At 44.1% G+C, this 269,188-nt stretch overlaps 1 protein-coding gene and 1 long non-coding RNA gene across 11 annotated transcripts; one reads left to right on the top strand and one right to left on the bottom strand.

Annotated features, from left to right (window-relative positions):
* Nucleotides 1–28,589: 28,589 nt before the first annotated feature.
* On the top strand, nucleotides 28,590–203,223 carry mllt3 (MLLT3 super elongation complex subunit). 10 transcript variants are annotated; one of them, XM_085983961.1, is made up of 12 exons: nucleotides 28,590–28,791; nucleotides 29,047–29,230; nucleotides 109,344–109,426; nucleotides 112,018–112,161; nucleotides 119,903–120,493; nucleotides 122,853–122,999; nucleotides 163,753–163,834; nucleotides 168,324–168,447; nucleotides 170,039–170,141; nucleotides 177,213–177,284; nucleotides 194,439–194,510; nucleotides 200,697–203,223. In XM_085983961.1, the coding sequence occupies exons 1-12, from the start codon at nucleotides 28,780–28,782 to the stop codon at nucleotides 200,826–200,828; spliced, it is 1,746 nt and encodes a 581-aa protein (XP_085840087.1). In that variant the 5' UTR covers nucleotides 28,590–28,779; the 3' UTR covers nucleotides 200,829–203,223. The 10 variants fall into 10 exon arrangements, with proteins under 10 accessions (XP_085840087.1, XP_085840090.1, XP_085840094.1 ...); XM_085983974.1 differs by lacking the exon at nucleotides 28,590–28,791 and adding an exon at nucleotides 54,793–54,938 and having other exon boundaries at nucleotides 29,141–29,230; XM_085983964.1 differs by lacking the exon at nucleotides 177,213–177,284 and having other exon boundaries at nucleotides 28,591–28,791.
* A 34,396-nt stretch (nucleotides 203,224–237,619) lies between these two features.
* LOC147124217 (uncharacterized) lies at nucleotides 237,620–247,473 on the bottom strand. The gene is made up of 2 exons (XR_015079685.1): nucleotides 247,044–247,473; nucleotides 237,620–241,218 (listed from the first exon to the last, which is right to left on the bottom strand). It is a non-coding gene; the product is annotated as an uncharacterized LOC147124217 (long non-coding RNA).
* Between the last annotated feature and the right edge of the window lie 21,715 nt (nucleotides 247,474–269,188).

The raw sequence follows: 269,188 nt of genomic DNA, 5'->3' as shown, positions 1-269,188 counted from the left end.
TTTTCACAGATTGGTAGGAAATAAGTACTTTTTAAACTTAACTCATAGTACTTCTAGTAGTGTATATAATGTGCATAGTTTATGTATTAGTATTTTTTTGAAGAACAACAATTATGTTGCATCTTTAATGTACAAAATGTAAATACAAAAGAAATATACAGTGAACATTGATGGAAGGGTTAGGAGAGTTGACCAAAAGGACAGTTGAAAAAGTAGGTTTTCAGGAGGTTTAAAAAAAATTGGTGAGAGACATATCAAGTGGAGGCTTTGGGGAGCGAGTAGGATCAAGAGCTTAAGGCTTTGCCACTGATGGAAGGAGTGATGCACAGGAGGAAGAAAGAAAGTGTTTAGTCGTAATGCTCCAGCTACCATGAGTCTGGGGCAAGCTTGATGGAGCAGCTGGTTTTACCTCCCACTGGGAAAGGGTTGTTGAGAGTACTTGTGGTGATTTGTGCACTTTGGAGGTATTGAGACTCAAGATTAGGATGGGTGGCTCCATGGCTGCCTTAGATTGGACCTTGGACGAGGAGCAAGGTGCATCAGCAGCAGCAACAGATTGCTGTAGAGAGACCTGCAGGCAGTCAGCAGAGAGGGGAGCAGCAGAGGAGTCGAACTTACAGGAGGCGCTACCCGCATAACAGGGTGTGCCAGTAGAGACTCAGCTTTCTTGACCTCTCAAAGAGCAGTGCTTCCGAAGGTTGAGGTTGTCACATCAGGTGGTGGCAGATATCTGCAGCCTCCTAGGAGAAGACCAGCTCCCTGCTGGACCTGGTGGCCACACATTACCAGTGGGTGTGAAAATGACTACCATCCTCAACATTTTTGCCTCCGGATCCTTCCAGGGCGCTACCGGAGACATATCACGGATCTCAGCTGCACATAAAAGCATAAGGCAGGTCTCTGATGGATTGTTTGCCAGGGCCAGCAATTATGTCAACGTAGCCTGCAATAACACCAGTCAGAATGAATGGGTGCTCAGGTTTGCATCTCTGGCTGGCTTCCCACAGGGGCAGGGCATCATCAACTGCACCCCGATCAAGTAAGAGTATTCGTAAACCGCAAGGGCTTCCATTACATCCATTTGCAGTTGGTGTGCAACCACAAGAAAAGGTTTATGCAGGTGTGCACAAGGCTCCCAGGGAGCTGCTATGAAACTTTCATCCTGCAGCAGTCCAAGCTCCCCGACCTCTTTGGACTTGCAAGCAGATTTAAGGGGTGGCTGCTAATCGACAAAGGCTACCCCCTTCAAACTTGGCTGATGACACCTGTGAGAAACCCAACCAATGAAGCCCAAGAACGGTACAACGACAGCCATATGACCATCAGATGTGTCACTGAGCAAGCGATTGGCATGCTGAAGATGCGCTTCAGGTGCCTGGACAGATCTGGAGGCGCCCTTCAGTACTCGGCAGCCAGGGTCTCCAGAATGAGCGTGGTGTGCTACCCTCTGCACAGTGTTGTGCAGCAGCGAGGATTGGAGCTGCAGGAGGAACAAGGCACTGAGCACACATCGTCTGCGGACGAATCCAATGAAGAGGAGGAAGATGGAGACCCCCAACGCAGCACCAGCCTCTCACATTGCTGCCTGGGATGCCAGGGATTCCCTTATAGGTGTACGGTTCAGTTAGTCACTACCATTGGACTGATGTGATAATCACATCCAATGGGCACTCTTTCCCCCCCCCACCCCGCTCCCCCCCCGCATCCCCCCCTCCCCCCCTCACAATCCCACTGTTACAAAACTGTCCTGTAACCAACCATCCACCCATTGTACAGCTCCCCATTGGATCCCATCAATTCATGTCTTCCCATTCATCAACAAGCAACTGAAAAGGCGAGTTGCCACCCGCCAACCAAGAATGGGCAACACTGGAAAGTCATGCAACGTAATAAATTTTATGTGATTGCTCTAAACAACGGAAACATAACAACATAATATTTTCTCAAACACCCATTTGCATACCCTTGTACAACTGAAAAGCCTTACTCTTTCTTTTCCTACCGCTTCTATGTGGTGCAACCCCTGTGGCTTCAGCAGAGGTAGAGGCAGGCTGCTCAGATTCTTGTTCTGACTGTTGAGATGCTCTTGGCCAACGACCTCTGAGTTTTGGAGCCTGTGAGGGCCCCGCTAAAGACTGCTCCACCTGCACCTGCAGGGGCAGACTCAGCCATTGGGAGATGAGGCAGCATGTCGGATACTGGCTGAGCCGGGAGCAACGGGTGAGAAGTGGGAGCATTTTGAGTGGAGTTCCCACTTCCATGCCCCCTTTTGCCATCATCCCTTTCACGGTCTAGCTGCACTTCACTCCTACCACTCTGCTAGAGAGCAGCTTACTGCAGATCGGTGACATGCTGTAAGGCCAAGGCTAGGGTATCTATCATTCTATTTAAAGCGCCAGACATGTTGGCATCCAGAGTCTGCACGGCCATGGTCAAGGCCTGCATGGATTCATTTGATCACCATGATTGATGCTCCACAAAGTGGCCAATCTGTCCATGGAAGAAGACATCCTCGCGATGCTCTGCAACATCAATCCACTCATGCTTGAACTGGACTCCTGCATTCTTTATACAATCATGGACAGTGTGCATGGAAGGCCTGTCAGTACATCGCAGATTTTCTGCTGCCCCTCACTGATAATATTTTTCATCGATGGCCCCCCGGGGTACAGCATCTCTGCCCTCCGACGCAAAATCTCCAGACCTGTCCCTACCACCACTGTCTTGCTCACTTGTGAACTGTGAGTCACCAGGTGAAATCCTGACCAACTGGCTAGCTGGACCCACCGAAGTGCAAGTATCTTCGCTGGTGCATGGTAAGCATGAGTCCTGTGATGGTGCACCCTCAGAAGGAATCAGCTCCTCTGAGGATCCAGCGTCCGGGAGCTCCACCATCTGCTGCTGTGCACATGAAGGTGGAGAGAAAAGATTTGAATTCATACTGGCAAGGTAGGAATGTTGCAACTTAGCATTATGAAGATGATCATATTTCACTCACTGCTGAAATCAAGTCAACATGACTGAGTGTTGTTTACCGGGTACGGTAGCATAGTGGTTATGTTACTGGACTAGTAAACCGGAGGCCTGGATCCGGAGATGTGAGTTCAAATCCCACCATAGGCAGTTGAGGAATTTAAATTCAATTAATTAAATAAATGTGGAATTAAAAATTAATATCTGGTTCACTAATGTCCTTGAGGGAAGTAAATCTGCTGACCTTACCCAGTCTGGCCTATATGTGACTCCAGACCCACAGCAATGTGGTTGACTCTTAACTGCCCTCTGCAGTTCACCACCACCTTCTCAAGGGCAATTAGGGATGGGCAATAAATGGCGGCCTTGCCAGTGATGCCTGCATCCCACGAACGAATAAAAAAAAACATGTGGGTTGTTGATATTTAATTCTGTCGCCAGGTAGGAGAAAGGTCCCAATCTCTCCATCTCCAATGATCAGGGACGTCAGAACGCCAGTGCTCGCCAGTGCTTCCTCTTCTGCAGCTGTCAGCTGTGAAATCTGTGAAATCACCTCCGGTCCTCTCCCTCTCCCTCGTGTTCTGTGCTCTCTTATCCTGCAACGGGAGAAAGAACAGACCCGTGAGTGACCATAATGGCATGTGTTCACTCAATTGATGCAGTGCATTTGGTGAGGGTGGCTATCAGCGAGAGGCATCAAATTGCATAAGGATCAGGGTGAGTGGCAATGGTGGATGGAGAGATGGGGATGTGAGGAAGTACATAGAAAGAGAACGATGGGTACTCTTGCGAGATAAATGGGCGTGAGGAATTATGTAATGGAGTAGGCTTGACAAGGCAGAGTGAGGGGGTGGGGGTCAGGGTGATGTGCACAATAGGATTTAAGTGAATGTGCAACTTGCCTTTCCTGACCTGGTTAGCTCATTAAAGTGCTTCCTGCACTGAATCCAAGAGCGTGCCACAATGCTCCTGCTTCTGACCACCTCCAACCACGCCTTCTTTGTTGCAGCTGCAGGTTTCTTCTTGCTGTTGCTGGGGAAGAGTATCTCTCTCTGACTCCTCACTGCACCCAGCAGTGCATCAGGCGATGCATTGTTAAATCGAGGCACAGCCCTTGACCATCCTGAATTCATCATGAAACGTCTCCCTCTCTTTGTTCAAACTCCTAACTCATCCAAATTCCATCTTTGGATTGGCCCTTTAAATACTCCAGTTGACATTGCGTCATGCGGGTCCACGCCCAGCGCCATACCCAGATGTAATATAATTAGGTGACTGGGTTAAAATGCCACAGACAGATGCGCTGAAACTTCTTCTGGGTTTCCCACATAAAATCACACCCCCACCTCACGCCTTGGAGTTATTATTGGGGACATTATGACTAAAAGTTTCATCAATGAGGTGGGTTTTAAAGAGGGTCTTAATCAAAGAAAAGGAGGTGAAGGGCAAAAAGGTTTGGGGTGGGAATTCCAGAGCATAGGGGCTAGGTGGCTGCCGATGTTGGAACAAAGGAAGTGGGAGGATGCCCAAGAGGCCAGAATATTGGGGCTGAAATGTTACCTCAGTATTTAAATCATATTTGCACCACCATGCTTCACAAGGATAAGAACATAAGAAATAGGAGCAGGAGTAGGCCATTTGGCCCTTCGAGCCTGCTCCGCCATTCTACCTCATCTCCACTTTCCTGCACTATCCCCATATCCCTTGATTCCTGTAATATTCAAAAATCTATCGATCTCTGTCTTGAATATGCTCAACGACTGAGCCTCCACAGCCCTCTGGGGTAGAGAATTCCAAAGATTCACCACCCTCTGTGGGAAAAAATATCTCCTCATCTCAGTCCTAAATGGCCGACCCCTTGTTCTGAGACTGTGACCCCTGGCTCTAGACTCCCCAGCCAGGGGAAACATCCTCTCTGCATCTACCTTATCAAGCCCTGTAAGAATTTTGTATGCTTCAATGAGATCACCTCTCATTCTTCTAAACTCTAGAGAATATAGGCCTAGTCTACTCAATCTCTCCTCATAGGACAATCCCCCATCCCAGGAACCAGGCTGGTGAACCTTCATTGCACTCCCTCTATGGCAAGTATATCCTTCCTTAGGTAAGGAGACCAAAACTGTACACAATACTCCAGGTGTCATCTCACCAGGGCCCTATATAATTGCAGTAAGACGTCTTTACTCTTATACTCAAATCCTCTTGTAATAAAGGCCAACATACCATTTGCTTTCTTAATTGCTTGCTGTATCTGCATGTTAACTTTCAGTGATTCGTGTACAAGGGCACCCAGGTCCCTCTGAACACCAACATTTCCCAATCTCTCACCATTTAAAAAATACTCTGCTTTTCTTTTTTTTCCTACCAAAGTGGATAACTTCACATCTCTCCACATTATATTCCATTTGCCATGTCCTTGCCCACTCACTTAGCCTGTCTATATCCCCTTGACGCCTCCTTGCATCCTCCTCACAACTTACATTTCCACCCAGCTTTGTATCATCAGCAAACTTGGATATATTACATTTGGTCCCCTCATCCAAATCATTGATGTAGATTGTGAATAGCTGAGACCCAAGCAATGATCCTTGCGGTACCCCACTAGTTACAGCCCCACTAGATCCAATTAGAGCATACCATAGACATTCTGAAGCAAAGTTTCCACTGCTTGGACAGGTCTGAGGTGTCCTACTGTATAGCCCTGCAAAGGTATCCAAAATGATAGTTTGCTGCATGCTGCACAATTACGCTCTGAGGAGAAGAGGCATCCAGTGGAAGAGAAGGGTTTGGCAGGCTTTTAAGAGGATGACTATAATGAACCCTGGTGACTGGGTTTAATGTCAACCCAGACTAAAGGAGACAAAACCTTACTGCTGACTATAATGTTTTCCATTTTGCACTTACAATCCTTGTTGCCTCTCTCATTGAGATTCCCAATTTAATGCTAATTAGTACCAAATTATAGGCATTAATTATAGTAGTGTGGACCCACTAGAAACTGAGTTGAAGTCACTCAAACTAATTTTAGGTAGGACCCTTACAGTTATAAATAATTATGAAAGTGAGCTAACCACACAGAATAGTGGTAAGTCAGCTTCCTGTGCTATTGCTTAGCTCTGCATCAGCAACGAGGCATACACTTTGTCACAACAATAGGGCCGATTTTGTAGTTTGTACCGACTAAAGAGGAGTAAAGGGAAGCATCAGTCAGTCAGGTCTCCCAAATCATGATTGGTCCTATTCCAAAATGTTTCTGTGTAGCTTAAGGCATCTTCCTTTGTACTTTTATACTGTCAACCATTACATGTAGCCTTAGAAAATATGGAAATGTTATGACTGTGATGTAGTTTTCTAAATAATAAATTCTTCACAGTTAATCCATAGTGAAAAAAATCACCTTTACAAACTTGTGGGTTTGTAGAGCCAAATGACAATTTTCTGTTTCTAAAATTCCCTATGTCCCCACTCACAGCCCATTGCTTCTGATTCAGAGTGATCGCATTTGCTGAGAGGATTAATCCAGACTGCAGTGGGGAAGGGGAGAGGAAGTAGTCCCTATGTAGACAGCAAAGCAATATTTTAATCCTGTTGTCCTGTATTACAGGAATTTCTATGGCATTTAAAGCTCTGGCTTTACTCTGCATCTCTCTTATACCTGTCCTGGGAGGGCTTGATGCCCAAATTGAAAAAGATTATTGTTGTGTCAATACCTTTCTACCTAGACACAATTTAGGACTCAGAACTCAGAGATTCAAACATGAAGTGCTTTATTGGAAGGAAAGGAAGTTCTGGAAAGTTCCGAACAAAGAGAGCTGAACTTAACCGAGAGAACACCCAACCATTTATCTCCTGTGACAGTGCCACCACAGGTGGGAGGAGAACACACAATACATAACATTTCCTCCCCTCTTAAATGGAAGGTCCACATTATTCCTCAACAGGTAAGTTACTTTCAATGCACTCAACGAACCTAGGGTAGAGGTAGACTGCCTCAAACCCTGACTTTACCCTGGGGTTTATTCTGCCCCAGTCTTGTGGGTAAGTCACTAAGCCTACAGATCCAAGTGTCTTGGAGGCCGCCGCTCTCTGACAGAATACCGGCGGTCATCACTGGCTTCCACAGCAGTAGGCATTGACACAGGCCTGGATGGAGAAGGTGCCTGTGTCAGTTGAAAGTCAGGAGTTTGCACAGGTGGAACAGTCTCTTTGACTTCCTGTGTTGGAGAAGAGCACTGTGGCAAAGGATGCTGGTTTGCGGTATCATCCGGAAATAGTTCAGGCCAACCAGCCGTTGGAGCCTCTGTAGCTGTCTCTGCTCCTAGCAACAGTTGATCTGTGTGTCTTCTCCAGACGACGTCCTCAGCAGTCTCAACCATGTAAGACACAGGGCCCGTCTGCGCGGTCACCGTAGCAGGAACCCATTTCTGTCCAGTGTTGTAGTTTCGAGCTAGGACGTGCTCTCCCGGATGAAACCGTCTCTCCTTGGCTCTTTTCTCTCTCTTTTCAACTTGAGCTTGTTGTTGACGATGGACAACCTGCTCTGCCCTTGGAGGTTTGAGTAAGTCAAAACTTGTCCGCAACTGCTTCTTCATCATGAGCGAAGCGGGGGAAGTTTTGGTTGTGGCATGCGGCTCGTTCCTGTAGGACAACAGGAAGCTGTTCAGACGTTAGTGGATTGAGCCCTGACCTTGCAATGCCTTCAAGGCGTGCTTCAAAGTTTGCACGAACCTTTCTGCCTGGCCATTAGTAGAGGGATGATAGGGCGCAGACCTGATGTGTTGGACACCATTCACATGCAGGAAGGTTGCAAACTCCTGTGATACAAATTGTGGACCGTTGTCACTTACGAGTTGTTCCGGTGAGCCATAACGGCTGAACATCTCACCAAGTTTCTCAATTGTTTTCTCTGCCGTGGTAGACCTCATCACAGCGACCTCCGGCCACTTGCTACGAGCGTCTACAACCACCATAAACATCTTCTCTTCGAAAGGACCGGCGAAGTCCACATGTACTCACTGCCACACTTCTGCAGGCCAATCCCAGGGGTGTAGGGTTGCCAGCTGTGGAACATTCCGGACCCTTTGACATGGGGAACATGTTTTGGCTTTCTCCTCAATATTCCCATCGAGACCTGGCCACCAGAAGTAGCTTCTTGCCATTTCCTTCATCCGAACCATCCCACTGTGGCCTGTATGAAGTTGTTGCAGTATAGGTTCCCTCAGAGGTGGCGGAATGATGACACGGCGTCCCCAAAGAAGACAACCTGCCTGGACGGAGAGCTCATTTCTTTTTGAAACGTAAGGTTTCAAATTAGGAGAATCTCCTATAGCTCTCCCTCGAATGACATCGTCCATTACCTCAGACAGGACTGGATCGTTGCGGGTGTACCTTCGCACCTGAACTGCAGTGACAGGTGCTCCCTCCACTTGTCTAAAGTAGAAGATGTCTATCTGACGAGGCTCTGGGGGAGTAACAGGCAAGGGTAGCCTCGAGAGACCGTCTGCGTTGCCGTGCAAGTCTGATTTGCGATATTTGATGTCATATGTGTGGCCTGACAACAGTAAAGCCCACCTTTGCATCCTGCTTGCAGTGAGAGACGGAATTCCGGTGTGGGGCCCGAATATTGAAGTCAATGGACGGTGGTCCGTCAGGAGTGTGAACCTTCTCCCAAACAGGTACTGATGAAATTTTCGAATTCCAAAAACGATTCCCAAGGCCTCGCGCTCGATCTGCGCATAGTTACTCTTGGCCTTGTTCAAGGTGCGTGATGCGAAGACGATAGGTTTCTCTTCACCCGAAGGCATGATGTGGGATATGACTGCTCCCACACCATATGGTGATGCATCACATGCTAGCTGCATGGGTAGCTTTGGGTTGAAGTGTGTCAGGACCTCCGATTTCAGCAATGCTTTCTTTGCTTGGGCGAAAGCTTCGTTGCACAGTTCAGTCCATTTCCATGTTTTGCCTTGATATAGCAACTGATGTAACGGCTTCAGCAATGTTGCTAAGTCTGGAATAAACTTCCCATAGTAGTTAAGTAGCCCCAGAAATGAACGTAACTGGCTCACATTCTGGGGTGCTGGGGCCTCCACGATCGCCTTGACCTTTGACGGCGCCTTATGCAGGCCAGTAGCGTCAATCACATGCCCCAGGCACTCAACTGAAGACTGAAAGAATTCACATTTGTCTTTACGAACTCTGAGTCCGTACTCTTTCAGTCGTTGTAGTGTCGCATCCAAGTTCAGAAGATGATCCTCCTCATTTGTCCCAGTGACAAGGATGTCGTCCAGGTAGCACTGGACTCCTGGCAGTCCACTCAAAATCTGATCCATTGCCCTTTGGAATAGAGCAGGGGCCGACGTAATTCCAAACGGAAGGCGGCAGTACCTGTATAGCCCCTTGTGTGTCACAATTGTCAGCAGCTCCTTTGATTTGTCATCGACATGCATTTGTAGATAAGCCTGGCATAAGTCTATTTTGCTGAACTTTTGCCCTCCAGCCAGGCCCGTAAAAGGATCATCAATGAGGGGAAGAGGGTACTGTTCCGCAGACAGCACCGGGTTAATAGTCACTTTAAAATCCCCGCAGATTCGAACAGGTCCATCCTTTTTCAGGACAGGAACAATGGGTGTGGCCCATTTGCTCACGCTCACAGGCTCCAGGACTCCATTCTCGACTAAGGCCTCCAAGTTAGCCTCAACTTTTGGCCTAATTGCATAGGGTACAGGTCGGGCTTTGTGAAACTTCGGCTTGCTGTCAGGTTTAATGTCCAGTCTCACGCTGATCTTTTTCATGCTCCCAAGTTCCCCATTGAAGAGTTCTGCATGTTTGTTTAACACTGCAGTCAGACCTGACTCCCCTTTTGACATCATGCGGACTGCAGGCCAGTCCAGCGTGATTTTCTCTAGCCACGCACGTCCCAGTAGCGATGGGTAATTTCCCTTTACCACATATAGTGGCAGTTTTGCAATCTGTCCGTTCAATTTAACTGTCACCTCAATGGCGCCTCTCATGGCCACAGGTTCACCGGTATACATCTTTAGCACAATGTTTGTTGGCTGAAGGGTAAGATGCTTTAGCATTTTGTTGTAGACAGTGTCTGAAACAAGGGACACAGCCGCGCCTGTGTCCACCTCCATCCGCACTGATTGTCCCTCCACCAGTGGTGACACCCAGTAGCCATTTGAATCACCTGCAACCGTCAGTATGTGCACCTCTTCCTCCTCAGAGGTGTCGCTCCCCTCTGTTTTGCTTGTTCCATCATACTGCACTGAATGAACACTCTTTTTCCTCTCTTGTCCAAATACAGACATTTTGCTTCCATGCTTCCCAGCTCTGTCTGTTCTTTTTTTTACCTCTACAGGTGCATTCAATGTGACCTTTTTTGCCACAATTTCGGCATTCCAGCTCCGTACACCAGCAGTCATTAGCGTGATGGCCCGTTTTCCCACAACGGTAACATGTGCCGTTCCGCGCACCTTTAGGCTCAGACGACACCTTGTGAACTCTCCCTGTTGAACTCAACTTGTTAGCCTCCTTTTCTGCCATCTCCATGGAGACACTAACTTCAATGGCCTTTTCAAGAGTAAGGTTGTCCTCAGTAAGAAGGCGCTTCTGTGTGGCTGCATTTTGCAAACCACACACGAGTCTGTCTCTAATGGTGTCCTTCAGCACCTCCTTGAACTTGCAGTGTTCTGATAACCTTTTTAAAGCAGCAATAAACATCGTCACTGATTCCCCCTCCTCTTGATTCCATTTGTGAAATCTAAATCTCTCAGCAATAACCAGAGGTTTTGGTGAAAAATGTGCTCCAAGAATTTCCACTAGTTGCTTATATGTTTTAGTTCCTGGCTTATCTGGCTGCACGAGGCTGCGAAGTAAATTGAATGTCTTCGGCCCGATTACACTCAAAAAGGTAGGCACGACCTTTTCATTTGCCACCGCATTCGCCAATACAAAATAGTCAAAACATTCCGTATATGCGCTCCATTGCTCCACATTTTCATCAAAATCACCGATGTTTCCTAATATAGTAGCCATCTCACGTTTCAAATTAAAATTTCTGTTTACTCACTGCCGTAACGTTAATGTGATGCTGCAATCTCTGTTCCAAGTGTTTTGTAGTCGAAAACAAGAAAGTTCCCACAACACAGATTCATCCGATCCTCATCGCCACTTGTTGTGTCGGTACCTTTCTACCTAGACACAATTTAGGACTCAGAACTCAGAGGTTCAAACATGAACTGCTTTATTGGAAGGCAAGGAAGTTCTGGAAAGTTCCGAACAAAGAGAGCTAAACTTAACTGAGAGAACACCCAACCATTTATCTCCTGTGACAGCGCCACCACAGGTGGGAGGAGAACACACAATACGTAACAATTATATTCTCCAGCGTTGACAATCTTAACATCTTAATTCCATTTTTTGACAAAAGGCTTTTATTAAACCATGGAGTAAGATTTACTGAAAAGAAGCCAAATAGATGGCGGGTAGCCATAATTTTATTAACTGATCAAAAATGTGTTACAAACAAATTAAGAAAATGAAGCAAGGTGAAAAACACTTGCCATTTGCTCTAGTTATGATATAAAATTGATTACATTAATGATACACTAATCTTCACTTTTTCTTTTGCATCCAGGTACTTTTGTGTTACTTAAGCCTGGTGTGTAGGACATAGATTTGATATCCCCCACTCCACTGAGTTTCCCATCTCAACTTCTTGGGATTGTAATGTATGGAATCCACGTGTCTACCGGATTGTTGCAAGAAAATTGGATGGAGACGCTCCACTTGGTTGCTGTCTGATGACTAGCCAATAATGCCATTGACAGAGGCCTAAACGCAGCTGCCACCTAACCCTCTTGGATGCAGGAGATGCATAACCAGGGGAACTGAGATTGATAGATTTTTGTTAGGCAAGGGTATTAAGGATTACAGAACCAAAGCGGGTAGATGGAGTTAAGATACAGATCAACCATGATCTAATTGAATGACAGAACAGGCTTGAGGGGCTGAGTGGCCTACTCCTGTTCCTATATCCCGAACTACTGAAGGAAGGAAAAAAGGGGAAAAAACAGGATACATGTCCTCAAACAAAAAAGTTTCCAATGTTAGAAGTTTCAAAAATGTTGACAAGCTCTTCTTACAACATAATCAAAGCACAGCAAGGTGCCCCTTCATGGTCAAACCTAAAGTGTGGTAGTCAAACATCATTTTATTTTCTACCATTCTACACTTAGATGTTTTTGTAACAGTGAAGGAAAATAATGCATTGGTTGCAATATACCAAAATTCCCTGGACTCTGGAGAGGTCCCAGTGGATTGGAAAACCACAAATGTAACACCCCTATTTCAGAAAGGAGAGAGACAGAAAGCAGGAAACTATAGACCAGTTAGCCTAACATCTGTCGTTGGGAAAATGCTGGAGTCCTTCATTAAGGAAGCAGTAGCAGGGCATTTGGAAAACCATAATGCAGTCAAGCAGAGTCAGCATGGTTTTATGAAAGGGAAATCATGTTTAACAAATTTGCTGGAGTTCTTTGAGAATGTAACAAGCAGGGTGGACAAAGGTGAACCAGTGGATGTGGTGTATTTGGATTTCCAGAAGGCATTCGATAAGGTGCCACATAAAAGGTTACTGCATAAGATAAGAGCTCACAGAATTGGGGGTAATATATTAGCATGGATAGAGAATTGGCTAACTAACAGAAAGCAGAGAGTCGGGATAAATGGGTCATTTTCCAGTTGGCAAAAGGTATCTAGTGGGGTGCCACAGGGATCAGTGCTGGGGCCTCAACTATTTACAATCTACAATAATGACTTGGATGAAGGGACCGAGTGTAATGTAGCCAAGTTTGCAGATGATACAAAGATGGATGGGAAAGCAAGTTGTGCAGAGGGCTCAAAGAATCTGCAAAGGGATATAGACAGGCTAAGTGAGTGGGCAAACATTTGGCAGATGGAGTATAATGTGGGGAAGTGCGAGGTTATCCACTTTGGCAGGAAAAATAAAAAAGCAAACCATTATTTAAATGGAGAGAGATTACAAAATGCTACAGTTTAGAGGGACCTGGGGGTCCTTGTGCATGAAACACAAAAGGTTAGCATGCAGGTACAGCAAGTAATCAAAAAGGCAAATGGAATGTTGGCCTTTATTGCAAGGGGGTTGGAGTATAAAAGCAGGGAAGTCCTGCTGCAACTGTACAGGATATTGGTGAGACAACACCTTGAGTACTGCATACAGTTTTGGTCTCCTTATTTAAGGAAGGATATTGGAGGCAGTTCAGAGATGATTCACTAGGTTAATTCCAGAGATGAGGGGGTTGACTTATGAGGAACTCCTGCTCCTATCTTCTACTCCTGCTCCTATCTTCTATGTTTCTATAGGGTACTGAATTTGGATGATCAGCCATGATCTCATTAAATGGCGGAACAGGCTCGAGGGGCCAAATGGCCTACTCCTGCTCCTATCTTCTATGTATATGAAAGGTTGAACAGGCTGGACCTATACGCATTGGAATTTAGAAGAATGAGAGGTGATCTTATTGAAACATATAAGATACTGAGGGGGCTCGACAAGGTAGAGGCAGAGAGGATGTTTCCCCTCGTGGGGAAATCTAGAACTCGGGGGCATAGTTTCAGAATAAAGGGTCGCCCTTTTAGAACTGAGATGAGGAGGAATTTCTTCTCTCAGAGGGTTGTAAATCTGTGGAATTCTCTGCCCCAGAGAGCTATGGAGGCTGGGTCGTTAAATACATTTAAGGTGGAGATAGACACATTTTTGCAAGATAAGGGAGTCAAGGGTTATGGGGAGCAGGCTGGGAAGTCGCTTTGAGCCCAATATCAGCCATGATCTTATTGAATGGCGGAGCAGGCTCGAGGGGCCAAGTGGCCTAATCCTGTTCCTACTTCTTATGTTCTTATGTAATGATGTTGCCTCATTGATAAAAGATGCTTCATTTTCTTCTCAGTTCTCTATTATTCTTATTCCCTGATCTCTAAATGTTGCATGACTAACTGGCCAAGAGTGTGTATAGGCTTCCTGATGCCAGGCCTATGCCAATATCACAGTGATCCAGCTTGAAATGGGTGCATAATAAAGCTTGAATATGACATTTCTGTCATTTTTCTTCCCCTCAGGGAATCATTTGGCCTCAGCGCCTTCTTACAGTGACACAGCTGAGTTCAATAATTGAGCAATGCAGGGTATTGATCATGTAATCCATCAGAGCCTAAAATAAACAAGGCCGTTCAGTCCATCTTAGCTCATTCCATTCAGAAGGAAACTGCTGTCCATCCCCTGTCCCCTCCACCCCCACTTCACATTACAGCATCCATTTCTTAAATGATTACTGGGTTTCTAACTTCAATATCCTACCCAAAAGACTGGCATTTGTAACAACAAGGTTTGGTTTGGCTATGAGCAGACTACTCATGTAGTTAAGTACTGTAGTCTGCTGATACTCAGTGTCAAGGTTCTCATGAATAACGACTACTTACTCAAGATTGCAGCACAGTCGGCATAATATGTTGTTATTTAAGTATTTAGACAGAAATATTTTATTAAAATTTTTAAATACATTAATGATAATCCAGCTCAGTTAGTAGCAAAATGGTTAAAGACTTTCTTTCTTTCCTACACTGGCCTTTCATTAAAAAATATCTGAACTCAACTCATACGTTTTGTATAGACACCATTGTTATATGATCTAGTGAGGATATCAATCGTTATCTGTGCAACAAACTGATTGCCTTTTAAATTAGAAATCCTTTCAAAGTCTAAATCCATAATAATCAATGCGTAAGTTACAACTGTGTAAGGCTCACAAACCCCTTCCTCCATTTACTGAGAAAAATGTTATAAAAGTTAGCCACTCTTTTTTTAATTATACCTGTTTTTTGCTGAAACAAATACAAGTACTCAGTCTTTGTTTCACCTTATTCTGTTGTTTCCCTCTAGTTTTCAATGAATTATGCTCATATGTGGCTTTCATTATTGGAATCAGTGCTGGTATTCTTAGCTTAAATTCTCCCTTTTTTGGAAATGCTAGTGTTTTGTTTTACTTACAAAACGTTTACCACTGTTAATCTATTTTCTTGTTTTTCATTGATTTGTTAAACATAATACTTTGCAGTTTATCAGTTCTGTCTTATTTGTTTCCTCTTGTTATTTTTGGCATATGTACTTCCCCACATAGCTCCAAAATTATACTGCTGGAAGCATTTTCATTCCTCCATGCTGCTTACAGCTGTGTTTTCTGGGACTCTCAGTATTTCTTTCTTTTCCTAAACACCTGTAACTGGCTCTGCCCATTTGTCAGAACTCTGTTCTTCCAGGTTTGCATTTCTGTCTTGCCTTGCACTCCCTTGCTACCAAATGCAGAACTCAAAATATCAGCTTAAAGTCATCTTTAAGATGTCAAAATGTCAACGGGCAGAAGATGGGTAACCCAAAATGTTATAGAAAGATTGATCCAACCTTCACATTTTTATCTGATTATCTAAAGCGTTGATTCAGTCAATGAGATTGCTTGATTTTCTGCATAATATTACTTTATACTCTTAATTTTGCTGTATAAAAATAAATTTCTAAATAAACAGCAATTTTAATTAGATTAGTTCTAAATCTGGAATAATGCCATACCTAACTTTCTCCCTTAATCTTGGCACTTGCTTTAACTTTTTTCCCCACACTTATTGATGTACTTTCTATTGGTGCCTGTTCAGTCCATGTCATGTGTTTCTATGGTAGGCTTCTGGTTCCACATATCCAGTTGAACTCTGCAATAACCTTACGCCCATTTTCTACCATCTAGTGACCATTTAGCAAAACACATGTGGTCTTAAAAGAGAAGATAAGTGTTGAATGTAAAGTATTTCCTGCATGTAAGTAAGTTATTTAAAATATATCCTGTATAATAAAGGATATTAACCTAGAAATTGTTATTAGTGACATGAACAGACACTACTGTTCACATGGCGTTCCTCTGTCCACTAAAATAACGGATAGAAGAACATCACGTGAGCACATTAGGCATTCATCCACTGATATTGGCAACAATTATTTTGAGGTTATATTTAAGATGCAAAAGATTCCTTTAGTGTACCTTCCTGGCGAAGGTTCAAGCACATTATTGAAGTACTAGATGAATTCACTGCTATGAGTTTTTGAGTCAGAGGGCTAATAATTCGATGGCGTAGTGCCTGTTGTTTGGGCACAAAAATGGGATCCAGGCCGCGTGCGCACACTTCTGGTATGGGTCGCGCCGGACCCCATCCTGGTGAGTACGTTCGCGTCGGCGCTGGGAACGTGTGCCAGAAGTATATAGAGTAGGCAGATCGTGACATTAACGCCAGCACTGCTATTTTCATCCTCAGCGCTGGAACTAATACCCTGTGTTAACCTTGCACAGCTGAACATGGGTTCAGCAGCTGCAAGGACCCTCTACCAGCGATATTTAAAGGGATCACTCTCAGGTGAGTTGCTGATTAATTTCTACTGGCTCGGTGTAAGTTTGTGGAAGTGTTTGGAGCTTTCCAGAGTTTAATGTTGGTGAGGTGACAGGGAGTGGTGCTCAAGTGGAGAAGGCCTTGGTTCTGACTTCAAGGGTTCTGGTCAGACCACTTCCTCCCAGTCATGGGTGCTGTAGTTGTCATCTCCCTTGGCCTGCAGCATGACAGGGAGAAGTAGCAGAGGCAGTGACGAAGAGGACGAGCTGCTCGCAGAGGGAGGAGAAGGAGGGGGAAGAGGGGCTCCCAGCAGAAGGCCTTCCCCACCTAGGGTCATCCGAGAGCAATTCTCTTACCTCAACCTGAGCCAGGAGCAGCGTGTGAGGCATCTGTGCTTTACGAAGGAGGTGCTCACAGAACTCTTGCAACTAGACCTGCAGCTTCACACCAGGGCAAGGACAGTGCTGCCAGTGACTGTGAAGATGACCATGGCCCTGAATTTCTTTGCAGCGGGATCCTTCCAGGCTGGAGCAGACAACATCTGTAACATCTTCCAGTTCGCCATCCACCACGGTCTTTATGCCAGGAGAAGGGAGTTCATTGTCTTCTCTCTGTCCAGGGAGAAGCAGGCAGATCATGCACGTGGCTTTGCCAGGATAGCGGGCTTCTCCATGTTGTAGGGCACCATCGACTGCATGCACGTGGCTTTGCAGGCACCGCATATAAATGCTGAAATGCACCGCAACCGCAAAGGTTATCACTCGCTGAATGTGCAGTTGGTGTGCGACCATGCTTAGCACATTATGATAGTGAATGCCCAGTATCCTGGCAGCAGTCATGATGCTTTTATTCTGCGCCAGTCCGCTGTCCCCTCAGTATTTTAGCCACTAAGACAAACCAGAGGGTGGCTACTGGGCGAAAAGGGCTATCCGTTGACCACCTGGCTCATGACTCTGCTCCACAACCCAACCACACAGCATGCATACAATGAGAGCCATGCTGCCACACAAAATCTGATAGAGCAGACCATTGGCATCCTCAAACAACGCTTCCGCTGCCTGGACCGCTCTGAAGGAGCCCTGCAGTACTCACCAGAATGCATCTCAAGATTCGTTGTGGTCTGCTGCATGCTCCACAACCTCGCCATCATGAGGGCACAACCCTGGCCACCAGGCATACGGCAATCAGCTGAGGAGAAAGCGGAAGTGGAGGAGGAGGAAGTGGAAGAGGAGGAAGCAGAAGGTAGGCGGCAACCCAGACAGATTCTTTCTGCGACGGCTACCCAATTTCGACTCATCCAACTGCAGTACGAGTGAATGCAACCCCAATTCCCCATTCAACATTAGTCCCACACCTTCCCTTCCCTTTGTTACTGACCATCACAGCATCATCTTGGTCACAATGCTGAAATAAAAGCCACCACAAAAGAAACATTCCAATCCAACTTTATCCATCAGTCCATCCAATATTGCATAACTAAGTCAACTAATCACACTTGTGCATTCCCTTAGTGCCTGTCTTGCATGTGCCTTTGCTTGTCCTAGTGCTCCTATGAAGTGCTACCCCAGTGGCTGCAGCATGACTGGTGGAAGACTGCTGACTTTCAGTGGGGGAGAGTGCAGATGGCCTTGCCAGACAACCTCAAGCACCTCTGGGCCTAGAAGGCCCGGCTGCAAACTGCACCACCTCGGCATGGGCGGCAGCAGTCTAGATTGGCTGGCTGACAGGCAACAGCAAGGAAATTGGTGGAGTGGCAGTGGTGGGAGGACAAATGCTGTCATCCTGAGAGAGGACTGCAGGTTCTTGCTCCACGGAGCCACTGCCACTCTACCGGGGCGGTGCCTCAGCATTCCTAGCCATCTGTTGGAAGACAGATTGTGGGACTGCTGTGATACTTTGCAAGCCCCTTTCCACACTGGTAAATGCAGCCATAATGATTGCAGTCTGAGATTGCTTGAGAGTAGCCTGAGCTTGTATGACAGAGGTCTGAGCTTCCTCTGCAGCACTCAGACATTGGATGGCTTGTGCTTGTGCTGCAGTGGGAGCTGAGACATCAACCATCAGATGCCGCAACATGGTTGGGTCCACAAGTGCACTAAAGGATCTGCCCACCCCTTCCATGCTGGAAATCATGGGCTCCAAGCTTTGAGCAAAGCCCTGTGCAAGGTTGGTACCAGACTCCTCCATGCTTCTGGCAGGCTTTCTGGCAGGCATGTTTATACATCAAGCATTTCATTGTGTATACCCATCAGTGTTATTCTGTAGGCCGCCCCATCAAAGTCCTCATCTGAGTCCTCTGCAGTAGAACTCATATGCGACCTTGCCCTCAGAGGAGCTGCACCTGCACTACCCTTTCCCCCTGCCCTGGCTGCAGCCTACTAGTGCCCGGTGACCCACCACCTGCAGATACCACCTCTAAGCTACCCTCTAAACTCCAGGCAGTGCCAGTATCTGAGCTGGTGGCTGCAAGTGTCAGATGGTGTGATGGTGTTTCTTCTACTTCATCTGAGGAAGGATGTTCTTGCCATGGAGGGAGTTCAGCGAAGATTCACCAGGCTGATACCTGGGATGGCAGGAATGACGTATGAGGAGAGATTGGGTCGATTTGGCTTATACTTGCTGGAGTTTAGAAGAATGAGAGGGGATCTCATTGAAACTTATAAAATTCTGACAGGACTGGACAGACTAGATGCAGGAAGGATGTTCCCGATGGTCGGGGAGTCCAGGACCAGGGGTCACAGTCTAAGGATAAGGGGTAAGCCATTTAGGACAGAAATGAGGAGGAATTTCTTCACCCAGAGAGTGGTGAACCTGTGGAATTCTCTACCACAGAAGGCAGTAGAGGCCAATTCTTTAAATATATTCAAGAAGGAGTTGGATATATTTCTTAAGGCTAAAGGGATCAAGGGGTATGGGGAGAAAGCAGGGACAGGGTACTGAATTTGGATGATCAGCCATGATCTCATTGAATGGCGGAGCAGGCTCGAGGGGCCGACTGGCCTACTCCTCCTATCTTCTATGTTTCTATGTTTATGTTTCATCACTCTCCTCTCCTTCTTCTTGAACCACTGGCTGGGCTAGTTGGATTTCTTGGGTGTCTGAAATGAGAAAGGCACAAGGGTAGGGTCATGGTGAGGGGAGGGGGGGGGAAACAAGAGGTGCATGCTTACACCATGTGCAGCTTGTAAATCAGAAGAGATTGTGGGATGAGGAAAGTAGGATGTGAGAAGGGGGATAATGTATGAGAATACCAGCATTTTGTACTCTTTCAGCCATGCACTGGCCATGGGCTCAGCCATGCCCCTCCCAAGAATGGCCAGTACCATCTCCTCTATGGTTATGCAGGTGAGCCTGTCCCCCGCCGGTTAGGTTCTGCTGGCACCAGTTATGGGCCACCTTTTCCTGATAGAGAAAGTGAAGTGAGTGTGGTGAAATGTGTTTGGGTGATGTGCCTGTCATGGTTAAATAACTGATAGTGTGTGCAAGCTGTGAGATGTGAGTGTGATGCTTGCAGCAGTGGTGTGTAAGGGTGAGGTGAAGCTATGAATGTATGGTATGAGTCCTGCTTGGTAGAGATTATTGGTAGATGAGCAATGGGGATGCATTGCATTGAGCAGTGTGTGAGGCTAGTGGTGTAGATTCACTGACCTTGACCACTCGTGTGAGGTCATTAAACTTCTTCCTGCAGTGCATCCACATCCTCGGGGTTACACTGCTGCTATTCACCACAGTGGTTATCTGCTCCAACTGCAATTTGCTCTGTGATCTGCAGGGCCCCCTGGCCCCCTGTGGAAAGAGGACCTCTCTCCTCCTATTGACTTCCTGCACCAAGGCCTCTTGTGCTGCATTGGAGAACCTTGGTGCATGCTTTCTCCCCTGTTGTACCATCATTATTCTTTTCCACTGTCTTCTCTAGCCAGTCCAATGATCTGCTGCAGGCAGAATGCACCTCCCCTTTAAGAGGTGCAGACTGCCTTTAAGTAGTGCAGGCTAGCTTTAAGTGGTACCGTACTAGCTTGGCACGAACTTGGGCCCTCTGCTGACCATTCAGCCACTTATCAGTGCATTCAGTGCTGGGCTGAATGCCACAATCATGGAAATAAGCAGGCAGCATGAAGTTTGCATGCTGTCTGCAGTCCTCCCAACGGGCGCAAGTTGTTCGCACATCGTGATCCCCACACCCGATTTCAAGGGGAAACCAATTTCTAGGCCAGAGTATATTTGTATCTGTGGAGATATTTGTATGACAGAGAAAATTAGTCTGAGAAAGTAAAAGTCAGTGTGAGTACCAAATAAGATTGTGCCAAGTTTGTAATTCTGTTTCAGTGCAATTTTTTCCTTTTTGTTGTATCTCTCCACATTTCTCACTGGTTTACTCTGCTGTACTAGTATCTTATCACTTGGTCCCTATCTATCCACCCACACCCTTGCTCTTCCATTTTTGTCCAGGACTTTAACATGGATTCAACTGGTTGGTGACCCTCATAACAAAAATGTATCTCTGGCAGCTACTTTAAGAACATCCCTGTGATGTAAATATGGCCACACAAACTGAGCTATGAGGTGCTATCACCCAGCACTGAACTAAGCACAGAATGCGACTGGCACAGTGACATGTCAAGTTCATCACTTTTGTACAGCTTAATTTTGATATTTTCATCTGTTTTGTGAATTATATTTAACATTTATAGGTGTGGGGATGACTTGGTGCTGCAGTGTGTAAGACCAGTGCACTTTCACCTCTGGAACTTGTATCTGACCCCAGTCCACACTGATGAACTAAAAGGCTCATGGGGTAAATTTTCGTCTTCACTGAATGGGCGATAATCTGGCAGAGTGGATCACCCGCCGGTTACAGGATCCATCTGACAATGGAATGAAAATTGAGTGGTTTTTTTTATTGGGTGGGTGATCTGCTCCGTCAGATTACTGCCCATTCGGTGAAGACGTAAATTTAACCCCATATCTCTGTCTCTGCCAGGTATAAAATGCTATGTGTAATGAGTTTCAGCAGTTTGACTCTACTTTGGGCACAAGCCCATGACACAAAATTGCTTAGAATCCCAAGGTAATTAATGATAAATTAGCGACATCTCTCAGGGTGTGGGAAGTGGAAGCGTCACACTGTGCAGTAGAAGCTGCTCTTCTAAGGCTGAGCTAAAGCAGCATTGTTGCTGTAGTTTAGAGAAGATCTTACTCTGCATCTATCCATTCTATATCTGCCCTGAGAATGATTAAAAAGATAATTAAATCATATTTTAAAAATAACATGAAATATTACTCATTAGAATTTGAAAATGTGATTATTTCTATCTCTTAAAATGAAACACAATACCACATTTTTAAGTGACTTTGCAATCAACTCTGCCATTCTGAGCATACATTTCACTCCCAACATTTCCCCAGTGTTGATGTTTCTGAGGGCAGTAATTCAGAAATCTATCAAGTTTCTTAAAAAGCTCCAATTTAATTTGTAAAGTCCAATCCTATTTCTGTAAAAATAGTGCACCAGTAAGCACAAATGAAACATCTGAAATAACAATGTAGCAAAGTTTGTGCAATAAAGCTAATCTCTTGTTCCTACACAGTATGTAGAAGATGCAGTTATATGTTTTTTTAATTTGTTCTCAAGATATAGGCAACGCTGGAAAGGTTGCATTTGTTGTTTATCCCTAGTTGCCCTGAGAAGGTGGCATTCTCCTTGAACCGTTACAGTCCTTGCAGTGATGGTACTCCCACCACGGTATTAGGTAGAGAATTCCAGTATATTGACCCATCAATCATTAATAAATGGTGATATAGGTCCAAGTCAGGATGATGTGTGACTTGGAGGGGAACTTGCAGGTCATGGTGTTCCAGAGGTAGAGATGCCTAGCTGGGGGGTGCTGTCGAGTTAAGCTTGGTGAGTTATTGCAATGCAGCCTGTCGATGATACATGCTGTAGCCACAGTGTGGCAGTGGTGGAGGGGTAGATATTGTGTTCACTGGCCAGGGTGCCAATCAAGCAGACTGCTTTGTTCTGGAGGGTGTCAAGCTTTTTGAGTATTGTTACAGTTGCATCTATCCAGTGGAGTGGTCAGCATTCCAACACACTCCTGACATGAGCCTTGAAGATGGTAGTTGAGGGGTCAGGAGCTGAACTGCTTCACACAGAGTACCCAGTCTCGGGCCTGGTCTTGTAGCCACGGTGTTGATATGCCTGGTCCAGTTGAGCTTCTGGTCAATGGTGCTCTCAAAGATGCTGACGGTGGGGAACTTAGTGGTGGTGCCAATGAAGGTAAGGGGGAAGTGGTTGGTCCTTCTCTTGTTAAAGATGGTCACTGCCTAGTACTTATGTGACACAAATGTTACCTGCCATTGATCAGGCCAAGTTTGGATGTTGTCCAGGTCCTGCTGTAGGCTGGCACAGCCTGATTCATTATCAGAGGAGTTGTGAATGGAGCTGAACACTGTGGAATTGTCAGGGAACAGCCCTACTCCTGACCTTATCATAGGGGCAAGGTCATTGATGTAGCTGCAGAAAATGGTTGGTTGCAGCTCTTAAGAACTCTGGTAGTGATGTCCTGGGGCTGTGATCATTGGCCTCTGGCCAACACAACCATCTTCCTGTCTGACTTCAGCCACTGGAGGGTTTCCCCATTGACCTGAGTTTTGCTGGGGCCCCTTGGTAACACACTCAGTTTCAAAGGATATTCCAATATCACACATAAAAAAATTCAGAAGTTGCAACAATATAAATGTAGCTAGTTAGAATGGTTTGAAGATGGTACTGCTGAATGGTATCAAAATGTATACTACATGTCCAGGATAAATGATTATTTATAACTGCTTAGTTTGCTTTAACGAGAATGGTGGGGGTCTATCTGAAGGTCCCATAATGGTGGTGATATTTTTCATTAGTCAGTGGCTGGTGTGTGTTGCTGTTTAAAAAAAAACCTGACAAATGATGAAGAGAATGAGGAGAGGCAATATGAAGTGAATGGTACAATTTTAAAGGGGATGCAGGAACAGAGAGAGCTGGGGGTGTACGTACACAAACCTTTGAAGGTGGCAGGACAAGTTGAGAAGGTTGTTAAAACAGCATATGGAATACTTGGTTTTATGAATAGAGGCATAGAGTACAAAAGCAAAGAAGTTATACTAAATCTTTATAGTCACAGCTGAAGTATTGTGTTCAATTCTGGGCACCTCACTTTAAGAAGGATGTCAAAGCTTTGAAGAGGAAGAGATTTACTAGAATGGTACTAGGGATGAGGGACTTCAGTTATGTGGAGAGACTAGAGAAGATGGGATTGTTCTCCTTAGAGCAGAGAAGGTGAAGAGGAGAGTTGGCAGAGGTGATCAAAATCATGAATGGTTTTGATAGAGTAAATAAGGAGAAACTGTTTCCATTGGCAGAAGGGTCGGTAACCAGATGACACAGATTTAAGGTGATTGGCAAAGAACCAGAGGTGACATAAGGAAACGTTTTTTACATGGTGAGTTGTTGTGGTCTGGAATGCATTACCTGAAAAGATAGTGGAAGCAGATTCAATAGTAACAGTCAAAAGGGAATTGGATAAATACTGGAAGGGAAGAAAAATACAGGGCTCTGGGGAAGGAGCAGGGGAGTGGGATTAATTGGATAACTCTACCAAAGAGCCGGCACAGGCATGATGGGCCAAATGGCCTCCTTCTGTGCTGTATCATGCTATGATTCTATGATCATATAATTTGTAAACTGAGTGCTTTTTGTTATGTATAGTGTTAGCTTTGCCTCAGTGGTATCACTCTCACCTCTGAGTCAGACGATCCTGGGTTTGAGCTCCCCTCCAGGACTTGAGTGCATAATCTAAACTGATACTCCAGTACTGAGGAAGTGCTGCACTGCTGGAGGTGCAGCCTTTTGGATGAGACATTAAACCGAGGACCCGTCTGCCTACCCAGGTGGAGGTAAAAGATCCCATGGCACTATTCTAAGAGCAGAGGATTCCCCTAGAGAAACAGAAGCAAAATGCTGCCCTGGCTAGCATTTATCCCTCAACCAACATGACCAAAATAGATTAACTGATCATTAATTCGATTGCTGTTTGTGGGAACTTGCTGGGCTCAACTTGGCTTCCTCCTTTGTCCACAATGTAACAGGGACTACACGTCAGAAGTAGTTAATTGGCTGTAAAGAGCTTTGGGCGGTCCTGAGGATGTGACAGGTGCTAAATAAATGTTCTTTATCTTCTCAGCTTGTGACTGGTTTGGGGATATTGTCCATTGATGCACGTGGTAATAAAAGTTTAACATAATCAGAAGAGCTTTTACAAAGTTATTAAACACTGATTTAAGTACACTGTGGCTACACCGGGAATAACAATTGAGAATGCTGAATGCTATGTTGCAGAATTGTTACTTAAAATAGATTCTGTTCCATAGTTATCTATGTTGCAGAATTGTTACTTAAAATAGATTGTGTTCCATAGTTATCGATGTACTGACGCGCCCAAAGAATATTAAATAAATATAAGGACCGGAGGTGGTGTATTATGCGCAAAACAGCAGCCAGTTAGTTCTCGTAGCCAGTGCGTTCAAACTAAGCGACAAAGGGGCGAAAAGGTTTTAAAGGATGCACCTTGCTCAATATTTGGATTTTACAATTAATAGCAGGCGGTGTTTATAAATGTCATTTAAGGCGTGTAACAAGCAGGCGTCGGGATTTATTCAGTATTTACATGTGTCAAAAGGGCCCGGACGGTGGAGATTGTTACACAGTGGCACTTCTCTCTATTTCAGTAAATAAACACCCCTACATACAGCGTGGATAGAAATAAACGACCTTCTTGTACCAACAGATGGACGAAGTAACTGATGGAGCGGGAGAATAAACACATAAAAAGATGGTCCTGAGCGTTTCTTCGCTGTTCTGCTATTGTACAATCTCTGAAATGATTTGATCAGATCTGATTTAATCCTTTGATACAAAACTACACAATCAAATTATTGTGTCCAAATAATTCTATTTGCCAACCGAATAAACTCCTACCAACTTTGTAAGCGCCGCTTTAAATTTTCTGAAGCTCGTTTGTGGACATTTCGATAAGGTTTCTGTTCAGATTCAGACGACCAGTTGTATGAATAGTATCTGGATGTTCCATTGCTCCTAGATTGTGAAGAGCCTGCCGGGTGCTTTGACCTCCATGCCTGAATTCCCAATCTGTATTTCTGTTACAGGAAGCTCAGCAGTAGCAGCACACAATGGAAAACCTTTATATGTATGTAAAATGTTCAGGAATTATTTCAGAATTAACTAGTTTCGACGTTGTCATTCTTGTTGTCACTCATATGTCTTGGTTGTGAACACATAAACGTCAGATTTATCGCCGGTACTGCAGTCGTTCAATAAGAATGTACTGTAATAATTCACGTTAAAAAAATTAGATTTAACGCATTCATCTAGTGGCAGGTTCAAGACGTTCGCTCACTCCCACGCACTGCAAAAAGGCGTCGTTTTGCTTGATTCTCCGCTGCTGTGAACCCAGCTCCGGCGCGGTGTCCGCCTCCTCGGCCACATGACGCCCCCTGTTGGCCACGCAGTGCCAATGACGTGTACATTGCAGCGCACACTTCCGATGCTGTGTACTGTGAACGATAAGGCGAATAAATGGAAAGAAAATGAAAGCGAATAAAGAAAGGAATTCGTCTATTTCTGGGATTTTTGTCGTCGTAAATCCGATCTCGATTTTTTTTACCAACTGTGCACACTCCTAGTGTCACTGTTCCGCAAATATAACTGACCACATGGCGTGACTTTATCACAGAGATCATGCAGACGTTTCTCTGCATATAGGTCTACTGTGTATTTTTATCACTCGCTGTAAAAGAATCATACGTTCCCTTCATTGGGGATTATGTTTTCTTCTCACCCCTGCAAATATAGCTTAAAAGTCCTTTCTATTGTCGGTGAAAGTTTATTTTCCCTTCTCGTTTTCTCTATCTGTACACTTTCCAGCTCTATGTTTTACAACAATAAAAATAAGCATGTGTCTGTACTGTGCTGCTCACTGCCTGTACAAAAAGCGTGTTTGAATATATGTGTCTGGATTGTAAATGTGCATTGCCTGTATTGATGTGTGTATATGTGTTGTTTGTGTTTCTATCTCCCCTTGTATTGGTGTGTGTGTATGTGGGGTTGTGTTTCTATCTCCCCCTTGTATTGGTGTGTGTATATGTGGGGTTGTGTTTCTATCTCCCCCTTGTATTGGTGTGTGTATATGTGGGGTTGTGTTTCTGTCTCCCCCCCCTTGTATTGGTGTGTGTATATGTGGGGTTGTGTTTCTGTCTCCCCCCTTGTATTGGTGTGTGTATATGTGGGGTTGTGTTTCTGTCTCCCCCTTGTATTGGTGTGTGTGTATATGTGGGGTTGTGTTTCTATCTCCCCCCTTGTATTGGTGTGTGTATATGTGGGGTTGTGTTTCTGTCTCCCCCTTGTATTGGTGTGTGTGTATATGTGGGGTTGTGTTTCTGTCTCCCCCCTTGTATTGGTGTGTGTATATGTGGGGTTGTGTTTCTATCTCCCCCTTGTATTGGTGTGTGTATATGTGGGGTTGTGTTTCTATCTCCCCCTTGTATTGGTGTGAGTAAATGTGGGGTTGTGTTTCTATCTCCCCCTTGTATTGGTGTGTGTATATGTGGGGTTGTGTTTCTGTCTCCCCCTTGTATTGGTGTGTGTATATGTGGGGTTGTGTTTCTATCTCCCCCTTGTATTGGTGTGTGTATATGTGGGGTTGTGTTTCTATCTCCCCCTTGTATTGGTGTGTGTATATGTGGGGTTGTGTTTCTATCTCCCCCTTGTATTGGTGTGTGTATATGTGGGGTTGTGTTTCTATCTCCCGCTTGTATTGGTGTGTGTATATGTGGGGTTGTGTTTCTATCTCCCCCCTTGTATTGGTGTGTGTATATGTGGGGTTGTGTTTCTATCTCCCCCCTTGTATTGGTGTGTGTATATGTGGGGTTGTGTTTCTATCTCCCCCTTGTATTGGTGAGTATATGTGGGGTTGTGTTTCTATCTCCCCCTTGTATTGGTGAGTATATGTGGGGTTGTGTTTCTATCTCCCCCTTGTATTGGTGTGTGTATATGTGGGGTTGTGTTTCTATCTCCCCCTTGTATTGGTGTGTGTATATGTGGGGTTGTGTTTCTATCTCCCCCTTGTATTGGTGAGTATATGTGGGGTTGTGTTTCTATCTCCCCCTTGTATTGGTGAGTATATGTGGGGTTGTCTTTCTGTCTCCCCCTTGTATTGGTGTGTGTATATGTGGGGTTGTGTTTCTATCTCCCCCTTGTATTGGTGAGTATATGTGGGGTTGTGTTTCTATCTCCCCCTTGTATTGGTGTGTGTATATGTGGGGTTGTGTTTCTATCTCCCCCTTGTATTGGTGTGTGTATATGTGGGGTTGTGTTTCTATCTCCCCCTTGTATTGGTGTGTGTATATGTGGGGTTGTGTTTCTATCTCCCGCTTGTATTGGTGTGTGTATATGTGGGGTTGTGTTTCTATCTCCCCCCTTGTATTGGTGTGTGTATATGTGGGGTTGTGTTTCTATCTCCCCCCTTGTATTGGTGTGTGTATATGTGGGGTTGTGTTTCTATCTCCCCCTTGTATTGGTGAGTATATGTGGGGTTGTGTTTCTATCTCCCCCTTGTATTGGTGAGTATATGTGGGGTTGTGTTTCTATCTCCCCCTTGTATTGGTGTGTGTATATGTGGGGTTGTGTTTCTATCTCCCCCTTGTATTGGTGTGTGTATATGTGGGGTTGTGTTTCTATCTCCCCCTTGTATTGGTGAGTATATGTGGGGTTGTGTTTCTATCTCCCCCTTGTATTGGTGAGTATATGTGGGGTTGTCTTTCTGTCTCCCCCTTGTATTGGTGTGTGTATATGTGGGGTTGTGTTTCTATCTCCCCCTTGTATTGGTGAGTATATGTGGGGTTGTGTTTCTATCTCCCCCTTGTATTGGTGTGTGTATATGTGGGGTTGTGTTTCTGTCTCCCCCTTGTATTGGTGTGTGTATATGTGGGGTTGTGTTTCTGTCTCCCCCTGTATTTGTCCATGGGATCTCTCTCTCTCAGTGGGAGAGTTGACTGTATCCAGTATTGAAGGTGCCGATGCTGCAGGCTGCTGTCTGTGAGAGAGAGAGGGGGGGAAGCGCGCATGCTCGGGGCGGCCGGACTCCCTCTCAGTCAGTAATAAGAGACAGAGACACAGAGAGAGAGAGAGTGAGTGTACAATGTCCGCCATCGGCGGGGGCTCCGTCTGCACTCTCACACCAAACACCTACAGCAACTCTCCACTTTGCATGAGCTGGCTCTGAGGCCTGTCTCTCTCCGAGGATGGCCGCCTCGGTAAGTAACCCGCGGCCAGACAGCCCCGTGCTTCTCTGGCGTTGAGTGGCCGAAAGCTGACAGCATTTTTGCCCGGAGTTTTGTTGGCACATGCCTGAGGATTGCAATAACCAGCCATATTTCCATAAGTACAGTACAGGGGGAGGGGGCTGGGAGCCTGGCGCCTTTGGCCGCTCCTGTCGCCGCTGGCTCCCGGCGCCGAGGCTTGTTCCTTTTTATTTTAATGTGGGTTTTTTCTCTCTCCGTGTGTTTCAGGGTGCCGCTGTTCAGGTTAAACTGGAGCTAGGCCATCGGGCCCAGGTTCGGAAAAAACCCACGGTTGAAGGTTTCACCCACGACTGGATGGTCTTTGTCAGGGGTCCGGAGCAGAGCAATATTCAGCACTTTGTGGAGAAAGTCGTCTTCCACTTGCACGACAGCTTCCCCAGACCCAAGCGGGGTAAGGAAACCGTGCAGGAGCAAAAAATATATATAATATTTTTAAAGGTTGTATTTTCTGTTGAGTTCTACCTTGCTGCTGCGGGTCGTAACCTCTTTGCGTTCATTTTTTGTTCAGGTGTCTTGGAACAGTCCGTAGGGGGTGGGTGGGTTAAAAAAAAATTGCAGCAAGGCATTTGCATTTGCAATAAGTTTAAAATATTGGTGTTTTGTTGCCGGTACGTTATTCAATGCAGTGCTGTCGCGATGCAACCTTTTGCATTGGGCTTCATATCTCGGGTATCGACAGCAACCTCACATTAAACTGGCAGCAATGATCTTCGAGACCAACTTGTTTGCAAGTGCTGGTTTGTTTGGTTGCACTGGATTGAGTGCACTTGTTGTTGAGAATTTTATTCGAAGTTTGCCTGTGTTTTGAGATGGTGGCAGAAAGTGTCTTGTCACTTTACGCGTTTGCTATCGGTTTGTTCTGTGATTCTGCTTTTATCAGACAAGTTGAGACAATACTAGGCATTTTTTCGTAAATCTTAGCGATTTGTTTTCGTTACCTATTTTTAAATAAATGCAGATAACCGCCTATGCACGGTTTGCATTTGGTTCGTCGGCTTTATACTTACAAGTTTCCAACCGCAAGTGGGTGTTTCTTTAAGTTAACATTGTACTAAGTGCGGTAGTGGCAAACACAGACAAGCGCGAAAGAATGGAAGCATTGCATTTAAAAGAACACTTGTCTACAAACCCAGACTTCTCCAATCAAAGCTTATTGATGTGGATGTAAAATACCTGAAATTCTAAGTAAAACTGGAAACACTCAGCAGGTCTCTCAGCATCTGAAAAGACAGGTTAACGTGTTGGAGTGCAGCCCCTTAATCAGACTCTAACTTCGCTTTGTAAAGCTTCGTAAAGTGTCAATTTACGCAGCAAACATGATTGGGAGGTGTCGGGAATGTTCCCAGAGCCTGGTAGACTTTACCATTTTATTTATAATTTCATGTCTTATGCGCTTTCTTTGCACAGCTGGAATTGCCTTGACTTGGGCTGGTCCCTGTTATGCAAAGCACTCTGAGCTGAGGTTGCTAGGTGCGCAGTTAATACCCTGATATAACGGTGTGAATTATGGTTAATGACAGACTTTATAACTGGTCCAGAGTGGGTTTAATTCATGTAATTGCCTGTCTGTGTGTTCGAGATCGAGAATCTGCCGGAGTGTCCGAGGACTGTTTCCAAACTGGCGCATTTCCTCCTTTTCCCGGCGTTTGGTTGTGTCAAGAAGCGCCCAGACCGGTCCCGCCGGGTGCCGCTGTGTTACAGCGATATGGAAACTGGGCTTACTGGGAGCAGGATAGTGAGGGAAGCCGCCCCATCAGGAACAGCGACATCACCGCCACCCCCAAAAAACCACTTTTTAATGTCAGAACTACACTTGCCAAAAAGCAGCATTTTAACGCTCCATACGGCCAGCCATCAAAAGCTGGTGCACCTTTTGGCTGGAAAGGAGGCGAGAGTATCTTCCTATTCAAATCCTGCAGTGTCTCCTTCTGAATTCAGTTTGATCCTGTTGCTTTTATTTTGCAAGTGCTGTTTAAACCCCACTTTCCCTATTCTGCAGTCGTTTGCTGATTTTTGGGGACCACTCAACCAGATCGACCAAGACAGAAGTAGTACCGTTTCATGGTTTTGCATAGGTCAACCTAAAAAAATGAGTGTCATATCTTCCTTTTAAAGTCTGGTACTTTATTAAAATTACTTGGTAGTTAACTTAATTTCAGTGTATGGCGAGGAAAACATTCCTTTCAAGAATTTTAACTTTGATCTAAGGTGTCATGCTTATTAAGACTTTGCATTGAAGGGGATGGGTATGCAAACTGTTTCTGCTGGGTCCAATCATTATTATAAGTAAACAGTGGAATGCTCCCTTTCCTAGTGACAACTGCTTGACTCATTGTTTAGGTAAATCACATGCTTCTCAATTCATATGTATACATAATGGAAAGAAGAATTGTACTGCCTTATGGCATTCTAGAAAGATCAGAGGGCCTGTGATCATCTTCATTTGTTTGTTCACTCCTTCATTCACCCATCCATTTATGAAATGTGGTACTTAACATCCCATGTTAGTTAAATTAGATTGTAGCCATGCTTGATTAATTATCAATTGATTCTGAAGTCCTTGGAGGAATACAATAGCACAGTAAATCTGAGACGGATTGCTCTACACTCACTCTTGTTTGTTATGGTAACTTAACTCTTTACTTTTGAACTTGTGTCAAAGGCTCTCTGTTGGTGTTTGTCTGGTGTTGTATACCTTGATAAATAACACCTGATATAATTTTGTCATGTAATGTGAGCCTAGCTGCTGTCTCCAACCTATAAAATTGAAAGTGACAGGAAAAACAATTTGTATGTTAACCAATTACATATGCAGCTTGTGGTAGTAGTTTTTCAAAAATAAATATATATGTCGATGGCTGGCTTTACAACAGCTTGCATTTGTCGAATACCTTTTGTAGGCCCAAGGTACTTCACATATCCGAGACTGCATCAAGCAGTGATCGGTTGGTTGAAATCATGGTGAAGAAAAAGGGAGGTTTTTAAAAGGAGGGACACTGCTGAGGGAGAAGCTCCCGGGCACCAAGTGGAGGGGGGATGGGGGGGGGTGAAGGACCGAGTTGAAAAGATGTACCTTCTTGGGAAGAGGAAAGGAAGAGAGAAAATTAGATACCCTATGAATAGGGGGTGCATGAAGAGTGAATGTGGGAGAACCTGTTGAAGGGAGAAGGAATGACATTGCAGAATGAGGAAGGAAAATGAAGAATAGGGAGAGGATTGCTATTGGGAGGGTATTTCTAGCTCTAGTCTTGGGATGTCTGCATCATAAAACAGTACATTCTCTGTCTCTCTGACTGTAGGGTTACATTTGCCATTTTGCTAAAATAGAATAACTCGTACAGAGAACTGTCATTCATAAAAATAACAATACTTCAGTTTCTAGTATTTCAAATACCTCAAACACAGTAACTTGAAGTTTGTATATATGCTACTGTAGCACTTTACACGAATGGAATTGTTAACTGCATTAAAATCCTTCATGTAAACAGCACTGTAACTTGAATATAACAGTAGTATATTTTGATTTCCAAAAGGCATTTGATAAGGTGCCACATAAAAGGTTATTACACAAGATTAGGACTCATGGGGTTGGGGGTAATATAGTAGCGTGGATAGAGGATTGGTTAACTGACAGAAAACAGAGAGTAGGGATAAATGGATCTTTTTCAGGTTGGCAGGCTGTAAGTGGTGGGGTGCTGCAAGGATCCGGGTTGGGGCCTTTACAATCTATATTAATGACCTAGATGAAGGGACCAAGTGTACTGTATCCAAGTTTGCTGATGATACAAAGCTAGGTGGGACAGTAAGCTGTGAGGAGAACACAGAGTCTGCAAAGGGATATAGATAGACTAAGTGAGTGGGCAGTAAGGTGGCAGATGGAGTATAATGTAGGGAAATGTGAGGTTATTCACTTTGGTAGGAAGAATAGGAAAAACACTTTTTTTTAAATGGTGAGAAACTTTCAGATGTTGGTGTTCAGAGAGATTTGGGTGTCCTCGTGCAAGAAACTGAAAGCTAGCATGCAGGTATAGCAAGCAGTAAGGAAGGCAAATGGCATGTTGGCCTTTATTGCAAGGGGGTTGGAGTATAAGAGTAAGGAAGACTTGCTACAATTGTACAGGGCCTTGGTGAGACCACACCTGGAGCACTGTGCACAGTTTTGGTCTCCTTATCTAAGGAAGGATATACTTGCCTTGGAGACGGTGCAACGAAGGTTCACTAGATTGATTCCTGGGATGAGAGGGCTGTCCTATGATGAGAGACTGTGTAGAATGGGCCTATACTCTCTGGAGTTTAGAAGAATGAGAGGTGATCTCATTGAAACATACAAGATTCTGAAGGGGATTGACAGGGTAGATGCTGAGAGGTTGTTTCCCCTGGCTAGAGTGTCTAGAACTGGGGGGCATAGTCTCAGGATAAGGGGTTGGCCATTTAAGACTGAGATGTGGAGGAATTTCTTCACTCAGAGGGTTGTGAATCTTTGGAATTCACTGCCCCAGAGGGCTGTGAATGCTGAATCTTTGAGTATATTCAATGCTGAGAGAGATAGATTTTTGGACTCTATGGGAATCGAGGTATATGGAGATCGGGCGGAAAAGTGGCGTTGAGGTCGATGATCAGCCATGATCTTATTGAATGGCGGGGCAGGCTCGAGGGGCCGTATGGCCTACTCTTATTTCTTATGTAAAAGTCACCTGTAGGAAGAACAAGCAAACTTGCATTTATATAGCACTTTTGATGTCATCTGGATGTCCTGAAGTGCTTCAGTCAATGAATTCCTTTTGAAGAGTAGTCATTGGCTGCTGCATTTACTTGCATAACAATGCAATAATCTATTTTGGTGGTGTTGGTTGAGAGATAAATATTGGTCAGGCCACCAGGAGAACTCCCCTGCTGTCCTTTGAATAGGGCCACAGGAATTTATGTGCATCTGAACAGGTAGATGTGGTCTTGGTTTAACATCTCATCTGACAGACCTGTACTGACCCTGATATGACTGAACTTTCTGGAGTTTGCTTCTGCTAAATACAACCTCTATAGAGTCCTCTTGTAAGAGATGCGAGAAGTCCCTATTTATTTAGGGGAAATGCCAGCTGATATTTATGAAAAAACATAGTCGTTTCATGCTCTTATTTTATATTATTGAGAAATATGGTGGATATAAATTCTGGTGACAAAATGCAAGCAAAAGACTTTCAAAATGCACCAGTATTTTCACTCCTAAATAAGATTTTACCCGTGTGAAATGATTTTCTTAACTTTCAATAATACAGGGTTTTTTTCTCTGACTGAAATGGAGTAGAAGGGAGCTCTTTTATCGATAGCTGCCAAGCTTGAGATTTTTTAACTGCGAAATGTTAAGGGATTTTGATTTGGAAAGACCCCACATTGGGCTTATCCATCAAAAGTTCATCTTGTACTGCTTTGCAAATTAGAGGTGACTCATCATCATTGTACATCCAAAGCTGAGCAGTCAAAACATAACTTTATTGGGTATTGGCTCCTGACACTCATGACCTGGAAGTGGGTGTGATTTTTTTAAGATGAAACCTGAGGATACCGCCTTGTGACTATATTCATGGTTAGACATGTCTGACAAGTGCAACAGTGGCTTTTTTTCTTAAATTGATTGGATTTGAGAGTGTCTTGAGGATTTATTTTTTGTTCATTGAACTGCAAGCTCTGTATGTGAAATAAAAGCAAAATACTGGAAATACACGGCATCTATAAAGAGAAAAGACGGGTTATGACACTAAGTCTGTACCCGGCAGCAGGCAACCTTAGTCGCAATAAGTTTCTAAATGGAGGTAAGCACGTTCAAAGGTCGCAAAAGATTTAGGGTTGTGATCGGTGGGAAGGGGATGGAGATGTTGCAGTCCTAGTTATATCTTAACAGTAGAGGATATGAAGAGTAGGTATAAGGCAACTATATTGTCAAGTGCTGGTGCTGCTGACCAGATATTGTTGATTGGTAAGAGTAATCAGCCTTATAAATTCACAAATAATGTTTCTTGGGCAGGCATTGACTAACATTCCAACCATATTCCTGTAATGGGTTATTTATGTGGCATTTCAGATTTCGGTTCTTAAAAGTATTTGCAACCAAGTTAGTAAAAGCATTGTAGGTTTTCTGTAGTGCCTAACTGCTGTCTGGACCTCCGACGAGGTATTTTTTTGGGGTGCTCATTTCTGTGTTCTTGATCTTTTGAAGAATGAATCAGCAAAATGATCTTTTTAGATCTGAATCAGGAGGGTGCTTAAAATGCAATTTTATATTGATGATTTGTGTAGTGGTGCCAGTTTTGGTAGGCTAAGAATATTTAAAACACAGAGAAAATGCCAGAAACACTCAGCAGGTCAAGTCTGCATCTGTGGAGAGAGCAAATGAGTTACTGATTCAGGTGTAGATCCTTTGTCAATGTTCTGATGAAGGGTCTACAGTTAAAATGTTAACCAGAGATGCTGACTGATTTTCTGAGGGTTTCCAGCATTTTCTGTTTCTGTTCTAGATTTCCAATATCTGCAGTTTTGCTTTTTATTTTTCATGAGTATTTAGTTGGGTTTGAAGCAAGTCTGGAAGCGCATACTGTATTAATGCTGCCACAACAAACTTATTTTTTAAATTGTCATCCTTCTCTTGCCCCTTTTTTATGTGCACACTGGGGAGCCCTTCCACCAATGCCAAGAAAACACCTGGGTTTTCACCAGACATGAGCCATGTCATGTTTGTGCTAATCGTGGTGAGGAATGCCAGTGCTGTAGATGGAACATTTTCCCTTTTTGAGCACTCCATGTCGGCAGCCATCAAGTGTGCCCAGATCAAGCATAGTGCAGCCAGATGCAGAGTAAATCATTCTCTGTGCACAAAAATTTGAAAGTGCAGACTGCAGAACTGAGATTCTTTCACATCCCACTTTCTCATTGAGTTACAATGGAAATTTAGTAAAATAATCTTGAACTTTTACAGAGAAAAATATCCCCAAGTTCCTTTCACCAGTGACCCTGTCCGGAACTGTCCCTTTGTTGTGTTTCTAAAACTCAGATGGAGACTTGAGATGTCTTTTGTATATGCTGTTTGAGTGTAATTAAATGGCTATGGTTTGTGACTGAGGCATTTACAGTAGTCACCTGATAACTCCTTTTTATATTGTGGCTGTTTATTAGATGGCATAAAGCAGTGCAGTCAGAACTGATAGATATGGATGCACTGCAAATTGGGTTTGATTGTTGGCATGTTCACACTGAGACTTGAAGAAATATCTTAAATGGGGTAGCAACAGACTACCCTCACTAACATGAGCTCGAGCGTAGGCAAGTGATTTGACATTTTGATGAATTTGATAGCCAGTCTAGTGTCCTGTGTGGGGGTTGGGGAAGCTTTGTATGCCATTCCTCCAGTAAAGCTGTCAAAGTATTTTCCTAAATGCTTATTGTTTTGGAAATTAAAAAAGCAAAATGATGGCTAGTGTTAATAAAATGTAATCCTTACCACCCCCCCACCGCCCCCATATCCTAAAAATGAACAAATAAGAGAATTCTCTGTTCTCTATTCCTGTCAAACCTTCTGCTCTGATTTAATTCAGGATTTTACCTCATTTATTGAAAGCTTGCATCAAGAGTTGAGGTTCACTGCACTAGATGGCAGTCTATTCCACAGTTGAAGGCTTTGCATATGAATTTGTTAAATGTTCTGTCTGTATGTGATCTTTGTCTTTTATTTACATCATGGGTGATTTCAGAATCTGTCAAGATTTAATTTTAAAATGATTATTAAATTAACTTTAAGGATTCCAAAAATTGGAGCAATAAAGTTTTTAATGGATGCAATTTTATGGCAAATCTGCTAATCGCTTATGAGTGCGATTGTGGGTGAAAAAGGAAGACGATGTATGTTTATTTTCAAAAGAAGCTTGTGGTCAAAAGCAAGTGGAGATGAGGTGGAAGATCAGCCATGATCTTATTAAATGGCGGAGCAGGCTCGACGGGCCGAATGGCCTACTCCTATTTCTTATATTCTTCAATGTTACTTTTCTATCATCTCCCATTTTTTAAATTGAGAATTTCACTTCTGAAGAAATTTACATGGTTTTTCTTCATGTTTCCACTATTTGTTGGAAGGGAAGGTGATGCATACTTTTAGTTTTGCAGTTTGATGTTAAAAGATGAATATTTATTAACCTATTAAAGTCTGCTCTCAGAAAGGGAGTGTTATTTGTCCCAGTAAAAAGTAGTCTCCATGGATCTGTCACCTACAAGCTGCCATTCGTGTAAGCAATAATTGGCACCCAGGATCAGGAACTGAGCAGATCCCCCTGCTTTGATGGCCTGGCAGGGGACAGAGCCATCTGTAAGTCTTCTGCTGAGACACCCAAATTGGTGGGTCCCCTAAAAGAACTTTAGGAACGTGCATAAATTGTGACTTTTTTTACACTGACCTTTTTATTGTGAGGGAAGACTTTCTACCGAAATCCTTCTATGCTCCAGTTACATTTCTATTTTAAGGGAACTTGACTTTGCAGAGCTTTTGGATTTCACTGAACAGAGAAAGTTTTGGAAGCTCAGGAAATAATTGAACACCTTTGTGCAACATTTTTATTTTAAATGTGCTGCTTTTTTGAGCATCACTTAATGCAAAGGTTTTGTGAAGCTTGTTGCTAGTCACCAAGGAGTTTTGTCTAATCTATTTCTAGACCAGTTGAACACTAAGTTGTTTTGATTCATCCCTACTTGTAGTCTCTGCCAAATGTAGTAAAAGTATTGTCCGGAGACAGTTAACTAAGTTTCTAGCCATCAAGCCCCAACGTTCAACTTGGTTTCCTTCAATCCCTTTGCCTTGCTGCACCTCAACTCCTTTTTTGACCCCACCCTCACTCCGCTCCCCTAATTCTTCCCTCATTTTTGTTTTTATCTTTTTTTTCACTCCTTCCATCTCCCCTCTCTCTGTCTCCCACCCACCCTTGAAGCACATTCGGGCATTTTGTAAACGAACAACTTGTATCTTTCGTCTTTATTTTTCACAACCACATGGTGTCCCAAAGCACTTGGCCAATGAAGTACTGTTTTATTTTTGTTGTGTAGTCACTGTTGTAATGTAGGAAATGCAGCAACCAATTTACACACAGCAGGGCCCCACAAACATCAGTGAGATAAATGGCCAGATAATCTTGCAGTTTAGTGGTGTTGTGAGGGATGCCTGTTGGCCAGGACAGCAGGTGAACGGGTGTGGAGGTGCACCCCTGCTCTTTGAATAGTGCCATGGGAGCATTTACATTCACCTGACAAACAAACTTGGTTTAAATGTAAGAGACAACCCTTCCAACTGTGCAGGATTCCGTCCATCCTTAAGTGTTAGCCTGCATTATGGGCTCCGGTCTTTGGAGTGGGGCTTGAACCCACAACCTTCTGACTACGAGGCAAGACTGCTACCACTAAGTCAGGGCTGATACTGAGGCACTATGAATGTAAATTGATGATGAATTGTATGTCACAACTAGTTTGAGGGATGAGTGAAAGCCTGGTTTAGAGTTTTGAAGAGGCTCTTGGAGGGGAGAGAAGTGGAGCGGTGAAGAGGTTTAGGAAAGGAGTTTTAGAGAGTGGGTCCATTACAACTGTGGGGGGGGGTGTGGAGGGGTGGGAAAGAGGTACAGGTGGGGAGATGCAGCACACAAAATGTTCAGTCAGAACCAAACAGTAGGGGAGGGATACAAGACTAGAGTAAGTTTATAGTAATAGGCAGGACACGACTGGGGGGGTTTTCAAGATGAGGATTTATTGTGCTGTATGTCAGTGAGAATGGAGGAGATGGGTATGTAAGACGTAGTGCAGGATAGGTTATAGGTGTCTCCATTTTAGACAAATTGGAGGATGGGAGGCCAGAAAAGAAGGGATTCAAATCATCAAGTCTAGAAATGGCAAGGGTTTTGGGGCTGGAGGTGCATAGCATGCAGTCTTTCTGATGGGATGTGGGGTTTGAAGCTCGGCTCTGTCAAATAGGTTGACAAAGTTGGAGATGGTCTAGTTCAGCCTGCGATACGGCCCAGGGAGGGAAATGAAATCAGTTTTCAATAGGGCAGATATTCTCGGGGGGCGGGGGGGGCCCGCCTTTCTGATAAGTTGGAGTAAGTCTTGCCTAATTCATGTTTTGATGTCGGAGAAGTGGTCGTGGAGTTGGACGTCATGAATATGGAAACTGACCCTGTGCTGCTGGATGATGCTGTGGAGCAGCATATAGCTAATGAGGAAGTAAAGGGGCCAAGGATAGATCCTTTGGTGATGCTGAAGATGACCATGTAGAAGCGGGAGGAGAAGCCATGGTTGAAGATGCGCTGACTGAGTTTGGATAGAGTGGATCCCCACAACAGTAGTCCATTGGAGCTAGATAGTGGAGAGGGATGGAATGGTCCACCATAACTAACACTGCAGATAAGTTGAGAAGTACAAGGAGGAATAGTGCACTATAATGAAAAAGACTTGCATTTAAATAGTGCCTTTCATGACCACCGGATGTCTCGAAGCGCTTTACAGCCAATGAAGTACTTTTGGCGTGTAGTCACTGTTGTACAGGAAACTTTGGTTTATCCAGAGGTTAACTGTCCGGAATGCTCGAGCCACCGGCAAAATTCAGGAGTCGGTTCAGTAAGTTTTTTTTCACCAGCCAGGCTCTGCAAGGTCTAGCTAAAGCTGTTGCTTAGCTACAGAGATGCTTGAAAGCTACGGCCGACTGTTTAGAAGCTGTTGCTACAGGGTTTGTTGCTAGATATGGAGCTCAAAAGCTTCTGTATGTTTTAACATTAGCGCTGGTTTGTCCGGCAGTTTCGATGGGACAGCAACAGCTCGGTCTCGTCGGTGCCGGATATCACAAAGTTTCCTGTAATGTGGGAAATAATCTGAAGACTTTGTTTGTGACATTGGCTAGGGCCAACTTGGTGTTGTAAGCGTGGGGAAAAAAATTGGACTGGAGAGATTCAAACAAAGTTTTGCGAGATGGTCACGGAAATGGGAGATTGACATGTTTGAGAACCTTTGGAGATTGAAGAAATGTTGGAGTAGTAGTTGGAGAGGATCAATTTAGTTTTGGGTGGGTTTTGAGTTTTTATGAGGAACGTGTGTGATGACTAGGTTTTAAAAAGGAGAAGGATGGTGCCTGTAGAAAAAAATCACTAATCCTATAAGCTAGCAGGGGAGTTAGTTGAAGTTGAGTTGGGGAAGGATCAAAAGACAAGAAGCTGGGTCTCGACAAGGTGGTTCATGAGGAAAGGGTATGGAGGGTGGGTGGGAGGCGATGGGGACTAACTGAAAAGTGTGCTTTGGGGCTGGAGTAGTTGGGTGACTTGGATTGTGGTGGGGGTGGGGTGGGGGGTGAGGTATAGTAAAGGCAGCTTTTGTGGATAGTGTCAATCTTGGACCAAGACCTCTGCCTTTCACACTTTGCACTGGAGGTGTGGATAAAAGCCTGGTACTAGACGTTGTTGAGGCTGATCTGGCGATGATCAGATTCCACGTGTGCTAGTTAAAGTAATTTATTTCTGGGTGATGTGTTTACTTGTCAAGCGAGGTTTAAGTTTTTACCCCTCAAGTTCTGTAATTTGTTATGCCTAATAAATACCATGTAATGAAGCTGAGAGATTTTACATAAATCCAAACAGTAATTGATGTAAGAGATTAAAATTGTATATGATACAAAATACCTCCAAAGAATTTAAAGGAATATATTTCAAAGTCATGGCTTACAATGACCTTGTGCTTTATTTGTAGGAAAATATTTTATTTGACTTCTTTGTTGGAGTCAAGAAAGCTTCCATTTATGATGGTGCTTTATGGCACTAAATTGCCAGTCTTCATGGCCTTTCCAAAGATTATTAAGAAGGGTAACCCTGACTTAGTTGATGGCACTCTTGCTTGTGAATTAGAAAGTTGTGGGTTCAAATCCTACTTGTATCTAATCTAGACTGATCCTTCAGTGCAGTACTGAGGGAGTGCGGTATTGTCATCACTACCCCCTTTTAGATGTGATGTGATGCTGAGGTTTTGTCTGCCTGTTAAAATGGTTGCAAGAGCTTCTGTGGCACTGTTTGTAGTACGGGGAGTTCTTCTGGTGTCCAGGCCAACATTTCTTCCTCGCCAACACCATCAAAACCGATTAACTGGTTATTCATCTCGTGGTTGCTTGTGGAGTCTTGCTGCGTGTAAATTGGCTGCTGTGTTTGCCTACATAACAATAGTGACTACACATCAAAAGTAATTCATTGGCTGTGAAGCACAAAGATATTGGATGGCAATGAAAGGTGCTATACAAATGCAAGGTTTTTTTCTCTACTGCCCACTTTAATTCTTTTTTTCAACTCCGCACCATTGTATTTGCTATTGCTCTTCCCCTTTCTCTCCTTTAGAGCACTCTACTTGCTCTCTTGCCATCACTTCTCCTCCAGTGCCTTGCATCGCACTTGTGTGCCAATACAACATAATCCTCCACTCAGGATTGTTCAGTGCTGATGCCAGGAGGGAGGGAAGACATTCGAAGTGTCTGTGCAGCAAAGATGGCAGCATTGATAGGAAGACTAGGAGTGGCAAGTTTTAATTTTTAAAAAAAAAGTGTAACATGCTACCAAAGTTCACTGGAAGAGTTTATCCTGGAGCATTCCTTTCAATTACATAGAGCAGAAACTGGTTTCAAGCAGTTAGTTAGTCTTTTGTTAAAATACTGTCTTACTTCAATCTAGATCTCACTTTATTTGAGCTCCAAATGAAATGGTTTACGGTCTTGTGTGTAAACACAACAGTTGTTCCAAAGGAAAAATAGCATAAGAAAAGCAATTTTGAGTTGATTTGTTGGGGTGTAAGATCTGTTGGCCTGGGCTGGAAATGTGTATGGCAGCTCATTTCTCATCCTCCCCGCCCCCCCCCCCCCCCCCCCCCCCCAATCTCAATTTGTAAGTTGCTTGCCTGTGTGGGTACTTAAATGTACAGACTTTCCAGTTTTCTTTTTAGTGATGCAGCTACAAAAATAAAATAGGACTTGATAGTCACACACACACTCACTCACCTGGAGTATTGTGTTCAATTCTGGCCACCGCACTTTAGAAGGATGTGAAGGCCTTAGAGAGGGTGCAGAAAAGATTTACGAGAATGGTTCCAGGGATGAGGGACTTCAGTTACGTGGATAGACTGGAGAAGCTGGGGTGGTTCTCTTTGGCGCAGAGAAGGTTGAGAGGAGATCTGATAAAGGTGTTCAAAATCATGAGGGGTCTGGACAGAGTAGATAGAGCGAAACTGTTCTCATTGGCAAAAGGGTCGAGAACCAGAGGACACCGGTTCAAGGTGATTGGCAAAAGAACCAAAGGCGACAAAACTTTTTTACTCAGCGAGTGGTTATGATCTGGAATGCACTGCCTGAAAGGGTGGTGGAGGCAGACTCGATCATGGCTTTCAAAAGGGAGTTGGATAAGTACCTGAAGGGTGGGGGAAAAAAATTGCAGGGCTACGGGGAAAGGGTGGGGGAGTCGGACTAGCTGAAGTGCTCTTGCAGAGAGCCGGCACGGGCTCGACGGGCAGAATGGCCTCCTTCTGTGCTGTAACCATTCTATGATTTGTAACCTTGTGCGGCCTCATTTTAATTTGTTCCCCCCCCCCCCCCCACCCAAAAAAAAATGGATTGGACTACAAAAACATCCTGGTTTCCTTTAAATTACATGGGGACAAGCTGACCTAAATTGTTGAAATAATGCGAAGTACTAATAACATTTGGTTTCACCGAGCAATTTTATAACGCAAACCTTTAAACTTATCCACATCTAGCTTGTGGAGTATATTTGTTTGTCTTTTTAAATTGAGAATTCTGGCCATGGTATTTCATTATTTAGTGTGCAGTTAATGTGTGTGAGCTGTAATTTTGTTGTAGAATACAAATTTCCTTTTATATGATTTGCATTTTTCATTATTCAAGCAGAACTAGTTGGCAATTATCACAAAGTTGGTAATGCTGTGATTAGCTTCAAATAGTCACATTGTCACTTTTTTCAGCTGTGGGTGAAAGGGCGTTAAAGTGCTTTTGGAAAAGATTCTCCAGTATAAATTACTTTATCTCATTTGTTTTTTGTGCATTTTTAGTGGAGCTACTTTTGCTAAATTTTAAATTACTTTACATATTAGGAATGAGTTTATTTATATTTTGGCACTCATGCAATGTACGATTGCACACTAGACACAAGTGTTAATCCTTCACAACTTCCAGTAGCTTTTATGCCTATCCTTGAATCCTGAAGTATATTCATTTGAGGAAGCATTTATCTTTGAATCTCACAAAAACATGTCAAAAGAATTGGTATGCCCAGGGTAACATGTTGAGGAAAGAGCTCACCAATTGCTTTGAACCTCAAGGCAAGCCTAGAAATCAAAGAGAATCCAAGAATTTGGCAGTAATTGTTTTATGACTTGCCAGAAATCATACCTAGCTTCTATAGGTAGAGCACAAAGGATGGCTTTGAAGTGACAGGTTGGTGCTGCTAGCAAGAAACAAAAAAAAAGAAATGGGAGAGCCAAGGGAGCTGGAAAGAACGTGTAAACAGGAACTGCACCATAAATGCAAATTCTTATGGTTTTCTCAATGAAAGGACTTCTCAGGAAGTAGTTTATTGAAGCATAGTTAATAAGGCTGTCTGCTGCTGGGTCACTTCCTCCTTAAATTGTGAGCTGTTGCAGATTACTTATTCTTTTAACATTTCTATCCTGCTCATAGGACAGTGAGCATCTGGAGTGCAAAAAGCCACAATTCATTGACATCAGTCTTCAGTAACACAATAATCCAAAATGGTTTCTGATTGTATATGAATACAAAACACAGTAACTTGGAAGTTGCAGTAAGCTTGAAGTAACATTTTCCTTGATTTGCATTTTAAGTAGGTGAATGCTGTGGTGGGGACTAGGAACATTTGTGCCATGTTATGACCAGAAATATGGTTTTTGCAACCTCACTGTTGGATCTAATCCAGATAACTGGTTATTAGCTATTTGTACTAATGTCCTTAAAGACTTTTTAGCCTGCAAGCTAACCTTTTAAGATGTTTTTGCCTTGTTTAAGACCATAAAATGCTTAAAGAATGTAGTGTTGCAGTTGTAAGATCTATCCCAATTTCCCAAGTAACAGTCAGGTTGCAGTTGCTATGTATCTACAGTGGTAGTTTTAGGACCTGAATTGTCTTGTGGGCTGTCGGCAGTAAAACCCTGCACATGGCATGCATTGATTGAGCCTTTCTTTCTCCCTCTATCCCCGGTGGCTATTTTTCATCTTGGAAAAGCCTGAGTGCCAGTGCCTGCTTTCTCACAACATTAAAATTACATCGCTAAGTTTATAAAGTGCCTCGAGAGCCTGAGCACTTTTCTCTGCTCCAAAAAGACATGAAGTTTCTCTCCACCCTGTGAGCAGCCCAGTTGTGAGCTTGCCTCCTGGAAGGGGGTGGGTGGGGGACTGGCAATGCTTAGCTTTAGTGTTCTTGAGAATCAGATTGCAAGCTGAATTCTGAGTTATGCTGCCATTTGTGTTGATTTATTCAAAAATCTACTTTGCATCATTGCAAAATATGCATTTTAATTGCAGTCCTGGGCTATCTGTTTTTGGTCAACCATTGCCTCAACCACACCCTAAGCAATCCGTATAGCTCATTATCTATCACTGTGGAATGTACAATATCCCATGTACCCTACCCCAATGTGTTCTAGCCAAGAACAATCCCAATTTAATAGTTCCTCCAGTAAATGATGACAAAAAAGGACAATCTATAACTGGCTTGTAGATAGTGTTTCATATCCTGGAGCAACTATTCCAAGACAACATTTGTTCATTTTGAGTTCAAAAATAGTTTTAAGTACACCTCCTACCAGTTGGATTCAAATGGAAGGAAAGTTGTCCCTACTGTTGGGATTGCATGGTTTCCTTTGCTGTTGATTCCCACACTTTTTTGTGATTATTGCTTTGCTCAGCAAAATACAACAAATTGAAGTCTATTTTTGAATGGCATTTGTCAGACCAGGCAATGTATTTTTTTTTAGAAGTTGTTGAACATAAGTGCAAACAGTGCAACTTTTAACTTTTTTTAGCACTTAAGTTGTGTTGCTTAGACCCCAGTGGTCTGATTTTTAAGCTAGTCTTTAGACACGTCTGACTATTCAAAATACCAATCTTGCTGACATACTTTTTTTTAACCAAATGGACGTAACAAATTGTCAACTACAAAGGACCTGCAGTTTTTTTCTCTCGCTAAACTCTATGATCTTTACTACAACTGCAATTGGGGGTGGTGGTCCTGTTTGTTTTTACACATAAGCAGATGAATATACTGAAACCTTGTTAAAGCAGTAACAGACTCCATGTAGTCAGGTAGTCACTCTGAAAGCAAGGGCACCTATGTAGAACTGATCTTACAAGAATGGTGCTAGATCTTGCACTGCCTGATGACTTATTTTCTTTTCCTTTGATGGGAATATGATTTATTCATCCCTCAATTTTCTCTTCTCTCTCCCCTTGAAGATTTTTTTTGTGGGGGGGGGGGGCGGTTGTACGTTCTACGGATGCCAGCAGTCTCCAGTACTTCACCCAAGAGCTCATCACATGAGTCTAGACAGTGAATGTTGGCAGAATATTCAACTGTGGAGACCATCACAGCCAATCCTGATTCCCCTCCTTGCACAGCAATCTTGTAATAGTCATGTGCCTGTCTATACATTACTGGGCACAAATGTTTTATTCTCCACTACACATTTCAACTATTCAACATGCATGTCAAGGAAATAGCCTTGAGGCAATCCTATTTTGTTTTCATATAATCATAAGCTACTTTTGGATTATGTTTGGTGTTGAGACTGTCAATGCGATAAGTTGTTACTCTGTGCTTCTAAATACGCATTCTTTCCAGTGTGGTATGGATAGCAATCAAAAGCAGAAAGTCTTGTATTATTTTTCCACGTTCCTCATTACCCCAGGGACATTGAATCTAGTTCAAGAACCTCCACTGTTGTCCTGGATTAGAACAGCCAACTCGGCACAAAGCTGAGACTTGCTGATCTCCATAGCTTGTTGCTGTATCTAGCTTTTACCCACTCGGCCATGCTTCTGTCATGTGTATCATCAATGTAGATGTTTTCGATGAGAATTGGCTAGGGTAAAACAAATTTGCCTTTAAAATTGATATTCACTGAGGGGGGGGGGGATTAATTCTGAAAAGGTCCCTTCAACTTTGATAATCTGTGACTTAACATTATCTTTGATCCAAGATAATAAGATATTCCATTCATCAACACTTTTTATGGCACAATTTTAGGTTTGATGTTTCCCTTCCTCTCGCCCCCAAAAATGGAGGGAGGTGCTGAGAAATGGGGCACGTCTTTTCTGGTACTCTGTGCAAACATGGAGCACTCCATGTCCAGTGTAGCACAGCTTGCTACCAAGGTAAAGCTACCAAGGTAAAGCTTCCTCTTCTTTGCCCAACATGTGCTTTATACCCAACTTTGGAGTGCTTCATTGCACATTAAAAAAAAACTCATCTGTTTTGGTGGACTGTCTGAGTACCAGTTTCTACTGATGCTACAGTTTTATATTGTGGCTTGCTCCACTAGGAACCAGATTGAAACTATCCCTATTGTTCTTGTAGGACTCTTGCCGTGCATTCACACTGCACATTTAGCGTCTGAGAAGCTGCTTTGGTTTTGCACCACTGTTAAACTTCAGTGTCAAGGCCTGATTATATATTTATAAATTTGATCCTTGATCTGCACAGAATTAACTGGTTTCAGTGTGATAATAGTGGGGGCAGTATAGTTAGAATATTTTGTCCCACTCCTTAACCTGAGTTCCTGCTTCTCATTGCACTCCAGTGGGCATCGGATCAGTCTCGAATTTATTTGTGACAAATGGATACTTGATTGACGTACGGGAGAGTGGAACCGTGCCCTCATGTAACTTAGTGCATTGAGAAGGGGAGAAACTGAGGAGGGGAAAGTAGGCGTTTTAATTGAGGAAAAAAATCTGTTTGTAAATTAAATTATTTTTCAATAATAGTTTAACCTATGACCATAAATTAGTTAAAGGTGGGAGTTCTAATGCATTTATTTTGATAACTAAACAAATTTTTTCATAGCAAAACAGAAAAAGCTAGAAACCCGCAGTAGGTCAATCAGCATCTGTGAAGAGAACAGATGGTCTGTGTTTCAGGTGCATGCCTTTTTTTTCCAGAAAGCTTTTTCATTAAAACCACTTAGTTCGGCCTATCTGTGGCTGTTATGGGACCAGGAGTGATTGGTGCAATCAGGGCTTCACGGCTTTTGGTTATAAAATAGCATATTGCTGGACACGGCACGAAAAATGCCAATGATGCTGTATTTGTGTTGGTTTTATTTTTAAAGAAAGTAATGAGTGGAATCTTTGAGCTGTTGAGGTAAAAGGGTTAACTTTTATGTATTGCAAAAAGACAAAAAAAAAATAAAGCTTTGTGCAGAAAGTAAAATTCAAGCACAAGTCACATTTTTAGTGCTTATGGGGTTTAACTGTTAATTTAATTTTAACCACTAATAGATGCAATTGTTGAAAGGGGTGCATGTCCTTTTTTAAGATCAAATTTGGTCCTATGTTTGATCTTCGAATCTGATTTTAAAAAAAAAATCAGATATCTTCATGCTCGTCGGCTAGATCAAATCTTTTTGATATTTGGTGCACCACGAATCAATTCAGCTGCCAGACTGCATCATTTTCATCATTTGTGCTGAATAACTTATTTAAATAGGTTAGTGGCCATCTTTAGCAAATGATCATACACAATGGAAATCCGACGTTTTCCTGAGAACTTGCTAGCTGTGTGCTAGGATTAAAGGCTCAGGCTGAAGATTTTTATTCCTCATTGTAACCCTTGATACTTTTCTTTCTGTTCACAACCCCCTTCCTCTTTCCCTTCATTTTTCACCGTCCTCGAAAGTGCCAGCTTTGATTCCACAGATGCAGGCTGGCTTCGAGTACCGTATCCCAGTGACCATTCTACATGTGTGAGCCTAGACGATAACTGCCAGCAAGCTATTCAACTTGTGAAAGTGTTCTAACAGATCTAGTTCCTATACACATGTTCCGATTTTCCAACTGGAATCGCTGGCTAGTGATCAGGAGTAAGAACCCTGATTAATACACTTTTTTTTTTTTAACCACTTTTTTTTGCCCCTATTGCAGAAATGTTGAGGCCATTTGCAGCACCCTACTAGGTATCTCGACGCAGTATGGCGATTGGGTCCCTATTGGTCTGTGGCTGTTTCACGCTGGAAAATATACAACCCAAAGAGCAACTGAGAACTGTAGTTTTCCTGTTATTTTCCAAAAAAGTTAATGGAATACTAGCAATGATGCCCAAATTTAGATTTCTACTGAAAAAGCTTAACAAACCATATTTAGTGCAGGCTTTGTATAAAGTTTGTTCTGTTTTGTAATAGCCAACAATATTGCACCACAAACAGGCAACAAGTGTTATGACTTGAATGCTTAATGAACATGTTGGGAGTAATTTTCCGACTTTGCCTGCTGGGAAAGTCGTGCACATGCTCTGCATGATTTTTCCGACCACTGCGGTCAAAGTTATGCACACAACGTGCTGCATTTCCGATATGTGCTCCCAGTGAGCGAGGTTTCCCATTGGGAATGCAAAGTCAGAAACTAACCCCTCTTGTATTTTTTTTATGTAGAGATTTGAACCCTCCAAATGTAGCTGTAGGACTAAATTACTGTAAAAACCATTTGCAGTAGTCCCATATGTTCACGAGCTTGCGAAATCTGACTGCAATCGTAATATATGCTCTGATACTTCGTGTCAAAAGAAATCATGACTTTTTAAAATTTGAATTCAGTAAGCCTAATCATGATTTTTAAACCTTGCTGTGTGGGCACCCCCTGCAAGTTTATGATGCCCTCTTTGGGGGACTGCCCTAACTCCCTAAAGATATGACAGATACTCAAAAGCAACAATGTTACCGAAAATGTTGTTTCTGTTGCTTTATTTATTGCATTTAAAAAATATATTATAATGACAAAAAAGGAAGTTTGCTGTCAAGCAGACAGAAATATGACCTTGGGGACCCCTTGGCATCTGGTGACTTCAGTTTAAAAACCAATGATTTTAAATGAAGGAGAAACTGAATTGAAGTATAAATAGTTCAAACACCCTTGATTCAGATACAATGAGTCCATCTTAAAAAAATGCCCACATCCTGTAGGCAGATTGAAACCATTTAAGTTTGGATTTAGATGTCAGCCCTAATCAAAACCAGTTCACTTCAACTCACAAGTCTGAGTTCCTGCTCGTGCTATTAGAATAGTACATATTTAGTGCTGATATTTTATATGAATGGCATCTTTCAAACCTGCTTTGGATAATAGTATCCAGATTTCATGTTGTGGAACATTTTTTAAGTAATGTATTCATTTGTGCTAGTGAATGGATTAAATAATTCGGTGCTATTAACAGCTTTCCCTTTTTTTTAGTATAGTTTTAAAACTTGCTTATAAAGTTTTATACAGCCCTGTTCTTGTTCCCCTTGGCTGCGATTAAACAGTCAGCTAACCGTTTGAAACTTTGGTTAAAGGTGCATGGAAAAGTTTTGAAGCCCCACAACATAGGATTGTCATCCATCTTTATAATGCTAGACTCTCATTTTATTGAGTTGCATGGTTTAAAATTAAAACTGCTCTTCCCACACCTGCACAAACCAATCGTTTTCAGATTTTAAAAATCGAGTAACCTGTGATTGTAATCTAATGCAATTACACGACAATAAGTGAACCTCCGTGATTTCCATCCCACAATAGGCCAGATGATCCCAATTGAGAAAATTCACTAGGCTACAGACTAAACTGGTCTAAAAAAAAAAGTTAATTTTATAGTACAGGTCTTTTCTGGGTATCAAATTGTGTGCAAATGGTATATGTAAAATAAGTTGTACGGAAATTATTCTGCGATTTGGGATATGCTAATATAGGTTTTTTTAAAAATAATAGGGAAATCCTGGAACTTCAAACCCTGTCCATTGTGTTTAGTGACTGGATAGAAGAACAAGACTGTACTGTAAACTGGTCAAGGGAACTTTAATTTTGCCCGTCCTCGAGCAAATACAAATTATTTGCATTATTGTAAGTTAAATAATTTCTGAGGGACCAATGTCATCCTCCTTTTCTCTACTACATTTTTGGAACTGGAGTGGTTTGACTTGTGGACAAGAGCCAGTGGAAGTGTAATCCAACCACAATTGTGTGCTGCTTAACTGCTGAAGAGAAATGAGCACAGTGTGGTTTTGTTTAAAGAAATTCTTTATGGGTAGAGGAAAAGAGATTCTATTGCCACGTAACTGCAGCTTGGATTAGGTTCTGGATAGTGTATTCCATATTGTATCACGTGATGGTAGAATGCACTGAACAAAACATTTATGTGGTAACCTGTGTCTGCACAATATAGCTTTACATTTTTTTTAAATTGAGGTTAGTAGATTTGTTTAGAACTACATATTCTGCTTTCTGAGCATCAAAGCAAGTATAAAGTAAGACTAATTCTCCCTATTCATTATCCCTTCCCACCAAAGAGCTTTAACATAAATGGGTACTTTACAGTTACCATTGGATACATAGCTTCATGATATCCCGGCTTGGGCTGCCTGACCTGCTACTGTCTGGTTTCAGATGGTAATGAGGAAGGCAGGAAATGGGTTGGAGAGTTGTTCAAGTTCTCCGCCATCAGCCACCATTTGAGATTTCCCATCAATATTTGGTCTTGTGTCTTGCTATCCGCCTCCACTAATACGCTTGGGAAAAGGGTTTCACATTTAAAGGGCAAACCCGGATTTTTTTTTTTGTGCTAGGTCAAGCAGGATTTAAAAAAAAAAAAAAAAAAAATTGCTGTAGCTATTTCCCCCCACAAATGAGGTGACATAAATACTGCTGGGAGCCAGCCACCGGATGACAAATAAACAACCCCAGAAGATCCATCAGGGTCATCACTCTTAAACAGCCCACCGTGCAGCACCAGTGCCTGATCTCAAGGAGTGATCATGATTCTCCACGGCAATGAGTATGCAATCTCTGCTGTATCACTGTGGGGAGCACAAAGCATCCAGAATAAGCATTGGTAGAGACATTGAAGTAGGTCCTACCCTGTCAATATTGATTTGCTTGGGGGACACAGTTGAGAAATGGGAGAAAATAACTGACGGGGGGGGGGGGAGAGAAGTGTTCCCTCTAGGATATTCCTTTTTATCATTCTCCATCCAGCACACATCATGGGAGTATAGTCCAGCATCACAAGTTGTGGAGAAACAAAGTATTGAAAATCCGCACGCATGGTGCAGATACTTTGTACTACATTTTTGGTCGTCTACCCGTCACACAGTACCCTGAGACCTGTGACACTGGTTTGTTTTTCTAGCTAAAGGTTCATTGCTGCTTGTGTCAGACTAATTGTGACAAATTGTCCGGTCTTTTTAGGTTAGATTAAACTGACACGGTATCAAATATTGTGTTCATTAATCTTCTCTGTCCAGGCTTTTGTGGTTCTTTCAGGTTTCTCAAGAGACTGATGCCAATGAATCTCTAGAAAAATAAGAAAAAGTAAGAGGCTGTCCTTTTCAAGAAAAGCATACAGAAGTTGTGCTTTTTCTGGTTGTATGGAAATACCAGTGACTAATCCTGTGCTCCCAAAATGATGAGAGCAAATGAAGCAGGCAAAAACAAATGAGCAGTTGAATACAAGGCACAAAGCTAAATTTGATCAGTTTGCCCCAGCTGTCATGTGTTTTACTGTACGGCACTGACCCATGTAATACATCATAAACCAAGTAAGTGCCTCCATAACTGGATCAACAAGTCTGCAGCAACATCTGCCAAAGGCTTTAAATACTGTGGAAAATGCAATAATCCATTCACAATTGCTGCAGCTTCCAAGTGTTGAATAAAATGTTTCTCTACTAGACATGGTGCTGTAACTTGCCAAATTTGCCTTGGATTCAAAAAATACACCCATCATGAATGGCTAAACTGTTTTCCACAACAATATGCTGAGCATAGTAAGTGAAATCTAGCCATGCCCAATCGGGCATCATGGAACGCCAATTGGCACTAGTTCACCCCAAGTGAAAGATCTGGACATCATTCAGGACATTTTCAAGAGTTGGAGCATCTAAAGGCAGGCATGTTTTCCTCTTCTGACAACCACCTACATTTTCCTGGATAGAAAGGTGTGTGTTTCCATAGTTTTCCTGATCCCACTAGTAACTTCAAAGGTGTGAACAGGCATGGGGGTGGGTGGGTGGGGGGGGTGGTGTCTCTGCAGGGCGTCTACTAATAGAGTTTATACAAGAGACGGAAAGAAAAAATGTGCAATGGTGTTCTAAGCCATCTGACATGATGATTTGTATTTCAGGTCATCTTTCAAAATTCTTTGATGTTGATGTACAGCCTTGTTCTATTTGGGTTTGTGTTGTAGCTGGTTCAAGTTTTTATGATTGTTGGAGGGGCAGCCATTGAAGCATTTTATACAAACTAAAATTTCAGAATGCTGCTCTGTAATACTGCATATGCGTATCCACTTTGAGACAATGGAATTGTTGTGCCACAGATTTTGTGAATACAAACAAATTTTGGGTGCCATTTACTGTTCTGTGGGGAAATATCTTTTCAGCAGAGATGGAAGGAACTGGTACAATGGGGCAAGTAGTTTATCCCTCCCACACAAGTCAGAACTAGAACATCCTTTCCACTATGTGGATGCTTGAAGAATCTTCAGTTGTGTGCCTTCCCCAGAAAAGTTTTAATCCGTCTCTGCAGTTATTACTTTCTTGTGGTGCAAAGATCCACGTTAAGCCAGTAACAAAAGAATGTGTAGCCAAATGGATAGTTGTGCATTCTACACTCTACTATCTTGCAGGAAGAAGCCCGGGGACAATTGAAGCGGGAATCTGTGTGATGGGACCAGTGGTGTCCCGCAGGAATCTGTGTTGGGGCCTCAACTATTCACAGTATTTATTAACGACTTGGATGATGGCACAGAAAGTCATATCCAAATTTGCCCATGACGTAAATTCAGCGAAGATTCACCAGGCTGATACCTGGGATGGCAGGAATGACGTATGAGGAGAGGTTGGTTCGATTGGGCTTATACTCACTGGAGTTTAGAAGAATGAGGGGGGATCGCATTGAAACTTATAAAATTCTGACAGGACTGGACAGACTAGATGCAGGAAGGATGTTCCTGATGGTCGGGGAGTCCAGAACCAGGGGTCACAGTCTAAAGATAAGGGGTAAGCCATTTAGGACAGAAATGAGGAGGAATTTCTTCACCCAGAGAGTGGGGAACCTGTGGAATTCTCTACCACAAGGCAGTAGCAGCCAATTCATTAAATATATTCAAGAAGGAGTTGGATATATTTCTTAAGGCTAAAGGGATCAAGGGATATGGGGAGAAAGCAGGGACAGGTTACTGAATTTGGATGATCAGCCATGATCGCATTGAATGGTGGAGCAGGCTCGAGAGGCCGAATGGCCTACTCCTGCTCCTAGCTTCTGTGTTTCTATGTAAAGATAGGCGGCAGTGTAGATGAAAGTATAAAATTACAAAGGGATATCAATCAGTTAAGAGAATGGGCAAAACTGTGGCAAATGGATTTCAATGTAGGCAAGTGAGTTCATCTACTTTGGACCTAAAAAGAATAGAACAGGGTATTTTCTAAATGGTGGAAAGCTAAAAACAGTGGAGGTCCAAAGAGACTTTTGTGGGTGGAGAGAGGGGGAGAGATTGGGTCCAGGTACATAGATCATTAAAATGTCATGAACACGTACAGAAAATAATCAAAAAGGCTAATGGAATGCTGGTCTTTATATCTAGAGGACTAGAATACAAGGGGGTAGAAGTTATGCTGCAGCTATACAAAACCCTGGTTAGACCACACCTGGAGTCTTGTGAGCAGTTCTGGGCACCACACCGTAGGAAAGTTATATTGGCCTTGGCAGTGTAGGTTTACCAGAATGATACCCAGACTTCAAGGGTTAAATTACGAGGAGAGATTACACAAATTAGGGTTGTAGTACCTAGAATTTAGAAGGTTAAGGGGTTATCTGATCGAAGTTTTCAAGATATTAAGGGGAACAGATAGGGTAGATAGAGAAACTATTTCCGCTGGTTGGGGAGTCTCTGACTAGGGAGCACAGTCTAAAAATTCGAGCCAGACCTTTTCAGGAGCGAAATTTGGAAACGCTTCTACACACAAAGGGTAGTAGAAGTTTGGAACTCTACTCTGCAAACGGCAATTGATGCTAGATCAATTGTTAATTTTAAATCTGAGATTGATTTTTGTTAACTAAAGGTATTAAAGGATATGGGCCAAAGGCGGGTATATGGAGTTCGGTCGCAGATCAGCCGTGATCTCATTGAATGGCGGTACAAGCTCGAGGGGCTCAATGGCCTACTCCTGTTTCTATGACGGCCATTTTATGGCTGCTCCTTGGGAATCTCTCATTTGGATTCCAATTGATAATATACACTCGGCTGCCTCATGGAGCAATTTTCAGTCATTCACTAAAGATTACTGTCTAGATTTGACCTATCTTTGTCACATTGGTCCCAACAGCTGGTGTTTTTTCTCTCTCCCCTCCACTTCAGTAGGCTAAAATACAGTGTGTGAAGGATGCAAAATGATGAAGCAACTTAGATTTTACCTTTTACAGGGTTGGCTTCATTCTTCAAATAGTGTGCATTCTGCAGACACCAGGCCTCAACCTATCTATTTGGAGGCACAGCAGGGGCATAGTTTTGTGATGGAGTTTGTGTTTTAACTAGATTTTGTACAGCTTCAGGCAAAAATCCAGTGGCACAGACCCTATATAGTATCAATTTTGGCATCTTTAACAGTGTTGAAACTGAAGTGCACATTTGTATTTGTATGATGCAGGAGACCACGTGTGACACTACTTGTATGCAATATCATGGCATTTATATACATGCTCAGTACATGGTTTCCCAGAACTTGAGCAAGGCTATGCTGTTGTGATGTGGCAAGGATGCCTATCATTCAAAGAACAAAGAAGCTCCTACAAGGTAGGTGATCTTTTTCCTTTGTAAATTTTAAGGATTTCAACAAGAGAAGGGTATGCTAACTCCAAACAATGTGGGAGGGCGGGATTCAACTTCACCCAAAACGGGCGTAAGTATGGCGGAGTGGCCACACAACGTTCGAAGTCGGTGTAGGGACGCCCGAGCAGGTTTTGGGTGCAGGTGCTATTTGATAGCTACCAGCGAGCTGTGGGTGCTAAATGGGCACCCTACTGCAGCTCGTCTGTTGTAAGAAGGTGGGAAATTGGCCATCTCCTGCACTGAGCTTGCCAGCAGTTTGGACCGGAGGGGAGAGAGCCAATCTCTTGAGTGGTCAAGCACTGGCCAGCAATAGGCCACCGTATTTTTGTGGAGCCAGGAGGAGCATTTCTGCTCCTGCTGGTTCCACAAAAGTTCCGTCCCAAAAATCTGGGCTTTGAGCATGACCGCTGATTCAGATGTTCGCTGCCAGGTACAAGAGTGGAGCCTATGCAGCGTGTGCTCTGTCCATTTGTACCTGAAAGTAGCAGATGCCATCTTGCAACTAGTGTAGAACTGCGATTTGCATATTTAAGCAGCCTCCTGCCCAAAATGTGAGCTTGCCGCTTGCCCATTTGAGTCCGCCTGAAAACTGCGGGCCATGGGAGTCAGTGGGGTGGTTGAAGAGTACCCCTAGGCTGCACATTTTTTTTTCAGCGAAGAACAGGTGGCCGGCAGTTAAAAATCTTTTTTTTCCCCTCCAAGTTGTGTAGTTATATTGTGGACTTCAAAACAAACGTGCAGTTTTGTTTTTATATTTATAAGATGTGAATATAATCATATGCATAACATAGTATATCCAACTCCATGTATGGGACCATGTAATGGAGCAATAGTTGTCACAAAAAAATCAAATTTCAAACTTTCCTCATGACCACAGAGAATTTTTGTAATTTTGCATTTGATTTGCAATGCATAGGATGCTCCAATTTCTGACTTTCAAATCAAATTTTTGGTTTGTTACAACATTTATTTCTATTTTACAAAAGCTTTTTGTGTCCAACTCTAGCTATGCTCTTTCCATGCTACAGTATTTAGTTTCAGATTAGGTCTTAATTATTGTCAGTATTTAAATTAGTAGCCCCAATAATTTAACCCCACACAGAATACTGCATGTATGACTGGGAGGGAGGGGAGATTGGATTCTTTACACCTTTTACAGGCGTGTGATTTAGTCAGTGACTATTCTTTCAGTGTGTGTAACATGTAATGTTCTTTTGGGTCAGTTCTGCACAGAGCAGGATGTGTGTGTTTACCAAAAATTTCATTGTTAGTGTTTGAAACTTTTAGTTCCAATTATGAGGTGATGATGTTGAAAGCAATTTTGTCCTGTGATTTCAGTTAAAGGCCTAGTTAGAAAGTCAGAAATGTTAAGACTTTAGCCATGCTTCCAAGAGGCCCAGATGCTTACCCCACTTAAACATTGAATAACATAGCACTAATTTACTGCTGTCTGTGGAAATCGTATTGAATATGATGTTGCAGAGAGAGATTATGCCTACTTTAGTGGGCCACACACAGAAAAGTCTCATGGAATGGCAAAGCTTTTTTTCTGTGTAAGAAGAGAGCTTTCCATATGGTATGATTTGAAAGACCTCCAGTACTTTTTAAAAAGCTGAACCTTCGGTACACTTCAAACCTGCAACCAACGCCGTTAATTACATGCAGGCTGAAACCAAATCAAATGCCCGAGACTCTGGAGTGTTGCATAAAACTGGTGACAGGTTTACACGGACCCCGTGGATCGTGAACCAGTTAAAGTAAAGTCGTCTGTGAGGTTGTAGAAATGCTGGCCATCAGTCTGGGCTATGACCTAAAAAGGCATACTGATGTCTTGAAGTTTGTTTTTTCAAATAAATATGAAGATGGTGGAGACTCGTGCTCACAGGACCATTTCCTAAGATAAAGTACTTTGGCGCAAAAGCAGTTACCTCATGACTTACTGTAAAATCACTTAAGGCCCAGATTCCGTTGTTTCAATCTAGTTATACTACCTCTAAGAATAAATTATTTGGGAAGTTGTAGTTCATTCAGGGCCCTAAATTCTAATGTTGCTGAGTTTGAATTTAACACATTATGAACTGGGTAGTCAGAGATGGGTTTTTATATTTAAAAAAAAACCAAAGCCATGAATTAGTCTTCCGTCTGAAATGTTTATCTTAGAGTAAAAACTTGTCTGTAATAGAATGATGATGAAAGCCTTAAGGTTTACAAGTAAAGAAAATTTCAGAACCGGCTTTTAATAGAATTAACAATACTGTACAGGAAATTGAATCATTCAGTAAGGAAGTAGAATTGAGTTGATTGCAGTCATTAATGCTGTTTTAATGAGGGTTGTATCATGGAATGTTACCCAGCAACAGAGATTTCCCTAGTGTGCTAATTATGCAATGCGAATCTGAAGTTCTGAACAAACCGCTAACGATTGCAGTTAAAGATGCTTCGAAAGCTGGAATTATGTGGCAGAATTAATTTGTGTTTTCCTTGGGTAACTTGGAAAACAATTTTTTTATTGATGGTAAAAATATAGTCAGTACAAGATGGCTTTTGGCTTGGGGTGGGGGCGAAACATTCGTGTCTGTCTTAACTTTGGAAGCTAATCCCACCTGCATTTGCAGCTCTGTCTTGGCCAGACAACTTCAACATTGTAATATATGTATTAAAATGGTGGCCAGCTGCAAGTTGATGGTGTAAGCTTTGCTGGAATGAATATCTTGAGTATACTGATTCTATTGCTTAGAGAGGTAATGGTCCAGACCTGTTGCGGTTGCAGCAAGAGTAAACTTTGCAAGCATAAGCATATACTGGCTTAGCTTAAAATACATACTTTCTTATTTGATGCTGCATCCATTTGTGTAATTAAATGATCTTGTCATTGATTAATGGATTTTAGGGTGAGCTAACTTGAGTTGCACTGCAGCTGGATGCCCAGTTATGAATTGTGGAGTAAACCTGTGGTTAAATTGGTTCCAAAAGGATTTCCGAATCAGCCCTGGTATCCATATTGGTATCGTCATGGTTCAGGAGCACTCTGCTAGGCTTCTCCCAAAGGCTCAGTGACTTTATCCAGTAAAACTCGAGATTTGATTCCTGATCTCAATCAGGTGACAGTAGAAGTTGGCCTTGGCAGCCTCTGGGTGAGAAGAAAATTGACCAAGGAACTTATCCAGTGACCCCTGCTGGATATATGGACAAAATCAGGTTCGAGGGCAAAACTCCCATGGTTGGATAGCTTGAATATGCACAGTGCCAAGGTTCATACATGAATAGTCTAATTGGTCAAGGTACCAATGGGAGTCCAGTGCCTGCAGAACTCTACCCTGTCAAAAATTTGATTTCTTTTAGGAGAGGAGATAATTGGCGTGGCAATAATGAGAGAACACCCTGCTCATATAAATGAGCAACTTGGTTAATATCTGACTGTGTTCTGCAAACTCATTATAATTTAGCTACCCATTAAGTATAATGCAATAACAAAAGTAATATCTGTCATCATTTAGAGCTTCACTGCCCACTAGCGCACAGAGCTTGAAGCATATGGGGTAGATTTTATAAATGGGTGCTCCTGCTGTAGAACTTCGCATACCAAGGATGTACATTTTGGGAATTTAGGGATGAAGTTTAGCCTTCCCCAATGTGACTTTCCTCACTAAAATTAGAATCAATGGACAGAGAATGATGCAGCCCACTGACTTCCACAACTGAGTTTCTGGTAAAATCTACTCCAGAGTAATCTGTTTCTGGGATTTTCAATAATGTTGCTTTTATAAACCTTCCATCGAACAGTTTATGAAGCGCTTTGAGACGTGTCTGAGATGTTTAAAAGCGCTGTATACATGCATTTTTAGCTATGTAAATGCAAGACTTTCTTCTGTTTGTCTTCTCCTAACCCTAAAACATTAGTGTCTCTATTAATGTCTCTCAATGTCTCTCTTAATCGCTCCTGCTTTCTATCCTATCACTGACCTTCCCTTTTGTTCTTTCATCCCCTCCCCCTTTTCCCAGCCCCTAACTTGCTTCACAATTTATTCTTTTTCCTGCTTTTTTCCAGTTCTGACGAAAGGTTCTCGACCTGAAACGTTAACTCTGTTTCTCTCTCCACGGATGCTGCCCTGGCCTGCTGAGTTTTTTCCAGCGTTTTCTGTTATTTCTGTTAACTCTAAATCTGTGTTCCTGTTCCTACTTACTAGTGCATGTTAAAGCTACAATTGAAACAGCAGCCAAAAAAACTATATTGATGCTTATAGTTATATTAATTAGCTGCAACTTTACAGTTCTGCTTTTGAAGACCTTCGAGGAATATGTTGATGACAGCAATGTGAAGGTGAGGGTCATTGCATCTTCCATTCTGCAATACATTTCATTTTCAAATTTTAATGTATGAGATCCACATTTGGAAGATGACTCCCCTCCCTTGAGTGTGTATTTGTTGCAATTTCAGATTTCTTTTTGAATTAGCTCCTCTGTTTGCCTTTGGGGAAGGCGGGGGTGGGGGGGAGCCATATCTCCCGTCTCGCAGATCACCACAATCTGGAAGAGCGGCTAGCAAGGTGAGCAGGTAGCCACTTGTATGCGGCTCGCTGGAGCGCAAAAATTTGTCAGGACTCCGGCTCAGTCTCCCAGTCCCAGGAAATCGTGATCGCCCTCAGCCGATGGATTCACAAGCCTCCGCTTCGCACCCTCTCAACAGACTTCAGTCAAACGGGGTCAGTTTCACCTCGTGTTATCGTGCCTTGTAATTGACACAAAGGAACAGTCTCACCCTGTTCCTGTTGGGTTGGTTCAAGGGTATCGAATCTGGATTAAAGCACAACAGGTTCGCAGTGACATCATGTACGGTTTCTGTCTGGAGGAGTCGCCAGTTTTATCAGCAACAATAGAATACAGGTGTCAACCTTGGGTCGGTGGCAGCACTCGCCTCTAAGTCAGGAGGCTGTGGGTTCAAGTCCCATTCCAGTGACTTAAACACATAATCTAGGCTGACACTAGAGTGCAGTACTGAGGGAGTACAGTACTGTTGAAGGTGCCATTTTTCAGATGAGACATTAAACTGAGGCACTTTTTGCCCTCTTGGGTGGATGTAAAAGATCACATGGGGCAAAAAAATGGAAATCTAGGCTAACAGCAAGTAATTGATGTACACGTGTAGATGCAAAGCAGTAGGTACAGCAAACAAAGAAAGACTTGCATTTATGTAGCGCCTTTCATGACCTCCAGACATCCCAAAGTGCTTTACAGTCAATGAAGTACTTTTGAAATGTGGTCACTAGTTAGGTCAGAGTTTACACAAACCTATGTGCTCCACTCTAACTTAATGGCTGCTGATGGAGATTATCATGACAAGTAACATTCGTGCCACACAAGTGCCAGGCAGTGACCATCTTCAACAACAACAACAACTTGTATTTTATATAGCGCCTTTTAATTTGTAGTAAAACGTCCCAAGGCGCGTCACAGGAGTGTTGAGACAAAAAATTGACACCGAGCCACATAAGAAATTAGGGCAGGTGACCAAAAGCCTGATCAGAGGTAGATTTTAAGGAGCGTCTTAAAGGAGGAAAGAGGAATAGAGAGGCGGAGAGGTTTAGGGAGGGAATTCCAGAGCTTAGGGCCTACGGAACAGAAGGCACAGCCACCAATGGTTGAGCGATTTATAATCAGGAATGCTGAAGAGGGCAGAATTAGAGGAGTGCAGCTATCTCTGGGTTGGAGGGGTGGTGGTGGTTGTGGGGTGAAGGAGATTAGAGATAGGAGGAGCAAGGCCATGGAGGGATTTGAAAACGAGGATGAGAATTTTAAAATCGAGGCATTGCTTAACCGGCATTGCTTAACCGGGAGCCAATGTAGGTCAACGAGCACAGGTGATGGGTGAACAGGGCTTGGTGTGAGCTAGGACATGGGCAGCCGAGTTTTGGATTACCTCAAGTTTACGTAGGATGGAATGTGGGAGGCCAGCCAGGAGTGGGTTGGAATAGTCCAGTCTAGAGTTAACAAAGGCATGGATGAGGGTTTCGGCAGCGGATGAGCTGAGGCAAGGGTGGAGACGGGCAATGTTACGGAGGTGGAAATAGGCGGTCTTAGTTATGCTGTGGATATGTGGTCGGAAGCTCATTTCAGGGTCAAATATGACACTAAAGTTGCGAACAGAGGGACTAACCACCTCCCCTTGACATTCAATGGCACTACCTTATCGAATCCCTCGCCATCAACATGGGGGGTGGGGGTAAGAGTCACCATTGACCAGAAACTTAACTGGACCAGCCACATAAATACTATGTCTGCAAGAGCAGATCAGAGGCTAGGTATTCTGCGACGAGTGACTTACCTCCTGACTCCCCAAAGCCTTTCCACCATCTACAAGTCAGGAGTGTGATGGAATACTCTCCACTTGCCTGGATGAGTGCAGCTCCAACACTCAGAAGCTCGACACCATCCAGGACAAAGCAGCCCGCTTGATTGGCACCCCATCCACCACCTTAAACATTCACTCCCTCCAGCTGCAGTGTGTACAATCTACAAGAGGCACTGCAGCAACTCACGAAGGCTTCTTCGACAGCACCTCCCAAACCCGCGGCCTCTAAAACCTAGAAGAGCAAGGGCGGCAGGCACGTGGGAACACCACCACCTCCAAGTTCCCTTCCAAGTCGCACACTATCCTTACTTGGAAATATATCGCCGTTCTTTCACCGTCGCTGGGTCAAATCCTGGAACTGCCTCTAAAGGGAGTACCTTCAGCACAAGGACCACAGTGCCACCTTCTTGAGGGCAATTGGGGATGGGCAATAAATTCTGGCCTTGCCAGCGATGCCCACATTCCGTGAATGAATTTTTTTTTAAGTCTAGATTTTTTTTTTCAGGTTCTATCCTTCAAAATTAGCCTCAATTTCTGAGAACATTTTCTTTGAGTCATCCTCTTTCATGTGTCCAGCAGCAAAGTCTAGAATTTTCCACCAGTTTTTTTTCATTTTTGGATTACAGCCACTTTAGACCTCCTTTTTAAATCTGATACGGGCTTGAATAACAGAGCAGACTATCCATTTTAAAATGAACATAATCTGCCTTCTAGTGAGAGACACAGTTCTGGCTGATGCAATCTGAAGTAAACTCTACCCTTTAAAGTGAGTTGGCTAGCTGATTTTCTCCACCCTGCTTTCCCTTCCAGTGAGCATATTTAGAAGAATTTCAGTAGATAGCCAGCAACATTGGACTGACCTCGCCCATAGAGTGAATGTATTGAGGCCTGAATAGAAACAAAAACGGTTGTTTAACTTTGACCTGTAGACCGACAATAAAGTAACATCACAGAATCACAGAAACCCCACAGTGCAGATAGAGGCCATTTCGGCCCATCGAGCCTGCACCGACACATATCCCACCCAATCCCCGTAACCCCTACACCAACACATATCCCACCCTATCCCTGTAACCCCACGTATTAATCCCCCTAACACTAAGGGTCAATTTATCATAGCCAATCAACCTAACTCGCACATCACCTGAATGAAATGGGAAGCTCATTTGAACGATGTTTGTGTTTTTAGTTTTAGTTTTGCATTTTTTGTATTGTGTTTTTAGTTTATTGCAAAGAAGCATTCACATGTGAATGTTAAAATTCCCTTCTAAGAAGGGACTTTTTAAGCAAAGGAGTTTTGTGCCCTTGAGCAAACTTTGGAGAAGATATCCTTGATGACAGCAGGAATGTTTCTGTGGAGTTTTGGGGGGAAAGAGATGCTATCATTTTGGAATCTTGTTTAATGAGAATTACAACTTTTTGCTGAATTGCTTTTCAACAACTTCTACTAATTTGCTTTAAGAATGGAAATTTCAAGTATATGTTGGGATTTCAGTTTAGGTTTAAAGTGCTTTACCCCATCCTGAAAAGTTGGTGTTTATTTCAATAAAGAAAGAAAGACTTGCATTTATACAGCACCTTTCACGACCACCGGACGTCTCAAAGCGCTTTACAGCCAACAAAGTACTTTTTGAAGTGGAGTCACTATTGTAGTGTGGGAAACATCAAAAAGAGGGGTGGTGAGTGGACAAGGTTTTCAAAAAAGAACTCCACGTATTTACCCGCTATACCTGTGCTGTTAAATTTGTGATAAAGCTTTCAACTTGGCTCAACAGCATCAAAGAATTTATTCAGTTTGTCAAATAAAACTGGAACAGACCAGTTAAATAACAACACTGCACTTCATTTGCACCCAAATATACCTTTTTAACAGAAGAAACCAAAGCACTGGTGAAACCTGGATTTAGTGCAACCAAAAAATGGCTAAAATATACACAAAGATGCATTGGGTTGGGGGGGGGAGGGGAAATGGAAAACTTAAATGTACCATTTGTAAATGGAGCCATGGTAGCTATAAAACCATTGACTGGTCGTCTAATAAACTAGCTTAGGTCCGAGTCATAGTGGAGGTTGCAGCTTCTTTCTGGACACTACTTTGCTCCTGTTCTCTAATTTGCGATGCCTGGCTGGCTGCTTCTATTTAATGTGCTGCAACAAAAATGAATTCAAATGCTGAGGTTCCACTTGCTGCTAGATGCCACTGATGCTGCTATCTAATGCAAAACATTGGCTTTCTTGAGGTTCTGATATGGCAATTAACTCCAATTTCTCCCACTGGAGATTGGGCGTGTGCCTCATCAAAACATATACATTTTCCAATATAGATATGAGCAGTGGGACCCCTGACTAGTTTTCCTTGTTCTCTGCAAGTATGGGGACACTGGCCAATTATATCCATTCTGCTGCCAACCTAGTTGAGATCAGCTGACTTGGCACAGACTAGGGATTGAAGCTAGGACCTTCTTGGTCTCTGTGGCTCTGTATCACTGGGTGGTGCATTTGCTGTAAGTGATTTACCTTTTTTATATATTAGTGATTGTGTCTGGCTATTTAAAAAATTGATATTTTTTGTCCTAAAATAATGACTGGGAGCTGACCCACAAACTACATCGCAGCTAAGGGTACATTAGAACTCTGATCCAATTCTTAGTGGCCATTTTGTGGCTGTATAATCCTGTTCTCTAATTTGCCATGCCTAGCTGGCTGCTTTTGTATGCGCTTTGCAAGAAACCAAAGTACCCAGTGTGTACGAGATGCTTGCCGACAATTTAGTCAAATCTACTGCTGGTGGGGAAGAGTGGGTGTATGTGCTGTTCAGTAGACTAGATTAAATGCATTGGTTTCTGGGGTGCTATGCTTGGTACAGCAGTTACAATAAGAGTATCTGTGTAGATCGATTTTGCTAGAGTTTTTTTAGGTGTGATGATTTTAGGTTTGAAGTACTGTAGTATTTGATGGTTTAGTGCTAAGAGCCAAATGATGCACTGAATTTACTGCTGCATCCACATCAGTATCAGATGACCTGATAACCTCCATGTATGGGAAAGCAATGGGCTGGATTATCCAAGCCCCGAGGAGGTGGGCATGGAGGTGGGACAGCCGGTAAAATCTGAGAAAGTGGGGGCGGATGGCAACCCCGCCTCCGTGCCCTTTTTGCCAGGAGGCGGGAAGATGTGCAGCTTCAGGTCCCATCTCCTGGAGGCAGGAAAGGCATTTAATCCTTTTAACTGCCTGTTAACATAGTTAACAGGCAGAAAAAAGGATTAGTGCCATTTTACTTTCACAGGTGAAGGCTTCCCGACCTCGGAGAACCCCGCCGGGTTGGAGGAGACGTGGAGGAGGTCTGCGCTGGTCGGAGGCACCTGGAAGTAAGGTATAGAGGTGAGTGATGGGTGCAAGTGTGGAGTGGTGAGTATGTAAGGTGAGTGAGAAGTTTAAAAAAGTGTGAACTTACCTTGTTTTTCTTTCTACAGCTTTTAGCCGTGCTGGATGGGGAGAGCCGATATTCTCCTTGTCAATTTCACATAATGGCTGTTGGATCCTCCAATCTTACAGACATGTGAAATTTACAAAGTTGAAAGGTTTGATGAGTCCTCACCACAAAGCCTCATCAAACTGAAGCTGTCAAACACTGCCATTCTGTTTACAGAGCATGTCTGATGTTGACATGATCTGTCAGTGACTCCCTAATTGGCCTGCTGAGCCCGCAGGGCAGGCTTAACCAGCTCAATCGGGAAAATCCCTCTGATTGGTCAGGCGAGGATGGAGGCGGGACATTGACACGACGAGCAGCTGTCTCGCCTCCATTCACAAAATCCAGCCCAATGTATCTTTGCACAGCAGTTTTAAAGTTCATGCATAATGTTTTTTGGGAACATACTACAGTAAATGTATGGCATCCAAATGCTAAGAAAATGTTCATGAGCAAGAGTTTTTTTGGAGGGGGAGGGTAAAGAAAGCACTTTATATTGAGCTTTGACAGGCTTGTTTTGACAGTGTGGCCAGCTGTGTCTGTGCCGTTTTATTAATTTAATTTGAAGTAGATTTAAATGTCCAAGTCCAAGAGACCACTAGGCACTGAATTTACACACTATGCATGTCAAACGAAGTGGAGTGAGACCACCATAAACCTCTCTTTTTCCCTCCCCACTCCTGTCTGTCTGCTTTGCTCCAAAGATCTGGTCCTAATTCTGGGTTTATTCTAGAACTTTCACATCACTGCCTGCAATGCAGAACATAATGTGGTGCTACTAGTTACCTTTTTCTCTTTTCCAGTTCAGATTTTTTTCATTTGCGGTCTGGGCTGAATTATGTTATCGGCAGCAGTCCTGTTCCTATGTATGAATATGATTATGATAAAAGCTGTTTTTAATCCTGCAAGGTTATAATAGTAAGGATTTAGTGGCAGCAGTTTAGGAAGACTGCACAACATTAATGCAGAAGGATGATGGTGTACTGCTCTGGCTCAATTAAGTTTGCAATTTTTGTAAAACATTTACTAAGGGCATAATGGAAAAATTGGCTTGGTTTATTTTTGAATTGAATCTTCAAAGGTTTTCACTCGAGCTTCCTTTTTAGGGAGGTACAGGTAGACTACCCTTTATCCGGACTTCCGAAAACCGAAACCCTCTAAAAACCGAAGGTTTTTTCGTTCAGCGTAAGTCGTGCGTACGACTTACGCTGAACGAAAAAACCTTCGGTTTTTAGAGGGTTCCGGTTGCGGAAGTTCGGATAAAAGGTAAGTCGTGCGCACGACCCCCCCGACAACCGCCAGCGCCGACCCCGCCAGCCCCGACAACCGCGGACCCCGCCGGCCTCGACAACCGCCGACCCCCCCCCCCCCCCGCGGACCCCGACAACCGCCGACCCCGCCAGCCGCCGACCCCCCCGCGGACCCCGCCGGCCCCGACAACCGCCGACCCCGCCAGCCCCGACAACCGCCGACCCCCCCGCGGACCCCGCCAACCGCCGACCCCCCCCCCCCCCCCCGCGGGCCCCGACAACCGCCGACCCCCCCGCCGGCCCCGACAACCGCCGACCCCCCCCCCCCCCCCCCCCGCGGACCCCGCCAGCCGCCGACCCCCCCCCGCGGACCCCGCCGGCCCCGACAACCGCCGACCCCGCCAGCCCCGACAACCGCCGACCCCCCCCCCGCGGACCCCGCCGGCCCCGACAACCGCCGACCCCGCCAGCCCCGACAACCGCCGACCCCGCCAGCCGCCGACCCCCCCGCGGACCCCGCCGGCGCCGACCGCCCCGACCCCGACTGACTTACGCTGAGCGTCAGCGTAAGTCGTGCGCACGACCCCCCGCGGACCCCCGCCGACCCACCTTCCGAAATCCGAAATTCTCCTTTATCCGAAACTCAGCTGGTCCCGAGGTTTTCGGATAAAGGATAGTCTACCTGTATTGTAGCTTCAGTCACGATGAGGGAGAAGGGGATCACCACTAATTGTTGTTTTCCATGGTGCCACCAATATATCCATAAGCACAAGGTGTCCTGATTCTGCCTGCTTAGAAGGCGTAGTTCAGGTGTCGCAGTTAAACATGAAAAGGTGACTAAATAATGCACTGTAAAGGCTATAAAAAAAACGCACCTGTTTGTGCAGTATCTATTTAAACTTATCTATAATGACATTGTGTTATCATACCTAAAGGAATGCTTTGTTCCATCTCTTTCGCCATCTGAAGGTACTAACACTTGTAATAAGAAAAAGAATTCGCACTTGTAGAGCACCTTGTGTCCTCGGGTCATACTGAAGCACTTTACAATCAGTGGATTGCTTTTGAATTGTGGCAGCCATTTCCACAGGGTCCCACAAACTGCAAATGAATGACTGACTGACCAACTGGCGGTGTTGGTTGGAATGTTGTCCAAGACACTGAACTCCCTGTTCCTCTTTTGAATAGTGCCAGGTGGAGATTTTACATCTATCTGAGCAGGCAGAGGGGACCTCTGTTTAACACCTGCTCCAAAAGACAGCAGCTCTGACAATGCAGCATTACCTCAGTACTGCACTGCAAGTGTCTACTGTGATTATGGGCTCATGGCCATATTGAGACTTGAGCCCCGAACCACCTGACTCGAGGCAAAAGTGCCACGAACGGAACCAAGCTAATGCTTGTTCAGTTCCATATATCCTAGCAGGTCCGATTTGTACTGCAATTGCTAACCTGAAATCCGCTGACTTGCCAGTTAAACCTGCAACCTCAGTGTGTGTTGGTATGTAAATGTTCTTGAATTTTTTTTAGTAATTATGTTCAGTAACTTGTACACTTTTTTACAATAAATAACTACCTTTTAAAAGAAAAGCATCAGTGCGCTCTTGCATTATTCGCTGCATTGCCCCGTCAATCTACTTATTTAATTTAGCTATATGCAAGTTTAAAAAAAAATGCAATGGAAAAATGTATATAAGAACATAAGAAATAGGAGCAGGAGTAGGCCATTCGGCCCTTCGAGCCTACTCTGCCATTCAATGAGATCATGGCTGATCTTCTGCCTCAACTCCATTCACCGGCCCTATCGTCATATCCCTTCATGCCTTTACTAGTCAGAAATCTATCGACTTCTGTTTTGAATATACCCAATGACTGAGCCTCCACAGTCCTCTGGGGTAGAGAATTCCAAAGATTCACCACCCTCTGTGTGAAGAAATTTCTTCTTATCTCAGTCCTGAATGGCCTACCCTTGAACCAGGGGCCACAGACTCAGGATGTAGACTCCCCAGCCAAGGGAAACATTCTCCCAGCATCCACCCTATCGAGCCCTGTAATAGTTTTGTATGCTTCAATGAGATCCGCTCTCATTCTTCTGAATTCAAGAGAGTACAGGCCTAGTTTACTCAATCTCTTCTCGTAAGACAGTCCCGCCATCCCAGGAATCAATCTCGTGAACCTTCGTTACACTCCCTCTATGGCGAGTATATCCTTCCTTCGATAAGGAGACCAAAATCTTACACAATACTCCAGGTGTGGTCTCACCAAGGCCCTATATAATTGGAGTAAGACTTCTTTACTCCTGTACTCAAGTCCTCTTGTAATGAAGGCCAGCATACCATTTGCCTTCCTAATGGCTTGCTGCACGTACACATTCACTTTCAGTGACTCATATACAAGGACACCCTTGTCAACAGTTGAGCTACATACTTAAGGACACTAAAGTTAATGTAATAGTCTTTTAGATATGTCACTATTTAAAAATACTGCAATTATCTGGGTGTGGATGACTTGGACAACTGCTCCCTTAAAGTATAATATTTTGAAATTGTTCATTTTTCATTTGGCGGTGGTACTTTAATTAATGCTAAATCTGTTTTGGGGGTACGGTTGCGTAGGCGCTATGTTGTTGGACTAGTAACCCAGAGGCCTGGCAGTTTGAGAATTTGAATTCCGTTTATTTTTTAAACTGGGAATGAAAAGCTGGTATCCAAAGTGTCTGATTGTCATGAAAACCCGAATGGTTCATAAACGACCTGCCAGCCTCCTTCTTAGGCAGTCCCTTGGAACCGAGGATGACTTGCTTCCACATTAAAAATGAGTTCTCAGGTGACTGATGAGTCCAATGCAGGACCTACAGTCTCTGTCACAGGTGGGGTAGATGGTGGTTGAAGGGGCGGGTGGGTGGGGTGCTTGGGTTGATGTGTGCTCCTTGTGCTTGGCTTCTGCTTGCTCCCGGCGAAGAGAATCTCGGTGTTCAGTGCCTTCCCGGTAGCTTCTCCTCCACTTCGGGCGGTCTTGGGCCAGGGATTCTCGGGTAGCAGTGGGGATGTTGCACTTTTCAAGGAGGCTTTGGGGATGTCCTTGAAGCGTTTCCTCTGCCCACCTGGGGCTCTCTTGCCGTGTCGGAGCTCCGAGTGGAGTACTTGTTTTAGGCATCTTGTATCGGGCATGCGGACGATGTGACCCGTCCATCGGAGCTGATTGAGCGTGGTCAAAGCATCGATGCTGGGGATGTTGGCCTGAGCAAGAACACTGACATCGGTGCGCCTATCCTGCCATCCTTACCCGATATGTGACCCCAGTCCTACAACAACTTGGTTAACTCTAGACTACCCTCCGAAGTGGCCCATCAAGCCACTCTATTGCATTGAACCACTACAAAGAATAAGACCTTCACCCGGATAGCAGTGGTTGAAGATGGTGGCGGTCCACCGCCATCATCTTCTCGGGGCTACTCGGGATGGGTAATAAATGGTAGCGATGCACACATCCCAAGAATATTTTTTTTTAAAGTAGAAATAAGTGCGTAAAGATTTAGCAGGCGCCGTTGGGATACTGTTGCACTAAAGTATACATGGGCCCTGAATTTGCTGGTCGGAGGCTTCCCACAGGCGGATGCCTCCGACCAGCGAAAAATCTCCGAAGTTACCAGATGGTCCCGGAGGTTCGGACACTTGCGCTCCTGGGCCTCTATGCGTATGCCTGTGTAGAGGCCCACATATCTTCGAGGCGCAGGCGGTTAGCAAGCGCCTCTTGGATCACGTGGGCCAGTCCAACCAATGAACGAAAGATATCCCCATTCGTACTTATGAGGACTCCGTATGTACGGCACCTCCATAAGTATGAATGGGAATACCCCCCAAAATACACGTACACGTCAAATAAAAAAAATAAAAAATCAAATCACATTTAAAATTAATCAAAATTGCATTTAATTAAATATTTAAAACAAAAATGTAATATTTTGAAATTACATGTTTTAAAGGGGCTAAAAATAAACTTGTGTAGGAACGGAGGCTCCTATCTGAATAAGGTATTCGACTCGAATCAAATCAACAGTTTTTAATGAACAACGAAGTTAACAGGGAAACTACAGGAGAAACGGTACACAGGTCTATTCAGCTTGCTGGGCACTCGACGACTACTGGAAGATTCTGGAAGCTGATGTCATGACGTCATCGCGTTCTTCGTGCCACTGGTGGTCACGTGATCGGCATCATGACGTCATCACGTGGAGTGCAGGAAAACACAATACAGTACAGTTAACAGGCAGTTTAAAGGTGCAGTCCGCGGCTGCACTACACTGTAGTTAAAGGGATTATTACTAATTGTTCTGAGACCCTTGGTGGCTCCGCCACAGGCGCCCCCCCCCCCCCCCCCAGAATCCACTTTAACGGACATTGTCAACCGAGTAGGAGGCTTAATGATCCTGGCCGAACGGCGATGAAACTCAGGCAGCGGAAACGGGGCATTAGTAGAAGAACCAGTGCCGGATTGCGGCAGAAACGGCGTCTCGGGCGGGGCAGAAATGGTAGGCAAAGGTGCAGGCGCGTCTGAGGCCGAATCGGGCTGTTCGGTGGGCTGGTGCACGGCTGGTCTGGCGGCCAACGGCGGTTGGCCGCGGCGAGGCGGTTGGGCAGCCACGACAGGCTCACTCCGATCCAGGTGGGCTGGTTTGAGCCGGTCGATAGAGACGGTATCAGACTTTCCACCGACTTCGACTGTGAAAAACTTTCACCCCGATGAGATGACACGAAAAGGTCCGGTATACGACGGCTTGAGTGGGTCTCTGTGACCGTCCTGTCGAATAAAGACATAGTCCGAACTCATGAGCTCTGTCGGGACGTGAGGCCTCTGCAGGTCATGCTGCGAGGTTGGGATGGGCAGGAAATTCCTAGCCGCCTCCTGATGAAGTAGGAGCTGTTGAGCTGCGGACCATGGTTCGGTGTGGAGGGAGAAAATCACCTGGCACCCTGAGTGTCTGGCCATAAACCAGCTCAGCTGATGAAGACTGAAGATCCTCCTTTGGTGCTGTCTGGAGGCCTAGTATCACCCATGGGAGCCTGTCCACCCAGTTGGGTCCCCTCAAGCTGGCACGGAGGGACGCTTTGAGAGACCGATGGAACCTTTCGCACAGACCATTCGCCTGTGGATGGTACGCGGTGGTACGGTGCAGCTTGGTACCCAGGCCTTGTGCCACTGCGTTCCACAGCTCTGATGTGAATTGCAGTCCGAGGAGATGTCCGATGGCACCCCGAACCGAGCCACCCACGACGAAAGAAATGCCCTGGCGACGTCTGCTGCGGTGGTAGCGGCCAAGGGAATCGCCTCTGGCCACCTGGTGGTCCAGTCTACCACCATCAGGAGGTGTGTGAATCCAAGTGACCCGGGAAGGGGACCTACTAAATCCACGTGAACGTGGTCGAAACGGCGCTCAGGCACCGGGAAGTTGGCCACCGGAGCCTTGACGTGACGGTGGACTTTGGATTTTTGACAATCGACGCAATTGTTTGTCCAGTCCCGGCCGTCCAAATGCATGCCTTTCCAAACGAATTTGCGGGACCGTAGCCGTTGAGAAGCCCGCATCCCCGGGTGAGAGAACCCGTGGATTGCCTGGAATACTTTCATGTGCCATTCGACTGGCACAATGGGCCAGGGCACTCCCATGGATGTGTCGCACAAGAGCGTGGTTCCTGCCGCTTGAAACGGCACGTCTGCAACCTGCCAACTGGAAGGCGTGGTCCTAAACGCTGTACTTCTGGGTCTGCCAGTTGATCCTCTGCCAGTCCAACAAAATCTATGCCCAGGTGGACTGCCTGGACTGGAACCCGGGAAAGGCAATCTGCCACGAGATTATCCTTGCCTGACATGTGCCGCAAATCCGTCGTGAATTCAGATATAAACGTGAGGTGGCGCTGCTGCCGAGCTGACCAAGGTTCCGCTGTTTTGGCCATGGCGAAAGTGAGCGGCTTGTGGTCCACGAATGCAGTGAACGGACGGCCTTCTAGGAGGAAACGGAAATGCCGGATGGCCAAAAACAGGGCTAGCAACTCTGTCAAAAGTGCTATCCTTTCGCTCGTTCTTGCGCAGTTGGCGGCTGAAAAAGGCTAACGGCTGCCAACCCCCGTCGACCCACTGCTCCGATGGCGTAGTCGGAGGCATCCGTAGTGAGGGCAACAGTCGCGCCCGGGAGTGGGTGTGCTAGCATAGTTGCATCCGCCAACGCCGCCTTGGTATCGCGGAACGCCTGGTCCATTTGCAGTGTCCAAGTGAGAACATCCTTGCCCGACTCCTTTTTAGTGCTTCGTACAGAGGTTGCATTAACCGGGCCGCTTTGGGGACGAAACTATGATAAAAATTTACCATCCCCAAGAACTCTTGCAGGGGTTTGACCGTGCGAGGCCGCGAGAATGCGGTAACTGCCTCTACCTTGGTGGCTAGCGGGACGGCGCCTTCTGGGGTAATCCTGTGTCCCAGGAAATCAATGCTGGATACTCCGAACGTGCCTTTGGCCGGATTGACAATAAGGCCGTGTTGGCTGAGTCGGGCGAAAAGTGTACGTAAATGGGCCATGTGAGCTGTCGTATCCTTGCTGGCTATTAGGATGTCGTCCAAATATACAAAAATGAAGGGCAGGTCCCGTAATAGAGTCCATCAAATGCTGGAATGCTTGAGCTGCGTTTTTCAGACCGACTGGCATGCGGAGGAACTCAAAAGCCGAACGGAGTGATGACTGCCATTTTGGGGACGTCTGGAGGGTGCACCGGAACTTGGTGATATCCACGAACGAGATCCACTTTAGAAAATATAGCGTTGCCAGCCAGATGTGCCGAAAAATCTTGGATGTGGGGAATAGGGTACCTGTCCGGTGTCGTGGCGTCGTTTAAGCGTCTGTAATCCCTGCAAGGTCGCCATCCGCCGCCTGGTTTGGGTACTATATGCAGTGGGGAGGACCAAGGGCTGTCCGAACGCCGGATGATCCCGAGGCGCTCCATGGTCTGGAACTCGGCCTTTGCGGCTGCCAGCTTGCCGGCTTCTAATCGCCGCGCCCGAGCGTAAACGGGTGCTCCGGTCGTGGAGATATGGTGCTCCACCCTGTGCCGTGTGCTTGCAGCCGAAAAAGTGGGCCTGGTGAGCTCCGGAAATTCGCCGAGCAGGCGCGTAAACCCGTCTTGCGACGGAACCGCACAGGACACTGGCGGTGCTGTGGTGGCAGGGCACTGCGTGGAAAGTGGACGCATTAATGAGTCGGCAGTGATGGACGTCGACCAGCAGACCGTTGGCGCAGAAAAAATCAGCCCCCAGGATGGCCTGTGAGACCTTAGCTGTAATAAAGTCACAGACAAACGCTGACTGGCGAAGGTTAAGTTTACCGTCCGTTTCCCGAACGTACGCATGGCAGCGCCATTTATTGCCACCAGGGAAGGCCCCTGACCGCCGGATAGTAGGTCCAGCTTTGAAGCTGGGAGGATGCTGCACTGTGAACCAGTGTCGCACAGGAATCGTCGGCCCGTAACGGAATCCGTAACATAAATGAGTTTGCCTGCCGCCATAGCTAACTTGCTGTGCTTTTTAAACCTTGTCGTCCGTCCGGGAGGATGCGGGCTTGTTGGAGTTTTTTTTTCTTGAGGGAAACTGCAAGGAGGCCGGCAGCATCGAGCTTTGGCGCCAAAACGGGTGTGGTATGCGCACCATCCTGCTGGGGGAGGGCTGGGCTTCGCTCGCGTGGGGGACAGGCGCCTCGTGGCTGCACAACATTGCTGAGTAACAGTAAATATCTTGTCTGCCTCTGCAGCGAGTTCAGCACCGTCTGTGATGGCAGTGTTGGCCAAGGCCGCCTGAACCGGTTCGGGTAGCTGGCAGAGGAAAAACTCACTGAATTAAAAAACATTGGGGTTCTGCGCCCAACAGCGTGAGCATTTGACTCATCAGCTCTGACGGTTTTGAGTCCCCGAGGCCGGGCATGGAAATAAGCTTGCGTGCCTGCTCCGACTTATTAAGATCAAATACCTGTAGCAAACGGGCTTTAAGCGCTTCGTACTTGCCCTCCTCCGGTGGGCTTCCAAGGATGCTGACGACCCGCGAGGCCGTGGCACTGTCGAGAGCGGCAACCACATAATAATAACGGGTCGCATCCGCTGTGACCTCCTGGAGAGCGAACTGTGCTTCTGCCTGGAAAAACCATGCTGCTGGCTGCTGTTCCCAGAACTGCGGCAGTTTAAGGGCAACGACGTTCGTGTTCATCCTCGACGAAAGTTGTCCGACGAGATCGGGGTCACCAATGTAGGAATGGAGGTTCCTATCTGAATAAGGTATTCGACTCGATGAATCAAATCAACAGTTTTTAATGAACAACGAAGTTAACAGGGAAACTACAGGAGAAACGGTACACGGGTCTATTCAGCTTGCTGGGCACTCGACGACTACTGGAAGATTCTGGAAGCTGACGTCATGACGTCATCGCGTTCTTCGCGCCACTGGTGATCGGCGTCATGACATCACGTGGAGTGCAGGAAAACACAATACAGTACAGTTAATAGGCAGTTTAAAGGTGCAATCTGCGGCTGCACTACACTGTAGTTAAAGGGATTATTACTAATTGTTCTGAGACCCTTGGTGGCTCCGCCACACTTGCCTTATTTCACAGGTTTTTAAATGTATAAATGATTGGAAAAAAATGCATTTTTCTGTTCTTGAGTCTTACGTTGGTAAAAGCGGGCCTTGCGCCTGCTTTTACCAGGCATAAGAATTTCATGGGCATTCGCTGGGCAGAAGTTAGGCAAAAAGTGCAACTCTCCGCCTGCAAAGGCCCTTTTTTCCAGGGATGCAGATCATCTGTCCAGAAGATTCTTGATGGATCGCAAGTTCCGGGTTTTAGAGTATGCGCTTTGCATGCCTAAACCCGGAGCTTGCGTGGCCCCTACGGGCGCGTGCACACCTCGTATACACCTGTAAAGGTCAAAAATTACAGCCTGTAGAGCATACTTTAAATACTTTACAGATATAGGTGAAGAACTTGAATGGACTGTGTTGTAACTCCACTGAAAATTAGAACGAAGAAGCGCCATGCAGTTAAATATTTGTACCAAATTTTGGAGGTGTTTTTATTGATTTTGTTTTCATCTGGCTGTTAAGATAACCAGTGATGCGATGCTTAAAGTGCTGCAAATGACTGAAAGCTTGCACATATTATTACACACAGTAGGCTCATCATGCTATGTATAGCTATCCCTGTACGATACTTGTGAATTTTCCCACTAAAGGCATACAGCTTGAGGCTATAGAAGGAAAAGTGTGCTTGGGGAGACGGTCATTCCCAAGCCATGCAAAATAATTTTTAGTGAAATGCCCCCAAGGTTTTGCAAGTGATTGGCAAGAGCTTTACACTTTTTAGTTTGTTGTGTGAAATGCAGTTTATTTTTATTAGTATATTTGTTGAGAAACCTGACCAGTGTAGATTTAATCCTAGAGAGAATGTGCTAATACATTGACATAATTTAAAAAAAAAAAAAAAAAAAAAATATTGGAATGCACTGTTGAGTTCTGTAGCTGTTGATATAAAGATTATAATGCGTCAGTTACTATTGTGATAAAACAGCAACTTGCATTTATGTAGAAAACTTCAACAAAGCTTTCCCCAGGTGCTTCACCGAAGCATAATTGGTCATAAATTGACACCAGGCCAAAGGAGACATTAGGAAGGATGGCTAAAAGCATGGTAAAAGAGGTGGCTTTAAGGAGGGCCTTACAACAGTGACTGCACTTCAAAAGTACTTCATTGGCTGTAAAGTGCTTTGAGACATCCGGTGGTCATGAAAGGCGCTATATGAATGCATGTCTTTCCTTCCTCCTTTCCTTTCTTTCTTGAAGGAAAAGATAGAAGAAAGGTTTAGGGTGGGAATTCCAGAGCTTGAGGTCTAGACGGCTGAAGGCACGGCAAACAATAATGGGCCAAAGGGCGTGGAGTATGTAGAAGTGGCCAGAGTTGGTGGAATGTAGAGTTCTCTAGGGATTGCACAGTATAGGAGGTTAGAGATGGGGAGGGATTTCACCATGAGGATGGGAATTTTAAATTTGAAGCGTTGAGACCGGGAGCCATTATAGATCAGCAAGCCTAGGGATGATGGGTGAGTAGGCCTTGGTGTTGGTTATGTGGGCAGCAGAGTTTTAGATGAACTGAAGTTTATGGAGGATCGGGTATGGGAGCCCAGCCAGGAAAACATTGGAACAGTTGAATCGAGATGGTAAATGCATGGATAAGGGTTTCATAAGCAGATGGGCTGAGGCAGGAACAGAGATGGGCTATGTTATACAGATGGCAGTAGGTGGTCTTTTATGATGGAGTGGATAAGGGATTGGGAGTCCAAGGTGGCAAACGCTCTGGCTCAACATGAGATCTTAACAAGGGAATGGAAGTGATGGAGGATGTGTGGAGTTTGTGGCGGGGCCTAAGATGATGGCTTCCCAATGCTTAACTGGAGGAAATTACAGCTCATCTCGAAATGGATATAGACAAGCAATCAGGCAATGAAGGGGTCGAGAGAGGTGGTGGTGAGGTAGAACTGAGTGCCATCAGAGTATATGTGGAACCTGACTCCATGTCTTCGGATGATGCCACTGAGGGGCAGCATGTAGATGAGGATCAGGCTGGGGCCACGAATAGATGCTTGAGCAATTCCAGAGGTCATGTTGCAAAAGTGGGAAAAGAAGCCATTACTGGAAATGCTCGGGCTGTGATTGGATAAGTAAGAGTGGAATCGAGCAAATGCAACCCCCGTCAGCTGAGCAACTGAGGAGAGAAACGAGGGAATCTTGCGCTTTGAGGGACAGATACCTTTTTATGCTTTACTAGACTGTCGCTAATTCTAGCAAAAAGCTCAGTGGATCATTTTCTTTTATGTTGCAGAATGACGAATTGATTTTTTGAGGATTTGTATATCAAAGGGCTCCATTTCCAACTTCAACACACTTTTGTAATAGTGATGAGAGCAGAACTAGTAAACTGTGGTCTGAGCATTAATTAATATATTGAAGGATGCAATTAAACTGTTTGCCACTGATGCGCTACTGAAAATTCTGCAATGTTGTAATATCACTCCAATTTTCTCCTGATCTGATTCTTGATTGCAGTTTTGTGAGACCTCCTTGGGAGGGCTGTTTTAAATCATTCAAATGTGACCGGGTGTGGACTAAAACTCCAGTGTGGCGTTAAGTTGGGTTTAAAAAGTGCTGAGGCAGTCCAGTCCGTTGGACCTCTTGGGTTCTTCAAAGTAGTTCTTGAGAGAAGAGGGTGCTTTTGACAGCCTGCTCAGATCATTAAAATAGTCACTGCTCGGGACTGACTGTGTATCGATGTAAAGGCACACACATTGTGTACTCTATTGCAAACACATGTATTTTGTAGTCAGTGAACATAACTGTAGAGTCATGCTGGCTGCACATCACACTCCAAGTACCAGATTACGACGAGTAGCGCAGAATAATCACGGCATAAAATTACTAGTGGGGGAAGCATTACAAAATAATACAAGTTATAAAACTCTTTTTGCTTTTTTCGCCAGTCTTTCGCTTTATTGATAAAGGGTACAACTTGCCTCAGGACAGATTAGTCTGCTTTCAGTTTGTGTTCCCAATTGTCTTTACCCTTTTGATTTTATTTAAAAACTAGGTATGAATTTCTCTAATATATAAATAGACGTGCAGACTTCCCACATCCTGGTTTTGTGGCCGTTGTCATCGGTAGACCAGTCACACTGCAAACGCTCTGTCTCTCCCTCGGATTGATCTGACACCGATAGTTGTTGAGCACACGGACGTGGCAAAGTTAGATTGTAGTCTAAATGGGCAAAATGCAAGTTTTAGAAACCCTAATGATACACTAACATCTCTGCTTAATGAAGGAGAATTGCACAGGCAATTCCTGGTATTGGGACCTTTTTTGGATTAATTGAATGATAATAGACCGATGTGCGTTATTGCAGAGTAAGAACTTATGAAAAGAACGTTGCCTTGGGAATCAAATTGAATGAGATTGCAATGAGTGTCTCATAGAAACATAGAAGATAGGAGGAGGAGTAGGTCATTCGGCCCCTCGAGCCTGCTCTGCCATTTAATGAGATCATGGCTAATCATCCAAATTCAGTACCCTGTCCCTGCTTTCTCCCCATATCCCTTTAGCCTTAAGAAATATATCTAACTCCTTCTTGAATATATTTAATGAATTGGCCTCAACTGCCTTCTGTGGTAGAGAATTCCACAGGTTTACCACTCTCTGGGTGAAGAAGTTCCTCCTCATCTCAGTCGTAAATGGCTTACCCCTTATCTTTAGACTGTGACCCCTGGTTCTGGACTCCCCTGCCATCGGGAACATCCTTTCTGCATCTAGTCTGTCTAGTCCTGTTAGAATTTTATACGTTTCAATGAGATCCCCTCTCATTCTTCTAAACTCTAGCGAATATAAGCCCAATCGACCCATCTCTCCTCATATGTCATTCCTGCCATCCCAGGTATCAGTCTGGTGAATCTTCGCTGCACTCCCTCCATGGCAAGAACATCCTTCCTCAGATAAGGCAACCAAAACTGCACACGGTACTCAAGGTGTGGTCTCACCAAGGCCCTGTACAACTGCAGCAAGACATCCTTGCTCCTGCACTCGAATCCTCTCGCTATGAAGGCCAACATACCATTTGCCGCCTTAACCGTCTGCTGCACCTGCATGCTTACCTTCAGCGACTGGTGCACAAGGACACCCAGATCTCGTTGCACTTCCCCTTCTCCCAATCTATTGCCATTCAGATAATAATCTGCCTTCCTGTTTTTGCCACCAAAGTGGAAAACCTCGCATTTATCCACATTATACTGCGTCTGCCATGCATGTGCCCAATCACCCAACCTGTCCAAATCATACTGGAGTTTAGAGTCATAGAGTTATACAGCACGGATAGAGGCCCTTCGGCCCATCGTGTCCGCGCCGGCCATCAAGCCCTGTCTAATCTAATCCCATATTCCAGCATTTGGTTCGTAGCCTTGTATGCTATGGCATTTCAAGTGCTCATCCAAATGCTTCTTAAATGTTGTGAGGGTTCCTGCCTCCACAACCCTTTCAGGCAGTGAGTTCCAGACTCCAACCACCCTCTGGGTGAAAAAGTTCTTTCTCAAATCCCCTCTAAACCTCCCGCCCTTTACCTTGAATCTATGCCCTCTAGTTATTGACCCCTCTACTAAGGGAAAAAGCTCCTCAGCATCCATCCTATCTATGCCCTTCATAATTTTGTACACCTCAATCATGTCCCCCCTCAGCCTCCTCTGCTCCAAGGAAAACAAACCCAATCTGCCCAGTCTCTCTTCATAGCTGAAGCGCTCCAGCCCTGGTAACATCCTGGTGAACCTCCTCTGCACCCTCTCTAACGCGACACATCCTTCCTGTAGTGTGGCGACCAGAACTGCACACAGTATTCCAGCTGTGGCCTAACCAGTGTTTTATACAGCTCCATCATAACCTCCTTGCTCTTATATTCAATGCCTCGGCTAATGAAGGCAAGTATCCCATATGCCTTTTTTACCACCTTATCCACCTGTTCCGCTGCCTTCAGGGATCTGTGTACTTGCACACCCAGATCCCTCTGACCCTCCGTCTTGCCTAGGGTCTTTCCATTCATTGTGTATTCCCTTGCCTTGTTAGTCCCCCCCAAAGTGCATCACCTCGCACTTTTCCGGGTTAAATTCCATTTGCCACTGTTCCGCCCATCTGACCAACCCATCTATATCGTCCTGCAGACTGAGGCTACCCTCCTCGCTATTTACCACCCTACCAATTTTTGTATCATCCGCGAACTTACTGATCATACCTTGTACATTCATATCCAAGTCATTAATGTAGACCACAAATAGCAAGGGACCCAGCACAGATCCCTGTGGTACCCCACTGGCCACAGGCTTCCAGTCACAAAAACAACATCCTCCTCATAGCACACACGCCCACCCAGCTTTGTGTCGTCTGCAAGCTTGGAGATATTACATCTAGTTCCCTTGTCTTGATCATTAATATATATTGTGAATAGCTGGAGTCCTAGCACCGATCCCTGCGGTACCCCACTAGTCACTGCCTGCCACTCGGAGAAAGACCCATTTATTCCAACTCTTTGCTTTCTGTCTGCCAACCAGTTCTGTATCCAAGTCAGTACCTTACCCCCCAATACCATATGCTTTAACTTTGCACGGACCTTATCGAAACCTTATCGAAAGCCTTCTGAAAGTCCAAATACACCACATTCACTGGTTCTCTCATATCTATTCTACCAGTTACATCCTCAAAAAATTCCAGTAGATTAGTCCAGCATGATTTACGTTTTGTAAATCCATGTTGACTTTGTCTGATCCTGTCACTGTTTTCCAAGTGCTCTGCTATTACATCTTTTATAATGGACTCTAGCATTTTCCCCACTACCAATGTCAGGCTTACCAGTCTATAATTCCCCGTTTTCTCACTCCCACCTTTTTTTGAATAGTGGGGTTACATTAGCTACCCTCCAATCCATGGGAACTGTTCCAGAGTCTATAGAATTTTGGAAGATGACCAGCAATGCATCTACTATTTCTAGGGCCACTTCCTTAAGTATCCTAAGGATGTAGATTATCAGGCCCTGGGGATTTATCAGCCTTCAATCCCGTCAATTTCCCTAACACCATTTCCCTACAAATACTGATTTCATTCAGTTCCTCCCTCATTAGAACCTATGTTCCCCGACATCTCTGGGAGGTTATTTGTGGTGTCCTTGTGAAGACCGAACCAAAGTATGTATTTAAATGGTCAGCCAATTCTTTGTTCCCCATTATAAATTCCCCTGATTCTGACTGCAAGGGACCTACGCTTGACTTCACCAATCTTTTTCTCTCAACATATCTATACAAGCTTTTACAGTCAGTTTTTATGTTCCCTGAAAGCTTACTCTCATACTCTCTTTTTCCCCCTCTTAATTAATCCCTTTTTCCTCCTTTGCTGAATCCTAAACTGCTCCCAATCCTCAGGTTTGTTGCTTTTTCTGGCCAATTTATATGTCCTCTCCTTGGATCTTATGCTATGCCTAATTTCCCTTGTTAGTCACGGTTGAGTTCCTTTTTTGTTTTTATGCCAAACGGGGATGAACAAATTCTGTAGTTCATCCATGCGATCTTTAAATCTATCTACCGTCAACCCTCTAATTTGTGATTGTGATTGCACCATGGCTGAATTCCTTATGGGTCTTGGAGTAATGTAAATGTCTCTCAGATGAGAGCTATTGTGAAAGGAATGTTCATTTGAAACATGACTAAAATGGTAAATTGAATATAATCAAATTGAAATAAAGCATTGAAGGGAGAATTGTTGGGATTTTTTTCCCCCAGTATCATAAATTGAGGCTGGATTTAGACTGAAATTGCTATATGATTGTTATATGCTGATAGGGTTAGATGACATATGGTTGGGAGGAGGGTTAGATGACATAGGGTTGGGAGGAGGCTCGTGTGGAGCATAAACACTGTCTTAAACCAATTGGCTCGAATGGCCTATTTCTGTGCTGTAAATAAATTCTAATGTAATGATGCATTGTTCTTTGCCACCTACTTGGATTCCTCCTCTGCCTATACAAAGTTTAGAAAATTATAGCTTTCAGATAGTAGTGGACTAGGTTTGCTAATGTTAACCACTGTTAATCCATAGAGAGAGAGAGAGATGGTTCAATTAAAAAATTTCATTGTTACAATGTCAACATTTATTTAGAATTTTTTTATCCGTACCAGACATTACTGTTGAGAAACTGCTTATTTTAGTTTGAGTGCTATTTGTAAATCTTGGATCTTTCACTTACTTTAATAATCTCCCCTTCACCTTACAGAATTGTTGCTGGCAGCTCAAACTTCAGCTGTGAGGCTGTAAAGTAAATAAAATGCAACTGTTGCCTTCAGAGATGCCAAAACCTACCTAAAAATGTTTTGCAGTGATGCCTCCACAGATGGAGGCTGGCACTTTTTTACTGAATGCTCAGCCTACCTGTGCACTCTAGTACAGTAATTGGGGGCCAGATAGGAAGTTCTGAATTATTACTCAAACAATCTGTGTACCACTGCATATTCAGCAAATGGAGAGCTTCCCGGGGTCAGTGGCTCTGGATTGAATCCCTAGTCAGTCAAACTTGCTATCGGCTCCCCCCTTGAAATGGATGGAGTCATGCAGGTGCTTGCTCCCTGTTACTGGAATGGCTGTGGAGGGAAGGAACCCTAACTTGGAAAGTACTAACTTCTAAATAAACTGAACTTGATTCAGACATTTAATTGGTGTATGCAACTACAGGAGAAAGTGTCACCAGACCTTGTGTGTAAATTTGAATTAAGTCTGATTCCATTTTGCAGAATACACGTCTTGGGAAAGTCCTTATGGTAACGTGATCAAATCCTAGTACGGAACTTGACTGATCAGTTCCGTTTTCAGGCCAAAAGTGCAACTGGTCAATTACGTTACTACTTTGTGTCAAATGTGAACTGGTTTTTGGATATGGATCAACTCAAAACTAGTAGTATAACTTAGCGAGTTGGGTTGGAAGCTGTAATACGATGACACTAAAAGCGAGACTACCTCCAGAAGATTGTCTTGCATCATGCTTTGCGTGGCTGCAGTGTAACTTTTAAACACAGTGTTTAATATTGGCCAATGCTCCCATCACCACTCGTAATATCAAATTTTAACTGGCATTTGGAAGTGGTGAGTGGAATCGATGAAAATCTGTAGAATGCCATTTCTATTTGTGTGAGTAAGACCATATACATTGTAAGGGGAAATTGCAAGTGAGTTATAAAGATCTTCTTCACTGGCATAAAGTGATCTCCTATAATTTAATAATGATTGGGCTCTTTCAGTTTTACTCTTAATTATCCTGGGAAAATTTTTATTTTCCAAGTGAAATTTAAAAAGAGGGTAAAAAATTAAATTTTGAATGAAAAGTAGAACAGGGAATTCAGCAGAACAAACTCTATAAACATTTTTACATGTATCCTTAGTATTTTTAACTGGCTGATTTTGTTATTTAAAATTTATTATTAAAATATGTTTTTATTCCCAAAAACTGCCTGAATTGTTGGCTGTTTAAGTGGTTGAGGAGCTAATGACATTTCTCTTGATTACTAAATATTAATTTTAAACTCTGGCATTTCAAGTAAATATATGTTTACTAATAAATTTCTGAAAGTGGATCTGTAGGTTCTGCTTGGTGTTTGGCATGTTTTGAATTATCCCACAACTACCATCTATCAAAGTTTAAGATTAATTCCGTCCATCTTGCTTGCGCCTGTTTGTCAATCTGTCTCCCTTTCTAGAAACAGGCTGGTACAGTGTTACAGCTATCTTCACCTTTTTGCCTTTTGTGTTTGTATCCAGCCCATACTGAGCCCAAGAAAGTTTCTCATTGACAGTGAGGATCAGAAGTAAAATCAGTTTGCAGCAATCTGTCCAATTCCTAGTGCATACAAGTTGACGTTGTAATGCTGCTCTTAATGCAGTCTGTTGCACATCAGCCATTCTTATGGCATGGAACCTAAGCCAGTTTCATTCCTCAGTAGTGCAGTAATCTTTTCCAAAATTGTGATTAAGGCACACTGGGGTGAAATGGAGGAAGCTCCCTCCCGCTTGTGTCTGATCTGTTGAGTGCTTGACATTAGTCCTGCTGAATGCCAAAAAAGTGGAAGTGTTCCAATCCCCAACCGTGATGTTATCTTGAATAACAACAGGAAGAAAAAAACTGCATATCATTTTTTCATGTAAACTTTGAACACAAAGGCAGTAGTTGTTTCCAGTTGGAAGGCCAAACAAATTGTTTCATTTAAAAAGAAAATAGTCACGCAACTTTAAATACTTGGTGATAAGAGAAAGGGCAGAAGTTGTGTACACTGGGGAGTCGAACCATGGCTTGGAATTTGCGGTGGGTAATAACAGCGAACAAACAGCGTTCGCTGTTATTACCCCTTTGATACTTTTTCCCTGTGTCCATTCGTGTATGCATTTTGGCTGCCACTCTGGGCCCGACCCGTTGATTTCTTTTTCCGTTTTTTCCTCTCTCTCGCTCTTGTCGTCGTGCCTCCTTCCATCTTTCCTCTCTCGGATACTCTTGTTTTCAGCCCCCGCCACAAACTCTGTTCCCTAGCCACTGACTCCATCCCTCTCCTGAACCACACTATTCACAACCTTGCTGTCATATTTGACCCTGAAATGAGCTTCCGACCAGTATCCGCGGCATAACTAAGACCACCTATTTCCACCTCCATAACATCGCCCATCTCTGCCCTAGCCTCAGCTCAGCCACTGCCGAAACCCTCATCCATGCCTTTGCTACCTCTAGACTTGACTATTTCAACACATTCCTGGCTGGCCTCCCCCATTCTACCCTACGCAAACTTGAGGTGATTCGAAACTCGGCTGCCCATGTCCTAACTTGCATCAAGTCCCGTTCACCCATCACCCCTGTGCTCGCTGACTGACATTGGCTCCCGGTTAAGCAACGCCTCGATTTCAAAATTCTCATCCTTGTTTTCAAATCCCTCCACGGCCTCACCCCTCCCTATCTCTAATCTCCTCCAGCCCCGCAAACCCCCGAGATATCTGCGCTCCTCTAATTCTGCCGTCTTGAGCATCCCTGATTTATAATCGCTCAACCATTGGTGGCCGTGCCTTCTGTTGCCTGGGACCTAAGCTCTGGAATTCCCTCCCTAAACCTCTCCGCCTCGCTACCTCTCTTTCCTCCTTTAAGACGCTCCTTAAAACTTACCTCTTTGACCAAGCTTTTGGTCACCTGCCCTAATTTCTCCTTATGTGGCTCGGTGTCATTTTTCAGTCTTCTAATACTCCTGTGAAGCACCTTGGGATGTTTTACTACGTTAAAGGCGCTATATAAATATAAGTTGCTGCTGCTGCTACGTCAGGATTTAGCGCAGACGCATCCTTATGCAGATCCTGAAGTTGTGGTTAGTCATTCACTACTCCAACACTGGCTGTGCTGTTTTTAACAGCATATTGACTGCTGATAGATTTTTGGACTCATGGGGAATTGAGGGATATGGGGATTGGACAGGAAAATGGAGTTAAGGTCAAAAGATCAGCCATGATCATCTTGAATTGCAGAGCAGGCTTGAAGGGCCGTATGGCCTATTCCTAATTCTTATGTTCTTAATCAACTGTTATGACCCTGAAAAACTACATTTTTAATTTTGTGGGATGTCAAATTTCTCCATAATGAAAATTACAATTTTGAAGAAACTTATGAAAAAACATTTTAAAAATAATTTTAAAAAATTTATCTCAGGTTTACCTTTCCCCAATGTGAGAGCCCCAATCTTTGTTTTGCTCTCAACATTTTTAAAAAGTGGGGATAAAAGCAACTACTCATTTCCTGGTTACCTGTCTGAGAATTCTGCAATGTTGAATGGCTGCTTAGACAACTTGTTGACGTCACAGCAGATCGAACTTTGGGATTCCCCACTATACTGCACTGATCTCAACTGCACATCAAAAGGCAAACTTCTTGCCATAGAGATCGCGAGATCTTAGGCAGCTTTCTTTGGGGCAAATTACAGGCCCATATTCTAAGCAGCCCTACAGGAAACTTCTCTTGGATTCTGGAATACAAACAGGAGCAAACATCTGCTTGAGAGTTGGTCGAATTCTGTGACCAGTTCTGTTTGTGCATGATCAAATACTTTTGTAACTATTGGATGTAAAATTGTTGAATATAAATTGGAAAGCTTGCCTTTCTGTTCCCCAAATTGATTGAAGAGTCCTGTTTTATGGGGCAGTGCTGGTATAAATTTGTCTTTTATTTGTATCCTATGATTTGCTGCACTGAATTAAACTGGCCGCTTACACCTCGACAGTGGGCATTAGGATGTACAAGTTCAAACATCGGTACAGGGCAAAACTTGCTGGCCTCTTTACTGCAGGTGAACTCTGCTTTTTAAAAAGAGCTGCTGTGATGGTCAATATTTTCCACTTCTAAGAAAATAGGAGGTGCAGGAGGGAAGTGAAGTTATGTGTATTGTGCCATTTTCAGTTCTATTGTGAACATTAGGAAGAAAAACCAACAAAGGACAATGTTGTTGAGGTAGTTTCACTAAAGTTGAGTTTAGGCTGTGCACTTTGGGGCCAACACAAGGAAAAACTTAGCATTGGATGAGGCTCAACAGTGCAGTGGGGAAGAAAATCTATTGGGGCACTGATGCGCCATCAATTACTCAAAAGACTGAGGTTAAGCGAGTAACAACCAGGCTTTTATTAACTAAAAAATGAAGGTCTAGTCTTGAGTGGTCGACCCGTCCAGAATACTAAGGGACTGGGAGGTAGTCACTTATATACCTGGAATAGTGGGAGGAGTCAGCCGAGGCATGTCCAGACCTGTACCTAGTGGAATACACATACACATACAGACAGGTATAACAGTGGTTTACCACAGGCACCAATAGGCAATTCAGAGATTTTCTTCTCACCATATACACAGTCTATATGAAGCTTCACTGAGGGTGTTGTGTACTTCAGCAGGTCCTTTTTTTAAAGAGTTTGAGCCTAACTAGAGTCTAGAACTATGTGTATTGGTCTGTATATTAAAGTATAAAACAATTAGATTGGTGGGTCAAAATCTTGGAACTCCCTGCCTAATAGCACCATGGGAGTACCTTCACCGTACGGATTACAGTAGTTCACCTCCTCCTTCTCGGACAATTAGGAATGGACATAAATGCTGGCCTTGCCAGTGACTCCCACATCCCAGCAACACTTTTTTTGTGCTCAAGAACTGCACATCTCTGATTCTCACTTGTGTTGACCCATCACCCAGCTTCAGAGCCAAGCAATTGATGTGGACTTCAGTTGATGCTTTTTTGTAAATAATGCTAACTCCAGAAACTGGAGGTGCCTTAAGGCATCCAATATCTGATAGCAGATCTACCCTTAGACTTGTGTATTTTGCAGCAGAGATTGAGGAGTCTCTAGTTGAGTTTATGAAAACTGAACAGGTACTAAAGGCCATTCATGGTCCAGTTTGTAAGTAGTAAGTTCAGTGCTTCCAAGACTGTTGGAATGAACATGGTGAAACAAAATTGCTGCTCTATTGGTTTTAAGCTTCGATGGTTCTTCCAAAGGTGGGACCTGGTGCTACCACTTTCATAGCTACTTCCATTTGTTCCACCAGGCTGCTCTTAACTGGCTGACAACCAAGGATCAAAGTGTCCAATTTGGCAAAGGAATTACAAGTTTGAGGGTGTTGATCGATCATCACCTCTTTTTAGCCAGCTGGATTCTTGGCGCTGAGGCAGCAAGAGCCTCTTTTTTGGCACAGTCTGATCTCCATGCATCATGTAGTACACTAATGCAGTCGTTACCCTATTGGTCCAGCAACCCAAGATCAGGAGTTCAAATCCCATCACTGCATGGAAAAATTACAATGAAAGCTACCAAATTGTTATAAAAAATCAACTGATTTATTAATATGCTTCAAGGAAAGGAGCCTGCGACTTCCATTTGTTTGGCTTGCATGTGAGTCTGGACCACATTACGTGGTTTATTCTGAATACCCTCCTGAAGTAACCTGGCAAACCAGTCAATTGTGCAACCAATCGCAGTCTAACCTTGCCAGCATTGCCGACAATCATATCTGAAGAACAATTAAATAAATACCAATACAGTTAGTAATGTCCATGGGCTTCATTCAGCTTTTTGCATTAAATTGTCTGACATGGCAGAGCACCTTCAGACTGGACCACAATATTTGGCTATTGTACTCTCGGCAATAACTGAACTGTGCAGTATCTGCACCTAGCTTGAGGATATTAAGGATGTTGTTTCTTGTCTGAACCTTTTTTATATTTAAAAAAAAGTTTATGTATGTTCTCTTTATACTAAGGATTGATCTATTGTTACACCAAAGTATGGTGGATATCCGCAGTCTCCGAGATGTCAGCCTTCTCATGTTCAGTGATTTGGTTGGTACTTCTGTGTTATATAAATGGAATAGACATGCTTGCAGTTGACTGGGTTTAGTAGGAGCTGCCACCTGCAGCAAAACTTGAATAATTCATTCAGAGCCTCCTCGAGGGTGGTCTAAATTTATGTGAAACTTGCTGATTGTATTGCAAAGTAGATACCATCAACATATTACCAATTGTATATGGTTGTACAGATGCTCAACTGAAATTGTGCCAAAATTAACTCTTGAAGTAGATCGTCTTGTGCCTCTTTCATTTCTAGAACAGTGAGTGGAACACAAGCATAATTCAGAGCTGTATAATTCTTGTCTTTCATTAATTCCCAGAGTTTTAAAAATAACACACAGCCGTTCTCTTTGGAAAAGAACAATGAAGTGATCTAATTGAACCTTTCAAAATTTGGGGGAAAATGAGAAAATTGATCCAGGCAAAGTGCTGACTATGGTAAGGGGTCGAATACAATGCACCATAAATTCTTCAAAATTAGGAAATAACCAGGAAAGCAAAGCTGACAGAGTAATAAACTTGGGTAATCAAATTCACTAAAGTGTTTGATGAAAATTAAGTTCAACAGGAAACGAACTCAACTTCTGAAGAGGGACGGGAATGAGTGAGGTCTGAGAAGATAGTTGAATTTAAGATCCGATTGAAAAATTGGGTGTAACAGTCTTTTCCCATTCTAAAAATTCTTGTTCTTGAACCCAAGGTGTGTAACTTCAAACCCAAAAAGGAATTGTGCTTTCCATCTTGACAGATACCAACTATATGCATATTTATCTGTTATCACTATTTTGCTACCAAATAGAAAGTACACACTTTTAAATGGTGTCACAATAACAATTATTAAATTCTCACCAGGATGTTGAATTTAGCTCCACTCTAGTGTTTTATGTTGAACATTGAAACAGACCTCATTGCTTGCTTTCAAAGTTTCCATGTAGACTTTGTGTCAGTAAGTCCCTGCAGCTAGTCATTTTGTTTCCTGCCAGTAAGGTGACTTGACTCAATTATTTATTTGGAAAAAGTGATCCGTTATTTTGCCAGAAAATCTTCATCACTCATTTATTGCACATTGGCAGGCATAGTATTTGTAGAACCAAGTTCTTGTTACAGGTCACTAAATGCATTCTTATGTCTTCATTGTTATAATAAAGGGCCAGAACTTGCTGTCAAAGTAACGGTGAGGCAATTGGCGCTTGTGTTATTTATGCGCAAATGACATAACTGTAGTGTATGTACCCGTCTACCTTTAAGAGAACTACTTTAGGTGTGGCACTACTTGTTTGGCTTCTGTATACTGTAATACCGACGGTGACCACACCGGTATATAAGTGTTGTGGCATGATTCCTTGGGCAGATTCGCCCTGACCTTTGAATAGTAAAGACCTGTTTGTTTGTTATTCCTGAAGTCTGTGTCGTTATTAACAGTACAACCCACAGACTTTACAGTGGCGACGAGTCCGATCGTACCCTGCGGCAAGACTACCAAAGCAACTAAAGAGCGTCGAAGAGAGGCAACCGCCCTCGTCGTTCTGCTGGAAGAAAACACGAGGCTGCAGCAATAGAAAGGAGGAAGACTTTAGCAATAAAAGCTTCCATCAGCAACAGGCACTGACTACCCTTCTACCACGGTGCGGAGTGAGCCGATCAGCAGGAAAAAAGGCGGCCGCGGAGACTGTGAGTAGGGAAAAGTGTAACGAAATCCGGAGGATAAGGGCTGTGCACTCGACCACGGTCGAGGGGGAGCAGAGCTGGTCAGGAAGGCGGGTCCAACGGCGTCGTGAGATAGCCGGACCGCGATCGGCGGGAAAAGCCGGGCAGCGACCGAAGCCACGAAGCGCGGAGACCGGGAGCAGGCGCGGGAAGAGAGAAACTCAGCCGCAGCCGGGGAGGGAAGCACCGGACTGCGTGAGGGCTGGGAGGCGAACGGGAGCCGGGCGTGTGGGAGAGGCCGAGCCGACCAAAGGAGGCTGCGCGAGAGCCAGTCCAGCGGCTGAACTGTTCTCCACCAACGGGGTACCCAGCGCCGGTAGAGCCGAACGTGGGGGAGAGAGAGACAGAGCCGAGCAAGGGGAGAGAGACTGTGCGAGAGCCAGCCCAGCGGCTGAACTGTTCTCCGTGAACGGGGTACCCAGCGCTGGTAGAGCCGTGCGAGCGGGAGAGAAAGACAGAGCCGAGTAAGGGGAGCTGTGCGGAAGCCAGTCCAGCGGCTGAACCTGTCCGCTGTGGGGAAAGCGTACCCCTCCCACCAGGGAAGAAACGCGGGAAGCCGCCATTAGGCAGAGAAGACGACAGACGCGGGAGACCGCCATTGAAGGGGCGGGGAGAGAAGGAAAGAGCGGGAAACCGCCATTTTCGCGGGAAAAACCGACATCTTAGAAATAAATAAATAATAAATAAGAATTTAAAGAAATACTTGTGCTGCTCCCAAGGAAAGGAAGATGCCTAAGCGAGGGAATATTAACGATTTTAATTCTGAGATAGAAGGCTGGGCCACGTACGTGGAACGCATCGAGATCTATTGTGAAGCCAACAAAATAGAGGAAGACGACAAAGCGATAACATTGCTAAACTCGATGGGCGCAAAGACATACGGGCTCTTGAAGCACCTACTAGCACCAGCTAAACCGGCGGATCAGACTTTCGAAGGGATTGTGGCTGTTCTGAAGGACCACTTGAACCCCACACCGTTGATGTTGGCTGAACGATTCAAATTCTATGCAAGAACGCAACGGAAAGACGAAAGCAACGCGGAATATTTGGTCGAACTGCGTAGGCTAGCGAAATGCTGCCAGTTCGGAGGGAATCTGACGGGCACTGCGAGACAAGTTCGTATGCGGATTGTCCAAGGAAGGGACACAAAAGCGACTACTCGAAGAGAACGACCTCATACTTGACAGGGCTGTCCTTATAGCCGCATCGCACGAAGCCGCAGCGAAAGGAACGGCGGAAATGCAGCTAAAGGCGGCGGCACTCTGGGTGGACCAAATTACCTCAAGTACAACAAAATGCTATCGTTGTGGGAAGACAACACACGACCAGAATCAATGCTGGTTTAAGAACCAAGAATGTAGGAAATGTGGCAAACTGGGTCACATCGCTAAGGTATGCCAGTCAGGGAAGAAGACCAACAACCAAAGGAAGCCACCACAAGAAAAGTACAACAAGGTACACAAGGTGGCTGAGAAGAGTTCAGACGAACAGAATTCAGACTCCGACCCAAACAGCCAGGAGCTGGGTAGTCTGAGAATTCACAATGTGAGTAAGGAAGCTGACCTACAAACTATCTGGGTCATACTAAAAATAGCTGGAGTCCAAGTAAGAATGGAGTTGGACACTGGATCAGCTCTATCAGTCATAAATCGAAGGGGCTACCACCGGCTATTCTCTCACATACCCTTAAGAAATACCAAGTTCGTATTGCAGACATACACGGGGCATAAGGTATACCCCATGGGGAAGATAAGAGTCAAGGTGAGAGATAGGGGTAAAGAACACCCAAGAATGAACTTGTACGTATTATCTGAGGGAGGACCACCACTTCTAGGACGAGAGTGGATCAAGAAAATAGACATGGAATGGCACTACCTAAAAGCCATAATGAGCGAGGACTCGGTGCAAGCTATCAGCTCAGATTCTGAAACGGATGACGATAAGACCAACTCAAATATGGAAGACAAGGCTAAAATGAACTTGCCGACTATGGTGGAGAAAACGAAGACATGCATAAAGGCTTATGCTACCGAGAAGAATAAAGCTTCAGAGCAGAACTCCAGTTTGACAGAGAATTCTGAGCCTGTTCAAGTTAAGGACTTATCCACGACGGAAGAACACCGAACTCGGACTCAAACTTATTTCAAAGTACGACAACAATTAGAACAGTTGAGTTACCGTCTCGTACAAGAGATGAAAACAATGGAAAAGTTCTGGGACACCGAATGGGAGAACCTGGAAAGACAGCAGAGGCAGCTAGCTCAAGCAAAGAGCGACCATAGAGCCATCGTGACCAATTACCGATCACATCTCCCTTATGATGTTCAGGAGTTAGAATATTTGCATGATCTAGAGATACAGCATAAAGGCAAACCACGCTACACTGAGGATTTTGTTCTGCAATTGGAGACGGAGCTAGTGCAGGCAAGGTTAAGAGAAGCTGAATCGCAGTGTGCTCTTAAGGAGATGCAGAAAAAAATCTTGGACATGGAAAAGAGAAACGCTTCTTTACCTGATGTGAATAATGTGGCCATGTTGCAAGAGGAGCTTATAGGGGCGAAACTGAAAGAAGCTAAGCAAAGGATGTTGGAACTTGAAACACAGAACCAAATCAGCAGAGAAGGAGTGCTATGGTCTACATGAGAAGGTGCAATATCTCTCAGCCCAGAATAAGGGACTACTCACTCAGTTAAATGAAAGTAATCGGAAAATGGCCGAGATAGACTGCAAGAATAAAGAAGATTTGATGGCAGTGAGACTTCGAGAGGCAGATAGCATAGCAGCCTTGGCTGAACTCCCAACAGGAAATTGCGAAAGAAGCAGATGAAGAGGAATCTTCAGGAAGCCAGGATGTTGTTCCAGTTCTTCTCTGCGACTCCTTACAAGCAGAGTGTGAGAAGTTGAAAGAACAGTATGAACAGGCCCAGGCTACAATTCTGGAGGGGGTTAACTCGGCAACCTCCGAAAAGCTAGTTTCAGTAGAAGCATATGAACAACTAAAGGTTGAACATGAGCAAGAAGTCCAAAGGCTGCAGGAAATTCTTGATGAGTTCAAGGCCAAGACAGACTCATCGGTAGAAGTTCCATCCATAGATGAGAAATTAGAGGTGAAAGACATGGCAGAACATGAAAGACAAGATGTCCAAGAACTCATAAAAATATTGAAGGAAACCCAAGACAAATATGAGGCGGCAATGTCCGAGGTTCAACAACTTGAAGAACAGATTCAACTGGGAATCCTTTCAGTGGAAGAAAAGGAAACTGTAAGAAACACAGAGACTGTAAGAATGGTCCCTGAACATGAGCTAGAGAGCATCAGGGCGCAACTTTTCCGAGCGCTGAAAGCCAAAGTACAAGAGGAACAGAAGGTGGAAGCATTGGAGGAAAAGGTGGATGAAATGGAGAAGACTCTGATCCACAGTGTTCCCGTGGAAGAGTTAACGGTCAGCCAACTTCTTCATATGCTGAGGGAAAAGACTCTGCAATGGGAACAATCTGAACACGAGCTTCAATCTTCAACGGGAAGGAGTTCGGAGCTCTCAAAAGTTTGGGAAATAGCTGAGGTTGCAAAACAGACTTTACTGGGATGCCAAAAGTACGCTGAATCGCGTCTGTGAACAACAGAATGTTGAAACAGCTGCTCCAGTAGAAGGATTGAATAGCCCGATCAATCAATCCCCGAGGGAAGGGGAAGTGTTGAAATCACAAATGAGGTCATTAGTGAAGGATTTGCAGGAAACCCAGGAAGAGCGGGATGAAGATGAATGCATGAAGAAGTCTTTTCAAGAAAGATGTCTAGGGAAGGAACCACAGTCAGCTAACGTCCAGATGGGTAAGGAGGAAGTAGAAGGCCCTCTCGCTGGCCTAACTCAGGACGAACCCAAATATTACCATGACCTGTTGAGTGACACTGAATATTACGAGGATGTGGTCTGCCCAGTTTGTGATTGAAAACTCCCAAAGTGCCGAAATCAGGATGAAGCACTTAAAGTCGAAGGAACATAGAGAGTTGGTGGCGCTACAGCTGGCAGCTGATAAGGGAGCCCCGAGAGTCTCCAAAAAGCAGAAAAGAAAAAGAAGAAGCAGAAGATGATAACTATCGCAAATATTATCACTTCTACCAGATCATGCGTGGACCCTACGAAAGGAGTTAAATCAGTTGGGAAGTAGGAAAATATCAAGGCAACCCAGTTGTTGTAAAAGTCAGCACTGCTGGTTCAGCAGGACGAAAGTTCAAGCTGTTACGTCAAGAAAAGGATATGGAGGAGTCACACTAGCAATGTGAACCATCTACACCAAAGAGATGTTGTTCGGACCGAGTCAAGATCAGAGACTGAATCTGTGAACTGTTCCCGCAGAGACTGAACCTGTGAACTGTTTCCCACCGAGACTATGTCTGTAAATTGTTTTATATGAAGTTGAAGATATGTTATGTTTAATGGGGACTCTGTATGTAATAAGCTAAAAAGGGAGGATTGTAGTGTATGTACCCGTCTACCTTTAAGAGAACTATTGTATGTAACCGTTCACCTTTAAGAGAACTACTTTAGGTGTGGCACTACTTGTTTGGCTTCTGTATACTGTAATACCGACGGTGACCACACCGGTATATAAGTGTTGTGGCATGATTCCTTGGGCAGATTCGCCCTGACCTTTGAATAGTAAAGACCTGTTTGTTTGTTATTCCTGAAGTCTGTGTCGTTATTAACTGTACAACCCACAGACTTTACAATAACCTCTTCGGGCGATAGACAGATGTGAGGTTAAATGTGAATATCCGCAAGTTGCTGTCCGAGTTGCGCCATGCTGCCGTTAGCTTTGCGAGTGGCATCCTGCTGTTTGCCTCAACATTGACATGCATTGAATGGTGTGAAGTTGCTGTTTACGTGGTAGATCTGAAGTAAAGTTGCTACAGAAAGTTAAGTCAAGTCATTTCAAGAGCTGAGAAGGCTAAGAGAAGATTTGATAGAGGTGTTTAAAGAGAAACTGTGTTTTCAGTGGCTAAAGGATTGATAACCAGAGGGCACAGATTTAAGGTGATTGGCAAAAGAACCAGAGGCAACATGAGGAAAATGTTTTTAGGCAACGAGTGGTTAGGATTTGGAATGCACTGCCTGATAGGGTGATGGATACAGATACAATAGTAGCTTTCAAAAGGGAATTGGATTAATACTTGAAGGAGAAAAAATTGCAGGGATATGGGGAACGCAGTGGGACTAAATGGATTGTTCTTCGAAACAGCTGGCACAGCCTCGATGGGCCGAATGTCCTCCTTTTGTGCTGTACTGTTCTATGATCCTATAATAGTGCTTACAAATACTGTATCTAAACTACCAACAAGCACTTCACCGAAGCACTTCAGCATTTATCACCTTGGGATTTTTAGAAAACTTGTACTTGGGAAATTTAAATATATCTGCAGTGCTTCGGTGTCTGTAAATTTGGGCATCATTTTTGGAACATACTTGTGCTGATTGTGGCATTCTCTAGGGAAATTATGTAATATTTGGTTTGACTATCTTGTAAAGCCAGACAAGACTTGCAGCAATAGTACACACTGTCCTTTCCAAATTTTGAAACCAAATTTATAGTTGTCTGACAGTTCAACCAAGTCATTGCTGCAAACCATTTAAAACATTGTAAATCAGAGCTAGGGGAATGTTCTCAGTCTGTCTACTTACTTACTGTTTATCAACAACAATAAATACTGGTAAATCTATTGTAATTGAACTTCTAAATGACTGGAGAGACGCTCTGGATTTTTGTTTTTAAGAATCGGTATGCTCGTAACAAAATGACTTTGTTTAATGACTGCAACACTCATTCAATTTAACCCCACTGCCTGAAAAATCAGACATTTTACAACTAGATGCACACTCATGAATACTGGGATATACTGGTTTTTAAATTTGTCAAACCATTTCTGTCACTTAACCCATTACGTATTGTCATTTGAAGTTCTTTTCTTAAAATTATTTTTCTACATATTGCAGAACTGTGTGGGAAAGTCTCAACAACCACAGTGGTAGTTGCCAGTGCAAGAAGCAGATATGAAACCTCCTGAATTCAAATTAATTATGGTTTATCTCTTCAGGCCCTACTAATCCAACGTATATGCTCTTTAACAATTGAAAGTGTTTAAATGAGCAGCTGTAATCCTTTCATAACTGTGCTTAATTCTACTTGAGTGTTGCAGCCTTATAATATTAGTCGTCATGTTGGCTGTATCAGATATTGGTTCTTTGTAAAAATGTTGTTAATTGGTGGTGATTTTCCTTCACGTCTTCAAATGTTGATGGGTGGAATGTAGGAAAAACCAATTCAGGCAACCATCTTTTTAAAACTCAGTGTTATTCCCACTAGGGGGAAAAGTAGGGCAACTAAAGTCAAGGCTCCCTGGATGACGAAAGAGATGGCGAGTAAGATGAAGCAAAAAAAGAGCGTGTATGACTGATGTCGGGTCGAGAATACATCTGAGAATCGGGCTAAATATAGAAAGTTCAGAGGAGAAGTGAAAAGAAAATAAGAGGGGCAAAGAGAGGATATGAGAATAGAATGGCAGCTAACTTAAAAGGTAATCCAAAAGTTGTCTATAGGCATATAAATATTAAACGGGTAGTAAGAGGCGAGGTGAAGCTGATTAGGGATCAGAAAGGAGACCTACGCATGGAGGCAGAGGGCATAGCTGATGTACTAAATGAGTACTTTGCATCTGTCTTCACCAAGGAAGAGGATGCTGCCACAGATATCGTAAAGGAGGAGGAAGAGGAGATACTGGTCGGTATAAGAATTGATAAAGACTAGGTACGAGAAAGGCTGGCTGTACTTAAAGGAGATTAGTCACCAGGACTGGATGGGATGCATCCTAGGATGCTGAGGGAAGTGAAGGAAGAAATCGCGGCGGTACTGGCCATAATCTTCCAATCCTCCTTAGAAACCGGGGTGGTGCCAGAGGACTGGAGAATTGCAAGTGTTATACCCTTGTTCAAAAAAGGGTGTAAAGATAAACCCAGCAACTATAGGCCGGTCAGTTTAACCTCGGTAATGGGGAAGCTTTTAGAAATGATAATCCGGGACAAAATTAACAGTCACTTGGACAAGTGTGGATTAATTAAGGAAAGCCAGCATGGATTTGTTGAACGCAAATCGTGTTTAACCAACTTGATTGAGTTTTTTGATGAGGTAACAGAGAGGGTTGATGAGGGCAATGCGGTTGATGTGGTGTGCATGAATTTCCAAAAGGCGTTCGACAAAGTGCCACATAATAGGCTTGCCAGCAAAGTTGAAGCCCATGGAATAAAAGGGACAGTGGCAGCATGGATACAAAATTGGCCAAGTGACAGGAAACAGAGTAGTGGTGAACGGTTGTTTTACGGACTGGAGGAAGGTATACAGTGGTGTTCCCCAGGGGTCTTGATGTATATTAATGACTTGGATGTGGGTGTACAGGGCACAATTTCAAAATTTGCAGATGACACAAAACTTGGAAGTATAGTGAACAGTGAGGAGGATAGTGATAGACTTCAAGAGGACATAGACAAGCTGGTGGAATGGGCGGACACGTGGCAGATGAAATTTAATGCAGAAAAGTGAGAAGTGATACATTTTGGTAGAAAGAATGAGGAGAGGAAATATAAACTGAAGGGGTGCATGAACACACAGACCTGGGGGTATATGTGCACAGATCGTTGAAGGTGGCAGGGCAGGTTGAGAAAGTAGTTTAAAAAAAAACTTACTGGATCCTGGGCTTCATGAATTGAGGTACAGAGTACAAAAGCAAGGAAGTTATGATGAATCTTTATAAAACATTGGTTCGACCTCAACTGGAGTATTGTGTCCAATTCTGGGCACCGCACTTTAGGAAGGATGTGAATGCCTTGGAGAGGGTGCAGAAAAGATTTACAAGAATGATTCCAGGGATGAGGGACTTCAACAGAGTAGATTGAGAGGAGATTTGATAGAGGTGTTCAAAATCATAAGGGGTCTGGACAGAGTAGATAGAGAGAAACTGTTCCCATTGGCGGAAGGGTCGAAAACCAGAGGACACAGATTTAAGGTGATTGGCAAAAGAACCAAAGGCAACATCAGAAAAAACCTTTTTTTATTCAACGAGTGGTTAAGGTCTAGAATGCACTGCCTGAAAGGGTGATGGAGGCAGACTCGATCACTGCTTTCAAAAGGGAATTGGATAAGTACCTGAGAGAAAAACATTTGCAGGGCTACAGAGAAAGGGCGGTGGAGTGGGACTAGCTAAGCTGCTCTTGCAGTGAGCCGGTACGGGCTCGACGGGCCGAATGGCCGCGTTCCGTGCTGTAACCATTCTATGATCTCTATGTTTTGGCTGAAATAAGCGACTGCTCATTTTAAACGTAGATGTTTTAAGTGGTGGGAACTGTGTTTCTCTCCTTGCTGGTATGAGGCTATGTGGGTTGGAGGTGTTAAGTCTGTGAGTTGTATTGTAAATAACGCACAGACTCCAACATTAACAAAGAAAAACAGGTCTTTACTATTCAGAGGTCTGGGCGAGTTCTGCCCTAATTAACATAACACAACCCTTATATACTGGTGTGGTCACTATCGGTATTACAGTATACATGAGCCAACAAATAGTGCCACCCTAAAGTAGTGCCCTTAAAGGCGAACGGTTACATTCAATAGTTCCCTTAAAGGTAAACGGGTACATACACTACAGGAGGCAGGAGGGTGGGGAAGGAGATTGATTTGCTTTAACATTCCAGTTGTGGAAAATTAAAAACACTGCTATGTAGCGCTGATTTATTTTTGGTTTTAATGATGGTTTTGATCAAAGTGTGAGAGCCTACACCTGGCTACATAATTAAACTGTAATTTCATAATTGTACAGTACAGGTATTGTGTAAGAGTTCTGGTTGAGTTGAAGTGAGTTTAATTTGATCAAGAGGGAAGCCATTTGGCTATATCCCATCTCTGAGCATTTGCCGATGGTTTCTCCCTGATCTCCAAGAGTATTAGCAGCTTTTTTAAAGTTTGGTAATCATTTAATTTACAAGATGTAGCTGGGATTTTATATTCTCTTTTTGTATGGAACCCATAATGGAGATCTGACTTTCATCTGTCTCCCACCCAAAAAGTTATTTTAAAACTGGTAATTGGTTGGGGGTGGCGGGGGGGGGGGGGTTCGAGAGAGTGGTGCGGGAGTGAAAGAGAAGAGGAATAGGAGCATTTTAAATAGGAATTTGCAGATAATGCCATAATAGGAAGGGCAATTTGAACTACAAGATAAGCTGAACAAACTAGTTATGTGGGTGGAAATGGCAGATTTAAATGATCTGACGGTTCTAAAGTGCTGCATTAAGGAATCAAAAAGAAAATGACAATATAACTTGCAATTGCTGAAGATAATGTTTGGAGATCTAGAGTGGACTCGGTATTCAACATGTCCAACCACTGCAGAGCAGCAATCAACAAAGCAAATAGATTGCTGAACTGTACAGCCCAAGTCATAAAGTTATGCTTCTGGTCACAATCATTCAAGCCCTAGAGGCAGTTCAGAGTGAATAATTCTCTTCAATGCTTTGCAGCATCCAGAGAACTGAGTTATGAGGAAAGCCTTGAGCTTTTCAAGTCTGAGGCAACTGAGAAGTGACCTTAAGAGGCATACAAAATGGGAAATAATATAGAAACGGTAGATCTGGAGCAAGGTGATGCCAGTTCAAAACCGTAAATGGCAAATTTGGGATTGATGATCGAAGTTCTTTGTCCAGTCTCTCTGTAGATTACTCATTTAGAAGTAGTGGAAGTTAAAAACACTGATCATTTTAATAAATGCATGATGTGAAGGCTGTGGGTGAGCTAAGATGGGTCAAATGTGCATCCTCATCCATACTTGTGAATAGTTTGTCTGGTCTCCTGAAACAGACTTCAGTGGGGGTGGTGCAAGGCAAGGTAAGAGGGGGAACCTGCTCCATAAAGACATTGAGTTTTTAATAAATTTTTGGAGGCCGTGGAGCAACTGTGACACTGAGTTAGTAGTACTTGTAGTTGTGTGTTTGTTTTGCAAGTGTTTTAATCAGTGATGTTACGTGATCCTTTCTGGACTGTGTGCAGCGAACTTAACTTGGTCTTAAAAATCAGTTTTGAATATTTTTTCTAAAAATCCAAAGGTTCTTGTGCTAATCGACATCTTTGTCGGACTGGAACAGGAGGTACATTGGCTGTAGAAATGTAATTACTCCACTAGTAGGACAGACCCACCTGAGGTGGCGGCACAGTGGTATACAGTTGGGAGGGAGTGGCCCTGGGAATCCTCAACATTGACTCCGGACCCCATGAAGTCTCATGGCTTCAGGTCAAGCATGGGCAAGGAAACCGCCTGCTGATTACCACCTACCGCCCTCCCTCAGCTGAAGAATCCGTACTCGTCCATGTTAAACACCACTTGGAAGAAGCACTGAAGGTAGAAAGGGCACAGAACATACTCTGGGTGGGGGACTTCAATGTCCATCACCAAGAGTGGCTTGGTAACACCACTACTGACCGAGCGGCTGAGTACAGTTGTGTGGCACTACCACCGTGCTAAATTGGATAGATCCAGAACAGATCTAGTAGCTCAAAACTGGGCATCCATGAGGTGCTGTGGGCCATCAGCAGCAGCAGAAGTGTATACCACCACAATCTGTAACCTCATGGCCTGGCATATCCCTCACTCTACCATTACCAGCAAGCCAGGGGACCAACCCTGGTTTAATGAGGACTGCAGAAGAATATGCCAGGAGCAGCACCAGGTGTACCTAAAAATGAGGTGGGAAGCTGCAACACAGGCCTACATGCATATTAAACAGCATAGAGCTAAACGATCCCACAACCAACGGGTCAGATGGAAGTTCTGCTGTCCTGCTACATCCAGTCATGAATGGTGGTGGACCATTAAACCACTAACTGGAGGAGGAGGCTCCATGAACATCCCCATCCTCAATAATGACGAAGCTCACCATGTGAGTGCAAAAGACTAGACAGAAGTGTTTGCAATCATCTTCAGCCTGAAGTGCTGAGTGGATGATCCATCTCTGGCACCTCCTGAGGTCCCCACCATCACAGAAGCCAGTCTTCAGCCAATTCTATTCACTCCACGTGATAGGAAGAAACAGCTGACCACACTGGATACGGTTTTGGGCCCTGACAACCTCCCGGCTGTCGTGATGAAGACTTGTGCTCCAGAACTGGCCGCACATCTAGCCAAGCTGTTTCAGTACAGCAACAACACTGGCATCTACCCAACAATGTGTTATGTCCTGTCCGCACAAGGCGGGCCAAATCCAATCTGGCAAATTATCGCTTCAAATCCAATCTGGCAAATTATCGCTTCATCAGTCTACTCTCAATCGTCAGCAAAGTGATGGAAGGTGTCGTTGACCGTGCTATCAAGCGGCACTTACTCACTAATAACCTGCTCGCCAATGCTCAGTTTGGGTACCGCCAGGACCACTTGGCTACAAACCTCATTACAGCCTTGGTACAAACATGGACAAAAGAGCTAAACTCCAGAGGTGTGGTGAAATTGACTTCCCTTGACATCAAGGCAGCATTTGACCGAGTGTGGCATCAAGGAGCCCTAGTAAAGCTGAAGGAAATGCGGTGGGGGGAGGGGGGGCAACTCCATTGGCTGGTGTCATACCTAGCACAAAGGAAAATGGCTGTGGTTATTGAAGGCCAATCATCTCCGCCCCAGGTCATTGCTGAAGGAGTTCCTCAGGGCAGTGTCCTAGGCCCAACCATCTTCAGCTGCTTCATCACTGGATCAGAAGTGGGGATGTTCACTGCTGATTGTACAGTGTTCAGTTCCATTCGCAACTCCTCAGATAATGAAGCAGTCCGTGCCCGCATGCAGCAAGACCTGGATGACATTCAGGCTTGGGCTGATGAGTGGCAGGTAACATTCGCACCACACAAGTGCCAGGCAATGACCATCTCCAACAAGAGAGTCTAACCACCACCCCTTGACATTCAATTACTTTACCATTGTCAAATCCCCTACCATCAATTCTATTTGCATTGGATTTTTGAGTCCAATTCATTGGTGTAAACCAGAAACATTACTGGTCCCAACATCGATCCCTGGTATTTTATTCCACTAGGCTTTGGAGTCAATTTGGTTTTAAATCCCAATTTACACTCCAAAGCTATATTTGCTTTCTGTCAGTTTGCAGCATTAACATTTAATACAGTGTGGCGACACGCCACTACTGGACATAATCCACTCACGGCGGCACGGACAGTTTAAGCAGATGCCCCCAGCCGGGGGCCCTTTCCTCCAGCAACTTGTTTCCTGCAGGGACAGGCTGCCGGGAGCACTTCCTGTCTAGGGAGTATTTAAGTGGTTGCGCGGGCTTTTCCAGTTCCTCTTTGCCATGAGGTTGATTAAAGCAGTTGTGTTTCACTAACTCTGGTCTCGACTCCCACGTTTGCCGCGGTATCTCAACACTGGTGACCCCGACGCTCAGGACGAATCCTAAGCTAGCATGGCGGATACAAATGCAGTCACGGTTAAACTACCGGACTTTTGGGAGAACCTGGCCGAAGCCTGGTTTGTTAAAGTAGAGTCCAGATTCCGGCTGAAAAAAATTACAGTCGACGCCACGAAGTACGACTACCTCGTCGCCTCTCTCACCTACGCCACAGTCCCCAAGGTTTGGGCAGCGCTGCAGGAGCCACCACTGGAAGGCAAGTACAAACATCTGAAGGCTGCGCTCCTTAAAAAATTTCAAACGTCCTCTTACCAGCGCAACTGCCAACTCCTCGACCTCCCCGGCCTTGGTGACACTTCACCGTCGGATCTGCTTTCCCACATGCTATCCCTCTCGGACGACAAAAACACCGGCGCCCTCTTTCGCACGCTTTTCATTCGGCAGCTCCCCGCCAGCATCCGCCCGCTCATTGTGGAATCTGGCTCCACGGACCTGAATGAGATAGCCGAAAAGGCCGACCGGCTGCTCTCTGCGCAGTCCGCCCGCGACGTCGCGCCCGACCTCATGGCAACGACCACGCGGTCTTCCCGGCCCACTAGGCCCAACCGCCCTACCACTCCGGGTCACTGCTACTACCACACCTGTTTTGGCAGTAGGGCCCAACGCTGCACGCCACCGTGCACTTTCAAACCCCCTCCCCCCCGGCACCGGCCCCCACGATGGCCGCGGGGCAAAAGGGGCCTCTACTGTACGTCACCGACGACCGCACCAACCGCCGATTTTCTGTGCGACACGGGCCCAGCACAGCATCACCCCCGCCTCCGCCCTCGAAATCCAACGCGGCGCACGGGGTATCACGCTGGCCGCAGCCAATGGCTCTGACATTTGCACATATGGCACCCGCATGGTCACGCCCGACCTTGCAGGCCGCCGCTACCGCTGGGAGTTCCTCACAGCCAGGGTCCTCTGCCCACTCATCGGCGCTGACTTCCTACGCGCCCACGGCCTCCTTGTCGACATTCCGAGGCACCGCCTCGTCGACATCAACACTATGGCCCCACATCCCTGGCGCATTCACCCCGACCCGTTCGGCCGGCCTGACGACCTACTGCCTCGCCAGAGCCACGGACGACTACTCGGCACTTCTAGCCGAGTTTCCCGCCCTCACTAACCCGACCTTTTCGGCCAAAGCCGCCAAACACGGTGTGGAGCACTATATCCCCACCACCGGCCCCCCCCCGGTTTCTGCCCACGTCCGCAGACTCAACCCGGCCAAGCTGGAAATCGCACGGGCCGAGTTCACCACCATGGAACAACTCGGCATCATACGCCGCTCCAGCAGCCCTTGGGCCTCGCCCCTCCACATCGCCCCCAAGCCCGGCGGAGGCTGGCGCCCTTGCGGGGACTACCGCCGCCTCAACGACGCCACCACCCCCGACCGATACCCGGTGCCGCACATCCAGGACTTCTCGGCCCGACTGGCCGGACGAACCGTCTTTTCCAAGGTCGACCTGGTGCGCGGTTACCACCAAGTCCCCATACACCCCGCGGACATCCCCAAAACGGCCGTCATCACCCCATTCGGCCTGTTCGAGTTCCTGAGGATGCCCTTCGGCCTCAAGAATGCAGCCCAGGCTTTCCAGCGCCTTATGGACTCAGTCCTCCGGGACCTGAACTTCCTATTCGTCTATCTAGACGACATTCTCGTGGCCAGCTCCTCCTCCCAACAGGAACACCTCGAACACATTCGCATCCTGTTTGGGCACCTAGCCCAACACGGGCTCATCCTCAGCTCGGCGAAGTGCCAATTCGGCCTAACCGAGATCGATTTTCTCGGTCACCACATCAACCCTGCTGGGGCCGTCCCCCTGCCCAACAAGGTGCAGGCCGTCCAGCAATTCCCCCGCCCCAAAACCATCAAGGGCCTCCAGGAGTTCCTCGGGATGGTGAACTTCTACAACAGGTTCATCCCCAGAGCTGCAGCCCTCATGAAGCCCCTATACGACTCTCTCCGAGGTAAATCCGGCAAGATGGCCGTAGCCTGGACCACTGACACGTCAGCCGCCTTTGACGCCACCAAAAACGCGCTCGCCGACGCCACCCTGCTCGCGCACCCGAAGGCCGATGCCCGGGTCCCGCTCACCACCGACGCCTCCGACCACGCGGTCGGAGCCGTGTTCGAGCAGTGGGCCAATGGCGCGTGGCAGCCACTTGCCTTCTACAGCCGCCAACTGCGCCTCCCGGAGGTGAAATACTCTACTTTCGACCGCGAGCTTCTCGCGCTACACCTGTCGGTCTGCCATTTCAGGTTCCTCCTGGAGGGCCGCCCCTTCACCGCGTACGTGGACCACAAGCCGCTCACATACGCGATGGCCAAGCACACCAAACCCTGGTCCGCTAGGCAGCAACGCCAGCTCGCGGCCGTGTCCGAGTTTACTACGGACATCCAGCACGTCTCTGGTAGAGACAACGTTGTCGCCGACTGCCTTTCCCGTCCAGCCATCTGCGCGAATCACCTCGCGGTCGACTACGCGCAACTAGCAGCGGCCCAGCTCACGGACCCAGACCTCCTCTCGGCAGCTACCAGCCTGCCAGGGCTACGCCTAGCCATGGTCGCGCACGGGCCCGAAGCCACGGCAGTCACTTGCGACGTCTCACTCGGCCAACCCAGGCCGGTCGTCCCTGCAACCTGGCGCCGCCGCATCTTCGCGCTACACGCGCTCTCCCATCCGGGTGCCCGCGCATCCGTCAAACTCCTCTCCCAGCGTTTCGTCTGGCGCGGCCTCAGCAAAGATGTTCGGACTTGGGCCACCTCCTGCCTCGCCTGCCAATGGGCTAAGGTACAGCTACGCACAAAAGCACCCCTGGGAGACTTCGAGGTACCCAGCCGCCGCTTCGACCACGTACACGTCGACATCGTCGGTCCTCTGCCGCCATCGCAAGGCCAAACTTATCTCCTCACGATGGTCGACCGCTGCACACACTGGCCTGAGGCAATGCCGCTGCCCTCCACCACCACAGCCGACATCGCCAGGGCGTTCATTAACACCTGGGTCGCAAGGCTCGGCGTACCAGCCAACATAACCTCCGACAGAGTCGCCCAGTTCACCTCCGAACTCTGGACGGCCACAGCACGCAACCTCGGGGTGACGCTCCACCGAACCACGGCGTACCACCCGCAGGCCAATGGGCTGTGTGAACGCTTCCACAGGTCGCTCAAGGCCTCACTCCGCGCCGGCCTGCAGGACAGTACCTGGACTGACCACCTACCATGGGTGCTACTAGGCCTACGCACCGCGGTCAAGGAAGACCCCCAGTCCTCGGCAGCGGAGTTAGTCTACGGACAACCGCTGCGCGTCCCAGGCGAATTCCTTCCGGAGGCTACCACGCCTTGGTCGGCCGAACAGCAGCGGCTCAACTCTTTCTCTTCCGCTCAATAGTTCGCCCCACTTCCGGTCAACCGACACGGCGAACTCTCACCTCGCGTCCCACCAAACTTGCAGCAGGCACGCTTCGTCTTCGTGCGACACGACGCGCACCGCGGACCCCTGCGACCCCCCCGCACGACGGACCGTACGAGGTACTACAAACCGGGGACAAGGTCTTCAAGCTGCGACTCGGCGACAGGGTCGACACAGTCTCCATCGACCGGCTCAAACCAGCACATACACAACCAGGGGAACAGGTCCCCGTGGCCCGACCTCCAACTAGAGGCCGTCCCGCCAGCACAGCCGGCGGCGAACCACCCGGCCCCACCAACTAGACCGGCGACCACTCGGAGCCGCTCTGGCAGAACCATTAGACCACCGTCACGACTCGTCCACTCCTCCTAAGCGGATTCTGAGGGGAGCTCTGTGGCGACACGCCACTACTGGACATAATCTGCTCACGGTGGCACGGACAGTTTAAGCAGACGCCCCCAGCCGGGGGCCCTTTCCTCCAGCAACTTGTTTCCCGCAGGGACAGGCTGCCGGGAGCACTTCCTGTCTGGGGAGTATTTAAGTGGTTGCGCGGGCTTTTCCAGTTCCTCTTTGCCATGAGGTTGATTAAAGCAGTTGTGTTTCACTAACTCTGGTCTCGACTCCCACGTTTGCCGCGGTATCTCAACAACATATTTAACCTAGTCTATAAATCTATTGGAGTCCTGTAATAGAAGGCTAATATCAAGACTCAACTATTCACCCCTCAATTGTAACTATTATCCTGCCTATCAGCTTCATTGTCATTACTTTTTTTTTTGAATTTTTAAAACCGTTTTCTCAGTCTCTATTCTGAAATTTTCTTTGGCATTTTCAGACATTTAACTCTGCGGCACTGACAAGAAACTGAAAGTATTGATCGGGCAGGATCATTTCAGTCCATTGTGGAAAGGGGCAAGAGGGAGAGGCGGTTAATTGGGAAGAGTAAAAAGTTGGGAGAGTAAATAGACAATCAAAGTAGCGGAGACAGGTGCCAAATGAATGTGTACTTCAAAGAAGGGGTGATGCGAGGCATTACTCAAGTCTGGCAACTTGAAGCTCTGTGCAATTTGATTTCCGGACACCAGCAATAAGTTTTTGTTTCCATTTTAATAAATAGCATAGACACCTTCGCTATGCCGAACTGCTTCCTGGAAAGACAAAAACTGCTGAAGTGCATGTGATAATGTGACTGAATAGTGATTAGTGGAGGAGGGGTGGGGGGTGGGTGGCTACAGCTTTCTATTCCACTACTGATAAAGAAAGAACTTTCATTTGTTGAACACCTTTCACGCAACTCGGGATTTCCCAAAGCGCTTTACAGCCAATAATGTACTGTTGTATTGTAGGTTAAAAAGAAAAGCATTGGGGCCAATTTTACAAATGCATGCCCACGGTGTCCCAATATGTACACCAGGTGGGTGAGGCCCCCTGCCAGTTGTGCACATTCCTAAGGTTGACTCTATATTTTCTTTAAAATTGCAAATGCTTGAAATCTGGAAAAAAAACACAAACTTTCGCCTGTGTCCATAAGATGATACAAAATAGAAGGAGGCCATTCAGCCCATTGTGCCTGTGTTGGCTCTTTGGTAGAGCTATCCAACTAGTCCCATTCCCTTGCTCTTTCTCCATAGCCCTATAAATTTTTTCCCTTCAGGTATTTATCCAATTCCCTTTTGAAAGTTATCATAGAATCTGATTCCACCACCCTTTCAGGCAGTGCATTCCAGATCACGACGACTCCCTCCGCTTATATGTTTAAATAAAAGTTTCCTCATGTCACCTCTGGTACTTTTGTCAATCTGTGTCCTCTGGTTACCGACCCTTCTGCCACTGGAAACCGTTTCTCCTTATTTACTCTTATCAAAACCATTCATGATTTAGAACACCTGTTCATGATTTTGAACACCTATCAAATGTTAACTCTTTACAACTGTTACTGACATGCTGTGTATTTCCAGCATTTTATGATTTTGTTTTATTTGTAATGGCAGTTTCTGCAATTTAGCACTGAAAAATGATCCACACAGTACAAGACAAAGGCACTACAGTTTAATTCTGAAACTAGTTTGCTAAGGAATTTTATGCTTGGGTTAGGTTTTGTTTCCAATCTGTAAATCTGTGTACCCAAGTCCAACCAATTATTCATTCAGCTTTTCAATGTAAACCGAAACAAATGTAACACAAGTCAATAAATCAAATCTATTATACTGCTGCCTTTAGGTACAATTTGGCAATAGGTGAACAATACATTTATTTTAAAAATAAATTATTTTCCTTCAAGAGATAACAATCATACTTATTGAGAATTTTACACTTGGTGAATGAAGGGGGACGTGTTTGGTACATTAAGATTCTAGACTTGCAGGGGGAAAAATTAGTTATCGCCCATTTTGGGGAGCTAATATCAGCCGGGCGCAAAGTTTAGCGCCCAGTGCTAGTTATTGCCTCCTACTGCAAAATTTGCCTCTATCGCCCCTGGAGGTGATTTGATCGCTAAATCAGGCGCTACACACCTCAAGGCGCTAACGTCAGGGAGCGAGGTGCAACCTCCGAACGCTACTGAAGCTCGAGCGATGTCGGTTACCATGGAAGCCAGACAGAATGGTGCCGTCCAGTTCTTAAAGGGGCGGGGCCATCTTGCTCACCAGCCACACCCTGCTCATTGCAGCCTTGAATCTCGGCCTGGAGCGACCTCTAAAGCAATTGTGTTGGAAGCACTAATGGATAGGCCCAGGGAAAGAGCTCAGCGCTTAGGAACCTCAAAACTGGTGCTGAGGGCCAAAACTCCTTAGGACAGCGTGAAATCTTTTCAGACATCTGTCTCCCTCAACCTGCGTGTACTAAAAATTTTGCCAACAAGAAAAGGCAGGAAGCGCCCGTCTTTAAATAGCGCTCCCCCAGCCCCTTCCCGACTTGAAAACATTCTCCTCTACCTGTTGTTCCTAGCAGCAGGAGCTAAGGCAGGGGGCGCAACTCGATATCCGGTCTGGGGTGTTGCATGCTCGACTGATGTCACGATCTGCGGGCGCAGGGGATCGTGGCCGTAGTGCTTAGCGCCGCCACAAAAGTCTGGTTAATTTCACATGCGGCGCTAAAATCGCCGCGCTTGGGCGCTAAGTTCCTAGTGCCCCGTTAGCGACCCCCAGAGGCACTAACGGGAGGCGCTATCCAACCGAATTTTTCCCTGTATATTTATTTATGAATTTTACTTCTCATTTCTTTTGATATACTCTAGTTAAGAGAAAATGTTTTATAAAGGACTATTTTGTTGTAAATTCCAGTTTCTGAGGCTTGGTGCAGCATTTGCAGAAGATCCCACATGAAAGTTCAGAGTTCATCCTCTCCATCCCAAGTGCTGTATAGGCATTATATATAGCTCTTCACTTTTGGGCAAATATGGCATTTGGACTTTTTCCATTTGGATAAAGCTTGATGATGCCCAGAATGTGGGAAAGCAATTCGGGTCAAATTGTTGATTCCAAGAGTCTCTTTGTTCTGGGGTTGACTTGGGTTATAGGACGAGATATTTGCAATGTTTTGGTATCACATCAATAGAATATTTCACTTAAAATTCCATTCTTTTATATAAAGAGAATACACACATTATAGTTTATTACCTATACCTCCGGGTGAGTATTTTCTATTCTGAACTATTTCGTAATCTCTTTCTTTTTGAGTGCAGTGTGCAAGGATCCACCGTACAAAGTGGAGGAGTCAGGATACGCTGGTTTTATAATGCCGATTGAAGTGTATTTCAAAAACAAGGTAAAGTAGTTAGCACAAGACATTTCAGTATACACTCCATTATCCTAATTCTAGAATTAATGCAGGATAAAGTTCACTGTTTTTTAAGTTGCACTACAGCAGTGGTTGTGAAGTTGGTTGCATGTTGAAATGGGCCAACAGTTCAAGTTTGCAATGCAACGTTACCCCAAATAAGATTAACATAACATTTAAGCTTTTAACTGTTAACAGGATTTAAATCTTTCATCCACCCCCACTGGAATAGGTTGAAGACATTCAGTCTGATGCTTAGCAAAATAGTTTTAAAAGGGGAATGACCCCACTGTGGTCGGGGGAGGGGAGAAGACTTCTAAATAGTTACTTAACACAATGAAACATCTGGCAAAATTACTATTGCACCATGTTTACAAACTGATAAGGCATCCATTAACAGTGCTCCTTTTAGTAATGTAACACTTGTGACACAAATTCAGCATTTAACACTTATATTTCTATAATCTTGCTGTGACTATTTCTATCTAAGTTGCAGCAAAATTCAAGGCAATGTTTTGTGTGTGGGGTGGAGGGAAATAGAAAATCAGAATGATCAAATAACTTGCAACTGATTTTTTTGAAATCTGAATGTTTGGTGAATAATTAATCACTGAATTTCATTTCACTGTTGATGTAGTTACAATTAATTCGCAAGCATAACCATTCAGTTTCTAATAGTCGGGAGCCTTGTTGCTGTGGTAGTTTAGCTCAGGATTTGATTAGCAGACCAGAACGTCTGCAAGCACTAACAAAAGGATTCGAGACAACAGCAGTGGATTTTTCAATTGTGACACCTGGAGCTAGTCTAAATTTTTAATACAAATATTAGAAATATAAATGACTGGTCTAAATATGAAAATTGCTACTTTTAAAGGGGGGGGGGGAAGCCTGTGAAAGGGGGTGGAGCGGGCCATTTAAAAGAAAAAAAATTGCAAACCATTTTCTTTCTTTACCATCCCCTCCCACCTTTCCCAAAAGGTGGCAATGTACTCCTAACTTTTTGGGAGATACTCTTCAAAAAAAAAATATAGCTCTGCCTGGCAAGGCAAAACTTGACATGGTAGACATCCTGTGGCTAAAGTCAGAAGGCATTCCCCTGTTTTCTCTTATTTTTCAATTCCATTCCTATATAGAATCTTACAAAAAAGAGAGACTTGCATTTATATAGTACCTTGCATGACCACTGGATGTCCCAAAGCGCTTTACAGCCAATGAGGTACTTTTTGAAGTGTCACTGTTGTAGGAAACGCGGCAGCCAATTTGCGCATGGCAAGCTCCCACAAATAGCAATGTGATAATGACCAGATAATCTGTTTTTAGTGATGTTGATTGAGGGATAAATATTGGCCAGGTCACCGGGGATAACTCCCCTGCTGCTTTTCAAAATAGTGCCGTGGGATCTTTTGTGTCCACCTGAGAGAGCAGGTTTAACGTCTCATCTGAAAAACACAGCTGGCTCTTTTAAAGAACTGTCCAATTTAGTCCCAAAACCCAGTTTTTTTCCCCCCCCCCCCCCATAACTCTGTAAAATAGTCCCCTTCAAGTACATGTCCAATTGCCTTTTGAAAGTTCCTATGGAATCTGATTTCCCCTACCATTACAAGGCGGGGGGGGGGGGAGACCAGTGATTTGTAAAGGTTTAGCATGACTTGCTTGTTTTTGTATTCAATGCCCCTATTTACAAAGCCAAGTATCCCATATGCTTTCTTAACCAGCTTATTAATTTGCCCTGCCGCCTTCAAAGGTTTGTGAATACGCACCCCCTCAAAATAGTACCATTTAGATTATACTGCCTCTTCATGTTGTTTCTCCCAAAGTGCATCACTTCACACTTATCCGCATGAAATTGCATCTGCCATTGTCTGCCCATTTCACCAGTCGGTCTGTCCTCCTGAAGCCTGCTACTATCTTGCTCCTTATTTACAACGTTGGCAAGTTTTGTATCGTTCGCAAACTTCAAAGTTGTACTCCCGATACCCAAGTCCAGGTCATTTTATATATAACAAGAGCAGCAACGGTCCAAATACCAACCCCTGGGGGACCCCACTGCAAACTTCTCTCCAGTCAGAAAACATCTGTCCTCCACTACTCTCTGCCTCCTATCCCTTAGCCAGTTATATGGTAGGGTAATTATAAAATGTATATATTTTTAAATGCTGCCTTAAAAAGATTGGGATTTGGCATGTAAAAGATCATGGGCATAAGCTCATGTCCTACTGTTCAATGATTTAAAGCTGTGCCCAGTATATTAGTGTGTTATGTGTTACTGTGTTGACTCGTCAACTAATTTTTCAATATCTTTTTCTCTTTGCAATGCCCTGGATACTGCAGAAGCAGTGCTGTACTTCGTACTAGTGATGAGCAGCATAAATCTCCTGACTTCAAAGTTTTGATTTTTAAACAAATTGTTTTATAGTTTTGATCCAGTTTAGTGACCATTTTGGCCAATTAAGGTTTTTTTTAACCAGTCTGGGAAAATCAAGATTTTCTTGAAGCCAAAAATTGTTGTCTGCTGAGACTGGATCTTCAAATCTAATCTTGAGCCTTTGGGTATTGAGTTTTGCATCTTTTTCCTTTAGGAAGAGCCCAAGAAGGTACGCTTTGATTATGACTTATTCCTGCACCTTGAGGGACATCCACCTGTAAATCATCTCCGTTGTGAGAAACTCACTTTCAACAATCCAACTGAGGAATTCCGTCGAAAGTTGCTGAAAGCAGGAGGGGTATGTTCTTCTTTTCGTTTACAATATTGGGGGCTAGTAAGCTAGTGGTAGTGATAAATGGAAATGTACATTTGTCTTTCGCTGAAAGTTAATGAATGGATAAGTTACAACCCAATAAAGTGGGCTTGTGTTTGAAAGGAATCATTGTTTGAAGATGTGCAGGTGGTTAAGTTGACTATTCTGGTAGCTTGGTAATTGCACACAGCTGTATTATTTGTGGAAAATAGTTAAATCACTTGAAAAGATGAAGCAACAAGGACCTGATGCATTTGAAAAATTGGTGATATACTTCCAACGCTTTGCTTTAAATTCTTTGTGGTGATTTCACCCTGTCATTGACTTTGTTAACTGAAATAGTAACAGTGCACGTGCACATTTGTTTTTTTCCCATTAGCCTCAAGAATTTTCAAAACAAGTGTGGTTACAGAATGCTGGAATAATTGGATGCTTATTACACCACATTGAATTCACCCTTCTTAGTCCTTTTCTGTTTTTTTTCTAAATTTTCATTGGTTAAGGAGCTACCCTGTTGGTTGCCCTGTTCACTCAGGTCCCAGATGCCCTGTTTCCCTTGCTGTACTGTTATCAACTCGTACTTTCAGCAAATTAGTGGACAAAACATTTTTGAGCTGAAGGGTGCAGGGCCAAGTCTAATTAACAGCAGGTGCTATTAGATGCCCTGCTAAAGCAAATTCTAGCCTGCTATAATGCAACTCAGTGGAGTTCCATGTTTTTTTATTCATTCACTGAATGTGGGCGTTACTGGCAAGACCAGCATTTATTACCCATCCCTAGTTGCCCTCGAGAAGGTGGTGATGAGTTGCCTTCCTGAACTGCTGCAGTCTGTATGGTGACGGTACTCCCACATCAGCCTATCTACTGCTGGAACCTCCTCCATGCCTTAGTCACATCCAGCCTCCATGTATTCCACTCCTCTTCTAGCTGGCCTCCTGTACTCCACACACACTAACCTTCAGCTGATTCTATCCTGTACCAAATCCTGCTCGCCAGTCACCCCTGTCCTCGCTCACCTACGTTGACTCCTGGTCCACAGTGTCATTTAAAACTCTCCTTGTGCTTAAATCAGTCCATAGCCTCGCACCTCCCTATGTCTGTAACTTCTTTCAGCACCCCAAACTCTCTGTTCCTGACAATAGCCTCTTGTGTTAACCCTGTACCCCGGTCCCCCTCCACCCCCATCATTATTGGCTGCCTAGGCTCCATATTCTGGAATACACTCCTTAAAAGGAGAGGTGAAGGGATTTAATACTATTCTTAAAACTCGCGTCTTTGAAGCTTTTGATCATCCCTCCTAAAACCTTCTCCTTTTAGCTTGGTGTCCATTCTGGGTCCCACCCCTTTGCTCCTCTGTGAAGTGCCCTGGGATGCTTTTTGTCTGTTCTGTGGATGTAAAATGGGTACAATGAGGGCCAATTTCAGGGGCTAAAGTCCCACACCTGAAGGACATCCCTGATTTTCTTCGCTCCACCATTGGCAGCTGTCTAGGCCCTTGGCTCTGAAATGCCCTCCCTAAACCTCTCCGCCTCTTTACAACGTTCCTTAAAACCTACCTCGACCCCTGCCTAATATCTGCTAACTGTCTTGATGTCATATTTTGTTTCATAATCGCTCCTGTGAAACTTGGAATGTTTTACTATGTTAAAGGTGCTATATAAATGCAGGTGGTTGTTGTAGAGAAACATTTTCAGCAGTCTTGAAACCAATTCTGAAACAATTTAGCTATTTGTCAATACATGTTTAAAATGTTCAAGATTGAGGTGATATTGGTTCATTGTATTTTTTTAAAATGTCGATTTCTAAAAAAGATTACATGATTATTGCTTCCATCCCTCTTTGCGACCCCTAACCCTTTCCTGGAAATGGAGTCTTCCGGTTATGGGCTTTGTTCTGGTTTAAAAAATCATATTCATTATTTATCCTGGTTTCAGATTTCCCCCCTACAGTTTGGGAGGAGCCTCTCTAGGTTTCCAGAAAACCGAGTTTAACAATTGTATTTACCCAACAATCTAAGTCGTTGCATGGAGAAACCTCTGTTTATTACAGCTGCAGTTATGACGAATGTTGCTTCCTGGCTAAACACTGACCGAGGTAGTTTAAATTCATTTATGGGGAATTTGCGGTTGGTACATTAAATTCACAATTTTAAGATAACTTTATTTCAAGACTCATTCATGGGAAGGATAAGGAGGCCACATACTCCTTGGAAAATAAGTGTCTAAATGAAGTAGAGGAACAGAGTGATCTGGGGGTACAGATACACAAATTACTAAAAGTAGCAATGCAGGTTAATAAGGTCATTTCAATTTTTGAAAAGCAAACAAACCGCTGGGATTAATATCTATAGGGATGGAATTGAAAAGCAAAGAAGTTATGCTAAACTTGTATAGAACCTTAGTTAGACCACACTTGGAGTACTATGAACAGTTCTGGTCTCCATATTATAAAAAGGATATAGAGGCACTGAAGAAGGTGTAAAAAAGATTTACTAGAATGATACCAGAATTGAGAGGTTATACCTGTCAGGAAAGATTGAACAGGCTCGGGCTCTTTTCTCAAGAAAAGAGAAGACTGAGGGATTACCTGATGGAGGTCTTTAGGATTATGAAAGGGTTTGATAGGGTAGCCATCGGGATGGTCCCACTTGTGGGGGAGACCAGAGCTAGGGGCCATAAATATAAGATATCACTAATTAATAAATCCAATAGGGAATTCAGAAACTTCTTTATCCAGAGAGTGATTAGAAAGTGGAATTTGCTACCACAAGGAGTAGTTGAGGCGAATAGCTTGCATGCATTTAAGGGGAAGCTAGATAAACAGAAGAGGGAGAATGGAATAGAAGTATATGTTGATGGGATTAGATGAAGTGTTTGGAGGAGGCTTGAGTGGAGCATAAACACCGGCATGGACCTGTTAGGCTGAATGGCCTGTTTCTATGCTGTAAATACTATGCAAGATCCAACAAAATTATTTTTAGATCTCTTATGAACATTGAAATCCTGAAAATAGAATGCTTGTATTTGCTAACTATATCAGTTACAACCCAGCCCTGAAATGGTGCACTGTGCTGTGGCAAGGCATTCCATTGGGGACACTCTTCATGGCCGTTTGACTTTGTGCATAGAATCACTTGCTGGATTGAATACTGTTTCTGTCCTTGGAGAGGGTGCAGAAAAGATTTATGAGAATGGTTCCAGGGATGAGGGACTTTAGTTACGTGGATAGACTGGAGAAGCTGGGGTTGTTCTCCTTGGAGCAGAGAAGGTTGAGAGGAGATTTGATAGATGTTCAAAATCATGAGGGGTCTAGACAGAGTAGATAGAGAGAAACTGTTCCCATTGGCGGAAGGGTCGAGAACCAGAGGACACAGATTTAAGGTGGTAAGGTGGTTGGCAAAAGAACCAAAGGTGACATGAGGAAAAACTTTTTTCCGCAGCGAGTGGTTATGATCTGGAATGCACTGCCTGAAAGGGTGGTGGAGGCAGACTCAATCGTGGATTTCAAAAGGGAATTGGATAAGTACCTGGAAGGAAAAAAAATTGCAGGATTACGGGGAAAGGGCGGGGGAGTGGAACTAGCTGAAGTGCTCTTGCAGCAAGCCGACACGGGCTCAACAGGCCGAATGGCCTCCTTCTGTGCTGTAACCATTCTATGATTCTATCCCTAGTTTATTTTTTCGGATCCCAGATCATCTCTGTTTTTCCCTGGTGTGTTTTTTTTTTCTGTAGGGCTTTATAAAATTGTAGGAATGATTACGTTCTGTATCTTATGACTGCTCTTTTCTCTTTTTTTTAAGAGCTGAATCACAGTTCACTTGAATGTCCATGGCTTTCCAATGGCTAAAGCTTTACATTGCTGATTTAAATATAGACTGTACAAACCAGGAATTTTCTATTTTTTTTAAAGCTTTTGTATTCTTCACCGAGAAAAAAAGACTCCGCAGAGATTTTTCTCACATATTTGGAAATGTGATGATCTGGTTTGTTTTTCTGTTCTTCCTTCTGCTGCCCCAATATTAAAATAAAATTGTTTCCTTCAGGCTAAAGAATGGCCACTTTCATAAATCTTGAAATGGCAACAGAAAATGTGCTCCGGTCCCTCCTTAAAACAGAATTCACAAATTCAGTGGCATTCGGCTGTTCTCCTTTTATTCTTAAACAGTGGCTAATGTCAACTACCCTGAATTCGCTAGTTTGTGTAATTTTTGTGACAGATTATGGTGAAGCCAGATGGAACACCAGCCCCTTCTGGATTGAATCTTCATCCCCCTGCCCTTCTTAGTAACCCCTTGACTCTTTCTGATGTGAAGAAAAGCAAGTCTTCACATTGGTCAAAGGTCAGTTTGCAACTGAAGTCTAACTGTGTAAAAAGGCTGGTTCAAAACATCAGGATTAATTAATTAGCTACAACTATAAACGGTTGGATAACAGACTTGAGCTAAAGGTTTATTGCTTTTAATGCACTTACGCACATGTGTGATGTCAAAAGTGTCTGAAATCAAAGCACCTCAGTTAGTATTAAACAGGAAACCTAGTTCTCTGGAGCAGTAGCTTCAGTAGCAGAGTGTTGGACCCTTCCAACCAGAGGGTTGTCTGTTTGAATTCCAGCCTCAACTCTACTTTGAACTCCTATTCTCTCATTTAAAGTGGATTTTGACTGTTCTGGTGTAGGCTACTAGATGTAGCATTGCATAGAACACACGCATGTTTTGGGTGGAGGGAGAATAGGTGGGAAGAGGAAATGAAGAAGAAAAAATCATTACATGTCCAGCTTTGAAAAAACAAACCTTGTATTGGCCATTTGAAGTACTGTTGATGGTAGCCATGAATAAGTCAATATAACATGGCTAGTCACCTGGCTAAAGCAGGAGGCAACAGTGATGGACTTCGAAACGGTAAACAAACTGTTGCCATTTGTTGTCTTTCAACTTTTCCTTTCAGTAATCAGGATATAAACCTCATGAGATTTGCAGTGTTTAACATGTTTCTTTTTTAGGAGCTATGTTGAATGCACTGAGACTTGATATTTTCTGTGCCAATGTTCTCTGGTTGGACAACCTTTTAAATTCCAGTAACACTATTTTTCTCCATTGTGGTGAATGCATTGAGGTGAAAGGCTTGTTAGCAACTTGGAAATGACTTGACTTCTGTTCCCGTATCTTCCATCAGTCCTTTAATGAGACCTGTTATTCTTGTCATAGAAATGTGTATGGAAGTATTGCCGATAATTTTTACATAAAGTTGACCAAGTTATATAGTAGCAAGCTTTCAGGGCCATACAGATTTCCTCCTATGGATTTCAAGCATTTGTGATCGGTGCTAAATAGGCATGGAAACCACTTCTTCAAATCAAATATAGTCAAGAATTGGTAGAACTTTTTTCAAGCAAAATGTCTGCGTATATGATTGTCCTTTATTAACTTTTAATGTCATTTTGATTCTGGTGAATTGTTCAGCTTGATGAACTGCCTAGAAATGGCCATGCAGAACCTCGACGCTAATTATCTGCCAACTGTAGTCCTATCCACCTGATGAATTCTTAAAATCCAGATATCATTGTGGACACTGAGATTATTTGATTTTATATTTTTCTGCTGTAGAAAGGGAATGGGAGTGGTTGGAAGAGAAACATAACGGCATGGATTTTCCGGGGCCTATGACCGCGTATCCTGTAAGTGCCCCACAAGTTCCGGGTTTCCATGTGAGATGCACATGCGCGAAAACCCGGAACTTGCGATCTGTCAAGTTTCAGCTTGACAGATCGTACGAATCCGAAGGAAATGGACATTCGCTGGCGGACTACTGCCCAGCGAATGCCCACAAAACCCTTACGCCTGGTAAAAGCAGGCGTAGGGTCACCTTTCACCAGTGTAAGGGTTTGAATAAATACTAAAATAAAATTTTAAAAATAATTTAAACATTCAAAAACCTTTAAAATTAGTTTAGGATATTTTTGGCCCCTTTTAAAAAAATGTTTAAATTTTTTTTTTAATTATATATTTTTGTTTAAATGTTTGTTTAAATTGTATTTTAATTCATTTTTAATGTGGTGATTTATTTTTATTTAAGTGAGGTGAAAGTGTTTTTCAGGAGAATCCTCTTAAGCTTATGGAGATTCCGTATGTAAATGGAATCCTCATAAGTATAATGGGAATCTCCCTTTGTGATTGTTTGGGCTGGCCCACGTGATCCCAGGGACATTTGCGAACTGCATGCACCCCTGGGATACGTGGGCCTTTATGCAGGCGTATGCATAGAGGCCCAGGACCACAAGAGTCCGAAGATACGGAGGTACCAGGTAGGTGCGTACTTTTCTTGCGGATTGGAGGCATTTGCCCGCGGGAAGCCTTCGACTGCAATTTCCAGCTCAACTTCTGTGTACAGAATTCAAGGGAATTGATTCAGACTTGGTCTGTGAAGACTGCTAGATCGTTTCTGTATCTTCAAAATTGTTAGAATACATTTTTCCGTTTAAACGTAGCCATCTTGTAATTAAAGTGGTGCTTAATGTGTTTGTAATTTGCTCATGTTCTGTGCCCAGCATTTATGCTTTAATGTCATTGCACAAAACCAGTGTAATGGAAAAGCTGTTTTCCCTTTTAAAAAAATCATCAAGCCTTTTCAGACCCCAAAGGTTTAAAGTGACTGCATATCTATTTTTAAAATTTGGCTTTTGTGTAATTTTTTTTGCAAAGCTCAACATTTTAAAAATATTTTAGTTCTCTATTTTCAATAACTTTTTTTAAAACCTATTATTGTGACATTATTATAGTCTTTGATTTTTATTAGAAATTCCAGTACTGCACATCAGCGGCATTCCATGTGTGTGGTCTGGAGTCTGGTGGTTTATTACCAGAATGATTCCATTCAGTGGTGTCACCAAGATTTAGAAGTTTTTGGATTTAGCGGGGGTGGTCCTGGGAAGCCAGAATTTTTCTGCTAATTTTTGAACAGATGCGAATTTTCTTTGCACTGCTTTATGGGAAGAGTGATGGAAGAGCTAACATCTAATCAGTTGCAGCAGCAAAATAATTTTTATTTTATTTTTTAAATGTATTTTAACACATACTGCAAGTAGGTGTTGACCTATTTTTAATGTTAGCTTTTCTTTGCATACAGAAGCAGCATACCTTAAATTGAGACACCAATCATTTTCTATTCTCTTCCTGCTTCCCCATGTCCGCTCTTGGTGGGTACGATCGCAAGTCAGCTAGTGCACTTCAGCAGTGCTATCCATCACAATCCCATTAATGTCGATTTAAGTGTGAAGAAGAATGCATCTGAATGGGAATTGTCAACGAGTGCTGGAAAAATTGACTAATCAATGGGGACTTTTCTCTTGTCAAATTTCTCTCTACCCCTCCCTGAAGAGAGACGTGAATGGGGCACAGTTCCATGGGTGCTAAGCACCCTGCAGTACCTTTCGCATGTGGCTCATTATTTATGTGCCACTCTTGACAGTAAGTGTGAGCAAACAATTTGCCCTCTTGGGAGTACTGGTGTATGATCTTGTCCTGTCCTAATAGCCATATATGCATACATTCCAGGAGGAGCAGGAATATGGTGAAATTTTCCTCACTAGCGCCAGGACACTAAGATTCATTTGTAACTCTCCTGCTGCAGCCTCGTAACTCAGCAGAGACTGTTGCACTGAAGCACGTTTTCATATTTACTAATCTTTTGGGTTTATAAAACTGTTTTTCCTTTTTTTTTCTGTATCCTAGGATCCAAATAAGAGCAGCAGCACGAACAGCAGTAATAGCTTCTCCAAGCCCCACAAATCCATGAAAGAGCACAAGGACAAACCATCATCTAAAGACTCAAAAGAGCACAAAAGTGCCTTCAAAGAACCTTCCAGGGAACACAGTAAAACTTCCAAAGAGTCCTCAAAGAAACCCAAAGAAAACAAACCACTAAGAGATGAGAAAACTGTTCCTAAGACAGCATTTAAGGAACCAAAACCAATGTCAAAAGAGCCAAAATCATTGGAAAACAACATTGTAAGTGGGACCGGAGGCATTCGACAGGACGTTAAGGCTCCAACCAAGAGGCCTCCTAATACAGACTCAGATGAACTTGTAGCTAAGAAAAAAAAGAAAAGCAGCTCTGAATTTTTGTTTAAAAGCTTGTCCAGTGCTTCTCCACAACCACTTTCTTCTGAAAAGAAACAAATGAAGGACAAATCGCAGGTTAAGGCAACAAAAGTCAAAATGGAAAGCGAAGTGATAGGGAAAAAGAAGCCTAGTTTACCACCATTTGAAGACATTGTAGATCCAAATGACTGTGCATTAGATGATATATCTTCTAAATCTGAGGTAAGTAGAAGTACTGAAATGTAATTGAGTGGTGATGGTGGTGGCGGCAGATCTTTTCCTAAATGTTCATTTATAATGTAGAGTTCATGTCCCCTAAAATGGTAAACCAGGAAATTTTATTCTGTGAAACATAAGCTGGTTTTAAAGCTGTTTTGAGGCTCCGTGATGGTAAGCTTCAAAAGGCACTGCAATTATTAAGTTAAAGATAAGATCTGCAAATTGATGCATCAATAAACTCTGACCATCCCTAAATCTTTGTTAATGCAGTTCCTTCAAAGTTTAATGGGAGGGGAGGAAAACTGAAGTTCATGTGGATGGTCCTATCCCATACAAGGTGTTTAGTTGCAGTCTCTTTTTCTCTTCCTTGCTGCTACACAGTGGAAAAGTTTACAGCTTTTGCCTTTTCTTCTTTGAAGGATTTAACAAAATCCAGTTTAATGAAATGTATGTAGTCATTAAATTTAGCTAATTTGTCAGCAAAATGCTGAACGGTTAATTGGCAAATCTTGAATTCCCAAAAGTGTGAAAAATTGGATATTGCAAGTGTGTTTATAGTGGCTACATGTAGCAAGCAGTGTCATCTCTTCCACCCCGCTGTGTGGACATGTGCCATGAAATGTGTCAATGTCAGAAAAAATAAAATTTGGTGGCTAACTGTTAGAATTTTGTTAGTGCTGTATAAACTGAAACAGGCATTTTGTTTTTTTGTTGACTACATCATACCACTAAATTGGTGACTGTGCTTGACTGGCTCCTCTGTCTTCATAACTAAGTGGTAAATAAACCACCTTTTTACCATGAAATAAAAACAGAAAATACGGAAAATGCACAGTCAATCAGCATTTGTGAGAAATGTTCAGCTTTTATTTGTTTTCAGATACTAACTTGACCTTTTCTCCACCCTATGTTGTGTTTCAGCTGAGGATGGCTGATTGCATTTAGAAATCTGGCAATCAATTTGTTGGTTGACAACTTTTAATATAAATACTCTTAATGAAGAGTACTCTCCAATTACAGAATCTCCCAATGCTTTCCTCAGAAGATACCTTTCCATATTCCTTACTTACAATTGCACGTGAACAGTAGAGAAGATGTTGAAATAACAACAGAAAATGCTGGAAAAACTCAGCAAGTCAGGCAACATCCGTGGAGAGAAATTTGAGTTGACGTTTCGGGTTTGACCCTTCTGGTTTGAGCTGTACTCTTCCTCTGATCCCACTACACCTTTTTAGGTTGTGGCTGTAATGAGCCAACAGTCTGTAGCTGCAGAGTGCACTTTGCAGAGCTGTGTTCTCCAGTGGCTCTTGAGACTTTTTATATTTAAAAAAAGCTCCTGCTTCTGTTTAGCAAGTACAGTGGACTACCTGAGCACTGGAGTTATACTCTCAACTAGTATCAATTTTGAGCAGAATAAGGCTCCGTGTCCTGAGAAATTTCACAGCACTGTGTCCTGGAGTCACATTGGGACTGTCCAGAATTACACTGGTTACATTTCATTTCTGGTTATAAACGTGACATTGTAACTGCATCCTTAATCACTTGTTTAATTTTATTGGCGATACTTGTAGTATCGCTATACATGTTTAGAAAAATATTTGCTCATGCTGTAAATTTTGAGAACATCCATTGTGTATTTTTCTTTTCTCTCCCTTTCTGGTCACTGAAGAATGTATTCCTTCTCTGTTACTTCTCCCCCTCCCTTGCCCCCCAAAAACTATTTGGGATACCTTTCAGGTAATTCTGTATCTATAAATATAGAAGAGACATACAAAAATTATTACTGGTCACTTTTGAATATTTCCAGTGCATTGTAAGAAAATCACCAGCATCATCCTTCAGTTTTTTAAAAATCTGTTGGGTTTGGCTATTAAAGTAGCCTGAGGAATACATAGAAACATAGAGATAGGAACAGGAGTAGGCCATTCGGCCCTTCGAGCCTGCTCCGCCATTCAATGAGATCATGGCTGATCTTCGTCTGAGATCATAGCTGATCTTACCAGTTCAGTACCCCGTCCCCGCCTTTTCTCCGTAACCCATAATCCCCTTAGCCTTCAGAAATATATCCAATTCTCTCTTGAAAATATTTATTGAATTAGCCTTCACAGCCCTCTGTGGCAGGGAATTCCACAGGCTCACCACTCTTTGAGTGAAGAAATTCTTCCTCATCTCTGTTTTAAATGATTTGCCCGCTATTTTTAGACTGTGGCCCCTGGTTCTGTGCTCCCCTGCCATTGGAAACATTCTCTCTGAATTCAGCCTGTCCAGGCCTGCCATAATTTTATATGTTTCGATGAGATCCCCTCTCAATCTTCTAAACTCCAGTGAGTACAAGCCCAAACTATTTAATCTCTCTTCGTAGGTCATTCCCGCCATTCCAGGTATCAGCCTGGTGAATCGCCGTTGCACTCTTTCCATGGCAAGAACATCCTTCCGTAGATGGGGCGACCAAAACTGTACACAATACTCCAGATGCGGTCTCACCAGCACCTTGTACAGCTGTAGTAAGGTATCCCTATTCCTATACTCGAACCCCCTTGATATGAAGGCCAACATACCATTTGCCTTCTTAATCGCCTGTTGCACCTGCATGCTCTCCTTCAGTGACTGGTGCACAAGAACACCCAGGTCCCTCTGCACTTCCCCATCTCCCAATCTATTGCCATTTAGATAATAATCTACCCTCCTGTTTTTACCCCCAAAGTGGATAACCTCGCATTTATCCACATTATAGTGCATCTGCCACGTATCCGCCCATTCCCCCAACCTGTCCAAATCGCACTGTAGCCTCCTGACATCCTCATCAGAGCCCACCCCTCCTCCTAGTTTAGTGTCGTCAGCGAATTTGGAAATATTGCATCCAATTCCCTGATCCAGATCATTTATATATATTGTGAACAGCTGGGGTCCCAGGACAGATCCTTGCGGCACCCCGCTGGTCACTGCCTGCCACTCCGAAAACAAGCCGTTTATTCCAACTCTCTGTTTTCTATCCGCCAGCCAGTTCTCTATCCACGTTAATACTTTGCCCCCAATCCCATGAGCCTTAATTTTGCATGATAATCTTTTGTGTGGAACCTTATCGAAGGCTTTCTGGAAGTCAAGGTACACCACATCCACTGGCTCTCCCCCATCTATTTTACCAGTTACTTCCTCAAAAAATTCCAGCAGATTAGTCAAACACGATTTACCCTTTGTAAATCCATGTTGACTCTGTCCGATCCTTTCCCCATTTGTCAAGTGCTCCGCTATTTTATCCTTAATAATGGACTCTAGCATTTTGCCCACAACCGATGTAAGGCTTACTGGTCTATAATTCCCTGCTTTCTCTCTACCCCCCTTTTTAAATATTGGGGTAACATTAGCTACCCTCCAATCCACGGGTACTGTTCCCGAGTCAACGGAGTTCCGGAAGATGATCCTTAGAGCATCTGCTATCTCCAGGGCCACCTCCTTAAGTACCCTAGGATGTAGTTTATCAGGCCCCGGGGATTTGTCGGCCTTCAGTCCCCTCAACTTACCCAACACCATATCCCTAGAGATACTAATTTCTGTCAGCTCCTCCCTCTCATTAGTCCCTATGTTTGCCGATATTCCTGGGAGGTTATTTGTGTCCTCCTTTGTGAATACAGAACCAAAGTATGAGTTTAATTGGTCTGCCATTTCCTTATTCTCCATTATATATTCTCCCGAATCGGACTGCAAGGGACCGACTTGGGATTTTACCAGTCTTTTCCTCCTGATATACCGATAAAAGCTTTTGCAGTCTGTCTTTATGTTTGCTGCAAGTTTACTTTCGTATTCTATTTTCCCCTTCCTGATTAATCCCTTTGTCCTCTTTTGCTGTATCCTGTACTGCCCCCAATCTTCCGGTCTGGTGCTTTTTTTTGCCAGTTGATATGCCCTTTTTTTTTGATTTTATGCTGTCCCTAATTTCCCTCGTTATCCACGGTTGAGTCACCTTTTTAGGTTTATTTTTATGCCAAACCGGTATAAACATGTTCTGGAATTCTTCCATTCTATCTTTGAATGCTTGCCATTGTCTATCCACTGTCAATCCCCCCAGAAACACCACCCAATCAATCTTACCCAATTCCCGTCTCATACCCTCGTAATTCCCTTTATTTAAGTTCTGGACCTTAGTCTCTGATTCAATTTCCTCACTCTCCATCTCGACTGAGAGCTCGATCATATTATGATCGCTCTGACCCAAGGGGCCTCGTACAAGAAGATTGTTGATAAGTCCCTTCTCATTGCACAATACCCAGTCTAAAATGGCCTGATCTCGAGTCGGCTCCTCGACATATTGGTCCAGATAACCGTCCCGAAAACATTCCAGGAATTCCTCCTCCTCAGAATTTTTACTAATTTGGGTAGTCCAATCAATATGTAAATTAAAGTCACCCATGATGACAGCTGTGCTCTTATCGCACGCTTCTCTAATTTCCCTTTTTATGCCTTCCCTCACCTCCATATTACTATTTGGAGGCCTATATATCACACCCACTAACGTTTTCCTCCCCTTGCTATTTCTCATTTCTACCCATACAGAGTACCTCCTGTAATACATTATTCTACATTAAACTATTACATTATTCTACATTAAACTGCTAGTTTTGAAGTACATTGTGGATCTGGTTGCCCAGGGACTTACCGCCACATCAAATTATTCAGCCATATGTCTGAAGTGTCTGGAAGCCTAGAAACTTAGGGAGGGAAAGAGCAAGTGACTGTCTGAGTGTTGATATGAGAAGACATAATTCAGATGGAGATAGTTACAAACCATGATATGAGTTTACACTTTGATGTTTGAGAGGATCTAAAAACGTTCTGTCTTCTGTTCTGTAACTCTCAGCCTACATACTGTATCATGTTCTCATTCCCATAAAGGGAGTTGTACTAGCTTGGTGCACTGCCAATAGAGTTGCGTTTTCTGCAAGTGGCCAGGGCTAAAGCCAAAAAGTATTAAAAGCTTTAAAGTAGTATGGTGCGCATGATTTGACTGTTTCTGAATGTAAAATTTGATACAGATATCTTGCTGATTGACAAATTCCAGTAGCGTTTCTCCAGTCTGACAGACCCTACAACTCAAGTTCTTGCAACTCTTGTCTATTATAATAGTCATTCACCAAAGTGAAATAATGCCTGGATAAAGTCAGTGGGTGAACTGTTTTATTCAGTGACTGCACATTCCCATTAAATGAATTCTGGAACATTGTGTTCTTTTGCTGACCGAAGTATTAACCCACATGTATTATAATAAATTGCCATATGGGAAATTTTAATGCTGTGGGCAGTGAAATTACTCGTCGTGCCCATAGAACAAAATAGTCCAACACCTTTTGGGGTGGGTGGGAGTTTAATCGCTTCCCCCACGACGGGTGGGGGAGGTGGCAGTGAGGTTAAATTGTCGAATCTGTGAAACGCCAACCCAAACCACAGTGAATGGGCCTACTTCCAGTTTAACCACAGTGGGTTTGGGTGTGTCTGAATAACCTGCTCTGGAAAGGCAGGTCCGTAATAATATTTAAATGAGGCTCCTTCAGATTTTGGGCAGCCATTTCGATTTAATGCTAGCAGGTGGGGGTTTCCCAGGGCTCGGGACACCCGGCAGCCAAAGGGAGGTGGGAGTAGCTGGATGCAGCAGTTCAGTGCTTTTTGGAGCAACACCCCAACCCCTCAAGCAAATTTCTGCCATGTTCATTTGGAAGTTGTATTGGAGTGTTAACCTGAAACTGAAGCACAGTGTTTACCTTTCGGTTCAGGGCTTTGTTGAAATGGGTAAACTATATACCACAAATTGACATTTTCTTGTATGCTGTGAAAATAAAAAGGAAGGGAAAAAACTAAACTATTTGGAGAGGCAGCAGTGGTATAAGAGTAAAAATATTTTTGACTGTTCGTACTTTGCAAACAATCTTTGAAGTTTTCTGTAAAAAAAAATACAACAGTGGAGTACAATTTTTCTTTTGAAAGAGTATTACCCAACATTGCTAACTCTGAAGTGTTCGTTTCTTAAGACTTGCACGGCACATAAATACCAGCTATAAATTTGCTTGAGCGAAGAAGCTGAAACCCAGTACAAGTGAAAGTGCCTTTTTGTTGAGAAACTCTAATTTATGGGTTTGCATAAATATTCATTCTGCAACTTTGCACTGAAATGCTGGCTACATCATATTCAGAATTTTATTCTTGATGCAACCATGAAGCTCTGCCCTTTATAATGCATTGAAGTGGAGATGATGCAAGAGCTATCAATAATGTATGCGCAAACCTTTCCGGTCATCCAAAATAGGTGTGCCAAGGAAAGCGCCGTGTAGATGTTGCATAGCTCCATGGATTTGTATGGTCTCCTTGCTGTCACTGCCGCTCCTCACCTGCTTTTGGCTGAACCACTGAATTGTTGTCTAAATGGAAAGAAAATCTAACTGGGCTACTTTTTCCACATCTCTCTCACTGATGAAGTCTGGGGAGTGAGTCCCTTGCCTGCCTGTGGTTGGAAGTGTGGCGTGGGGAACATAAAAAGGGCAAAGGAAAAAAATAGGAGATGTAAAGCAAAAAGATTTCTCAACCTTTCTTGAAGACCTTTTAACCAAAAAAACCTTCCAGATTCAGTTTTTCAAGAGCCCTTTTTGTGGTCAATTGCTTAATGATATTTGGTAGTGCAATATATTATGTTAGAAATCATTTTAGCAGATGTAATACAAACGCAGATGTGCAGCTTTTGAAAACCAGGAAGGGAATATGTTTTTTTAAAAGCAGTGGTGGAAGGTGAGAACATGTGTCAAATTAGTCTTGAGGTTGAACAACTGGTAATATCATGGAATAGTTAAGTTGTGAATGAGTGATATATGACTCAGTGCCATGGGAAAAGACTTTAATGTTCTTGTATTTCTCTTGACAGCATTTGTCTCTTCAAACCACATTGATAGATGGTCTAAAAATTCAGCCTGAGTATAAATTGCATTAACCTCGAAAGTTATCTGCAAACAAGAACCAAGCATTTGGGAATCTGATTTAGGGGCAGCAGGTTCCATATATGATATAAAGATTTTTCAATAACACAACTGTTGTCTTTCTGTTTTAATGTAAAATCTTAAATTAACTTTTTTCAATTTCTTCTGCTGCCTTCCTCCATCTGATATCCTTTTACCCTTACTGGGTTCTCTTGGACCACGCACACAACCTATGACTGAGGTGGGTGGCCAGCTCCCAGGGAATTGTTGATGTGAATCTTGACTAGTCACCAGTTCTGCCTTCTGGTGACTCAAGTGGCCCTGTTGTTCATGGAGAGTAAAATATGATTCGGTTGTCCAACTGTGGAAATCATCACAGCTGAGCTTGTTTCTGATCTCTCTCTGCATCTAGAGAAAATAACTAGTTGTGTCGAGAGAGTAACTAAGGTTTCTGGATAGCCATCAGAAGCAGAAAACCTGGTCAATAATTTCACCTCCCCACCCAAGGCTTTGGAAAGGCCTTGGACACTGATGTTGTTTATTGGGACCCGCTTGGCACCTTGCATTTGAATTAACACGTTTCAGGAACTTCGGGCTGATTTTTGTTGTTTTTACATTTAGGGGTCGATTTTCCTGGAGCCGTCAGGCGGGGTTTCGGGTGGGTGGGGGGGGGGGGGGAAAATCGCAAAAATAGGGGGTCGCAACCCCGCCCCGTCCGACTTTCACCCCGGCGTTTCAATCCGACCCGAATCAGTCCCGCCTGCAGCTGGCAGGACTGGTCGTCGGGAGCCTAATCTATCTATATATATAAACGGATACTTCTGTCTGTCTGTCCTCACGTGTGCGTCTGTCCGGCTATGCGCTCGAAAGTCAGAGCGTACCTACGCGCACGTTACCTCCGAAGAAAGCTTACGCTTCCGGGACGCTGGTAAGCGTATTTACTTTTCGGTCGGACGAAAATTGTTCGCGCCTTATGCAAAAAACCTTCAAAATTAAACTCATTATCTGCTAGCATTGATTGACTGACGTCAAGGTTCGACCAATCCTGTGCCGTAACGATTGACCAATCCTACAGTACAGTCCCCTGATGGTTGGCCAATCAGTGTGTGTGTGGGCGGGACTAATCGTTTTCATCTCTGGAATCTGGCAGCCATTGTTTCAGTGCCATGACTTCAGCTTCCAGCTCAAACTGCTTTGAAAGTTAATATCTCTTATAAAACTTTTTTGGTAAATCTTATAAGTACTTTCACTTTCATCTTTCAAGGTATTAAGTGTGTGTGTGGGCGGGACTAATCGTTTTCATCTCAGGGATCTGCCAGCCATTCTTTCACTGCTTGCAGCTCAAACTACTCTCCTTATCCAGCTTTGAAAAAGTTAGTTTCTCTTTTTAAAAATAACATAAGATTTACCAAAAACGTTTTATAAGTACTTTCACTTTCATCTTTCAAGGTATTAAAAGGTAGAAATGTTGCCCGGCAGCACATTCACAAAGGGACACAGACAGGGCCCTAAAGCCTGGGACTCGATTTAAACCGCCCGCCCCAAAACAGCCCTGGCAAAGCCGGGCTCCCCCAGCTAGTCAATATATATAAAAGGATACTTCTGTCTGTCATTCCGTCTGTCTTTCTGTCTTGAATTAACTCGAAAGTTATAGAGCGTACCTACACGTGCGTTACGTCGAAAGAAAGCTGACGATTCCAGAACCATCCTAAGCGTATTTACGTTTCGGCCGGACAAAAATTGTGCCCGCAGTATCCAAAAAAAGTTCAACATTCTGCTCATTAGCATCTCATTATCCGCTCATTAGCGACAGAGTGACCTCGAGGTCAACCAATCGTACGCCGGGTTCCTGGCGCGTGCGGGTGGGCCCTCCTACAGTCGAGTGACGGGACGATTGACCAATCCTACGCTTTGGTGACCTGACGGTTGACCAATCGGTGCGTGTGTGGGCGGGCCTTATCGTTCTGAACCGAGGTGAGTCGCCGCCATCTTGATTCTAAACTTTCCATTTCTTTTTCCCGCTTTCTGCGTGTTTCTTTCCAAATCTACATTTCCAGCAAAAAAAAAGTTGCTTTTAAAACACACATTGTTTTTAAAAAAAGTTAATTAATTGGTAAATCTTTACTCTAACCTCTCTAATTCTCCTACCTTTCACCGTTTTTCCAGGCCCGGGGCCGAGGCTTCTCCAACTGCCAGCAGTGCAACTCTAGACCCAGGCTCCAGGCCTAGGCAGAGACAAACACTGGCAGAGGAGAGAGGGTGTGCTGCCTCAGCTCCATTCCCGGGGTCAGTAGGTGGGGAGGCTTCATAAGCAACTGGGGTAGGTCGCAAGCCCCGAATAATAATCTGAAGATCCTGTGTTTGCAGCTGAGGAAATTTCTTCTGCTGACAGCCCCAGATTAACGGCAGCCATCTTTGTCAAGGAGGGCGAAAAGTTTCAGTGCGACGCCATTTTGATTCAGTGTGTAACAGAGTGCCTGCGCAGCCATCTTAGTACAGGAACATAGAGTGGGTGGGGCTTCTGTGCTCCAAATCGGGTCCTGGTGACCGAGACAGACAATCGACTGTGTGGGCGGGGCCTAATCTTTCCAACTGAAAAGCAAGCGGCGGCCATTGTTTGTGGTACAACACTGAGAGGTGAGGACCCCTTTTTTAATAAAAAGATTGGTGAGGTTGTAAAGTGTATGTTATAGAAATATTTACCAAAAATGTTTTATAAGTACAGGAAACTTTGTGCTATCCGGCAATCTGGAGCCACCACAAAAATCAGCAGCCGTTTTTTATTCTTTGTTTGTTTATTTTCCTTTGTTTGAACAGTCAAGCTGTGCAAGGTCTGTAGCTATAGCAACAGCTTCAGCTGCAGAGCTTTAGGGCCACACCCGAAGCTGTTGCTAAGCAACATTGTTTGTAATCTCTGTATCTCCCAACATTAACTCTGGAGAGTAGGGCAGCTTTAAGGCAAGGCAGCAGCTTGGTCCCGTGGGTGCCAGATAGCACAAAGTTTCCTGTACTTAAAGTATATCGCCCCCCCCAGCCCCCTTCCCCCTCCACCCCCCCACACTCCCTTCCCCCCCCCACCCCTTCCCATCCGCTCTCTCTCGCTCTCTCTCTTTTTCCCCCCCCGTCGCTCTCTCTCTTTCCCCCCCCCCAGTCGCGCGCTCTCTTTCCTCCCCGCCCCCCCCAGTCGCGCTCTCTTTCCCCCCCCCCAGTCGCTCTCTCTCTTCCCCCGCCCCCAGTCGCTCTCTCTCTTTCCTCCCCGCCCCCCCCCCCAGTCGCGCTCTCTCTTTTCCCCCCCCCCCCCCCCCAGTCGCTCTCTCTCTTCCCCCGCCCCCAGTCGCTCTCTCTTCCCCCGCCCCCAGTCGCTCTCTCTCTTTTCCCCCCCCCCGGCCAGTCGCTCTCTCTTTTCCCCCCCCCCCCAGTCGCGCTCTCTCTTTTCCCCCCCCCCCCAGTCGCGCTCTCTCTTCCCCCCCCCCAGTCGCGCTCTCTCTTCCCCCCCCCAGTCGCGCTCTCTCTCCCCCCCCCCCCCCCAGTCGCGCTCTCTCTTCCCCCCCCCCCCCAGTCGCGCTCTCTCTTCCCCCCCCCCCCCCCCAGTCGCTCTCTCTCTTCCCCCCCCCCCCCAGTCGCTCTCTCTCTTCCCCCCCCCCCCAGTCGCGCTCTCTCTTCCCCCCCCCCCCCCCCAGTCGCTCTCTCTCTTCCCCCCCCCCCCCAGTCGCTCTCTCTCTTCCCCCCCCAGTCGCTCTCTCTCTTCCCCCCCCCCCCCCAGTCGCTCTCTCTCTTCCCCCCCCCCCAGTCGCTCTCTCTTCCCCCCCCCCCCCCAGTCGCTCTCTCTCTTTCCCCCCCCAGTCGCTCTCTCTCTTTCCCCCCCCCCCAGTCGCTCTCTCTCTTCCCCCCCCCCCCCCAGTCGCTCTCTCTCTTCCCCCCCCCCCAGTCGCTCTCTCTCTTCCCCCCCCCCCCCCCAGTCGCTCTCTCTCTTCCCCCCCCCCCGCCAGTCGCGCTCTCTCTTCCCCCCCCCCCCCAGTCGCGCTCTCTCTTCCCCCCCCCAGTCGCGCTCTCTCTTCCCCCCCCCCCAGTCGCTCTCTCTCTTCCCCCCCCCCCCAGTCGCTCTCTCTCTTCCCCCCCCCCCCAGTCGCTCTCTCTCTTCCCCCCCCCCCCAGTCGCTCTCTCTCTTCCCCCCCCCCCCAGTCGCTCTCTCTCTTTCCCCCCCCAGTCGCTCTCTCTCTTCCCCCCCCCCCCAGTCGCTCTCTCTCTTCCCCCCCCCCAGTCGCTCTCTCTCTTCCCCCCCCCCCCAGTCGCTCTCTCTCTTCCCCCCCCCCCCCAGTCGCTCTCTCTCTTTCCCCCCCCAGTCGCTCTCTCTCTTTCCCCCCCCAGTCGCTCTCTCTCTTCCCCCCCCAGTCGCTCTCTCTCTTCCCCCCCAGTCGCTCTCTCTCTTCCCCCCCAGTCGCTCTCTCTCTTCCCCCCCAGTCGCTCTCTCTCTTCCCCCCCAGTCGCTCTCTCTCTTCCCCCCCAGTCGCTCTCTCTCTTCCCCCCCAGTCGCTCTCTCTCTTCCCCCCCAGTCGCTCTCTCTCTTCCCCCCCAGTCGCTCTCTCTCTTCCCCCCCAGTCGCTCTCTCTCTTCCCCCCCAGTCGCTCTCTCTCTTCCCCCCCAGTCGCTCTCTCTCTTCCCCCCCAGTCGCTCTCTCTCTTCCCCCCCAGTCGCTCTCTCTCTTCCCCCCCAGTCGCTCTCTCTCTTCCCCCCCAGTCGCTCTCTCTCTTCCCCCCCAGTCGCTCTCTCTCTTCCCCCCCAGTCGCTCTCTCTCTTCCCCCCCCAGTCGCGCTCTCTCTTTCCCCCCCCCCCCCCCCCCAGTCGCTCTCTCTCTTCCCCCGCCCCCAGTCGCTCTCTCTTCCCCCGCCCCCAGTCGCTCTCTCTCTTTTCCCCCCCCCCGGCCAGTCGCTCTCTCTTTCCCCCCCCCCCCCCAGTCGCGCTCTCTCTTTCCCCCCCCCCCCCCAGTCGCTCTCTCTCTTCCCCCCCCCCCCAGTCGCTCTCTCTCTTCCCCCCCCCCCAGTCGCTCTCTCTCTTCCCCCCCCCCCCCCAGTCGCTCTCTCTCTTCCCCCCCCCCCAGTCGCTCTCTCTCTTTCCCCCCCCAGTCGCTCTCTCTCTTTCCCCCCCCAGTCGCTCTCTCTCTTTCCCCCCCCAGTCGCTCTCTCTCTTCCCCCCCAGTCGCTCTCTCTCTTCCCCCCAGTCGCTCTCTCTCTTCCCCCCAGTCGCTCTCTCTCTTCCCCCCAGTCGCTCTCTCTCTTCCCCCCCAGTCGCTCTCTCTCTTCCCCCCCAGTCGCTCTCTCTCTTCCCCCCCAGTCGCTCTCTCTCTTCCCCCCCAGTCGCTCTCTCTCTTCCCCCCCAGTCGCTCTCTCTCTTCCCCCCCAGTCGCTCTCTCTCTTCCCCCCCAGTCGCTCTCTCTCTTCCCCCCCCAGTCGCGCTCTCTCTTTCCCCCCCCCCCCCCCCCCAGTCGCTCTCTCTCTTCCCCCGCCCCCAGTCGCTCTCTCTTCCCCCGCCCCCAGTCGCGCTCTCTCTTTTCCCCCCCCCCCCCCCAGTCGCTCTCTCTCTTCCCCCGCCCCCAGTCGCTCTCTCTTCCCCCGCCCCCAGTCGCTCTCTCTCTTTTCCCCCCCCCCGGCCAGTCGCTCTCTCTTTCCCCCCCCCCCCCAGTCGCGCTCTCTCTTTCCCCCCCCCCCCAGTCGCGCTCTCTCTTCCCCCCCCAGTCGCGCTCTCTCTTCCCCCCCCAGTCGCGCTCTCTCTCCCCCCCCCCCCCCCCAGTCGCGCTCTCTCTTCCCCCCCCCCCCCAGTCGCGCTCTCTCTTCCCCCCCCCCCCAGTCGCGCTCTTTCTTCCCCCCCCCCCCCAGTCGCTCTCTCTCTTCCCCCCCCCCAGTCGCTCTCTCTCTTCCCCCCCCCAGTCGCTCTCTCTCTTCCCCCCCCCCCCCAGTCGCTCTCTCTCTTCCCCCCCCCCCAGTCGCTCTCTCTCTTCCCCCCCCCCCAGTCGCTCTCTCTCTTCCCCCCCCCCCCCCAGTCGCTCTCTCTTCCCCCCCCCCCCCCCCAGTCGCTCTCTCTCTTTCCCCCCCCAGTCGCTCTCTCTCTTTCCCCCCCCAGTCGCTCTCTCTCTTTCCCCCCCCAGTCGCTCTCTCTCTTCCCCCCCAGTCGCTCTCTCTCTTCCCCCCCAGTCGCTCTCTCTCTTCCCCCCCAGTCGCTCTCTCTCTTCCCCCCCAGTCGCTCTCTCTCTTCCCCCCCAGTCGCTCTCTCTCTTCCCCCCCAGTCGCTCTCTCTCTTCCCCCCCAGTCGCTCTCTCTCTTCCCCCCCAGTCGCTCTCTCTCTTCCCCCCCAGTCGCTCTCTCTCTTCCCCCCCAGTCGCTCTCTCTCTTCCCCCCCAGTCGCTCTCTCTCTTCCCCCCCAGTCGCTCTCTCTCTTCCCCCCCAGTCGCTCTCTCTCTTCCCCCCCAGTCGCTCTCTCTCTTCCCCCCCAGTCGCTCTCTCTCTTCCCCCCCAGTCGCTCTCTCTCTTCCCCCCCAGTCGCTCTCTCTCTTCCCCCCCAGTCGCTCTCTCTCTTCCCCCCCAGTCGCTCTCTCTCTTCCCCCCCAGTCGCTCTCTCTCTTCCCCCCCAGTCGCTCTCTCTCTTCCCCCCCAGTCGCTCTCTCTCTTCCCCCCCAGTCGCTCTCTCTCTTCCCCCCCAGTCGCTCTCTCTCTTCCCCCCCAGTCGCTCTCTCTCTTCCCCCCCAGTCGCTCTCTCTCTTCCCCCCCAGTCGCTCTCTCTCTTCCCCCCCAGTCGCTCTCTCTCTTCCCCCCCAGTCGCTCTCTCTCTTCCCCCCCAGTCGCTCTCTCTCTTCCCCCCCAGTCGCTCTCTCTCTTCCCCCCCAGTCGCTCTCTCTCTTCCCCCCCAGTCGCTCTCTCTCTTCCCCCCCAGTCGCTCTCTCTCTTCCCCCCCAGTCGCTCTCTCTCTTCCCCCCCAGTCGCTCTCTCTCTTCCCCCCCAGTCGCTCTCTCTCTTCCCCCCCAGTCGCTCTCTCTCTTCCCCCCCAGTCGCTCTCTCTCTTCCCCCCCAGTCGCTCTCTCTCTTCCCCCCCAGTCGCTCTCTCTCTTCCCCCCCAGTCGCTCTCTCTCTTCCCCCCCAGTCGCTCTCTCTCTTCCCCCCCAGTCGCTCTCTCTCTTCCCCCCCAGTCGCTCTCTCTCTTCCCCCCCCAGTCGCTCTCTCTCTTCCCCCCCCAGTCGCTCTCTCTCTTCCCCCCCAGTCGCTCTCTCTCTTCCCCCCCAGTCGCTCTCTCTCTTCCCCCCAGTCGCTCTCTCTCTTCCCCCCCAGTCGCTCTCTCTCTTCCCCCCCAGTCGCTCTCTCTCTTCCCCCCCAGTCGCTCTCTCTCTTCCCCCCCAGTCGCTCTCTCTCTTCCCCCCCAGTCGCTCTCTCTCTTCCCCCCCAGTCGCTCTCTCTCTTCCCCCCCAGTCGCTCTCTCTCTTCCCCCCCAGTCGCTCTCTCTCTTCCCCCCCAGTCGCTCTCTCTCTTCCCCCCCAGTCGCTCTCTCTCTTCCCCCCCAGTCGCTCTCTCTCTTCCCCCCAGTCGCTCTCTCTCTTCCCCCCCAGTCGCTCTCTCTCTTCCCCCCCAGTCGCTCTCTCTCTTCCCCCCCAGTCGCTCTCTCTCTTCCCCCCAGTCGCTCTCTCTCTTCCCCCCAGTCGCTCTCTCTCTTCCCCCCAGTCGCTCTCTCTCTTCCCCCCCAGTCGCTCTCTCTCTTCCCCCCCAGTCGCTCTCTCTCTTCCCCCCCAGTCGCTCTCTCTCTTCCCCCCCCAGTCGCTCTCTCTCTTCCCCCCCAGTCGCTCTCTCTCTTCCCCCCCAGTCGCTCTCTCTCTTCCCCCCCAGTCGCTCTCTCTCTTTCCCCCCCCCAGTCGCTCTCTCTCTTCCCCCCAGTCGCTCTCTCTCTTTCTCCCCCCCCCCCCCCCAGAAGCATGGGAGGCCTTTTTTTCCTTCCCCTCTTGGCATTAGAGGACCTCCAGCCCCATTCGCGAAATGACACACTCCACAACTGTAGAAGCTGCCGTCAGAAATTTTATTTACAGTAACCAACTGATGGCATTTTTAAAATAAAGGCAACATTTCACCCAAGTGACTACCCTTGTGATTAGTGGTGCTTTATTTTCCTCTTACGTGTGTTCCCCTGTGGCTTCAGCAGATGTGGAGGCCCCTTGCTCACTTTCCTGCTGCTCCTGTCTCGACACCTTTGGCGGGCATCCTCTGGGGTGGCGAGCCTGTGAGGGCTCGCCAGCAGTCTGCTGCTCCTGCGGCTGTGCAGGGGTTGAGACCTCTGTCTCCATTGGGTGTGGACTCCGACGGGGCTCTGACCGAGGGCTCTGCAGTGGCATGGAAGTGTGAGCGCTTGGAGAGGAGCCCCCACTTCCTTAAGGTCTGCCACCAACCTCCCTCTCATGGGTCAGGTCCCCCTCAGTGCCTGCAAGTGGCTTGAGAGCACCTTGCTGCACATCAGGGGGGCCATGGGGACCCGTTTCTACAATGGCAGTCCTACTCAGAGGGCCTGCCATGAAGGTCTGGTTTCTCTGCTCAATAGCTGACCATTGCTCCTCCAGAGATGTCAGTCTATTCTGAACACTCGCCATGTTTTCAACACTCTGGCGACTTAGCTCCTCCATGGCCGTAGCCATCCTCTCCTCTACTGCAGCCATCATTTCCGCGGAGGTTGCCATCCTTTCCATGGTGATGCGTTCATGCGCCAATGACTCCACAAAGGCTCTGCTCATGTTCGCTATGAACTCCTCCATTCGCTCCACACTCACAGCGACCCTGGAGACAACACCTGCCAGAGACTCCTGCATTTATGCATGGAGATCCATCACCTCGTCTCTTGCAGATGGAGCCAGAGGCAGAGGGTCGACATGCAGCAGAGCTGAGCTGGCAGAGTCCTGCGCCCTCCAACGAGGACTCTCCACTGCTGTCCCTGTCTCCACCATCTGCTGATGCTCACTTGTGAGCTGTGATACACCAGGTGACAACACTACTCTATGTCCCGAAGGTCCCACCGAGGTGCGAGTGTCTGCGCTGGTGCTGGGTGTGCTGAATTCTGCTGACGCTGCGCCCTCAGAAGTTGGAGCTTCCTCTGAGGCGTCTGGCTGCTCCACTTCTTCCTCCTCCGCAGTGGGGAATGGGGGCTTCGGATGGTCCTGTGGGGGAGTAAAGGAAAGAGTTAGAGATGTGATGCCAAGGTTACATGCACATTGGATTTTGCAGATGCTCATAAGTCCAAATGATGTAGCTTCAGAATCATAACAGCGACTCATGCTATGTCAGTGAGAGAGATGGAAAACTATTCTGTCACCAGCTTGCGGGCTTGCCCCTGTCTCTCCTTCCCCAGCTTCCGCAGCCACATCAGCCCCGACAATTTCCAGCATTCCTTCCTCCCAGGGGGTCAGGTGCACTATTGAGGGTGGGCCTCCTCCAGTCCTGGCTCGCGCTCTGTTGTTGTGAGCTCTCTTTTCCTGCAATGGGGGAGACGAGTGGAGCTTGAGTGAGAATGAAGGAGTGAGTGTAGAGATTGCATAGCATAGATACTTAGAGGGGGACAAAGATGGTGTGAGGCTGCAAGACCAAGGGCCCTCCCTGTGTGTTGTCAGTTGTGCTCAAAGCATCAGTGAGAGGGAGTGTGAGGGCTGCATGATGGAATAGTTATGTGAACGTGAGCATAGAGAGAGGGGGAATGGGTAAGGGTGCATGAATGTGACTGTGAAGTGGGATGTGGGGGAAGAGAGTGCTAAAGCTGAATGCTGGTGGGGAAAGGCAATGGGGATCAGTTTGAGAGTGATGGAAACTTCATACTTACTTTTCCTGTACGGTGAAGGTCATGGAATCGCTTCCGACACACTATCCAGGTTCTTCTGGTGACTCCCAGCGAGTTGACATCTGCTGCCACCTGCATCCATGCAGCCTTGGTCTCAGTGGGAGGCCTCTTCCTCCCTGACCTAGGGAAGAGGACCTCCCTGTGGGCCCTCACCCATCCAATAATGCCTGCAGTGAAGCCTCGTCAAATTTGCAGGCAGCTCAGGGTCTGGCACAGGCCACAGCTGCTGCAGGCTCCTCTGCCATCCTGTGTGGTTCGTATGGAAGCCTGCAGAGGTAGCAATGCTTGCTGTGGACCTTAAAAGCACCACGAATGATGACATCATACTGTGCGACTTTCTGACTGGAAATAGTCAATTAGCAAAGGTTCCCACACGCTGGAAATGAATTGGCCAATTGAGGGAAAATTGCATCAATCTGGCAGACCCATTTACATTCGTGTGGGAACCCCGACATTCGGGGAACCCGACAATTCCCCACACCTGCGGGAAAATCGGGCCCTTAGTCTTTAGGGATGGGCAATAAATGCTGGCCTTGCCAGCAACTCCCAGATCCCACGAACAAATAAAAAAAATAGTTTACATCAGTCAATAATGGTTTGTAACATCTTACCAGGGCACAGTCAGCTGACTTTCCTCAATTAGAATAACATTTGATGTAACAGAAAGACGAAGTATTCGAGTCACTTGCAGGAAGGTACTGGAATTGCTGTATATTTCCTGCAACCAGAGTTATAAACTTCAAATATGCTATAGATTTGTTGAAGTGCTATAGATTTGTTGAAGTACTATGTGTCCCCTGTTAATGGGATTGTGTAGCAGCAAGAAAAAATGCTGTGAGTACATGTTGTTTCTGAGCGACAGTTACAGCTGTAATCCTGGCTGTTCAAGTTAATTCAAGCTGACCAGAGGAGTTGAAATTGCTTTTTTTTTTATTAGCCAGTTTTACTTTTTTGCTACAAGGCCCTTTTTTAATCTGACAACAGCATTGTAGTTCCATTTAAAAAAAAAATTGAATCTTGTCCTTAATTTTATGAAACTCACTGTATACTTCACTAACGTTTGAACAGAATTGAGAGATTTGTGTTTTATGTAGTGCCTTAGTGCATCTCTGTTTCTGACCATCACATTATATTGAATTATACAGTGACATTTGTATATGTGAATAGTGAATCAGATTACTTAATTATCTGTTTCAGACCAAGTGGTTTATTAAAAAATAATCTTGTGCTGTGTATCAGTTCCAATTTGAGTTCTGATTTCATAAATCAGGATGTTACCTGGGCTGGAGCGCTTCAGCTATGAAGAAAGACTGGACAGGCTGGGGTTGTTTTCCTTGGAGCAGAGAAGGCTGAGGGGGGACCTGATTGAGGTATACAAAATTATGAGGGGCATAGATAGGGTGGATAGAAAGGAACTTTTCCCCTTAGTAGAGGGGTCAATAACAAGGGGGCATAGATTCAAGGTAAGGGGCAGGAGGTTTAGAGGGGATTTGAGGAAGAACTTTTTCACCGAGAGGGTGGTTGGAATCTGGAACTCACTGCCTGAAAGGGTGGTAGAGGCAGGAACCCTCACAACATTCAAGAAGCATTTGGATGTGCACTTGAAATGCCATAGCATACAAGGCTACGGACCAAGTGCTGGAAAATGGGATTAGATTAGACAGGGCTTGATGGCCGGCGTGGACGCGATGGGCCGAAGGGCCTTTTTCTGTGCTGTATGACTCTAAATAGTGACTATGTTTTGTAAAATATCTAAAACTTCATTTACTGTTGCTATCTCTACCGACCCTTTTATTTGTCATGGCTGGTTGTATTTTATTACTGAAGTTTATTTCAGTTGCGTGTGCGTGTATGTGTAGTTTCTTTTGGGGGGGGGGGTCGTGGGTGCGGGTTTGGGAGAGGGGTTTAGAAGTATTAAGTGAATGACACAGGTGTAGCTGCATAGGATCATGATTGATATGTAATACCAGTCTTTTTTTTCCTCTCTGGGAGCACAATTGAACGCACTGTATTGCAAACTGGCTAACATAAATGTGATGCGCAGCAGTGGACTATAAACTTAGATTTTTTTTTTTTAATTGCAGAAGCCTTGCAGTATAAGTTAATGACTTTTGTTTCTGTGACTTGTTCTCAAAATCAAAAGTACATTTTATCCATGAATTCCCCCAATAGGTTAATGCTGTAGTTTGTATTTCAAAGATGTGATAAATGCAGGTAAACCTAGCAGCATGCTTCTGCTGGAACATAACGTAAGAAATAGGAGCAGGAGTAGGCCATTTGGCCCTTCGAGCCTGCTCCACCATTCAATAAGATCATGGCTGATCTTCTACCTCATCTCCATTTTCCTGCACTATCCCCATATCCCTTGATTCCCTTAATATTCAAAAATGTATCAATCTCTATCTTGAATATACTCGACGACTGAGCCTCCACAGCCCTCTGGGGTAGAGAATTCCAAAGATTCACCACCCTCTGTGTGAAGAAATGTCTCCTCATCTCAGTCCTAAATGGCCGACCCCTTATTCTGAGACTGTGACCTCTGGTTCTAAACTCCCCAGCCAGGGGAAACATCCTCCCTGCATCTACCCTGTCAAGTCCTGTATGTTTCAATGAGATCACCTCTCCTTCTAAACTCTAGAGAATATAGGCCTAGTTTACTCAATCTCAACAAGCTCCCCTTGACATTCAACGGTATTACCATCGCCGAATCCCCCACCATCAACATCCTGGGGGTCACCATTGACCAGAAATTTAACTGGACCAGCCACGTAAATACTGTGGGAACAAGAGCAGGTCAGAGGCTGGGTATTCTGTAGCGAGTGTCTCCCCCCCTGACTCCCCAAAGCCTTTCCACCATCTACAAGGCACAAGTAAGGAGTGTGATGGAATACTCTCCACTTGTTTGGATGAGTGCAGCTCCAACAACACTCGGGAAGCTCGACTCCATCCAGGACAAAGCGGCGCGCTTGATTGGCACCCCATCCACCACCTTAAACATTCACTCCTTCCACCACCGGCATACCGTGGCTGCAGTGTGTACCATCTACAAGATGCACTGCAGCAACTCGCTAAGGCTTCTTCGGCAGCACCTCCCAAACCCGCGACCTCTACCACCTAGAAGGACAAGGGCAGCAAACGCATGGGAACACCACCACCTCCGAGTTCCCCTCCAAGTCACACACCATCCTGACTTAGAAGTATATATTGCTGATCCTTCATCGTCGCTGGGTCAAAATCCTGGAACTCCCTCCCAAACAGCACTGTGGGAGTACCTTCACCACATGGACTGCAGCGGTTCAAGAAGGCAGCTCACCACCACCTTCTCAAGGGCAATTATGGATGGGCAATAAATGTTGGCCTTGCCAGCGACACCCAAATCCCAGGAACGAATAAAAAAAAAAAAACAACACTCCTCGTAGGACAATCCTCCCATCCCAGGGACCAGTCTGGTGAACCTTCGTTGCACTCCCTCTATGGCAAGTATATTTTTCCTTTGGTAAGGAGACCAAAACTGTACATAATACTCCAGGTGTGGTCTCACCAAGCCCTATATAATTGCACTAAGACATCTTTTACTCTTGCACTCAATTCCTCTTGCAATAAAGACCAACATACCATTTACTTTTTAATTGCTTGCTGTACCTGCATGTTAACTTTCAGTGATTCTTGTACAAGGACATCCAGGTCCCTCTGAACACCAATGTTTCCCAATCTCTCGCCATTTAAAAAAAATTCTCATTTTTCTATTTTTTTCCTACCAAAGTGGATAACTTCACATTTCTCCATTATATTCCATTTGCCATGTTCTTGCCCACTCACTTAGCCTCTCTATATCCCCTTGAAGCCTCCTCGCATTCTCCTCACAACTTATATTCCCACCCAGCTTTGTATCATCAGCAAATTTGGATATATTACATTTAGTCCCCTCATCTAAATCATTGATGTAGATTGTGAATAGCTGAGGCCCAAGCACTGATCTTTGCGGTACCCCACTAGTTACAGCCTGCCAACCTGAAAATGACCGTTTATTCTTCTCTATTTTCTGTCCGTTAACCAATCCTCAATCCATGCTAGTATATTACCCCAATCCCATGAGCCCTAAATATGTTTAATAACCTCTTGTGTGGCATCTTATCGAATGCCTTCTGAAAATCCAAATACACCACATCCACTGGTTCCCCCTTATCTATTCTGCTAGTTACAACCTCAAAACTCGAACAGGTTTGTCAAACATAATTTCCCTTTCATAAATCCGTTTGACTCTACCCAATCCTATTATTATTTTCTAAGTGCCCTGTTACCATGTCCTTAATAATAGATTCTAGCATTTTCCCTACTACTGATGTCAGGCTAACTGATCTGCAGTTCCCCATTTTTTCTCTCCCTCCTTTCTTAAATAGTGGGTTACATTTGCCACCTTCCAATCTGTGGGGACCGTTCCGGAATCTATGGAATTTTGGAAAATGTCAACCAATGCATCCACTATTTCTATAGCCACCTCTTTCAAAACCCTAGGATGCAGGCCATCAGGCCCAGGAGATTTATTGGCTTTCAGTCCCATTAATTTCTCCAGTACAAGTTGAGCACCCAAAATCCGGAGTTCCGGAGATCCAGACTCCGGGATGATTGGTGGCAAGGTCGTCCGGAATCCATAAAATGTTCTGGAATCCGGACACCCTGTTTCCGCCGCCAGCCGGGCCCAGGCATCTCCGGACTCTGAATGTGTTTCTGATGTCCGAAGTCCGGAAATGCCCGAGCCCAGGTTGCGATATTTCCGAACTTCGGACATCAGAAACACGTTCCAAAGTCCGGGAAAACCGGCTCGGCCTCGGTCCCGAGGATGCCGGATTCAGGACGTTCAACCTGTACTATTTTTTTACTAATACTAATTTCTTTAGGAACTTGGTCTTTTTTTTTAGTTTGGCTGTACATCCTTTTCTTTGCATTTCTTCCCCATCCCCCAGTTTAGGGTACTTAAGGAAGTGGCCCTAGAAATAGTAGATGCATTGCTGATCATCTTCCAACATTCGATGGAATCTGGAACAGTACCCATGGATTGGAGGGTAGCTAATGTTACCCCACTATTCAAAAAAGGTGGTAGAGAGAAAACAGGGAATTACAGACCGGTAAGCCTGACATCGGTAGTGGGGAAAATGCTAGAGTCCATTATAAAGGATGTAATAGAGCACTTGGAAAACAGTGACGGGATCGGACAAAGTCAACATGGATTTACAAAAGGTAAATCGTGCTTGACTAATCTACTGGAATTTTTTGAGGATGTAACTGGTAAAATAGATAAGGGAGAACCAGTGGATGTGGTGTATTTGGACTTTCAGAAGGCTTTCGATAAGGTCCCGCATAAGAGATTAGCGTGTAAAGTTAAGGCACATGGGATTGGGGGCAAGGTATTGACTTGGATAGAGAACTGGTTGGCAGATAGAAAGCGCCGAGTTGGAATAAACGGCTCTTTTTCCGAGTGGCAGGCAGTGTCTAGTGGGGTACCGCAGGGATCGTTTTTTTGGACCCCAGCTATTCACAATATATATTAATGATCTAGACAAGGGAACTAGATGTAATATCTCCAAATTTGCAGACGACACAAAGCTGGGTGGGCGTGTGTGCTGTGAGGAGGATGCTGAGAAACTCCAGGATGATTTGGACAGGTTGGGTGATTGGGCAGAAGCATGGCAGATGCAATGTAACGTGGATAAATGTGAGGTTATCCACTTTGGTGTCAAAAACAGGAAGGCAGATTATTATCTGAATGGCGATAGATTGGGAGAAGGGGAAGTGCAACGAGACCTGGGTGTCCTTGTGCACCAGTCGCTGAAGGTAAGCATGCAGGTGCAACAGGCGGTTAAGAAGGCAAATGGTATGTTGGCCTTCGTAGCGAGAGGGTTTGAGTACAGGAACAAGGATGTCTTGCTGCAGTTGTACAGGGCCTTGGTGAGACCATATCTTGAGTATTGTGTGCAGTTTTGGTCGCCTTATCTGAGGAAGGATATTCTTGCTATCGAAGGAGTTCAGCGAAGATTCACCAGGCTGATACCTGGGATGGCAGGAACGACTTATGAGGAGAGATTGGGTCGATTGGGCTTGTACTCACTGGAGTTTAGAAGAATGAGAGGGGATCTCATTGAAACTTATAACATTCTGGCAGGACTGGACAGACTAAATGCAGGGAGGATGTTCCTGATGGTCGGGGAATCCAGAACCAGGGGTCACAGTCTAAGGATAAGGGGTAGGCCATTTAGGACAGAAATGAGATAGGATTTCTTCACCCAGAGAGTGGTGAACCTGTGGAATTCTCTACCACAGAAGGCAGTAGAGGCCAATTCATTAAATATATTCAAGAAGGAGTTGGATATATTTCTTAAGGCTAAAGTGATCAAGGGGTATGGGGAGAAAGCAGGGACCGGGTACTGAATTTGGATGATCAGCCATGATCGCATTGAATGGCGGAGCAGGCTCGAGGGGCCGAATGGCCTACTCCTGCTCCTATCTTCTATGTTTCGAGGTTCCACCCAAAATAGAGAAATAAAATACACTTTTTTCCAGATGTTAAGTGTCCTCTCACTAAACATTGTGTTCCTTTCAAAAATTAGTACACAGCGAGCTATCCACCTATGCCATTTGGACCTCTAAGCAGTGATGTATTACTTCGCTTTTGTGTTAGCACCAAACTTGATGATTAATTTAATCTCTTCAGAAAACAGGACTGTTAGAACTGTGTTTTGGACCACATGTTTATGAACAGTCTACTTGGCACATTAATTTGCCACCTCAATAATAGTGTGGATAAAGAACACCAGACTTGAGGCAATTTCTCTCCTCCGAATCCGTTCCTTTAGATATGGATAGTGCCTTTTGATATTGGACGAACTGAAAATCTGTTTGCTTAATGAGCATCAATTTTTGTCACCTCAGTAAATTGGACTTTTAACCAAACTTTTTTTTAGGAGACTTGTTTTTGGTACATGGGATTTCGTTTTTTTTTTTACTTTCTATTTATGTGAAACCCTAAACCTCTGCATTAGGCTAAATATGCCTGGAGTTGTGGCTTGTACAAAATGCAGAGAAAATATGAAACCTGAAATGGCGGATCAACATACAAATGTTCTGCAGCAAGTAACTCAATATAAATTTTATCATTAAAAAAAAAAAATTGAAAAACCAAGGTGAGGGGGCAAGACCCTTAGTGCAGGATACCACCAAGGTTGAAAAGACATAAAAGATCAAGGGAAATCTTGATTTAATTGCAAGGTTGGGTTTTGAAGGCATGAAGATTACTGGAGGAAGGAAAGGCTGATGGGGTGAAGGAGTTACATAGTTTGAGGTCCTGAGAGAGAATAAGTTGGAGCAAGAACCTGCAATGACTCTTTATTTCAACATATTGATGACATAGGGAAGAAGAACAGTGTATGGACAGTGTGTCTTTTGAGCTTAAAGCAGCAAGAGTGGAAAGTTCTAGTGAGCACTGTACATAGTCACAGAACATTGAAAAACAGAAAAGGTTGCAATGGAGAGTGAGTGTGTGAGATTAGAAGTGAGGAAGTGTCTGTCAGTTGGACGACTAGCCTTTTCTGTATTCTTTCCAAGAATGCATGAGGTTTTAGAGCAGCTTACACCTATTTGAGATCACTATCAAGTCTCAATGGAGGTTGGACTTTTTACAGGGTTTATTTCCCACTTTTAGGAACCAGGGGTTGGGACAGTGCTGTTTTTACTTTTCAACAAATAGTTAATGCTAATTATTTCAGTTATCCGCTTGTTGATTTTAATTCAGTAAGATTTTGTTAGTCTTCCTGGTGGAAATCTGGCCAATAAGAACTTGCCTATAATAATGCGAAATTCATGTGTCTTGTGCATTAACAGTCACTTTAACTAGTCAAGCAATGGCCAACAACATTATTCTAACTTTGGAGAGTGGAAAACTGTAGGAAATTAAGCATAGCAGTGAGTTTGTACAATGCAATTCACATGGCCATTTCTGGATTTTGAAAGATTTGTTTATAGAGCTGTGGCATTGGAACCAAAGTATTTGTTGTGAGTTTTGAAATCTGAAACCAAGACGCAACCACAAATTGTGCAAATCTGCATTTGAAAAACGACTTATTTAAATATATTTCTTTTTGTACTTGTAACAATCTACTTAAAGATCCTAACTCTACTTTCAATTTCCCATGAGGGGGAAGGAAATAGATGACTAAGTAGTTTACTGCTCCTTTGTTGAAAAAGCCTGTGGGTACAGTGCTAAGTGCCAGTGAGAAGCACAATAATCTTGTTTAAAAAGCCCTGATGGTCATAGCTTTTGGGAGAGTTAGGGGTGCTTGGCCTTTCGTGGCACCTGTGCTTTCAGAAGATCCTCACCCACCAATTCTGGTAGCCAATTAATGTATGAATTGCAGCTAAATCCATGATAAACAGATACTGTATCGAGAGTTTAGCTACTCTATCGTAGCTTTAGCTTGAACTTGGCAAGTGAACTGATCGTTTTTCCTCCAGAAAAATAGCTGCTGCACTTTGTTTTAAAGCACCTAATTAGAACTCTTGCATGCCCACCAGTACATTTTTCGGTTAAGTTTCACTCCCTTTTTTTTAATGGAGGGGCAAGTTGGAAAATAGGGAGTAGGGCAGAAAATGGGGTGTAGTGCAGGAACGAGAGTGACTTCAACAAATCCCCCAGTATTCTACCAGTTTTATTGACCATCTCCAATGTGGTAGCTGTTAAACAGCAGCAAGGAACAGCTCCTGTCCCCTCAGAGCTCTTGAGGGGAAAGAGTTCTACGGCCTTTTTTTTAATTTTGTGTTTCTTACAATAAAGTTACCTTCAAAGAAAATGCAGCAGCCTACTCTCTCTAGTAAGACATTGAGAAGTGTTGAGCATCTTTACATCACCGGCTGCATGGAAACAGAAGAATTTTGGTTGCATGTTGAAGTCTGCAAAATGTTTAATTACAGCAGCTGTACAGATAGGAATGCAGCATTTTAAGGTTGTGGTCGGGCTTCTAAATTACTGCACTTTTTTGATTCTTTAAATAATCCTCTTTAAATAAAGCAGAGAAATTTAGAGGTGTTTTCGAATATTAAGAAAATTGGTGTCCAAGCTTTGCAGCAAACAGTTGCTGATTGACTTCACAGATTTACCCTAGTACTGTACTATATTTACTATTGCAAAGAGTTTAATTTTGTATATTATACACAAACAGATGACATTTGTTATGACTTTTTTTCTTAAGCTACACTTAATTATATGTGGTTTTTGTTTAAATCTGGTTTAATTTTATAGCTTGTAACTTTGAGATTAAAACCCCTACTAATTCTGATCATAGTGACTGTTTTGTTTTCAGATCCTTCTTAATTTAGTAATAGAGCTATGGACCATAGAGACTCTAAGTGGGTTTCATAGCAACATTGAAGAGTTTTAAAATCTGTTTTTAATGAGTAAAATATTTTTAAATGACCGCCTTGTAGATCAAGTAGACAATCTTATAATATAAAATTAAAAGTTGAAGTTGCAAGTTAAGTTGAATATAATTAATTTTTAACTTTAGGAGGGAGCATATACTTAAATGCAGTTAACATCTCAGCAGTGAGCAGTGGTCTTATTTTATCCTTTAAAATATTGATATTTGTATGTTCTGGTAGAATCAATTGATGAGGTAAAATGTTAACTATAGAATTTTGAATGTTTCACCTACAGCAATATTCAGATATAAACTGATTGCATTTCAAAAACCATGCTTGCAGTGCAAATCACGTCATTTCTGGTAATATTTGATTGAACTTGAACATTCATTTGGACGAGGGTAAAGACCACTGAAGGCTAGTCTGGTTTGTTTCTGAAATATCTTGTGCAATATTTTCCAATTTTCCAATTTTGTACTGCAAAACTTGCAGAATATTATAAATTCTATTTTTCAAATTAGAATGTGTTGGAAAGAAGACTCAAATTTTCATTGAATGTGATGCCAAAAAAATCAAGTTTTAGCTAATTCATAAACCAGTTAAATTCTCTGCCTCGATTTCTTGTGCATACACATTTACATTGACATCATTCTGATTTAAAAATTAACGCAGTCCTGTTTCGAGACGCTGAATGGTATGGCAATCAGAGTATTATTAAATCAACTTCCCTTTGGCAAGATGACTCTGCTCACAATTCCACTTCACCAGTGAGAAAATTATTACATCGGAGTAACTGGGAAATTGCAAAGTGTTTGTTTGGTCAAAAATGAGCATCTTCTGATTTCATGAATCATGTGAACCTGAAGTAGTTTATATGCAACCTCATGTGAAACCACTAATATCCATTTAATATACTTTAATTTCAATTTCTACTTGGATTATTTTCCAGTACATTTTGGCTTCTTGAGTGCTTCATTCACTTCCAAGCTCCATAATCTTTTGTACCAAGATATCAGAATGGCATTGTGAATCTTTTGAAACTTGTTTTTCATTTTAAAGTTTTAGTACAGCAGTTAGTTTCTTAATTGCTGTAAAGCCTGTACAGTCATCAACTCAAAATTATGTAGCCTATTTGCTAACAAATTATAGGACTCTAGCTGTGTACATCCAAAAATAAAGTCCCAAGCAGAAATTTTTCCACTGTTCATGGGGTATATTGTATAAATAATTTGTAAAACTCAGTGTAAGGTTTGTGTGGCTGATTTTTTTTTTCTTTTGTGTGTCTGCTAAGAAGATTGTAACAATTTGAGGAATGTTCATCCCAAAATTCTCATGCCTTGTCTGTTGATGGTCTTTAATATCTGTGCTATTTTTGTAGAGTTCTGTAGGCATTCCTAAACAAACATGATTCATGTCAATATTTGTTTATAGTTGAATTACTTTTGTTTCTACTTCTGTAAATCAATCTTCACAAAAACAGCATACTGTTAATTGATCTGCCTTGTAACTTGCAGTTTAAAATCAAGGTTAATTCGGCAAAGGGCTAAATGTCCCATTGGCTCCTTGCTGATATTAAATATGCAACTGATATTTGGACACTGATGAACCAACCTGTATACTTGTGCACAATCGGGCACATATGGTGGCAACTGTTGTTGTGTAGCCAGAGAGTGATGCAGAGTTGACAATTTAGCTTTGGGTCTGCAAGCTCTGCGCCTCTGAAGAGATATCATGTTTCTGTACCCATAACTGGGCCATAAAAACTGGAGTGGTTGGCTATGTGCTTTATTTTAGTGTCCCTCATTCGTTCAATTTGTGGCATGTAATGGGGCTGATCCCTTTTTTGTATTAGAACCATACGTGGAGAATAATTCCCTGTACATGACTCTTCAAAGTTAGGTATGAATTTAAGTGTTTAAAGCAGTGTTGGTTTGAGTTGTGTTAAGTTCTTTAAAAACAAGTTTGTAAAATGTATTAATAGGACAACCATATTGCTTCTTCCAAGGTTTTTTTTTCTAAAAAACTAACTTTTTGCAATGAAGCTTGCATTCTTACTGACATCAAACAGTGTCCTGCAGGTGCAAGCTTTTATGATCCGGTTAGCGATTAATGTGCCTTTTGTCGGCAGGAAACTTGCACGGCCACCAAGGAGTGTCATGTTTATTGCGCCCCTTTTGTTTTCCTTTTGTTTGTTTCAGGAAATTGATAATTGCAGGGTTCTGATTATTTCCTGTTTATGTTCCTGCTGACATGAGCAATCTATGTAGCAAGGTGGGGGTGGTAATTTTAAAGCCTACTTGGTCCAAAATGCCTGTTCCAAGCTTACCGTCAGTCAAACTCCATTAACACTTAACTGTTGGTGAAGTCTGACTAGATTCAAGAATGATTTCAATTACAAAATCTGGATTTCTTAAGCCGTGCGCGCACATTGCAAAGTTAAGCAAGGAGAACCTACACACAGGACAGTGACAGTTTTATTAGTAGAAGTTGTTGTAGATTTATAGTTTTATGGTGCAATTAGAATAATAGAGTAGTCTGTGTGAAAACCAGAGTCTCTGCTTTTTCCTCCTCCTTTCTTTTCTCCATTCCCTCCCTCAAAAATCCAACCCCTTAGGCTGCAGAAACGGACTTTTTTTTGATAGCTTTATTGTGCCCACACTTTTTTATGTAATTCATCTCATTCAAATAATATATGAACAAAGTCCTCTTCCTTATTTCTATCCAACATTTTAATGTTGCACTACAAAATTCAGCAGAAATTTCTTGTGCACATGCCCTGTGAAGGAAGTTCAGCCTTTTGAGCTTAATGCAGCTGGGTGAGAGAAAACGTATTGTAGTGATGGTTGTGCATAGTGATGCAATCTGTTGGATGGAATATGTTTTCAAAATGTCTACATTTTTATATTTTAAGTATTTTGGATGTGTTGGTTCACTATTGTATTCGATTAAATGTACGTTCGTTTTCTGTCCCATTAGTCTTGGAACACACTCAATTCCACATGGCAGGAGGCAGTCCATGTCTACTTTCTCTGTGTATGTTGACAACTTCCTATCAAATAGGGAGAACTATCCCTGGACTACTGTTGCACACCTGGTGATTTGGTTTGGAGAAGCATTGGCAAAGACCTCAGAATAGGCTTCCCACCTTTTCCTCTGTCTCTGTGGCAGGAGAGGTTCAAACCCTGGTCGATCTAAATATCATCTGTTAAGTTGCATGATTCAGCAACTTTAATTTAAGGGTTAATGTTTATATCAGGAAAGATACATTATATTTAGAACCTTTAATTTTAGTGCTTTTTACATACTGACAGGTAATTGTTACACTGGTTGTGTCACAATGGCAATTTGTAAAAGTGTATGTTCAGGATTGCAAGTGTGGTCACTTTTTCCTTCGTTTAGTGAGCTGATACTTTAACTTTCAGGATTAATTTAATTTTCATTATAGAATCATGGGGTGGAACTTTCGACTTTGGGGTGCAACATGAGCAGTAGCGGATCAAAATCAATGAAAAGGAAAATAGGGCGGGGTGTATAATGGGCCACTGATGTGCTACTGCCTATTTCACGTCCCCGCTGAAGTTGAAAGTTACGTCCATAGAAATGATAGCACAGAGTTGGCTATCGTGTCTGCCAGTGCTAGCTCTTCAACTGGAACTATGTACTTGGATCCATTTCTCTCGTCCATTCCCCATACCATTTTATATCTTTTCAAATACTTGTCCAATTCCTTTTAACTTGTGCCGTCTTTGCATTAATAGCTCAATTGTTTTAAAGCAGTTCGTGATCAAATAACCCTCTGTGGAAAAACATCCTTCTAATTTCACCCTTCACTCTTCTAATCCTGAATCTTTACCCCGTTGCTACCTATTCATCAACTAGTAGAAATGATTTTTCACTGAACCGGTTTACAACCTTAACCTTCACTGTTCCAGTGAAAAATCACAATTTTTTGATCCTTCGGAACTGCCTATCATTTCTGGTATTGTTCTAGTGATTCTTAGCTGTACCCTTTCCATGGCTCCAATATCTGGTGTGCCCAGCACTGCATACGAAACTCAAACTGTGACCTAACCAATGACTTGAACAAGTTTAAATATCGCTTCATTGTTTTTATATTCGATGCCCCCTTTATGATAGCCCAAATCATATTTGCCTTTCAATTGCCATTTTTATCTGCACTATCCTCTTTTAAAGATGGCAGTTGGCAGTCAGAGAGTTTACTGGTCCTTCACTGTTGAGAATCTTACTATTTTCTGATGCACTGTTTTACTGTTCTAATTCTACAACTTAACTTTTCTAATAGTTCTTTAAAGTATTGTCTTTCTATAATGCTTTATTGTGGCTCCAATGTCAAGTAGTTATCACAGAATAAATTACTTTTTGAAATGTAATTTATTATTTGGGAAATGTGGCAGCCAGTTTGAGCAAAGTTTTGGATGTGTTAGTTGAGGTGGGAAATGTTGGCTAGGACACCAGGAGAACTCCATGCACTTTTCCATTAGTACCATTAAAAATCTTATCCCACTTCCCCTAAAAAGCATGTGACAAAGCTAGTCACTTTTATGTGGATTTTGTTGCATGTTTTAAGCTATTTTCTTATTTCTTCCCCACCCCTCCACCAGAACTAATTTGTAAAGTTGCATTGAGTTGTTAAAATATTTTCAGTGTACAATAATCTATGAGCTCCTCAAAAAAATTCAGTAATTTCTATTTTCAGTGGAAATTTGCTGGACAGATTTGCTTTTTTTTGTAAGGAAAACATTTATTAGGAGCTTATTTAAGTAATTTGTTTTTATAACACAAGATTCCTTTCAACTCTTTTAGTAAGTGCCTGTTTCCCCAGATAAAATTTGGCTATTACTTGACCCTATAAAAATCTGTTGGGTTACAAGATGTAAAATAAGTCCATTAGAAAATATACTCAACGATGTATCTGTTTGAGATTAAATCAACAGATTTAGGCAGCCGTGATCAGTATGGGGGAAGAGTTATTTGCAGATTCGCTCACCCATGGTGAATGAAACTGATTTCAGAGAGTAGGGAAACAATTTGCATTTTAAAAAACACTTACTTAATATAGAGTAGAAATAAAACGTTTAACAAAAAACTGTGTGTGTGTCAACAATGATTTATTAGTCCTATGCTGTAGATAGAGAACGAAGGATTTAATGTATTACTGCAATTACATGTTCAGCTGTATGTGTAACCATCCACATAATGTTGGGATGTTTTTCTGGAATATTTTCCTTGAATGAATTACTGAAAAAAGCTAGCTTCCAAAATGATCACTTAGTACAATTTACCCTTCCGTCTATACTGGATCCGTAGCTAGTTCCTTCTAGTTCTTTTGTTGTAGATGCATTTCGAGAGAGAAGTTTAAAAAGCAAGGCTTGAAACTGAAGTTGCCAAAAAGCCAAATTTATCCCAATCTGGGCAAAAAATATGTACCCATTTTTATTCTGCTGGAAGCACTCGTGCAGTTGTATTGATGTTGGTTGAGGACTAGATCAGCTCCTGTTGTCAAATAACCTACTCAGTCATGTTGAGACTCCTACATTGAAAAATATGTTTTTGCTTATGTCTGTTAAATTGAAGTGATAAAGTTCTATTGCATTTTCCTTAAGGCACTGATTTGTGATATTTTAGGTGCTAAGTTTTGAGTATTGCCTTGTGTTTTCACTCTTGCAATGTAGAAGTAAAACATTTTTCAGGGCTTACATTGTGGATAAAGATGCTTTCATATTCAAAGTGAAATCTAATTAAATCTTATCGGATGTTTGAGCGTTAAAACACCCAAGATTATTTATGTACAATTTAAAGGTGTTAAAATCTAGTTGAGACGTGAAAGAATAAAAGACATGGAATATGTACAAGCAATTTAGCTCACCAAGCCTGTCCTTCCCCAGAGTACATACAGTCTACTTAGTAATCGTGAGCTCTGTCTCACTAATTAATCTCTTGAAGTAATGTTCTACATAAATAACTTCCAACTGTTGCAATTATTATTGAATAAAACACATTCATTTATCTTCATGTTTCTACTATTCTACCCTGGCCTGCCACCAACATTTCTTACTACTGTCTTCCACCCCCCACCCCCACACTTCTCCTAGTACCAGCAGCATAGAGACTCATTGCGACCCTATTGCCTCCTGTTCCTGACAATATATTTATCCAGCTTTTTTTTCCTAAAAGGAGTTAATTGATTTTGTCTGAGCAGCTTTCACTGGCTGTCTGTTCCAGGCTTTATGATGGGGGAAGACCAGGGTAGATTCTCCCTATCCGCATCTCTCTCTTGAGGTTTGTTAATTTTGACTTTGTATCCTGTAAAATAAATAGATGTAAGGAAGCTATTTGACCAGAGCAGTGAGGACAGAATTGCTGTCCAGAATTATGACCCTGTTCTGGTAGTTGTATTTTAACACTGAGCCCAGAGTCCCAGAATTGTCCTTGTCGTCCCCCTCTGAGCTCTTTTTCCAATGCACCAAGGACTTAAAGTGGGTAGGAATTGTTACACACTATTCCACATATAGCTCCGTGTGTTATCTAGTTAAGATTACAGTAAAGGTTTTCAACTTGAACATAGCAAGTTTGCTCAAGATATAACCTAGTACATAACTACCTTGGATTCATATTGATTCTTTCTGAACTATCCGCTCTTTCTAGTATAATGTTTACAAGTACTTGTATTTCTTGTAAATGTGTATAAGTCTACTTTTGATAACTATACTTAATACAACTCTTATTGTTGCCAAGATCTATTGGTATTTAAATGAAAGATATTGGGGGGGAAAAAGACAAAACTATCCTTGAGTGTTATTTTTAAGAAATGAGAGCCTGGAAGAGAGATAAGTGTTGGGTTCTGTTTTTATGAGTTCCTTAGTGGTGTCTGGCTAGCCAGAGCATGTGTTAGGGGATTGTGATTTATTGAAGACTCTTGACCATGTGTTTACTGTCAGCTAGACACCCAGACAGACAAACAGGCTGTAAATTGCATTAAAAAAACATCAAAGTACATCTCATTCTCCCCAGAAACCTATCGACTTTACTATGGTTTGCCACCCTAGTTGGTCCTCTCTGCTTTTAGTAGTATCCTCATCCTTTCACAATGGTCAGATCCTGGTAATGGTCTACTTTATCACCATTGTGCTTTGTGGTAGCTTTTGATCACCTCAAATGCATAATCCACCCTTCATGTCAAAAGCTATAATTATAAAATGGATCTTTCAACCGGTTTAGAGAGAGCATATTGGTTTTTACAGGTGTGGCATAAATTAGTTTGACTGTCTTTCCCCTTCCACCCTTCCTCCTGATTACTAGAAACTTATTCAAAAGGAAAACAAATTTTCTAGGCTGCTGTTCACAATCTAATGCATAGAAGTCCACTGGTCAGCATTGAAGCAACAATTGGGGTCTTCAGCGAATGCAATCTCCACTGATTTAAGTATTTTTACATTTTTATATATATCTGGCCTAGATTCTCTTGTGTGCATATTATTGAGCATGATGTCTTTAAAATGTTGCTAAAATTACTTCCATATTTTCTTAATATCTTTGGAACTGTGGAAACAGAGATGGCAGCAGTAATCTGTTGAGGTCCTCGCACATAAAAGACTTTATAAAGTGAATATGATGAAGATGATACCATGGTTTCCTTTGGATCAGCAGGAGGGCACTCGGGAAAAAAGAGCATCTTGGAATGCTGTAAATCTTCTGATGGGCCAGTGCATAAATGAGCATCTCGATCCAAGTCTCATTAGCTTGTCTGTGGGACCAGAAAATGAGTAAAACAGGAAGAAGACATGGGATGGTCCCTTGACAGCGGAAACCAACATTTATTTATTTTTTGCGGGGGAGAGGGAAACGAGTCTTCCTTTGTTGCAGGACGCCTTCACGCTAATTCTGGTCCATGAACTATCCATTCAGCGATTAGTAGCCACAGGATAAGTGGTCAAATGCCCCAAGTGAATGATGCCATAAATACCACAGTCTTTGGGATAACCGCTTGTAAAACTGTCAAGAAACAGATTTAGTGCCAAAGATTGCCTCTGCTTTTTAGAGGTGTCAAAGCCAGCAGGATGGTAATCCTTTTTCATACATAGAACCAGCAGGACAGCTTTGTACTACTGAAAAGAATGCTTGCTGAATTCATAGCGGGCAAAACCTTACTAAGATTGCTACTAGCATTGATCATTCCTGCTATAAGGTTGGCTCTTTAAGTTGTTTTCACCTATCTTTAAAAAAAAATCATCCTATGCATGGAGAATAAAGTGATTATTTATCGATTACTGTTAAAAATGTAATGGGGATTTAATTTCATTTGAGAGGGAAATTAATAAATATAAATGAGAGCTGTGATCCTTTCCATCTGTGTATTTAATTCCCATTTTATCAAAATGAATTGTCCAAAATGACTCTATCTTGGAAGTTTGGACTATGATTTGCTAACTACCACCATTATCCCAATTTAAACATATAACTATCAAATAAGTGGTTTTTGCTGTTAATATGCACTCAATTTTATAACTACTCAAAGTGGGGTTGACCATATCATTCCAAAAGGTAGGCATTGAAGTCTTAGATTTTTTTATTTTGAGGATGACTTGAGTTGTTACTGGATGACTAAGATGAAGTGCACTTTTTAAAATTGACTACCTTAACTTGATGCCTTTGCTTCACACACAACCTGTATTCCACTATACCTATCCTCAGTTTTAATGTAATTTGCCACGTATGCTGTAGAACGCAGATAGTTAGACCATGAACAATTTGCAATTTCCAAGCACCAACTTAGTTGCATTAAGAGTAATGAATTTCTTTAATATATAGTCCAAAAGAACAATTAGTCCATGAGGTCCACATCCTAGGGTCCAGATTTTCTTGGTTGTTTATTATCTGAACCCTAAACTGGATTACTGCTTTGTAATCATTCTCTCTTTAATCCAAAACATCAGATTTTTTGTTTATGCTCGTTACTAATATTTTTGAACTTATCTCTGATGAGTTCACATCATTGAGTTTCCAGGTTGAGGTTCAGCAAAACCTTCACTTGTCTACCTTCCTGGTCACTCCCAGTAATGCAAACCGATCATCACTCCAGGTCCAAGAGGAACAGACTTGAGTGTATTTGGAGCACAACTGGCTTAACATCCATCATACCTGGCTTGATTACATCAAGCTGTACTGAGCCTTCCCTGTCCTCTGCGTAAACTGCCCAATACTCTTAGATAATCCTGGAGAGCAAAGATAGCTTCCGGCTTCTTTTCTTTACTTTATAGCTAACTGTCTCCTTAAGGCCTTCTCCCTGCCCCTTCTATTCTTGTGGAGCTTACGATTTCTTTGTTGTCAAGATATAGACCATTCATTCAGCTGCCTCTACATCTTTCAACTCCTTCCACACACCCCTCTGGTCATCAAGTCAGGCCTCCTCCTGCCCTAGCCTTGAATTCCTATTCTAATTTCACCCCGTCCCCTCTCTGAGCCCATTTTTGTTCATGAGACTCAGTACCTGCTCTCTTGACCCCATTCCCACTAAACTGCTTACCACCCAACTTCCCTTTCTGGCCCCAATGCGAGCCGATATTATAAACTGTAACCTCCTGCCAGGCACTGGCCCTCTCTTTCTAAGCTGCCATCATCATCCTCTTCAAAAAAAAATGTCTACACTTACATGTCCTTGCGAACCTCTACCCATTTTGAACCTTCATTTCCTCTCAAGTCCTTCAACGTGTTGAAGACTCCCAAATCCATGCCCATCTTTCCCACTAATTCCTATTTTAATCTCTCATCTCCACCCCTCCCACTGCACAATGGCCCTAACCCAAAGACATAGACAATTCTTTGACTGTGACCATGGTGCATTTAAACCCTGCAGCCTTTGACACGGACAGTCACACCGCCCTCCTCCAACATCTCTTCTCTGTTGTTCAGCTCAGTGGGGCTGCCCTTGTTTGATTCCATTCTTACCTGTCCAATTGTTGCCAGAGCATGTCCAGCAATGGCTTCTCTTCTCCCCCGCCCCACCCTGCCTATATATGCACGCACGCACGCGCGCGCACACACACCTGTGAAACAACCTGTTGGATGAGCTGCAATTTCCTTCAGTTAAGCTTTGGGAAGACTGGAGATAGTGTTCTTAACCTCTGCCACAAACTCGTCACCCTTCTCCATCCTCCTCCCCAGCCACTGTCTCAGGCTGAGCCAGGCTGTTTCAGACTTATCCGACTCAATCCAAAGCTAAGCTTTTGAACCTATATCCTCTCCATCACAAAGACTACATACTACATTCCACCTCTAACATTGGTTCCCTCTGCCCCTACCTCAGCCCATCTCTGCTGAATCCCTCATCCATGCAAGTTGTCACCTCCAGACTCAAATGTTCCAATGTCGTCCTGGTCAGCCTCTCATCCGAAACTCTTATCATGTCCTGCACAAAATGTGCAACCGCCTCACCTCAACCCATTGAAGTTCTGTTGCTGGCCATGCCTACAGCCGTCTTGGCCCCATGCTCTAGAATTTCTCCCTAACCCCCTTTGCCTCTCCAGCTTCCTCTCATTTAAGACCTTCCATGAAGCTGACCTTCGACCAAGCTTTTGGTCACTCCTCCTTCTTTGCGCTAAAGACACTATAAAAAAAGCAAGTTGTTGAGAGGAACTGTGGGGACAAAAAGAAGCTGAGTGATTATGGGAACAGAATGAAATTAGATGGGCAAGAGATGTGGCAAAAACAGCAAGAGATGTTCAAGAGACAGACTCTGAGATTGTAGTGAAAGATAAACAGGGCGTCCAACAGAGAAGAATCCGGGCACAGGCAAAGGCTGCAGAGTCAGAGACACAGTCTAGGAGGACAGTGTCATCAGGAGACCGATGGAGAAAACAGAAGAAACGGGCAAACATCTGGAAAATATGGGGATGCACGCATCACGGTAACAGAGAAATGAGGCTACAGATACACTGAAATCTGTGGATAGTGTGATAAAGATTATCATAGACTAAAACACAGGCACACTGACTTAACAAATGCGTAGCGATCAGGTAGACTCCTAAAGGAAAGCACATTCCTTGGAGGAAGAAAGCGGCATGGATACGAGAGCTCGCAGCAATACAATTAAGGCACAAACATCAGGTGAGCAGAGCACTTGCAGAGATCAATGCCATGAGAGTTTTTACATTTCTAATTCATTTACGGGATGTGGGCATCGCTGGCAAGGCCAACATTTCTTGCCTTCGAAGCTAGTGGTGAGCCGCCGCCTTGAACCGCTGCAGTCTGTGTGGTGAAGGTACTCCCACAGTGCTGTTAGGTAGGGTGTTCCAGGATTTTGACCCAGTGACGATATATTTCCAAGTCAGGATGGTGTGTGACTTGGAGGTGGTGGAGTTCCCATGTGCCTGCTGCCTTTGTCATTCTTGGTGGTAGAGGTCGCAGCTTTGGGAGGTGCTGTCGAAGAAGCCTTGGCGAGTTGCTGCATTGCATCTTGATAATTTTATCCTTATTTTTTCAAACACTTGGTACATTTTGTTGGGGACTTTTTTTTCAACTTTACACTTTCTTTAGGCTGTTGTGCCTGTGGTCACTGTTTGAATAATGTGCAGACCAAGTAAAAAAAAAAGGATTTGACAGTTTAAGATTTCAATGGCTGACAGCAAGTAATTTTTTTCATTTGTGCCATCTTCACCTTTGCTATGGCCAGTTGAAATTAATAATAAATGGCCCTTGGGTCCAAATTTTGCTATCTTTTTTAAAAAGAAAATCTGGTCTCTGTGGTGAAGTGGCCAGTTCTGGTTATATAACTTTTCTTCTGAAACAAACATTTCCAAAAATTCACTGATCAGCAAATTGTGGCCTCATTCAGTCTGAGTGCCATTTTGAAAGTGACTTGAGTTACTAGGAATTGTGTGCAATTGAAAGGTTGCCATGCCATCACTCTTTTTTATGGTTCCATTGCTTAGTGTTTTTGGTTGTGAGCACTTAATGGTGAATTAAAGGGAGGTAATGTTTTTTTTCCCGAAATGCTTCTCTTTTTGCCTGCGCCCCCCCCCCCCCCCCACAATCCTTATTACCCTAGTAGACGAAGCTGGATTGTTCGTGGGGTGGGGGGGAAGCAATTACAGGTTGTAAATCACTCTGCTCATTAGGATGGTACAATTGCTTGATTTATGAGCAGAAGCAACTGTTAAGATCATCAAAGATGTCTGCGTGTAAGTGGTTTTAGTTCATGGCTTGGTTTAAATGCCACAAAAGTCACACTTTTAATGTGGTTCAGGTATCCATGCAGAATGATTTGCCACATCATGGAACAGAGATTCTTTAATAGTCCAGTTTTCGTGGTGGTATTTTGCAGTAATGACAACCCCACTGCCTCATAAATCATGAGACAAAGGCCTAGAAATTCAGTCGCGTTTGCGCCCACTTATTGGCTATAGAGTGGTTTGCGCCGGAAGTTTTTTAGCGCCCGAAATTCAGTTGGTCCCTAACATCGGCGTTAGCCGGTAGCGCTGCGCCGGCACCGATGACGTCATCGGTGTGCGCAGCGCCCCGGTTCCAATGCTATTCCGTGCCGATGGCCAAATTCAGTTGCGGCCGCCTCGCCCGTAGCGGCCGCAAACAGCGTTTGAAAAACGGTGCCTTGCAGCTCCGAGAGGCCGGCGGATAAAGGTGGAGGGGCGGCCGGCGGCCGCCTGGCCGCACCTCCCTCCCCGGACTCCTGCACCACCACCCCCCGCGGCATTGGTGTCTGACTCCCGCGAGCCCGGCACTTCTCCGTGGTGCCGGGCTCATTTGCCGGGGGAATCCAGCGGCGATCTCACGGCTGCAGGCAGCTCCTCCTTAAGAGAAGGAGGAGGCCTGCAGTACCCCAGCCTGCCGCACCGCATCGGGTGCCACAGCGGCAGCTGGACGCCTGAAACTGACTTTCATCGCCCCAAACGAGGCGGCCAAACCCTGCAATAGCGCCCGCCTCCGTCTTGGGGCGGCGCAACTGAATTTCAGGCGGGCGCTACGGGAATCCGGGCGAGCGCAAAATTTCAGGCACTAAAGACCTGGCGCGGCGATACCGAATTTTTAGCCCAAAGTCTTACACATGAGATTTGGTAAGAAATCAGGAGTTGCTATTTTTCTTCCAAACATAATCCAATATAGATTGACTGTTTGTTTATAAACCTCATTAGTGGCTTTATTTAATCCCTAACAGGCCACCGCTCTTTCCAAAAACTATATTACTGCATCTGAAAATTGGTGGCAGAACCTTTAGCTGCCTCATCTCTTTCTTTTGTGCAGGATTTATATTTCCTACACCTTCCTTCATAAAGTGTTTCCCCTTTTTGCTATAACTGCCCTCACAGCTTAGTTTCTGGTTTTCACACATGGATTAAAGGAAGCCTTCTGTTGCACACCTCGTAGTTTTGAACCATAAAGAACCGTTTCGACACTCATCTTGTATGCCTCATACTTGAGCTGCTTTGAAAATTTACTATCCTAAGAAAGATCAAAATTTCATACTAATCGATGCAGATTAATTATTGTATATTAATCTATGCAGATTGTTGATCCAGTCCCGGTCCCTGCTATTACTGGGGATGGGCTGCAGACGCTGGACGTGCAGTAGAAGTCGCTGAATCATAGAAAAATAGGAGCAGGAGTAGGCCCTTCGAGCCTGCTCTGCTATTCAGTATGATCATGGCTGATCCTCTATCTCAATACCATATTCCCGCTCTCTCCCCATACCCCTTGATGCCTTTTGTGTCTAGAAATCTATCCATCTCCTTAAATATATTTAGTGACTTGGCCTCCACAGCCTTCTATGGTAAAGAATTCCACAGGTTCACCACCTTCTGAGTGAAGACATTTCTCCTCATCTCAGAGATCAATGTCCTACCCCGTATCCTGTGACCCCTCGTTCTCTGGCCCACTGCCGCCAGCTGATCCAGGTTGGGGGTCCGGGAGCTCGGGTGCCCCTAGCCGAGGTCGTCGGCCAGGAGCAACACCACCCCGGGGCCGGCATTGAAAATCTTCTATCATATGTAAGATCAAAAATCCTCAACCAGCGAAGAAGTAGTCAGCCCCGCCCTCGCCCCCTCCCCCGGATCATCCTGCAGGGTCAGCCAGTCAGTGTCTTACTGGCATGGTCAAGCCTCCTTTTATGCTTTGCGAAGATTCCATCGAACCGTGCCGGTCAATCAATCAGTGTTCAGGTAACTGGAGCCTGTCCCCTTTCGAAATTGGAACATTACATATAAACTAGAGGCACGTGGGGCACACAGGCAGAGTTTGCTTTCCCCCCCCCCCCCCCCCCCCCCAGAAGTTCTGGTTTGGAATTAATCAACCGTTGAACTCTCGAGTTTTCTGAGTTAGATGGCGAATTGGAGGAATTTTTATTAAAATTTCACAAGAGTTTGCATTACTGATTTAGTTACTGACACAGAAACACGCAACTCGTGGGAATTACTTGGGGCTGTGTACAATAACGAAATGTCTGTGGGACAGAATTGACTGGTAGAGACAGGGTCAGGAAGTTGCTTTCACTGAATGTCAGGGGAACCAAGGTGTTGTCCTAGGATGTGATGCACCAAGTTGGAGAATTCTTGAATTTCTTTTTCAGAAGGTGGTTTTTTTAAAGGTTGTCTTTATGTATTCAGTTTATTTTCTTGTACTGCTTTATTATAACCAGTTATTTCGAAATAGGTTACTTTTATATTTTTAAAGGCTGATGTCAATTTCAGCTAAATCGTACAATTTCAATGTAAATCTCAACACTAGAGGACTCCAGAAGGAGCATCCTGGATTTTATCTTTATTAAATGAACTTCATTGTGGATGTTATTGGGAATCAATTGCATGCAGTGCTTGGTCATTGATTTTGATCATGATACCTGCTATCGGTCAAGCAAAAGATGTAGAACCGGATGAAGGAGGCTCGTGTGAAGCATAAACGTCGGCAAAGATTTGTTGGGCTGAATGACCTGCTTCTGTGTTGTAATTACTATGCAATTAGAATCATAGAATGGTTACAGTACAGGAGGCCATTTGGCCCATCGAGCCCATGCCGGCTCTCTGCAAGAGCACTTCAGCTAGACCCACCCTTTCGCTGTAGCCCTGCACATTTCTTTCCTCCAGGTACTTATCCAATTCCCTTTTGAAAGCCATGATTGAGTCTGCCTCCACCACCCTTTCAGGCAGTGCATTCCAGATCCTAACCACTCGCTGCGTAAAAAAGTTTTTCCTCATGTCGCCTTTTTGGTTCTTTTGCTAATCACCTTGAATCTGTGTCCTCTGGTTCTCGACTCTTCTGCCAACGGGAACAGTTTCTCACTATCTACTCTGTCTAGACCCGTCATGATTTTTGAACACCTCTATCAAATCTCCTCTCAACCTTCTCTGCTCTAAGGAGAACAACCTCAGCTTTGCTAGTCTATCCATGTAACTGAAGTCCCTCATCCCTGGAACCATTTTCAGAAATCTTTTCTGCACCCTCTCCAAGGCCTTCACATCCTTTCGAAAGTGCGGTGCCCAGAATTGGAGACAATACTCCAGTTGAGGCCGAATCAGTGTTTTATAAAAGTTCATCACCACTTCCTTGCTTTTGTACTCTATGCCTCTATTTATAAAGCCCAGGATCCCATAGGCATTTTTAACCACTTTCTCAACCTGAACTGCCACCTTCAACAATCTGTGCACATATAACCCCTTTGTGCATGTATACGCCCAGGCCTCTCTGTTCATGCATCCCCTTTAAGATTGTACCCTTTAGTTTATATTGCTTCCCCTCGTTCTTCCTACCAAAATGTATCACTTCGCACTTTTCTGCATTAAATTTCCTCTGCCACGTGTCTGCCCATTCCACCAGCCTGTCTATGTCCTCTTGAAGTCTTCTTGAAGTCTATCACTCTCCTCATTGTTCACCATACTTCCAAGTTTTGTGTCATCTGCAAATTTTGAAATTGTGCCCTGTACACCCAAGTCCAAGTCATTAATATATATCGAGAAAAGCAGTGGTCCTAGTACCGACCCCTGGGGAATACCTTCCTCCAGTCTGAAAAACAACGGTTCACCACTGCTCTCTGCTCCCTGTCACTGAGCCAATTTCCTATCCATGCTGCCACTGTCCCTTTTATTCCATGAGCTTCAACTTTGCTGGCCAGCCTATTATGTGGCACTTTGTCGAATGCCTTTTGGAAATCCATGTACACCACGTCAACTGCATTCCCTCTCTCTTACCTCATCAAAAAACCCGATCACCAAAAAACTCAATCAAATTAGTTAAACACGATTTGCCTTTAACAAATCCGTGCTGGCTTTCCTTAATTAATCCACACTTGTCCAAGTGATTGTTAACTTTTTCCCTGATTATCTTTTCTAAAAGCTTTCCCACTACTGAGGTTAAACTAACTGGCCTGTAGTTGCTGGGTTTATTAAAAGTATTTATGTAATGCTATATTATGTAACTGCCCCCATCAACACAAAAATCTAGAATTTGAGTGACCGAAGTGGTTAAGGGGTGTAATCTTATTTTATGGATTCCAGTAACAATTATTAACTGCTGGAGCAAACTCTTGCTGAAATAAAAAGGGGAAAAATCATAAATTATGAAAATCTGAAACCGGAACTACTGGGAGTATATGAAAAATGAACAGACTGGTTAATATTTCAAGTAGAGGCAACTGACTAAGGTTTCCACCATGAATATTTACTCTTGGTGAGACTGTTGTCCTGTAATAACTCCTGGATATAAAAAAATAATCTCAAGTCATAATTTTGGGTTTTTTAAACTCTGTATACCAATTATTATTATTTCTCAGCCCTGAAATATAACCCTTTGCTGTCCCATGTTTTAATTTGAGGGAGAGAAATCGGAACAGATTTAGCTTTTCATTCTGTTTTACATACATTTTCAAATAAGGAACCTGAAGAAAATATTGTACAAGCCAATATTACTAGCAAGCAAAGATGCTTTAGAATAGCTTTTATAGGTAATTACTTTGGTTAAATATTTGGCTAGCTTACTGCAACAATATTAACTCTGTTTTTGTCTTGTGTTTTTATTTTGTTGAAGTCTCAACAGCCAAGCCCTGCTGGCTCCAGTTCCAGTTCAAACTCCAGTTCAAGTTTTACTCCATCTCAAAACAACAGACAAGGTAAAGATTTGAAGTATTATCCATTTATATCTTTTCTATACCATTGACTATTTTCTACACTTCTTGAAGCCACCTCTGTTACCTCTTTACAAGGATAAAAGTCCCACTTTCTCCATGTTTTCCATTCACAATCATGTCCTCTTATACTAGAAGTCAGTCTTGTGGTTCTTTTAACTGCCTCCAGGACTTCAGTGTACCAGTAGAATGAACACTGTACTCATGGTATGATCTGATCAGAGCATTACAGACTTTGAGCATGACTTTCTCTGCATTGGATCTTATCTTTTGGTTATATAGTTCTGCGTTCTATTTACATTGCTGATTCTTCTGCAATAAATGGATTTGTTGAGCCTACTAAAACACTTGGCTCTCTATTTTATCTGTAGTTATTTCAGCACCGTTCGTGGATGTTTTATCACTTTTTTCTTCCTGTGTACAGTAATTAACACTTGTCAGCATTTTATCTGTCATTGTTCCACCACTTTCATATTTTGTTTAACTCATTTTGTATTTTCCCTGATTCCACTGCCAATTTTTGCTATCCAAGCTTTCAAAGAAATTTAGAAACACTAGGGTTCCTAACACATCCCCGGGGCATGCCACTCAGCAATCTTCTTCTTCACACCTCTCTTTCCCCCCCATGCCCCCAACCTCTTTCACTCTTCTCTTTCCTGAGCACTATATTCCTATATGTTATATTCATTCATTACCATCCTCTGGGGTCAGCCATATTTTAGTACCAATTTGTTGTTCCTATTACCACAACAGTCTCTATTTCAGGCATCTTATTTCTAATGCCTCTAATGTCTTTCATGTCCTCGGTATGTTCACACCTTATTCTGGATTTGCCTAGTTTTAGTCTACTCGCTTCTGGTATCGTGTTCCTTCTGTGCCTCACTGCGTTATTCATATCTGCCTGTTGTATATCTTCCACTCTTTGATCTGTCTTCTGGGATCCAGCTTCCCTTCTCTCTTCCTCCTTTCTCCATCAACCTAGCAAGTTTAAATCATTCTCAACCACAGCCTCGGTGGTCCTCACGAGTTCATGCTTTGTTTAGATGCAGCCAATAATTCCTGTACTGGCCTTTTTTGTCCTGATATTCCTAGTTAAGAGGAAAGAATTTTTATTTAGATAATGTATTTTACATCCTCAGTGAGTTGGTAACCAGAAGTCATAGATTTAAAATAATTGGCGAAAGAACTAGAGGGGAAATGAAGAAACATTTTCATGGAGGGTTGGCAAGATTTGGAATGCACAACCTGAAAGGGTGGTGGAATCCGATTCCACAGGAAATTTCAAAAGGTAACTGGACATGTATTTGAAGAGGACTGATTTGCAATTACGGGGAAAAGATTGGGGTGTGGGACTAAATTGGACAGCTCTTTCAGAGAGCTGGCACGGGCAATGGGGTGAATGGCCTCCTTCTGTGCTGTAAGAGTCTATGGGCAGGATTTTCATTGGGCCGTGGAGGCGGGATTGAAGGCGTGTGGGGGGGTTAAAATCTCAATCGGGGGGCACAAACCCATCCCACCTCCATGCCAGTTTCAAAGGAGGCGGATACCCGACCTGTGCTGGGAGCTGCCTCCCCGAGGCGGGAAGGGGATTAGTGCCAATTAACTGCCTGTTAACAGGCAGCTTTTAGCCTAATCCCTATTTTTATTCGTGAAGTGTGGGATTCCCGATGGCTCCAAACCACGCCAAGTTAGCGAGGCGGACCGTCGGGCTGAAGGGCTTGGAGGGTTCCAGATGTCTGTTGTTCAGGTGACTGATGGGTGCGTGAGTGCAGAAGTAAGTGTGTTTGGTGTGTGTAAAGTGTTTAAAGAAGTTTTACTTACCTTTTCTTTACAGCCTTCCTTCAGGTCTCCGGAGTCCTTCATCTCACCGGCACAGAAAGCAGAATGGCCGCGAGCTGTCGAAAGTTGCAGCATTCAGCTTTCTGTTCTGGAGAGATCTCTAAATCAGCCTGAGAGGAAGGAATTAATTTGGAGTACAGATTGTCAGTGTTTGACAGCTTCAAAGAACTGTCAAATACTGATTTCATCTGTCAAAGGCTCTTGACAGATAAAATGTCAATCTGTGACGTCACCTGTTGCTGGGTGGCCCTTAATTGGCCTGCTGAACCTGCTGGGTGGGCTCAACAAGGGCAATCAAGTGAAAATCGTGTGGGTTGGCCACAACTCGATGGAGGTAGGATTACAACCCCGAAGTTGTAGTCCCGCCTCCTGTATTAAAATCCAGCCCTATGATTCTAGTCAATTGTGGCAGCCAATTTGCACACATCAGGGTCCAACAAACAGCAAATGAGATAACTGACCAATTGACCTGTTTCAGTGATTATTGGTTGAGTTGAAAGTTGGCCAAGTCAATTTTTTTTTTGCATGCAGGCACATCTCATCTGAAAACTGGCAATTTAAATTGTGTCCTACTCCTTCAGTACTAACTAGAATGTAAGTCTACATTATATGCTGAAGTCTTGGAGTGGGCCTTAAATCCACAATCCTCTGACTGAGGGGAGTGCAATAACATTGTGCCGAATTTACACTTTACTTCTGAACATGGCCCCATTTTTCACATGAGTTTGCCGGCCATTTGACATCCTCAGGTTTTTTTTGAGCTTTCCTTTACCATATACCAGAAGTATTCCAGAGAATGTTACCTTGCATCCCTTAATTTTGAGTTTCAAGATAATTTGAAGCCTTGTTTCATGTAAGTAGACTGTTTAAGTGTGTGGTCCATAGTAATCAGATACTTTTTAAGAGGGAGTAAGGGTAAAGTGGTAGGGCAACTCAACTTGGGTTGCTCTTGCACGGATGCTTGCAGCTAACTAGATGGATGACAGCAGTGCATGGCAGAAAGGAAATGTAGCAAAAATTAAGTGAGCAAACTAGGCTCGGTCATAACTTGAACTACATGAACGCCATGGTTATGCTGAAACTAGGTGCCATAAGCCAGGCTCAGTATAAAATTAGCAAATGGCATGCTCTTTGCAGGGCTGCATTGCATTGTTTATTAGGCAAACTGTTCTCTCACTATTTTTAAAATTTAAATTGTGCCAATACTTAACAAAAGGTGCACAGCAGAAGTAATGGCATATAGTAGAAAGAGTAAATGAGGCACAGAATATGGAGGGAAGCGGAATTCTGGAAAGCAGTAGGATTGACTTGGAGTCTAGTCTGCTCCCAGGTTATATTGTAGTGGACAAGCAAAAGCAAAATACTGCGGATGCTGGAAATCTGAAATAAAAACAAAAAATGCTGGAAATACTCAGCAGCTCAGGCAGCATCTGTGGAGAGAGAAACAGAGTTAAAGTTTCAGGTCGATGACCCTTTGTCAGAACTTGAAAAAGTTAGAGATGTAACAACAGGTTTTAAGCAAGTATAGAGGCTAGGAAAGGGGGAGGGGAGGAGAGGAAAGAACAAAAGGGAAGGTCTGTGATAGGGTGGAAGGCAGGAGAGCTTAAAAGACAAAAGGGATGATGGTGCAAGGCAAAAGGGGATGGTAATGGGACACGTTAGGAAACAAAAGATGACTCTCTAGGGGAGGTGTAAATGGCAATAGCAGAATCATTACCAAGAGATGATGTCCAAAAAAATTGGAGCATTGGTTAACCTATTGCCATTTACACCAAATTCAGTTTATCTTGTGTGCTGTGAGATGGGCCTGTGCATAACAAATGTTTCCTTTCATTTGACCTTCCCAATCCTCAACCATTGCTATGAGAAAAGATGTAAAACAATTTACCTTTTTGGCACTGAAATTAATAATGGATTCTTGTTACTTGAAGTATAGTGAATGTACATGAAATGACCTACAATTATTTCATGAATCCCAAGCTTTCACGTATTTGCCTCTAGGTTAATCACAATCGGGCTTAATTTTAAATTCAATCTAAAAGAAACAACTGGCATAAAGCAGGAATTCATGGTGTGTATCCAAGTGATTAATTGTATAATGTGTAGTGCCGAAAACTTGAATTATATTCATAGTTCGTGTTTTTTTTTCAACTTTCCAAAGACTGGTAAAGTGTCACCAAGTGCCGCACAAAGTCATAAAGACCATGTTCAACTCCCACTCTGTGCTGAATTAGCTGGTCTCCGTTGCGATTGCTGCAGTTTGTCTCGGTGCCTCTTGGCTAGGTGAACTAGGGTGGAGGGAAAACAAATTGGCCAAGGGTCCCTGCTCTTCATTTCTAAATGTTGACCTCTGTGGAAGATGCATATGTGAAGATGTGTGAGGACTGTATCTGATTGGACTGTGATATCTTCCACAGTAAAATAGCCTTTTTGCTACTCGTGTTTAGGTTTGCACACAAATTTGGCCTCTTTGCAAGGTACTGGAAGGTGCCCATTGCTCATGAACCCTGCTCCAGTAAGCATTTATGCCTTCTGGATAAAAAGGGAGGGGGGAAATCTAAATTACAATCCATTCGTCAGCATCCCAATCAAACTTGGAATGGTTGTGAAGTTCCTTTCTTGTATTTTTAAACAGGTCCACTGAGATCTATAATGGAGGATCTCCATTCAGAAGGCAATGAGTCAGATGAAGATGAGAATGGAAACCTCTCTGATGTAGAGAGATCATTAAATACTCATTGTGGAAACCGAGGACATAGGTTAGTATTGCAATGAGCTAATTAAAGGAAGGGTTTAAATAAATATTTTTTGGCACCTTCCATCAGCTATGTTATCATATTAATTTCTTCTGAAAGCCTTTATTGTGTTTTGTGCACTATACATCAGTTAATTAAATTAAATTACAGGCCTGTCACTATAAAATGTGGGGGGTTTTGATCCAAAACTAATTCCAGGAAACGTTAATGTTGCTTAAAAGTTGGATACTTCTGGTAATTACAGTGATTGTATTTTACTGCCTTGATCAATTGCAGCTGTCTAAGGGAATATCCATTGTCGTGTTTTAGTTTAATCAAAACATGACCGAGGATGTGTAATTGAGGATTGTGCACAAAGCTGCATATTTGCTGAGTGGAGTTGCACATTATTATACTTCTCATCAGCAGTGCTGCTCCTGGGGTTATATTTGTAACTTTTTTTTCATTAAGCAGGTAAGTATGCCATGAGTGTGCTCGAACACAGTCTATTCTACATTTGATAAAATGGTAAGCCAGTGCTACCGGTGGGTTCTACTGCATGCATATACTTTGAAACAAAGGCAGATTCATTGTATAGAATTTCCTAGACAAGTAAAGTAATCAGAAGCTCGAGTTTTGGATATGTTGGTGCTAGTTGTACACAGAATCACAGAAAACCCACAGTGCAGATAGAGGCCACTTCGGCCCATCGAGCCTGCACCGACACATATCCCACCCGATCCCCGTAACCCCTACACCAACACACATCCCACCCTATCCCCGTAACCCCACGTATTTAATCCCCCTAACACTAAGGGTCAATTTATCATAGCCAATCAACCTAACCCGCACATCTTTGGACTGTGGGAGGAAACCGGAGCACCCGGAGGAAACCCACGCAAACACGGGGAGAATGTGCAGGTGTCAGTGGAGTATCAGCATTTTCTGCTGAAGTAAGGGACACCATCTGAGTCTCAACAGTGCTGCTTGTAATTTTTTTTCCATATTGTAGTTGAGAGATGACTTGAATTCCAGTCTTAAAATAAGAAACAAAAACTTTTCAACACTTGGAGTGATGCAATAATACATGAAGTATTTTGTCCATTTGTATACAATGATGAAACAGATGATGTGGATGTAAGTTATGAGAGCTACAGAAGAAGAGAACAAAAGTAATTTGTTTCCTTAATGGAAGGAAGGTTGAAGAGCGAATCTGTTCACATGATGCTCATACACCTCTAAGTACTGTAGTTTCATTCAAGATTAGCAAATGCTTGAATATTTTGACTCCACCCATTTGATCAGTAGGTTTCCCTAAGAGTTATCACAAAAGGTCATGGGAATCATGTTGATCTGAAGAGATGGTTATTAACCGAAGCATGCTAAATCACCCTCTTGATCAGGAAGCGATGGGTAAGGTGGGGAGAAGAGAGAAATAATACTGTATCAGTGAAGATTAACAACATTTAACAGTAATACATTTAAGCTGAAAAGTCTGTCTAACCCATCCATGTCTACACGGGAATGCATTGTTCAGAATAGAATTCGCCCCTCTCCACCCTCATTTTGTCCCTGGCTGTTTGTACCTAAACTTTGTGCTTTATTTTTATTACAGAATGAGTTTGAGTGATGGGAGTGACAGTGAGAACAGTGGCAGCTCTACCCCACCCAGAAATGAAGCACCTCCAATACTAAAAGCCAACAATAGCAATAACCAGGTATGGGAAGAAGCCATGCAATAAACTGGAAACATTCGTGCACAAATGCTTTCAAGAAAATTGAACCTAAAACCTTGTTTTGTCCAAAATCAGGGTTTGTTAAGTAACACATTTTTCAATTATATTCCCTTTCACATGGTATCAATCTAGGTATTGCACTAAGATCATAATTTATTAGTTCATATTGCACCAATTCTTTCATGAATATGGAAGGTATATTATGCAGTACTGTTGGTCGTCCTGTGAGTAAAATAATATTTGTAATGCACTTTCAGTTGTATAATCTATTAAACCCAATTGTGATTTACATTCTCTGAAGGACTCATTGAGGCACCCATCACTGTCCCCTTACAAGCAGTAACCTCAATTGCCCCATGCTCCTCTCCCTCTCTCATATCATGCATGCTGGGGTTAATCACACCACTCCACCCCACCCCACAGCCTCTTGCATTGGATCAACATTCACTGCCCCTCTGCATTTCCCTCCAGAATGCCTTGTGAACAAGATCTTCGCTATCTATGACCATTTTGTTGACTATTGCATTGGCATTGTGGCTTTGATTGAAACTTGTCTTGCAGGTGTTGACTCCTGGCCCCTTACTGAAGCCTAGTTATGCTTTCCACTGCCTACCTCATCTAAACCGTCTTGGTGGTGGTGTGACCCTTATCAAATCACAACTTGGCCTTTTTCCCCCGCCTCTTTCTCCCTCCCCCCCCCCCCCCCCCCCCCGCCCAACTCCTCTGGCATCTTCTCCTTCAAGTGCCTCACCTGCTTCCACCCCTTGCACCTCCTTTAAAAATGCTTATTCTCTGTTATCCCTCCATGTTCCGTCCCAAGTTTCTCCGAGATTTCCTCCTTCATCCTCTGCACTTAGCGACGACTCATCCTATGATTTCAGTCTCTGTCTCAACTTATCGATCCCCCCTCTCTTCTGAGTTCACTGCTCTCCTGTTCTCCCTAAACTTCTTCCTCCATATAAACTCTTACACTTATTCACAGCCATCTCGCATGGCCTCTCTACTCACATGGTTTTGATCACAGACAAGGCCATCTCCAACCACTTCCTTACAATTGCACTTCCAACTACCAACTGCCTAGCCTTTGGCCCTCCATTTGCCATGATAATTATGCTGCTGTCGATCTGCTCAACCACTTCCTCTCCTTCACCTTGGATGCCCTTGTCCCCAGTAAAACCTTTACTCTCGCTCTCTCTCTCGCTCACTCACCCTGGTCATAACCCTGGTATAGTCCTCGACTTCACTCCCTCAATTCCAAGGGTTGCAGACTTAAGTGTGTCTGGCGCACAGCTGGTTTAGCCAGCCATCACCAGATCTAGCTGGACTATATCAAGCGCTATTGGGCCTCACTCACTTTTGAAAACTGTAATGAAAATATAACTCCCAGCTTCTTTTCTCCACTACCAACCATCTCCTTCAACCCCTTTTCATCTGCCCCCTTCATCCTCACCTCCAACATGTGAGGAGCTCATGGACTAAGACTGAGACTATCCATTCAGCTTGCTTCCCCTCACTCCCTTTGCCCACCAAGCCAAATCTAACCACAGGCGCCCCCTTGCCCTATCCTTGAATTTGTATGTCTTTCTCTTGTTTCTTTCCTTTCTCACCTCATGCCTTCTTCAAGCCAGTCTTGTTCATGGGACCCACTTCCTGGCCCCCATGCTAGTAAATGATTCCCAGTGTCAGCTGTGGCTCACTGTCTCCTCTTAGTCAGAAGGTTATGGGTTCAAGTCCCACTCCAGAGATTTGAGCACCAAAACCTAGGCTCCAGTGCAGTACTGCGGGAGTGCTGCACTGTCTGAGGTGCCGTCATTCGGATGAGATGTTAAACCGAGGCCCCATCTGCTCTCTCAGATGGAAGTAAAAGATCCCATGGCACTATTTCAAAGAAGAGATGGGGAATTGACCCTGGTGTGCTGGACAAATTTATCCCTCAACCATCATCACTGAAAACAAAAAGTTAACTGGCCGTTATTACATTGCTGTTTGTGGGAGCTTGCTGTGAGCTGTCGCGCTTCCTACATTACAACAGTGACTACAGTTCAAAAGTACTTCATTGGCTGTAAAGCGCTTTGGAACATCCTGAGATCGTGAAAGATCCTATAGAAATGCAAGTCTTTTTTTATCTTTAGATTTAGTCCCTTCCCTTTCAAAACTGCTGTGATCACCCACTCCTCAAAAGTACAACCCTTGACCCCTCTTGCAAGCAACCATCCCATCTCCACCCTCCCTTTCCTCAAGTCCTTGAATGTGTTGCCACCTCCCAAATCCATGCTCATCTTTCGGCAACCCCATGTTTGAATTTCTTCAATCAGGTTTCTGCCCCTGCCACGGTACTGAAACAGCCCTAATTAAAGTCGCAAAAGACATAATCTTTGTGGTGCATTTTCCCTCCTCGTCCTCCTCTGCAGCCTTTGACATGGTTGACCACAGCATTATCCTCCAAAACATCTCCTTTGTTGTCCAGCTCCGTGGGACTGCCCTCACTTGTCAATCAAATTTCAGCCAGAGCATCTCTAGCAGTTTCTTCTCTTCCTGCCTCCTGGACTTCTCCAGGAATCTATCCTTGGTCCCCTACCCTTGGCAATGTCATCCAAAGACATGGGGTTGCTTCCACATGTACACTATACCCTTCCACTGTCTGTGCTGCCAGGCTGCTTGTCCAACATCTAGTTTTGGAGGCGCTGCAATTTCCACCAGTTAAACATTGGAAAGACCAAAGCTGTCTTTGGCCTCCAGCTGATGCTCATTACTCTCACTTCCAATTCCACTCCTCCTCCCCAACCACTGTCTCGGGTTAAACCAGACTGTTCTATTGGACCCTGAGCTGCGCTTCTGACGCCATCTTCTCTCCATGACAAAGGCCACCTACTTCCATCTCCAACCACCTGTGCCTGCCTCACCTCAACCCATCTGCTACTGAAACTCTTATCTGTTCCTTTTTCATCTCCATGCTTGATCATTCCAATGATATGCTGGATAGCTTCTGATCCTCCCATGCTCTGTAAACTTCAGCTCATCGAATATTCTGCTTCCCATATCCTATCCCGCATCCAGGCCTGCTCACCCATCACCCCTGTGTTCACTGACCTACATTGGCTCCTGGTCCTCTTTCCCCCGCCCCCACCCCCCCCCAACCCCTCCCCAATGCGCCAATTTAAAATTCTCATGCTCAAGCTTATATTTCTTTAGCACACAGGTTATTACACAAAATTTGGGCTCATGGTGGTAATATACTAGCATGGATTGAGGATTGGTTAACAGACAGAAAATAGAGTGCAGGACTAAATGGGTCATTTTTTGGGCTGGCAAGCTATAACTAGTTGGGGTATCGCAAGGATCAGTGCTTGGGCCTCGGCTATTTACAATCTATATCAATGACTTGGATGAGGGGACTGAGTGTAATGAATCCAAGTTTGCTGACAATACAAAGGTAGATGAGAAAGTAAGCTGCGAGGAGGATGCAAAGGGTTATAGACCGATTAGGTGAGTAGGCAAGAACATGGCAGATGGAGTATAATGTAGAGAAATGTGAAGTTATCCCCTTTGGTAGGAAAATAGAAAAGCAGAATATTAAATAAAAAGAAAAACTGGCATTTATATAGCGCCTTTCACGACCAACAGACATCTCAAATGGTGAGAGATTGGGAAATGTTGGTATTCAGAGGGACCTGAGAATTCTTCTACACGAATCACAGCAAGGTACAGCAAGCAATTAGGAAAGCAAATAGTATGTTGGCCTTTATTACAAAAGGATTAGAGTATAAGAGTAAAGAAGTCTTGTTGCAATTATATAGAGCTTGGGTGAGACCACACCTGGGGTACTGTGTACAGTTTTGGTCTCCTTACCTAAGGAAGGATATACTTGCCTTAGAGGGAGTGCAATGGAGGTTCGCTGGACTGATTCCTGGGATGGGGGTTTATCCTCTGAGGAGAGATTGAGTAGACTAGGCCTATATTACCTAGAATTTAGAAGAATGAAAGGTGATCTCATTGAAACATATAAAATTCTTAAGGGGCTTGACAGGGTAGATGCTGGGGGGGATGTTTCCCCTGGCTAGAGAGTCTAGAACTAGGGGTTACAGTCTCAGAATAAGGGGTCAGCCATTTAAAACTGATGAGAAATTTCTTCACTGAGGGTTGCGAATCTTTGGAATTCCCTACCCCAGAGGGTTGTGGATGCTCAGTCGTTGAGTATATTCAAAACAGAGAGCGATAGATTTTTGGATATTAAGGGAATCAAAGGATATGAGGTAGATCAACCATGATCTTATTTGAATGACTGAGCAGGCTCAAATGGCCTACTCCTGCACCTATTTCTTATGTGCTTGTGTTCTAATATCTCCTCCTTTAGCTCAAGTCATTTTTATCTGACTGCGTCTCTGTGAAGAGCCTTGGGTGTTTTTCTACTTTAAAGGTGCTATATAAATTCAAGTTGTAGATTTGACATGAAAACAAACCTGTTCCCAAATTGCTGCCAATGATGCCTCTACAATAAGCTTCTAGGAGGTGGTGATGGCTCATCCTGCAGTTAATTTTCTTCCCCCTCCTTGCAAGGAAGTATCTGTTCTCCTCTTGTCCCTTGGCCACAACAAGATGGCTGAGATCAGAACTCTTCTTGTGAACAGGAGTGAGCAAATACCTCTGCTCTAGCCAATTGGATCATCAGGGTGCCTCCTCTAAATATGTTCTTTGTACTTCAGTCCAAGCCTGTTCATTTAACCTGTGCCTCTTGTTTTTAAATTGCAGTGTGGTGACTTGCCATTTGTATCCATGTAATTAATACACCTTATTGTTTTTGGTTCAAAAAATAATTCAGTTAGGAAACTGCTTTTTTAAAAAACTTTTTTCCATAGTAATGTGTTGCTGTGAATGTTTGACTGGTGTGGAGTCTCGATCTGAGATTTATTTTGCTTTTGATCACTCAAAAGTTGTCTTCTGATGGTTATAATATAAACTGTGCTTCATTTTGAGATGAGGTAAAGTGTTCAATTTCATGAATTTAATACACACAAGGAAATATGAAAATCAAAACTGTACCATTTGTGAAATCCAAAGGAAATATTTAACTTTGGTGCACTGAAGTGTAATTATTTTGTTGCATCTTTAACATTAAATGTAAGACTTCAAGAGCTGGACCATGCATTTACAAAAGAGTTGTCTGACTGCAAAACTAATTGCTGAAAAGGACAAGCTGTCCTTGCATTAGAAATGATTTTCAAGCCTGCAGCATAACCAGACTTGCTGAGCTTTTCAAGTTCAAGTTAACTTTGTGATTTGAAAAGCTGATCAAGTGCACTTTCAAAAAAATAAATTGAGTTTCTCATATTAATTTGTCCAAATAAGCAAAGTTAGGAATCCCATGAAGATATCTACATTGAAGGTTACAGATTATCCCCAGCTTTGATGGCTGTGTTTAGTCCCCTTTTTCCCTCAGTAGCATGTTTAGATTCAGTGCAGTGCCTTGTGAAGGTGTTTATTTGCAAAAAAGGTAGCATTAAAGAGAAGTGCTTTCACCTATAGGCACTACTGTGTACTCTTAACACAGTGAAGAGAATATGTAATTCATCTTTTGTGACCTTGGATAATTGTTCTGAATTGTATTAAATGCTTTTAGGACTAGGTCGCATTTTTAAGAGCAATATTCAAACTTTTTTTGGTATTTTCTGTAATTTATACAGATGTTTAGGCTTCAATTTCCTGTCCTCCATTTCATTCCCACTGCTTCAGTTGACGTGCGTCTACACAAAAAGCCATTTTAAAACCGAAAAAAATGAAAGATTTCTGATGGACAATGTAACCATATTTAAATGAATTGGTAATTAGTGGAGGATATACATCTGGCAAGTGATGCCCATATTTCTATTGCACGCAGGAGGTATGTCCAAGAGTCGTAGCCCAGTATTGCTTCTTTCCAAAGTAAGCTTTTCAAAAACTTAAGATGAATATCAGGGGGAAAAAAGCTAGGCTCATGGAGTTCTCTAACTGATCTTTGACTTCTGAAAGTTGGTAGTAGTGCTCAGATAAGATTAGCTATTGTTTGGTCTTATATGTCAGCAGTGCTTTACAGCCATGGGTCAACAGAAAATTGTTTTGGCACCTTATAGTCAACCAGTGTGCCCCTCATCTATAGGCGCAATGGTCATTTCTGTCTAAGAGAGAGAAAAATAACTAGAGTAGTCACAAGTATTTTTTTTCCCCTTTGGGCATAAATGCCATTTATTCAGGCAAATATTTGCACCATGGATAAGCATAAAGTAAATACTAAAAGACATTGTGATAAAAATTACAGTTTTCTATATTAGCTGATGCTCCAATTACAAAATGAAAACCAGAAAGGTTTTAAGTACTAATTTCTGATCTTTTTTCATAGTAATAGATGACATTTTTGACTGGACTCGGTCTTCACAGTGCATTTGGTAATTGTTCATTGGAAAAGACTGAGTACTGATGTAGAACGTACATACAACATTGCAACAGACATCTTTCACAAAATGCAAGCTCGTCAAGAAATCCCACCCCCCCCAAGAAAATTGCTCCTAGATAAATTAAGGTTTCTGCCTGAAATCTTGACTCAAATATATGCATTTCTAGATATTAAAAAATAAACTGGCAACTTGCTCCAGTACCACAACAATGAAATGATTTGACCTCCTAACCACAGACCAAGGCAGTGATCCCAATCAGATCACTGTCTTAAATTGCCATCCAAACCCGCCAGGCTTCCTTGTGCAAATGTGTTGGGTTGTAGCCAAGCAACTTGAAGGAACACTGCACAATGATAAAGTGCCCCATTTCTGGAAGAGGAAGAAAAAGGGTCTTGTTGACCGTACAGATGGCAGATATGGAAAAGTCCACAGCCTAGATGATTCCCCCCATCAACTGAAGACGAAAGTGTAGGCTTGGGATAGGGAAATTGTGGGGGGGGGGAAACTTACTAAGGCCAGTGCTTTTCAATAAAATGTAGCAATTTTTGCTGAACCTGAGTACAGCCAAAAGTGAGGAGCACTGAGGATACTTGTAGCTGAAGTCTTTACGCCTCTGTTATAACAGGTGTTAGAAGTCAAAAGTCCATTAAAGCAAAGCAAACCTGAGAAAACAATAAAGAATGGTGAATATGACAAGGTAAGCTGTGTTTCTTGCATTCTTGAAGTTCTTTCATACAGCAACATAATACAGTACTGGTCGGCATAGCGTATGTGTACACGTACTTTTTTGTGTGTCACTCAGTAAAGCCACAGAATATTGGCATGTTTCTCCTTTTTAAGTTCTGCTTGCTGGAACAGTTGCTCTTATTTGTTCATCATCCATGTACCTTACAATCGGTCCAGTGGGCAAAAGTCATTGAGGCAGAATCCTTCCAGGAGTTTAAAACTTTCTGAAGTTTCTTGTATCACTTTTTCCCCCCAAGCACACAAGTCCCACCTTAGACCAGCCCTCTCTCTCTTTCCATCATTAACAGCAATGCCTCACTGTTACTCTGCCAGTATAAAATACTTGAATATACTGCTCTGCTTCAGAGACAATTACAACTTGTGAAGTCAAACTTGTTTTGACTTTTCTGAAGTTTCACTGTCAACTCAGTTTCTTGCATTTTTTTGTGTTTACGTAGTTGCATACATAGTATTTACAACACAGAAACAGGCCTTTTGGCCCAACAGGTCCACGCCAGTAAGTCATCTTGTAACAAAATTTGATTGAAATTGATGGCTTCATGCAAAACAATTTCACTCACTAAGAGTCATTCTTCAGCACTAAGTTTGCAGTTCAAAAGTTACAAGTGATTCATCCAACACAGAAGGACATGGGAAGTTGATCATGGATGAATCTGTTTCAGTAGCACTGGTCAAGGCAATCTTGCCCCAAGACATCTGTGCTCATGCTGGCATTAAGAAGGCTCTTATGTAGTGTTGGAAGAGTACATATTTTTCAAAACCTACCCCAGGGTAAGGGAACAGACTTCTTCTAAAGTAGGTTTGACTGCCACCATGGTCAGAAAAGTATCTGATGGCATGGAATTATGCTTTCTGGATTTGAGTGCCATGACTGACACTCATGAGAACATAAGAAATAGGAGCAGGAGTAGGCCATTTGGCCCTTCAAGCCTGCTCTGCCATTCAACAAGATCATGGCTGGTCTTCTACCTTAACTCCACTTTCCTGTATCCCTTAGTTCCCAAAGATTTATCGACCTCTGTCTTGAATATAGGTACCACCTGTACATGGGCCAAAAGCATCATTCGAGGTGTCAATATGGAATCAGGGGAGCCTCTTGACTGGGAGCTTTAGACTGTATTGTGTTTTGACTACATAAAGTAGGTATTTGCTCTGGAAAGTCAACAAACTGTGACTTTCATTGAATCCGTCAACAAGGAAGGATTTGCCTCTGGCACCAGCTATTCAGAATTTCATATCCACATAGCTGTGCTGATTTAACTTCTGCTCTGATTTTGGTTCCAGAAGTGCTTTGGTTTGGCTGATATTCCTAAATACTGTCTGTCTCTCCTTTTCTCTCGAGGTCAGTAGCTAAATAATACCTGTCCTTGATATTTCAGATTATCGCTCATGGCCATCATATTACAAATTGTGGCAGACTCGTGGAGTTAATAGAGTTGCTTTTTAAATTTTCTTTTACACCTTCTCTGTGATCCATCATAAGTTTGATTTCAAAAGGTCGGAGTCATTTTCTTTCTCCATTCTAGCTAGGGTGACAAACCTGAGAGCTTGTGTGGCCACCATTGGTACAACCGCTGATGGTGATGCTTGGGATACAAGCTTGTCTAATTCTGCTTGTATACTGTGAAGACAATGTATGAAACTGGAATTTTTTTTGGTGGTTCAAAGTGAGCGCATTCACTTTTACCATCTGCCCAGTATATAAGATACTGCGCAATTACTTTACATAGGATATATGGCACAGAAACAGGCCATTCGGCCCAACCAGTCCATGCCGGCATTTATGCTCCACTTGAGCCTCCTCACGTCTTTCCTCATAGAAACATAGAAGATAGGAGCAGGAGTAGGCCATTCGGCCCCTCGAGCCTGCTCCGCCATTCAATGAGATCATGGCTGATCATCCAAATTCAGTACCCGGTCCCTGCCTTCTCCCCATATCCCTTGATCCCTTTAGCCTTAAGTAATATATCTAACTCCTTCTTGAATATATTTAATGAATTGGCCTCTACTGCCTTCTGTGGTAGAGAATTCCACAGGTTCACCACTCTCTGGGTGAAGAAATTCCTCCTCATCTCTGTCCTAAATGGCTTACCCCTTATCCTTAGACTGTGACCCCTGGTTCTGGACTCCCCCGCCATTGCGAACATCCTTCCTGCATCTAGTCTGTCTAGTCCTGTTAGAATTGTATAAGTTTCAATGAGATCGCCCCGCATTCTTCCAAACGCTAGCGAATATAAGCCTAATCGACCCAATCTCTCCTCATACGTCACTCCTGCCATCTCAGGTATCAGTCTGGTGAATCTTCGCTGCACTCCCTCCATGGCATTAATATCCTTCCTCAGATAAGGCGATCAAAACTGCTCACAATACTCAAGGTGTGGTCTCACCAAGGCCCTGTGCAACTGCAGCAAGACATCCTTGCTCCTGTACTCGAATCCTCTCGCTATGAAGGCCAACATACCATTTGCCTTCTTAACCACCTGCTGCACCTGCATGCTTACCCTCAGCGACTGGTGCACAAGGACACCCAGGCCTCGTTGCACTTCCCCTTTTCCCAATCTATTGCCATTCAGATAATCTGTTTTCCTGTTTTTGCCACCAAAGTGGATAACCTCGCATTTATCCACATTATACTGCATCTGCCCAATCACCCAACCTGTCCAAATCATCCTGGAGTTTCTCTGTATCCTCCTCACAGCACACACGCCCACCCAGCTTTGTGTCGTCTGCAAACTTGGAGATATATCTAGTTCCCTCATCTAGATCATTAATATATATTGTGAAATAGCTGGGGTGCTAGCACCGATCCCTGCGGTACCCCACTAGTCACTGCCTGCCACTCGGAAAAAGACCCATTTATTCCAACTCTTTGCTTCCTGTCTGCCAACCGGTTCTCTATCCAAGTCAGTACCTTACCCCCAATTCCACGTGCTTTAACTTTGCACGCCAATCTCTTATGCGGGACCTTATCGAAAGCCTTCTGAAAGTCCAAATACACCACATCCACTGGTTCTCCCTTACCTATTCTACCAGTTACATCCTCAAAAAATTCCAGTAGATTAGTTGAGCATGATTTACTTTTTGTAAATCCATGTTGACTTTGTCCGATCCTGTCACTGTTTTTCAAGTGCTCTGCTATTCATCATCTAAATCTATCAGCATAACCCTCTATTCCCTTCTCCCTCATATCCTTGTCCAGCCTCCACATAAATACATCTATACTATTAGCTTCAACCACTCCCTGTGGTAGCGAGTCCCACATTCTCACCACTCTTTGGGTAAAGAAGTTTCTTCTGAATTCCCTATTGGATTTCTTGGTGACTATTTTATATTGATGGCCTCCAGTTATGCTCTTCCCCACAAGTGGAAACATTCTCTCCGTATCCACTCTATCAAAACTTTTCAGAATTTTAAAAACCTCTATTAGGTCACCTTTTCCAAGAGAAAGAGACCCAGCCTGTTCATCCTTTCCTGATGGATATACCCTCGCATTTCTGGAATCATCCTTGTAAACCTTCTCTGCACCCTCTCCAGTGCCTCTATATCCTTTTTATAATATGGTGACCAGAACTGTACGCAAGTATGGTCTAACCAAGGTTCGATGCAGGTTTAGCATAACTTCCCTACTTTTCAATTCTATCCCTCTAGAAATAAACCCTAGTGCTTGGTTTGCTTGTTTTAATGGCCTTGCTAAATTGTGTTGCAACTTTGTGATTTGTCTATTTGTACTCAGATCCCTTTGTTCCTCTACCCCACCTAGACTCGCACCCTCCAAGTGATAAGTGACCTCCCTATTTTTCTTACCAAAATGTAATACAGGTTGAACGTCCCAAATCTGGGATGTTCCGGATTCCGGGCTCCTGGACGATTGGTGGCAGGGCTCTGGAATCCGGACACCCTGAGGGAGGCTTACCAAAAACCATAATTAGCGCAACCTGGGCCCAGGCATTTCCGGACTCGGCACGTGTTTCTGATGTCCGAAGTCCGGAAATATCGCAACCTGGGCTAGGGCGTTTCCGGACTTCGGACATCAGAAACACGTTCCGAAGTCCGGAAAAAAACAAAAACTGGCTCAGCCTCGGTCCTGAGGTTGCTGGATTTGGGATGCTCAATCTGTACCTCACATTTATCTGTGTTGAACTTCATTATTTGGGGAAAGGGGCTAGGGTTAGCATCGTACAGCACACACAAATGCAGAGCAAAGCAGTTTTGCATCCTAATTTAGCTCACACCAACAATCCAGTGTCTATTGACTTTCCCCTTAATTTCTTAGATTTTGGAAGCTACATAAAATCAGTTTAATTATTCAATAATATAACCTGCGTTATAGTTATATCATACTAAAGTTTTGGTATTTTTAGTCTCGGCAAACACATCTTAAAGACTAATACAAAAGCAAAATACAGCGGATGCTGTAAATCTGAAATAAAAACAGAACGTGCTGGAAATACTCGGGCAGCATCTGTGAAGAGAAACAGTTTGCGTTTCAGGTTGATGATCTCTCACCTTAAAGACTGCTGAACTGCCAAGGCATCTACAGGAAACTTTCTTATATCCGGCACGGACGGGACCAACGTGGTGCCGGTTCATCAAAAATTCCGGATAACCGAACACTATAGTGAAAGATACGGAGCCGAGAGCTCCGTATAAAGCAACAAACCCTGTTGCTTAGCAACAGCTTCAGAACAATGGGCACAAGTTGCAAGCGTCTCTGTAGATTAGCAACAGCTGCAACCACACCCTTGCACAGCAACAAATGGAGTAAAAAAAGTAATAAAAGTTACCTGAACCTACTCCTGAATTTTGCCGGTTAACCAAGATTTCCGGTTATTTAGGTGCCGGTAAATTGAAAGTTTCCTGTACTTCAAAAGCTCCAATAAAATAGCAATCAACAACCTTTAATAGGGAAAAACTAATTTTAGACACTGCACTTTTAAGTGGGTGTGTTTTTCACGTGGGCGCAAAGTTGTTAATGAAACGAATGTGTGGATTTTTAAGGACCAGGAGGATTCATTTGATTCCATAGAATGGGGCTTTAGAGTATATTTGCAGGCTAGCAACCATGGAAAGATGGTTGACCATTGGCAGGGAGTCTCAGCCACATGTTTTGACACCTTTCACTGATCTGGCAAAGGAGACCTTGTACACGTTCATACCCATTTCACCCACTGTTGTGTGCTGAGATTCAATCTGCATGAGCAGAAAGTTGCGCCACTTGATCTTCAAAAGTAGGTCAATTCCTGATCATTCTTTCAGTTATTCTTCCCCAATTGTTGAATGTTGAAAATGTTGGTTAAGAAAAACAAATCCATTCTGAATGGGTTTTGCCACTGGTTGCAACTGAGGAAACCCATTTTATGCCATTGTTGCAGATGTCTGGACTCTATTTGAACCTAGATTCCGTGCTTGAGCCACTGTACCTCCCAGCCATTTGAGTGACATTTTCATTGAGATACAGTACTTAAATTCTTCTCACTGTTACAATTCTTGAGGTCAAATATCTATATTGCTTGTTCCAGTTGGTAATTAAACTTGAGGTAACCATATCATCAAATAAATGTATTGCTGGACTGAGTGGAGAATATATATATTTGTTGTGAACTAGGTTAATGACCATCGGATAAAGTGTATTGGATCAATATCAGTAGTTGCAGAATACTACATATTTGAGCAGTTCTCATCCCCTTGCTAAAAAAACTTTTTGTACTGAATTCAAAATCCTCATCTTCAAATCCTTCTTCCTCACCTCGAGCCTCCTCCAGTCCTATGTCCCTGTTCACACTCTCCACTCTTCCAGCTGTGGTCTACTGTATATCTCCTCTCTGCTCCCTCTCTCCTTCAGCTGTACCATCAGCAGCAGAGGCTTAAACTATCTCACCCACACACTCTGGACCTGCCTCCCCAAATCCCCTCACCTTAATACATAACTCCTCACCTTTAAAAGCCTCCTTAACCCACTTCTTTGCAATATTTCGCCAACTGCTCTAATCCTCTCTTCTATACCTGGTCAATTTTGAGCTCCAACTGTGATGCATCATGAGAATTTTTCTGTTAAAGGTACTATATAAATGCAAGTTGGTGGTGGTTCTTGAGGTGGGCCTTAATATCCAGTCACGGTTGACCTATCCTGTGTGTTGCCATTACTGTGCTACCCCATCTAAGGTGTTTGATTGGTGAATAAGTATGGATGCAAGTAAGATCCAACTTCAATGTAGTGTTCCTCATTTTAAGTGTTTATTTTAAAGTCAGTTATTTAATTGCTGTTTTTTTTTAAAATCCATGGTTTTTCAGATTCTATTTTTAGCATCAAAAAACAAAGGAAATAACGATGGATAAATTCAGAGAAGATTAAAAGGGATGAGGAAGGCCATCTTAATGGATCCTTTTGGAGAGATCCTAACACTCCCCCTTTGTAGCATCCAGTTTGTTTCTGAAATGATTTCCAGGATTTTTGTCTCCACTATACTATTCAGAAGTCTATTTTGCATGTTCATCATTCTTTGTGTGAAGAACGATTGAGATCAGTCTGAAAATTCCATTGTTTTACTAGTTTGAACTTGCCCTCTTGTTCTACCCCTGCAATTAATTTAAAGTGATATTCTAGTTTAACATTTTCCATATCCTTAACGATCTTTTATTCCTCCAAGATCACCTCTCTGATGCCTCCTTTCTAGGCTGAAAAGTTTGTGCCTCCAGCCTTTCCTCCTAACTCAGACTCTTAACATGAGATCAGCCCTGTGGCTCTTCTCCGCACTGCCTCCAGCATTTGAACATCATTCTCTCTTCTTGATGACCAGACCTGTATGTTGTTTTCAAGGTGCAGTCTAACCAGAGCACTACACAGTGTGATCACGACCTCCTTATGACTTAGTCTACTGTTTTGGCTATGTAGTTTAAAATCCTATGGACATTGTTGACTGAATGCGGCTCTGCATTGGGGCATAATTTCTGTTGTCTATTAAGACTACTAGAACATTTTCTGCTTCATTTTCAGCTTTTTCAACGGAGTGCTCGTCTTTTTCTTCCTATATTGCACTTCACACATTAAGTTTTGTCTGCTGTGTTCTGTCCACTTGTCCAAACCATTCTGTAATTTGAGTTGCCTCTTTTGATTCCACTTCCCTTCTCGTTTGGTATCATTTGACTACTTTAACTATTTTATATTGGCCCGGAATTTGCGGCCAGCGGCAAAGCCGCTGATCTTGAAGAAAGCTGCCCACAAAGATCTAGTGATCTCTGTGGTGTCGATTTCAGCTCTGCCGACCTTTGTTTGAATCTGGCGCCCAATCAAGTGAATCTCCAGCAACAGTGATATCATCAAGCTGTCTAAGCAGCCAATCACATTGAAGAATTCTCAGACAGTAAACCAGGAAGTAAAATGCACCGATTCTAATTTACCTTTTATAAATTTTATAGAGCAAAATAAATATTGGGGCATACACATAGGATTACAGTAGAAGTGGAATATCAAACTTAAAAAAAAATTTTTTTTAAACATGCAATTCTTAATATTAATGGAAAAATTTGACATTCCACAAATATAAAATTAGTTTTTTGAGGCCAGAACGGTTGTTCAACAGTCAATGTTTAAAAACCCAGTTACAGCTCTTTCAACACGGCTTAACTTTTTCTGGGGGGGTTTAACAGCAATATTCCAGCGTAATAGGGGAAGTTTTCGCCCTTGTATGTGAATTCAATTGATTGCTGGCTCTGGGGAGTTCCATAGCGCAACCTGTGGCGGAGCAGTGAATGACAGCAACTTCAGGATTTCTGCGTTTATCTGCGCATGCGCTAAATCCTGAAGTTGCTGTCCATTTCAGAAGGGTAATGACGATGAACACTGCCAGTTTCGTCGTCATTACCACCGCAAAATCCGGCCATTGAATTTCTGAATCCAAGTTATTGATGTAAATTAGAAACTGTAGCAGTCCCAGCACTGAGCCATGAGGCAACCCACACTCTTCACTTTCTATCCTTAAGCCAGTATCTTATCCATACTCAGGATTTTTTGTGAATACCAACAGCTTTGAGTTAATTAATGGCCTTTCTGTGGAACTTGGAAGTCAAGGTACATCATGTCAGAGATTTTTCCACAATACATTTGGATTATCAATTTCTCAAGGAATTCGATTGTTAAAAGTCAGAACTTGTATGGAATATCACTATAAATCAAAAGAAGCCAAAAACTTAATTGCTTTATTAATGAACATAATTAGAGATTCTGCACAGTGAAGCTGAATCAAATAACTGCATTTTTTCCAGCGCTTTCTGAAAAACAAGACGGACGCTACACAGCTTGAGCCAGAAGTTAAAATAATCAGAAGATCAGCAAATAAAATGTGAATTCTCTGGGATTTTTTTCCACTGAAAACTGGGTCTAACAATTGATATGAATTGCATCAGTGGCTAGAGCTCGCAATGTGCTGGACCTGATCTTGGTGCAAAGAAACGGAGGATTTGGTTTATAGAAAAGAATTTGGGAGAGGATTCAATGATTGTCCAATAATGAAAAATTCCATGAATTTGTGGGGGAAAGTGAATAAAAAACCTTCTTTAAACCTTATTTATCTTTGCATGTTCATTAACATAGAAACATAGAAGATAGGAGCAGGAGTAGGCCATTCGGCCCCTCGAGCCTGCTCCGCCATTCAATGAGATCATGGCTGATCATCCAAATTCAGTACCCTGTCCCTGCCTTCTCCCCATATCCCTTGATCCCTTTAGCCTTAAGAAATATATCCAACTCCTTCTTGAATATATTTAATGAATGGGCCTCTACTGCCCTCTGTGGCAGAGAATTCCACAGGTTCACCACTCTCTGGGTGAAGAAATTCCTCCTCATCTCAGTCCTAAATGGCTTACCCCTTATCCTTAGACTATGACACCTGGTTCTGGACTCCCCGGCCATCGGAAACATCCTTCCTGCATCTAGTCTGTCCAGGCCCGACAGAATGTTATAGGTTTCGATGAGATCCCCCCTCAATCTTCTAAACTCCAGTGAGTATAAGCCCAATCGACACAATCTCTCCTCATACGTCATTCCTGCCATCCCAGGTATCTGCCTGGTGAATCTTCGCTGCACTCCTTCCATGGCAAGAACTTCCTTCCTCAGATAAGGCGACCAAAACTTCACACAATACTCAAGGTGTGGTCTCACCAAGGCCCTGTACAACTGCAGCAAGACAGCCTTGTTCCTGTACTCGAACCTTCTTGCTACGAAGGCCAACATACCATTTGCCGCCTTAACCGCCTGCTGCACCTGCATGCTTACCTTCAGCGACTGGTGCACAAGAACACCCAGGTCTCTTTGCACTTCCCCTTCTCCCAATCTATTGCCATTCAAATAATAGTCTGCCTTCCTGTTTTTGCCACCAAAGTGGATAACCTCACATTTATCCACATTATAGTGCATTTGCCATGTTTCTGCCCAATCACCCAACCTGTCCAAATCGTACTGGAGTTTCACAACATCCTCCTCACAGCATACCCTCCCACCCAGCTTTGTGTCATCTGCAAATTTGGAGATATTACATCCAATTCCCTCGTCCAGATCATTAATATATATTGTGAACAGCTGGGGTCCTAGGACCGATCCTTGCAGTACACCACTAGTCACTGCCTGCCACTCGGAAAATGACCCATTTATTCCAACTCTGCTTTCTGTCCGCCAACCAGTTCTCTATCCAAGTCAATACCTTGCCCCCAATCCCATGTGCCTTAATTTTGCACGCTAATCTCTTATGCGGGACTATTGCAACCTCTGCTATGGAGTGAGTTGGGAGATTATTTGACAAGCTTCCCCACTGTAACCACAATTTACACTAAGGGGGGGAAAATTGAGGACTAACTTTTAAAAAATTTGTTCCGAGATGTGGGCGTCGCTGGCAAGGCCAGCATTTATTGCCCATCCCTAATTACCCTTGAGATGGTGGTGGTGAGCCGCCGCCTTGAACCGCTGCAGTCCGTGTGGTGAAAGTACTCCCACAGTGCTGTTAAGGAGGGAGTTCCAGGATTTTGCCCCAGCGACGATGAAGGAACGACGATATATTTCCAAGTCAGGATGGTGTGTAACTTGGAGGGGAACTTGCAGGTAATGGTGTTCCCATGTGCCTGCTACCCTTGTCCTTCTAGGTGGTAGAGGTCGAGGGTTTGGGAGGTGCTGCCGAAGAAGCCTTAGCGAGTTGCTGCAGTGCATCTTGTGGATGGTACACACTGCAGCCATGGTGCGCCGGTGGTGGAGGGAGTAAATGTTTAAGGTGGTGGATGGGGTGCCAATCAAGCAGGCTGCTTTGTCCTGGATGGTGTCAAGCTTCTTGAGTGTCCTTGGAGCTGCACAGGGAACCTGAGCGGGGAAACCGAGGAAAGGGAAACAAGGATAAAAGCAAAAGACAGGAAGGAGAAAAACAAAAGTGACAGGCAGAGAAATCAAGGGTTTAAATCAAATATGGCCACAGTAAATAATAATTCTAAAAGATCTAAGCGTTAAAAAAACAAGCCTGAAGGCTGTGTGTCTTAATGCGAGGAGCATTCGTAATAAGGTGGATGAATTAGCTGCGCAAATAGAGGTAAACGAATATATGATATGATTGGGATTACGGAAACATGGCTCCAGGGTGGCCAAGGCTGGGAACTCAACATCCAGGGGTATTCAATATTCAGGAAAGATGGGCAGAAAGGAAAAGGAGGTGGGGTAGCATTGCTGGTTAAAGAGGGGATTAACACAATTGAAAGGAAGGATATTAGCTCTGATGATGTGGAATCTGTATGGGTAGAACTGAGAAATACCAAGGGGCAGAAAACATTAGTGGGAGTGGTATATAGACCTCCGAACAATAATGCGGAGGTTGGGGATGGCATTAAACGGGAAATTAGAGAAGCGTGCAATAAGGGTATTTGGATACTGTTGAGGGGGATGACTTACCAGAGGAAGGCAGCAGCAGCCAACTTCCTGGCACCAGGGGTGCTTCTGCTGCTCAGGAAGGGAGGAAAAAGAGTGGGAGAGCAATAGTGGTAGGGGATTCTATCGTAAGGGGAACAGATAGGCGTTTCTGTGGCCGTAGACGTGACTCCAGGATGGTTTGTTGCCTCCCTGGTGCCAGGGTCAAGGATGTCACTGAACGGCTGCAGGGCATTCTGAAGGGGGAGGGTGAACAGTCAGAGGTCGTGGTTCACATTGGGACCAATGACATGGGTAGGAAGAGGGATGAGGTCCTGCAGCAAGAATTTAGGGAGCTAGGTAGCAGATTAAAGAGCAGGATCTCATAGGTTGTAATCTCTGGATTACTCCCGGTGCCACGTGCTAGTGAGTATAGGAATAGGAGGATAGAGTAGATGAATGCGTGGCTAAAGAGTTGGTGTAGGAGGGAGGGCTTTAGTTTCCTGGATCACTGGGCCTGCTTCTGGGGAAGGTGGGACTTGTAAAAGTCGGATGGGTTGCACCTGAACCAGAACGGGACAAATATCCTTGCGGGGACGTTTGCTAGCACTGTTCGGGGGGGTTTAAACTAAAATGGCAGGGGGTTGGGAACCTGAGCAGGGAGACCGAGGAAAGGGAAATAGGGATAAAAGCAAAAGATAGGAAGGAGAAAAACAAAAGTGGCAGTCAGAGAAATCAACGGTTTAAATCAAACGTGGCCACAGTAAATAATAATTCTAATAGGTCTACGAGCGTTAAAAAAACAAGCCTGTAGGCCTTGTGTCTTAATGCGAGGAGCATTTGTAATAAGGTGGACGAATTGGCTGCGCAAATAGAGGTAAACGAATATGATTTGGTTGGGATTACGGAAACGTGGCTCAAGGAGGGCCAAGACTGGGAACTCAACATCCAGGGGTATTCGATATTCAGGAAAGATAGGCAAAAAGGAAAGGGAGGTGGGGTAGCATTACTGGTTAAAGAAGGGATTAATACAATTGTAATGAAGGATATTAGCTCTGATGATGTGGAATCTGTATGGGTAGAATTGAGAAATACTAAGGGGAAAAAAACATTAGTGGGAGTGGTATATAGACCTCCAAACAGTAAGGTGGAGGTTGGGGATGGCATTAAAAGGGAAATTAAAGAAGCGTGCAATAAGGGCACAGCAGTCATCATGGGTGACTTTAATCTACATATAGATTAGGCCAACCAAATTAGTAACAATACTGTGGAGGAGGAATTCCTAGAGTGTTTACGGGATGGTTTCCTGGACCAATATGTCGAGGAACCAACCAGAGATCAGGCCATCTTAGACTGGGTATTATGTAACGAGAAAGGATTAATTAGCAATCTTGTTGTACGAGGCCCCTTGGGTCGGAGCGATCATAATATGATAGAATTCTTCATTAAGATGGAGAATGAAGTAGTTGACTCAGAGACTAGGGTCCTGAATTTAAATAAAGGAAACTATGATGGCCTGAGGAGCGAGTTGGGTAGGATTGATTGGGGAATGGCACTCAAAGGGTTGACGGTGGATAGGCAATGGCAAACATTCAAAGACCGAATGAATGAACTACAGAATTTGTTCATCCCAGTTTGGCATAAAAATAAAACAAAAAACGTGACCCAACCGTGGCTAACAAGGGAAATTATGGATAGCATAAGGTCCAAGGAGAGGGCTTAGAAATTGGCCAGAAAAAGCAATAATCCTGAGGATTGGGAGCAGTTTAGGATTCAACAAAGGAGGACAAAGGGATTAATTAAGAAAAGGAAAATAGAATATGAGAGTAAGCTTCCAGGGAACATAAAAACTGACTGTAAAAGCTTTTATAGATATGTGAAGAGAAAAAGATTGGTGATGTCAAGCGTAGGTCCCTTGCAGTCAGAATCAGGGGAATTTATAATGGGAAACAAAGAAATGGCAGACCAACTAAATACATACTTGGTTCTGTCTTCACAAAGGAGGACACAAATAACCTCCCAGAGATGCCGGGGAACATAGGGTCTGATGAAAGGGTGGAACTGAAATAAATCAGTATTTGTAGGGAAATGGTGTTCGGAAAATTTTTGGGACTGAATGCCGATTAAATCCCCAGGGCCTGATAATCTACATCCCAGGGTACTTAAGGAAGTGGCCCTAGAAATAGTAGATGCATTGCTGGTCATCTTCCAGAACTCGATAGACTCTAGAACAGTACCCATGGATTGGAGGGTAGCTAATGTTACCCCACTATTCAAAAAAGGTGGTAGAGAAAAAGCGGGGAATTATAGACCGGTAAGCCTGACATCGGTAGTGGGGAAAATGCTAGAATCTATTATAAAAGATGTAATAGCAGAGCACTTGGTAAGCAGTGACAGGATCGGACAAAGTCAACATGGGTTTACAAAAGGTAAATCATGCTTGACTAATCTACTGGAATTTTTTGAGGATGTAACTGGTAAAATAGATAAGGGAGAACCAGTGGATGTGGTGTATTTGGACTTTCGGATGGCTTTCGATAAGATCCCACATAAGAGATTAGCGTGCAAAATTAAGGCACATGGGATTGGGGGCAAGGTATTGACTTGGATAGAGAACTGGTTGGCGGACAGAAGGCAGAGAGTTGGAATAAACGGGTCATTTTCCGAGTGGCAGGCAGTGACTAGTGGGGTACCGCAAGGATCGGTCCTAGGACCCCAGCTGTTCACAATATATATTAATGATCTGGACGAGGGATTTGAATGTAATATCTCCAAATTTGCAGACGACACAAAGCTGGGTGGGAGGGTAAGCTGTGAGGAGGATGTCGAGAAACTCCAGTACGATTTGGACAGATTGGGTGATTGGGCAGAAACATGGCAAATGCACTATAATGTGGAGAAATGTGAGGTTATCCACTTTGGTGGCAAAAACAGGAAGGCAGATTATTATTTGAATGGCAATAGATTGGGAGAAGGGGAAGTGCAAAGAGACCTGGGTGTTCTTGTGCACCAGTCGCTGAAGGTAAGCATGCAGGTGCAGCAGGCGGTTAAGAAGGCAAATGGTATGTTGGCCTTCGTAGCAAGAGGGTTCAAGTACAGGAACAAGGATGTCTTGCTACAGTTGTACAGGGCCTTGGTGAGACCGCACCTTGAGTATTGTGTGCAGTTTTGGTCGCCTTACCTGAGGAAGGATGTTCTTGCCATGGAAGGAGTGCAGCGAAGATTCACCAGGCTGATACCTGGGATGGCAGGAATGACGTATGAGAAGAGATTGTGTCGATTGGGCTTATACTCACTGGAGTTTAGAAGATTGAGAGGGGATCTCATCGAAACCTATAAAATTCTGTCAGGCCTGGACAGACTAGATGCGGGAAGGATGTTTCTGATGGCCGGGGAGTCCAGAACCAGGGGTCATAATCTAAGGATAAGGGGTAAGCCATTTAGGACTGAAATGAGGAGGAATTTCTTCACCCAGAGTGGTGAACCTGTGGAATTCTCTGCCACAGAGGGCGGTGGAGGCCAGTTCATTAAATATATTCAAGAAGGAGTTGGATATATTTCTTAAGGCTAAAGGGATCAAGGGATATGGGGAGAAGGCAGGGACACGGTACTGAATTTGGATGATCAGCCATGATCTCATTGAATGGCGGAGCAGGCTCGAAGGGCCGAATGGCCTACTCCTGCTCTTCTATGTTTCTATGGTAATTGACCGGATTGGATTTGTCCTGCTTTTTGTGGACAGGACATACCTGGGCAGTTTTCCACATTGTCAGATGCCAGTGTTGTAGCTGTACTGGAACAGCTTGACTAGGGGCGTGGCTAGTTCTGGAGCACAATCTTCAGCGCGACAGCTGGGATGTGGTCGAGGGGTCCATAGACTTTGCTGTATCCAGTGCGCTCAGCCGTTTCTCTATCACGTAGAGTGAATCGAATTGGCTGAAGACGGGCTTCTCTGATGGCGGGGACCTCAGGAGGAGGCCGATATGGATCATCCACTCGGTAGTTTTGGCTGAAAATGGTTGCAAACACTTCAGCCTTGTCTTTTGCAGTCGCGTGCTGGGTTCTACCATCATTGTGGATGGGGATATTTATGGAGCCTCCTCCTCTCGTTAATTGTTTAATGGTCCACCACCATTCACGACTGGATGTGGCAAGACTGCAGAGCTTTGATCTGAGCCATTGATTGTGGGATCGCTTAGCTCTGTCTGTAGTATGCTGCTTCCATTGTTTAGCATGCATGTAGTCCTGTGTTGCAGCTTCCCCAGGTTGGTACCTCATTTTTAGGTACACCTGGTGCTGCTCCTGACATGCTCTTCTACACACCTTATTGAGCCAGGGTTGGTCCCCTGGCTTGATGGTAATGGTAGAATGAGAGCCATGAGGTTACAGATTGTGGTGGAATACAATTCTGCGGCTGCTGATGGCCCACAGCGCCTCATGGATGCCCAGTTTTGAGCTGCTAGATCTGTTCTGAATCTGTCCCATTTAGCACGGTGGTAATGCCACACAACACTATGGACAGTGTCTTCAGTGTGAAGATCGGACTTCATCTCCACAAGGACTGTGTGATGGTCACTGCAACCAATGCTGTCGTTGCCAGATGCATCTGCGACAGGTAAATTGGTAAGGACGAGGTGAAGCAGGTTTTTTCCTCGTTGGTTCTCTCACCACCTGCTGCAGGTCCAGTCTGGCAGCTATGTCCTTCAGGGCTTGGTCAGCAGTGTTGCTACCGAACCACTCTTGGTAATGGACATTGAGGTCCCCCACCCAGAGTACATTCTGTGCCCTTGCTAAGCTCCGTGCATCTTCCAAGTGGTGTTCAACATTGAGGAGTACTGATTCATCAGCTGAGGGAGGGTGGTAGGTGGTAATCAGCAGGAGATTACCCATGCTTGACATGAGGCTTCATGGGGTCCAGAGTCAATGTTGAGGACTACCAGGGCCACTCCCTCCCGACTGTACACCACTGTGCCGCAACTTCTGGTGGGTCTGTCTTGCCGGTAGGACATTAAAGGACAAAAATGAAGATGGGTTTTTACGACAATCCGGTAGTTTCATGATCACCGTTACTGACGCTCGCTTTTTTTTATTCCAGATTTATTTAATTACATTAACTGAATTTAAATTCACCAGAAGCCGTGGTGGGATTTGAACTCGCGTCTCCGGATCATTAGTCCAGGCCTCTGGATTACTAGTCCAGTAACTTAACCACTCTGCTCCCGTTCCCAGCGCTTCTTTAATATCATGTGACTCCCATTTGAAATTGATCCTTCCCTTGGTGGATCATGGGTCGCTCTTGAAGCTTATGCAGCTAAACTATGTTGACAGAAATTGATTGATTTATGGGAACAACTGTCTTTAAAACTACAGTTTTTACAAGTTCCTGGTTATTTTACAACAACTTTTTGAATTTGTTATTACACCAATCTTGCATTTTTTTCCAAGAAAATTTACTGCAAAACTTTTGTTGTAAATCTTGCACGGTTTTTTTATTAGTTACTCTGTAAATTTGTAATGTCTAGGTGTGTATTTTAAGGAATACATGGCTCAAAAGGCCAACTTTCACACAAGTGCTGACATTTCCAACTCTGATTTAACCTATTGACTTCTAATTTGTTTTTCTGCGAAAATTTCAGTCCATTAGGGTTAAAATGTGCCTTAACCAAAATGACCAGTGCAAAGGGTCCCAATTTCACTTAATCCATTATTGCACTATAACTTGTTGAGCGCCAGCTTCATTGCTAGTTTGGGAATGTTGGGATATATTGGAGATCTTTTCAGGATTCTGAATCATGTGAAAATGTGCAAATAAAGCAAACATTTGAAAAAATATTTTTGGTTTCTTTAGCATAAAGACGTATGTGGAATAGCTCTAATTGAATCCTGACAGTGCATACCTTCTAGAAGAAAAAAGTATCTTTTGAATCAAGTTTTATATACGCAGTTCACAAATTTATGACCATCAATAATGCTGCAGCTGAATCTAAAACACTTTTGTATACCAAAAATTATCTTTCACAAAATATTAATCTCCAAGAGTATAACTGGTGTGTGAGGAAAAAATATATTCAATCTGATGAAAACTGAGCAAATTTTTATATTTAGGTTAGCGTTATACATTTGATATGCCTGGTTCTATGCAATTATGTGCACTTTCAGTGCAGTGTTTTTTTTTAAAGTTAAAAGGGGTCAAAATAATAATTCTGCATTTGGCCCATCTGTCTTTAGGCATACCTAGATGAGTTGGTTGAACTTCATAGAAGGCTAATGACACTTCGTGAACGGCACATACTACAACAGGTAAGAAAATCATGAAGTCAAGTTTTTTACTAACGTACACATCTTGTTTTATGGCATGTTTAAATAGTGTTGACTCTAAAAGTTCTTCACCTTTTATGCTCCTGTAGTTGCATCTGGGAGTTTAGTGAGGAACATCACAAGCGACACCTGTGTCTCAAATCTTGGCTACCTGGCTTTCCTTTTCCAGTCTCGTGGTTGTTTTCTGTTCTATTAAGATCCGTTTTCTTTTTGTATTATTTCTCTAAATGGGGGTAGGAGGGGGGGAAGCATTTTCTTTAATATAATCCTGCATCTCATTTTCAAGCTGAGATTTACTAATCGTTTTATTCTCGCAACAATGAGTTTTGGCTTGAAATGTTATGACTAGCATGCCAGATTCTGGCACCAAACTTTGTACCAAATGAATTGAGGCTTTTTCTGATTGATGCTTTCCACTGGATCATGACAATGGACATGCAAACATTGCCAAAAAGGTTGAACAACAGGGATCTCAAACAGTGTAAAATTAATTGTGTCTAAGCTGTTTGAAGCAGTGACTCCCTTTATAGCCAAGTCCAAGAATCATGGCTTATTGGCCCATAAGTCATCATCCTCATTCCCACAAGGGAAAAGCAGCAAAGCAGCATCAGGAATTACATTGGGCTGTTTCTGTGCCGTCTATCCTTTCAGCCCAATCAGTCCATGCCGGCATTTATGTTCCACTCGAGCCTCCTCCTGTTTTTCCTCCTCTAACTCTGAGCATAAACCTATATTCCCTTCTCCTTGATATGCTTATGCAGCCTCCCCTTAAATGCATCTATACTATTTGCCTCAACTACTCCCTGTGGTAGTGAGTTCTACATTCTCACCACTCTCTCTGGGTAAAGAAGTTCCTTCTGAATTCCCTGTTTGATTTCTTCATGACTATCTTATATTGATGGCCTCTAGTGGAAACACTCTCTCTGTATCTACTCTATCAAAACCTTTCATAATTTTAAAGACCTCTATTAGGTCGGCCTTTTTTCCAAGTGAAAAGAGATCCAGCGTGTTCATCCTTTCCTGATGTGCATACCCTCCCATATCTGGTATCATCCTTGTAAACCTTCTCTGCACTCTCTCCAGTGCCTCCTATATCCTTTTTATAACATGGTGACCAGAATTGCACACAGTACTCCAAGTGTGGTCTAACCAAGGTTCGATACAAGTTTATCATAACTTCACTACTTTTCAATTCTATCCCTCTAGAAATAAACCCTATAGTGCTTAGTTTGCTTTTTTATGGCCTTGTTAACCTGTGTCGCTACTTTGTGATTTGTGTATTTGTACTCCGAGATCCCTTTGTTCCTCTACCTCACCTAGACTCGCACCCTCCAAGTAATAAGTGACCTCCCTATTCTTCCTACCAAAAAGGAATACCTCACATTTATGTGTTGCATTTCATTTGCCAATTATCTGCCCATTCTGCAAGATTATTAATGTCTTCCTGTAATTTGTTGCAGTCCTCCTCGGTATTGACTATCTCCCATCATCTGCAAATTTAGAAATTGTTTTTGATTCCAAAGTCTAAATCGTTAATGTAAATTGTGAACAGCAGTGGTCCCAGAACTGATCCTTGGGGAACACCACTGCCCACTTTCTGCCACTGTGAATAGCTACCCTTTACTTCTACTCTCTGCTTTCTGTCTTGAAGCCAGATAGCAATTCATTCTGCTACTTGTCCCCTGACTCGGCATTCTCTGATCTTATTAATTAGTCTATTATGGGGTACCTTAGCGAAGGCCTTTTGAAAATCTAGATAAATTACATCTACTACATTACCATTGTCTACTCTCTCTGTTACCGCTTCAAAAAATTCAATAAGGTTGGTCAAGCAAGATTTTCCCTTTTTGAAATCCATGCTGACTATTCATCATTATACCTTTTGTTTCCTAGATGTTCTTCTGTTCTTTCCTTTAGTAGGGATTCCATTATTTTTCCTACCAGCAATGTTAAGCTGACTGGCCTATAATTCCTTGGACATGTTCTACCCCCTTTCTTAAATATAGGTATTACGTTAGCTGTCTGCCAGTCCTCTGGCACTACACCTTTTTCTAACTAATTATTAAATATGTGTAGTAATGCCTCTGCTATCTCTTCGCTAGATTCTTTAAATATGTGTGGATGCAATCCATCCGGACCAGGGGTTTTATCCTCTTTGAGTTTGATCAGTTTATTTAACATATATCCCCTTTTTATTTTAAATGCACTTAACTCATCCCATAATCCAATGTCGTGTCCACCTGTTCTATCTCCCTGCTAAATACCGAAGCGAAATAATGATTTAATGTTTCTGCCATCTCCCTATCGTTACCTGTGGTATTCTCCTGTCTATCCCTTAATGGACCTATTCCCATCCCAACCTTTTTCATTATTGATGTGCCTGTAAAATATTTTACTATTTGTTTTGTGTTCCTTGATAATTTAATTTCATAGTTCCTCTTTGCCTTCCTAATTTTTTTTTACTTCTCTCCTAATCCCTTTGTATTCTCTCATCATGCACTCCTCTGCTGTCTATGTACTTAATGTATGCCTCTTTCCTTATCCTCAATTGTTCCCTTATGTCTTTATTCATCCATGGAGTCTCATTAGTGTTTAGTTTGTTCTTTCCTTTTAGTGGAATATATTTTTCCTGCACTCGTCCTAAATGTTACCCATTGTCATTCTACATTATTGTTTGCTAATCTTGTTGCCTGTTTTATCTTCCGAAGTTCTATTCTCAGCCCCTCAAAATCAGCTTTTCTTCAGTCTGTTAACCTGGTTTTTGTCATACTTATGTCCTTCTCTATTATCGTCTTAAAGCGTATTATATTATGGTCACTATTGCCTATATGTTTCTCTACTTTTACTTCTCTTATCTGCTCTGGCTCATTCCCCATAACTAGATCCAATAGCGAATCCTCCCTTGTTGGGCTTTTTACATATTGGGTTAGAAAGGAGTCCTGTAGACATTGTAGGAACTCCATTCCCTTATCCCCTTGACCTATCTCTTCTGTCCAATTAATATCAGGGTAGTTGAAATCCCCCATGATTATTATTCTATTTTTTTACTCATTTGTCTGTATATTTCTTCATCCACCTCCCTTCCACTATTAGGTGGACTGTAGACTATGCCTATTAGTGTGATTGATCCTTTATTATCTTTTATTTCTATCCATATAGATTCTATTTTTTTCTGGTTATGCTAGAACTGTATAAAACACTAGTTAGGCCACAGCTAGAGTGCTGCGTACAGTTCTGATCACCGCATTACAGGAAAGATGTGATTGCACTGGAGAGGGTACAGAGACGATTTACGAGGATGTTACCAGGATTGGAGAATTTTAGCAATGAGGAAAGATTGGATAGGCTGGGATTGTTTTCTTTGGAACAGAGGAGGCTGAGGGGAGACTTAATTGTGGTATATAAAATTATGAGGGGCCTTTTTCCCTTAGCAGAGAGGTCAATAATCAGGGGGCATAGATTTAAAGTAATTGGTAGAAGGATTAGAGGGGAGTTGAGGAGAAATCTTTTCATCCAGAGGGTGGTGGGGGTCTGGAACTCGCTGCCTGAAAGGGTGGTAGAAGCAGAAACCTTCATCACATTTAAAAAGTACTTGGATATGCACTTGAAGTGCTGTAACCTGCAAGGCTATGGACCAAGAGCTGGAAAGTGGGATCAGGCTGGATAGCTCTTTTTTGACCGGCACAGACACAATGGGCCAAATGGCCTCCTTCTTCTGTGCTGTAAATTTCTATGATTCTATGCTGTTTACTAAAGTATATTTTACAGGGCTGATTTTACAAATGATGAAGAATGGAAAATTGTGTGCACTCGTGCCTGTGATTTCCTGATATGGTACCATACTAGACTCACCACTGGTAGTGTGCATTTACAAAGTTAGCTCTTGTATCATCAGATGAATCAACTTCAAAATTGTAGTGAAGGTCCTAAAGACTGATCAAAGTCTCGCCTTCTGGAGTGGTGAGAATGGGGAACTCGCTACCACCTTGAATGGTTGTGGTAAATAGCATAGATGCATTTAAGGGGAAGCTAGATTAAGTATGAGGGAGAAAGGAACAGAAGGATCTGTTAACGTGGTAAGATGAAGGTTTTTTTTAAATTTGTTTATGGGATGTGGGCGTCACTGACAAGGCCAACATTTATTGCCCATCCCCAATTGCCTTTGAGAAGGTGGTGGTGAGCTGCCGCCTTGAACCGCTGCAGTCCGTGTGGTGAAGGTACTCCCACAGTGCTGTTAGGTAGGGAGTTCCAGGATTTTGACCCAGCGACTATGATGTACTTCTAAGTCTGGATGGTGTGTGACTTGGAGAGGAACTTAGAGGTGGTGATGTTCCCATGAGTCTGCTGCCCTTGTCCTTCTAGATGGAAGAGGTAGTGGGTTTGGCAGGTGCTGCTGAAGAAGCCTTGGCGAGTTGCTACAGTGCATCTTGTAGATGGTACACACTGCAGCCAGTGGTGGAGGGAGTGAATGTTTAAGGTGGTGGATTGGGTGCCAGTCAAGCGGGTTGCTTTGTCCTGGATGGTGTCGAGCTTCCCGAGTGTTGTTGGAGCTGCACTCATCCAGAAAAGTGGAGAGTATTCCATCACACTCCTGACTTGTGCCTTGTAGATGGTAGAAAGGCTTTGGGGAGTCAGGAGGTGAGACACTCGCTGCAAAATACCTAGCCTCTGACCAGCTCTTGTTGCCACAGAATTTATGTGGCTGGTCCAGTTAAGTTTCTGGTCAATGGTGACCCCCCAGGATGTTGATTGTGGGGGTTTCGGCGATGGTAATGCCATTGAATGTCATGGGGCGGTGGTTAGACTCGCTTGTTGGAGATAGTCATTGCCTGGCACTTCTGTGGCGTAAATGTTACCTGCCACTTATCAGCCCAAGCCTGAACATCGTCCAGTTCTTGTAAGTAAATAGTGAGAGGAGGCTCGTGTAAAGCTGACTGTCCTGTTTCTGTGCTGTAAATTCTATGCAGTCAGTGTACACCTAGCTGCTTTCAACTTGAGTCATTAGATCCTGTCTCGGAGTGGGCTGAAAGTGGATGGGAGTATTGTATTTAAAACCATTTTGCCTAGATTTTACACTACTGAAGTACAGATTGGATTTAAAGGGATTCTATTCAGTAACATTTGATTTGTTAAGAATCTATGAAACATTTTTTTCACCTTCCACTTTCTAATATATTCAGTACTGAGCAGCATAATATACTGTTGCAGATTTTTAAATCCCTGGATCTATTCCAATCTCTTGAATAATTATACAAATGTGTTAATGCTATGCTCTGAAACAGAAGAACCTGGTATTTGTGCAAGAAATTAGTCCATCTGATTGAAACATAGAAACATAGGAGATAGGAACAGGAGTAGGCCCTTCGAGCCTGCTCCGCCAGTATTACAGAGAGAATTTGGTGGATAATGCAATTTTGTACTTGTGCCAATTTAGCCAGTGGACAAAGTGGAATCATTGATCAAATTACTTTAAAATCTCTTGCTCCACCCGGTCTAGGAAATCTTCTTCAGCCTTATTCTGTCCTAGCCTGCACCTTTCATTCCTGTAACTCTGGGTAACTGCTCGTTCTTAGCTCCGTCTAATCCACCACCATTGAATTGGAAATCAAATAGAAACAAAGTCAAGGATTGAATCTTTTTGCAATTGAGGGTTTTTTTCCCCCAAGTACACCAAAAGCACGACTAAAGAAAAGGTTGCTTAAAGATTGGAAGAGCGGTAATGAGGTCCAATACTTTTGGAAGTGACTTGCAGTATATATTCGGTAAAAGATTGGCTTCTGGTGGTGAATTAGACGGAGCTAAGAACGAGCAGTTACCCAGAGTTACAGGAATGAAAGGTGCAGGCTAGGACAGAATAAGGCTGAAGAAGATTTCCTAGACCGGGTGGAGCAAGAGATTTTAAAGTAATTTGATCAATGATTCCACTTTGCCCACTGGCTAAATTGGCACAAGTACGAAATTGCATTACCCACCAAATTCTCTCTATAATACTGTACCTTAATTATTTGTCTTTGAGCTATAGTTAAAATTTAACATTATTTCTATCTACGTGCTGATGTATCATTGGGGCTAAAGATTCCATGGTTGAAACCCACATTTGCAGCTCTATCATAACTAAGTAATGCATAGCATTGAAAGTCAGCTAATTTGTTGCTTATCTCTCTTCAGATTGTTAACCTAATAGAAGAAACTGGACATTTTCACATCACAAACACAACATTTGACTTTGACCTTTGCTCACTGGATAAAACCACAGTCCGAAAACTACAGAGTTACCTGGAGACTTCTGGAACGTCATGAGGACACCAATCCCCGGCTACAAGCTGGAGACTTGAACTTTAATGATGCAACCCATACGACTAGCCCTATAGAGCTACTTACTGCAGCTTTTTTTCCAGCCAGTCATGCTTCTCGCCCCCGAACGTGTTGCTGGGGGAAAATGCCGAGAGATTCAACAGATCCTTATCAGCCTGAGGAATGTTCTAGACGTGTTGGACTGTGAGGTCCATCTCCTCCTTTACCTCCCATCCCCTGGATACTTACTCTTCATGGATCTCTGCGGTAGTGTGTATCTGCGTGGTGTCCAAGTCCACATGGCGAATGATGCATGTGCAACACTGCCTTAGTATGTAACTGATCTATCTATTTATTGAAAAAGTACATTCATGAAAAATATCTTGGATCTTTGGAACAACACTACCAGACATTGAGCACTCGGGTCACATTTATGACCAAGGCTTACGAATACAATAGGAATCGGTCACCAGAAGTCTGGTGAATTTATCTCCAACAATTTTTTTGTTTTCTTTGTAAACTAGCTGCAATCATAGGGACACTATGTGACTACACAAAATGTTCTAGCCTTAGTAATTGAACTGTAGTGCTTTAAAATCTATTGCTGTGCACTGTGTTCTCCGAAACGTTACCAGCTTTGATATGTTTTAATTAGTGATCGACCAATACAAATTTCAGATCTGTACTGATACTGGGAGGAATATTGTCTGCACAATCACCCTATTAAGCAGATTTTTTTTATTTCTTCCAGATTTGATTCAAACTTTTTACAGGGAACAAGAAGGGATTTTATAGTGGAGTTTTCCTTGCCCTTTTAAAGTACTTCTGCAGCTTTTTCCTTTATTAAAAAATAAATAAATTGGCAATGTTAGTCACCCATAAGTATAGTTGCATCATGGAAATGTTTTGCTCACAGTGGCCCTCCTTCAGATTCTTAAGTTCTTGTTTGGTTTCCTGGTACAAACAGGTGTGCACACCCTCCTCTATTGCTTAGCTCTACAGACTAGGTGAAGCGTAAATACTTCTGAAGGCTCACAGAACTAACTGATGAAATATAGAGGAAAACTGGTATAAACCAGGCTGGTTGATCACTAGTTTAAAGCTTTTGGCATATCAGATGTATTTAAATTGTTTTTTTTAAGAAGGCTCTATGTGGGATTGTCTAAAATATTCTTCCCAATTTTCTGTAAGTTTGTTGTAGAAAATTCTTAATTTGGGATTAATTATTTATTTGAAATGCTCCCTTCACTGCCAAATCGGTTTTGCCGTCTTTACCATTCTGGTAAAATGTGCGTGCTTATCTGTCCATCCTTTGGATACTAAAATTATATTTCTTAAAAATAGATTTTTCTTTAGCAAGTACGTTGCAGTAAAACCATGTTTCAATTGAGTCTTTTTGAGGAGACCTTAACTGTTACTTTCAGTCCAAAGACGGGATGAATTTTTTAGTACTTTTTTTATTTACTAAAAATTCTGAAACCGCTTCCAGCAGAACAAGTGTACTTTCCAATGATAACGAGGTTCAGATAAGTCATTGTGTCCGTTACTTGAAATGTTACCTTGTTAGTATACTTTTAATGTGCAATTCATATCAAAAGAATCAAACTGCTTTTTAAAAAAAAAGAGGGGTAAAGAAAACTTATTTCACTTTCATGTATGTGATGTCCAGTGTGTGTTTTCAATTGCCATTACTCTCTGATTTTGTCGTGTCAGTGGTAAAACCCAAGAATGTTTGTTCGTTCTAGGAAAAAAAACTCTAGCAGTCTTCAGAAGTTTAACTTGGTATTTTGTGCGTCCCTTTAATTTAATGTAGTTGCTTGGCCCATCTTAATTGTTGTGGCTAAATTTTGTGGTACAACTCATATTTAAAATTTTCAGATATTTTACTAAATTTGACTGAGAATCTCTCCTGCGATTCCATCCAGCCTATTCTTTATTGTATATATTCCATAAGTCAAGATGTTCAAAAAGGTAATGCAGTGAAAGCTGTTGCTATTTTAGCAGGACTCCACACTGAGTGGCTTAGAAAAGAGGGATTGGTTTCAGATTGTTTACTTCAAAGGAAAAATACATGATAATAGAACATTTATGGTTTAAATCAGCAAACATGTTATTTTGTATTTAAATCAAGATAGAAATGAACCAGTATATTAACCATCTGCTGTACTGTGCAAATGTGGGACGCCAGTCTAAATTAAAATTCTTGCAAAAACCATGTTTAAAAAGTATGAAATTATCAACATTCCAGACTTGAATCCCAAGAAGAATTTGTTGCAATGTTGAGTTTGCCACAATATTTAATTAGAACAAGTGTGTTACACTCCTAAAACAATTTTTTTTGCATTAGCTTTTCCATCAATTTTTGTATCCAGAGTACAAAATAAATCCTTTTTTCAAATAACTGACACTTGTGTACATATTTCCTAATACTCTTATAGTAATGTGTTTCTTCTGAAGCATCTAGTTTGTTTAGGCTACATGCCAGTCATGTCTGTAGCTATTAGATTGTGACTTTTTTCCCTTAAAATAGCCACATGCATTTTACTCTGTATCAGAGAATATTAAATTAAAACTGAAATTTCTTAATGTGCAGTATCTAACACTTATTCATTCTATGCATTCATAAAACAGCACCTGCAATATGGTGAATTAAGAAATGCATTTATAATTGCTTGCAGTTTAGGTTCTGTGATTGTGGGTGAAAGATGGTGCTGTTGCTGGCTTTAATTGGTGATACTGATACTGTGGTTTAAGAAGCCACTTGCGAGCTACCTATTTCAGTTGTGGCCCTCAGCAGACCCAGTATTCTATTGGCTTCTGGATCTCCGTTTAGAATATTCCTGCCAGCTTTAGAATATTCATCTGGATGCAATAGATGTTTGTATACAGAGGAAAAGATGTCAAACAATTTTACAGACATAAAAAAGAAAGAAACTACAAGTAGTTTATTTGTGGTAGCTCTGCAAGAACGGCACTGTTCTGGACTATGGCCCTCATTGAAAGGTTAGAGCACTCCTGGGTCATATGGACACTGGTGCTCCTGTTGTATTTAGTTGCAGAAAGAAATACCGGAACTACCCATCGATTCCAGCCAATTAGTCCCAACAGATGGAAAAGTATTTCATTTGCATCTTCTGAAATAGGTGCGCCTTCAAAGCTACGTTCGTACAACATGAAGGCCATCCTATCAGACACTGAAACCCTTCCTGTGAAATAGTTTAATTTTGTGGCTCCGGAGACCGACAGCAGAAGTAAATGGTAGCCTATACGAGCACTTGCATTTGATTCACCATTTAAATTCTGCCTGCAGGTGGGTTGCTCATCCACAGGAATCAACAATGCACTTTTGATCTTGAGGGTCTGTATGGGTCTCTTTCTAAATGGCAACCATACCTCACAACTTCCAAACCATCGAGTTGGGGATTATCTACAAGAATTTGGGACCACTATTTTCACGAGTGATCATGCATAATAGCCGAGATTTATTATATAGAAACCTAGTTTTCCCACTTATCTGACAATATTGCTGAAACCCTGGCTTTTTCCTGGAACTCCCTCCTTGCTAACCATTTGCACTGATGCAAAGACATTTACCGTAAGTTATTGTGTGTGAGAGACCAATGCCTGTGCAAATTGGGCACAGGCCCTTCCACTGTAAATTGGTATGCATTGTGGCACACTTAAGCCTGAAAATGGGTGCAACGCATACCAGTTTCTACTGCCAGAAGTTGGAAAATTTAGAGGGAAAGCAGTGTGAAGTCTGGGGAGAAAAATGCTAGTACATGTAAAACCAAGTGCTTGCCTTGTCCTTATTCTTGATCTTGAACGTACAATCTTGTAAGTATGAAACCATCCTAAATGGTAGGGATGCTCCAAGCTAAGTCCAGGGAGTCTCGAAGTAAACTCAATGGCTCAACCATCCAGATTCTGACTCTAGTATTCCTTCTCTCATGCTGGGACAGCTTTAGAGGTGTGTTTTAGTTCTAGGAGAGCACAAAGTAAAGATCTAGTGCATTACCTACTAGCATAGGTTATTCTTCTTGGAGTCAAAGGTGCACACCAAGGAATTTATTCTAACCATGGCCCTAAAAGGCAACTATGTCAGTAGCCACAAAGTCTGAAGTCCTGCTTTTCTTGGAAACCTTAAGTTCTGTTTTCCGGTATTTTCTTGTGTCTGTGCCACCTGGTACTGATTCTTGGACACAGTTGGGTGCTGATACTCTAGTGATTCCAAATTCATGTATAATGGGGAAATGACACTATTCTGGTGACTGCTGCAGATGTCATTGTGTTGAGGTTTTGACACAAGCAAGCACAGAGACTTGATAAACATCGGGCTTCCCATCTGTTCTTGCTAGCTCAGTAAAAGGACAGTGCTCTTGGTGTTAATAACCAGAAAAATTGCCTTTTGAAACAGCTCCATGCTAACTTCCTTTACCTCAACCCTCATATTTGCCTAACTTGCAGTCCATCTTGAAATCATAAGCCTTTTCCTTGAAGCTTCTTGCTTTGACTTGGGTACTGAGCCACCCTTCTGTAGTTGCCAATGAACCTCTTGCTTAATTTAATTGCAAGAATCTGACAATCAAATCCTCTACCCAACAAGAGTTGGACATTGTGGCTATTAGTGCTTATATTCTAGAACTAGTAAATTTAATATCTCTACTTAAACAAGAAAGTCCATTGGTACCCTCCGTGGTTACTGACCTACACTCCATATCAGAAACCTGTTTGGTAAGAGTCAGACAATAATGTTCAAGAGTCAGTTTCTCGATCCACTCAGTTCTCTGATTTTGATTGTCCCTTGTACTTCTTCTGTGGAAGGTTAAAATAATGAGCTTGAGGAACTATCCCAGTCAGTGATCTTCATTAAGTTACATAGAAACATAGAAGATAGGAGCAGGAGTAGGCCATTCAGCCCTTCGAGCCTGCTCCGCCATTCACTGAGATCATGGCTGATCATCCAAATTCAGTACCCTGTCCCTGCTTTCTCCCCATATCCCTTGATCCCTTTAGCCTTAAGAAATATATCCAACTCCTTCTTGAATATATTTAATGAATTGGCCTCTACTGCCTTGTGTGGCAGAGAATTCCACAGTTTCACCACTCTCTGGGTGAAGAAATTCCTCCTCATCTCTGTCCTAAATGCCTTACCCCTTATCCTTAGACTGTGACCCCTGGTTCTGGAATCCCCGACCATCGGGAACATCCTGCATCTAGTCTGTCCAGTCCTGTCAGAAATGTATAAGTGTCAATGAGATCCCCTCTCATTCTTCTAAACTCCAGTGAGTATAAGCCCAATCGACCCAATCTCTCCTCATACGTCATTCCTGCCATCCCAGGTATCAGTCTGGTGAATCTTCGCTGCATTCCCTCCATGGCAAGAACATCCTTCCTCAAATAAGGCGACCAAAACTGCACACAATACTCAAGGTGTGGTCTCACCAAGGCCCTGTACAACTGCAGCAAGACATCCTTGTTCCTGTACTCAAACCCTCTCGCTACGAAGGCTAACATACCATTTGCCTTCTTAACCGCCTACTGCACCTGCATGCTTACCTTCAGCAACTGGTGCACAAGGACGCCCAGGTTTCGTTGCACTTCCCCTTCTCCCAATCTATTGCCATTCAGATAATAATCTGCCTTCCTGTTTTTGACACCAAAGTGGATAACCTCGCATTTATCCACGTTATATTGCATCTGCCATGCTTTTGCCCAATCACCCAACCTGTCCAAATCATTCTGGAGTTTCTCGGCATCCTCCTCACAGCACACATGCCCACCCAGCTTTGTGTCATCTGCAAACTTGGAGATATTACATCTAGTTCCCTCGTCTAGATCATTAATATATATTGTGAATAGCTGTGGTCCAAGGACCGATCCCTGCGGTACCCCACTAGTCACTCCCTTCCACTCAGAAAAAGACACATTTATTCCAACTCTTTGCTTTCTGTCCGCCAACCAGTGTTCTATCCAAGTCAATACCCTGCCCCCAATCCCATGTGCCTTAACTTTACACACTAATCTCTTATGCAGGACCTTATCGAAAGCCTTTTGAAAGTCCAAATACACCACATCCACTGGTTCTCCCTTATCTATTTTACCAGTTACATCCTCAAAAAATTCCAGTAGATTAGTCGAGCATGATTTACCTTTTGTAAATCCATGTTGACTTTGTCCGATCCTGCCACTGTTTTCCAGGTGCTCTGCTATTACATCTTTTATAATGGACTCCAGCACTTTCCCCACTACCGATGTAATTCCCCGTTTTCTCTCGACTACCTTTTTTGAATAGTGGGGTTACATTAGCTACCGTCCAATCCATGGGTACTGTTCCAGATTCTATCGAATGTTGGAAGATGATCAATGCATCTACTATTTCTAGGGCCACTTCCTTAAGTACCCTAGCATATAGATTATCAGGCCCTGGGGATTTATCGGCCTTCAATCCCGTCAATTTTCCTAACAACATTTCCCTACAAATAGTGATTTCTTTCAGTTCCTCACTTTCAACAGACCTTATGTTCCCCGACATCTCTGGGAGGTTATTTGTGTCCTCCTTTGTGAAGACAGAACCAAAATATGTATTTAATTGGTCAGCCATTTTTTTGTCCCCATTATAAATTCCCCTGATTCTGACTGCAAGGGACCTACGCTTGACTTCACCAATCTTCTTCTCTTCACATATCTATAAAAGCTTTTACAGTCAGTTTTCATGTTCCCTGAAAGCTTACTCTCATACTCTATTTTCCCCTTAATTAATCCCTTTGTCCTCCTTTGTTGAATCCTAAACTGCTCCCAATCCTCAGGTTTACTGCTTTTTCTGCCCAATTTATATGTCCTCTCCTTGGATCTTATGCTATCCCTAATTTCCCTCGTTAGCCACGGTTGAGTCCCCTTTTTTGTTTTTATGCCAAACTGGGATGAACAAATTCTGTAGTTCATCCATGCGGTCTTTGAATGTTTGCCATTGCCTATCCACCGTCAACCCTTTGAGTGACATTCCCCAATCAATCCTACCCAACTCGCGCCTCATACCATCGTAGTTTCCTTTATTTAAATTCAGGACCCTAGTCTCTGAGTCAACTACTTCACTCTCCATCTTGATGAAGAATTCGATCATATTATGATCGCTCCGACCCAACGGGCCTCGCACAACAAGATTGCTAATTAATCCTTTCTCATTACATGATACCCAGTTTACGATGGCCTGACCTCTAGTTGGTTCCTCGACATATTGGTCCAGGAAACCATCCCGTATACACTCCTGGAATTCCTCCTCCACAGTATTGTTACTATTTTGGTTAGCCCAATCTATATGTACATTAAAGTCACCCATGATAACTGCTGTGCCCTTATTGCACGCTTCTCTAATTTCCCATTTAATGCCATCCCCAACCTCCGCATTACTGTTTGGAGGTCTATATACCACTCCCACTAATGTTTTCTGCCCCTTGGTATTTCTCAGTTCTACCCATACAGATTCCACATTATCAGAGCTAATATCCTTCCTTACAATTGTGATAATCCCCTCTTTAACCAGCAATGCTACCCCACCTCCTTTTCCTTTTTGCCTATCTTTCCTGAATATTGAATACCCCTGGATTTTGAGTTCCCAGCCTTGGCCACCCTGGAGCCATGTTTCCGTAATCCCAATCATATCATATATTTGTTTACCTCTATTTGCACAGCTAATTCATCCACCTTATTACGAATGCTCCTCGCATTAAGACACACAGCCTTCAGGCTTGTTTTTTTAATGCTCTTAGACCTTTTTAGAATTATTATTTACTGTGGTCATGTTTGATTTAAACCATTGATTTCTCTGACTGCCACTTTTGTTTTTCTCCTTCCTATCTTTTGCTTTTATCCTTGTTTCCCTTTCCTCTGTCTCCCTGCTCGGGTTCCCAACCCCGTGCCATTTTAGTTTAAACCCTCCCCCAGAGCACTAACAAACACTCTCCCTAGGACATCGGTCCCGGTCCTGCCCAGGTGCAAACCTTCCGGTTTGTACTGGTCCCATCTCCCCCAGAACCGGTTCCAATGTCCCAGGAATTTGAATCTCTCCCCCTTGCACCATTCCTCTAGCCAGGTATTCATCTGAAATATCCTTCTATTTCTACTCTGACTAGCACGTGGCACTAGTAACAATCCTGAGATTACTACCTTTGAGGTCCTATTTTTCAATTTACCTCCTAACTCCCTATATTCAGCTTTTAAGACCTCATCCCATTTTTTTTACCTATATCGTTGGTACCTATATGCACCACAACAACTGGCTGTTCACCCTCCCCTTCCAAAATGTTCTGCAGCCGCTCTGAGACATCCTTGACCCTTGCACCAGGGAGGCAACACACCATCCTGGAGTCTCATTTGCGGCTGCAGAAACGCCTATCTATTCCCCTTACAATAGAATCCCCTATTACTATAGCTCTACCCCCCTTTCCTCCCGTCCTGTGCAGCAGAACCACCCCTGGTGCCAGGAAGTTGGCTGCTGCTGCTTGCCTCTGATAAGCAATCCCCCTCAACAGTATTCAAACTGGTATATCTGTTTGAGAGGGGGATGTCCACAGGGGACTCCTGCACTACCTGCCTGCACCTACTACTCTGCCTGTTGGTCACCCATTCCCTTTCTGCCTGTGCAACCTTTACCTGCGGTGTGACCAACTGCTTAAACATGATATCCACGACGTCCTCAGTATCGCAGATGGTCCAGTATGTATCCAATCGCAGCTCCAGTGCCGCAACGCGGTCTGCCAGTAGCTGCAGCTATAGACACTTCCTGCACATATGATCGTAAGGGACACAGGAAGTGTCCCTGAGTTCCCACATAGCGCAGGAGGAGCATACCACTGGGCCGAGCTCTCCTGCCATGATTTACCCTTTAATTAATTCAAATTAAATTAAATCAAATCGATCCCACCAATTACGTTACAGTTAAATGATATGCTTAAAGGCCCTGGTTTACCAACAGTCCCCGCTACACCACAGAGAGCTGAGAAACTATAAACCACAGAGTTTAAGTTTAAAAAAGAGAGAAATACTCACCAACCAATCACTTACCTGCTTTCTGGTGACATCACACTTCGATTACTTTTTACTTCTCCCTCCCTCTGAGCTTGGAGATTGGTAGGCCTACCTGAGCCTCGCTGCTTCTTATAGTCACCGCCGCCGCCTCGTTCCTCGCAGGTCCGCTGCCATTACTGTGATAGTTCAGGCTATTTCTCAAGTCACAGCTACAATGTAATTTCTGTAAGTAGATTTAATCTCTTCTGTCTTTATTCTCTCAGGTATATGGATTAGCATAGTCCAGATCCAATAATTAATAGCGAGTTGGCTAGGATGGATTGGGGAATGTTACTTAAAGGGTTGACGGTGAATAAGCAATGGCAAACATTTAAAGATCACATGGATGAACTACAGAATTTGTTCAACCCTGTTTGGCATAAAAATAAAACAAAAAAGGTGACTCAACCATGGCTAAAGGGAAATTAGGAATAGCATAAGATCCAAGGAGAGGACATATAAATTGGCCAGAAAAAACAGCAAACCTGAGGATTGGGAGCAGTTTAGGATTCAGCAAAGGAGGACAAAGGGATTAATTAAGAGGGGGGAAATAGAATGAGAGTAAGCTTGCTGGGAACATAAAAACTGACTGTAAAAGCTTCTATAGATGCGTGAAGAGAAAAAGATTGGTCAAGTCAAGCGTAGATCCCTTGCAGTCAGAATCAGGGGAATTTATAATGGGGAATAAAGACAGGGAAGACCAATTAAATACATACTTTGGTTCTGTCTTCACAAAGGAGGACATAAATAAACTCCCAGAGATGTCGGGGAACATAGGGTCTAATGAGAGGGAGGAACTGAATGAAATCATTATTTGTAGGGAAATGGTGTTAGAGAAATTGATGGGATTGAAAGCTGATAAATCCCCAGGGCCTGATAATCTACATCCTAGAGTACTTAAGGAAGTGGCCCTAGAAATAGTAGATGCATTGCTGGTCATCTTCCAAAATTCTATAGACTCTGGAACAGTTCCCATGGATTGGAGGGTAGCTGATGTAACCCCATTATTTAAAAAAGGTGGTAGAGAAAAAACAGGGAGTTATAGACCGGTAAGCCTGACATCGGTAGTGGGGAAAATGCTAGAGTCCATTATAAAAGATGTAATAGCAGAGCACTTGGAAAACAGTGACAGGATCGGACAAAGCCAACATGGATTTACAAAAGGTAAGTTATGCTTAACTAATCTACTGGAATTTTTTGAGGATGTAACTGGTAAAATAGGTAAGGGAGAACCAGTGGGTGTGGTGTATTTGGACTTTCAGAAGGCTTTTGATAAGGTCCCGCATAAGAGACTAGCGTGCAAAGTTAAAGCACATGGGATTGGGGGTAAGGTACTGACTTGGATAGAAAACTGGTTGGCAGACAGGAAGCAAAGAGTTGGAATAAATGTGCCTTTTTCTGAGTGGAAGGCGGTGACTAGTGGGGTACCGCAGGGATCGGTCCTAGGACCCCAGCTATTCACAATGCAGTATATATTAATCTAGACGAGGGAACTAGATGTAATACCTCCAAGTTTGCAGACGACACAAAGCTGGGTGGGCGTGTGTGCTGTGAGGAGGTTGCAGAGAAACTCCAATATGATTTGGGCAGATGCATGGCAGATGCAGTGTAATGTGGATAAATGCGAGGTTATCCACTTTGGTGGCAAAAACAGGAAGGCAGATTATTATCTGAAAGGCAATAGATTGGGAAAAGGAGAAGTGTAACGAGACCTCGGTGTCCTTGTGCACCAGTCGCTGAAGGTAAGCATGCAGGTGCAGCAGGCGGTTAAGAAGTCAAATGGTATGCTGGCCTTCATAGCGAGAGGATTCGAGTACAGGAGCAAGGATGTCTTGCTGCAGTTGTACAGGGCCTTGGAGACACCACACCTTGAGTATTGTGTGCAGCTTTGGTCACCTTATCTGAGGAAGGATGTTCTTGCCATGGAGGAAGTGCAGTGAAGATTCACCAGACTGATACCTGGGATGGCAGGAATGACGTATGAAGAGGGATTGGGTCGATTGGGCTTATATTCACTAGAGTTTAGAAGAATGAGAGGGTATCTCATTGAAACTTATAAAATTCTAACAGGACTAGACAGACTAGATGCAGGAAAGCTGTTCCCGATGGCGGGGGAGTCCAGAACCAGGGGTCACAGTCTAAGGATAAGGGGTAAGCCATTTAGGACTGAGATGAGGAGGAATTTCTTCACCCAGAGAGTGGTGAACCTGTGGAATTCTCTACCACACAAGGCAGTTGAGGCCAATTCATTAAATATATTCAAGAAGGATTTAGATATATTTCTTAAAGCTAAGAGGATCAAGGGATATGGGGAGAAAGCAGGTACAGGGCACTGAATTTGGATGATCAGCCATGGTCGCATTGAACGGCGGAGCTGGCTCAAGGGGCCGAATGGCCTACTCCTGCTCCTACCTTCTATGTTTCTATTAACTAGTAAATTGTTTACTGGAGAATCTGTGGATGCCTACTAAATTCTGCCATCACCTCAAAAGGCAGATAAATACCAGATTACTGCCTAGTGGGTAAAACTATTTAACTGGATTTATTTACAGATAAAAATAATACATGAGCAGAAAGATGAGCAATATGCTAACAGTACAGTAATCAAACGTGAGTTTTAAACCAAATGCATTAACTTTAAAATAAAGCTTCTGTAGAAAGCACCTCTTGGCATGTTCTTGAAGAAACTGGTAAATACTTAGCATTATTTTCTTTAGTTCCTTTCTTCTTTTACAAATAGAGGTATGACTAAAAAAAAACTGAAGATGGTATTTGGATTATGAGGGTATCTTTTCTATTGAACTAGAGGTCTCTTTGAAGAATGATACCATAAGCAATGAAGTAATGGCCAAAAATTGCCTCCCCTCACCCCCACTGGCAACCCAAGGTAAGGCTTTCCTACCTTCCCAACTTAATTGGTTCTTGGCACCTAATAACAGGAAATCACATGAAGACGGTTAACATAATGAAGATGTCATACAAAGTGGCCTTGCAGGGGATATCATGGGGACAAACCAGTGGATCTATTTTTGGTAGTCCAGCGGCAATAAGGCAACAACAACTGGCATGTATCAGTACTGTAGTTTCTCCAGCCCCAGATGCTACCTGGGACAGTTCTTTGGTGAGCACAGACTGTGGTGTATGTGCCTTTAAGAGCAATTATGGTGTATGTGCCTTTAAGAGCCCCAGGTGTGCGTAATGCCGGTAATTGCCACTTGGGCTATATAAGTCTGTGTATTGTGTATATCCTTTAGAAACCCCCCCCAGACTTGCTTAGTAAATACCTATGAACCAACTCCTGTCTTCAGTGTCTTTATCTACACACGGACACTACAGTGGCGACGAAGTGGAAACGGACTTACCTGCAATTCGGCAGCACCTCAAGGACATCGATTCCTCCATCGTCCAGAAGACTCAAGGAAGTAAGAGAAACTGTGGTTTCACCAGCTGGCCAAGCTGGTGACAGGTACCGCGCTAATCCTTCCTGGGCGTCAGGCTGGAGCTCCAGCGGCGGGCTCTACAGCTGAGACAGGCAGCGAAATCGGAGGCAAGCAATAACGGACTGGGAGGGTGCACTCGAGAGACGGCCGGCGCGGCAAGCAGGTCAGCGTTTAGACCTCCGTCGAGAACGAGTCTCCAACAGTGAATAAACGGAAACCACGGCGTCGTTATCGGTAGCAGCGGCGGGAAAACGCGGGAAGCGCCATATCGCTGCTACAGAGAGAAAAAAAAAAGCGGGAAGCGCCATATCTTTTCTGAAATGCCTAAATCTGGTAATATTGAGGCTTTTGATGGTGAAATAGAAGATTGGACCACATACGTGGAAAGAGTAGAGGTTTATTGCACTGCAAATGGAATAACAGATGAAAAAAAAGCTTCAGTACTTCTGAACTTAATGGGCGCGAAGACATACGGGCTGTTACGAAATTTAATCACTCCAGCCAAACCAAAGGACAAGACTTTTAAAGAAATTGTTGATACCCTGCAGGAGCATTTAAACCCAACACCGCTGCTGATAGCGGAACGATTCAAGTTCTTCAAGAGAAATCAACACAAGAATGAAAGTAACGCTGATTACCTAACCGAATTAAGAAAGCTATCAAAGTACTGCCAATTCGGAGCAGGACTATCGGATTATCTTCGAGACAAATTTGTTTGCGGTCTCTTAAGTGAAGGAACACAAAAAAGACTGCTTTCTGAAAAAGATTTAACATTGGACAAAGCTTTCAGTATGGCTGTATCATATGAAGCAGCAGCAAAAGGAGCTGCAGAGATACAACAAGAGACACAGGACTTCGGCACCCATAAAATGACACAGGAGTTCGAAAGATGTTATCGCTGCGGCAGATCCACCCATAACCAGAGGGACTGCTGGTTCAAGGGCAAAGCATGCAGGCAATTTGGTAAGATTGGACACATTGCACGGGTATGCCAATCTGGACAAAATAAATCCACTGACAGGAAAAAAAAAAATCAATAAAGAAAAGTACAGGAAGGTACAAATGATGACGGACAATAGCTCCGAAGACCGGAATAGCGATAGCGACTCCGGAAACAAGAGACTAAGCTGTCTCAAATTACATAATGTACTTGCCAAAGAGGATTACCAAACCATTTGGGTTACCCTCACAATAGCAGGGTCCCCAGTTAAAATGGAGCTAGATACAGGATCAGCTCTAACCGTAATAAATCGACGCGATTACGAGAGGCTATTTTCGCATATACCTCTAAAAGACACATCCATTATCTTAAAAACATATACGGGGCAGAAAGTCTACCCCAAAGGAAAAATAAGGGTGCCTGTGGTATACAACGGCAAAGAAATACAAAAGTTGTATTTATACATTCTACAAGATGGTGGTCCACCGTTGTTGGGACATGAATGGATAAGGAAGATACGTTTAGACTGGCACTCCATTCAGGCACTGACGGTGACCAGTAAGGAAAAAAACAATGATGACATCGTACCTGAACGATTAAAAGACATCTTGGCCAACGCCAAAGAAGTGTTTCAAGAGAAACTAGGAACCTTGGAAGGCATCACCGCCTCAATAAAAGTGGAAGATACAGCAATTCCAAAATTTTTTAAGGCAAGACCGGTGCCATACGCGATACGTCCGGCAGTCGAGGCAGAGCTGGAGAATTTGGAAAAGGCAGGCGTATTATCCAAAATAGATTGGAGCGAATGGGCAACACCCATCATTCCAGTCATAAAAAAAACATTGAAAAATAACTCTGAGGAACAGAAAAAAATTCGCATCTGTGGGGACTTTAAGGTGACTGTAAACCCGGTCCTTCACACGGTACAGTGTCCTCTTCCGAGGATAGAAGATATTTTTGCCTCACTATCCGGAGGGAAACGTTTCACAAAAATTGACTTGGCACAGGCATATCTACAGATGGAGGTTGAGGAGACCTCTAAAAAGTATCTCACAATAAACACACACAAAGGCCTGTACCAGTACAATCGACTGGTTTTTGGAATAGCATCAGCTCCAGCTATCTGGCAAAGAGCTATGGAGCAAGTCCTGCAAGGGATTCCGGGGACTCAATGCTACCTAGACGACATCCTTATAACAGGAGAAAACGACAACGAGCACCTTGCCAATTTGGAGCAGGTGCTCACTAGGCTGAAAGAACAGGGCCTACGAGCAAATCGCCCCAAGTGCGAATTTTTCCAAAATCAGATATCATATTGTGGCCACATAATTAATAAGGAAGGGTTGCATAAGTCACCTGAAAAAATTGAAGCAGTTATAAAAGCCCCAGCACCTGAAAATGTTTCACAATTAAGGTCATTCCTGGGATTAATAAATTACTATCATAAATTTTTACCGAACTTATCAACTATTCTACACCCTCTTAATGATCTTCTACAGACAGGAGTGATTTGGAAATGGAACGAAGACTGTAAACGTGCCTTCCATAAATGTAAAGACTTAATCACATCCGAGAAAGTTTTGGCTCATTACAACCCATCACTACCAATCAGACTGGCGTGCGATGCATCCCCTTACGGCATAGGAGCGGTATTGCCCCATGGATTCCCTGATGGCTCGGAACGGCCGATAGCTTTTGCGTCACGCTCATTGAACTCAGCTGAGCGTAACTATGCCCAAATCGACAGGGAAGCACTCAGCCTGGTATGGGGAGTGAAGAAATTCAACCATTACCTACACGGACAAAAATTTACCTTGCTGACTGACCATCAACCCCTCATCTCCATATTCAACCCTAAAAAAGGTGTCCCCATTATGACGGCACAAAGACTACAGAGGTGGTCCCTTTTTCTAGGGACACACCAATACAACATTGAATACAAAGTGTCAAAACAGCATGGGAATGCTGACGGTTTATCGCGCCTACCGTTGCCAACGATAGAAGAGGCACCTACAGTAGACCCAGTAGAGATATTCCACTCTACCATAGTGGAATGTCTACCGGTGACAAATTCTGCCATTGAAAGGGAGACAAGAAATGACCCTACTCTCTCTCGGGTCTACGATTTAACAGTGAAGGGATGGCCAGCACATGGCGAACCACTGTTGCCAGCATTCTCGCAAAGAAGAGAACAGCTGTCAGTGTGCCGAGGAACCTTGATGTGTGGATCCAGAGTGGTGATTCCACCCAAACTCCAGGATAAAGTGCTAAAGGAGCTTCACGAGGGGCATCTGGGTGGAGTGAAAATGAAGAACCTAGCTAGGGCGTTTGTATGGTGGCCAGGTATCGATGGAGACATCGAAGACATGACCAAGAGCTGCCTAGGATGCCAGAAGGTCCAAAATGCTCCGCCACAGGCCCCTCTACATCCATGGGAGTGGCCCTCATCTCCCTGGCAAAGGGTGCACATCGACTTTGCTGGTCCATTTATGGACTCAATGTTCTTAATCGCAGTTGATGCACACTCCAAGTGGCCAGAAGTAATAAAGATGTCCTCCACCAACACGGAAAAAACCATCACAGTATTAAGGACCATATTTGCCAGGAATGGGCTGCCGGAAAAAATATGTTCTGATAATGGACCGCAATTTGTGTCTGAAGAATTCAGAAAGTTCTTAAAGAACAATGGGGTAAAGCACTACACGTCCGCCCCATACCATCCCGCCACCAATGGATTGGCTGAAAGGTTTGTCCAGACCTTCAAGAAGGCCATCAAGGCCATGGGTAATGAAGACATAAAACTTCAGCACAAGGTGGATAACTTCTTATTTGCATATAGGAATGCAACGCATATGGTTACTAACCAAACTCCCGCCATGATGTTCTACAATAGAAACCTAAGATGCCGGCTGGCTTTGGTCAAGCCCAACATCCGAAGGGACGTGGAGAACCGGCAGTTCCAGGGCATGAATGAAAGGCCAACTAGGGCCTTCCAGATAAGCCAACCGGTTTTGGCCCGGGACTACCGTACCGAGAAATGGCAGCCTGGAACTATCTGCACACGATTAGGACCACTGATGTATACCGTGGACATCGGAGACAGCATAATAAGGCGCCATGCTGACCAAATCATCAAGTCATCCGAAAAGGGACAACCTACACCACCACTCTATACATCTAACGATGAAGTAGAGATACCCATATCTACCTCCGATCTGGTGATACTGGAGCCCGATGAACCCGACACTGGCCTTCAAGCCGAATCAGCCTTGCCAGAAGAACCTACTACACCACCAGAAACTACTACACCCCCGAGGCGTTATCCGGACCGAGTCAGGAAGCCTCCTGAGAGACTAACTTATAATTAATTAATACAGCAATGTATATTATTTTGCATATAACATGTAATTAATAATTACTTAAAATATGATGTACTAGTTAACTAGAAGGGGAGGAATTGTGGTGTATGTGCCTTTAAGAGCAATTATGGTGTATGTGCCTTTAAGAGCCCCAGGTGTGCGTAATGCCGGTAATTGCCACTTGGGCTATATAAGCCTGTGTATTGTGTATATCCTTTAGAAACCCCCCCCCAGACTTGCTTAGTAAATACCTATGAACCAACTCCTGTCTTCAGTGTCTTTATCTACACACGGACACTACACTGACAATGTAAAATTGCTAAAGAAGTTGCCTCAGTGGCTGGGCTACTGTGTTGTTACCAGTACTGGCAGGTTTGCCAATGCGAGACTCCTCCAGGCATTTTTTAGATTTGACAAACCACATCTTGTCATATGGCTGGGTGAGGCTGACTTGGGAGAAATTAATCCGTTCAGTTGCACGAGTCGACCTTTTTAGATAGACCATTCTCTTATGTTTACTGCTCTGGGACAAAATTCTCTTGAAGATACCATTTTCTGATCATTGACTATGAATGGACAAAAGGGGATACACAATGAAGGGAAAGACCCTAGGCAAGACGGAGGGTCAGAGGGATCTGGGTGTGCAGGTACACAGATCCCTGAAGGCGGCGGAACAGGTGGATAAGGTGGTAAAAAAGGCATATGGGATACTTGCCTTCATTAGCCGAGGCATAGAATATAAGAGCAAGGAGGTTATGATGGAGCTGTATAAAACACTGGTTAGGCCACAGCTGGAATACTGTGTGCAGTTCTGGTCGCCACACTACAGGAAAGATGTGATCGCGTTAGAGAGGGTGCAGAGGAGGTTCACCAGGATGTTACCAGGGCTGGAGCGCTTCAGCTATGAAGAGAGACTGGGCAGATTGGGTTTGTTTTCCTTGGAGCAGAGGAGGCTGAGGGGGGACATGATTGAGGTGTACAAAATTGTGAGGGGCATAGATAGGATGGATGCTGAGGAGCTTTTCCCCTTAGTAGAGGGGTCAATAACTAGGGGGCATAGATTCAAGGTAAAGGGCGGGAGGTTTAGAGGGGATTTGAGAAAGAACTTTTTCACCCAGAGGGTGGTTGGAGTCTGGAACTCACTGCCTGAAAGGGTTGTGGAGGCAGAAACCCTCACAACTTTTAAGAAGCATTTGGATGAGCATTTGAAATGCCATAGCATACAAGGCTACGGGCCAAATGCTGGAATATGGGATTAGATTAGACAGGGCTTGATGGCCGGCATGGACACGATGGGCCGAAGGGCCTCTATCCGTGCTGTATTACTCTATGACTCTATGACTATGACTCTAAAACATTTAGCTTGGCATTAAGAGGATTTTAAAACCTCCATGCTTGTTATTAACTATGTTTCTCTCTCCCAATAAAGTGTGACTATCTGAATTTACAATATGCACTTCTGGTGGGGAAAGCTCAGTGGGAGAGCACCAATTCTTAAAATTTACCTTCATATTTCAAAAACATCTTCAAAAAGGTTTCCTTGTTTTGAACAAATTCAAATGTGAAGACATTCAAATTGATCCATCGGTATATCAAGGCTGTGGAAGTAAGGGTTTGGTTAGTATATGTAGTTCTCTGGGAAGAATAATTACAATGAAAGAAGTAATTGGGATAGCTGCATGATCTGGCATTTGTACATGTTCTCCAAGCTGTCGGGTATTCTGGGACGGTCTTCTCATAACTGGCTTCAACCACCTGTGAATCATTGTTTTTTTCATACCACCGAGCCCTTTCCATTTCTCTCTTTTGGAGAAGTCAAGAATTAGCAAATATTTAAATATTAATATAGTGCCTTTCATGTCCTCAGCATCCCAATGTGCTTCATTGCCTATTAATTACTTTTGAAGAATAGTCATTGTTATACAGGCAAATGTGGCAGCCAATTTGCGCACAGCAAGGTCCCAAAAACTGCAATGATATAAGAAATAGGAGCAGGAGTAGGCCATATGGTCAGTCGAGCCTGCTCTGCTATTCAATAAGATCATGGCTGCACTTCTACATCAACTCCACTTTCCTGCCCTATCCCCATATCCCTTGATAACAACAGAAAATGCTGGAAAAACTCAGCAGGCCAGGCAACATCCGTGGAGAGAAATTAAAAGTCGACGTTTCGGGTCGAAACCCTTTTTCAAAACTGGAAAGGAAATAAAATAGATCGAAGGCAGGGCTGCGATAGAAGAAAAGAGAAGTAAAGAGACATTAAGAGGTATTCAAAACCAGACGAGATGGTAATAGGACAGAGGAGACAAAGACGGCTCAGATTAGGTGTGAAGTGTACTGGCAGGATGGGAGACAGCTGCCGTGTGGGAGAGAAAAAAAAGGAAAGGGGGGGGAAGGGAAGACCCAAAACAAAGGGGTGGAAAAAATATATATATAAGTAAAAATGTAATTGGGGCCGAGGTTATGATCTGAAATTGTTGAACTTGATATTGAGTCCGGAAGGCTGCAAAGTGCCTAATTGGAAGATGAGGTGCTGTTCCTCGAGGTTACGTTGCGCTTCCGTGGAACAATGCAAGAGGCCAAAGACGGTGAGGTCCGAGTGGGAATGGAGCGGTGAATTAAAATGACAGGCGACCGGAAGCTCGGGGTCACCCTTACGGACTGAACGGAGGTGTTCTGCAAAACAGTCACCCAATCTGCGTTTGGTCTCCCCAATGTAGAGGAGACCGCATCGTGAACAGCGAATACAGTATACTAGATTGCAAGAAGTACAAGTAAATCGCTGTTTCACCTGGAAGGGGTGTTTGGGGCCCTGGACAGTAGGAAGGGGCGAGGTATAGGGGCAGGTGTTACATCTCCTGCGCTTGCACGGGAAGGTGCCAGGCGAAGGGGAAGGGCTGTTGGGGGTGATAGAGAAGTGGACTAGGGTGTCTCAGAGGGAGTGGTCCCTATGGAATGCTGAAAGGGGAGGGGAGGGGAAGATGCGTTTGGTGGTGGGATCACTTTGGAGATAGCGGAAATGGCGGAGGATGATCCGTTGAATGTGGAGGCTGGTGGGGTGAAAGGTGAGGACAAGGGGAACCCTATCGTGGTTCCGGGAGGGAGGGGCAGGGGTGAGGGCAGAAGTGCGGGAGATAGAACAGACACGGTTGAGGGCCGTGTCAACCACGGTAGAGGGGAATCCTCGGTTGGGGAAAAAGGAAGCCATGTCGGAAGCACTGGTGTGGAAGGTGGCATCGTCAGAGCAGATACATAGAAACATAGAAGATAGGAGCAGGAGTAGGCCATTCGGCCCTTCGAGCCTGCTCCGCCATTCAATGAGATCATGGCTGATCATCCAAATTCAGTAACCTGTCCCTGCCTTCTCCCCATATCCCTTGATCCTTAAGAAATATATCCAACTCTTTCTTGAATATATTTAATGAACTGGCCTCCACCGCCCTCTGTGGCAGAGAATTCCACAGGTTCACCACTCTCTGGGTGAAGAAATTCTTCCTCATTTCAGTCCTAAATGGCTTACCCCTTATCCTTAGACTATGACCCCTGGTTCTGGACTCCCCGGCCATCAGAAATATCCTTCCTGCATCTCGTCTGTCCAGGCCTGACAGAATTTTATAGGTTTCGATGAGATCCCCTCTCAATCTTCTAAACTCCAGTGAGTATAATCCCAATCGACACAATCTCTCCTCATACGTCATTCCTGCCATCCCAGGTATCAGCCTGGTGAATCTTCGCTGCACTCCTTCCATGGCAAGAACGTCCTTCCTCAGGTAAGGCGACCAAAACTGCACACAATACTCAAGGTGCGGTCTCACCAAGGCCCTGTACAACTGTAGCAAGACATCCTTGTTCCTGTACTCGAACCCTCTTGCTACAAAGGCCAACATACCATTTGCCTTCTTAACCGCCTGCTGCACCTGCATGCTTACCTTCAGTGACTGGTGCACAAGAACACCCAGGTCTCTTTGCATTTCCCCTTCTCCCAATCTATTGCCATTCAAATAATAATCTGCCTTCCTGTTTTTGCCACCAAAGTGGATAACCTCACATTTATCCACATTATAGTGCATTTGCCATGTTTCTGCCCAATCACCCAACCTGTCCAAATCGTACTGGAGTTTCACAACATCCTCCTCACAGCATACCCTCCCACCCAACTTTGTGTCGTCTGCAAATTTGGAGATATTACATCCAATTCCCTCGTCCAGATCATTAATATATATTGTGAACAGCTGGGGTCCTAGGACTGATCCTTGCGGTACCCCACTAGTCACTGCCTGCCACTCGGAAAATGACCCGTTTATTCCAACTCTTTGCTTTCTGTCCGCCAACCAGTTCTCTATCCAAGTCAATACCTTGCCCCCAATCCCATGTGCCTTAATTTTGCACGCTAATCTCTTATGTGGGACCTTATCGAAAGCCTTCTGAAAGTCCAAATACACCACATCCACTGGTTCTCCCTTATCTGTTTTACCAGTTACATCCTCAAAAAATTCCAGTAGATTAGTCTAGCATGATTTACCTTTTGTAAATCCATGTTGACTTTGTCTGATCCTGTCACTGCTTTCCAAGTGCTCTGCTATTACATCTTTTATAATCGACTCTAGCATTTTCCCCACTATCGATGTCAGGCTTACCGGTCTATAATTCCCCGCTTTTTCTCTACCACCTTTTTTGAATAGTGGGGTAACATTAGCTATCCTCCAATCCATGGGTACTGTTCCAGAGCCTATCGAGTTCTGGAAGATGAGCAGCAATGCATCTACTATTTCTAGGGCCACTTTCTAGGGTCACTTCCGCAACAACTTGGACCCCCGGCGCATGTGGCAAGGCATCCAGTCCATCACTGACTACAATGGCAAAAACACCAGTCCCCCGGTTAGCGATGCCTCCCTTCCGGAGGAGCTTAACAACTTCTACGCTCGCTTTGACAGGGACAACATGGAGCCAGCTACCAAAGCTTTGCCACCCCCTAAAGACCAGGTGCTCACTCTGTCGACTTCCGACGTAAGGGGTGTTCTACGCGGAGTGAACACACGAAAGGCTGCTGGACCGGATAGCATCCCTGGACGGGTACTCAAGGAATGTGCTGATCAGCTGGCTGATGTCTTCACCGCCATCTTCAATCTGTCATTAGTCCCTACATGCTTCAAGACCGCTACCATTATTCCTGTGCCAAAACAAACGGCTGTGACGTGCCTGAACGACTATCGACCTGTCGCACTCAACCCCATCATAATGAAGTGTTTCGAGAGACTGGTCTTGCCCCACATCAAAGCCAGTGTTCCTGCCTCCCTTGACCAACACCAGTTTGCCTATCGTGCAAACAGATCAACGGAGGATGCAATCACAACTGCTCTACACTCGGCACTGAATCACCTAGATGGTAAGGAGACCTACATCAGAATGCTGTTTATAGACTACAGCTCAGCATTCAACACTATCGTCCCCAACAAGCTGGCCACCAAACTCTTGGTCTGAACACTTCCCTCTGCAACTGGACCCTGGACTTCCTAACAAACAGACCCCAGTCTGTCAAATTAGGTAACCACACCTCCCTCCCCCTGACCCTGAACACGGGGGCCCCACAAGGATGTGTGCTGAGCCCCCTCCTCTACTCCTTCTTCACCCACGACTGTGTGGCTGTTAATGGTTCCAACACCATTATCAAGTTTGCGGATGACACCACGGTAGTAGGCCAGATCACCAACAACGATGAGTCAGCCTACAGGGAGGAGGTCCAGCATCTCGTGAAGTGGTGCGCCGATAACAACCTGGCCCTTAACACCAAGAAAACAAAATAAATCATTGTGGACTTCAGGAAGTCGAAAGGCGGAAGTCACACCCCCATCCACATCAATGGGGCTGTGGTGGAAAGGGTGGACAGCTTTAAGTTCCTCGGAGTCCACATCACGGAAGACCTCTCCTGGTCCCTCAACACCTCCTCTCTGGTGAAGAAGGCCCAGCAGCGCCTATATTTCTTGAGGAGGCTGAAGGGATGTAATCTGTCACCCCTGATCCTCTCTAACTTTTACTGCTGCACTATAGAGAGCATCCTGACAAACTGTATCACAGTATGGTATGGCAGCTGTAGCTACTATGACCGGAAAGCCCTGCAGCGGGTAGTCAAAACTGCCCAACGCATTACCGGCACCCGGCTACCGACCATAGAGCACATATACCAGAAACGCTGTCTACGGAGGTCACGGTCCATCATCAAAGACCCTACCCACCGCAGCCACAGTCTGTTCGCCCTCCTACCATCTGGGAGATGCTACAGATGCATTTGCACCCGTACGACCAGATTTAGGAACAGCTTCTTTCCCAGGGCTGTCATCCTACTGAACTCCACAAATAAACTCTAAAGCCTGCACATCTGCCAATGCACTTTATTATGGTCATATTTATATTAATATACTACAAGCCAAATGTATGTTGAATGTTTAAATGTCTTAATCCAAATGTACACTCTCGGGAGCCGCAAGCCTACATTTCGTTGTACTGCACTTGTGCACTAACAATGACAATAAAAGTTGATTTGATTTGATTTTTCCTTAAGTACCCTGGGATGTAGATTATCAGGCCCTGGGGATTTATTGGCCTTCAGTCCTGTAATGTATGTAATGTATATATACCTTAAGGGAGAGAACTACTTTTTACAGCTCCTGTATACTGTAGTACCGGCAGTGACCACACCTCAAATCAAATCAAATCAAATCAACTTTTATTGTCATTGTTAGTGCACAAGTGCAGTACAACGAAATGTAGGCTTGCAGCTCGCGAGAGTGTACATTTGGATTAAGACATTTAAACATTCAACATACATTTGGCTTGTAGTATATTAACATAAACATAACCATAATAAAGTGCATTGGCAGATGTGCAGGCTTTAGAGTTTATTTGTGGAGTTCAGTAGGATGACAGCCCTGGGAAAGAAGCTGTTCCAAAATCTGGTCGTACGGGTGTGAATGCATCTGTAGCATCTCCCAGACGGCAGGAGGGCAAACAGACTGTGGCTGGGGTGGGTAGGGTCTTTGATGATGGACCGTGACCTCCGTAAACAGCGTTTCTGGTATATGTGCTCTATGGTCGGTAGCCGGGTGCCGGTAATGCGTTGGGCAGTTTTGACTACCCGCTGCAGGGCTTTCCGGTCATAGTAGCTACAGCTGCCATACCATACTGTGATACAGTTTGTCAGGATGCTCTCTATAGTGCAGCGGTAAAAGTTGGAGAGGATCAGGGGTGACAGGTTACATCCCTTCAGCCTCCTTAGGAAATATAGGCGCTGCTGGGCCTTCTTCACCAGAGAGGAGGTGTTGAGGGACCAGGAGAGGTCTTCCGTGATGTGGACTCCGAGGAACTTAAAGCTGTCCACCCTTTCCACCACAGCCCCATTGATGTGGATGGGGGGTGTGACTTCCGCCTTTCGACTTCCTGAAGTCCACAATGATTTCTTTGGTTTTCTTGATGTTAAGGGCCAGGTTGTTATCGGCGCACCACTTCACGAGATGCTGGACCTCCTCCCTGTAGGCTGACTCATCGTTGTTGGTGATCTGGCCTACTACCATGGTGTCATCCGCAAACTTGATGATGGTGTTGGAACCATTAACAGCCACACAGTCATGGGTGAAGAGGGAGTAGAGGAGGGGGCTCAGCACACATCCTTGTGGGGCCCCCGTGTTCAGGGTCGGTGGGGGGAGGTGTGGTTACCTAATTTGACAGACTGGGGTCTGTTTGTTAGGAAGTCCAGGGTCCAGTTGCAGAGGGAAGTGTTCAGGCCAAGAGTTTGGAGTTTGGTGGCCAGCTTGTTGGGGACGATAGTGTTGAATGCTGAGCTGTAGTCTATGAACAGCATTCTGATGTAGGTCTCCTTACCATCTAGGTGATTCAGTGCCGAGTGTAGAGCAGTTGTGATTGCATCCTCCGTTGATCTAAACCCTGAGTAGTGATCTGTACAGTTAGTTCTAGAGTAACCCTCATTCAGTAAACACCTGTTGAATCGTTCCCTGCAGTCTGTTGTCTGATTATTGAAGGTCACAACATTAAGATACACGGAATTAACATTGGCGACGAGGCAGATTCGAACCTACCTGCAACTCTGCATCAGCTCCCAGGGATTCGCTCCTGGAGAACAGTGGAAGAAGGTCGAGTCCAGAAGCACGGGCGTCGACCATGGGCAATCGCCCAGTCATCCAGCGGAGATTTGAGCATCGCAGGGGAGGCTGTCGAGAGCCAGGCTTGGCTTTCCAGTCACGGTGGTCCAGCGAAACGGGCTGGCAACAGGTACTGCGCAGACCCTTCCCGGACAGCGACAGGCTAGAGCCCGACCGAGCGGCACAGAAAAAGGCCGAGCAGCGTCGACGGGGGAGAGAGAGAGGGCAGAGCGCACAGGGTGCAGCCGGTGTTCAGGCCCGAGCGGCGTCAACGGGGGAGAGAGACGAGAGAGAGCAGAGCGCAGCCGGTGTTCAAGGGCCGAGCAGCGTCAACGGGGGAGAAAGACGAGAGAGAGCAGAGCGCAGCCGGTGTTCAAGGGCCGAGCAGCGTCAACGGGGGAGAGAGGCGCGCAGGAAATCGTGAGGCGCTGCCATTGCCACGAGGACCGCAGAGAGCGGTGTTGGCAGCAGCGCAGGAGCAGTGCACAAAACCCACAGGGCGTCGCCATTTGCCACGAGGACCGCCGAGAGCATCGTTGGCAGCAGCGTGGTAGACGCCATTTTAAGCCGCAGCGGGGAAGAAAGGAAAGCGCGGGAGACGCCATTTTAAGCCGCAGCGGGGAAGAAAGGAAAGCGCGGGAGATGCCATTTTAAGCCAGTCTAACCACACCCAAAAATGCCGAAGAGTGGCAGTATCACTGCGTTCGACAATGAAATCGAAGATTGGACAACATATGTCGAACGCATAGAAGTATACTGCAAGGCGAATGAAGTGCCAGATGACAAGAAAGCGCTGGTATTGTTGAATTCAATGGGTGCAAAAACGTATGGCTTACTACGAAACCTAGTAACCCCAGAGAAGCCAGTAGAAAAGGATTTTGAAAACATAGTGTCAATCCTACAGGACCACTTAAACCCCACACCGCTGCTGATAGCAGAAAGATTTAAGTTTCACAAAAGGAACCAGCATAAAGATGAAAGTAATGCTGAGTATTTAACGGAACTGCGCAAGCTATTGAAACACTGCCAGTTTGGAACGGGACTAGCAGATACTTTAAGGGACAAGTTTGTGTGTGGGCTTCAAAGTGAAGGAACCCAGAAACGGCTTCTATCAGAAAAGGATCTTACGCTGGACAAGGCTTTCAGCATTGCAGTATCACACAAAGCAGCAGCATGGGGCGCTGCAGAGATACAACGGAGACCGCAAGAATATGGCACAAATGAAATGTCATACGGAACAGTGAAGTGCTATCGCTGCGGCAGAACAACACACGACCATAATGATTGCTGGTTCAAGGACAAAGTGTGCAGACAGTGTGGAAAAGTAGAACACAAAGCAAGAGTCTGCAGGTCGGGAAAGAAAACCAGCAGCAAGAAATCTCCACAGGAGAAGTACAAGAAGGTACATAAGGTGACGGAGAGTAGTTCAGACGAACAGAAAACTGATACAGACTCCGGAAGCAAGCACTCCATTCTCTTAGATCCAACCCTGACATTGTCATTAAACCCGCTGACAAGGGTGGTGCTGTTGTTGTTTGGTGTACTGACCTCTACCTAGCGGAAGCTGAACGCCAACTCTCCGACACCTCCTCCTACCTCCACCTGGACCATGACCCCACTACCGAACATCAAACCACCGTTTCCAAGACTGTCACTGACCTCATCCCCTCTGGAGATCTTCCCCCTGCTGCCACCAACCTCATAGTTCCCCAACCCTGCACAGCCCGCTTCTACCTCCTTCCCAAGATCCACAAACAGGACTGCCCTGGTAGACCCATCGTTTCAGCCTGTTCTTGCCGTACGGAACTTATCTCTTCCTATCTTGACTCTATCTTTTCTCCCCTTGTCCAGTCTCTTCCCACCTACATCCGCGACTCTTCGGACGCCCTCCGCCACTTTAGCAGTTTCCAGTTTCCTGGCCACAACCGCTTCCTTTTCACCATGGACGTACAATCCCTCTACACCTCCATCCCCCACCCGGATGGCCTGAGGGCACTCCGCTTCTTCCTTGAACAGAGGCCCGACCAGTCCCCATCCACCACCACCCTCCTCCGCCTGGCTGAACTTGTTCTCACATTGAACAACTTCTCCTTTAACTCCACTCATTTCCTCCAAATCAAAGGTGTTGCCATGGGTACCCGCATGGGTCCTAGCTATGCCTGCCTTTTCGTGGGCAATGTGGAACAATCTTTGTTCCTGTCTTACTCGGGTCCCCTCCCTCACCTCTTTTTCCGGTACATTGATGACTGTATCGGTGCCATTTCCTGCTCTCGCCCCGAACTTGACAATTTCATTCACTTTGCCTCCAATTTCCACCCTTCCCTCACCTTCACATGGTCTATCTCTGACTCTTCCCTTCCCTTCCTCGACTTCTCCGTCTCCATCTCTGGGGATAGGTAATCGACCAATATTCACTACAAGCCCACTGACTCCCACAGCTACCTGGACTACACTTCCTCCCACCCCGCTTCCTGTAAGGACTCTATTCCATTCTCCCAGTTACTCCGTCTCCGCCGTATCTGCTCCGACGATGCCACCTTCCACACCAGTGCTTCAGACATGTCTTCCTTTTTCCGCAACCGAGGATTCCCCTCTACCGTGGTTGACACTGCCCTCGACCGTGTCAGTTCTATCTCCCGCACTTCTGCCCTCACCCCTGCCCCTCCCTCCCGGAACCACGATAGGGTTCCCCTTGTCCTCACCTTTCACCCCACCAGCCTCCACATTCAACAGATCATCCTCCGGCATTTCCGCTACCTCCAAAGTGATCCCACCACCAAACGTATCTTCCCCTCCCCTTTCAGCATTCCGCAGGGACTGCTCCCTCCGAGACACCCTAGTCCACTCCTCTATCACCCCAAACAGCCCTTCCCCTTCGCCTGGCACCTTCCCGTGCAAGCGGAGGAGATGTAACACCTGCCCATATACCTCCCCCCTTCCCACTGTCCAGGGCCCCAAACACCCCTTCCAGGTGAAACAGTGATTTACTTGTACTTCTCGCAATCTAGTATACTGTATTCGCTGCTCACGATGCGGTCTCCTCTACAGTGGGGAGACCAAAAGCAGATTGGGTGACCGCTTTGCGGAACACCTCCGTTCAGTCCGTAAGGGTGACCCCGAGCTTCCGGTCGCCTGTCATTTTAATTCACCGCTCCATTCCCACTCGGACCTCACCGTCCTTGGCCTCTTGTATTGTTCCACGGAAGCTCAACGTAAACTCGAGGAACAGCACCTCATCTTCCGATTAGGCACTTTGCAGCCTTCCGGACTCAATATCGAGTTCAACAATTTCAGATCATAAGCTCGGCCCCCATTTCATTTTCTCTTGTAATTGTTCCACTCCTTTCCCCCCCCCCCCCTTTCCTTTTGTTTCTCTCTCACACCTGGCAGCTATCTTTTGCCCTGCCAGTACACTTTACACCTAACCTCAGCCTATTACCATCTCGCCTAGCTTCTAATCTCTTTTACTTCTTTTGTTTCTTTTATTCTTTTGTCCGATCGCAGCCCTGCCTTCGATCCAGTTTCTTTTCTTTCCAGTTTTGAAGAAGGGTTCGACCCGAAACGTCAACTCAAATTTCTCTCCACGGATGTTGCCTGACCTGCTGAGTTTTTCCAGCATTTTCTGTTGTTATTCGTGAAGCAAGGAGCTGGGTTGTCTGAAACTACATAATGTGATCAAAACGGAGGATCACCAAACTATCTGGGTCACGCTCAAGATAGCAGGAGTCCAGGTGAAAATGGAATTGGACACAGGATCAGCCCTAACAGTCATAAACCAAGGGGACTACAAGCGGCTATTCTCACATATACCCTTGAGAGATACAAAGATTGTCTTGAAGACGTACACGGGGCAAAAAGTCTACCCCAAAGGAAAAATAAGGGTGAACGTTATATATAACGGCAAGGAAACATCAAAAATGGACCTATATGTATTGCCAGATGGAGGACCACCACTACTAGGACGTGAATGGATCCGGAAGATACAGCTAGATTGGCATTCCATACAGGCACTGACTGTGGCTGACAAAAAGGATGACGACGTCACACCTGGGCGACTGTCAAAGATCCTAACTGACGCGAAAGAAGTGTTCCAGCAAGGACTCGGAACACTAAAAGGCATGACAGCGATGATTAAAATTGAAGAAAACGCTAGCCCAAAATGTTTTAAGGCCAGACCGGTACCTTATGCGATCCGCCCAGCCGTCGAAGCAGAGCTGAAGAGTCTGGAACATTCAGGTGTACTGTCCAAGGTAGACTGCAGTGAGTGGGCTACACCCATCGTCCCTGTGATGAAAAAGTCATTGAGCAGCACGTCTGGGGAACCAAGGAAGGTTCGCATCTGTGGGGACTTTAAGGTAACAGTGAACCCAATCCTTCACACCGTACAATATCCACTTCCGCGGATTGAAGATATTTTCGCCTCGCTATCTGGAGGGAGACGCTTCACTAAGATTGATCTGGCCCAGGCGTATCTGCAAATGGAGGTAGAAGAAGCATCAAAAAAAACCTCACAATCAACACCCATAAAGGTCTCTACCAATACAACCGGCTGGTATTCGGGGTAGCATCAGCTCCGGCTATTTGGCAGAGGGCAATGGAACAAGTCCTGCAAGGGATCTCAGGGACCCAGTGTTATTTGGACGACATCCTGATCACGGGCGAAAATGACAGTGATCATCTTGCCAACCTGGAGCAGGTGCTCACTAGATTGCAGGAATATGGGCTCCGAGCTAACCGCCCCAAATGCGAGTTTTTTAGAAAACAGATCTCGTATTGTGGCCATGTTATCGATAAAGAGGGGTTACATAAGTCCCCAGAGAAGATTGAGGCAGTAGTCAAGGCTCCAGCACCGGAAAATGTGTCACAACTGAGGTCGTTCCTCGGGCTGGTAAACTACTACCATAAGTTCTTGCCAAATTTGTCTACAATACTACACCCACTGAACTCCCTACTGCAAACTGGGGTGCCATGGAAGTGGAGTGACGAATGTAGACGAGCTTTCCAGAAGAGCAAAACACTAATCACATCGAAAGAGGTATTGGCCCATTAAAACCCGGCATTACCAATTCGGTTGGCATGTGATGCGTCACCCTACGGCATTGGAGCGGTGCTGTCGCACAAATTCTAGGACGGCTCAGAGAGGCCAATAGCCTTCACGTCACGATCACTAACCTCAGCCGAGTGTAACTATGCCCAGATTGACAGGGAGGCCCTCAGCCTAGTGTGGGGAGTGAAAAAGTTCAATCACTATCTGCACAGGCAGAAGTTCACCTTGCTGACTGACCACCAACCACTTGTCTCCATCTTTAATCCAAAGAAGGGCGTTCCGGTGATGACTGCGCAACGGCTACAAAGATGGTCACTTTTTCTAGGGGCGCACCAATATGAAATCGAGTATAAGGGCACGAAGCAGCATGGAAACGCTGATGTGCTATCACGCCTGCCACTGCCTACTGTGGAGGAAGCACCAGCAGTGGATCCTGTCGAAATATTTCATTCGACTATAATTGAATGCTTGCCAGTAACTAACGCTGGTATAGAGAAGGAGACCCGAAATGACCCGACACTGTCTCGGGTATATGATTTGACGGTGAAGGGATGGCCAGCAAATGGCGACTCACTGTTGCCAGCATTCTCACCCAGAAAAGAACAGCTGTCAGTATGCCAGGGGACCTTGATGTGTGGATCCCGAGTGGTAATTCCACCCAAGTTAAGGGAGAGAGTGCTCAATGAGCTTCACGAAGGTCATCTGGGAGGGGTGAAAATGAAAAGCCTTGCTAGGGCTTATGTGTGGTGGCCGGGGATCGATCAGCAAATCGAGGACCTGACAAAGAGCTGCTCAGGATGCCAGAAGGTCCAAAATGCACCACCACATGCCCCTCTACACCCATGGGAGTGGCCCTCATCTCCATGGCAACGGGTGCATATTGATTTTGCTGGTCCATTCATGGACTCAATGTTTTTAGTAGCCATGGATGCGCACTCGAAATGGCCTGAGGTGATCAAAATGTCCTCCACCACCACGGAGAAAACTATTGCAGTCCTACGGACCATTTTTGCCAGGAACCGCTTGCCAGAGCAGATTTGCTCTGATAACGGACCACAGTTTGTGTCCGAAGAGTTTCGAAGATATATGAAAAGGAATGGGGTAAGGCATTACACATCCGCCCCGTATCATCCAGTCACAAATGGATTGGCTGAGAAGTTCGTACAAACCTTTAAAAAAGCAGTAAAGGCCATGTGCGATGACGACATTCCACTGCAGCATAAGGTGGACAATTTCCTGTTAGCCTACAGAAATGCGACACATGCAGCCACCAACCAGGCCCCGGCCATGATGTTCTTCAACCAAAGGTTGAGATCTCGTCTGGATTTGCTCAGACCAAATGTACGAAGAGATGTTGAGAGTAAGCAATTCCAGCACATCAATGAGAAGCCGACAAGGAGCTTCAATGTAGGGCAACCCGTCTTGGCCCGCGACTACCGAACGGAGAAATGGCAACCAGGAAAGATATGCACACGGCAGGGGCCACTAATGTACACAGTGGATGTTGGGGAGAACATTGTGAGACGCCATGCTGACCAGATCCTAGAGTCAGAGGAACGAGTCAACCCCATGTCTCGGCCATATGTACCTGGTGAGGAACCCAACGTACAGGTCGCATCTACCTCAGAAACAATAGCATTGGAAGCTGATGAATCAACTGATGACAGGGTGCTAGAATCGCCTCCGCGCCAAGAGCGAGACACTCGGGAAAGGCATTATCCAGAAAGAATCAGGAAGCCTCCCCAGAGACTGAATATATGAATGGACTATTTTCATATAACACATTGTATATTAAAAATGTTAATTGTTAAATGAGTATTATGGTACTGTTAATCTAAAAGGGGAGGAATTGTAATGTATGTAATGTATATATACCTTAAGGATACTTTTTACAGCTCCTGTATACTGTATTACCGGCAGTGACCACACCTGTATATAAACCCTGAGTAGTGATCTGTACATTTAGTTCTAGAGTAACCCTCATTCAGTAAACACCTGTTGAATCGTTCCCTGCAGTCTGTTGTCTAATTATTGAAGGACACAACATTAAGGTACACGGACCTAACAAGTCCCATCAATTTTCCTAACACCATTTCCCTACAAATACTGATTTCTTTCAGTTCCACCCTTTCATCAGACCCTATGTTCCCCGGCATCTCTGGAAGGTTATTTGTGTCCTCCTTTGTGAAGACAGAACCAAAGTATGTATTTAGTTGGTCTGCCATTTCCTTGTTCCCCATTGTAAATGCCCCTGATTCTGACTGCAAGGGACCTATGCTTGACTTCACCAATCTTTTTCTCTTCACATATCTATAAAAGCTTTTACAGTCAGTTTTTATGTTCCCTGCAAGCTTACTCTCATATTCTATTTTCCCTTTCTTAATTAATCCCTTTGTCTTCCTTTGTTGAATCCTAAACTGCTCCCAATCCTCAGGATTATTGCTTTTTCTGGCCAATTTATATGTCCTCTCTTTGGATCTTATGCTATCCCTAATTTCCCTTGTTAGCCACGGTTGAGTCACCTTTTTTGTTTTATTTTTATGCCAAACTAGGATGAACAATTTCTGTAGCTCATCCATTCGGCCTTTGAATGTTTGCCATTGCCTATCCACCGTCAACCCTTTGAGTGACATTCCCCAATCAATCCTACCTCAGATCATCGTAGTTTCCTTTATTTAAATTCAGGACCCTAGTCTCTGAGTCAACTACTTCATTCTCCATCTTAATGAAGAATTTGATCATATTATGATCGCTCCGACCCAAGGGGCCTCGTACAACAAGATTGCTAATTAATCCTTTCTCGTTACATAATACCCAGTCTAAGATGGCCTGATCTCTGGTTGGTTCCTCGACATATTGGTCCAGGAAACCATCCCGTAAACACTCCAGGAATTCCTCCTCCACAGTATTGTTACTAATTTGGTTGGCCCAATCTATATGTAGATTAAAGTCACCCATGATGACTGCTGTGCCCTTATTGCATGCTTCTTTAATTTCCCTTTTAATGCCATCCCCAACCTCCGCCTTACTGTTTGGAGGTCTATATACCACTCCCACTAACGTTTTTTTCCCCTTAGTATTCCTCAGTTCTACCCATACAGATTCCACATCATCAGAGCTAATATCCTTCCATACAATTGTGTTAATCCCTTCTTTAACCAGTAATGCTACCCCACCTCCCTTTCCTTTTTGCCTATCTTTCCTGAATATCGAATACCCCTGAATGTTGAGTTCCCAGTCTTGGCCATCCTTGAGCCACATTTCCGTAATCCCAACCAAATCATATTTGTTTACCTCTATTTGCGCAGCCAATTCATCCACCTTATTACAAATGCTCCTCGCATTAAGACACAAAGCCTTCAGGCTTGTTTTTTTAATGCTCTTAGCCCTATTAGAATTATTATTTACTGTGGCCATGTTTGATTTAAACCGTTGATATCTCTGACTGCCACTTTTGTTTTTCTCCTTCCTATCTTTTGCTTTTATCCTTGTTTCCCTTTCCTCTGTCTCCCTGCTCAGGTTCCCAACCCCCATACGGCGGAGCTGGAGGAACTGGGAGAATGGAATAGAGTCCTTACAGGAGGCGGGGTGGGAGGAAGTGTAGTCCAGATAGCTGTGGGAGTCAGTGGGCTTGTAGTGAATATTGGTCGATAACCTATCCCCAGAGATGGAGACGGAGAAGTCGAGGAAGGGAAGGGAAAAGTCAGAGATGGACCATGTGAAGGTGAGGGAAGGGTGGAAATTGGAGGCAAAGTGAATGAAATTGTCTAGTTCGGGGCGAGAGCAGGAAATGGCACCGATACAGTCATCAATGTATCGGAAAAAGAGGTGAAGGAGGGGACCTGAGTAGGACTGGAACAAAGAGTGTTCCACATATCCCATGAAAAGGCAGGCATAGCTAGGACCCATGCGGGTACCCACAGCAACACCTTTGATTTGGAGGAAATGAGTGGAGTTAAAGGAGAAGTTGGTCAATGTGAGAACAAGTTCAGCTAGGCGGAGGAGGGTGGTGGTGGATGGGGACTGGTCGGGCCTCTGTTCAAGGAAGAAGCGGAGCGCCCTCAGGCCACCCTGGTGGGGGATGGAGGTGTAGAGGGATTGTACGTCCATGGTGAAAAGGAGGCGGTTGGGGCCAGGAAACTGGAAACTGTTAAAGTGGCGGAGGGCGTCCGAAGAGTCGCGGATGTAGGTGGGAAGAGACTGGACAAGGGGAGAAAAGATAGAGTCGAGATAGGAAGAGCTAAGTTCCATGGGGCAAGAACAGGCTGAAACAATGGGTCTACCAGGGCAGTCCTGTTTGTGGATCTTGGGAAGGAGGTAGAAGCGGGCTGTGCGGGGTTGGGGAACTATGACGTTGGTGGCCGCAGGGGGAAGATCTCCAGAGGAGATGAAGTCAGTGACACCTACCAGCCTCCACATTCAGCGGATCATCCTCCACCATTTCCGCTATCTCCAAAGTGGTCCCACCACCAAACGCATCTTCCCCTCCCCTCCCCTTTCAGCATTCCATAGGGACCGCTCCCTCCGAGACACCCTAGTCCACTCCTCTATCACCCCCAACAGCCCTTCCCCTCCACCTGGCACCTTCCCGTGCAAACGCAGGATTTGTAACACCTGCCCCTTTACCTCCCCCCTTCCCACTGTCCAGGGCCCCAAACACCCCTTCCAGGTGAAACAGCGATTTACTTGTACCTCTTGCAATCTAGTATACTGTATTCGCTGCTCACGATGCGGTCTCCTCTACATTGGGGAGACCAAACGCAGATTGGGTGACCGTTTTGCGGAACACCTCCGTTCAGTCCGTAAGGGTGACCCCGAGCTTCCGGTCGCCTGTCATTTTAATTCACCGCTTCATTCCCACTCGGACCTCACCGTCCTTGGCCTCTTGCATTGTTCCACGGGAGCTCAACGTAAACTCGAGGAACAGCACCTCATCTTCCAATTAGGCACTTTGCAGCCTTTCGGACTCAATATCGAGTTCAACAATTTCAGATCATAACCTCGGCCCCCGTTACATTTTTACTTATATATATATATTTTTTCCACCCCTTTGTTTTGGGTCTTCCCTTCCCCCCCCTTCCTTTTTTTTCTCTCTCCCACACGGCAGCTGTCTCTCATCCTGCCAGTACACTTCACACCTAATCTGAGCCGTCTTTGTCTCCTCTGTCCTATTACCATCTCGTCTGGTTTTGAATACCTCTTAATGTCTCTTTACTTCTCTTTTGTTCTATCGCAGCCCTGCCTTCGATCTATTTTATTTCCTTTCCAGTTTTGAAAAAGGGTTCACCCGAAATGTCGACTTTTAATTTCTCTCCATGGATGTTGCCTGGCCTGCTGAGTTTTTCCAGCATTTTCTGTTGTTATTTTGGATTTCCAGCATCTGCAGTATTTTGCTATCGTACCCATATCCGTTGATTCCCTTTGTGCCCAAAAATCTATCGATCTCAGTCTTGAATATACTCAACTACTGAGCATTCACAGCCATCTGGGGTAGAGAATTCCAAAGATTCACAACCCTCTGAGTGAAGAAATTTCTCCAAATTTCTCCTCATCTCAGTCTTAAATGGCTGACCTCTTATACTGAGACTGTGCCCCAGTTCTAGATTCACCAGCCAGTGAAAACAGCCTCTCAGCATCGACCCTGTCAAGCCCTCTAAGAATTTTATACCTTTCAATGAGATCACCTCTCATTCTTCTAAACTCCAGAGAATATATGCCATTCTATTCAATCTCTCATCATAGGACAGCCCTCTCATCCCAGGAATCAATCTAGTGAACTTTTGTTGCACCACCTCTAAGGCAAGGATATCCTTATATTATAATGGATATAAGTGGACCAAAAACTGTGTACAGTACCCCCCCCCCTTGCAATAAAGGCTAACAATGAGAGGCTAACCAATGAGATTTAAGGATCGAGAAAGACCCACAGGAACGACAGAGAAGGAAATAGGGTAAATTAGATGGAGAAATAAAGAGGGAAAGAAAGATTGGAATAAGAGAGAGGAAGAAAAAGAGACAAAGGAAAAGTAAGAAAAATATTTACACTTTAAATTGTTTCCTTTCTGGGCCAGTGAGGTTGAGTGGCACTGCAGGAACATAAATCTCATTTTTAAAAGATTCTTACATTAAGTACCAGCCCTAAATTTCTGCAGCAAGTTTAATTCACTTTAACGGTGCGAATGGAGCAATACCTTGAAACTCATGGGGAGATTGACGGTGAGCTCCCGTTTTCGCAAAGCTAGCGGCGGAGCAGCACAAATCGTCCAGCAATTTGTGACAATTCACAACTCGCGCTGTATCCCTTACGTGCCACCAATTGCTGGGTTATGTACACACTAATAACGGTATGCACATTGAACTCTCCATTATTTTCCCAGCAAATTCTGAGTCAATGAGTTTAGCCCCCCACACCCCATCCCCCAGGTTCTTAGCATGCTATGTACTAAGTTCCTGGAGTACCCAGTAGGGTGCAGGCGCACACCGCACCCGAGGAGCAGTGGCCATTGGCAACACCACCCCAACATGCTCATGAGCTCTTCCAGCCTTGCATTCCTTCAGTTCTTCAATTCTAGCCTTTTGTTCATTGGCGGCTGACATCAAAGCTGCCTCAGCCCTATTCTTTGGAACACCCTCCCTAAAGTCCTTCAGTTCTCTACTTTTCTCACCACCTTAAACCTTCTAAAAATCCATCTTTTAACTACTTTTTTTGGTCACCCCTCATAATCTCCCCTCCACAGCTCAGCATCCATTCATTTTTCTGTTTTATCTGAATAAACACTCGTATTGATGGGGTAAAAACAAATGTTCTTTTATTTCCAAACCCTTTAGAACATTCCTGTCAAAGAATAACAAAAACAATACATGAGACCTTGGTTTGTAATTGCTACAATGTGCTGACTCCCATCAGTACCGCAGGATATTTTATAATTTAATGATGCTACGTAAATGCAAGTTATTGCTACAATGTCAGCTTGGTGCTGTTGGTAGGATGGTTGCCTCCACATCAAAAGGTTGCAGGTTCAAGCTTCCTCTCCAGGAGTTGATGCTTCAGTGCAGTACTGATGGAGTGCTGCATTGTTGGCAGGGTCATCTTTCCGATGATATGTTAAACTGATGTGCTGCTGCCTGTTCAGCTGGATGTTAAAGATCCCACGGCACTATTCAAAGAAGAACAGGGAGTTCTCCCATACGTCCTGAACATTCAGCCTCTGCCAACACCATTAAAAACATATTAACTGGCCATTTCTCTCATTTGCTGTGTATGGGACTTTGCTAATACACTAATTGACTTGCTGCATTTGCCTACATAACAGTGATTACATTTCAAAAGTGAATCATTGGCTGTAAAGTGTTTTGGGACATCCTGAGGATGTGAAGAGCTATGTGAATGCAAGTTAGCTTTTTATTATAAGCAACCACACTACTAACTGAGTCACGGGAATCTGAGTGCTTTGGTGGATACCCTGTGGAGAAATTGGAGTTGGTACCACAAGTAACATTCCTTTACGTGCACTTGTGGGTACACATGTCGCCTCAAAATCAATTCTACTGCTGTCCAGGATTTTACAGTTCTCCCATCAAGGGCAATATGCTGATGTAAGGGAAAATTGGTAAACTACATTATTAGTGTATATAAAGCAACAGGATACAGATAGTATAGAATATGTTCCATTTTTGTAAAAAAAAACTTTTGCTTAAGAGTTAATAAAATGTAAAAAATGTACCAGTAATTTGCAATATACAGGATATAATAAACAGAACAAGCAAAGGATGGGGGGAGGGAAAGAGACTTTGTCTGCTTGCTATTTGCAGACAAATTATAAACACATACTTTGCAAACACATTTAGGATTTCACTAGAAATAATGCACAGAACAGTTCCTCCCAAGTATTAATGCAGCAATTGATCCTCCTAATGAGGAAGAAAGTCAGACAGGGAAAATAAATTGCCTGAAGCACCATCAAAGCTAATAATGTCAAATGAGGCAGCAGTACCAATCCCCTGTATCAGCTCCGTCAGTGAGCTAGGAATTTAAGGTGCAATTTATTTGTCAAATAAGGCAAAACAACTGACAATTTCATCTTGTCAATTAAAAAGCAAATGGTTGATTCCCAATTATCCAAAAACTGCAGATAGTTACCCCATCAGAATCTTCCAATTGTGTAGAAATCTGCTTAACCTTAAAAACAAAGGTTCTTGTGAAAGTCAGGGCTGTTAGTTTTGGACAATGGAACATCTTCAATTGTAGGGACTCAGTATCAGCATCAAGCACTTCAAAGTCATCTATAGCAGTTAGAAGTAGAATAAAGCTCCCTCTGCCCCAATATTCCTTACTGCACAAATGGCCATAATTTGTGGTCAGCCGCTGGCCCTGAAGAAAGCTGCTCAGATCTCGCGATCTCTGTGGCGAGAAGTTTGCTGAATGGGAATTCCTAGTGCAATGCTGCAGTGACGTCAACAAGCTGTCTAAGCAGCTAATCACATTGTAGAATTCTCACAGACAGGAAACCAAGAAATAAGAAGCTGCTTTTATTGGGACTTTTAAAAAATGTTACAGAGAGCGAAATAAAAATTGAGACTCTCACATGTGGATAAGGTAGAAGCTGAAATATCATGAACAAACTTTAAAAAAAATTAAGTTTATAAAATGTTTTAATTGTTATCATAATGGAGAAATTTGACACTCCACAAATATAAAAAATATTTTTTTAGGACCAGAACATTTGTTTACCAGTCAATATGCTGTTAAAACCCCAGTTACACCTATTCCAACAAGGCTTAACATTTAATGGGGTATTTAACAGCTATATTACCACAAAAAAAACCAAGTTTTCATCACTTTCACTGAGTATACTGATTGCCAGCTATGGGGGGGGGATTCCACAGTGCAGCCGGTGTCGGAGTAGTGAATCACTGACCACAACTTCACGATTTCCACATTTAGATGCACAAGCGCTAAATCCTGAAATTGCGGTCAGTTTCATGGGGGTACTTACGGTGAACGCTGTTAGTTCACCGTCATTACCCACTGCAAATTCCGGCCCATTATATTTTCCATTTCCCACACTAGCCATCCTATTTTTTTAAAATTCATTGATGGGATGTGGGCGTCGCTGGCTAGGCCTGCATTTAGTGCCCATTCCTAATTGCCCTTGAGAAGATGGTGGTGCGCCGCCTTCTTGAACCGCTGCCGTCCATATGGTGTAGGTACAAGATTCCTAACTTATTGCAAATCAAATGTTGAATTAGTGCTGTGGGCCTCTGCTTACTGGGAACTCGGTTGAAACTATCCGAACTTCTTTCAAGTAGGATCCTTCCATTCAGCAGTTTAGACTGGATTTAAAACCAGGTTCCAGATGTTAGGCCATGAGGATGAGTTTCTACATGGATTCTCCCAATTATCCACCATAACTTTGGTGGTAATCAATGAAAACGGTGTAAACTGACATGGTACAGGTGTGATACCCATGCCCAGAAGTGTGAATTATAATGGTAATGGGGGAGGGGTTTACAATGCTAAATTGATTCCATACCAGATTCATTCTGGTGTGAAGTTAGTGGTATAAATGTGTGCCAAATGTTTTCCTTTATGGCAACATGCAGGGTTTGCCATGGTTCATCTACTGAAGTTACGACAGGCGATCAGGAGAACCCACAAGGAAATTCACTTCCATGTCCCCAAAACCACAAAATTATATTTTATTGCCCAGGAAAACCAGAATTTGTTCTTAACATTATTAAACGGGAATAAAATTACTAATACGTTTAGAGTTAAGCACACTGACTCAGAAACACAGCAAAAGAAGTTTAACTATTGTACATTAGCATAAACAGAATTTCCAGAGATAATTTATTGAACTGAATGAAAGTTGTCAATAGCCGTCACTTGCAAATTCATTTACATATTTTACAACTTGTTTTTGAAAACATTTGCAATTTTGGGCCGCTGAGTGCAATGTTCCCTTGAAGCTGCGAGGCCACACAGCGATCTGCAGGTCCCGCGCAGCCGGTTCAACAGTGTTCTAATAGCAAAAACCGTGTATGCGCGGTAATTTGAATGGCCCGCGCGCAGCCCCTTGAAGGGGCCGTGCACCCAAAAAAAATTAGCAGGAACATTGGCTGAGTGGCATGCTATTCTGATGCATTAATGCCCGGTGCCATAAACTAGTAGGCTCCAGTTTTACATCCAGGCTTAATATTTGGGCTTCCACCGGATGGCAAAGCTGCCCACATTTGAGTTGTCAGACACAGCACCGAGCAAAAGGAGGACCAGTAGGGTTCCTTAGGAATTGTACTTGAGCACCCTCTTCTGTCTGGGTACAGTGTGGCATTGGCAGTGGTCCTGGAGATGTCTGCAGTCGCTAGTGTGCTCAGAATCTACAGTATGAACCCTGACGTATTACAAAAGGGAGAAGAAGAGAGGACAAAATTAACCAACAGGAAGGAAAATTATTTTAAATTTGCAATTAAAAAAAAAAAGGCTGAGACTACTACCACAGCAAAACTGGATAAATAGAAAGATTTCTTGTTTGTATGACAACTCAGCCTCTCAGTCCCGAATTACTATTTCTAATCCACCTACACACATGTACAAATGTTGTATATGTCCATACTGAAAACCAATTATTCATTGTTCAAATGATAATTGGATATTAAGAGAACCAGCAATAATAATGGATAGCAAGGAGAATGGATTGAATACAAGGCAAGCATTTAATGTTTAGAGAGGGGATTTAGTTGAAGTTCCACTGGTAAATTATAGTGGGCCTGGCACAAAACCAACTCCTGAGGGTGGTCCTGTTTACATTTAAAAAGCATAAATCATCTTGGTATGCTATATGTTTCAGTGAGTGGACTTCGAGTAATTTTTGGGTTCAATTGGATCTCTAAACATTACCGTGGCATTAGATTCACACCTTGCAAGCTGCCACAATGGAAATATTTGACATATACATTTACACCACAAAGAATCTGATATGGACTTTACTCTAGAATCGATTTAGCATTGTAAACCCTTCACCCATTATCAGCATAAATCACAGCTCTCGGCATGGGTTTCTTATCTGTATCATGTCAGTGTCTTGGAAATATAAATGCTGACATGAGTTTTTGATTTCTTGCATCCATCTCCTGGTAACAGTGATGGTGGTAGGGAGAGAGAAACACCAATGTGCTATTCTTGTCCCTAGCCTGCATGATTGGGATTGAAAGATCCACGTTGACCTGCTGTACTGGAAACACCACAAAGTTCTGTCTGGTACCCAGATTGAACGTATTTCTGAAGTCACTCAAAGATCTCAGTGTAAGCTGGATGGCAGAGAGGTACATAATAGGTGCCCTTCAGTTTCATTATAAAACCAAACTTTTAGCTTCGCTGAAGTAAGTGGATGCCCTTGATTATTTAATGTATGAAACATGAATTCTGAGGTAAATCCAGAAATTCAGGTTTATTCTTTGAAATAAGAACACATTATCGTGGCAGCAGATTGTTGACTTCACTTTATAAGGAGAGGCAGCAGTCTTTACATTGATCTAACTGAGTAGAGCACAAAAAAAAGAGACTCTTCCGGCCTATTATCATTGTGTTCATGTTGTTTTTACCTTCTAGTAAATCAGATGTAGTGGAATACATTATACAGTATTATATTCTCAGCTCCGATCAATATGTCAAAAGGTAGTTAAACCAATTGATAAATAATTGATATTAGGTTTCAAACAAACATTATTGTCTGTTAGAATCAAACTATATCTGATAAGAAATCCAGCACAGTAAATTGTGTTTACATGCAACCACATAAAACTAGCCAAAGGTACCCAAAAGATGAAACAAGTGATCTTGTCTGAGAGCCAGCCTGTGCGTATAATAGGGTCGTAATGCTGATATTGATTTCCATTAACAGCAGACATTCCTCACACATGTGGTTTTTGTATGTACATCAGTGTGGGTGGTCTCAAGAGCACTAAGTGCAGCAGGATGGCTTAGTCTTGGAGAATTGGAGGAAGATGCTATTAGCACACTTTTAACAGTGTTACTGAATCCCAAAATGCATAAAACAGATTTTTGTTTCTACTCTTCATTGCAAAAGCTTTTATTTTAACTTGTGCTAATCCTTTAAATCATAAAAAGACCATTACTGCACAGGCTCACTTACTTTGACAGGGTTAGTGTTTCTCTCTTTGCTCTGAGAACAATCATAAAATTAATGCTTTTGTTTTTTTTCCTCTTTAAACTCCCTGACCTTTTGGAATGCTGAGCGCTCCTAGGTCCTTTATTAAAATCCAGTGTTCAAAAGTTAATAATCTTTCATTGAAAGTTACATATTTCAAAAAATATATTCTCTTTTCCTATGGATTGTTCCATTGAATGTCAAAAGTTCTATGAAAATATAGGAATGTAGGACAGGAAAAGCCCATTCAATGTATTCAGCTTCCCACGTCATTTTGGTTTATGTACAGAATTTATAGGACTATTTTCATACAGGACCTAGACAGACTATTTTTTCTCTTGCTTTACATCCCTCTATTCACTGTTGAATAAGGAATCTGTTCACTTCTTTTCCAATGTTTCAACCAAGTCTACATCTACTGTACTAGGTGGTTGTCCCTAAGTGACCAGCTTTAAGGCTGCAGTTATACTGTTATATCACAGTGTGATCTGAGTCTTACTGACATTTACAGAAGAGCTCTGCACATCCGTTGTTTGACATCGCTCTCTGTGGCTAGGTTTTAATCTTAGGAGAGAAGGGCAGCAGCATCTGTTTCCTTTTAACATTAAAACAAAATTGTTCAAAATTTTAAAGGTTCCCAAGTACTCCAATAGATTGTCTTAGATCTCTTTGAAACTCAGCTTCACACCAGACTGGAGTTAAATGGCAACTAGAGTAAACTTGAAATGATATGAAATACCCCCTCAGAGCACCTAAGACCACTTTATTTTTGGCATGGAAATGGCAGTATAACTGCACCCTAAATGCAAAGTATTTTCTTCCTAACTTTCTCCAGATCCACCTTACCAGCAACCTTTATATGACCATCTCATGCATGCCCAAGATGTGGTCAGTGGAACTATTCATTGTGTACAGATAAGTAATATCAATTTGATATACTAGTCAATCTTCCATGATATTGGACATGGGGAATCAAGGCCAAATGTTGTTTTCAGGTGAAGCGGGTTTAGAGGCCGGGGATTATTTGGACCAGAGCGTGCAGTCCCATTTTAAAGTCATACATTCTCTCCTTATATTTATATTTACATTGAATATGTCAATGTCCACATTTAGAATGGAAACTGCCTATGTAAACTTGCCACTCCCTTAGTACTGCATGAAGTGTCAGCCTAGGTTATATGTGTGAGTCCTGGAGTGGGGCTTTAATTAATGATTTTCTGCTAAAGCTGGCAGAATTTGAGCTGGTTACACATATGAAGTGAGTACATCAATCAGCACACCATTGTCTTTCAACTGACAAAAAAAATCTGGAGCTATTTTTCAACCAATCAGAATCCATTGTGACAAAAAAAATTGAAAACTTTTCCCACAGTTTCTTTTTCTTTACTGTTCTTACATTTTGGGGGGTTCTTTACTTGTTCTTTTTACTGCATATATGTTTTGTTCCTGTATTTCAGACTACTTTTGTAGGTGCGTTAGCCCATTATGTCCCAGAGGGAATGTTTTCATTTGACCAGATATCAAAGAATTAACAGGAAATCCTCTTCAGTTTGTTTCAGCCAGTGGTTTTATCCCATGCATTCATGAAATCCTACTTGTCTTCATAGGATAGCAGATTAGCACTACACTAGACTCTGCCTTGGGCTTTAGCAGCCAAATAAATTTACTGAACAGTAATAGTGGCTGATAAACTTAGCTATTTCTATTTCAATCTCCCCGTGTAGCAGAAAACAATATTCTTACATTGCTGTTATTTCCTTTTTTTCGGTCTATGGCAGTTATTTGGCCTGATTATCTCTGTTTGAAGACTCCAGATAGAATCACCAATTTAAACGAGGTAGGTTGATCAATACCTTAAGAAAGTTCCCAGGTTTAAATAGTTTTCTGTTAAATTCAAAAAAGCTATCAATCAAACATATATTTGAACAAATCCCATAAGATGTTTGTATCGAATTGATTGAATTGGTATCATCGCTAGTCATAGACAAACCAATTAAAATCTGCAACAATTATATTAAGTTAAGCTAGGATACGATTTCTGTGAGTGTAGATGGTTTTTAACTTCTTATGTACCATGGCAGTAAAAAACAAAAAGGGTGTAGGCCAGGGTGAAGCTACCTGAAATTGGCCTTTATTCTTTCTCCACTTGTTCATTCTCTTATTTAATTGTGCATGATTCACTCACATGCATGCATTCCTGCACAACAACATGACACACTCTAAGCTGAATAAGCATTGTTTAAAATGGTGTCAAGAACAAGCACGATCTGCCCCAATAGCTCACAGTACCCTATGTCAAGCATTTCACCCACAGCCACTACCAACACAGCTATATCCATCCTGGGGATTTAGGTAGTTAGTTTAATGACACCGGGTAAATCACAGAATACAAGTGAGCAGAAGCATGTGGTGGTGACAGGGGAGGAGCAAGAAGCTACTGGCTAGCGGAACAGCTGGCATCCTTCCTGAGTTGCAGAGCCCTGAGATTCATTTTTGGCACCTGCATTTAAAACAGGAATGCTATCTGAGCACCAACACTTTTTGTTGTCATTAGCAACTGTGTCAAAATATCCTGAAAAGGTGTGGCAGTGACTGTGGACCAGTCCACTACCCACATCTGTGCAGTTGTGCATGATTGCTTAACTGAAATGCAATCCACTATGGGGTTTGTGGCAACTTTGGAACATCTACATTGGAGCCTCAATGACAGAGGCCTTTTGCACAGTGGTTGAATTTCTCGTGAATGATCACACCGCTGCTCTGGAGGCTTTGAGCTCCAGTCTCCAAGAGGCTGTCTTCTTTCAATATGTTGGGAGATTGAATGGAGGGAGCTATTTTCAGGACTGCACTGAGACCTGATACTAGTTATAACCAAGAGTAGAAGGAGGTATAATGAAGGAATGTGTATGAGCTTACAAAATAGCTAATAAAAGTTCTATGAATCTATTTCAAAAATGATGCTATCTATCAAAGTATTTACAAGGTCTCTCAACCTGAAAGTATAGTGTAAGCCGTCAATGTGCTTACCTATTTTGTAAGCTACTACACATTACTACATTACAACAGGGACTACACTTCAAAAGTAATTCATTGGCTGTAAAGCACTTTGGGACGTCCTGAGGTTTTTTAAAAATGCAAGTCTTTCTTTATGTAAAAAAATGATACAGGGATGGGACATTGTTATGCTTTCCTGGTTATTCACTGTAGATGGAAAATGTCCATGTTTGGCTGTTAGCAATATCTACATGTATTCTATTATATCTCTTATATTATCTAGAATACAATTTATGTTAAAAATAACTCTTGGAAAATGTTAGTTATTCGCTACTAACTTAAAAAAATAATGAATTACAATTTATTTAAAAATTGCACCAGCCCACTTTTGCAAAAATCAACATTGCAAAGATTTGAAAATACCAATGTTCTGTCCTTTCCCATAACCTGCACCTTGCCAAGAGCATCTGCACTTCAGGTTTTAATGTAGGGCTGAATATCATTCATTAAAATTGAGACACTAACTATTTAACTAAGTTCTTCACAAATCAATTGCTTAAATGGATAGCACCTTAAGTGCTTCCCCTTAAAAATTAGTGGGCAGTAATGGAAAAATAGTTTTCATAACGCATAATGTAAAAAGGTAGTTTACCCAGATTGGCATTCTACCTTGAAACCAGAATAATGCTTAGAAGGAAATCAACTGCAGCATTAAAATTGTAGTTGCAGCATGCAACACCCTGAGGAGATAATTATCTGATGCAGCAAAATGAGAATTTCAGCAAAATGTACACGTCGTTGTAATGCCTGGTGTTGATATGCTGCCTCGAAATGATCCCACTCACTCAAAGTGGCTGAAGGCCGCAGGCATTTATAACATCATGTATAAGACAAAACCTGGCAGTGTTGCGGAGACATCATGGGGAAGAAATTTGTGTTAGACAGTAAAGTTGCCGGTGTCACCAGCAACTGGAGTTAACGGCCACTGAAAATGGCCGCAATGCTAATGGAATAAAATTCACCTGGAGGATGGAGATTGTTGGCGCAGTGCTTACCTGCTGTACAATGACGTCCTGGTGGCGTTACTGGAGGCATCCGATCTGAAGTTTGTGTGCAGGTGTGGCGTTTGAGCCTCGCGCAGCCTCTGGAAGTGAGGCTATGGAGCTCACAAGGAATTGTGGGCAATGAAGAGGCCTGAGAATTAAAGGGGCTATGCACACTGAATCAATACAAATTAAAGTTAAGTGACAATACAGTTTTCAGCCCTTTCTGCCTTTTAAAAAATATTTCACATTAAAATGTCCCAAATGTGAATATTCAGCTCTTAAAGCTGAAATCCCTTCCTAACCTCAAAAAAATGGGGAAAGTACTTCAGCACTAACACAAATGGCTCAGCAAGCCAGGGATGGGCACCCAGGGACTCTCACACAGCAATCCAGCTTTATGCAGGGGGTCAAACACTGCAAGACAGGCCATCTAGCCACAGGGGCCAGGAGGCCTTCCAGAAAGAACGATGTGGGAGGAGATCACTGAGGCCGTCACTGTCAGCAGTGTCGCCCCCACCACCTGGCTCCAGTGCCCAAAGAAGCTTCATGACCCCAGACCAGTGGTCGAGGTTGGTGAATGCATCTTCAAAAGTCGTCTCCTACCAGCTACACCACTAGCCTCATACACTGCTCAATGCATGACCCCCACCCTCAATCACTCACCTACCAAAAATCTGCACCAATCACGAGGCACAGTGCCCATTCCTAGCCTCACCTCATCTCCTTGGAGGAGACGGTGCTGGCCATTCTTGGCAGGAGCATGGCTGAGCCCTTGGCCAGCGGCGGGGCTGAAAAGATACAAGATGCTGGTATCCTCATATGTTATCCTTGTCCTGGCATGAACCTCATGGTTTCCCGCCCTCCCATCACCAGAACACCACTCTTGTGCATTCTTCATTTCACATACCCTAGAAATGCAGCCTGCCAACCAGTGGCTGACCAAGAATAGAGAGAGGAGAGTGTAGAAGATCAAGAACATTGATTTGACACTCCCAGCTACCAGCTCCTCAAGGTCAACCAGCAAGGACATTTGCAGGGACCGGGTACTGAATTTGGATGATCAGCCATGATCGCATTGAATGGCGGAGCAGGCTCGAGGGGCCGAATGGCCTACTCCTGCTCCTATCTTCTATGTTTCTATGTTTCAGTGTCCCCCACTGAAAGTCAGCAGCCTTCCACCAGCTATGCTGCAGCCACTGGGGTAGCACTGCGTGACATCAGTAGGATACAAGGACAGAATCCGTTTGGTTAGAGTTGAGGAGCAAAAAGGGTATGATCACACTACAGGGGGTATTCCATAGGCCTCCAAATAGTGAGAGGGAGGTAGAGGAGAGAATCTGCAGGGAAATTGCAGAGCTATGCAAGAGCTATAGAGCGGTGATATTGGGGGACTTTAATTATCCAAATATCAATTGGGATAATGCTAGGGTAAAGGGAAAGGAGGGGGAGGAATTTCTAAAATGTGTTCAGGAGAATTTCCTTGACCAGTATGTTCTTGGCCCAACTAGGAAGGAGGCATTGCTGGATCTGGTGCTGGGGAGTGAGCTGGGCCAGGTCAGCCAAGTGTCTGTGGGAGAACACTCGGGTGCGAGTGATCATCGTATCATAAGATTTAGATTAGCAATGGAGAGGAGCAAGGAACAATCTAGGGTGGAACTTCTAAACTGGAATAGGGCTAACTTCAATCGGATGCGAAAGGATCTAGCCAGGGTAAAATGGAACCAAAGACTGACAGGAAAAACTGTAACGGAACAATGGGTGATCTTTAAGGAGGAGATGTTCCAAGTACAGGCTAGGTACATTCCAACAAGAGGGAAGGGAAGGGAACCAAAGCAAGGGCTCCTTGGATGACGAGGGAGATAGAGAAGATGATGAAACAAAAACAGAGCGTGTATGATGGATGGCAGGTGAATTCTTCAAGGGAGATCCAGACCAAATACAATAAGTTGAGAGGGGAAGTGAAGATGAAAATAAGATTGGCAAAGAGAATATGAGAGTAGAATGGCGGTTAACATAAAAGGGAACCCAAAAATCTTCTATTAGCATGTAAACAGTAAGCGGGTAGTAAGAGGCGGGGTGGGGCCTATTAGGGACAAAGAAGGTGATATATGCTTAGGGGCGCAGGGCAAGGCTAGAATACTCAATGAGTACTTTGTATTGGTGTTTACCAAGGAGGTGGATGCTGACAAAATATCGGTCGAAGTGGAAAGGGTAGAAGCAATGGAAGGGGTAAAAATTGATAGACAGGATGTACTAGAAAGGCTGGTGTTGTGTCTGTGTGTTGATAGAGACACTGAAGACAGGAGTTGGTTTCATAGGTGTTTACTAAACAAAGTCTGGAGAGGAACTAACTGATACAACACAATATACAGGCTTATATAGCCCGAGTGGCCATTACCGGCATTACAGTACACATGGGGCTCTTAAAGGCACATACACTACAATTCCTCCCCTTTTAGCCAACCAGTACATAATATTTTAAGTAATTATTAATTACACGTTACAAGAAAAATAATCTACACATTGCTGCAGTTAATTAATTATAAGTCAGTCTCTCTGGAGGCTTCCTGACTTGGTCCGGATAACGCCTTGGTGGTGTAGTAGGTTCTTTTGGCAAGGCTGATTCGGCTTGAATGCCAGTGTCGGGTTCATCGGGTTCCAGTATCACCGGATCGGAGGTAGATATGGGTATCTCTACTTCATCGTTAGGCGTATAGAGTTGTGGTGTAGGTTGTCCCTTTTCGGATGACTCTATGATTTGGTCAGCATGGCGCCTTATTATGCTTTCTCCGATGTCCACGGTATACATCAGCGGTCCTAGTCGTGTGCAGATAGTTCCAGGCTGCCATTTCTCAGTACGGTAGTCCCGGGCCAAAACTTGTTGACATATCTGGAAGGTTCTAGTTGGCCTTTCATTCATGCCTTGAAAGTGCCGGTTCTCCATGTCCCTTCTGATGTTGGGCTTGATCAAATCCAGCCGGCATCTTAGGCTTCTATTGAAGAACATCATGGCGGAAGTTTGGTTTGTAACCATATGTGTTGCATTCCTGTATGCGAACAAGAAGTTATCCACCTTGTGCTGAAGTTTTATGTCTTCATTACCCATGGCCTTTATGGCCTTCTTGATGGTCTGGACAAACCTTTCAGCCAATCCATTGGTGGCGGGATGGTATGGGGCGGACGTGTAGTGCTTAACCCCATTGTTTATTAAGAACTTCCTGAATTCTTCAGACACAAATTGCGGTCCATTATCAGAACAGATCTGTTCCGGCAGCCCATTCCTGGCAAATATGGTCCTTAATACTGTGATGGTTTTTTCCGTGGTGGTGGAGGACATCTTTATTACCTCCGGCCACTTGGAGTGTGCATCAACCGCGATTAAGAACATTGAGTCCATAAATGGACCAGCAAAGTCGATGTGTACCCTTTGCCAGGGAGGTGAGGGCCACTCCCATGGATGTAGAGGGGCTTGGGGTGGAGCGTTTTGGACCTTCTAGCATCCTAGGCAGCTCTTGGTCATTTCTTCGATGTCTCCATCGATACCTGGCCACCATACAAACGCCCTGGCTAGGTTCTTCATTTTCACTCCACCCAGATGCCCCTCGTGAAGCTCCTTTAGAACTTTATCCTGGAGTTTGGGTGGAATCACCACTCTGGATCCACACATCAAGGTTCCTCTGCACACTGACAGCTGTTCTCTTCTTTGCGAGAATGCTGGCAGCAGTGGTTCGCCATGTGCTGGCCATCCCTTCACTGTTAAATCGTAGACTCGTGAGAGAGTCGGGTCATTTCTAGTTTCCCTTTCAATGGCAGAATTTGTTACTGGTAGACATTCGACTATGGTAGAGTGGAAAATCTCCACTGGGTCTACGGTAGGTGCTTCTTCTACCGTTGGCAATGGTAGGCGCGATAACCCGTCAGCATTCCCATGCTGTTTTGATCCTTTGTATTCTATGTTGTATTGGTGTGCCCCTAGAAAAAGGGACCACCTCTAGCCTTTGCGCTGTCATAATGGGAACACCCTTTTTAGGGTTGAATATGGAGATGAGGGGTTGATGGTCAGTCAACAAGGTAAATTTTTGTCCGTGTAGGTAATGGTTGAATTTCTTCACTCCCCATACCAGGCTGAGTGCTTCCCTGTCGATTTGGGCATAGTTACGCTCAGCTGAGTTCAATGAGCGTGACGCAAAAGCTATCGGCCGTTCCGAGCCATCAGGGAATTTATGCGATAATACTGCTCCTACGCCGTAAGGGGATGCATCGCACGCCAGTCTGATTGGCAGTGATGGGTTGTAATGAGCCAAAACTTCTTTGTACGCGATTAAGTCTTTGCATTTATGGAAGGCACGTTTACAGTCTTTGCTCCATTTCCAAATTACTCCTGTTTGTAGCAGTTCATTAAGAGGGTTTGGAAGAGTTGATAAGTTCGGTAAAAATTTATGATAGTAATTCATTAATCCCAGGAACGACCTTAATTGTGAAACATTTTCAGGTGCTGGGGCTTTTATGACCGCTTCAATTTTTTCAGGTGACTTATGCAACCCTTCCTTATTAATTATGTGGCCACAATATGATATTTGATTTTGGAAAAATTCGCACTTGGGGCGATTTGCTCGTAGGCCCCGTTCTCTCAGCCTAGTGAGCACCTGCTCCAAATTGGCAAGGTGCTCGTTGTCATTTTCTCCTGTTACAAGGATGTCGTCTAGGTAGCATTGAGTCCCCGGAATCCCTTGGAGGACTTGCTCCATTGCTCTTTGCCAGATAGCTGGAGTGGATGCTACTCCGAAAACCAGTCGATTGTACTGGTACAGACCTTTGTGTGTATTTATCGTGAGATATTTTTTAGAGGCCTCTTCAACCTCCATCTGTAGATATGCCTGTGCCAAGTCAACTTTGGTGAAACGTTTCCCTCCGGATAGTGAGGCGAAAATATCTTCTATCCTCGGAAGAGGATACTGTACCGTGTGAAGGACCGGGTTTACAGTCACCTTGAAGTCTCCACAGATGCGAATTTTTCTCTGTTCTTCAGATTTATCATTATTCAATGCTTTCTTCATGACTGGAACGATGGGTGTTGCCCACTCGCTCCAATCTATTTTGGATAATACGCCTGCCTTTTCCAAATTCTCCAGCTCTGCCTCGACTGCTGGACGAATTGCGTATGGCACCGGTCTTGCCTTAAAAAACTTGGGAATTGCTGCATCTTCCACTTTTATTGAGGCGGTGATGCCTTTCAAGGTTCCTAGTTTCTCTTGAAACACTTCTTTGGCATTGGCCAAGATGTCTTTTAATCGTTCAGGTATGACGTCATCATCGTTTTTTTTCTTACTGGTCACCGTCAGTGCCTGAATGGAGTGCCAGTCTAAACGTATTTTCCTGATCCATTCACGTCCCAACAGCGGTGGACCACCATCTTGTAGAATGTATAAATACAACTTTTGTATTTCCTTGCCGTTGTATACAACAGGCACCCTTATTTTTCCTTTGGGGTATACTTTCTGCTCCGTATATGTTTTCAAGATAATGGATGTGTCTTTTAAAGGTATATGCGGAAATAGCCGCTCGTAATCCCGTCGATTTATGATGGTCAGAGCTGATCCTGTATCTAGCTCCATTTTAACTGGGGACCCTGCTATCGTGAGGGTAACCCAAATGGTCTGGTAATCATCTTTGGCAATTACATTATGTAATTTGAGACAGCTTAGTCTCTTGTTTTCGGAGTCGCTATCGCTCTTCTGGTCTTCGGAGCTACTGTTCGTCATCATTTGTACCTTTCTGTACTTTTCTTTATTGATTTTTTTTTTCCTGTCTGTGGATTTTTTTTTGTCCAGATCGGCATACCCGTGCAATGTGTCCAATCTTTCCGCATTGCCTGCATGCTTTGTCCTTGAACCAGCAGTCCCTCTGGTCATGGGTGGATCTGCCGCAGCGATAACATCTCTCGAAACCCTGTGTCATTTCATGGGTGCCGAAGTCCTGTGTCTTTTGTTGTATCTCTGCAGCTCCTCTTGCGGCTGCTTCGTATGATACAGCCATACTGAAAGCCTTGTCCAGTGTTAAATCTTTTTCAGAAAGCAGCCTTTTCTGTGTTCCTTCACTTAAGAGACCGCAGACGAATTTGTCTCGAAGATAATCTGCTAGTCCTGCCCCGAATTGGCAGTGTTTTGATAGCTTTCTTAATTCGGTGAGGTAATCAGCGTTACTTTCATTCTTGTGTTGATTTCTCTTGAAGAATTTGAATCGTTCCGCTATCAGTAGCGGTGTTGGGTGTAAGTGCTCCTGTAGGGTAACAACAATTTCTTTAAAATTCTTGTCCTTTGGTTTGGCTGGAGTGATTAAATTTTGTAACAGCCCGTATGTCTTTGCACCCATTAGATTTAGCAGTACTGAAGCTTTTTTTCATCTTCTATTCCATTTGCGGTGCAATATACCTCCACTCTTTCCACATATGTGGTCCAATCCTCTATCTCGTTATCAAAAACATCAATATTGCCAGACTTAGGCATCCTAGAAATAAAATGGCGCTTCCTGCGCCTTTCTTTCTTTTCTGCAGAAAAGGTATGGCGCTTCCCCGCCGCTGCTGCCGATGACAACGCTGTTTCCTGCGGTTTCCGTTCTTTTTATTTATTTATTTACAGTTGGAGACTCGTTCCCGCCGGACTCTCTCTCTAGGTCTGAACGCCGACCTGCTTGCAGCGCCGGCCGTCTCCCGAGTGCTCCCTCCCCATCTGTTACTGCTTGCCTCCACTTTCGCTGCTTGGCCTAGCTGTGGAGCCAGCCGCTGGAGCCCCAGCCCGATGCCCAGGAAGGATTATTGCAGTACCTGCCACCAGCTTGGCTAGCTGGTGAAACCACAGCTTTTTCTTTTTCTTGATTTTTCTTCAACTTTGGACGCCAGAGGAATCGATGTCCTTGAGGTGCTGCCGAATTGCAGGTAAGTCCGTTTCCAATTCATCACCACTGTTGTGTCTGTGTTGATAGAGACACTGAAGACAGGAGTTGGTTTCATAGGTGTTTACTAAACAAAGTCTAGAGGGGAACTAACTGATACAACACAATATACAGGCTTATATAGCCCGAGTGGCCATTACCGGCATTACAGTACACATGGGGCTCTTAAAGGCACATACACTACAGCTGGGTATGCTTAGACTGAATAAGTCGCCTGGACCAGATGGCTTGCATCCCAGGTTTCTAAGGGAATTGGGGGAGGAGATAGCGGAAGCGCTTGCCATAATTTTCCAATCTTCCCTCGAAGGGCCGAATGGCCTACTCCTGCTCCTATCTTCTATGCTTCTATGTTTCTAAATACTCAGCTGATCAGGTAGCATCTCGACCCGATACGTGAACTCTGCTTTTCTCTCCACGGATGTTGCATGACCTGCTGAGTATATGCAGCATTTTCTGTCTTCTCAAAAGCCTTCATTTACCATTTGAGCCCTTGCAAGCCTCCAGCAGCACATCCTACACACTTAAAATTTTTTTTCACATCTATTGCAGCAAGCCACCACTTCAATAAAATCAAAAAACCCAGTCTAAAACCTTAAATCCAAACATACCTGAACAATGTGTGTGTCCCTTTAAGAGGTGCAGACATCGCCACTGTTAACCTAGCGTGCTTAGGACCTAATTCAGCGCTAGGGTCGAAGTTCATGCTTGTGGCGTAAAGTCAGTGTTGCACGCCGATTTACATCACAACGCCACCATTTTGTTGGAGATTGCGCTGCCAGTTACCGGCAGCTCAAAGGTAGGGACCAAAATGGCAGCTGCTGCACGACCCGCCAGCAGCTGGTGAAAGAGGTGGCCGTGCTACAGAGTGGTGCTAAGGCCCTGAATTTCTCGCCCAAGATGTGGAACAAAAACTTGGTGCATCACATATCCATCCCCCACTTAGCTATGCAGTGTTTATGATGGTTTGGACAACTATGGCAGATTCCTTCTCCAATCCCAACTCCTTGCATGAGCCAAATTCCACCCTGTTACCCCGGTGGTCAGGGGCATGCCTGGATACAGGGACATTTTCCAACTGCTAAGACTGGGGTGGGTCTAAAGATATATGTTGGAAGGTGCTCAACAAGATCTTTCCAACTACTGTACATTGAAATGGATTGACTAAATTGTAGAACAAACGTGCTGAACATTTTGATCCGCATATAAGTAACCAAATTATTTGCTGCAAGTTTCCATTCTAATGGGTACTGTGACAGCTATCATATCTGTAAAGTAACTTTGATTTCAATAACTGATCAAACAAGTGGCTATTATTTTGAAATTAATCAGAGTGGTCATTGAAGACGGATCTAATTCTGTTGCTTTTAACAGGCCAGGAAAGGTTGATGGTGAGCAGGTGGAATTGTGTTATAAACCATGATAAATGCACACTTTTACTTTGGGACGTCATTAGATCATAAGAATTTATTTGTCTCATATAGCAGAAAGCTAAGGTAAACAACACTTCTGCTAGCTAGGGTGCAATTCCCAACCAATGCAAATCACTGCATGCAATTGTCTGTCATCTAATACATCAATTGTTTTATTAATAGACAATAGAAAATTGTCAAGTGTAGTGGTTCTAGAATGCTGTCCTGTTGACTAGAGAGCAGCAGATGGATGTGCAGAGAATGCCATACGGTGCAGAGAATGCCATGCGGTCCAGAGAATAACATGCGGTGCAGAAATTGCCATGCGGTGCAGAAAATGCCATGCAGTGCAGAGAATGCCATACGGTGCAGAGACTGCCATGCGGTGCAGAGAATGCCATAGAAACATAGAAGATAGGAGCAGGAGTAGGCCATTCGGCCCTTCGAGCCTGCTCCGCCATTCAATGAGATCATGGCTGATCATCCAAATTCAGTACCCTGTCCCTGCCTTCTCCCCATATCCCTTGATCCCTTTAGCCTTAAGAAATATATCCAACTCCTTTTTGAATATATTTAATGAACTGGCCTCCACCGCCCTCTGCGGCAGAGAATTCCACAGGTTCACCACTCTCTGGGTGAAGAAATTCCTCTTCATTTCAGTCCTAAATGGCTTACCCCTTATCCTTAGACTATGACCCCTGGTTCTGGACTCCCCAGCCATCATAAACATCCTTCCTGCATCTAGTCTGTCCAGGCCTGACAGAATTTTATAGGTTTCAATGAGATCCCCTCTCAATCTTCTAAACTCCAGTGAGTATAAGCCCAATTGACACAATCTCTCCTCATATGTCATTCCTGCCATCCCAGGTGAATCTTCGCTGTACTTCTTCCATGGCAAGAACGTCCTTCCTCAGGTAAGGCGACCAAAACTGCACACAATACTCAAGGTGCGGTCTCACCAAGGCCCTGTACAGCTGTAGCAAGACATCCTTGTTCCTGTACTCGATCCCTCTTGCTACGAAGGCCAACATACCATTTGCCTTCTTAACCGCCTGCTGCACCTGCATGCTTACCTTCAGCGACTGGTGCACAAGAACACCCAGGTCTCTTTGCACTTCCCCTTCTCCCAATCTATTGCCATTCAAATAATAATCTGCCTTCCTGTTTTTGCCACCAAAGTGGATAACCTCACATTTATCCACATTATAGTGCATTTGCCATGTTTCTGCCCAATCACCCAATCTGTCCAAATCGTACTGGAGTTTCTCGACATCCTCCTCACAGCTTACCCTCCCACCCAGCTTTGTGTTGTCTGCAAATTTGGAGATATTACATCCAATTCTCTCGTCCAGATCATTAATATATATTGTGAACAGCTGGGGTCCTAGGACCGATCCTTGCGGTACCCCACCAGTCACTGCCTGCCACTCGGAAAACGACCCGTTTATTCCAACTCTCTGCCTTCTGTCCGCCAACCAGTTCTCTATCCAAGTCAATACCTTGCTCCCAATCCCATGTGCCTTAATTTTGCACGCTAATCTCTTATGTGGGACCTTATCGAAAGCCTTCTGAAAGTCCAAATACACCACATCCACTGGTTCTCCCTTATCTATTTTACCAGTTACATCCTCAAAAAATTCCAGTAGATTAGTCGAGCATGATTTACCTTTTGTAAATCCATGTTTACTTTGTCTGATCCTGTCACTGCTTACCAAGTGCTCTGCTATTACATCTTTTATAATAGATTCTAGCATTTTCCCCACTACCGATGTCAGGCTTACCGGTCTATAATTCCCCGCTTTTTCTCTACCACCTTTTTGAATAGTGGGGTAACATTAGCTACCCTCCAATCCATAGGTACTGTTCCAGAGTCTATCGAGTTCTGGAAGATGACCAGCAATGCATCTACTATGCAGGGAATGCCATGCGGTGCAGGGATTGACATGCGGTGCAGAGAATGCCATGCGGTGCAGAGAATGCCATGCGGTGCAGAGAATGCCATGCGGTGCAGAGAATCCCATGCGGTGCAGAGAATCCCATGCGGTGCAGAGAATGACATGCGGTGCAGAGAATCCCATGCGGTGCAGAGAATCCCATGCGGTGCAGAGAATGACATGCGGTGCAGAGAATGACATGCGGTGCAGAGAATGACATGCGGTGCAGAGAATGCCATGCGGTGCAGAGATTGCCATGCGGTGCAGAGAATCCCATGCGGTGCAGAAAATGACATGCGGTGCAGAGAATGCCATGCGGTGCAGAGAATGACATGCGGTGCAGAAAATGACATGCGGTGCAGAGAATGACATGCGGTGCAGAGAATGACATGCGGTGCAGAGAATGACATGCGGTGCAGAGAATGACATGCGGTTATAATCGGGTTTAACACGCCTGTCCAACATTCCAAATTTGAAACTGTGTCATAATGTAATGTATGAATTCATGCACAGCATTGAACGTCTGTGTGGATTTATATATTAACTCTCTTAAAGTTTATCCCTTTTAAATGTTCTTTTTGACTTGTTTCAAGAGACCAATGGGACACAACCACTGTTAGTCTCTCTTTTTAATGTCTCCTGCTATTCCTAATAGTAGACTAAATCTTACTGTGGGATACATGATATAGAACAGTGTCCATATGCCTTAAGAAGAGTTAGCTATTATCTTTTATGATGTGCAAAGGATAGAGGTTGTCACTAATATTTTTCCCATTCTTCAAGTAAGAATAAAATATTGAATCTTTTTTATTTGGATTAACCTCGAGGTAGACCAGACATGTTGTAGGAATGAAAACGTGGGTAAGACGTTTTTAAGTGTTTTTATAAATAACTACTTATTGCTTTAAAAAGTTGCACACTATCAAACAATGAGTGGCTCTGCATCAGGCATGATACAGCATGCCACAGGGAATTCACCAAATCAGCATGAACTGTGTTACTGGAATACATGAGGTGTTGCTGAACCTCAAAAATTACTACCTCACTACATTTTTAATTTCAAAATATATGTGTCAAGAATGAAATAACATATCTCAATACTTTTTGTCCAGAGAGTGTGACCCATTGAAGCTGGAGTGATGTGGTATTTATTGTATCATGCTGTGCTTCTTGTCACAATACACTTAATGTTTCATCGTATATCTATTTAGGCCCTAGGTTTTTACAGTGAGGAACAAGAAATATAAAACTGAAGGAAAGGTTAAACTAATTTATATCTTTGCTACTTTACCAAATATTTCTGTAACAGTCATTAGTGTTACTAAAAAGGCTCTGTTTAAAAAAGCGTGCTTAAATTCAAGACATTTTTCAGCACCTCCCTGCAAACTTAAATAGTGGTACAGTCCTTCCAGAATTTGCCATTTTTCAATTAACTGTTATTTTCTCTTGGTTGTTTTTGACTTTTCTCTTAGATACACATAAAGAAAAGAAAATGCCATGTTTTACATATAAGGGCCAATTTTCCAAGTGTATGCTAGAAGTAGGGAACCTCACCCACCCGGCCACACAAGCGTGCTGTCCATGATTTAATAATATGTGGTCATCAGGCAAGGCGCCACACGAGCAATGTTCCAGTTAAGTTGCGTGGCTGCGCAGCTGTCTGGAGGTCCCGCGCAGGCCCCTTGCCGGCTTTACAATGGGAAAAACAGCGCATGCGCGGAAATTTGAATGGGCCGTGCAGCCCCTTTATGGGGCAGTGCACCCAAAAGAAAATTAGAGGGAACATTGCACACGAGTAGGGTGCATTTGAAAAATCAACCGTATAGATAAAAATGCAGGCTGGGGTGTATTACATTCAGTACACCACAGGCTGGTGTGTGACCCAAGAGAGTAACAGATACAGAAATTAAGATTATATCATATACATCAACAGCTTGCATATATACAGTTCTTTTAATGTAGTAAAACGTTCAAAGGCACTTCACAGGAGGGATATCAAGCAAAATTTGACACCGAGCCACATAAGGAGATATTAGGACAGGTGGCTAAAAGCTTGGTCAAAGAGATAGGTTTTAAGGCGTGTCTTAAAATAGGAATGAGAAGTAGAGAGACAGAAAAGTTTAGGAAGGGGATTCCAGAGCCTAGTGCCCAGACAGCTGAAAGCATGTCCAATGCATTGCAAAGATGTTATTTTTGTTAATATATTTGCAGTTGTATACTGTGGCACCTACCTTTTTCTGATTTTGAAAACATTTGGACATCCTGGTAGATAGCAGCAGCTTGAAAGAAATAATACAATCATATAATAGGACAGCACAGAAGGAGGACATTCGGCCCAGCTCACCGAAGAGCATTTATGCATTTATAAGCATTTTTATAGTATCTTTCACTTGTTCAGAATGCCGCAAAGCACTTCACAGCCAATGAATTACTTTTTGAAGTGTAGTTACTGTTGTCATATAGGCAAATGTTGTAGTGTCCGTGCGTAGATAAAGACACTGAAGACAGGCGTTGGTTCATAGGTATTTACTAAGCAAGTCTGGGGGGGTTTCTAAAGGATATACACAATACACAGGCTTATATAGCCCAAGTGGCAATTACCGGCATTACGCACACCTGGGGCTCTTAAAGGCACATACACCATAATTGCTCTTAAAGGCACATACACCACAATTCCTCCCCTTCTAGCTAACTAGTACATCATATTTTAAGTAATTATTAATTACATGTTATATGCAAAATAATATACATTGCTGTATTAATTAATTATAAGTTAGTCTCTCAGGAGGCTTCCTGACTCGGTCTGGATAACGCCTCGGGGGTGTAGTAGTTTCTGGTGGTGTAGTAGGTTCTTCTGGCAAGGCTGATTCGGCTTGAAGGCCAGTGTCGGGTTCATTGGGCTCCAGTATCACCGGATCGGAGGTAGCTATAGGTATCTCTACTTCATCGTTAGATGTATAGAGTGGTGGTGTAGGTTGTCCCTTTTCGGATGACTTGATGATTTGGTCAGCATGGCGCCTTATTATGCTGTCTCCGATGTCCACGGTATACATCAGTGGTCCTAATCGTGTGCAGATAGTTCCAGGCTGCCATTTCTCGGTACGGTAGTCCCGGGCCAAAACTGGTTGGCCTATCTGGAAGGCCCTAGTTGGCCTTTCATTCATGCCCTGAAACTGCCGGTTCTCCACGTCCCTTCGGATGTTGGGCTTGACCAAATCCAGCCGGCATCTTAGGTTTCTATTGTAGAACATCATGGCGGGAGTTTGGTTAGTAACCATATGCGTTGCATTCCTATATGCAAATAAGAAGTTATCCACTTTGTGCTGAAGTTTTATGTCTTCATTACCCATGGCCTTGATGGCCTTCTTGAAGGTCTGGACAAACCTTTCAGCCAATCCATTGGTGGCGGGATGGTATGGGGCGGACGTGTAGTGCTTTACCCCATTGTTCTTTAAGAACTTTCTGAATTCTTCGGACACAAATTGCGGTCCATTATCAGAACATATCTGTTCCAGCAGCCCATTCCTGGCAAATATGGTCCTTAATACTGTGATGGTTTTTTCCGTGGTGGTGGAGGACATCTTTATTACCTCCGGCCACTTGGAGTGTGCATCAACTGCGATTAAGAACATTGAGTCCATAAATGGACCAGCAAAGTCGATGTGCACCCTTTGCCAGGGAGATGAGGGCCACTCCCATGGATGTAGAGGGGCCTGTGGCGGAGCATTTTGGACCTTCTGGCATCCTAGGCAGCTCTTGGTCATGTCTTCGATGTCTCCATCGATACCTGGCCACCATACAAACGCCCTAGCTAGGTTCTTCATTTTCACTCCACCCAGATGCCCCTCGTGAAGCTCCTTTAGCACTTTATCCTGGAGTTTGGGTGGAATCACCACTCTGGATCCACACATCAAGGTTCCTCGGCACACTGACAGCTGTTCTCTTCTTTGCGAGAATGCTGGCAACAGTGGTTCGCCATGTGCTGGCCATCCCTTCACTGTTAAATCGTAGACCCGAGAGAGAGTAGGGTCATTTCTTGTCTCCCTTTCAATGGCAGAATTTGTCATCGGTAGACATTCCACTATGGTAGAGTGGAATATCTCTACTGGGTCTACTGTAGGTGCCTCTTCTATCACTGGCAACGGTAGGCGCGATAAACCGTCAGCATTCCCATGCTGTTTTGACCCTTTGTATTCAATGTTGTATTGGTGTGCCCCTAGAAAAAGGGACCACCTCTGTAGTCTTTGTGCCGTCATAATGGGGACACTTTTTTTAGGGTTGAATATGGAGATGAGGGGTTGATGGTCAGTCAGCAAGGTAAATTTTTGTCCGTGTAGGTAATGGTTGAATTTCTTCACTCCCCATACCAGGCTGAGTGCTTCCCTGTCTATCTGGGCATAGTTACGCTCAGCTGAGTTCAATGAGCGTGACGCAAAAGCTATCGGCTGTTCCGAGCCATCAGGGAATCTATGGGACAATACCGCTCCTATGCCGTAAGGGGATGCATCGCACGCCAGTCTGATTGGTAGTGATGGGTTGTAATGAGCCAAAACTTTCTCGGATGTGATTAAGTCTTTACATTTATGGAAGGCACGTTTACAGTCTTCGTTCCATTTCCAAATCACTCCTGTCTGTAGAAGATCATTAAGAGGGTGTAGAATAGTTGATAAGTTCGGTAAAAATTTATGATAGTAATTTATTAATCCCAGGAATGACCTTAATTGTGAAACATTTTCAGGTGCTGGGGCTTTTATAACTGCTTCAATTTTTTCAGGTGACTTATGCAACCCTTCCTTATTAATTATGTGGCCACAATATGATATCTGATTTTGGAAAAATTCGCACTTGGGGCGATTTGCTCGTAGGCCCCGTTCTTTCAGCCTAGTGAGCACCTGCTCCAAATTGGCAAGGTGCTCGTTGTCGTTTTCTCCTGTTATAAGGATGTCGTCTAGGTAGCATTGAGTCCCCGGAATCCCTTGCAGGACTTGCTCCATAGCTCTTTGCCAGATAGCTGGAGCTGATGCTATTCCAAAAACCAGTCGATTGTACTGGTACAGGCCTTTGTGTGTGTTTATTGTGAGATACTTTTTAGAGGTCTCCTCAACCTCCATCTGTAGATATGCCTGTGCCAAGTCAATTTTTGTGAAACGTTTCCCTCCGGATAGTGAGGCGAAAATATCTTCTATCCTCGGAAGAGGATACTGTACCGTGTGAAGGACCGGGTTTACAGTCACCTTAAAGTCCCCACAGATGCGAATTTTTTTCTGTTCCTCAGAGTTATTTTTCAATGTTTTTTTCATGACTGGAACGATGGGTGTTGCCCATTCGCTCCAATCTATTTTGGATAATACGCCTGCCTTTTCCAAATTCTCCAGCTCTGCCTCGACTGCCGGACGTATTGCGTATGGCACTGGTCTTGCCTTAAAAAATTTTGGAATTGCTGTATCTTCCACTTTTATTGAGGCGGTGATGCCTTTCAAGGTTCCTAGTTTCTCTTGAAACACTTCTTTGGCGTTGGTCAAGATGTCTTTTAATCGTTCAGGTATGATGTCATCATTGTTTTTTTCCTTACTGGTCACCGTCAGTGCCTGAATGGAGTGCCAGTCTAAACGTATCTTCCTTATCCATTCACGTCCCAACAACGGTGGACCACCATCTTGTAGAATGTATAAATACAACTTTTGTATTTCTTTGCCGTTGTATACCACAGGCACCCTTATTTTTCCTTTGGGGTAGACTTTCTGCCCCGTATATGTTTTTAAGATAATGGATGTGTCTTTTAGAGGTATATGCGAAAATAGCCTCTCGTAATCTCGTCGATTTATTACGGTTAGAGCTGATCCTGTATCTAGCTCCATTTTAACTGGGGACCCTGCTATTGTGAGGGTAACCCAAATGGTTTGGTAATCCTCTTTGGCAAGTACATTATGTAATTTGAGACAGCTTAGTCTCTTGTTTCCGGAGTCGCTATCGCTATTCTGGCCTTCGGAGCTATTGTCCATCATCATTTGTACCTTCCTGTACTTTTCTTTATTGATTTTTTGTTTTCTGTCAGTGGATTTATTTTGTCCAGATTGGCATACCCGTGCAATGTGTCCAATCTTACCACATTGCCTGCATGCTTTGCCCTTGAACCAGCAGTCCCTCTGGTTATGGGTGGATCTGCCGCAGCGATAACATCTTCCGAACTCCTGTGTCATTTTATGGGTGCCGAAGTCCTGTGTCTCTTGTTGTATCTCTGCAGCTCCTTTTGCTGCTGCTTCGTATGATACAGCCATACTGAAAGCTTTGTCCAATGTTAAATCTTTTTCAGAAAGCAGTCTTTTTTGTGTTCCTTCACTTAAGAGACCGCCAACAAATTTGTCTCGAAGATAATCCGACAGTCCTGCTCCGAATTGGCAGTACTTTGATAGCTTTCTTAATTCGGTTAGGTAATCAGCGTTACTTTCATTCTTGTGTTGATTTCTCTTGAAGAACTTGAATCGTTCCGCTATCAGCAGCGGTGTTGGGTTTAAATGCTCCTGCAGGGTATCAATAATTTCTTTAAAAGTCTTGTCCTTTGGTTTGGCTGGAGTGATTAAATTTCGTAACAGCCCGTATGTCTTCGCACCCATTAAGTTCAGAAGTACTGAAGCTTTTTTTTCATCTGCTATTCCATTTGCAGTGCAATAAACCTCTACTCTTTCCACGTATGTGGTCCAATCTTCTATTTCGCCATCAAAAGCCTCAATATTACCAGATTTAGGCATTTCAGAAAAGATATGGCGCTTCCCGCGCTTTTTTTTTCTGTGTAGCAACAATATGGCGCTTCCCCGCCGCTGCTACCGATAACAACGCTGTTTTACTGTGGTTTCTGTTTATTCACTGTTGGAGACTCGTTCCCGACGGAGGTCTAAACGCTGACCTGCTTGCCGCGCCGGCCGTCTCTCGAGTGCACCCTCCCAGTCCGTTATTGCTTGCCTCCGATTTCTCTGCCTGTCTCAGCTGTAGAGCCCGCCGCTGGAGCTCCAGCCTGACGCCCAGGAAGGATTAGCGCAGTACCTGTCACCAGCTTGGCCAGCTGGTGAAACCACAGTTTCTCTTACTTCCTTGAGTCTTCTGGACGATGGAGGAATCGATGTCCTTGAGGTGCTGCCGAATTGCAGTTAAGTCCGTTTCCACTTCGTCGCCACTGTAGTGTCCGTGCGTAGATAAAGACACTGAAGACAGGAGTTGGTTCATAGGTATTTACTAAGCAAGTCTGGGGGGGGTTTCTAAAGGATATACACAATACACAGGCTTATATAGCCCAAGTGGCAATTACCGGCATTACGCACACCTGGGGCTCTTAAAGGCACATACACCATAATTGCTCTTAAAGGCACATACACCACAAATGTCCCAAATGAATGTTGGCCAGGACAATTGCCTGTTGGTCAAATAATGATGGAGGCCTTTACGCCCACCTAAATAGGGGCCTTGATTTAACATTTCATCCACAAGACAAATACCTCCTCCAATGTAGACTGGCCAAACCAAATTAGCAATAATACTGTGGAGGATGAATTCCTGGAGTGTGTACGAGATGGTTTTTTAGACCAGTACGTTGAGGAGCCAACTAGGGAACAGGCTATCCTAGATTGGGTATTGTGCAATGAGAAGGGGTTAATTAATAATCTTGTTGTGCGTGGTCCTTTAGGGAAGAGTGACCATAACATGATAGAATTCTTCATTAAGATGGAAAGTGAAGAAGTCCAATCCGAAACTAGGGTCCTAAATCTAAACAAAGGAAACTACGAAGGTATGCGGAGTGAGTTGGCTATGATAGATTGGGGAGCTTCATTAAAAGGCATGACTGTGGATCGGCAATGGCTAACATTTAAGGAACGAATGTATGAATTGCAACAGTTATACATTCCTTTCTGGCGCAAAAACACAAAAGGAAAAGTGGCTAACAAAAGAAATTAAGGATAGTATTAGATCCAAAGAGGAGTCATATAGAGTTGCCAGAAAAAGTAGCAAGCAGGATTGGGAGCTGTTTAGAGTTCAGCAAAAAAGGACCAAGAGATTGATTAAGAGGGGGAAAATAGAGTATGAAAGTAAACTTGCAAGGAACATAAAAGCAGACTGTAAAAGCTTCTACAAGTATGTAAAAAGAAAAAGATTAGTGAAGACAAATGTAGGTCCCTTACAGTCAGAATTGGGAGAATTTATAATGGGGAACAAGGAAATGGCAGTGCAATTAAACAAATATTTTGGTTCTGTCTTCACGGAAGAGGACACAAATAACTTCCCAAAAATGCTAGGGAACCAAGGGTCTAGTGAGAAGGAGGAATTAAAGGAAATTAGTATTTGTAAAAAATAGTGCTGGAGAAATTAATGGGACTGAAAACCGATAAATCCCCAGGGCCTGATAATCTGCATCCCAGAGTACTAAAAGAGGTAGCCATGGAAATAGTGGATGCATTAGTTGTCATCTTCCAAAATTCTATAGATTATGGAACAGTTCCTGCAGATTGGAGGGTGGCAACTGTAACCCCACTATTTAAAAAAGGAGGGAGAGAGAAAACAGGGAGAGAGGAAACAGGGAACTACAGACCGGTTGGCCTAACATCAGTAGTAGGGAAAATGCTAAAATCTATTATAAAAGATGTGATAACAGGACACTCAGAAAATATCAATGGGATTAGACAAAGTCAACATGGATTTATGAAAGGGAAATCGTGTTTGACAAACAAACTGGAATTTTTGAGGATGTAACTGGTAGAATAGATAAGGAAGAACCAGTGGATGTGGTGTATTTGGATTTTCAGAAGGCCTTTGATAAAGTCCCACATAAAAGGTTAGTGTGCAAAATTAAAGCACATGGGATTGGGGGTAATATACTGGCATGGATTGAAAATTGGTTAACAGACAGGAAACAGAGAGTAGGAATAAGTGGGTCTTTTTTGGGGTGGCAGGCAGTGACTAGTGGGGTATCACAGTGCTTGGGACCCAGCTATTCACAATATATATCAATGATTTGGATGAGGGAACCAAATGTAATATTTCCAAGTTGCTGATGACACAAAACTTGGTGGGACTGAATTGTGAGGAGGATGCAAAGAGGCTTCAAGGCGATTTAGATAAGTTGAGTGAGTGGGCAAATACATGGCAGATGCAGTATAACGTGGATAAATGTGAAGTTATCCACTTTGGTAGGGAAAACAAAAAGGCAGAGTATTATTTAAATGGTGATAGGTTGGGAAATGTTGATGTACAGAGGGACCTGGGTGTCCTTGTACACCAGTCACTGAAAGCAAACATGCAGGTGCAGCAAGCAGTTAGGAAGGTAAATGGTATGTTGGCCTTCATTGCAAGAGGATTTGAGTACAGGAGCAAGGATGTCTTACTACAGTTATACAGGGCCTTGGTGAGACCACACCTGGAGTACTGTGTGCAGTTTTGGTCTCCTTACCCAAGAAAGGATATACTTGCCATAGAGGGAATGTAGCGAAGGTTCACCAGACTGATTCCTGAGATGGCAGGACAGTCGTATGAGGAGAGATTGCATTGACTAGGCCTGTATTCACTCGGGATTAGAAGAATGAGAGGGGATCTCATTGAAACGTATAAAATTCTGACAGGGCTAGACAGACTGGATGCAGGGAGGATGTTTCTCCTGACTGGGGGGTCTAGAATGAGGGGTCACAGTCTCAGGATACGGGGTAGGACATTTAGGACTGAGATGAGGAGAAATTTCTTCACTCAGAGGGTGGTGAACCTGTGGAATTCTCTACTACAGAAGGCTGTGGAGGTCAAGTCACTGAATATATTTAAGAAGGAGATAGATAGATTTCTAGACACAAAAGGCATCAAGGGGTATGGGGAGAGCACGGGAATATGGTATTGAGATAGAGGATCAGCCATGATCATATTGAATGAAGGGCTCGAAGGGCCAAATGGCCTACTCCTGCTCCTATTTTTCCATGTTTCTATGTCTATGTTTCTAATGCAATACTCCCTCAGTGCTGCACTGCAGTATAAGCCTACATGATGCACTTCAGTCCTGGAGTGGGTCTTGAACTCACAAGCCTTCTCAATCAGAGGCAAGCATGTTACCAATTGAGCCCAGCTGACACCTGGCTAACTAGCTAGACAGCTTGTAATCAAATCAAGTGTTACTGCAGCGCATGACATGAACTACTGAAGCAATACTGGGTTAAATTGCACATCATATTATAGAGTGTGCACTGTATATATGAATAAAAAGAATAGATGGAGGACAATTTGTTAAAAAGAATATAAATCAAAGGGTTCTTGTGACACTGGGCCTCAAGGGGCCAATGTGACACCTTGATCATATAGTGGCTAGTGTTCTGTGTTGAGGTCACAGCAATCTCAATACAGGTCTGAATTACAGCAAAACATGTTTTTCATTTTTATATAGAAAGAGCAGTAAATGGGAATGGAGTAAATTATTCCGATGTGGAGTTAGCACTAGTACAGGTGCAAGGGGCCAAATGCTTTCCCCCTGAAATTCCTATGATTCTGTAATTCTAGAGTGACGTATAAGTGATTTGTACATTCACCAGAACCCTGAGATTTTTTTATTACCAGATAATATGTTCCTAATTATTGGTTTTATATACACAACTTTTTGTACTGAGCTCTGAGAAATCTGCCTTCGATGTCGTTGTGTGTGAAGGCTTTCACTGTGTGTGAGAGTTGGAATGTGTTGCTGTGCTGCCATAGACTGATGACTAATGAGACATTAGGCTGCTAATGTTATACCCGCCTCCTCCTAACAGTTTCTCTTGTAATACCATTCACTCTGTTGCATTTATTAAAGCTATTACACACACTTTAATTGGATGTTGGGATGTTTCTTTGAAAGTTGGTTCGCTGATTTGTTTGTATCGCATGACACAACACCAATACAGCACGTGTGAGGAAAATACTCGGGTCAGGACGACAAGTACTGGAAATAATGTTTGCAGAATATTAGGATTTTGACTTACTGTACACAGTCGTAAACTGATGATATCCCTGTTATGTTATGTTAATCTGCACATTCAGAAAAAAAACAGATATTCCCTTGGGGGAGGACAGGTGGGTGAGATTCACAAACAATAAGTCATCCACTAGTATTGATATAATTTGTATGGAGCCACTCCTGTTGTGCACACATATTAACCCAAACTGTGCTCAGACGAACTTTCCAGACTTCCAGTGCGAGTGTTCCCATTCTTGGTTCAGTGAACATCATAAAATAACTGCTCGCTAAAGGAGCTGCACTGAGTTTGGGCTCCAATTATGATGTGATTCTGTATGGGTCAGTCCACTACAGTACTGCCTTCAAACCCAGACACTGACAGAGTCGGGTCCTGGGGCTGCTTGTCACTCACATCCACCCATTGTTTGCTAACTGGAACGAGTTCTATCAGTTCTTAGCTAGGCTACTAACCCACAGCACCGTGCAAAAAAATAAACTGCATGTCAGACACATCCTGCTGCAAGTACGCCTCCCGACAGCTAAGCAGGAGTGTTGTTTGGCAGCAGTCAGGGAGAAGTATATAGGCTGCATGGGTCCCACCTTCATAACTGAAAGCGACTACACGGGCACAAAGGCATTGTGGGGTTAAAAGTGGTCAAAATAGTATGTTTGAAGAGCTTCACAATGCAATGACTAATGAGACGTTAGGCTCCTGATGTTCTACTCCCCTCCCCTCTATTCATTACCACTAGCTCTGGAGACATCTAACAGCAACTTAACTTTGTCTCCTCATTTCACTCTTATTCACATACAATTATTTCGTAGCTGTGATAAGAGGCATAAGAAACATTCATCAACACTGAGGAAATGTTTCTCGGAGTATCAGTCGCCACTTTGAGCTGGTGA

Source organism: Somniosus microcephalus, chromosome 1 (assembly GCF_052327205.1).
Source record: "Somniosus microcephalus isolate GS21.2 chromosome 1, FLI_Smic_1.0, whole genome shotgun sequence".
Classification (NCBI taxonomy): Eukaryota; Metazoa; Chordata; class Chondrichthyes; order Squaliformes; family Somniosidae; genus Somniosus; species Somniosus microcephalus.
The sequence above is the reverse complement of the archived record's forward strand: the minus strand, read 5'-3'. Positions and strand labels throughout refer to the sequence as shown.

Coding starts and splice junctions, on each gene's coding strand:
- mllt3 (XM_085983961.1), top strand. Junction 112,162..119,902: donor AGTTGCTGAAAGCAGGAGGG/GTATGTTCTTCT, acceptor TCTGTATCCTAG/GATCCAAATAAGAGCAGCAG. Junction 123,000..163,752: donor CCTTGTACAGCTGTAGTAAG/GTATCCCTATTC, acceptor ATTTTGTTGAAG/TCTCAACAGCCAAGCCCTGC.